The 288358-nt window shown below is 46.7% G+C and overlaps 1 protein-coding gene across 2 annotated transcripts; it reads right to left on the reverse strand.

Moving 5' to 3' along the window:
- Positions 1 to 4537: 4537 nt before the first annotated feature.
- On the reverse strand, positions 4538 to 213844 carry ace2 (angiotensin I converting enzyme 2). 2 transcript variants are annotated; one of them, XM_059967697.1, is made up of 18 exons: positions 213574 to 213844; positions 172755 to 172913; positions 168214 to 168307; positions 166607 to 166750; positions 166411 to 166523; positions 151837 to 151945; positions 144256 to 144353; positions 141697 to 141869; positions 126322 to 126548; positions 122193 to 122337; positions 120357 to 120455; positions 116554 to 116676; positions 109012 to 109190; positions 108578 to 108636; positions 99694 to 99794; positions 91545 to 91658; positions 13901 to 14095; positions 4538 to 5673 (listed from the first exon to the last, which is right to left on the reverse strand). In XM_059967697.1, exons 1-18 carry the CDS (start codon positions 213754 to 213756, stop codon positions 5541 to 5543), a joined length of 2448 nt encoding a protein of 815 aa, XP_059823680.1. In that variant the 5' UTR covers positions 213757 to 213844; the 3' UTR covers positions 4538 to 5540. The 2 variants fall into 2 exon arrangements, with proteins under 2 accessions (XP_059823680.1, XP_059823681.1); XM_059967698.1 differs by lacking the exon at positions 213574 to 213844 and adding an exon at positions 196148 to 196250.
- Positions 213845 to 288358: the final 74514 nt, after the last annotated feature.

Below are 288358 nucleotides of genomic sequence, written 5' to 3' on the forward strand. Positions count from 1 at the left end.
CATCCTGATATAGTATTGTATTGTTCAGGTAATCCAAGGCTGTATGGAGAGCCACTGAGATCATATTCACTGTGGAGCTATCATGGCAACAGACAAATTGCAATTGGTTCTTGTCTTTGCTGAGGCAGGAGTTGATCCTAGCCATAACTGACCTCTCAAAGCACTTTAACATTGTAGAAGTGAATGTTACTGGATGATGATCGTTAAGGCAACTCATGCTGCTCTTCTTGGACACTGGTATAATTGTTGCCCTTTTAAAGCAGGTGGGGACTTTGTAGCAGAGAGAGATTGAAAATGTCTTTGAACAACCCCACAAGTTTTCAGAGCCTTACCAGGTACTCCATCAGGATTGTCACCTTGTGTGGGTTCACCCTCCTGAAAGACAGCCTGATGTCAGCCTCGGTGACAAAGGTCCCAGGGTCACCGGGAGCTGCAGGGATCCTCATAGCTGTAGTTTTATTCTCCCTTTCAAATTGTGCATAAAAGGCATTGAGCTTGACTGGGTGTGAAGTATCGCTGCTCTTTATAAAGTTGGGAATTACTTTGTATGAAGTAGTGTCTGCAAACCCTGCCAGAGTTGATGTGCATCCGATGTCGCCTCCAACCTCGCTTGGAATTGTTTCTTTACTCTTGAAGTAGCCCTCCACAAATCATACCTTGTTTACTTGTACAAAGCTGGGTCCCCAGACTTGGATGCCACGGTCTTCCTTCTGCAGATTAGAAGGTTCTGGTTCATCCATGGCTTTTGATTCAGTTATGTACATCAAGTTTTTGAAGGCACACACTCATCCACACAGGTTTCAATGAAGTCAGTAACAGCTGTAGCATACTCATTCAGACTTGAAGATGAATCCCTGAATACAGTGCAGTCCATCGATTCAAAGCAGTCCTGTAGATGCTCCTCTGCCTCCCTTGTCTGCACCTTCTTGGCCCTCACTACTGGTGCTGCATTCTTCAGTCTCTGCCTATACTCAGGGAGTAGAAGTACAGCAAAGTGACCAGACTTTCCAAAGTGTGGGTGTGGGCTAACACGGTAAGTGCTCTTGATGGTGGTGTAACGATGGTCAAGTGTGTTGGTTCATAAAACACAGAAAACCTACAGCAGGCCCTCCAGTCCATGATGCTGTGCCCAACATGTACTTATTTTAGAAATTACCCAAGGTTACCCATAACCCTCTACTTCTCTAAGCTCCATGTACCTATCCAGGAGTCTCTTAAAAGACCTTAGTGTATCCGCCTCCATCACTGTCACCGGCAGCCCATTCCACGCACTTACCACCCTTTGCGTAAAAGAACTTGTCCCTGACATCTCCTCTGTACCTACTTCCAAACACCTTAAAACTGTGCCCTCTCGTGTTAGCCATTTCAGCTCTGGGAAGAAGCCTCTGACTATCCACACAATCTTCTCATCATCTTATACATCTCTATCAGGTTATCTCTTACTCCAAGGAGAAAAGGCAAAGTTCACTCAACCTATTCTCATAGGACATGCTCCGCAATCCAGGCAACATCCTTGTAAATCTCCTCTGCACCCTTTCTATAGATTTCACATCCTTCCTGTAGTGAGATGATCAGAACTGAACACAGTACTCCAAGTGGGGTCTGACCAGGGTCCTTTATAGCTGCAACATTACCTCTTGGCTCCTAAACTCAATTCCATGGTTGAAGAAGGCCAATGCACCTGTTACAAGAATCTCCCCTTGTAATAATGATCAGTGAAGTACAGAAAATCTGCATTTAACGACAAGTAACTTTTATTATTTCAATGAAAAGCACATGGATTCACAAGCTGTCTCCCTGTGCACCCTACTAGAATTCCCTGACAGTCCATGAACAGTCAATAAAGAGAAAAGGTATTTCCTGGGAAAGGAGTCTACAGTGGCCAGGCATTCCTCATGGTCCCAATCTCCACGTGTCCGTGGGGTCCTCCTTATCTGCGATGGTTGGTCTCTGGCTGCTGGGGAGTAACTGAGTCTGTGTATTTGGAACTCCTGAGTCTTATTCTGTTCCTCATCAATTGAGCCATTGGATCTCCATCCCATTGGCTCAAGGTCACCTGACCTACTGGGGTCACTTTCTTACTGGTCATCGTACAGGGCTAAAGCCAACATTGTTTCACAGCTCTGCCCAACCCAGCCTCGTGTACTTGTGCCTTTACACTATGACAGGACCAAACCAGTTAAATGGGGCAACCCAGACAGAGTCTAACAAGATCACTGTTTGCAGGTCTGGCATTTTACATAACAAGTAGCTACTCCTTGGAGACTGGTCTCAGCTTTATTGCAATGATTAGATTGTCTCAGAGCAAGAATCAGTTCAGATTCCAATCCCTTTACATAACAAATGGCTACATGTTTGAGAATGGTCTCAGGTTTAGCAGATCATTGCCTGAAGCTTCCTGTGTGTGGACAGATTAGATTATCAGATTAGATTAATTGATTAGATTATTTGATTAGATTATCCAAGATCAAGAAACTGTTCAGAGACCATAAAATGGGGGGAAACAAAGACAACTGGCTTGTCTGCTCCCCCTGTTCTTGATCAGACTGATGTTTCTTCTGGCCAACACACTGTACACCTTCTTAACAACACAGTCAACCTGCGCAGCAGCTTTGAGTGTCCTATGGACATCGACCCCATGATCCCTCTGATCCTCCACACTGTCAAGAGTCTTACCATTAATACTATATTCTGTCATCATATTTGACCTACCAAAATGAACCACTTCACACTTACCTGGGTTGAACTCCATCTGCCATTTCTCAGCCCAATTTTGCATCCTATCAATGTCCCACCATAACAGCCCTCCACACTATCCACAACACCTCCAACCTTTGTGTCATCATCAAATTTACTAACCTATCCCTCCACTTCCTCATTCAGGTCATTTATAAAAATCACAAAGAGAAGGGGTGCAAAAACAGATCCCTGAGGTACACCACTGGTCATTGATTACCATGCTGAATATGACCCATCTACAACCACTCTTTGCCTTCTGTGGGCAAGCCAGTTCTGGATCCACAAAGCAATGTCCCCTTGGATCCCATGCCTCCTTACTTTCTCAATAAGGCTTTTATGGGGTCAAATGCCTTGCTGAAATCCATATACACTATATCTACTGCTCTACCTTCATTGGTGGGAAGGATATAAAAGAAGACAGATTTTTCCTTAGCAGTTTGATCGAAGCATGACTGTGCAAGTGTGTGGACATCAGCGAGTTAGGCTGGTGGGAACGATTTTTAAAAAGACAGCTTTGTAGAGCATGCATCCAAGGGAGCAGGCGATGGAGCTGAGGGAGGCAGAGTAGGAGGGCTTTGGTTCAGTGGGGCTTCTGCGATAGCGGATTAAGGCGAGGTAAACTACTTGTGAGGAATAGAAACAGGAAGTATGTCTGTGAGGCTGATGTTCTGTGCTGGGTGTTGGATATGGGATGTTTGGGAGATTCTCAACATCCTGACAGCCACAGATGCACCAGGTGAGTTGAGCTGCAGCTCCTCAGGGACTGAGTTACAGAACTGGAGCTGCGGCTTGATGACCTTCGTCTGGTCAGGGACAGTGAGGAGGTGATCAAGAGGAGCTATAGGCAAGTAGTCACATCGTGGCCTTGGGAGACAGATAAGTGAGTAACAGTCAGGAGAGGGGTGAGCAAGAGTCAAATATTAAGGTCTCTGGTACTACAAATTCAGTCAGAGATCAAAACATCCATAGAAATCCAAAAACCAGAATCGGGAAACAGGGAGAGTCGATATTCAGATGAACAGAGTACAGACATGAAAATTCACTGGCACAATCTGGCAACAAACAGGTGAAAACACAGGACTGAAATACACTGAACAATAAACAGAGAGGCAGATGATAATTGGAGCACAATGAGACAGAAGTGGCAGCATAACAGGTAATTATGTGAAACAGGTAAGAGGCAGGGTACTCAGTAATACAGGGGCCGGAGTAGAGCAGGAGCGGGGATAGGAGCACATGGGGTATGAAAACAAACAAGAGCACATGGCAGTACAAAACCACAGACTGATGGCTAGGGGGAAAGCACACAAAAAGACAAAGTTCAACTGGAGGTACCAACAGTGTCACTCTGTTGTGTGATTTTTCATTGATTCTACTGTGTTTCTTAGTACTTACTGTGAATACCCCCAAGAAACTGAATTTCAGGATAGTATAGCATGACGTGTATGTATTTTGAACTTTTGGAGAGGTTCAATGAAGAGCCCCACAAGAGTGGAATAAAAGCCATGGTATGTATGACGTGAGGTAGGAGAAGAGAGAGTGACTGAGGTCGGAAGAGTCCTTGATTATATTGGCTGTTTTCCCAAGACAGTGGGATGTGTAGACAGACTCAATGGAGGAGAGGCTGGTTTTCATGATAAACCAATCTGTGTTCACTTCCTTGCAATTTTTTGTGATCTTGGGCAGAGCAGTTGTGGTACAGAGCTGTGATACACAGCTTTCTATGGTGTATCTGTAAAAATTAGCAAAGGTCATATTTACCCATAAAACTGTAAATATTCACATGGGAAAACCAAAGAAAGGGGCTCTGATATATCTTTATTTATTTGAAACTTTCATTCAGTGGTTACAGTGAAACTTGTCTAAAAGAGCAGAGCTGAGCACCAGTAGTAGTCTGTGGTGGGAAAACGTGCTTTTAAATCTTGCTTGGCCAATCACCTTAGGATCTCATTTAATGTCTTTATGTTACTTTACTAACCTCAACAGCACAAAAATGGAGCAGAGAGTCAAATGAAAGGGTTCACAGAAGATGTCAGCATGTTATTAACAGTATGAATCTTCTCCAGTTTGTTATATCAAGGTGTTCTTATTGAATGATTGAGATTCTTGGAAGATTGTGGGAGAAGAGTGTGTTGCCAGTGTGCAAGAGACAAGTAGATCTCACACTAAATCCCTTCAAATGCTGTTGTTTTTGGTCCCATCTACTCTTAGGGTTAATAAAATATCACTAGAATCTGCAGCTCACAATATTAGATGGTATTTTAAATTCTATGGCCAGGCAAGAATTAAGACCAGTGAAGCCTGACTGATAAGGATCCTTCCACTGCTACAATTCAGAGTTGATCCTTCTCCCTTCTTTCAGGATGAAAATGACACTATGGAGTAGGATTATTTTCTTTTTTGAGGGTGGGTGTCTCAGTGTCACTGGCAAGGTCAGCATTTATTATCCATCTCTATTCCTATGAGAAGGCAGTGGTGAGGTGCCTTCTTGAACCCCTGCTGTCCTCATGGTGAAGGTGCTCCTATAGTACTGTTGTAGAAGATGTAGACCAAAGAGGCCATATGATTGTAATTTTTTTATTTCTAGATTTCTCAGGGAAATGTCTGTGGGATAAATTTCAGCAGCTTGCAATATCTAAACTGATAATTGTGCACTAATGCTGTTGCTGGAAATAGAAGGACAGCTTGCAATAATCACATCTGTTCAAGAGCTTCAGTATAATTGGAATGGGTTCAAAGGCTAATCAATGGGCATTCACCTTGTCCTGGGAATGAGAGAAAATTATAAGGATGTGGATCTTTTACATCTCTGTATTCACTGGCTCATCAGGATGGAAAGCTTCATTTTTTATTCCTCCTGCCATCTTGATGTCCTCATCTTTGCTTTTGTGAAGTTCACCACCATCTTCTTCAGTGTTTTGTGCTTTTGCTTTCCTGGAATTAAGAAACAAAGAGTAACATTACTCAGAACAAACATCCAATTATATTCAATGCCAGTTTGCCTTTGAATTTGAAATGAGAACATCAACCAACAGATTAGATCCATAATCCAGTATTCAAGAAATAACACTTCAAAGTTCCAACCTCAATAGACAATAATTGGCTGATTGCATCTGTGACATGGGTGTGGTGTGGACTGTGAATATTAATGAGGCAGATTTGGGCTGTTCATTTAGTGCAGAGCTGTGAATGCTATTAAACATTGTGGAACCCCTACTGCTTACCTTGTGCTGGAAAAGACTGTTCTGATAAAACACAAGTCTCCTTAAGTGAATTGAATGTAATGCATTTGAAGAATTAAGAAAAACTGTATTACAAAAGCTGAATCATTTATTTATATTTAATTAGAAATGTAACATGCTAATAGGCCTTTTTGAGACAACAAAACTGCACAGCCCAATTACATGCAACCAATTAACCAATACATCTTTGGAATGTGGGAGAAACTCACTATGTCAGGGGTAGAACATATAAACTCTTCAAAGACAGTGGTGGATTGAACTTGGGTCTCTGGCGTCTAATAGCCTCAAGCTAACCACTACGCTATTGAGTCAACCCCCCTCCCCAAGTAAAAAGTGATTTTGATGGCGAAACTAGCCCTACAGTAATCAGACAACACCCTGTCTTAAGTTCCCAGGCTGCCAATTTAATTGTGCGTAACCAGTAGAAACAAACTCTTCTATTGACATTGTGCAGTGATATTCTACTGAATTATGTAACATACCACCTTTTGCACTTTCAGCTGGCAGTACAAAATAAACATTTACATAGCTATTAAAATGACCTTTTTAAAAAAATCCTGCAGGAAAAATTTAGCTCCCATTGGCCCAATAGTTTTTAAAGCACGTATTTTTATAAGGCCCGTTTTCTTAGGAACACAATAGTGGCATTATAGAGGAACTACCCGTACATTTTGCTGTCTTTTATGTTCCTCATGTCATCACTGATCTTCATGGGCTATGGTAATTTTTATTACCCCATTCATTCCTAGAGTTCCCAAAGAGTCTGCTATTCTCCATAGTCCTTATTTACTGTGGCTTATTGTTCTAATAATCATTTTTGTTCCCATCCTCCTGACTTCTCATTCTCCACAGTTCTTAGTGCTGAGCCTGCAATATTCTTCTTACCAAGGGTTAATTATACTATTGACATCATACCTGCTGACAAGTGTGGCTTAGATCTGGTTTGCTGAACTAACTTCAACCTGCAGGCCATCTTTCTCACAGCTCTTCACATCTCACTTCAGACAGCATCTTCACCACTGAATTCTAGGCTTCTGTCTTCCAGTCAGTCACTAACCTTATTTCCTCTGGGAACTTACTGCAATTCCATTTTTTTCTCTATATTTATTTATCATTGTATTGCTGCCATAAATTGGTGTCAAACATCCTGTCATCTACCTGCTGAACAGAGCCTACTCCCATTTGGATAAGCAGGGCAGCACTGTAAGGGTCGTGATTTTTGATTTCTCATGTGCCTTCAATTCCATACAGCCCTCATTGCTGGGGGAAAAGCTCCGTTCAGTGCAGGTTGGCACTTCCATTGTATCCTGGATAATGGACTACATTTCTGAGCTGTGTGTCAGACGTGACTATAAGCAGCACTGGGGCCCCACGGGGGGCTGTATTGGCTCCCTTCCTGTTTACCCTGTATATTGGACTTTAGATACAAAGCTGAGTCATGTCATCTTCAGAAATTCTCTGATGACTCAGCAATAGTTAGGTGTATAAAGGGAGGACGGGAGGATGAATACAGGGCCCTAGTGAAGGACTTGTAAGCTGAATCACCTGCAGATCAACATCAGTAAGACAAAGGAGATGGTGATGGACTTTAGGAAGACTAAGCCTGCACTGTCCCTGTTACTGTTGAAGGTGAGGATCTACAAGTACCAGGGGTGCACCTGGATGACAGACAAGTGGAGCACCAAGACAGAAGCTGTGTACAAGAAAGGTCAGAGTCTCCTCTACTTCCTGAGGAGACTGAGGTCTTTTGGAGTATGCAGGCCCCTCCTTCACATGTTCTACCAGTCTGTTGTCACCAGTACAATCTGCTATGTTGTGGTGTGCTGGGGTAATGGCATCAACATGGGTGATGTCAACAGGCTCAATAAACTGATTAGAAAGGCGGGTTCTATGATAGGAGTCAAACTGGACTCACTGGAGGCTGTGATAGAACAAAGGACCCTACGGAAAATCCTGGCAATTCTGAACAATGTTTCTCACCCTCTGCATGCCACCTTGGCTGAACAGAGGAGCACTTTTAGTAACGGACTATGACAACTGCACTTCTCTAAAGACCGCAATACATGCACTATATTATAGTGCAATAGGGCTCTATAATGAGTCAACCTATAGCCAGGGAATGATGACCCCCATCCTGTTGGACTGTTTGAGGTAACTTACTTTTTATCTTTTCTTATTTCTCTTCTAATGTCCGAATCTGTGCACTTGTAATGCTACTGTGACGCTTTAATTTCCTTTGGGATCAATAAAGTATCTATATATCTACCTAAAGTTAACAAATTTCATGACACATGCCATTGATATTAAACCTGATTCTGATTCTGATTCTGAACATTACCTCCACAGCCATAACAGCATTACATCCAGTCAGGCACAGCTCCACACACTCCCCAAGATCTACAAATGGGTAGGTCCTGTATTCAGCCTATTCTTGCCGACAGAACATATTTCTTCTAACCTTGTTTATTCCCTTTCCCCTTCTCCAATGTCATCCCAGTTATATCTATAGCATCTCTGATGCCTCTGCCATTTTCTTGGTCCTAACTGATGCCCAATCCCTCTACATTGCTTATCACAAAACCCCAACCAGTTTTCACCCACTACCACCCTCCCCTGCCTGACAAAGGAGGCTCTCCGCCACCTTCTCAGGGCAATCAGAGATGGACAATTACAGCAAGAGATGGACTGTTATAGCAACGTTGTGAATCTGAAAAGTGAATGTACAGTATAAAGACCAAAAAAAAAACATGCAATTTCTCCTCATCAAGAATGTCTATGTTGGAATTTGGCTGAGCCTGTCTTGACCCGTCTCTCTGAGGAACACTAGATTTCAACCCACCTCCATAACTATTTTTCCAGAACACTTTGCTACAGCTTTGGTCACCTCCATAACTATTTTTCCAGAACACTTTGCTACAGCTTTGGTCACTTTGTTATAGGAATGACAACAGTGAAGTGGGAAGAGTGCAAAAAAGAGTTTTGAGGATGCAGCTATGACTGGAGGGCCTGAATTATAGGGAGAGGTTGGGCAGGATAGGACCATTTTCTTTGGAGTTTAGAAAATTCAGGAATGACATTATAAAGGTGAAAGCGGGGAGAGAGATAGGGTATATTCACACAGTCTTTTTCTTTGGGAAAGAGGGAGTTAAAACAAGAGGGCATGGGTTCAAGATAAGAGATCTTGAAGGCTAGATTCTTCATTCAGAGGCTGATGTGTATATGGAGTGAACTTCCAGAAGTGATTGATACAGGCATAGTAATAATATTCAAAAGAAATGCTGTATAACTCATTGATTGTATGAGGGTCATGGACTGTATGACCCTATGAGTATGACTATACGACTGTATGAATCTACAACAGTATGACTCCAGGAATGCATGACTCTGTGATTGTATAACTCTGAGACTGTATAACTCTTCGACAGTATAACTCGGTGACAGTATACCTCTGTGACTGTATAACTGACAGTATAACCTGAGACTGTATAACTCTATGACTGTATGACTCAGTGACTGTATGACACAAAGACTTCATATCTCTGTGAGCTCTATGACAATATAACAGTATGAATGTATTAAATGATGCTGTTTAACTCTACGCATGTATGAATCTATGACCGTATGACTCAGTGACTGTGTAACTAGACTGCATAACTATGAGCTCTATGACTGTATAACACAATGAACGTATAAAAATATGCTGCATAACTCTATGGTGTGTAACTCTATAACTGTATAACTGTAAGGCTATAACCCTATGATATGTACAACTCTGTGTCTGTACAACTCTGACTGTATAACTCTATGGTGTATGACTCTATGATTGTATAACTGATGACTGACTGTGTAATCCTAAAACCGTATAACTCTATAAATCTATGTGTGTATAACACTGTGAATTGTATAAAACTGTCCCGTACAACTCTATTCTGAATAACTATATGAGTGCATGACTTTAAGGCTGTAGGACACTACAGATATATGTCTCTGTGACTGCTTAACTGTACGGTGTATGACCCTATGTATATCTCTACAACTGTATACCTCTCCAAGTGCATATCTCTCCCACTGCGTATCTCTCCGAGCGTATATCTCTCCAAGGTATATCTCTCCGACTGTATATCTCTCTATTCGATTGTATATCTCTCTGAATGTATATGAGTGTATCTCCCTCTGAGTGTATACCTCTCTGACTGTATAACTCTAATGCTGTGTAACTCTGTGATCTGTAGGACTGTCTTCTCTATGCTGTATAACCCTGCGACTGTATGACCATATTGGTGCGGTTTGCTCCTCTCCTAAAGAGCTTAAGTTTTTCTGAATCATTTGCTGCCCATTTCCACCCTGTTCTAATGTTCACATAACCTTCTTAGACTCTTCCCCTCTGAGAGCCTCTATCTCCATCTTAGGGGACAAGTTAGAGACCAATATCTATCACACTTCTACCAATTCACACAGATATCCTGACAAACTTTCTGCACACTGTGCCTCCTGGAAGGACTTCATTTCAATCTCCCAGTGTCCTCAGATCTACTGAATCCTCTGGGAGTAAAAATTTTAGCTGTGTATTCATCTTCTAATCTCATCTTTTCCACCCCACGCCTTGTTTCCCCACACAAACAAGTGATGGGGTTCATCTTACCCTCCCATTCCACCCTCGACAACTATGCTGCTTTCAACATTATTCCAGCAAAAGGCACATCTTCTCCATTTTGAGTGACTCTCTGGTCCACTTTTTCATCTCCACGAATACTCACTCTCACTCCTACAGCAATTTCCCATGCTAGGGAAGGAGGTGTCTTTTTGTCTCTTTCCTTCCTACCTTTCAGGTGAATTGGACTTTTTCTAATTCAGAGTCCTACATTTGGTGCTCACAATGTGGTTTCCTCTGCTGTGGAGAAACTGAATGCAGACTAAGGAAGAGCATCCGATTTTCAGTTTGGGCAGATTATTGATCATGGGATTCAATACCAAATGCACCCTTAATGGTAACAAGCCAAACAAAAGAAAATCTGCAGATGCTATAAATCCTACACACACGCAAACTGCAAGAGGAACTCAGCAGGCCAAGCAGCATCTATGGAAAAGAGTACAGTTGACATTTTGGGCTGAAACCCTTCAACAGGACTTGAGAAAAAAAGATGAGGACTCACATTTAAAAGGTGGGTGGAGGGGAGAGAGAAACCAAGTGATGGGTGAAACCAGGATGGGGAGGGGTGAAGTAAAGAGCTGGGAAGTTGATTGTGAAAGAGATACAGGGCTGGAGAAGGAAGGAGTCTCAAGGAAGAGGTCAGAAGGCCGTGGAAGAAAGAAAAGGTGAGGAGCTCCAGAGGGAGGCAATGGTCAGGCAAGGAGATAAAATGAGAGAGGGAAAAGAGGATGGGGAATGGTGAAGGCGAGGGGGCCACTCTCCCAGTGGCAGGGTACAGTTATCACAGTTTTAGCATTATGTTTTCTTTTGGTTGTGTTCTGTTCTCTGTCGTTGCTTTCTATGCCTTCCCCTGGACAGACCAGATACAACAAATAAACCTTCACTGTCCTCTCTTGGCTGCCACCACTGATTGCTGACTCCTTTCACATCATTGTTCTCTCCAGCCTCTCTCCCTTCTCCATCATTTTAATTTCTAACTATAATTTTCATTTCTGATTTTGATTAGATGTCATGGGGTCAGAATTATGCTGACAGATGGCAGATGGAGTTTAATTGTGAGGTGCTACATTTTGGTAGGACTAATCAAAATAGGACATACATGGTAAATGGTAGGGCATTGAGGAAGGCAGTAGAACAGAGTGATCTAGGAATAATGGTGCATAGTTCCCTGAAGGTGGAATCTCATGTGGATAGGGTGGTGAAGAAAGCTTTTGGTATGTTGGCCTTTATAAATCAGAGCATCGAGTATAGGAGTTGGGATGCAATGTTAAAATTGTACGAGGCATTGGTAAGGCCGAATTTGGAGTATTGTGTATAGTTCTGGTCACCGAATTATAGGAAAGATGTCAACAAAATAGAGAGAGTACAGAGAAGATTTACTAGGATGTTACCTGGGTTTCAGCACCTAAGTTACAGAGAAAGGTTGAACAAGTTAGGTCTTTATTCTTTGGAGTGTAGAAGGTTGAGGGGGGACTTGATAGAGGTATTTAAAATTATGAGGGGGATAGATAGAGTTGACGTGGATAGTCTTTTTCCATTGAGAGTAGGGGAAACAGAGAAACATAGAAAATAGGTGAAGGAGTAGGCCATTCGGCCCTTCGAGCCTGCATCGCCATCCAGTATGATCATGGCTGATCATCCAACTCAGAACCCTGTACCTGCTTTCTCTCCATACCCCCTCATCCCTTTAGCCACAAGGGCCATATCTAACTTCTTCTTAAATATAGCCAATGAACCGGCCTCAACTGTTTCCTGCGGCAGAGAATTCCACAGATTCACCACTCTCTGTGTGAAGAAGTTTTTCCTCATCTCAGTCCTAAAAGGCTTCCCCTTTATCCTTAAACTGTGACCCCTCGTTCTGGACTTCCCCAACATCGGAACCAATTTTCCTGTCCAATCCGTTTAGAATTTTATACGTTTCAATAAGATCGCCCCTCAATCTTCTAAATTCCAGTGAGTATAAGCCTAGTTGATCCAATCTTTCTTCATATGAAAGTCCTGCCATCCCAGGAATCAATCTGGTGAACCTTCTCTGTACTCCTTCTATGGCAAGAATGTCTTTCCTCAGATTAGGGGACCAAATCTGCACACAATATTCTAGGTGCGGTCTCACCAAGGCCCTGTACAACTGCAGTAGAACCTCCCTGCTCCTGTACTCAAATCCTTTTGCTATAAATGCCAACATACCATTTGCCTTTTTCACCGCCTGCTGTACTTGTATGCCCACCTTCAATGACTGGTGTACAATGACACCCAGGTCTCGTTGCACCTCCCCTTTTCCTAATCGGCCACCGTTCAGATAATAATCTGTTTTCCTGTTCTTGCAGCCAAAGTGGATAACCTCACATTTGTCCACATTAAACTGCATCTGCCATGAACTTGCCCACTCACCTAACCTATCCAAGTCACCCTGCATCTTCTTAGCATCCTCCTCATAGCTAACACCACTGCCCAGCTTCATGTCATCCGCAAACTTGGAGATGCTGCATTTAATTCCCTCATCTAAATCATTAATATATATTGTAAACAACTGGGGTCCCAGCACTGAGCCTTGCGGTACCCCACTAGTCACTGCCTGCCATTCTAAAAAGGTCCCATTTACTCCCACTCTTTGCTTCCTGTCTGCCAACCAATTCTCTATCCACATCAATACCATAGCCCCAATACCGTGTGCTTTAAGTTTGCACACTAAACTCCTGTGTGGGACCTTGTCAAAAGCCTTTTGAAAATCTAAATATACCACATCCACTGGCTCTCCCCTATCCACTCTACTAGTTACATCTTCAAAAAATTCTATTTCAGGTATTTTGCATGAGGATTATAATAAACTATCACTCTTTACTCTTCCTTTTCCCATAGCCATTACTGTTCCAAAGCCCTTGCTTCCCCCATGTTCCTTGCTATTTCCCATGTCATTACTGTTTCTATCTATCCACATTTTTTTCATAGACTGTACTGTCTCCAATTTCTGTAATCTGTACAATTTTGCAGTATTATTGTTGCAGAAGATTCCTTTGCTGATATGCCCTTATTTATTTATCTGCTGCTCTATAGCTATTTTTCTACAGTACTTTCATGTTTTCCTTCTGACATCTACCATTTTACATTAGAAATAAGAGCTATTTTTACATATTTATATAGGAATTCCTCTTTTCTTTACTGTATATTAGATTCTAAGTATTTTCTCTTGTTAATGGAATTTAGTTATTTTTAGACAATTTTCTCTCTCATAGTTAATTCCAAAGATACCCATTTCCAGGGTACTCACAGTTTCTTAGCTCTGTATCCACTGACGATCAAGATGATTAGTCCGATGCATACCAAGCTGATGATAACTCCGAACACAATCAGCCAGACAGTGACAGAAGCCTCACTCACTGGAGCAAAAGTGGGTGGAACACCAACAAACTCAAGTGTGTCATCGTTTAGTAGGAATGCATTGTTGAATCGATTCCTGTTCATCCTGTGACAGAAAGTAATTTGTGTTCAGTCTCAGAAATCCTGCAATACATTTATAAATTAAACTAATGACCTGCTCAAGGGAAGTTTCTCTGGTGTGTGTATCTGCCATAGAAAAGGCAATAATTGATATCCATTTGACATCTTAGGTCACAAAGACAGTATGGGTAGTTTGGCAGCGAGTGTGCAGTCCTGCCATGCAAAAGGAATCGGAATTGCTTCATTACTGACATATGTAAAAAGTCAAAGCTTAAAGCTTTTGTTTGTGTGCCATCCAGACCGATCATTCTGCACATAAATACATTGAAGTGGCAGAAAGGGAAAGCAGAATGCAGCATTTAGTGTTACTGTTACTGTGCAAATAAATAAAAGGCAAGGATCACAAAAGTGTTCATTTTTATCATATGTATGAGAGATCTATTCAAAAGTCTGGTAAAAGCAGGATAAAATCGGTCCTTGATCCTGTTGCTGCATGTTCTCAGCTCTGATAGGACGGACAAAAGAGAATGTCCAGGTGGGTGGGGTCAATGGTTATGCTGGCTGCTCTTCTGAGGGAGATGGAAGTGAGAATCAGAATCAGGTTTATTATCACTGATATATGTTGTGAAATTTACTGTTTTGTGGCGGCAGTTCCGAACAAGACATAAAAAAGACTGTAACAGACAACAATAATAAATATTTGAAAAGCTTGGTAATGCAGTTCTGTTTGCAGGTTTATGGATCACTCAGTAGTCTGACAGAAGAACCTCATCCTGAAAGCTGACTTTAAGGAAGAACTAAAACACCAAGTGTGAGCCCACAGGCTCCTCCCAGTGAGGGGAGGCCGGCCAAAAAACCATTTCATTTTAGATGTATGTTTAAAATTAGAAATATTGTTAGGTCAAACATTTCACCAAAATGAGTCTGGTTGTGACACTGGATGCCATTTTAACTTGATTCATTGTCTGCCTCTGTCCTATGAGTCACATCATCAATGAAAAATCAGGCAATAGGCAAGGCTACTGAATAGGACACAGGGAGTCAGGCAATAGTCGAGGTTGCTGAGCAGGACAAAGGGAGTCAGGGAATAGACGAGGTTGCTGAGCAGGACAGAGCGAGTCAGGCAATAGTCGAGGATGCTGAGCAGGACAGAGGGAGTCAGGCAATAGTCGAGGTTGCTGAGCAAGACAGAGGGAGTCAGGCAATAGTCGAGGTTGCTGAGCAGGACAGAGGGAGTCAGGCAATAGTCGAGGTTGCTGAGCAAGACAGAGCGAGTCAGGCAATAGTCGAGGTTGCTGAGCAGGACAGAAGGAGTCAGGGAATAGGCGAGGTTGCTGATCAGGACTGAAGGAGTCAGGCAATAGTCGAGGTTGCTGAGCAGGACAGAAGGAGTCAGGAAATAGGCGAGGTTGCAGAGCAGGACAGAGGGAGTCAGGCAATAGGCGAGGTTGCTGAGCAGGACAGAGGGAGTCAGGCAATAGGCGAGGTTGCTGAGCAGGACAGAAAGAGTCAGGAAATAGGCGAGGTTGCTGAGCAGGACAGAAAGAGTCAGGAAATAGGCGAGGTTGCTGAGCAGGACAGAAAGAGTCAGGCAACAGGCGAGGTTGATGAGCAGGACAGGGGGAGTCAGACAATAGTCGAGGTTGCTGAGCAGGACAGAGCGAGTCAGGCAATAGGCGAGGTTGCTGAGCAGGGCAGAGGGAATCAGGCAATAGGCGAGGTTGCTGAGCAGGACAGAGGGAATCAGGCAACAGGCGAGGTTGCTGAGCAGGACAGGGGGAGTCAGACAACAGGCGAGGTTGATGAGCAGGGCAGATGGAGTCAGGCAATAGTCGAGGTTGCTGAGCAGGACAGGGGGAGTCAGGCAACAGGCGAGGTTGCTGTGCAGGACAGGGGGAGTCAGGCAATAGTCGAGGTTGCTGAGCAGGACAAAGGGAGTCAGGGAATAGACGAGGTTGCTGAGCAGGACAGAGCGAGTCAGGCAATAGTCGAGGATGCTGAGCAGGACAGAGGGAGTCAGGCAATAGTCGAGGTTGCTGAGCAAGACAGAGGGAGTCAGGCAATAGTCGAGGTTGCTGAGCAGGACAGAGGGAGTCAGGCAATAGTCGAGGTTGCTGAGCAAGACAGAGCGAGTCAGGCAATAGTCGAGGTTGCTGAGCAGGACAGAAGGAGTCAGGGAATAGGCGAGGTTGCTGATCAGGACTGAAGGAGTCAGGCAATAGTCGAGGTTGCTGAGCAGGACAGAAGGAGTCAGGAAATAGGCGAGGTTGCAGAGCAGGACAGAGGGAGTCAGGCAATAGGCGAGGTTGCTGAGCAGGACAGAGGGAGTCAGGCAATAGGCGAGGTTGCTGAGCAGGACAGAAAGAGTCAGGAAATAGGCGAGGTTGCTGAGCAGGACAGAAAGAGTCAGGAAATAGGCGAGGTTGCTGAGCAGGACAGAAAGAGTCAGGCAACAGGCGAGGTTGATGAGCAGGACAGGGGGAGTCAGACAATAGTCGAGGTTGCTGAGCAGGACAGAGCGAGTCAGGCAATAGGCGAGGTTGCTGAGCAGGGCAGAGGGAATCAGGCAATAGGCGAGGTTGCTGAGCAGGACAGAGGGAATCAGGCAACAGGCGAGGTTGCTGAGCAGGACAGGGGGAGTCAGACAACAGGCGAGGTTGATGAGCAGGGCAGATGGAGTCAGGCAATAGTCGAGGTTGCTGAGCAGGACAGGGGGAGTCAGGCAACAGGCGAGGTTGCTGTGCAGGACAGGGGGAGTCAGGCAATAGTCGAGGTTGCTGAGCAGGACAGAGCGAGTCAGGCAATAGGCGAGGTTGCTGAGCAGGGCAGAGGGAATCAGGCAATAGGCGAGGTTGCTGAGCAGGACAGAGGGAATCAGGCAATTGGCGAGGTTACTGAGCAGGACAGAGTGAGTCAGGCAATATGCGAGGTTGCTGAGAAGGTGTGAGGGAGTCAGGCAATAGGAGAGATTGCTGATCTGGACAGCAGGAGGCAGGAAATAGGCGAGGTTCCTCAGCATGACAGAGGTAGTCAGGCAATAGGCGAAGTTGCTGATTAGGACAAAGGGAGTCAGGGAATAGACGAGGTTGCTGAGCAGGGCAGAGGGAATCAGGCAATAGGCGAGGCTGCTGAGCAGGACAGAAGGAGTCAGGCAATAGGCGAGGTTGCTGAGCAGGACAGAGGGAGTCAGGCAATAGGCGAGGTTGCTGAGCAGGATAGAGGGAGTCAGGCAATATGCGAGGTTGCTGAGCAGGATAGAGGGAGTCAGGGAATAGGCGAGGTTGCTGAGCAGGACAGAGGGAGTCAGGCAATAGGCGAGGTTGCTGAGCTACAGAGGGAGTCTGGCAATAGGCGAGGTTGCTGAGCAGGACAGAGGGAGTCTGGGAATAGGCGAGGTTGCTGAGCAGGACAGAGGGAGTCTGGGAATAGGCGAGGTTGCTGAGCAGGACAGAGAGAATCAGGCAGTTGGCGAGGATGCTGAGCAGGACAGAAGGAGTCAGGGAACAGGCGAGGTTGCTGAGCAGGACAGAGTCAGGCAATAGGCGAGGTTACTGAGCAGGACAGAGGGAGTCAGGCAATAGGCGAGGTTGCTGAGCAGGACAGAAGGAGTCTGGGAATAGACGAGGTTGCTGAGCAGTACAGAGCGAGTCAGGCAAAAGTCGAGGTTGCTGAGCAGGACAGAGCGAGTCAGGCAAAAGTCGAGGTTGCTGAGCAGGACAGAGGGAGTCAGGCAATAGTCGAGGTTGCTGGGCAGGACAGAGAGAGTCAGGCAATAGGCGAGGTTGCGGAGTAGGACAGAGGGAGTCTGGGAATAGGCGAGGATGCTGATCAGGACAGAGGGATTCAGGGAATAGGCGAGTTTGCTGAGCAGGACAGAGGGAGTCTGGGAATAGGTGAGGATGCTGATCAGGACAGAGGGAGTCTGGGAATAGGCGAGGTTGCTGAGCAGGACAGAGGGAGTCAGGCAATAGGCGAGGTTGCTGAGTAGGACAGAGGGAGTCTGGGAATAGGCGAGGATACTGATCAGGACAGAGGGATTCAGGGAATAGGCGAGTTTGCTGAGCAGGACAGAGGGAGTCTGGGAATAGGTGAGGATGCTGATCAGGACAGAGGGATTCAGGGAATAGGCGAGTTTGCTGAGCAGGACAGAGGGATTCATGGAATAGGCGAGGTTGCTGAGCAGGACAGAGCGAGTCAGGCAATAGTCGAGGTTGCTGAGCAGGACAGAGGGAGTCAGGCAATAGTCGAGGTTGCTGAGCAGGACAGATGGAGTCAGGGAATAGGCGAGGTTGCTGAGCAGGTGTGAGGGAGTCAGGGAATCGGCGAGATTGCTGATCTGGAAAGAGGGAGTCAAGGAATTGGTGAGGTTGCTGAGCAGGACAGAAGGAGTCAGGGAATACGCGAGGTTGCTGAGCAGGACAGAAGGAGTCAGGGAATTGGCGAGGTTGCTGAGCAGGACAGAGGGAGTCAGGCAATAGGCGAGGTTGCTGAGCGGGTCTGAGGGAGTCAGGCAATATGCGAGGTTGCTGAGCAGGACAGATGGAGTCAGGGAATTGCCGAGGTTGCTGAGCGGGTCTGAGGGAGTCAGGCAATATGCGAGGTTGCTGAGCAGGACAGAGGGCGTCAGGGAATAGGCGAGGATGCTGAGCCAGACAGAGGGAGTCAGGCAATTGGCGAGGTTGCTGAGCAGGACAGAGGGAGTCAGGGAATAGGTGAGGTTGCTGAGTAGGACAGAGGGAGTCAGGCAATAGGCGAGGTTGCTGAGCAGGACAGAGGGAGTCAGGGAATAGGCGAGGTTGCTGAGCAGGACAGAAGGAGTCTGGGAATAGGCGAGTTTGCTGAGCAGGACAGAGGGAGTCAGGCAATAGGCGAGGTTGCTGAGCAGGACAGAGCGAGTCAGGCAATAGTCGAGGTTGCTGAGCAGGATAGAAGGAGTCAGGGAACAGGCGAGGTTGCTGAGCAGGACAGAAGGAGTCAGGGAACAGGCGATGTTGCTGAGCAGGACAGAAGGAGTCAGGGAATAGGCGAGGATGCTGAGCAGGACAGAAGGAGTCAGGGAACAGGCGAGGATGCTGAGCAGGACAGAAGGAGTCAGGGAACTGGCGAGGTTGCTGAGCAGGACAGAAGAAGTCAGGGAACAGGAGAGTTGCTGAACAGGACAGAAGGAGTCAGGGAACAGGCGAGGATGCTGAGCAGGACAGAAGGAGTCAGAGAACAGGCGAGGATGCTGAGCAGGACAGAAGGAGACAGGGAACAGGCGAGGTTGCTGAGCAGGACAGAAGGAGACAGGGAACAGGCGAGGTTGCTGAGCGGGTCTGATGGAGTCAGGCAATATGCGAGGTTGCTGAGCAGGACAGAGGGAGTCAGGCAATAGGCGAGGTTGCTGAGCAGGACAGAGGGAGTCAGGCAATAGGCGAGGTTGCTGAGCAGGGCAGAGGGAGTCAGGCAATAGGCGAGGTTGCTGAGCAGGGCAGAGGGAATCAGGCAATAGGCGAGGTTGCTGAGCAGGACAGAGGGAATCAGGCAATTGGCGAGGTTACTGAGCAGGACAGAGTGAGTCAGGCAATATGCGAGGTTGCTGAGAAGGTGTGAGGGAGTCAGGCAATAGGAGAGATTGCTGATCTGGACAGCAGGAGGCAGGAAATAGGCGAGGTTCCTCAGCATGACAGAGGTAGTCAGGCAATAGGCGAAGTTGCTGATTAGGACAAAGGGAGTCAGGGAATAGACGAGGTTGCTGAGCAGGGCAGAGGGAATCAGGCAATAGGCGAGGTTGCTGAGCAGGACAGAAGGAGTCAGGCAATAGGCGAGGTTGCTGAGCAGGACAGAGGGAGTCATGCAATAGGTGAGGTTGCTGAGCAGGACAGAGGGAATCAGGCAATAGGCGAGGTTGCTGAGCAGGATAGAGGGAGTCAGGGAATTGCCGAGGTTGCTGAGCGGGTCTGAGGGAGTCAGGCAATATGCGAGGTTGCTGAGCAGGACAGAGGGAGTCAGGCAATAGGCGAGGTTGCTGAGCTACAGAGGGAGTCTGGCAATAGGCGAGGTTGCTGAGCAGGACAGAGGGAGTCTAAGAATAGGCGAGGTTGCTGAGCAGGACAGAGGGAGTCTGGGAATAGGCGAGGTTGCTGAGCAGGACAGAGAGAATCAGGCAGTTGGCGAGGATGCTGAGCAGGACAGAGTCAGGCAATAGGCGAGGTTGCTGAGCAGGACAGAAGGAGTCAGGCAATAGGCGAGGTTGCTGAGCAAGACAGAGCGAGTCAGGCAATAGGCGAGGTTGCTGAGTAGGACAGAGGGAGTCTGGGAATAGGCGAGGATGCTGATCAGGACAGAGGGATTCAGGGAATAGGCGAGTTTGCTGAGCAGGACAGAGGGAGTCTGGGAATAGGTGAGGATGCTGATCAGGACAGAGGGAGTCAGGCAAAAGTCGAGGTTGCTGAGCAGGACAGAGCGAGTCAGGCAAAAGTCGAGGTTGCTGAGCAAGACAGAGCGAGTCAGGCAATAGGCGAGGTTGCTGAGTAGGACAGAGGGAGTCTGGGAATAGGCGAGGATGCTGATCAGGACAGAGGGATTCAGGGAATAGGCGAGTTTGCTGAGCAGGACAGAGGGAGTCTGGGAATAGGTGAGGATGCTGATCAGGACAGAAGGAGTCTGGGAATAGGCGAGGTTGCTGAGCAGGACAGAGGGAGTCTGGGAATAGGCGAGGTTGCTGAGCAGGACAGAGGGAGTCAGGGAATAGGCGAGGTTGCTGAGCAGGACAGAGGGAGTCAGGCAATAGTCGAGGTTGCTGAGCAGGACAGAAGGAGTCAGGGAATAGGCGAGGTTGCTGAGCAGGACAGAGGGAGTCAGGCAATAGGCGAGGTTGCTGGGCAGGACAGAGAGAGTCAGGCAATAGGCGAGGTTGCTGAGTAGGACAGAGGGAGTCTGGGAATAGGCGAGGATACTGATCAGGACAGAGGGATTCAGGGAATAGGCGAGTTTGCTGAGCAGGACAGAGGGAGTCTGGGAATAGGTGAGGATGCTGATCAGGACAGAGGGATTCAGGGAATAGGCGAGTTTGCTGAGCAGGACAGAGGGAGTCTGGGAATAGGCAAGGTTGCTGAGCAGGACAGAGGGAGTCAGGGAATAGGCAAGGTTGCTGAGCAGGACAGAGGGAGTCAGGGAACAGGCGAGGTTGCTTAGCAGGACAGAGGGAGTCAGGCAATAGGCGAGGTTGCTGAGCAGGACAGAGCGAGTCAGGCAATAGTCGAGGTTGCTGAGCAGGACAGATGGAGTCAGGGAATAGGCGAGGTTGCTGAGCAGGTGTGAGGGAGTCAGGGAATCGGCGAGATTGCTGATCTGGAAAGAGGGAGTCAGGGAATTGGTGAGGTTGCTGAGCAGGACAGAAGGAGTCAGGGAATACGCGAGGTTGCTGAGCAGGATAGAGGGCGTCAGGGAATTGGCGAGGATGCTGAGCCAGACAGAGGGAGTCAGGCAATTGGCGAGGTTGCTGAGCAGGACAGAGGGAGTCAGGGAATAGGTGAGGTTGCTGAGTAGGACAGAGGGAGTCAGGCAATAGGCGAGGTTGCTGAGCAGGACAGAGGGAGTCAGGGAATAGGCGAGGTTGCTGAGCAGGACAGAAGGAGTCTGGGAATAGTCGAGGTTGCTGAGTAGGACAGAGGGAGTCAGGCAATAGTCGAGGTTGCTGAGCAGGACAGAGCGAGTCAGGCAATAGTCGAGGTTGCTGAGCAGGACAGAAGGAGTCAGGCAATAGGCGAGGTTGCTGAGCAGGACAGAAGGAGTCAGGGAACAGGCGATGTTGCTGAGCAGGACAGAGGGAGTCAGGGAATAGGCGAGGATGCTGAGCAGGACAGAAGGAGTCAGGGAACAGGCGAGGATGCTGAGCAGGGCAGAAGGAGTCAGGCAATAGTCGAGGCTGCTGAGCAGGACAGAAGGAGTCAGGCAATAGGCGAGGTTGCTGAGCAGGACAGAGGGAGTCAGGCAATAGGCGAGGTTGCTGAGCAGGATAGAGGGAGTCAGGCAATATGCAAGGTTGCTGAGCAGGATAGAGGGAGTCAGGGAATAGGCGAGGTTGCTGAGCAGGACAGAGGGAGTCAGGCAATAGGCGAGGTTGCTGAGCTACAGAGGGAGTCTGGCAATAGGCGAGGTTGCTGAGCAGGATAGAGGGAGTCAGGGAATAGGCGAGGTTGCTGAGCAGGACAGAAGGAGTCAGGCAATAGGCGAGGTTGCTGAGCAGGACAGAGGGAGTCAGGCAATAGGCGAGGTTGCTGAGCAGGATAGAGGGAGTCAGGCAATATGCGAGGTTGCTGAGCAGGACAGAGGGAGTCTAAGAATAGGCGAGGTTGCTGAGCAGGACAGAGGGAGTCTGGGAATAGGCGAGGTTGCTGAGCAGGACAGAGAGAATCAGGCAGTTGGCGAGGATGCTGAGCAGGACAGAAGGAGTCAGGGAACAGGCGAGGTTGCTGAGCAGGACAGAGTCAGGCAATAGGCGAGGTTGCTGAGCAGGACAGAAGGAGTCTGGGAATAGACGAGGTTGCTGAGCAGTACAGAGCGAGTCAGGCAAAAGTCGAGGTTGCTGAGCAGGACAGAGCGAGTCAGGCAAAAGTCGAGGTTGCTGAGCAGGACAGAGGGAGTCAGGCAATAGTCGAGGTTGCTGGGCAGGACAGAGAGAGTCAGGGAATAGGCGAGGTTGCGGAGTAGGACAGAGGGAGTCTGGGAATAGGCGAGGATGCTGATCAGGACAGAGGGATTCAGGGAATAGGCGAGTTTGCTGAGCAGGCCAGAGGGAGTCTGGGAATAGGTGAGGATGCTGATCAGGACAGAGGGAGTCTGGGAATAGGCGAGGATGCTGATCAGGACAGAGGGATTCAGGGAATAGGCGAGTTTGCTGAGCAGGCCAGAGGGAGTCTGGGAATAGGTGAGGATGCTGATCAGGACAGAGGGAGTCTGGGAATAGGCGAGGTTGCTGAGCAGGACAGAGGGAGTCAGGCAATAGGCGAGGTTGCTGAGTAGGACAGAGGGAGTCTGGGAATAGGCGAGGATACTGATCAGGACAGAGGGATTCAGGGAATAGGCGAGTTTGCTGAGCAGGACAGAGGGAGTCTGGGAATAGGTGAGGATGCTGATCAGGACAGAGGGATTCAGGGAATAGGCGAGTTTGCTGAGCAGGACAGAGGGATTCATGGAATAGGCGAGTTTGCTGAGCAGGACAGAGGGAGTCAGGCAGTTGGCGAGGATGCTGAGCAGGACAGAGGGAGTCAGGCAATAGGCGAGGTTGCTGAGCAGGACAGAGCGAGTCAGGCAATAGTCGAGGTTGCTGAGCAGGACAGAGGGAGTCAGGCAATAGTCGAGGTTGCTGAGCAGGACAGATGGAGTCAGGGAATAGGCGAGGTTGCTGAGCAGGTGTGAGGGAGTCAGGGAATCGGCGAGATTGCTGATCTGGAAAGAGGGAGTCAAGGAATTGGTGAGGTTGCTGAGCAGGACAGAAGGAGTCAGGGAATACGCGAGGTTGCTGAGCAGGACAGAAGGAGTCAGGGAATTGGCGAGGTTGCTGAGCAGGACAGAGGGAGTCAGGCAATTGCCGAGGTTGCTGAGCGGGTCTGAGGGAGTCAGGCAATATGCGAGGTTGCTGAGCAGGACAGAGGGCGTCAGGGAATAGGCGAGGATGCTGAGCCAGACAGAGGGAGTCAGGCAATAGGCGAGGTTGTTGAGCAGGACAGAGGGAGTCAGGCAATTGGCGAGGTTGCTGAGCAGGACAGAGGGAGTCAGGGAATAGGTGAGGTTGCTGAGTAGGACAGAGGGAGTCAGGCAATAGGCGAGGTTGCTGAGCAGGACAGAGGGAGTCAGGGAATAGGCGAGGTTGCTGAGCAGGACAGAAGGAGTCTGGGAATAGGCGAGTTTGCTGAGCAGGACAGAGGGAGTCAGGCAATAGGCGAGGTTGCTGAGCAGGACAGAGCGAGTCAGGCAATAGTCGAGGTTGCTGAGCAGGACAGAAGGAGTCAGGGAACAGGCGAGGTTGCTGAGCAGGACAGAAGGAGTCAGGGAACAGGCGATGTTGCTGAGCAGGACAGAAGGAGTCAGGGAATAGGCGAGGATGCTGAGCAGGACAGAAGGAGTCAGGGAACAGGCGAGGATGCTGAGCAGGACAGAAGGAGTCAGGGAACTGGCGAGGTTGCTGAGCAGGACAGAAGAAGTCAGGGAACAGGAGAGTTGCTGAACAGGACAGAAGGAGTCAGGGAACAGGCGAGGATGCTGAGCAGGACAGAAGGAGTCAGAGAACAGGCGAGGATGCTGAGCAGGACAGAAGGAGACAGGGAACAGGCGAGGTTGCTGAGCAGGACAGAAGGAGACAGGGAACAGGCGAGGTTGCTGAGCGGGTCTGATGGAGTCAGGCAATATGCGAGGTTGCTGAGCAGGACAGAGGGAGTCAGGCAATAGGCGAGGTTGCTGAGCAGGACAGAGGGAGTCAGGCAATAGGCGAGGTTGCTGAGCAGGGCAGAGGGAGTCAGGCAATAGGCGAGGTTGCTGAGCAGGGCAGAGGGAATCAGGCAATAGGCGAGGTTGCTGAGCAGGACAGAGGGAATCAGGCAATTGGCGAGGTTACTGAGCAGGACAGAGTGAGTCAGGCAATATGCGAGGTTGCTGAGAAGGTGTGAGGGAGTCAGGCAATAGGAGAGATTGCTGATCTGGACAGCAGGAGGCAGGAAATAGGCGAGGTTCCTCAGCATGACAGAGGTAGTCAGGCAATAGGCGAAGTTGCTGATTAGGACAAAGGGAGTCAGGGAATAGTCGAGGTTGCTGAGCAGGACAGAAGGAGTCAGGCAATAGGCGAGGTTGCTGAGCAGGATAGAGGGAGTCATGCAATAGGTGAGGTTGCTGAGCAGGACAGAGGGAGTCATGCAATAGGTGAGGTTGCTGAGCAGGACAGAGGGAATCAGGCAATAGGCGAGGTTGCTGAGCAGGATAGAGGGAATCAGGCAATAGGCGAGGTTGCTGAGCAGGATAGAGGGAGTCAGGGAATTGCCGAGGTTGCTGAGCGGGTCTGAGGGAGTCAGGCAATATGCGAGGTTGCTGAGCAGGACAGAGGGAGTCAGGCAATAGGCGAGGTTGCTGAGCTACAGAGGGAGTCTGGCAATAGGCGAGGTTGCTGAGCAGGACAGAGGGAGTCTAAGAATAGGCGAGGTTGCTGAGCAGGACAGAGGGAGTCTGGGAATAGGCGAGGTTGCTGAGCAGGACAGAGAGAATCAGGCAGTTGGCGAGGATGCTGAGCAGGACAGATGGAGTCAGGGAACAGGCGAGGTTGCTGAGCAGGACAGAGTCAGGCAATAGACGAGGTTGCTGAGCAGTACAGAGCGAGTCAGGCAAAAGTCGAGGTTGCTGAGCAGGACAGAGCGAGTCAGGCAAAAGTCGAGGTTGCTGAGCAGGACAGAGCGAGTCAGGCAAAAGTCGAGGTTGCTGAGCAAGACAGAGCGAGTCAGGCAATAGGCGAGGTTGCTGAGTAGGACAGAGGGAGTCTGGGAATAGGCGAGGATGCTGATCAGGACAGAGGGATTCAGGGAATAGGCGAGTTTGCTGAGCAGGACAGAGGGAGTCTGGGAATAGGTGAGGATGCTGATCAGGACAGAGGGAGTCTGGGAATAGGCGAGGTTGCTGAGCAGGACAGAGGGAGTCAGGCAATAGGAGAGGTTGCTTAGCAAGACAGAGGGAGTCAGGCAGTTGGCGAGGATGCTGAGCAGGACAGAGAGAGTCAGGCAATAGGCGAGGTTGCTGAGTAGGACAGAGGGAGTCTGGGAATAGGCGAGGATACTGATCAGGACAGAGGGATTCAGGGAATAGGCGAGTTTGCTGAGCAGGACAGAGGGAGTCTGGGAATAGGTGAGGATGCTGATCAGGACAGAGGGATTCAGGGAATAGGCAAGTTTGCTGAGCAGGACAGAGGGATTCAGGGAATAGGCGAGTTTGCTGAGCAGGACAGAGGGAGTCTGGGAATAGGCAAGGTTGCTGAGCAGGACAGAGGGAGTCAGGGAATAGGCAAGGTTGCTGAGCAGGACAGAGGGAGTCAGGGAACAGGCGAGGTTGCTTAGCAGGACAGAGGGAGTCAGGCAATAGGCGAGGTTGCTGAGCAGGACAGAGCGAGTCAGGCAATAGTCGAGGTTGCTGAGCAGGACAGATGGAGTCAGGGAATAGGCGAGGTTGCTGAGCAGGTGTGAGGGAGTCAGGGAATCGGCGAGATTGCTGATCTGGAAAGAGGGAGTCAGGGAATTGGTGAGGTTGCTGAGCAGGACAGAAGGAGTCAGGGAATACGCGAGGTTCCTGAGCAGGATAGAGGGCGTCAGGGAATTCGCGAGGATGCTGAGCCAGACAGAGGGAGTCAGGCAATTGGCGAGGTTGCTGAGCAGGACAGAGGGAGTCAGGGAATAGGTGAGGTTGCTGAGTAGGACAGAGGGAGTCAGGCAATAGGCGAGGTTGCTGAGCAGGACAGAGGGAGTCAGGGAATAGGCGAGGTTGCTGAGCAGGACAGAAGGAGTCTGGGAATAGTCGAGGTTGCTGAGTAGGACAGAGGGAGTCAGGCAATAGTCGAGGTTGCTGAGCAGGACAGAGCGAGTCAGGCAATAGTCGAGGATGCTGAGCAGGACAGAAGGAGTCAGGCAATAGGCGAGGTTGATGAGCAGGACAGAAGGAGTCAGGGAACAGGCGAGGATGCTGAGCAGGACAGAGGGAGTCAGGGAACAGGCGAGGATGCTGAGCAGGACAGAAGGAGACAGGGAACAGGCGAGGTTACTTAGCAGGACAGAAGGAGTCAGGGAACAGGCGAGGATGCTGAGCAGGACAGAAGGAGTCAGGGAACAGGCGAGGTTGCTGAGCAGGACAGAGGGAGTCAGGGAACAGGCGAGGATGCTGAGCAGGACAGAAGGAGTCAGGGAACAGGCGAGGTTGCTGAGCAGGACAGAAGGAGACAGGGAACAGGCGAGGATGCTGAGCAGGACAGAAGGAGACAGGGAACAGGCGAGGATGCTGAGCAGGACAGAAGGAGTCAGGGAACAGGCGAGGATGCTGAGCAGGACAGAGGGAGTCAGGGAACAGGCGAGGTTGCTGAGCAGGTCAGAAGGAGTCAGGGAACAGGCGAGGATGCTGAGCAGGACAGAAGGAGTCAGGGAACAAGCGAGGATGCTGAGCAGGACAGAAGGAGTCAGGGAACAGGCGAGGATGCTGAGCAGGACAGAAGGAGTCAGGGAACAAGCGAGGTTGCTGAGCAGGACAGAGGGAGTCTGGGAATAGGCGAGGTTGCTGAGCAGGACAGAGGGAGTCTGGGAATAGGCGAGGTTGCTGGGCAGGACAGAGAGAGTCAGGCAATAGGCGAGGTTGCTGAGCAGGACAGAGGGAGTCAGGCAATAGGCGAGGTTGCTGAGCAGGACAGAGGGAGTCAGGCAGTTGGCGAGGATGCTGAGCAGGACAGAAGGAGTCAGGGAACAGGCGAGGTTGCTGAGCAGGACAGAGTCAGGCAATAGGCGAGGTTGCTGAGCAGGACAGAAGGAGTCAGGTAAAAGTCGAGGTTGCTGAGCAGGACAGAGCGAGTCAGGCAATAGTCGAGGTTGCTGAGCAGGACAGAGTGAGTCAGTCAATAGGCGAGGTTGCTGGGCAGGACAGAGAGAGTCAGGCAATAGGCGAGGTTGCTGAGTAGGACAGAGGGATTCAGGGAATAGGCGAGTTTGCTGAGCAGGACAGAGGGAGTCTGGGAATAGGTGAGGATGCTGATCAGGACAGAGGGATTCAGGGAATAGGCGAGTTTGCTGAGCAGGACAGAGGGAGTCTGGGAATAGGCGAGGTTGCTGAGCAGGACAGAGGGAGTCTGGGAATAGGCGAGGTTGCTGAGCAGGACAGAGGGAGTCAGGCAGTTGGCGAGGATGCTGAGCAGGACAGAAGGAGTCAGGGAATAGGCGAGGTTGCTGAGCAGGACAGATGGAGTCTGGGAACAGGCGAGGTTGCTGAGCAGGACAGAAGGAGTCTGGGAATAGGCGAGGTTGCATAGCAGGACAGAGGGAGTCAGGCAATAGGCGAGGTTGCTGAGCAGGACAGATGGAGTCAGGCAATAGTCGAGGTTGCTGAGCAGGACAGAGGGAGTCAGGGAATAGGCGAGGTTGATGAGCAGGTGTGAGGGAGTCAGGGAATCGGCGAGATTGCTGATCTGGAAAGAGGGAGTCAAGGAATTGGTGAGGTTGCTGAGCAGGACAGAAGGAGTCAGGGAATTGGCGAGGTTGCTGAGCAGGACAGAGGGAGTCAGGCAATAGTCGAGGTTGCTGAGCAGGACAGAGGGAGTCAGGCAATAGGCGAGGTTGCTGAGCAGGACAGAAGGAGTCAGGCACAGGCGAGGATGCTAAGCCAGACAGAGGGATGAAGGCAATAGGCGAGGTTGCTGAGCAGGACAGAGAGAGTCAGGCAATTGGCGAGGTTGCTGAGCAGGACAGAAGGATTCAGGCAACAGGCGAGGTTGCTGAGCAGGACAGAGGGAGTCTGGGAATAGGCGAGGTTGCTGAGCAGGACAGAGTCAGGCAATAGGCAAGGTTGCTGAGCAGGACAGAAGGTGTCAGGGAATAGGCGAGGTTGCTGAGCAGGACAGAGGGAGTCTGGGAATAGGCGAGGATGCTGATCAGGACAGAGGGATTCATGGAATAGGCAAGTTTGCTGAGCAGGACAGAGGGAGTCTGGGAATAGGTGAGGATGCTGATCAGGACAGAGGGATTCAGGGAATAGGCGAGTTTGCTGAGCAGGACAGAGGGATTCAGGGAATAGGCGAGTTTGCTGAGCAGGACAGAGGGAGTCTGGGAATAGGCGAGGTTGCTTAGCAGGACAGAGGGAGTCAGGCAGTTGGCGAGGATGCTGAGCAGGACAGAAGGAGTCAGGGAACAGGCGAGGTTGCTGAGCAGGACAGAGGGAGTCAGGGAACAGGCGAGGTTGCTGAGCAGGACAGAAGGAGTCAGGGAACAGGCGAGGTTGCCTAGCAGGACAGAAGGAGTCAGGCAATAGGCGAGGTTGCTGAGCAGGACAGAGCGAGTCAGGCAATAGTCGAGGTTGCTGAGCAGGACAGATGGAGTCAGGGAATCGGAGAGATTGCTGATCTGGAAAGAGGGATTCAAGGAATTGGTGAGGTTGCTGAGCAGGACAGAAGGAGTCAGGGAATACGCGAGGTTGCTGAGCAGCACAGAAGGAGTCAGGGAATTGGCGAGGTTGCTGAGCAGGACAGAGGGAGTCAGGGAATAGGCGAGGTTGCTGAGTAGGACAGAGGGAGTCTGGGAATAGGCGAGGATGCTGATCAGGACAGAGGGATTCAGGGAATAGGCGAGTTTGCTGAGCAGGACAGAGGGAGTCTGGGAATAGGCAAGGATGCTGATCAGGACAGAGGGATTCAGGGAATAGGCGAGTTTGCTGAGCAGGACAGAAGGAGTCAGGGAACAGGTTAGGATGCTGAGCAGGACAGAAGGAGTCAGGGAACAGGCGAGGTTGCTGAGCAGGACAGAGGGAGTCTGGGAACAGGCGAGGTTGCTGAGCAGGACAGAAGGATTCAGGGAACAGGCGAGGTTACTGAGCAGGACAGAGGGAGTCAGGGAATAGGCGAGGATGCTGAGCAGGACAGAAGGAGTCAGGGAACAGGCGAGGATGCTGAGCAGGACAGAAGGAGTCAGGGAACAGGCGAGGATGCTGAGCAGGACAGAAAGAGTCAGGGAACAGGCGAGGATGCTGAGCAGGATAGAGGGAATCAGGCAATAGTTGAGGTTGCTGAGCAGGACAGAAGGAGTCAGGGAACAGGCGAGGATGCTGAGCAGGACAGAAGGAGTCAGGGAACAGGCGAGGATGCTGAGCAGGACAGAAGGAGTCAGGGAACAGGCGAGGATGCTGAGCAGGACAGAGGGAGTCAGGCAATAGGCGAGGTTGCTGAGCAGGACAGAAAGAGTCAGGAAATAGGCGAGGATGCTGAGCAGGACAGAGCGAGTCAGGCAATAGTTGAGTTTGCTGAGCAGGACAGAGGGAGTCAGGCAATAGTTGAGTTTGCTGAGCAGGACAGAGCGAGTCAGGCAATAGTTGAGTTTGCTGAGCAGGACAGAGCGAGTCAGGCAATAGTGGAGTTTGCTGAGCAGGACAGAGGGAGTCAGGCAATAGGCGAGGTTGCTGATCAGGACAGAGGGAGTCAGGCAATAGGCGAGGTTGCTGAGTAGGATAGAGGGAGTCAGGGAATTGCCGAGGTTGCTGAGCGGGTCTGAGGGAGTCAGGCAATATGCGAGGTTGCTGAGCAGGATAGAGGGAGTCAGGGAATAGGCGAGGTTGCTGAGCAGGACAGAGGGAGTCAGGCAATAGGCGAGGTTGCTGAGCTACAGAGGGAGTCTGGCAATAGGCGAGGTTGCTGAGCAGGACAGAGGGAGTCTGGGAATAGGCGAGGTTGCTGAGCAGTACGGAGGGAGTCTGGGAATAGGCGAGGTTGCTGAGCAGGACAGAGAGAGTCAGGCAGCTGGCGAGGATGCTGAGCAGGACAGAGTCAGGCAATAGGCGAGGTTGCTGAGCAGGACAGAGTCAGGCAATAGGCGAGGTTGCTGAGCAGGACAGAAGGAGTCTGGGAATAGACGAGGTTCCTGAGCAGTACAGAGCGAGTCAGGCAAAAGTCGAGGTTGCTGAGCAGGACAGAGCGAGACAGGCAAAAGTCGAGGTTGCTGAGCAAGACAGAGCGAGTCAGGCAATAGGCGAGGTTGCTGGGCAGGACAGAGAGAGTCAGGCAATAGGCGAGGTTGCTGAGTAGGACAGAGGGAGTCTGGGAATAGGCGAGGATGCTGATCAGGACAGAGGGATTCAGGGAATAGGCGAGTTTGCTGAGCAGGACAGAGGGAGTCTGGGAATAGGTGAGGATGCTGATCAGGACAGAGGGATTCAGGGAATAGGCGAGTTTGCTGAGCAGGACAGAGGGATTCAGGGAATAGGCGAGTTTGCTGAGCAGGACAGAGGGAGTCTGGGAATAGGCGAGGTTGCTTAGCAGGACAGAGGGAGTCAGGCAGTTGGCGAGGATGCTGAGCAGGACAGAAGGAGTCAGGGAACAGGCAAGGTTGCTGAGCAGGACAGAAGGAGTCAGGGAACAGGCGAGGTTGCTTAGCAGGACAGAGCGAGTCAGGCAATAGTCGAGGTTGCTGAGCAGGACAGATGGAGTCAGGGAATAGGCGAGGTTGCTGAGCAGGTGTGAGGGAGTCAGGGAATCGGCGAGATTGCTGATCTGGAAAGAGGGAGTCAAGGAATTGGTGAGGTTGCTGAGCAGGACAGAAGGAGTCAGGGAATACGCGAGGTTGCTGAGCAGGACAGAAGGAGTCAGGGAATACGCGAGGTTGCTGAGCAGGACAGAAGGAGTCAGGCAATAGGCGAGGTTGCTGAGCAGGACAGAGGGAGTCAGGGAACAGGTGAGGCTGCTGAGCTGGACAGAAGGAGTCAGGGAATTGCCGAGGTTGCTGAGCGGGTCAGAGGGAGTCAGGCAATATGCGAGGTTGCTGAGCAGGATAGAGGGTGTCAGGGAATATGCGAGGTTGCTGAGTAGGACAGAGGGAGTCTGGGAATAGGTGAGGATGCTGATCAGGACAGAGGGATTCAGGGAATAGGCGAGTTTGCTGAGCAGGACAGAGGGAGTCTGGGAATAGGCGAGGTTGCTGAGCAGGACAGAAGGAGTCTGGGAATAGGCGAGGATGCTGATCAGGACAGAGGGATTCTGGGAATAGGCGAGTTTGCTGAGCAGGACAGAGGGAGTCTGGGAATAGGCGAGGTTGCTGAGCAGGACAGAAGGAGTCTGGGAATAGGCGAGGATGCTGATCAGGACAGAGGGATTCTGGGAATAGGCGAGGTTGCTGGGCAGGACAGAGAGAGTCAGGCAATAGGCAAGGTTGCTGAGTAGGACAGAGGGAGTCTGGGAATAGGCGAGGTTGCTTAGCAGGACAGAGGGAGTCAGGCAAAAGTCGAGGTTGCTGAGAAAGACAGAGCGAGTCAGGCAATAGTCGAGGTTGCTGAGCAGGACAGAGGGAGTCAGGCAATAGGCGAGGTTGCTGAGTAGGACAGAGGGAGTCTGGGAATAGGCGAGGTTGCTGGGCAGGACAGAGAGAGTCAGGCAATAGGCAAGGTTGCTGAGCAGGACAGAGGGAATCAGGGAATAGGCGCGGTTGCTGAGTAGGACAGAGTGGGAATAGGCGAGGATGCTGATCAGGACAGAGGGATTCTGGGAATAGGTGAGTTTGCTGAGCAGGACAGAGGGAGTCTGGGAATAGTTGAGGATGCTGATCAGGACAGAGCGACTCTGGGAATATGTGAGGATGCTGATCAGGACAGAGGGATTCAGGGAATAGGCGAGTTTGCTGAGCAGGACAGAGGGAGTCTGGGAATAGGCGAGGTTGCTTAGCAGGACAGAGGGAGTCAGGCAGTTGGCGAGGATGCTGATCAGGACAGAAGGAGTCAGGGAACAGGCGACGTTGCTGAGCAGGACAGATGGAGTCAGGCAATAGGCGAGGTTGCTGAGCAAGACAGAAGGAGTCAGGCAATAGGCAAGGCTACTGAATAGGACACAGGGAGTCAGGCAATAGGTGAGGTTGCTGAGCTGGACAGAGCGAGTCAGGCAATAGGCGAGGTTGCTGAGCAGGACAGAGGGAGTCAGGCAATAGTCGAGGTTGCTGAGCAGGACAGATGGAGTCAGGCAATAGGCGAGGTTGCTGAACAGGACAGAAGGAGTCAGGCAATAGGCGAGGTTGCTGAGCTGGACAGAGCGAGTCAGGCAATAGGCGAGGTTGCTGAGCAGGACAGAGGGAGTCAGGCAATAGTCGAGGTTGCTGAGCAGGACAGATGGAGTCAGGCAATAGGCGAGGTTGCTGAGCAGGACAGAGCGAGTCAGGCAAAAGTCGAGGTTGCTGAGCAGGACAGAGGGAGTCAGGCAAAAGTCGAGGTTGCTGAGCAGGACAGAGCGAGTCAGGCAAAAGTCGAGGTTGCTGAGCAGGACAGAGGGTGTCAGGGAATAGGCGAGGTTGATGAGCAGGACAGATGGAGTCAGGCAATAGGCGAGGTTGCTGAGCTGGACAGAGGGTGTCAGGCCATAGGCAAGGTTGCTGAGCAGGTGTGAGGGAGTCAGGGAATCGGCGAGATTGCTGATCTGGAAAGAGGGAGTCAAGGAATTGGTGTGGTTGCTGAGCAGGACAGAAGGAGTCAGGGAATACGCGAGGTTGCTGAGCAGCACAGAAGGAGTCAGGGAATTGGCGAGGTTGCTGAGCAGGACAGAAGGAGTCAGGGAATTGGCGAGGTTGCTGTGCAGGACAGAGGGAGTCAGGCAATAGTCGAGGTTGCTGAGCAGGACAGAGGGAGTCAGGCAATAGGCGAGGTTGCTGAGCAGGACAGAAGGAGTCAGGGAACAGGCGAGGTTGCTGAGCAGGACAGAAGGAGTCAGGGAACAGGCGAGGTTGCTGAGCAGGACAGAAGGAGTCAGGGAATAGGCGAGTTTGCTGAGCAGGACAGAAGGAGTCAGGGAACAGGCGAGGATGCTGAGCAGGACAGAGGGAGTCAGGGAACAGGCGAGGATGCTGAGCAGGACAGAAGGAGTCAGGGAACAGGCGAGGTTGCTGAGCAGGACAGAAGGAGTCAGGGAACAGGCGAGGTTGCTGAGCGGGACAGAGGGAGTCAGGGAACAGGCGAGGATGCTGAGCAGGACAGAGGGAGTCTGGCAATATGCGAGGTTGCTGACCAAGATAGAGGGCGTCAGGGAATAGGCGAGGTTGCTAACCAGGACAGCGGGAGTCAGGGAATTGGCGAGGTTGCTGAGCAGGACAGAGGGAGTCTGGGAATATGCGAGGTTGCTGAACAGCACAGAAGGAGTCAGGGAATTGTCGAGGTTGCTGAGCAGGACAGAAGGAGTCAGGGAATTGGCGAGGTTGCTGAGCAGGACAGAGGGAGTCAGGCAATTGCCGAGGTTGCTGAGCGGGTCTGAGGGATGCAGGCAATTGGCGAGGTTCCAGGACAGAAGGATTCAGGCAACAGGCGAGGTTGCTGAGTAGGAGAAAGGGAGTCAGGGAATAGGCGAGGTTGTTGAGCAGGACAGATGGAGTCAGGCAACAGGTGAGGCTGCCGAGCTGGACAGAAGGAGTCAGGGAATTGCCGAGGTTGCTGAGCGGGTCTTAGGGAGTCAGGCAATATGCGAGGTTGCTGAGCAGGATAGAGGGCGTCAGGGAATATGCGAGGTTGCTGAGTAGGACAGAGGGAGTCTGGGAATAGGTGAGGATGCTGATCAGGACAGAGGGATTCAGGGAATAGGCGAGTTTGCTGAGCAGGACAGAGGGAGTCTGGGAATAGGCGAGGTTGCTGAGCAGGACAGAAGGAGTCTGGGAATAGGCGAGGATGCTGATCAGGACAGAGGGATTCTGGGAATAGGCGAGTTTGCTGAGCAGGACAGAGGGAGTCTGGGAATAGGCGAGGTTGCTGAGCAGGACAGAAGGAGTCTGGGAATAGGCGAGGATGCTGATCAGGACAGAGGGATTCTGGGAATAGGCGAGGTTGCTGGGCAGGACAGAGAGAGTCAGGCAATAGGCAAGGTTGCTGAGTAGGACAGAGGGAGTCTGGGAATAGGCGAGGTTGCTTAGCAGGACAGAGGGAGTCAGGCAAAAGTCGAGGTTGCTGAGAAAGACAGAGCGAGTCAGGCAATAGTCGAGGTTGCTGAGCAGGACAGAGGGAGTCAGGCAATAGGCGAGGTTGCTGAGTAGGACAGAGGGAGTCTGGGAATAGGCGAGGTTGCTGGGCAGGACAGAGAGAGTCAGGCAATAGGCAAGGTTGCTGAGCAGGACAGAGGGAGTCAGGGAATAGGCGCGGTTGCTGAGTAGGACAGAGTGGGAATAGGCGAGGATGCTGATCAGGACAGAGGGATTCTGGGAATAGGTGAGTTTGCTGAGCAGGACAGAGGGAGTCTGGGAATAGTTGAGGATGCTGATCAGGACAGAGGGAGTCTGGGAATATGTGAGGATGCTGATCAGGACAGAGGGATTCAGGGAATAGGCGAGTTTGCTGAGCAGGACAGAGGGAGTCTGGGAATAGGCGAGGTTGCTTAGCAGGACAGAGGGAGTCAGACAGTTGGCGAGGATGCTGATCAGGACAGAAGGAGTCAGGGAACAGGCGACGTTGCTGAGCAGGACAGAAGGAGTCAGGGAATAGGCGAGGTTGCTGAGCAGGACAGAGCGAGTCAGGCAATAGTCGAGGTTGCTGAGCAGGACAGAGGGAGTCAGGCAATAGGCGAGGTTGCTGAGTAGGACAGAGGGAGTCTGGGAATAGGCGAGGTTGCTGGGCAGGACAGAGAGAGTCAGGCAATAGGCAAGGTTGCTGAGCAGGACAGAGGGAGTCAGGGAATAGGCGCGGTTGCTGAGTAGGACAGAGTGGGAATAGGCGAGGATGCTGATCAGGACAGAGGGATTCTGGGAATAGGTGAGTTTGCTGAGCAGGACAGAGGGAGTCTGGGAATAGTTGAGGATGCTGATCAGGACAGAGGGAGTCTGGGAATATGTGAGGATGCTGATCAGGACAGAGGGATTCAGGGAATAGGCGAGTTTGCTGAGCAGGACAGAGGGAGTCTGGGAATAGGCGAGGTTGCTTAGCAGGACAGAGGGAGTCAGGCAGTTGGCGAGGATGCTGATCAGGACAGAAGGAGTCAGGGAACAGGCGACGTTGCTGAGCAGGACAGAAGGAGTCAGGGAATAGGCGAGGTTGCTGAGCAGGACAGAGCGAGTCAGGCAATAGTCGAGGTTGCTGAGCAGGACAGATGGAGTCAGGCAATAGGCGAGGTTGCTGAGCAAGACAGAAGGAATCAGGCAATAGGCAAGGCTACTGAATAGGACACAGGGAGTCAGGCAATAGGCGAGGTTGCTGAGCAGGACAGAGGGAGTCAGGCAATAGTCGAGGTTGCTGAGCAGGACAGATGGAGTCAGGCAATAGGCGAGGTTGCTGAGCAGGACAGAGCGAGTCAGGCAAAAGTCGAGGTTGCTGAGCAGGACAGAGGGAGTCAGGGAATAGTCGAGGTTGATGAGCAGGACAGATGGAGTCAGGCAATAGGCGAGGTTGCTGAGCTGGACAGAGGGTGTCAGGCCATAGGCAAGGTTGCTGAGCAGGTGTGAGGGAGTCAGGGAATCGGCGAGATTGCTGATCTGGAAAGAGGGAGTCAAGGAATTGGTGAGGTTGCTGAGCAGGACAGAAGGAGTCAGGGAATACGCGAGGTTGCTGAGCAGCACAGAAGGAGTCAGGGAATTGGCGAGGTTGCTGAGCAGGACAGAAGGAGTCAGGGAATTGGCGAGGTTGCTGAGCAGGACAGAGAGAGTCAGGGAATTGGCGAGGTTGCTGAGCAGGACAGAAGGATTCAGGCAACAGGCTAGGTTGCTGAGCAGGACAGAGGGATGCAGGCAATTGGCGAGGTTGCAGGACAGATGGAATCAGGCAACAGGTGAGGCTGCTGACCAGGACAGAAGGAGTCAGGGAACAGGCGAGGTTGCTGAGCGGGTCTGAGGGAGTCTGGCAATATGCGAGGTTGCTGAGCAAGATAGAGGGCGTCAGGGAATAGGCGAGGTTGCTGACCAGGACAGCGGGAGTCAGGGAATAGGCGAGGTTGCTGAGCAGGACAGAAGGAGTCTGGGAATATGCGAGGATGCTGATCAGGACAGAGGGATTCTGGGAATAGGCGAGTTTGCTGAGCAGGACAGAAGGAGTCTGGGAATAGGCGAGGATGCTGATCAGGACAGAGGGATTCTGGGAATAGGCGAGGATGCTGATCAGGACAGAGGGATTCTGGGAATAGGCGAGGTTGCTGAGTAGGACAGAGCGAGTCAGGCAAAAGTCGAGGTTGCTGAGCAAGACAGAGCGAGTCAGGCAATAGTCGAGGTTGCTGAGCAGGACAGAGGGAGTCAGGCAATAGGCGAGGTTGCTGAGTAGGACAGAGGGAGTCTGGGAATAGGCGAGGTTGCTGGGCAGGACAGAGAGAGTCAGGCAATAGGCAAGGTTGCTGAGCAGGACAGAGGGAGTCAGGGAATAGGCGCGGTTGCTGAGTAGGACAGAGTGGGAATAGGCGAGGATGCTGATCAGGACAGAGGGATTCTGGGAATAGGTGAGTTTGCTGAGCAGGACAGAGGGAGTCTGGGAATAGTTGAGGATGCTGATCAGGACAGAGGGAGTCTTGGAATATGTGAGGATGCTGATCAGGACAGAGGGATTCAGGGAATAGGCGAGTTTGCTGAGCAGGACAGAGGGAGTCTGGGAATAGGCGAGGTTGCTTAGCAGGACAGAGGGAGTCAGGCAGTTGGCGAGGATGCTGATCAGGACAGAAGGAGTCAGGGAACAGGCGACGTTGCTGAGCAGGACAGAAGGAGTCAGGGAATAGGCGAGGTTGCTGAGCAGGACAGAGGGAGTCAGGCAATAGGTGAGGTTGCTGAGCAGGACAGAGCGAGTCAGGCAATAGGCGAGGTTGCTGAGCAGGACAGAGGGAGTCAGGCAATAGTCGAGGTTGCTGAGCAGGACAGATGGAGTCAGGCAATAGGCGAGGTTGCTGAGCAGGACAGAGGGTGTCAGGGAATAGGCGAGGTTGATGAGCAGGACAGATGGAGTCAGGCAATAGGCGAGGTTGCTGAGCTGGACAGAGGGTGTCAGGCCATAGGCAAGGTTGCTGAGCAGGTGTGAGGGAGTCAGGGAATCGGCGAGATTGCTGATCTGGAAAGAGGGAGTCAAGGAATTGGTGAGGTTGCTGAGCAGGACAGAAGGTGTCAGGGAATACGCGAGGTTGCTGAGCAGCACAGAAGGAGTCAGGGAATTGGCGAGGTTGCTGAGCAGGACAGAGGGAGTCAGGCAATAGGCGAGGTTGCTGAGTAGGACAGAGGGAGTCTGGGAATAGGCGAGGTTGCTGGGCAGGACAGAGAGAGTCAGGCAATAGGCAAGGTTGCTGAGCAGGACAGAGGGAGTCAGGGAATAGGCGCGGTTGCTGAGTAGGACAGAGTGGGAATAGGCGAGGATGCTGATCAGGACAGAGGGATTCTGGGAATAGGTGAGTTTGCTGAGCAGGACAGAGGGAGTCTGGGAATAGTTGAGGATGCTGATCAGGACAGAGGGAGTCTGGGAATATGTGAGGATGCTGATCAGGACAGAGGGATTCAGGGAATAGGCGAGTTTGCTGAGCAGGACAGAGGGAGTCTGGGAATAGGCGAGGTTGCTGAGCAGGACAGAAGGAGTCTGGGAATAGGCGAGGATGCTGATCAGGACAGAGGGATTCTGGGAATAGGCGAGGTTGCTGAGCAGGACAGAGCGAGTCAGGCAAAAGTCGAGGTTGCTGAGCAAGACAGAGCGAGTCAGGCAATAGTCGAGGTAGCTGAGCAGGACAGAGGGAGTCAGGCAATAGGCGAGTTTGCTGGGCAGGACAGAGCGAGTCAGACAATAGGCGAGGTTGCTGAGCAGGACAGAGGGAGTCTGGGAATATGTGAGGATGCTGATCAGGACAGAGGGATTCAGGGAATAAGCGAGTTTGCTGAGCAGGACAGAGGGAGTCTGGGAATAGGCGAGGTTGCTGAGCAGGACAGAAGGAGTCTGGGAATAGGCGAGGATGCTGATCAGGACAGAGGGATTCTGGGAATAGGCGAGTTTGCTGAGCAGGACAGAAGGAGTCTGGGAATAGGCGAGGATGCTGATCAGGACAGAGGGATTCTGGGAATAGGCGAGGTTGCTGAGCAGGACAGAGGGAGTCAGGCAATAGGCGAGGTTGCTGAGCAGGACAGAGCGAGTCAGGCAAAAGTCGAGGTTGCTGAGCAAGACAGAGCGAGTCAGGCAATAGTCGAGGTTGCTGAGCAGGACAGAGGGAGTCAGGCAATAGGCGAGGTTGCTGCGTAGGACAGAGGGAGTCTGGGAATAGGCGAGGTTGCTGGGCAGGACAGAGAGAGTCAGGCAATAGGCAAGGTTGCTGAGCAGGACAGAGGGAGTCAGGGAATAGGCGCGGTTGCTGAGTAGCACAGAGTGGGAATAGGCGAGGATGCTGATCAGGACAGAGGGATTCTGGGAATAGGTGAGTTTGCTGAGCAGGACAGAGGGAGTCTGGGAATAGTTGAGGATGCTGATCAGGACAGAGGGAGTCTGGGAATATGTGAGGATGCTGATCAGGACAGAGGGATTCAGGGAATAGGCGAGTTTGCTGAGCAGGACAGAGGGAGTCTGGGAATAGGCGAGGTTGCTGAGCAGGACAGAAGGAGTCTGGGAATAGGCGAGGATGCTGATCAGGACAGAGGGATTCTGGGAATAGGCGAGTTTGCTGAGCAGGACAGAAGGAGTCTGGGAATAGGCGAGGATGCTGATCAGGACAGAGGGATTCTGGGAATAGGCGAGGTTGCTGAGCAGGACAGAGGGAGTCAGGCAATAGGCGAGGTTGCTGAGCAGGACAGAGCGAGTCAGGCAAAAGTCGAGGTTGCTGAGCAAGACAGAGCGAGTCAGGCAATAGTCGAGGTTGCTGAGCAGGACAGAGGGAGTCAGGCAATAGGCGAGGTTGCTGCGTAGGACAGAGGGAGTCTGGGAATAGGCGAGGTTGCTGGGCAGGACAGAGAGAGTCAGGCAATAGGCAAGGTTGCTGAGCAGGACAGAGGGAGTCAGGGAATAGGCGCGGTTGCTGAGTAGCACAGAGTGGGAATAGGCGAGGATGCTGATCAGGACAGAGGGATTCTGGGAATAGGTGAGTTTGCTGAGCAGGACAGAGGGAGTCTGGGAATAGTTGAGGATGCTGATCAGGACAGAGGGAGTCTGGGAATAGGCGAGGTTGCTGAGCAGGACAGAAGGAGTCTGGGAATTGGCGAGGTTGCTGAGCAGGACAGAGGGAGTCAGGGAATTGGCGAGGTTGCTGAGCAGGACAGAAGGAGTCAGGGAATTGGCGAGGTTGCTGAGCAGGACAGAGCGAGTCAGGGAACAGGCGAGGATGCTGAGCAGGGCAGAAGGAGTCAGGGAACAGGCGAGGTTGCTGAGCAGGACAGAAGGAGTCAGGGAACAGGCGAGTTTGCTGAGCAGGACAGAGGGAGTCAGGCAATAGGCGAGGTTGCTGAGCAGGACAGAGGGAGTCAGGGAATAGGCGAGGTTGCTGAGCAGGGCAGAGGGAGTCAGGGAATAGGCGAGGTTGCTGAGTAGGACACAGGGAGTCTGGGAATAGGCGAGGATGCTGATCAGGACAGAGGGATTCTGGGAATAGGCGAGTTTGCTGAGCAGGACAGAGGGAGTCTGGGAATAGTTGAGGATGCTGATCAGGACAGAGGGATTCAGGGAATAGGCGAGTTTGCAGAGCAGGACAGAGGGAGTCTGGGAATATGTGAGGATGCTGATCAGGACAGAGGGATTCAGGGAATAGGCGAGTTTGCTGAGCAGGACAGAGGGAGTCTGGGAATAGGCGAGGTTGCTGAGCAGGACAGAAGGAGTCTGGGAATAGGCGAGGTTGCTTAGAAGGACAGAGGGAGTCAGGCAGTTGTCGAGGATGCTGATCAGGACAGAAGGAGTCAGGTAACAGGCGAGGTTGCTGAGCAGGACAGAAGGAGTCAGGGAATAGGCAAGGTTGCTGAGCAGGACAGATGGAGTCAGGCAATAGGCGAGGTTGCTGAGCAAGACAGAAGGAGTCAGGCAATAGGCAAGGCTACTGAATAGGACACAGGGAGTCAGGCAATAGGTGAGGTTGCTGCGCAGGACAGAGGGAGTCTGGGAATAGGCGAGGTTGCTGGGCAGGACAGAGAGAGTCAGGCAATAGGCAAGGTTGCTGAGCAGGACAGAGGGAGTCAGGGAATAGGCGCGGTTGCTGAGTAGGACAGAGTGGGAATAGGCGAGGATGCTGATCAGGACAGAGGGATTCTGGGAATAGGTGAGTTTGCTGAGCAGGACAGAGGGAGTCTGGGAATAGTTGAGGATGCTGATCAGGACAGAGGGAGTCTGGGAATATGTGAGGATGCTGATCAGGACAGAGGGATTCAGGGAATAGGCGAGTTTGCTGAGCAGGACAGAGGGAGTCTGGGAATAGGCGAGGTTGCTTAGCAGGACAGAGGGAGTCAGGCAGTTGGCGAGGATGCTGATCAGGACAGAAGGAGTCAGGGAACAGGCGACGTTGCTGAGCAGGACAGAAGGAGTCAGGGAATAGGCGAGGTTGCTGAGCAGGACAGAGCGAGTCAGGCAATAGTCGAGGTTGCTGAGCAGGACAGATGGAGTCAGGCAATAGGCGAGGTTGCTGAGCAAGACAGAAGGAATCAGGCAATAGGCAAGGCTACTGAATAGGACACAGGGAGTCAGGCAATAGGCGAGGTTGCTGAGCAGGACAGAGGGAGTCAGGCAATAGTCGAGGTTGCTGAGCAGGACAGATGGAGTCAGGCAATAGGCGAGGTTGCTGAGCAGGACAGAGCGAGTCAGGCAAAAGTCGAGGTTGCTGAGCAGGACAGAGGGAGTCAGGGAATAGGCGAGGTTGATGAGCAGGACAGATGGAGTCAGGCAATAGGCGAGGTTGCTGAGCTGGACAGAGGGTGTCAGGCCATAGGCAAGGTTGCTGAGCAGGTGTGAGGGAGTCAGGGAATCGGCGAGATTGCTGATCTGGAAAGAGGGAGTCAAGGAATTGGTGAGGTTGCTGAGCAGGACAGAAGGAGTCAGGGAATACGCGAGGTTGCTGAGCAGCACAGAAGGAGTCAGGGAATTGGCGAGGTTGCTGAGCAGGACAGAGGGAGTCTGGGAATAGGCGAGGTTGCTGAGCAGGACAGAAGGAGTCTGGGAATAGGCGAGGATGCTGATCAGGACAGAGGGATTCTGGGAATAGGCGAGGTTGCTGAGCAGGACAGAGCGAGTCAGGCAAAAGTCGAGGTTGCTGAGCAAGACAGAGCGAGTCAGGCAATAGTCGAGGTAGCTGAGCAGGACAGAGGGAGTCAGGCAATAGGCGAGTTTGCTGGGCAGGACAGAGCGAGTCAGACAATAGGCGAGGTTGCTGAGCAGGACAGAGGGAGTCTGGGAATAGGCGAGGTTGCTGAGTAGGACAGAGGGAGTCTGGGAATAGGCGAGGTTGCTGGGCAGGACAGAGAGAGTCAGACAATAGGCGAGGTTGCTGAGCAGGACAGAGGGAGTCAGGGAATAGGCGAGGTTGCTGAGTAGGACACAGGGAGTCTGGGAATAGGCGAGGTTGCTGGGCAGGACAGAGAGAGTCAGGCAATAGGCAAGGTTGCTGAGCAGGACAGAGGGAGTCAGGGAATAGGCGCGGTTGCTGAGTAGGACAGAGTGGGAATAGGCAAGGATGCTGATCAGGACAGAGGGATTCTGGGAATAGGTGAGTTTGCTGAACAGGACAGAGGGAGTCTGGGAATAGTTGAGGATGCTGATCAGGACAGAGGGAGTCTGGGAATATGTGAGGATGCTGATCAGGACAGAGGGATTCAGGGAATAGGCGAGTTTGCTGAGCAGGACAGAGGGAGTCTGGGAATAGGCGAGGTTGCTGAGCAGGACAGAAGGAGTCTGGGAATAGGCGAGGATGCTGATCAGGACAGAGGGATTCTGGGAATAGGCGAGTTTGCTGAGCAGGACAGAAGGAGTCTGGGAATAGGCGAGGATGCTGATCAGGACAGAGGGATTCTGGGAATAGGCGAGGTTGCTGAGCAGGACAGAGGGAGTCAGGCAATAGGCGAGGTTGCTGAGCAGGACAGAGCGAGTCAGGCAAAAGTCGAGGTTGCTGAGCAAGACAGAGCGAGTCAGGCAATAGTCGAGGTTGCTGAGCAGGACAGAGGGAGTCAGGCAATAGGCGAGGTTGCTGCGTAGGACAGAGGGAGTCTGGGAATAGGCGAGGTTGCTGGGCAGGACAGAGAGAGTCAGGCAATAGGCAAGGTTGCTGAGCAGGACAGAGGGAGTCAGGGAATAGGCGCGGTTGCTGAGTAGCACAGAGTGGGAATAGGCGAGGATGCTGATCAGGACAGAGGGATTCTGGGAATAGGTGAGTTTGCTGAGCAGGACAGAGGGAGTCTGGGAATAGTTGAGGATGCTGATCAGGACAGAGGGAGTCTGGGAATATGTGAGGATGCTGATCAGGACAGAGGGATTCAGGGAATAGGCGAGTTTGCTGAGCAGGACAGAGGGAGTCTGGGAATAGGCGAGGTTGCTGAGCAGGACAGAAGGAGTCTGGGAATTGGCGAGGTTGCTGAGCAGGACAGAGGGAGTCAGGGAATTGGCGAGGTTGCTGAGCAGGACAGAAGGAGTCAGGGAATTGGCGAGGTTGCTGAGCAGGACAGAGCGAGTCAGGGAACAGGCGAGGATGCTGAGCAGGGCAGAAGGAGTCAGGGAACAGGCGAGGTTGCTGAGCAGGACAGAAGGAGTCAGGGAACAGGCGAGGTTGCTGAGCAGGACAGAGGGAGTCAGGGAATAGGCGAGGTTGCTGAGCAGGACAGAGGGAGTCAGGGAATAGGCGAGGTTGCTGAGCAGGGCAGAGGGAGTCAGGGAATAGGCGAGGTTGCTGAGTAGGACACAGGGAGTCTGGGAATAGGCGAGGATGCTGATCAGGACAGAGGGATTCTGGGAATAGGCGAGTTTGCTGAGCAGGACAGAGGGAGTCTGGGAATAGTTGAGGATGCTGATCAGGACAGAGGGATTCAGGGAATAGGCGAGTTTGCAGAGCAGGACAGAGGGAGTCTGGGAATATGTGAGGATGCTGATCAGGACAGAGGGATTCAGGGAATAGGCGAGTTTGCTGAGCAGGACAGAGGGAGTCTGGGAATAGGCGAGGTTGCTGAGCAGGACAGAAGGAGTCTGGGAATAGGCGAGGTTGCTTAGAAGGACAGAGGGAGTCAGGCAGTTGTCGAGGATGCTGATCAGGACAGAAGGAGTCAGGTAACAGGCGAGGTTGCTGAGCAGGACAGAAGGAGTCAGGGAATAGGCAAGGTTGCTGAGCAGGACAGATGGAGTCAGGCAATAGGCGAGGTTGCTGAGCAAGACAGAAGGAGTCAGGCAATAGGCAAGGCTACTGAATAGGACACAGGGAGTCAGGCAATAGGTGAGGTTGCTGAGCAGGACAGAGGGAGTCAGGCAATAGGCGAGGTTGCTGAGTAGGACAGAGGGAGTCTGGGAATAGGCGAGGTTGCTGGGTAGGACAGAGAGAGTCAGGCAATAGGCAAGGTTGCTGAGCAGGACAGAGGGAGTCAGGGAATAGGCGCGGTTGCTGAGTAGGACAGAGTGGGAATAGGCGAGGATGCTGATCAGGACAGAGGGATTCTGGGAATAGGTGAGTTTGCTGAGCAGGACAGAGGGAGTCTGGGAATAGTTGAGGATGCTGATCAGGACAGAGGGAGTCTGGGAATATGTGAGGATGCTGATCAGGACAGAGGGATTCAGGGAATAGGCGAGTTTGCTGAGCAGGACAGAGGGAGTCTGGGAATAGGCGAGGTTGCTTAGCAGGACAGAGGGAGTCAGGCAGTTGGCGAGGATGCTGATCAGGACAGAAGGAGTCAGGGAACAGGCGACGTTGCTGAGCAGGACAGAAGGAGTCAGGGAATAGGCGAGGTTGCTGAGCAGGACAGAGCGAGTCAGGCAATAGTCGAGGTTGCTGAGCAGGACAGATGGAGTCAGGCAATAGGCGAGGTTGCTGAGCAAGACAGAAGGAATCAGGCAATAGGCAAGGCTACTGAATAGGACACAGGGAGTCAGGCAATAGGCGAGGTTGCTGAGCAGGACAGAGGGAGTCAGGCAATAGTCGAGGTTGCTGAGCAGGACAGATGGAGTCAGGCAATAGGCGAGGTTGCTGAGCAGGACAGAGCGAGTCAGGCAAAAGTCGAGGTTGCTGAGCAGGACAGAGGGAGTCAGGGAATAGGCGAGGTTGATGAGCAGGACAGATGGAGTCAGGCAATAGGCGAGGTTGCTGAGCTGGACAGAGGGTGTCAGGCCATAGGCAAGGTTGCTGAGCAGGTGTGAGGGAGTCAGGGAATCGGCGAGATTGCTGATCTGGAAAGAGGGAGTCAAGGAATTGGTGAGGTTGCTGAGCAGGACAGAAGGAGTCAGGGAATACGCGAGGTTGCTGAGCAGCACAGAAGGAGTCAGGGAATTGGCGAGGTTGCTGAGCAGGACAGAAGGAGTCAGGGAATTGCCGAGGTTGCTGAGCGGGTCAGAGGGAGTCAGGCAATATGCGAGGTTGCTGAGCAGGATAGAGGGCGTCAGGGAATTGGCGAGATTGCTGAGCCAGACAGAGGGATGCAGGCAATTGGCGAGGTTGCTGATCAGGACAGAGGGAGTCAGGCAATTGGCGAGGATGCTGAGCAGGACAGAGGGAGTCAGGGAATAGGTGAGGTTGCTGAGTAGGACAGAGGGAGTCAGGCAATAGGCGAGGTTGCTGAGCAGGACAGAGGGAGTCAGGGAATAGGCGAGGTTGCTGAGCAGGACAGAAGGAGTCTGGGAATAGTCGAGGTTGCTGAGTAGGACAGAGGGATTCAGGGAACAGGCGAGGATGCTGAGCAGGACAGAAGGAGTCAGGGAACAGGCGAGGATGCTGAGCAGGACAGAAGGAGTCAGGGAACAGGCGAGTTTGCTGAGCAGGACAGAGGGAGTCAGGGAACAGGCGAGGATGCTGAGCAGGACAGAAGGAGTCAGGGAACAGGCGAGGATGCTGAGCAGGATAGAGGGAATCAGGCAATAGTTGAGTTTGCTGAGCAGGACAGAAAGAGTCAGGAAATAGGCGAGGATGCTGAGCAGGACAGAGCGAGTCAGGCAATAGTGGAGTTTGCTGAGCAGGACAGAGGGAGTCAGGCAATAGGCGAGGTTGCTGATCAGGACAGAGGGAGTCAGGCAATAGGCGAGGTTGCTGAGTAGGATAGAGGGAGTCAGGGAATTGCCGAGGTTGCTGAGCGGGTCTGAGGGAGTCAGGCAATATGCGAGGTTGCTGAGCAGGATAGAGGGAGTCAGGGAATAGGCGAGGTTGCTGAGCAGGACAGAGGGAGTCAGGCAATAGGCGAGGTTGCTGAGCTACAGAGGGAGTCTGGCAATAGGCGAGGTTGCTGAGCAGGACAGAGGGAGTCTGGGAATAGGCGAGGTTGCTGAGCAGTACGGAGGGAGTCTGGGAATAGGCGAGGTTGCTGAGCAGGACAGAGAGAGTCAGGCAGTTGGCGAGGATGCTGAGCAGGACAGAAGGAGTCAGGGAACAGGCGAGGTTGCTGAGGAGGACAGAGTCAGGCAATAGGCGAGGTTGCTGAGCAGGACAGAAGGAGTCTGGGAATAGACGAGGTTGCTGAGCAGTACAGAGCGAGTCAGGCAAAAGTCGAGGTTGCTGAGCAAGACAGAGCGAGTCAGGCAATAGGCGAGGTTGCTGGGCAGGACAGAGGGAGTCAGGGAATAGGCAAGGTTGCTGAGTAGGACAGAGGGAGTCTGGGAATAGGCGAGGATGCTGATCAGGACAGAGGGATTCAGGGAATATGCGAGTTTGCTGAGCAGGACAGAGGGAGTCTGGGAATAGGTGAGGATGCTGATCAGGACAGAGGGATTCAGGGAATAGGCGAGTTTGCTGAGCAGGACAGAGGGATCCAGGGAATAGGCGAGGTTGCTTAGCAGGACAGAGGGAGTCAGGCAGTTGGCGAGGATGCTGAGCAGGACAGAGCGAGTCAGGCAATAGTCGAGGTTGCTGAGCAGGACAGATGGAGTCCGGGAATAGGCGAGGTTGCTGAGCAGGTGTGAGGGAGTCAGGGAATCGGCGAGATTGCTGATCTGGAAAGAGGGAGTCAAGGAATTGGTGAGGTTGCTGAGCAGGACAGAAGGAGTCAGGGAATACGCGAGGTTGCTGAGCAGGACAGAAGGAGTCAGGGAATACGCGAGGTTGCTGAGCAGGACAGAAGGAGTCAGGGTATACGCGAGGTTGCTGAGCAGGACAGAAGGAGTCAGGGAATACGCGAGGTTGCTGAGCAGGACAGAAGGAGTCAGGGAATACGCGAGGTTGCTGAGCAGGACAGAAGGAGTCAGGGAATAGGCGAGGTTGCTGAGCAGGACAGAAGGAGTCAGGGAATACGCGAGGTTGCTGAGCAGGACAGAAGGAGTCAGGGTATACGCGAGGTTGCTGAGCAGGACAGAAGGAGTCAGGGAATACGCGAGGTTGCTGAGCAGGACAGAGGGAGTCAGGGAACAGGTGAGGCTGCTGAGCTGGACAGAAGGAGTCAGGGAATTGCCGAGGTTGCTGAGCAGGACAGAAGGAGTCAGGGAATAGGTGAGGTTGCTGAGTAGGACAGAGGGAGTCAGGCAATAGGCGAGGTTGCTGAGCAGGACAGAGGGAGTCAGGGAATAGGCGAGGTTGCTGAGCAGGACAGAAGGAGTCTGGGAATAGTCGAGGTTGCTGAGTAGGACAGAGGGAGTCAGGGAATAGGCGAGTTTGCTGAGCAGGACAGAGGGAGTCTGGGAATAGTCGAGGTTGCAGAGCAGGACAGAGTGAGTCAGGCAATAGTCGAGGTTGCTGAGCAGGACAGAAGAAGTCAGGGAACAGGCGAGGTTGCTGAGCAGGACAGAAGGAGACAGGGAAAAGGCGAGGTTGCTGAGCTGGACAGAGGGAGTCAAGGAATTGGTGAGGTTGCTGAGCAGGACAGAAGGAGTCAGGGAATACGCGAGGTTGCTGAGCAGGACAGAAGGAGTCAGGCAATAGTCGAGGTTGCTGAGTAGGACAGAGGGAGCCAGGCAATAGGCGAGGTTGCTGATCAGGACAGAGGGAGTCAGGCAATAGTCGAGGTTGCTGAGCAGGACAGAGGGAGTCAGCAATAGTCGAGGTTGCTGAGCAGGACAGAGGGAGTCAGGCACAGGCGAGGATGCTAAGCCAGACAGAGGGATGAAGGGAATAGGCGAGGTTGCTGAGCAGGACAGAGGGGGTCAGGGAATTGGCCAGGTTGCTGAGCAGGACAGAAGGAGTCAGGGAACTGGCGAGGTTGCTGAGCAGGACAGAAGGAGACAGGGAAAAGGCGAGGTTGCTGAGCTGGACAGAGGGAGTCAGGCAATAGGCGAGATTGCTGATCTGGAAAGAGGGAGTCAAGGAATTGGTGAGGTTGCTGAGCAGGACAGAAGGAGTCAGGGAATACGCGAGTTTGCTGAGCAGGACAGAAGGAGTCAGGCAATAGTCGAGGTTGCTGAGTAGGACAGAGGGAGTCAGGCAATAGGCGAGGTTGCTGATCAGGACAGAGGGAGTCAGGCAATAGTCGAGGTTGCTGAGCAGGACAGAGGGAGTCAGCAATAGTCGAGGTTGCTGAGCAGGACAGAAGGATTCAGGCAACAGGCGAGGTTGCTGAGCAGGATAGAGGGCGTCAGGGAACAGGCGAGGATGCTGAGCAGGACAGAAGGAGTCAGGGAACAGGCGAGGATGCTGAGCAGGACAGAAGGAGACAGGGAACAGGCGAGGTTGCTGAGCTGGACAGAGGGAGTCAGGCAATAGGCAAGGTTGATGAGCAGGTGTGAGGGAGTCAGGGAATCGGCGAGTTTGCTGATCTGGAAAGAGGGAGTCAAGGAATTGGTGAGGTTGCTGAGCAGGACAGAAGGAGTCAGGGAATACGCGAGGTTGCTGAGCAGGACAGAAGGAGTCAGGCAATAGGCAAGGTTGCTGAGCAGGACAGAGGGAGTCAGGCAATAGTCGAGGTTGCTGAGCAGGACAGAGGGAGTCAGGCAATAGGCGAGGTTGCTGAGCAGGACAGAGGGAGTCAGGCAATAGGCGAGGTTGCTGAGCAGGACAGAGGGGGTCAGGGAATTGGCGAGGTTGCTGAGCAGGACAGAAGGATTCAGGCAACAGGCGAGGTTGCTGAGCAGGACAGAGGGAGTCAGGGAATAGGCGAGGTTGCTGGGCAGGACAGAGAGAGTCTGGCAATAGGCGAGGTTGCTGAGTAGGACAGAGAGAGTCTGGGAATAGGCGAGGATGCTGAGCAGGACAGAGGGAGTCTGGCAATAGGCGAGGTTGCTGAGCAGGACAGAGTCAGGCAATAGGCAAGGTTGCTGAGCAGGACAGAAGGAGTCAGGGAATAGGCGAGGTTGCTGAGCAGGACAGAAGGAGTCAGGGAACAGGCGAGGTTGCTGAGTAGGACAGAGGGAGTCTGGGAATAGGCGAGGATGCTGATCAGGACAGAGGGATTCAGGGAATAGGCAAGTTTGCTGAGCAGGACAGAGGGAGTCTGGGAATAGGTGAGGATGCTGATCAGGACAGAGGGATTCAGGGAATAGGCGAGTTTGCTGAGCAGGACAGAGGGATTCAGGGAATAGGCGAGTTTGCTGAGCAGGACAGAGGGAGTCTGGGAATAGGCGAGGTTGCTTAGCAGGACAGAGGGAGTCAGGGAACAGGCGAGGTTGCTGAGCAGGACAGAAGGAGTCAGGGAACAGGCGAGGTTGCTGAGCAGGACAGAGGGAGTCAGGGAATAGGCAAGTTTGCTGAGCAGGACAGAGGGAGTCTGGGAATAGGTGAGGATGCTGATCAGGACAGAGGGATTCAGGGAATAGGCGAGTTTGCTGAGCAGGACAGAGGGATTCAGGGAATAGGCGAGTTTGCTGAGCAGGACAGAGGGAGTCTGGGAATAGGCGAGGTTGCTTAGCAGGACAGAGGGAGTCAGGGAACAGGCGAGGTTGCTGAGCAGGACAGAAGGAGTCAGGGAACAGGCGAGGTTGCTGAGCAGGACAGAGGGAGTCAGGGAACAGGCGAGGTTGCTGAGCAGGACAGAAGGAGTCAGGGAACAGGCGAGGTTGCCTAGCAGGACAGAGGGAGTCAGGCAATAGGCGAGGTTGCTGAGCAGGACAGAGCGAGTCAGGCAATAGTCGAGTTTGCTGAGCAGGACAGATGGAGTCAGGGAATCGGAGAGATTGCTGATCTGGAAAGAGGGAGTCAAGGAATTGGTGAGGTTGCTGAGCAGGACAGAAGGAGTCAGGGAATACGCGAGGTTGCTGAGCAGGAGAGAAGGAGTCAGGGAATACGCGAGGTTGCTGAGCAGCACAGAAGGAGTCAGGGAATAGTCGAGGTTGCAGAGTAGGACAGAGGGAGTCAGGGAATAGGCGAGGTTGCTGAGTAGGACAGAGGGAGTCTGGGAATAGGCGAGGATGCTGATCAGGACAGAGGGATTCAGGGAATAGGCGAGTTTGCTGAGCAGGACAGAAGGAGTCAGGGAACAGGCGAGGATGCTGAGCAGGATAGAGGGAATCAGGCAATAGTTGAGGTTGCTGAGCAGGACAGAAGGAGTCAGGGAATAGACGAGGTTGCTGAGCAGGGCAGAGGGAATGAGGCAATAGTTGAGTTTGCTGAGCAGGACAGAAAGAGTCAGGAAATAGGCGAGGATGCTGAGCAGGACAGAGCGAGTCAGGCAATAGTGGAGTTTGCTGAGCAGGACAGAGGGAGTCAGGCAATAGGCGAGGTTGCTGATCAGGACAGAGGGAGTCAGGCAATAGGCGAGGTTGCTGAGTAGGATAGAGGGAGTCAGGGAATTGCCGAGGTTGCTGAGCGTTTCTGAGGGAGTCAGGCAATATGCGAGGTTGCTGAGCAGGATAGAGGGAGTCTGGGAATAGGCGAGGTTGCTGAGCAGGACGGAGGGAGTCTGGGAATAGGCGAGGTTGCTGAGCAGGACAGAGAGAGTCAGGCAGTTGGCGAGTATGCTGAGCAGGACAGAAGGAGTCAGGGAACAGGCGAGGTTGCTGAGCAGGACAGAGTCAGGCAATAGGCGAGGTTGCTGAGCAGAACAGAGCGAGTCAGGCAAAAGTCGAGGTTGCTGAGCAAGACAGAGCGAGTCAGGCAATAGGCGAGGTTGCTGGGCAGGACAGAGAGAGTCAGGCAATAGGCGAGGTTGCTGAGTAGGACAGGGGGAGTCTGGGAATAGGCGAGGATGCTGATCAGGACAGAGGGATTCAGGGAATAGGGGAGTTTGCTGAGCAGGACAGAGGGAGTCTGGGAATAGGTGAGGATGCTGATCAGGACAGAGGGAGTCTGGGAATAGGCGAGGTTGCTGAGCAGGACAGAGGGAGTCAGGCAATAGGAGAGGTTGCTTAGCAAGACAGAGGGAGTCAGGCAATAGGCGAGGTTGCTGGGCAGGACAGAGAGAGTCAGGCAATAGGCGAGGTTGCTGAGTAGGACAGAGGGAGTCTGGGAATAGGCGAGGATGCTGATCAGGACAGAGGGATTCAGGGAATAGGCGAGTTTGCTGAGCAGGACAGAGGGAGTCTGGGAATAGGTGAGGATGCTGATCAGGACAGAGGGATTCAGGGAATAGGCGAGTTTGCTGAGCAGGACAGAGGGATTCAGGGAATAGGCGAGTTTGCTGAGCAGGACAGAGGGAGTCTGGGAATAGGCGAGGTTGCTTAGCAGGACAGAGGGAGTCAGGCAGTTGGCGAGGATGCTGAGCAGGACAGAAGGAGTCAGGGAACAGGCAAGGTTGCTGAGCAGGACAGAGGGAGTCAGGGAACAGGCGAGGTTGCTGAGCAGGACAGAAGGAGTCAGGGAATAGGCGAGTTTGCTGAGCAGGACAGAAGGAGTCAGCGAACAGGCGAGGTTGCTGGGCAGGACAGAGGGAGTCTGGGAATAGGCGAGGTTGCTGAACAGGACAGAGTCAGGCAATAGGCAAGGTTGCTGAGCAGGACAGAAGGAGTCAGGGAATAGGCGAGGTTGCTGAGCAGGACAGAAGGAGTCAGGGAACAGGCGAGGTTGCTGAGTAGGACAGAGGGAGTCTGGGAATAGGCGAGGATGCTGATCAGGACAGAGGGATTCAGGGAATAGGCAAGTTTGCTGAGCAGGACAGAGGGAGTCTGGGAATAGGTGAGGATGCTGATCAGGACAGAGGGATTCAGGGAATAGGCGAGTTTGCTGAGCAGGACAGAGGGATTCAGGGAATAGGCGAGTTTGCTGGGCAGGACAGAAGGAGTCAGGGAACAGGCGAGGTTGCTGAGTAGGACAGAGGGAGTCTGGGAATAGGCGAGGATGCTGAGCAGGACAGAGGGAGTCTGGCAATAGGCGAGGTTGCTGGGCAGGACAGAGGGAGTCTGGGAATAGGCGAGGTTGCTGAGCAGGACAGAGTCAGGCAATAGGCAAGGTTGCTGAGCAGGACAGAAGGAGTCAGGGAATAGGCGAGGTTGCTGAGCAGGACAGAAGGAGTCAGGGAACAGGCGAGGTTGCTGAGTAGGACAGAGGGAGTCTGGGAATAGGCGAGGATGCTGATCAGGACAGAGGGATTCAGGGAATAGGCAAGTTTGCTGAGCAGGACAGAGGGAGTCTGGGAATAGGTGAGGATGCTGATCAGGACAGAGGGATTCAGGGAATAGGCGAGTTTGCTGAGCAGGACAGAGGGATTCAGGGAATAGGCGAGTTTGCTGAGCAGGACAGAGGGAGTCTGGGAATAGGCGAGGTTGCTTAGCAGGACAGAGGGAGTCAGGGAACAGGCGAGGTTGCTGAGCAGGACAGAAGGAGTCAGGGAACAGGCGAGGTTGCTGAGCAGGACAGAGGGAGTCAGGGAACAGGCGAGGTTGCTGAGCAGGACAGAAGGAGTCAGGGAACAGGCGAGGTAGCTGAGCAGGACAGAGGGAGTCAGGCAATAGGCGAGGTTGCTGAGTAGGACAGAGGGAGTCTTGGAATAGGCGAGGTTGCTGGGCAGCGACAGAGAGAGTCAGACAATAGGCGAGGTTGCTGAGCAGGACAGAGGGAGTCAGGGAATAGGCGAGGTTGCTGATCAGGACAGAGGGATTCAGGGAATAGGCGAGTTTGCTGAGCAGGACAGAGGGAGTCTGGGAATAGGCGAGGTTGCTTAGCAGGACAGAGGGAGTCAGGGAACAGGCGAGGTTGCTGAGCAGGACAGAAGGAGTCAGGGAACAGGCGAGGTTGCTGAGCAGGACAGAGGGAGTCAGGGAACAGGCGAGGTTGCTGAGCAGGACAGAGCGAGTCAGGCAATAGTCGAGGTAGCTGAGCAGGACAGAGGGAGTCAGGCAATAGGCGAGGTTGCTGAGTAGGACAGAGGGAGTCTTGGAATAGGCGAGGTTGCTGGGCAGCGACAGAGAGAGTCAGACAATAGGCGAGGTTGCTGAGCAGGACAGAGGGAGTCAGGGAATAGGCGAGGTTGCTGATCAGGACAGAGGGATTCTGGGAATAAGCGAGTTTGCTGAGCAGGACAGAGGGAGTCTGGGAATATGTGAGGATGCTGATCAGGACAGAGGGATTCAGGGAATATGCGAGTTTGCTGAGCAGGACAGAGGGAGTCTGGGAATAGGCGAGGTTGCTGAGCAGGACAGAAGGAGTCTGGGAATAGGCGAGGTTGCTTAGCAGGACAGAGGGAGTCAGGCAGTTGGCGAGGATGCTTATCAGGACAGAAGGAGTCAGGGAACAGGCGAGGTTGCTGAGCAGGACAGAAGGAGTCAGGGAATAGGCGAGGTTGCTGAGCAGGACAGAGCGAGTCAGGCAATAGGCGAGGTTGCTGAGCAGGACAGAGCGAGTCAGGCAAAAGTCGAGGTTGCTGAGCAGGACAGAGGGAGTCAGGGAATAGGCGAGGTTGATGAGCAGGACAGATAGAGTCAGGCAATAGGCGAGGTTGCTGAGCTGGACAGAGGGTGTCAGGCCATAGGCAAGGTTGCTGAGCAGGTGTGAGGGAGTCAGGGAATCGGCGAGATTGCTGATCTGGAAAGAGGGAGTCAAGGAATTGGTGTGGTTGCTGAGCAGGACAGAAGGAGTCAGGGAATACGCGAGGTTGCTGTGCAGCACAGAAGGAGTCAGGGAATTGGCGAGGTTGCTGAGCAGGACAGAAGGAGTCTGGGAATTGGCGAGGTTGCTGTGCAGGACAGAGGGAGTCAGGCAATTGCCGAGGTTGCTGAGCAGGACAGAGGGAGTCAGGGAATTGGCGAGGTTGCTGAGCAGGACAGAAGGATTCAGGCAACAGGCTAGGTTGCTGAGCAGGACAGAGGGATGCAGGCAATTGGCGAGGTTGCAGAACAGATGGAATCAGGCAACAGGTGAGGCTGCTGAGCTGGACAGATGGAGTGAGGCAACAGGTGAGGCTGCTGAGCAGGACAGAGGGAGTCAGTGAATAGGCGAGGATGCTGAGCAGGACAGAAGGAGTCAGGGAACAGGCGAGGCTGCTGAGCAGGACAGAGGGCGTAGGGAATAGGCGAGGTTGCTGAGCAGGACAGAGGGAGTAGGGAATAGGCGAGGTTGCTGAGCAGGACAGAGTGAGTCAAGCAAAAGGAGAGGTTTCTGAGCAGGTGTGAGGGACAGAGGGAGTCAGGCAATAGTCGAGGTTGCTGAGCGGGTCTGAGGGAGTCAGGCAATATGCGAGGTTGCTGAGCAGGACAGAGGGAGTCAGGGAATTGGCGAGGTTGCTGAGCAGGACAGAGGGATGCAGGCAATTGGCGAGGTTGCAGGACAGATGGAATCAGGCAACAGGTGGGGCTGCCGAGCTGGACAGAAGGAGTCAGGGAATAGGCGAGGTTGCTGAGCAGGACAGAGGGAGTCAGGCAATAGGCGAGGTTGCTGAGCAGGACAGAGGGAGTCAGGCAATAGGCGAGGTTGCTGAGCAGGACAGAGGGAGTCAGGCAATAGGCGAGGTTGCTGAGCAGGACAGAGGGAGTCAGGCAATAGGCGAGGTTGCTGAGCAAGACAGAAGGAGTCAGGCAATAGGCAAGGCTACTGAATAGGACACAGGGAGTCAGGCAATAGGTGAGGTTGCTGAGCAGGACAGAGCGAGTCAGGCAATAGGCGAGGTTGCTGAGCAGGACAGAGGGAGTCAGGGAATAGGCGAGGTTGCTGAGCAGGACAGAGGGAGTCTGGGAATAGGCGAGGTTGCTGAGCAGGACAGTGGGAGTCAGGCAACAGGCGAGGTTGCTGAGCAGGACAGAGCGAGTCAGGCAAAAGTCGAGGTTGCTGAGCTGGACAGAGGGTGTCAGGCCATAGGCAAGGTTGCTGAGCAGGTGTGAGGGAGTCAGGGAATCGGCGAGATTGCTGATCTGGAAAGAGGGAGTCAAGGAATTGGTGAGGTTGCTGAGCAGCACAGAAGGAGTCAGGGAATTGGCGAGGTTGCTGAGCAGGACAGAGGGAGTCAGGGAACAGGCGAGGCTGCCGAGCTGGACTGAAGGAGTCAGGGAATTGGCGAGGTTGCTGAGCAGGACAGAGGGAGTCAGGGAACAGGCGAGGATGCTGAGCAGGACAGAAGGAGTCAGGGAACAGTCGAGGATGCTGAGCAGGATAGAGGGAATCAGGCAATAGTTGAGGTTGCTGAGCAGGACAGAAGGAGTCAGGGAATAGACGAGGTTGCTGAGCAGGGCAGAGGGAGTCTGGGAATAGGTGAGGATGCTGATCAGGACAGAGGGATTCAGGGAATAGGCGAGGTTGCTGAGCAGGACAGAGGGAGTCAGGCAATAGTCGAGGTTGCTGAGCAGGACAGAGGGAGTCAGGCAATAGGCGAGGTTGCTGAGCAGGACAGAGGGAGTCAGGGAACAGGCGAGGTTGCTGAGCAGGACAGAAGGAGTCAGGGAACAGGCGAGGTTGCTGAGCAGGACAGAAGGAGTCAGGGAACAGGCGATGTTGCTGAGCAGGACAGAGGGAGTCAGCGAACAGGCGAGGTTGCTGAGCAGGACAGAAGGAGTCAGGGAACAGGCGAGGTTGCTGAGCAGGACAGAGGGAGTCAGGGAATTGGCGAGGTTGCTGAGCAGGACAGAAAGAGTCAGGAAATAGGCGAGGTTGCTGAGCAGGACAGAAGGAGTCAGGGAATAGGTGAGGATGCTGATCAGGACAGAGGGATTCAGGGAATAGGCGAGGTTGCTGAGCAGGACAGAGGGAGTCAGGCAATAGGCGAGGTTGCTGAGCAGGACAGAAGGAGTCAGGGAACAGGCGAGTTTGCTGAGCAGGACAGAAGGAGTCAGCGAACAGGCGAGGTTGCTGAGCAGGACAGAAGGAGTCAGGGAATAGGCGAGTTTGCCGAGCTGGACAGAAGGAGTCAGCGAACAGGCGAGGTTGCTGACCAGGACAGAAGGAGTCACGGAACAGGCGAGGTTGCTGAGCAGGACAGAGCGAGTCAGGCAATAGGCGAGGTTGCTGAGTAGGAGAGAGGGAGTCTGGGAATAGGCGAGGTTGCTGGGCAGGACAGAGAGAGTCAGACAATAGGCGAGGTTGCTGAGCAGGACAGAGGGAGTCAGGGAATAGGCGAGGTTGCTGAGTAGGACACAGGGAGTCTGGGAATAGGCGAGGATGCTGATCAGGACAGAGGGATTCTGGGAATAGGCGAGTTTGCTGAGCAGGACAGAGGGAGTCTGGGAATAGTTGAGGATGCTGATCAGGACAGAGGGATTCAGGGAATAGGCGAGTTTGCTGAGCAGGACAGAGGGAGTCTGGGAATATGTGAGGATGCTGATCAGGACAGAGGGATTCAGGGAATAGGCGAGTTTGCTGAGCAGGACAGAGGGAGTCTGGGAATAGGCGAGGTTGCTGAGCAGGACAGAAGGAGTCTGGGAATAGGCGAGGTTGCTTAGCAGGACAGAGGGAGTCAGGCAGTTGGCGAGGATGCTTATCAGGACAGAAGGAGTCAGGGAACAGGCGAGGTTGCTGAGCAGGACAGAAGGAGTCAGGGTATAGGCGAGGTTGCTGAGCAGGACAGAGCGAGTCAGGCAATAGTCGAGGTTGCTGAGCAGGACAGAGGGAGTCAGGCAAAAGTCGAGGTTGCTGAGCAGGACAGAAGGAGTCAGGCAATAGTCGAGGTTGCTGAGCAGGACAGATGGAGTCAGGCAATAGGCGAGGTTGCTGAGCAAGACAGAAGGAGTCAGGCAATAGGCAAGGCTACTGAATAGGACACAGGGAGTCAGGCAATAGGTGAGGTTGCTGAGCAGGACAGAGCGAGTCAGGCAATAGGCGAGGTTGCTGAGCAGGACAGAGGGAGTCAGGCAATAGTCGAGGTTGCTGAGCAGGACAGATGGAGTCAGGGAATAGGCGAGGTTGCTGAGCAGGACAGAGCGAGTCAGGCAAAAGTCGAGGTTGCTGAGCAGGACAGAGGGAGTCAGGGAATAGGCGAGGTTGATGAGCAGGACAGATGGAGTCAGGCAATAGGCGAGGTTGCTGAGCTGGACAGAGGGTGTCAGGCCATAGGCAAGGTTGCTGAGCAGGTGTGAGGGAGTCAGGGAATCGGCGAGATTGCTGATCTGGAAAGAGGGAGTCAAGGAATTGGTGTGGTTGCTGAGCAGGACAGAAGGAGTCAGGGAATACGCGAGGTTGCTGAGCAGCACAGAAGGAGTCAGGGAATTGGCGAGGTTGCTGTGCAGGACAGAGGGAGTCAGGCAATAGTCGAGGTTGCTGAGCAGGACAGAGGGAGTCAGGCAATAGGCGAGGTTGCTGAGCAGGACAGAAGGAGTCAGGGAACAGGCGAGGTTGCTGAGCAGGACAGAAGGAGTCAGGGAACAGGCGAGGTTGCTGAGCAGGACAGAAGGAGTCAGGGAATAGGCGAGTTTGCTGAGCAGGACAGAAGGAGTCAGCGAACAGGCGAGGTTGCTGAGCAGGACAGAAGGAGTCAGGGAACAGGCGAGGATGCTGAGCAGGACAGAGGGAGTCAGGGAACAGGCGAGGATGCTGAGCAGGACAGAAGGAGTCAGGGAACAGGCGAGGTTGCTGAGCAGGACAGAGCGAGTCAGGGAACAGGCGAGGATGCTGAGCAGGACAGAGGGAGTCTGGCAATATGCGAGGTTGCTGAGCAAGATAGAGGGCGTCAGGGAATAGGCGAGGTTGCTGACCAGGACAGCGGGAGTCAGGGAATTGGCGAGGTTGCTGAGCAGGACAGAGGGAGTCTGGGAATATGCGAGGTTGCTGAACAGCACAGAAGGAGTCAGGGAATTGTCGAGGTTGCTGAGCAGGACAGAAGGAGTCAGGGAATATGCGAGGTTGCTGAACAGCACAGAAGGAGTCAGGGAATTGGCGAGGTTGCTGAGCAGGACAGAAGGAGTCAGGGAATTGGCGAGGTTGCTGAGCAGGACAGAAGGAGTCAGGGAATTGGCGAGGTTGCTGAGCAGGACAGAAGGAGTCAGGGAATTGGTGAGGTTGCTGAGCAGGACAGAGCGAGTCAGGCAAAAGTCGAGGTTGCTGAGCAGGACAGAGGGAGTCAGGGAATAGGCGAGGTTGATGAGCAGGACAGATGGAGTCAGGCAATAGGCGAGGTTGCTGAGCTGGACAGAGGGTGTCAGGCCATAGGCAAGGTTGCTGAGCAGGTGTGAGGGAGTCAGGGAATCGGCAAGATTGCTGATCTGGAAAGAGGGTGTCAAGGAATTGGTGTGGTTGCTGAGCAGGACAGAAGGAGTCAGGGAATACGCGAGGTTGCTGAGCAGCACAGAAGGAGTCAGGGAATTGGCGAGGTTGCTGAGCAGGACAGAAGGAGTCAGGGAATTGGCGAGGTTGCTGTGCAGGACAGAGGGAGTCAGGCAATTGCCGAGGTTGCTGAGCGGGTCTGAGGGAGTCAGGCAATATGCGAGGTTGCTGAGCAGGACAGAGGGAGTCAGGGAATTGGCGAGGTTGCTGAGCAGGACAGAAGGATTCAGGCAACAGGCTAGGTTGCTGAGCAGGACAGAGGGATGCAGGCAATTGGCGAGGTTGCTGAGCTGGACAGAAGGAGTCAGGGAACAGGCGAGGCTGCTGAGCAGGACAGAGGGAGTCAGGGAATAGGCGAGGTTGCTGAGCAGGACAGAGGGAGTAGGGAATAGGCGAGGTTGCTGAGCAGGACAGAAGGAGTCAGGGAATTGGCGAGGTTGCTGAGCAGGACAGAGTGAGTCAAGCAATAGGAGAGGTTTCTGAGCAGGTGTGAGGGACAGAGGGAGTCAGGCAAAAGTCGAGGTTGCTGAGCGGGTCTGAGGGAGTCAGGGAATTGGCGAGGTTGCTGAGCAGGACAGAGGGATGCAGGCAATTGGCGAGGTTGCAGGACAGATGGAATCAGGCAACAGGTGGGGCTGCCGAGCTGGACAGAAGGAGTCAGGAAATAGGCGAGGTTGCTAAGCCAGACAGAGGGATGAAGGCAATAGGCAAGGTTGCTGAGCAGGACAGAGGGAGTCAGGCAATAGTCGAGGTTGCTGAGCAGGACAGAGGGAGTCAGGCAATAGGCGAGGTTGCTGAGCAGGACAGAGCGAGTCAGGCAATAGTGGAGGTTGCTGAGCAGGACAGAGGGAGTCAGGCAATAGGCGAGGTTGCTGAGCAGGACAGAAGGAGTCAGGGAATAGGCGAGGTTGCTGAGCAGGACAGAGGGAGTCAGGCAATAGGCGAGGTTGCTGAGCAGGACAGAAGGAGTCAGGGAATAGGCGAGGTTGCTGAGCAGGACAGAGGGAGTCAGGCAATAGTCTAGGTTGCTGAGCAGGACAGAGGGAGTCAGGCAATAGGCGAGGTTGCTGAGCAGGACAGAGGGAGTCAGGCAATAGGCGAGGTTGCTGAGCAGGACAGAGGGAGTCAGGCAATAGGCGAGGTTGCTGAGCAGGACAGAGGGAGTCAGGCAATAGGCGAGGTTGCTGAGCAGGACAGAGGGAGTCAGGCAAAAGTCGAGGTTGCTGAGCAAGACAGAGCGAGTCAGGCAAAAGTCGAGGTTGCTGAGCAAGACAGAGCGAGTCAGGCAATAGTCGAGGTTGCTGAGCAGGACAGAGGGAGTCAGGCAAAAGTCGAGGTTGCTGAGCAAGACAGAGCGAGTCAGGCAATAGTCGAGGTTGCTGAGCAGGACAGATGGAGTCAGGCAATAGGCGAGGTTGCTGAGCAAGACAGAAGGAGTCAGGCAATAGGTGAGGTTGCTGAGCAGGACAGAGGGAGTCAGGCAATAGGCGAGGTTGCTGAGCAGGACAGAGGGAGTCAGGCAATAGGCGAGGTTGCTGAGCAGGACAGAGCGAGTCAGGCAAAAGTCGAGGTTGCTGAGCAGGACAGAGGGAGTCAGGGAATAGGCGAGGTTGATGAGCAGGACAGAGGGAGTCAGGGAATAGGCGAGGTTGATGAGCAGGACAGATGGATTCAGGCAATAGGCGAGGTTGCTGAGCTGGACAGAGGGTGTCAGGCCATAGGCAAGGTTGCTGAGCAGGTGTGAGGGAGTCAGGGAATCGGCGAGATTGCTGATCTGGAAAGAGGGAGTCAAGGAATTGGTGAGGTTGCTGAGCAGGACAGAAGGAGTCAGGGAATACGCGAGGTTGCTGAGCAGGACAGAAGGAGTCAGGGAATACGCGAGGTTGCTGAGCAGGATAGAAGGAGTCAGGGAATTGGCGAGGTTGCTGAGCAGGACAGAGGGAGTCAGGGAATATGCGAGGTTGCTGAGCAGGACAGAAGGATTCAGACAACAGGCGAGGTTGCTGAGTAGGACAGAGCGAGTCAGGCAATAGGCGAGGTTGCTGATCAGGACAGAGGGAGTCAGGCAATAGTCGAGGTTGCTGAGCAGGACAGAGGGAGTCAGGGAATTGGCGAGGTTGCTGAGCAGGACAGAAGGATTCAGACAACAGGCGAGGTTGCTGAGTAGGACAGAGGGAGTCAGGCAATAGTCGAGGTTGCTGAGCAGGACAGATGGAGTCAGGCAATAGGTGAGGCTGCTGAGCTGGACAGATGGAGTGAGGCAACGGGTGAGGCTGCCGAGCTGGACTGAAGGAGTCAGGAAATAGGCGAGGTTGCTGAGCAGGACAGAGGGAGTCAGGCAATAGGCGAGGTTGCTGAGTAGGACAGAGGGAGTCTGGGAATAGGCGAGGTTGCTGGGCAGGACAGAGAGAGTCAGACAATATGCGAGGTTGCTGAGCAGGACAGAGGGAGTCAGGCAATAGGCGAGGTTGCTGAGTAGGACAGAGGGAGTCTGGGAATAGGCGAGGTTGCTGGGCAGGACAGAGAGAGTCAGACAATAGGCGAGGTTGCTGAGCAGGACAGAGGGAGTCAGGCAATTGGCGAGGTTGCTGAGTAGGACAGAGGGAGTCAGGAAATAGGCGAGGTTGCTGAGCAGGACAGAGGGAGTCAGGCAATAGTCGAGGTAGCTGAGCAGGACAGAGGGAGTCAGGCAATAGGCGAGGTTGCTGAGTAGGACAGAGGGAGTCTGGGAATAGGCGAGGTTGCTGGGCAGGACAGAGAGAGTCAGACAATAGGCGAGGTTGCTGAGCAGGACAGAGGGAGTCAGGGAATAGGCGAGGTTGCTGAGTAGGACACAGGGAGTCTGGGAATAGGCGAGGATGCTGATCAGGACAGAGGGATTCTGGGAATAGTTGAGGATGCTGATCAGGACAGAGGGATTTAGGGAATAGGCGAGTTTGCTGAGCAGGACAGAGGGAGTCTGGGAATATGTGAGGATGCTGATCAGGACAGAGGGATTCAGGGATTAGGCGAGTTTGCTGAGCAGGACAGAGGGAGTCTGGGAATAGGTGAGGATGCTGAGTAGGACAGAGGGAGTCTGGGAATAGGCGAGGTTGCTGAGCAGGACAGAGGGAGTCTGGGAATAGGCGAGGTTGCTGGGCAGGACAGAGAGAGTCAGACAATAGGCGAGGTTGCAGAGCAGGACAGAGGGAGTCAGGCAATAGGCGAGGTTGCTGAGTAGGACAGAGGGAGTCAGGAAATAGGCGAGGTTGCTGAGCAGGACAGAGGGAGTCAGGCAATAGTCGAGGTAGCTGAGCAGGACAGAGGGAGTCAGGCAATAGGCGAGGTTGCTGAGTAGGACAGAGGGAGTCTGGGAATAGGCGAGGTTGCTGGGCAGGACAGAGAGAGTCAGACAATAGGCGAGGTTGCTGAGCAGGACAGAGGGAGTCAGGGAATAGGCGAGGTTGCTGAGTAGGACACAGGGAGTCTGGGAATAGGCGAGGATGCTGATCAGGACAGAGGGATTCTGGGAATAGTTGAGGATGCTGATCAGGACAGAGGGATTTAGGGAATAGGCGAGTTTGCTGAGCAGGACAGAGGGAGTCTGGGAATATGTGAGGATGCTGATCAGGACAGAGGGATTCAGGGATTAGGCGAGTTTGCTGAGCAGGACAGAGGGAGTCTGGGAATAGGTGAGGATGCTGAGTAGGACAGAGGGAGTCTGGGAATAGGCGAGGTTGCTGAGCAGGACAGAAGGAGTCTGGGAATAGGCGAGGTTGCTTAGCAGGACAGAGGGAGTCAGGCAGTTGGCGAGGATGCTTATCAGGACAGAAGGAGTCAGGGAACAGGCGAGGTTGCTGAGCAGGACAGAAGGAGTCAGGGAATAGGCGAGGTTGCTGAGCAGGACAGAGCGAGTCAGGCAATAGTCGAGGTTGCTGAGCAGGACAGAGGGAGTCAGGCAATAGGCAAGGCTACTGAATAGGACACAGGGAGTCAGGCAATAGGTGAGGTTGCTGAGCAGGACAGAGCGAGTCAGGCAATAGGCGAGGTTGCTGAGCAGGACAGAGCGAGTCAGGCAAAAGTCGAGGTTGCTGAGCAGGACAGATGGAGTCAGGCAATAGGCGAGGTTGCTGAGCTGGACAGAGGGTGTCAGGCCATAGGCAAGGTTGCTGAGCAGGTGTGAGGGAGTCAGGGAATCGGCGAGATTGCTGATCTGGAAAGAGGGAGTCAAGGAATTGGTGTGGTTGCTGAGCAGGACAGAAGGAGTCAGGGAATACGCGAGGTTGCTGAGCAGGACAGAAGGAGTCAGGGAATTGGCGAGGTTGCTGAGCAGGACAGAAGGAGTCAGGGAATTGGCGAGGTTGCTGTGCAGGACAGAGGGAGTCAGGGAACAGGCGAGGATGCTGAGCAGGACAGAGGGAGTCAGGGAACAGGCGAGGATGCTGAGCAGGACAGAAGGAGTCAGGGAACAGGCGAGGTTGCTGAGCAGGACAGAAGGAGTCAGGGAACAGGCGAGGTTGCTGAGCGGGACAGAGGGAGTCAGGGAACAGGCGAGGATGCTGAGCAGGACAGAGGGAGTCTGGCAATATGCGAGGTTGCTGACCAAGATAGAGGGCGTCAGGGAATAGGCGAGGTTGCTAACCAGGACAGCGGGAGTCAGGGAATTGGCGAGGTTGCTGAGCAGGACAGAGGGAGTCTGGGAATATGCGAGGTTGCTGAACAGCACAGAAGGAGTCAGGGAATTGTCGAGGTTGCTGAGCAGGACAGAAGGAGTCAGGGAATTGGCGAGGTTGCTGAGCAGGACAGAAGGAGTCAGGGAATTGGCGAGGTTGCTGAGCAGGACAGAGGGAGTCAGGCAATTGCCGAGGTTGCTGAGCGGGTCTGAGGGATGCAGGCAATTGGCGAGGTTCCAGGACAGAAGGATTCAGGCAACAGGCGAGGTTGCTGAGTAGGAGAAAGGGAGTCAGGGAATAGGCGAGGTTGTTGAGCAGGACAGATGGAGTCAGGCAACAGGTGAGGCTGCCGAGCTGGACAGAAGGAGTCAGGGAATTGCCGAGGTTGCTGAGCGGGTCTTAGGGAGTCAGGCAATATGCGAGGTTGCTGAGCAGGATAGAGGGCGTCAGGGAATATGCGAGGTTGCTGAGTAGGACAGAGGGAGTCTGGGAATAGGTGAGGATGCTGATCAGGACAGAGGGATTCAGGGAATAGGCGAGTTTGCTGAGCAGGACAGAGGGAGTCTGGGAATAGGCGAGGTTGCTGAGCAGGACAGAAGGAGTCTGGGAATAGGCGAGGATGCTGATCAGGACAGAGGGATTCTGGGAATAGGCGAGTTTGCTGAGCAGGACAGAGGGAGTCTGGGAATAGGCGAGGTTGCTGAGCAGGACAGAAGGAGTCTGGGAATAGGCGAGGATGCTGATCAGGACAGAGGGATTCTGGGAATAGGCGAGGTTGCTGGGCAGGACAGAGAGAGTCAGGCAATAGGCAAGGTTGCTGAGTAGGACAGAGGGAGTCTGGGAATAGGCGAGGTTGCTTAGCAGGACAGAGGGAGTCAGGCAAAAGTCGAGGTTGCTGAGAAAGACAGAGCGAGTCAGGCAATAGTCGAGGTTGCTGAGCAGGACAGAGGGAGTCAGGCAATAGGCGAGGTTGCTGAGTAGGACAGAGGGAGTCTGGGAATAGGCGAGGTTGCTGGGCAGGACAGAGAGAGTCAGGCAATAGGCAAGGTTGCTGAGCAGGACAGAGGGAATCAGGGAATAGGCGCGGTTGCTGAGTAGGACAGAGTGGGAATAGGCGAGGATGCTGATCAGGACAGAGGGATTCTGGGAATAGGTGAGTTTGCTGAGCAGGACAGAGGGAGTCTGGGAATAGTTGAGGATGCTGATCAGGACAGAGCGACTCTGGGAATATGTGAGGATGCTGATCAGGACAGAGGGATTCAGGGAATAGGCGAGTTTGCTGAGCAGGACAGAGGGAGTCTGGGAATAGGCGAGGTTGCTTAGCAGGACAGAGGGAGTCAGGCAGTTGGCGAGGATGCTGATCAGGACAGAAGGAGTCAGGGAACAGGCGACGTTGCTGAGCAGGACAGATGGAGTCAGGCAATAGGCGAGGTTGCTGAGCAAGACAGAAGGAGTCAGGCAATAGGCAAGGCTACTGAATAGGACACAGGGAGTCAGGCAATAGGTGAGGTTGCTGAGCTGGACAGAGCGAGTCAGGCAATAGGCGAGGTTGCTGAGCAGGACAGAGGGAGTCAGGCAATAGTCGAGGTTGCTGAGCAGGACAGATGGAGTCAGGCAATAGGCGAGGTTGCTGAACAGGACAGAAGGAGTCAGGCAATAGGCGAGGTTGCTGAGCTGGACAGAGCGAGTCAGGCAATAGGCGAGGTTGCTGAGCAGGACAGAGGGAGTCAGGCAATAGGCGAGGTTGCTGAGCAGGACAGAGGGAGTCAGGCAATAGTCGAGGTTGCTGAGCAAGACAGAGCGAGTCAGGCAATAGTCGAGGTTGCTGAGCAGGACAGATGGAGTCAGGCAATAGGCGAGGTTGATGAGCAGGACAGAGGGAGTCAGGCAATAGTCGAGGTTGCTGAGCAAGACAGAGCGAGTCAGGCAATAGTCGAGGTTGCTGAGCAGGACAGATGGAGTCAGGCAATAGGCGAGGTTGCTGAACAGGACAGAAGGAGTCAGGCAATAGGCGAGGTTGCTGAGCTGGACAGAGCGAGTCAGGCAATAGGCGAGGTTGCTGAGCAGGACAGATGGAGTCAGGCAATAGGCGAGGATGCTGAGCAGGACAGAGCGAGTCAGGCAAAAGTCGAGGTTGCTGAGCAGGACAGAGGGAGTCAGGGAATAGGCGAGGTTGATGAGCAGGACAGATGGAGTCAGGCAATAGGCGAGGTTGCTGAGCTGGACAGAGGGTGTCAGGCCATAGGCAAGGTTGCTGAGCAGGTGTGAGGGAGTCAGGGAATCGGCGAGATTGCTGATCTGGAAAGAGGGAGTCAAGGAATTGGTGTGGTTGCTGAGCAGGACAGAAGGAGTCAGGGAATACGCGAGGTTGCTGAGCAGCACAGAAGGAGTCAGGGAATTGGCGAGGTTGCTGTGCAGGACAGAGGGAGTCAGGCAATAGTCGAGGTTGCTGAGCAGGACAGAGGGAGTCAGGCAATAGGCGAGGTTGCTGAGCAGGACAGAAGGAGTCAGGGAACAGGCGAGGTTGCTGAGCAGGACAGAAGGAGTCAGGGAACAGGCGAGGTTGCTGAGCAGGACAGAAGGAGTCAGGGAATAGGCGAGTTTGCTGAGCAGGACAGAAGGAGTCAGGGAACAGGCGAGGATGCTGAGCAGGACAGAGGGAGTCAGGGAACAGGCGAGGATGCTGAGCAGGACAGAAGGAGTCAGGGAACAGGCGAGGTTGCTGAGCAGGACAGAAGGAGTCAGGGAACAGGCGAGGTTGCTGAGCGGGACAGAGGGAGTCAGGGAACAGGCGAGGATGCTGAGCAGGACAGAGGGAGTCTGGCAATATGCGAGGTTGCTGACCAAGATAGAGGGCGTCAGGGAATAGGCGAGGTTGCTAACCAGGACAGCGGGAGTCAGGGAATTGGCGAGGTTGCTGAGCAGGACAGAGGGAGTCTGGGAATATGCGAGGTTGCTGAACAGCACAGAAGGAGTCAGGGAATTGTCGAGGTTGCTGAGCAGGACAGAAGGAGTCAGGGAATTGGCGAGGTTGCTGAGCAGGACAGAGGGAGTCAGGCAATTGCCGAGGTTGCTGAGCGGGTCTGAGGGATGCAGGCAATTGGCGAGGTTCCAGGACAGAAGGATTCAGGCAACAGGCGAGGTTGCTGAGTAGGAGAAAGGGAGTCAGGGAATAGGCGAGGTTGTTGAGCAGGACAGATGGAGTCAGGCAACAGGTGAGGCTGCCGAGCTGGACAGAAGGAGTCAGGGAATTGCCGAGGTTGCTGAGCGGGTCTTAGGGAGTCAGGCAATATGCGAGGTTGCTGAGCAGGATAGAGGGCGTCAGGGAATATGCGAGGTTGCTGAGTAGGACAGAGGGAGTCTGGGAATAGGTGAGGATGCTGATCAGGACAGAGGGATTCAGGGAATAGGCGAGTTTGCTGAGCAGGACAGAGGGAGTCTGGGAATAGGCGAGGTTGCTGAGCAGGACAGAAGGAGTCTGGGAATAGGCGAGGATGCTGATCAGGACAGAGGGATTCTGGGAATAGGCGAGTTTGCTGAGCAGGACAGAGGGAGTCTGGGAATAGGCGAGGTTGCTGAGCAGGACAGAAGGAGTCTGGGAATAGGCGAGGATGCTGATCAGGACAGAGGGATTCTGGGAATAGGCGAGGTTGCTGGGCAGGACAGAGAGAGTCAGGCAATAGGCAAGGTTGCTGAGTAGGACAGAGGGAGTCTGGGAATAGGCGAGGTTGCTTAGCAGGACAGAGGGAGTCAGGCAAAAGTCGAGGTTGCTGAGAAAGACAGAGCGAGTCAGGCAATAGTCGAGGTTGCTGAGCAGGACAGAGGGAGTCAGGCAATAGGCGAGGTTGCTGAGTAGGACAGAGGGAGTCTGGGAATAGGCGAGGTTGCTGGGCAGGACAGAGAGAGTCAGGCAATAGGCAAGGTTGCTGAGCAGGACAGAGGGAGTCAGGGAATAGGCGCGGTTGCTGAGTAGGACAGAGTGGGAATAGGCGAGGATGCTGATCAGGACAGAGGGATTCTGGGAATAGGTGAGTTTGCTGAGCAGGACAGAGGGAGTCTGGGAATAGTTGAGGATGCTGATCAGGACAGAGGGAGTCTGGGAATATGTGAGGATGCTGATCAGGACAGAGGGATTCAGGGAATAGGCGAGTTTGCTGAGCAGGACAGAGGGAGTCTGGGAATAGGCGAGGTTGCTTAGCAGGACAGAGGGAGTCAGACAGTTGGCGAGGATGCTGATCAGGACAGAAGGAGTCAGGGAACAGGCGACGTTGCTGAGCAGGACAGAAGGAGTCAGGGAATAGGCGAGGTTGCTGAGCAGGACAGAGCGAGTCAGGCAATAGTCGAGGTTGCTGAGCAGGACAGAGGGAGTCAGGCAATAGGCGAGGTTGCTGAGTAGGACAGAGGGAGTCTGGGAATAGGCGAGGTTGCTGGGCAGGACAGAGAGAGTCAGGCAATAGGCAAGGTTGCTGAGCAGGACAGAGGGAGTCAGGGAATAGGCGCGGTTGCTGAGTAGGACAGAGTGGGAATAGGCGAGGATGCTGATCAGGACAGAGGGATTCTGGGAATAGGTGAGTTTGCTGAGCAGGACAGAGGGAGTCTGGGAATAGTTGAGGATGCTGATCAGGACAGAGGGAGTCTGGGAATATGTGAGGATGCTGATCAGGACAGAGGGATTCAGGGAATAGGCGAGTTTGCTGAGCAGGACAGAGGGAGTCTGGGAATAGGCGAGGTTGCTTAGCAGGACAGAGGGAGTCAGGCAGTTGGCGAGGATGCTGATCAGGACAGAAGGAGTCAGGGAACAGGCGACGTTGCTGAGCAGGACAGAAGGAGTCAGGGAATAGGCGAGGTTGCTGAGCAGGACAGAGCGAGTCAGGCAATAGTCGAGGTTGCTGAGCAGGACAGATGGAGTCAGGCAATAGGCGAGGTTGCTGAGCAAGACAGAAGGAATCAGGCAATAGGCAAGGCTACTGAATAGGACACAGGGAGTCAGGCAATAGGCGAGGTTGCTGAGCAGGACAGAGGGAGTCAGGCAATAGTCGAGGTTGCTGAGCAGGACAGATGGAGTCAGGCAATAGGCGAGGTTGCTGAGCAGGACAGAGCGAGTCAGGCAAAAGTCGAGGTTGCTGAGCAGGACAGAGGGAGTCAGGGAATAGTCGAGGTTGATGAGCAGGACAGATGGAGTCAGGCAATAGGCGAGGTTGCTGAGCTGGACAGAGGGTGTCAGGCCATAGGCAAGGTTGCTGAGCAGGTGTGAGGGAGTCAGGGAATCGGCGAGATTGCTGATCTGGAAAGAGGGAGTCAAGGAATTGGTGAGGTTGCTGAGCAGGACAGAAGGAGTCAGGGAATACGCGAGGTTGCTGAGCAGCACAGAAGGAGTCAGGGAATTGGCGAGGTTGCTGAGCAGGACAGAAGGAGTCAGGGAATTGGCGAGGTTGCTGAGCAGGACAGAGAGAGTCAGGGAATTGGCGAGGTTGCTGAGCAGGACAGAAGGATTCAGGCAACAGGCTAGGTTGCTGAGCAGGACAGAGGGATGCAGGCAATTGGCGAGGTTGCAGGACAGATGGAATCAGGCAACAGGTGAGGCTGCTGACCAGGACAGAAGGAGTCAGGGAACAGGCGAGGTTGCTGAGCGGGTCTGAGGGAGTCTGGCAATATGCGAGGTTGCTGAGCAAGATAGAGGGCGTCAGGGAATAGGCGAGGTTGCTGACCAGGACAGCGGGAGTCAGGGAATAGGCGAGGTTGCTGAGCAGGACAGAAGGAGTCTGGGAATATGCGAGGATGCTGATCAGGACAGAGGGATTCTGGGAATAGGCGAGTTTGCTGAGCAGGACAGAAGGAGTCTGGGAATAGGCGAGGATGCTGATCAGGACAGAGGGATTCTGGGAATAGGCGAGGATGCTGATCAGGACAGAGGGATTCTGGGAATAGGCGAGGTTGCTGAGTAGGACAGAGCGAGTCAGGCAAAAGTCGAGGTTGCTGAGCAAGACAGAGCGAGTCAGGCAATAGTCGAGGTTGCTGAGCAGGACAGAGGGAGTCAGGCAATAGGCGAGGTTGCTGAGTAGGACAGAGGGAGTCTGGGAATAGGCGAGGTTGCTGGGCAGGACAGAGAGAGTCAGGCAATAGGCAAGGTTGCTGAGCAGGACAGAGGGAGTCAGGGAATAGGCGCGGTTGCTGAGTAGGACAGAGTGGGAATAGGCGAGGATGCTGATCAGGACAGAGGGATTCTGGGAATAGGTGAGTTTGCTGAGCAGGACAGAGGGAGTCTGGGAATAGTTGAGGATGCTGATCAGGACAGAGGGAGTCTTGGAATATGTGAGGATGCTGATCAGGACAGAGGGATTCAGGGAATAGGCGAGTTTGCTGAGCAGGACAGAGGGAGTCTGGGAATAGGCGAGGTTGCTTAGCAGGACAGAGGGAGTCAGGCAGTTGGCGAGGATGCTGATCAGGACAGAAGGAGTCAGGGAACAGGCGACGTTGCTGAGCAGGACAGAAGGAGTCAGGGAATAGGCGAGGTTGCTGAGCAGGACAGAGGGAGTCAGGCAATAGGTGAGGTTGCTGAGCAGGACAGAGCGAGTCAGGCAATAGGCGAGGTTGCTGAGCAGGACAGAGGGAGTCAGGCAATAGTCGAGGTTGCTGAGCAGGACAGATGGAGTCAGGCAATAGGCGAGGTTGCTGAGCAGGACAGAGGGTGTCAGGGAATAGGCGAGGTTGATGAGCAGGACAGATGGAGTCAGGCAATAGGCGAGGTTGCTGAGCTGGACAGAGGGTGTCAGGCCATAGGCAAGGTTGCTGAGCAGGTGTGAGGGAGTCAGGGAATCGGCGAGATTGCTGATCTGGAAAGAGGGAGTCAAGGAATTGGTGAGGTTGCTGAGCAGGACAGAAGGTGTCAGGGAATACGCGAGGTTGCTGAGCAGCACAGAAGGAGTCAGGGAATTGGCGAGGTTGCTGAGCAGGACAGAGGGAGTCAGGCAATAGGCGAGGTTGCTGAGTAGGACAGAGGGAGTCTGGGAATAGGCGAGGTTGCTGGGCAGGACAGAGAGAGTCAGGCAATAGGCAAGGTTGCTGAGCAGGACAGAGGGAGTCAGGGAATAGGCGCGGTTGCTGAGTAGGACAGAGTGGGAATAGGCGAGGATGCTGATCAGGACAGAGGGATTCTGGGAATAGGTGAGTTTGCTGAGCAGGACAGAGGGAGTCTGGGAATAGTTGAGGATGCTGATCAGGACAGAGGGAGTCTGGGAATATGTGAGGATGCTGATCAGGACAGAGGGATTCAGGGAATAGGCGAGTTTGCTGAGCAGGACAGAGGGAGTCTGGGAATAGGCGAGGTTGCTGAGCAGGACAGAAGGAGTCTGGGAATAGGCGAGGATGCTGATCAGGACAGAGGGATTCTGGGAATAGGCGAGGTTGCTGAGCAGGACAGAGCGAGTCAGGCAAAAGTCGAGGTTGCTGAGCAAGACAGAGCGAGTCAGGCAATAGTCGAGGTAGCTGAGCAGGACAGAGGGAGTCAGGCAATAGGCGAGTTTGCTGGGCAGGACAGAGCGAGTCAGACAATAGGCGAGGTTGCTGAGCAGGACAGAGGGAGTCTGGGAATATGTGAGGATGCTGATCAGGACAGAGGGATTCAGGGAATAAGCGAGTTTGCTGAGCAGGACAGAGGGAGTCTGGGAATAGGCGAGGTTGCTGAGCAGGACAGAAGGAGTCTGGGAATAGGCGAGGATGCTGATCAGGACAGAGGGATTCTGGGAATAGGCGAGTTTGCTGAGCAGGACAGAAGGAGTCTGGGAATAGGCGAGGATGCTGATCAGGACAGAGGGATTCTGGGAATAGGCGAGGTTGCTGAGCAGGACAGAGGGAGTCAGGCAATAGGCGAGGTTGCTGAGCAGGACAGAGCGAGTCAGGCAAAAGTCGAGGTTGCTGAGCAGGACAGAGCGAGTCAGGCAATAGTCGAGGTTGCTGAGCAGGACAGAGGGAGTCAGGCAATAGGCGAGGTTGCTGCGTAGGACAGAGGGAGTCTGGGAATAGGCGAGGTTGCTGGGCAGGACAGAGAGAGTCAGGCAATAGGCAAGGTTGCTGAGCAGGACAGAGGGAGTCAGGGAATAGGCGCGGTTGCTGAGTAGCACAGAGTGGGAATAGGCGAGGATGCTGATCAGGACAGAGGGATTCTGGGAATAGGTGAGTTTGCTGAGCAGGACAGAGGGAGTCTGGGAATAGTTGAGGATGCTGATCAGGACAGAGGGAGTCTGGGAATATGTGAGGATGCTGATCAGGACAGAGGGATTCAGGGAATAGGCGAGTTTGCTGAGCAGGACAGAGGGAGTCTGGGAATAGGCGAGGTTGCTGAGCAGGACAGAAGGAGTCTGGGAATAGGCGAGGATGCTGATCAGGACAGAGGGATTCTGGGAATAGGCGAGTTTGCTGAGCAGGACAGAAGGAGTCTGGGAATAGGCGAGGATGCTGATCAGGACAGAGGGATTCTGGGAATAGGCGAGGTTGCTGAGCAGGACAGAGGGAGTCAGGCAATAGGCGAGGTTGCTGAGCAGGACAGAGCGAGTCAGGCAAAAGTCGAGGTTGCTGAGCAAGACAGAGCGAGTCAGGCAATAGTCGAGGTTGCTGAGCAGGACAGAGGGAGTCAGGCAATAGGCGAGGTTGCTGCGTAGGACAGAGGGAGTCTGGGAATAGGCGAGGTTGCTGGGCAGGACAGAGAGAGTCAGGCAATAGGCAAGGTTGCTGAGCAGGACAGAGGGAGTCAGGGAATAGGCGCGGTTGCTGAGTAGCACAGAGTGGGAATAGGCGAGGATGCTGATCAGGACAGAGGGATTCTGGGAATAGGTGAGTTTGCTGAGCAGGACAGAGGGAGTCTGGGAATAGTTGAGGATGCTGATCAGGACAGAGGGAGTCTGGGAATAGGCGAGGTTGCTGAGCAGGACAGAAGGAGTCTGGGAATTGGCGAGGTTGCTGAGCAGGACAGAGGGAGTCAGGGAATTGGCGACGTTGCTGAGCAGGACAGAAGGAGTCAGGGAATTGGCGAGGTTGCTGAGCAGGACAGAGCGAGTCAGGGAACAGGCGAGGATGCTGAGCAGGGCAGAAGGAGTCAGGGAACAGGCGAGGTTGCTGAGCAGGACAGAAGGAGTCAGGGAACAGGCGAGTTTGCTGAGCAGGACAGAGGGAGTCAGGCAATAGGCGAGGTTGCTGAGCAGGACAGAGGGAGTCAGGGAATAGGCGAGGTTGCTGAGCAGGGCAGAGGGAGTCAGGGAATAGGCGAGGTTGCTGAGTAGGACACAGGGAGTCTGGGAATAGGCGAGGATGCTGATCAGGACAGAGGGATTCTGGGAATAGGCGAGTTTGCTGAGCAGGACAGAGGGAGTCTGGGAATAGTTGAGGATGCTGATCAGGACAGAGGGATTCAGGGAATAGGCGAGTTTGCAGAGCAGGACAGAGGGAGTCTGGGAATATGTGAGGATGCTGATCAGGACAGAGGGATTCAGGGAATAGGCGAGTTTGCTGAGCAGGACAGAGGGAGTCTGGGAATAGGCGAGGTTGCTGAGCAGGACAGAAGGAGTCTGGGAATAGGCGAGGTTGCTTAGAAGGACAGAGGGAGTCAGGCAGTTGTCGAGGATGCTGATCAGGACAGAAGGAGTCAGGTAACAGGCGAGGTTGCTGAGCAGGACAGAAGGAGTCAGGGAATAGGCAAGGTTGCTGAGCAGGACAGATGGAGTCAGGCAATAGGCGAGGTTGCTGAGCAAGACAGAAGGAGTCAGGCAATAGGCAAGGCTACTGAATAGGACACAGGGAGTCAGGCAATAGGTGAGGTTGCTGAGCAGGACAGAGGGAGTCAGGCAATAGGCGAGGTTGCTGAGTAGGACAGAGGGAGTCTGGGAATAGGCGAGGTTGCTGGGCAGGACAGAGAGAGTCAGGCAATAGGCAAGGTTGCTGAGCAGGACAGAGGGAGTCAGGGAATAGGCGCGGTTGCTGAGTAGGACAGAGTGGGAATAGGCGAGGATGCTGATCAGGACAGAGGGATTCTGGGAATAGGTGAGTTTGCTGAGCAGGACAGAGGGAGTCTGGGAATAGTTGAGGATGCTGATCAGGACAGAGGGAGTCTGGGAATATGTGAGGATGCTGATCAGGACAGAGGGATTCAGGGAATAGGCGAGTTTGCTGAGCAGGACAGAGGGAGTCTGGGAATAGGCGAGGTTGCTTAGCAGGACAGAGGGAGTCAGGCAGTTGGCGAGGATGCTGATCAGGACAGAAGGAGTCAGGGAACAGGCGACGTTGCTGAGCAGGACAGAAGGAGTCAGGGAATAGGCGAGGTTGCTGAGCAGGACAGAGCGAGTCAGGCAATAGTCGAGGTTGCTGAGCAGGACAGATGGAGTCAGGCAATAGGCGAGGTTGCTGAGCAAGACAGAAGGAATCAGGCAATAGGCAAGGCTACTGAATAGGACACAGGGAGTCAGGCAATAGGCGAGGTTGCTGAGCAGGACAGAGGGAGTCAGGCAATAGTCGAGGTTGCTGAGCAGGACAGATGGAGTCAGGCAATAGGCGAGGTTGCTGAGCAGGACAGAGCGAGTCAGGCAAAAGTCGAGGTTGCTGAGCAGGACAGAGGGAGTCAGGGAATAGGCGAGGTTGATGAGCAGGACAGATGGAGTCAGGCAATAGGCGAGGTTGCTGAGCTGGACAGAGGGTGTCAGGCCATAGGCAAGGTTGCTGAGCAGGTGTGAGGGAGTCAGGGAATCGGCGAGATTGCTGATCTGGAAAGAGGGAGTCAAGGAATTGGTGAGGTTGCTGAGCAGGACAGAAGGAGTCAGGGAATACGCGAGGTTGCTGAGCAGCACAGAAGGAGTCAGGGAATTGGCGAGGTTGCTGAGCAGGACAGAGGGAGTCTGGGAATAGGCGAGGTTGCTGAGCAGGACAGAAGGAGTCTGGGAATAGGCGAGGATGCTGATCAGGACAGAGGGATTCTGGGAATAGGCGAGGTTGCTGAGCAGGACAGAGCGAGTCAGGCAAAAGTCGAGGTTGCTGAGCAGGACAGAGGGAGTCAGGCAATAGGCGAGTTTGCTGGGCAGGACAGAGCGAGTCAGACAATAGGCGAGGTTGCTGAGCAGGACAGAGGGAGTCTGGGAATAGGCGAGGTTGCTGAGTAGGACAGAGGGAGTCTGGGAATAGGCGAGGTTGCTGGGCAGGACAGAGAGAGTCAGACAATAGGCGAGGTTGCTGAGCAGGACAGAGGGAGTCAGGGAATAGGCGAGGTTGCTGAGTAGGACACAGGGAGTCTGGGAATAGGCGAGGTTGCTGGGCAGGACAGAGAGAGTCAGGCAATAGGCAAGGTTGCTGAGCAGGACAGAGGGAGTCAGGGAATAGGCGCGGTTGCTGAGTAGGACAGAGTGGGAATAGGCAAGGATGCTGATCAGGACAGAGGGATTCTGGGAATAGGTGAGTTTGCTGAACAGGACAGAGGGAGTCTGGGAATAGTTGAGGATGCTGATCAGGACAGAGGGAGTCTGGGAATATGTGAGGATGCTGATCAGGACAGAGGGATTCAGGGAATAGGCGAGTTTGCTGAGCAGGACAGAGGGAGTCTGGGAATAGGCGAGGTTGCTGAGCAGGACAGAAGGAGTCTGGGAATAGGCGAGGATGCTGATCAGGACAGAGGGATTCTGGGAATAGGCGAGTTTGCTGAGCAGGACAGAAGGAGTCTGGGAATAGGCGAGGATGCTGATCAGGACAGAGTGATTCTGGGAATAGGCGAGGATGCTGATCAGGACAGAGGGATTCTGGGAATAGGCGAGTTTGCTGAGCAGGACAGAGGGAGTCTGGGAATAGGCGAGGTTGCTGAGCAGGACAGAAGGAGTCTGGGAATTGGCGAGGTTGCTGAGCAGGACAGAGGGAGTCAGGGAATTGGCGAGGTTGCTGAGCAGGACAGAAGGAGTCAGGGAATTGGCGAGGTTGCTGAGCAGGACAGAGCGAGTCAGGGAACAGGCGAGGATGCTGAGCAGGGCAGAAGGAGTCAGGGAACAGGCGAGGTTGCTGAGCAGGACAGAAGGAGTCAGGGAACAGGCGAGGTTGCTGAGCAGGACAGAGGGAGTCAGGGAATAGGCGAGGTTGCTGAGCAGGACAGAGGGAGTCAGGGAATAGGCGAGGTTGCTGAGCAGGGCAGAGGGAGTCAGGGAATAGGCGAGGTTGCTGAGTAGGACACAGGGAGTCTGGGAATAGGCGAGGATGCTGATCAGGACAGAGGGATTCTGGGAATAGGCGAGTTTGCTGAGCAGGACAGAGGGAGTCTGGGAATAGTTGAGGATGCTGATCAGGACAGAGGGATTCAGGGAATAGGCGAGTTTGCAGAGCAGGACAGAGGGAGTCTGGGAATATGTGAGGATGCTGATCAGGACAGAGGGATTCAGGGAATAGGCGAGTTTGCTGAGCAGGACAGAGGGAGTCTGGGAATAGGCGAGGTTGCTGAGCAGGACAGAAGGAGTCTGGGAATAGGCGAGGTTGCTTAGAAGGACAGAGGGAGTCAGGCAGTTGTCGAGGATGCTGATCAGGACAGAAGGAGTCAGGTAACAGGCGAGGTTGCTGAGCAGGACAGAAGGAGTCAGGGAATAGGCAAGGTTGCTGAGCAGGACAGATGGAGTCAGGCAATAGGCGAGGTTGCTGAGCAAGACAGAAGGAGTCAGGCAATAGGCAAGGCTACTGAATAGGACACAGGGAGTCAGGCAATAGGTGAGGTTGCTGAGCAGGACAGAGGGAGTCAGGCAATAGGCGAGGTTGCTGAGTAGGACAGAGGGAGTCTGGGAATAGGCGAGGTTGCTGGGTAGGACAGAGAGAGTCAGGCAATAGGCAAGGTTGCTGAGCAGGACAGAGGGAGTCAGGGAATAGGCGCGGTTGCTGAGTAGGACAGAGTGGGAATAGGCGAGGATGCTGATCAGGACAGAGGGATTCTGGGAATAGGTGAGTTTGCTGAGCAGGACAGAGGGAGTCTGGGAATAGTTGAGGATGCTGATCAGGACAGAGGGAGTCTGGGAATATGTGAGGATGCTGATCAGGACAGAGGGATTCAGGGAATAGGCGAGTTTGCTGAGCAGGACAGAGGGAGTCTGGGAATAGGCGAGGTTGCTTAGCAGGACAGAGGGAGTCAGGCAGTTGGCGAGGATGCTGATCAGGACAGAAGGAGTCAGGGAACAGGCGACGTTGCTGAGCAGGACAGAAGGAGTCAGGGAATAGGCGAGGTTGCTGAGCAGGACAGAGCGAGTCAGGCAATAGTCGAGGTTGCTGAGCAGGACAGATGGAGTCAGGCAATAGGCGAGGTTGCTGAGCAAGACAGAAGGAATCAGGCAATAGGCAAGGCTACTGAATAGGACACAGGGAGTCAGGCAATAGGCGAGGTTGCTGAGCAGGACAGAGGGAGTCAGGCAATAGTCGAGGTTGCTGAGCAGGACAGATGGAGTCAGGCAATAGGCGAGGTTGCTGAGCAGGACAGAGCGAGTCAGGCAAAAGTCGAGGTTGCTGAGCAGGACAGAGGGAGTCAGGGAATAGGCGAGGTTGATGAGCAGGACAGATGGAGTCAGGCAATAGGCGAGGTTGCTGAGCTGGACAGAGGGTGTCAGGCCATAGGCAAGGTTGCTGAGCAGGTGTGAGGGAGTCAGGGAATCGGCGAGATTGCTGATCTGGAAAGAGGGAGTCAAGGAATTGGTGAGGTTGCTGAGCAGGACAGAAGGAGTCAGGGAATACGCGAGGTTGCTGAGCAGCACAGAAGGAGTCAGGGAATTGGCGAGGTTGCTGAGCAGGACAGAAGGAGTCAGGGAATTGGCGAGGTTGCTGAGCAGGACAGAGAGAGTCAGGGAATTGGCGAGGTTGCTGAGCAGGACAGAAGGATTCAGGCAACAGGCTAGGTTGCTGAGCAGGACAGAGGGATGCAGGCAATTGGCGAGGTTGCAGGACAGATGGAATCAGGCAACAGGTGAGGCTGCTGACCAGGACAGAAGGAGTCAGGGAACAGGCGAGGTTGCTGAGCGGGTCTGAGGGAGTCTGGCAATATGCGAGGTTGCTGAGCAGGATAGAGAGCGTCAGGGAATAGGCGAGGTTGCTGACCAGGACAGCGGGAGTCAGGGAATAGGCGAGGTTGCTGAGCAGGACAGAAGGAGTCTGGGAATATGCGAGGATGCTGATCAGGACAGAGGGATTCTGGGAATAGGCGAGTTTGCTGAGCAGGACAGAAGGAGTCTGGGAATAGGCGAGGATGCTGATCAGGACAGAGGGATTCTGGGAATAGGCGAGGATGCTGATCAGGACAGAGGGATTCTGGGAATAGGCGAGGTTGCTGAGTAGGACAGAGCGAGTCAGGCAAAAGTCGAGGTTGCTGAGCAAGACAGAGCGAGTCAGGCAATAGTCGAGGTTGCTGAGCAGGACAGAGGGAGTCAGGCAATAGGCGAGGTTGCTGAGTAGGACAGAGGGAGTCTGGGAATAGGCGAGGTTGCTGGGCAGGACAGAGAGAGTCAGGCAATAGGCAAGGTTGCTGAGCAGGACAGAGGGAGTCAGGGAATAGGCGCGGTTGCTGAGTAGGACAGAGTGGGAATAGGCGAGGATGCTGATCAGGACAGAGGGATTCTGGGAATAGGTGAGTTTGCTGAGCAGGACAGAGGGAGTCTGGGAATAGTTGAGGATGCTGATCAGGACAGAGGGAGTCTTGGAATATGTGAGGATGCTGATCAGGACAGAGGGATTCAGGGAATAGGCGAGTTTGCTGAGCAGGACAGAGGGAGTCTGGGAATAGGCGAGGTTGCTTAGCAGGACAGAGGGAGTCAGGCAGTTGGCGAGGATGCTGATCAGGACAGAAGGAGTCAGGGAACAGGCGACGTTGCTGAGCAGGACAGAAGGAGTCAGGGAATAGGCGAGGTTGCTGAGCAGGACAGAGGGAGTCAGGCAATAGGTGAGGTTGCTGAGCAGGACAGAGCGAGTCAGGCAATAGGCGAGGTTGCTGAGCAGGACAGAGGGAGTCAGGCAATAGTCGAGGTTGCTGAGCAGGACAGATGGAGTCAGGCAATAGGCGAGGTTGCTGAGCAGGACAGAGGGTGTCAGGGAATAGGCGAGGTTGATGAGCAGGACAGATGGAGTCAGGCAATAGGCGAGGTTGCTGAGCTGGACAGAGGGTGTCAGGCCATAGGCAAGGTTGCTGAGCAGGTGTGAGGGAGTCAGGGAATCGGCGAGATTGCTGATCTGGAAAGAGGGAGTCAAGGAATTGGTGAGGTTGCTGAGCAGGACAGAAGGTGTCAGGGAATACGCGAGGTTGCTGAGCAGCACAGAAGGAGTCAGGGAATTGGCGAGGTTGCTGAGCAGGACAGAAGGAGTCAGGGAATAGTCGAGGTTGCTGAGCAGGACAGAGGGAGTCAGGCAATAGGCGAGGTTGCTGAGTAGGACAGAGAGTCTGGGAATAGGCGAGGTTGCTGGGCAGGACAGAGAGAGTCAGGCAATAGGCAAGGTTGCTGAGCAGGACAGAGGGAGTCAGGGAATAGGCGCGGTTGCTGAGTAGGACAGAGTGGGAATAGGCGAGGATGCTGATCAGGACAGAGGGATTCTGGGAATAGGTGAGTTTGCTGAGCAGGACAGAGGGAGTCTGGGAATAGTTGAGGATGCTGATCAGGACAGAGGGAGTCTGGGAATATGTGAGGATGCTGATCAGGACAGAGGGATTCAGGGAATAGGCGAGTTTGCTGAGCAGGACAGAGGGAGTCTGGGAATAGGCGAGGTTGCTGAGCAGGACAGAAGGAGTCTGGGAATAGGCGAGGATGCTGATCAGGACAGAGGGATTCTGGGAATAGGCGAGGTTGCTGAGCAGGACAGAGGGAGTCAGGCAATAGGCGAGGTTGCTGAGCAGGACAGAGCGAGTCAGGCAAAAGTCGAGGTTGCTGAGCAAGACAGAGCGAGTCAGGCAATTGTCGAGGTAGCTGAGCAGGACAGAGGGAGTCAGGCAATAGGCGAGTTTGCTGGGCAGGACAGAGAGAGTCAGACAATAGGCGAGGTTGCTGAGCAGGACAGAGGGAGTCTGGGAATAGGCGAGGTTGCTGAGTAGGACAGAGGGAGTCTGGGAATAGGCGAGGTTGCTGGGCAGGACAGAGAGAGTCAGACAATAGGCGAGGTTGCTGAGCAGGACAGAGGGAGTCAGGGAATAGGCGAGGTTGCTGAGTAGGACAGAGGGAGTCTGGGAATAGGCGAGGATGCTGATCAGGACAGAGGGATTCTGGGAATAGGTGAGTTTGCTGAACAGGACAGAGGGAGTCTGGGAATAGTTGAGGATGCTGATCAGGACAGAGGGAGTCTGGGAATATGTGAGGATGCTGATCAGGACAGAGGGATTCAGGGAATAGGCGAGTTTGCTGAGCAGGACAGAGGGAGTCTGGGAATAGGCGAGGTTGCTGAGCAGGACAGAAGGAGTCTGGGAATAGGCGAGGATGCTGATCAGGACAGAGGGATTCTGGGAATAGGCGAGTTTGCTGAGCAGGACAGAAGGAGTCTGGGAATAGGCGAGGATGCTGATCAGGACAGAGGGATTCTGGGAATAGGCGAGGTTGCTGAGCAGGACAGAGGGAGTCAGGCAATAGGCGAGGTTGCTGAGCAGGACAGAGCGAGTCAGGCAAAAGTCGAGGTTGCTGAGCAAGACAGAGCGAGTCAGGCAATAGTCGAGGTTGCTGAGCAGGACAGAGGGAGTCAGGCAATAGGCGAGGTTGCTGCGTAGGACAGAGGGAGTCTGGGAATAGGCGAGGTTGCTGGGCAGGACAGAGAGAGTCAGGCAATAGGCAAGGTTGCTGAGCAGGACAGAGGGAGTCAGGGAATAGGCGCGGTTGCTGAGTAGGACAGAGTGGGAATAGGCGAGGATGCTGATCAGGACAGAGGGATTCTGGGAATAGGTGAGTTTGCTGAGCAGGACAGAGGGAGTCTGGGAATAGTTGAGGATGCTGATCAGGACAGAGGGAGTCTGGGAATATGTGAGGATGCTGATCAGGACAGAGGGATTCAGGGAATAGGCGAGTTTGCTGAGCAGGACAGAGGGAGTCTGGGAATAGGCGAGGTTGCTGAGCAGGACAGAAGGAGTCTGGGAATTGGCGAGGTTGCTGAGCAGGACAGAGGGAGTCAGGGAATTGGCGAGGTTGCTGAGCAGGACAGAAGGAGTCAGGGAATTGGCGAGGTTGCTGAGCAGGACAGAGGGAGTCAGGGAATTGGCGAGGTTGCTGAGCAGGACAGAGGGAGTCTGGGAATAGGTGAGGATGCTGATCAGGACAGAGGGATTCAGGGAATAGGCGAGGTTGCTGATCAGGACAGAGGGAGTCAGGCAATAGTCGAGGTTGCTGAGCAGGACAGAGGGAGTCAGGCAATAGGCGAGGTTGCTGAGCAGGACAGAGGGAGTCAGGGAACAGGCGAGGTTGCTGAGCAGGACAGAAGGAGTCAGGGAACAGGCGAGGTTGCTGAGCAGGACAGAAGGAGTCAGGGAACAGGCGAGGATGCTGAGCAGGGCAGAAGGAGTCAGGGAACAGGCGAGGTTGCTGAGCAGGACAGAAGGAGTCAGGGAACAGGCGAGGTTGCTGAGCAGGGCAGAGGGAGTCAGGGAATAGGCGAGGTTGCTGAGCAGGGCAGAGGGAGTCAGGGAATAGGCGAGGTTGCTGAGTAGGACACAGGGAGTCTGGGAATAGGCGAGGTTGCTGAGTAGCGCAGAGGGAGTCTGGGAATAGGCGAGGTTGCTGGGCAGGACAGAGAGAGTCAGACAATAGGCGAGGTTGCTGGGCAGGACAGAGGGAGTCAGGGAATAGGCGAGGTTGCTGAGTAGGACACAGGGAGTCTGGGAATAGGCGAGGATGCTGATCAGGACAGAGGGATTCTGGGAATAGGCGAGTTTGCTGAGCAGGACAGAGGGAGTCTGGGAATAGTTGAGGATGCTGATCAGGACAGAGGGATTCAGGGAATAGGCGAGTTTGCAGAGCAGGACAGAGGGAGTCTGGGAATATGTGAGGATGCTGATCAGGACAGAGGGATTCAGGGAATAGGCGAGTTTGCTGAGCAGGACAGAGGGAGTCTGGGAATAGGCGAGGTTGCTGAGCAGGACAGAAGGAGTCTGGGAATAGGCGATGTTGCTTAGAAGGACAGAGGGAGTCAGGCAGTTGTCGAGGATGCTGATCAGGACAGAAGGAGTCAGGTAACAGGCGAGGTTGCTGAGCAGGACAGAAGGAGTCAGGGAATAGGCAAGGTTGCTGAGCAGGACAGATGGAGTCAGGCAATAGGCGAGGTTGCTGAGCAAGACAGAAGGAGTCAGGCAATAGGCAAGGCTACTGAATAGGACACAGGGAGTCAGGCAATAGGTGAGGTTGCTGAGCAGGACAGAGCGAGTCAGGCAATAGTCGAGGTTGCTGAGCAGGACAGAGCGAGTCAGGCAATAGGCGAGGTTGCTGAGCAGGACAGAGGGAGTCAGGCAATAGGCGAGGTTGCTGAGCAGGACAGAGGGAGTCAGGCAATAGGCGAGGTTGCTGAGCAGGACAGAAGGAGTCAGGGAATAGGCGAGGTTGCTGAGCAGGACAGAGGGAGTCAGGCAATAGTCGAGGTTGCTGAGCAGGACAGAGGGAGTCAGGCAATAGGCGAGGTTGCTGAGCAGGACAGAGGGAGTCAGGCAATAGCCGAGGTTGCTGAGCAGGACAGAGGGAGTCAGGCATTAGGCGAGGTTGCTGAGCAGGACAGAGGGAGTCAGGCAATAGGCGAGGTTGCTGAGCAGGACAGAGGGAGTCAGGCAAAAGTCGAGGTTGCTGAGCAAGACAGAGCGAGTCAGGCAATATGCGAGGTTGCTGAGCTGGACAGATGGAGTCAGGGAACAGGCGAGGTTGCTGAGCAGGACAGAAGGAGTCTGGGAATAGGCGAGGTTGCTGAGCAGGATAGAGGGCGTCAGGGAATATGCGAGGTTGCTGAGTAGGACAGAGGGAGTCTGGGAATAGGCGAGGATGCTGATCAGGACAGAGGGATTCAGGTAATAGGCGAGTTTGCTGAGCAGGACAGAGGGAGTCTGGGAATAGGTGAGGATGCTGATCAGGACAGAGGGATTCAGGGAATAGGCGAGTTTGCTGAGCAGGACAGAGGGAGTCTGGGAATAGGCGAGGTTGCTGAGCAGGACAGAAGGAGTCTGGGAATAGGCGAGGATGCTGATCAGGACAGAGGGATTCTGGGAATAGGCGAGGTTGCTGAGCAGGACAGAGGGAGTCAGGCAATAGGCGAGGTTGCTGAGCAGGACAGAGCGAGTCAGGCAAAAGTCGAGGTTGCTGAGCAAGACAGAGCGAGTCAGGCAATAGTCGAGGTTGCTGAGCAGGACAGAGGGAGTCAGGCAATAGGCGAGGTTGCTGCGTAGGACAGAGGGAGTCTGGGAATAGGCGAGGTTGCTGGGCAGGACAGAGAGAGTCAGGCAATAGGCAAGGTTGCTGAGCAGGACAGAGGGAGTCAGGGAATAGGCGCGGTTGCTGAGTAGGACAGAGTGGGAATAGGCGAGGATGCTGATCAGGACAGAGGGATTCTGGGAATAGGTGAGTTTGCTGAGCAGGACAGAGGGAGTCTGGGAATAGTTGAGGATGCTGATCAGGACAGAGGGAGTCTGGGAATATGTGAGGATGCTGATCAGGACAGAGGGATTCAGGGAATAGGCGAGTTTGCTGAGCAGGACAGAGGGAGTCTGGGAATAGGCGAGGTTGCTGAGCAGGACAGAAGGAGTCTGGGAATAGGCGAGGTTGCTGAGCAGGACAGAGGGAGTCAGGGAATTGGCGAGGTTGCTGAGCAGGACAGAAGGAGTCAGGGAATTGGCGAGGTTGCTGAGCAGGACAGAGGGAGTCTGGGAATAGGTGAGGATGCTGATCAGGACAGAGGGATTCAGGGAATAGGCGAGGTTGCTGAGCAGGACAGAGGGAGTCAGGCAATAGTCGAGGTTGCTGAGCAGGACAGAGGGAGTCAGGCAATAGGCGAGGTTGCTGAGCAGGACAGAGGGAGTCAGGGAACAGGCGAGGTTGCTGAGCAGGACAGAAGGAGTCAGGGAACAGGCGAGGTTGCTGAGCAGGACAGAAGGAGTCAGGGAACAGGCGAGGATGCTGAGCAGGGCAGAAGGAGTCAGGGAACAGGCGAGGTTGCTGAGCAGGACAGAAGGAGTCAGGGAACAGGCGAGGTTGCTGAGCAGGACAGAGGGAGTCAGCGAACAGGCGAGGTTGCTGAGCAGGACAGAAGGAGTCAGGGAACAGGCGAGGTTGCTGAGCAGGACAGAGGGAGTCAGGCAAAAGTCGAGGTTGCTGAGCAAGACAGAGCGAGTCAGGCAATAGGCGAGGTTGCTGAGCAGGACAGAGGGAGTCAGGGAATAGGCGAGGTTGCTGAGCAGGACAGAGGGAGTCAGGCAAAAGTCGAGGTTGCTGAGCAAGACAGAGCGAGTCAGGCAATAGGCGAGGTTGCTGAGCAGGACAGAGGGAGTCAGGGAATAGGCGAGTTTGCTGAGCAGGACAGAGGGAGTCTGGGAATAGGCGAGGTTGCTGAGTAGGGCAGAGGGAGTCTGGGAATAGGCGAGGTTGCTGGGCAGGACAGAGAGAGTCAGACAATAGGCGAGGTTGCTGAGCAGGACAGAGGGAGTCAGGGAATAGGCGAGGTTGCTGAGTAGGACACAGGGAGTCTGGGAATAGGCGAGGATGCTGATCAGGACAGAGGGATTCTGGGAATAGGCGAGTTTGCTGAGCAGGACAGAGGGAGTCTGGGAATAGTTGAGGATGCTGATCAGGACAGAGGGATTCAGGGAATAGGCGAGTTTGCTGAGCAGGACAGAGGGAGTCTGGGAATATGTGAGGATGCTGATCAGGACAGAGGGATTCAGGGAATAGGCGAGTTTGCTGAGCAGGACAGAGGGAGTCTGGGAATAGGCGAGGTTGCTGAGCAGGACAGAAGGAGTCTGGGAATAGGCGAGGTTGCTTAGCAGGACAGAGGGAGTCAGGCAGTTGTCGAGGATGCTGATCAGGACAGAAGGAGTCAGGTAACAGGCGAGGTTGCTGAGCAGGACAGAAGGAGTCAGGGAATAGGCGAGGTTGCTGAGCAGGACAGAGCGAGTCAGGCAATAGTCGAGGTTGCTGAGCAGGACAGATGGAGTCAGGCAATAGGCGAGGTTGCTGAGCAAGACAGAAGGAGTCAGGCAATAGGCAAGGCTACTGAATAGGACACAGGGAGTCAGGCAATAGGTGAGTTTGCTGAGCAGGACAGAGCGAGTCAGGCAATAGGCGAGGTTGCTGAGCAGGACAGAAGGAGTCAGGGAATAGGCGAGGTTGCTGAGCAGGACAGAGGGAGTCAGGCAATAGTCGACGTTGCTGAGCAGGACAGAGGGAGTCAGGCAAAAGTCGAGGTTGCTGAGCAAGACAGAGCGAGTCAGGCAATATGCGAGGTTGCTGAGCTGGACAGATGGAGTCAGGGAACAGGCGAGGTTGCTGAGCGGGTCTTAGGGAGTCAGGCAATATGCGAGGTTGCTGAGCAGGATAGAGGGCGTCAGGGAATATGCGAGGTTGCTGAGTAGGACAGAGGGAGTCTGGGAATAGGCGAGGATGCTGATCAGGACAGAGGGATTCAGGTAATAGGCGAGTTTGCTGAGCAGGACAGAGGGAGTCTGGGAATAGGTGAGGATGCTGATCAGGACAGAGGGATTCAGGGAATAGGCGAGTTTGCTGAGCAGGACAGAGGGAGTCTGGGAATAGGTGAGGATGCTGATCAGGACAGAGGGATTCAGGGAATAGGCGAGTTTGCTGAGCAGGACAGAGGGAGTCTGGGAATAGGCGAGGTTGCTGAGCAGGACAGAAGGAGTCTGGGAATAGGCGAGGATGCTGATCAGGACAGAGGGATTCAGGCAATAGGCGAGGTTGCTGAGCAAGACAGAGGGAGTCAGGCAATAGGCGAGGTTGCTGAGTAGGACAGAGGGAGTCTGGGAATAGGCGAGGTTGCTGGGCAGGACAGAGAGTGTCAGGGAATAGGCGCGGTTGCTGAGTAGGACAGAGTGGGAATAGGCGAGGATGCTGATCAGGACAGAGGGATTCTGGGAATAGGCGAGTTTGCTGAGCAGGACAGAGGGAGTCTGGGAATAGGCGAGGTTGCTGAGCAGGACAGAAGGAGTCTGGGAATAGGCGAGGTTGCTTAGCAGGACAGAGGGAGTCAGGCAGTTGGCGAGGATGCTGATCAGGACAGAAGGAGTCAGGGAATACGCGAGGTTGCTGAGCAGCACAGAAGGAGTCAGGGAATTGGCGAGGTTGCTGAGCAGGACAGAAGGAGTCAGGGAATTGGCGAGGTTGCTGAGCAGGACAGAGGGAGTCAGACAATTGCCGAGGTTGCTGAGCGGGTCTGAGGGAGTCAGGGAATTGGCGAGGTTGCTGAGCAGGACAGAAGGATTCAGGCAACAGGCTAGGTTGCTGAGCAGGACAGAGGGATGCAGGCAATTGGCGAGGTTTCAGGAGAGATGGAATCAGGCAACAGGTGAGGCTGCTGAGCTGGACAGATGGAGTGAGGCAACAGGTGAGGCTGCTGAGCAGGACAGAAGGAGTCAGGGAACAGGCGAGGTTGCTGAGCAGGACAGAGTCAGGCAATAGGCGAGGTTGCTGAGCAGGACAGAGGGAGTCAGGCAATTGGCGAGGTTCCAGGACAGAAGGATTCAGGCAACAGGCGAGGTTGCTGAGCAGGACAGAGGGAGTCAGGGAACAGGCGAGGATGCTGAGCAGGACAGAAGGAGTCAGGGAACAGGCGAGGTTGCTGAGCAGGACAGAGGGAGTCAGGGAATTGGCGAGGTTGCTGAGCAGGACAGAAGGATCCAAGCAACTGGCTAGGTTGCTGAGCAGGACAGAGGGATGCAGGCAATTGGCGAGGTTGCAGGACAGATGGAATCAGGCAACAGGTGAGGTTGCTGAGCAGGACAGAAGGAGTCTGGGAACAGGCGAGGTTGCTGAGCGGGTCTGAGGGAGTCTGGCAATATGCGAGGTTGCTGAGCAAGATAGAGGGCGTCAGGGAATAGGCGAGGTTGCTGACCAGGACAGCGGGAGTCAGGGAATTGGCGAGGTTGCTGAGCAGGACAGAAGGAGTCAGGGAATTGGCGAGGTTGCTGAGCAGGACAGAGGGAGTCAGGGAATTGGCGAGGTTGCTGAGCAGGACAGAGGGAGTCTGGGAATAGGTGAGGATGCTGATCAGGACAGATGGATTCAGGGAATAGGCGAGGTTGCTGAGCAGGACAGAGGGAGTCTGGGAATAGGCGAGGTTGCTGAGCAGGACAGAAGGAGTCTGGGAATAGGCGAGGATGCTGATCAGGACAGAGGGATTCTGGGAATAGGCGAGGTTGCTGAGCAGGACAGAGGGAGTCAGGCAATAGGCGAGGTTGCTGAGCAGGACAGAAGGAGTCTGGGAATAGGCGAGGATGCTGATCAGGACAGAGGGATTCTGGGAATAGGCGAGGTTGCTGAGCAGGACAGAGCGAGTCAGGCAAAAGTCAAGGTTGCTGAGCAAGACAGAGCGAGTCAGGCAATAGTCGAGGTTGCTGAGCAGGACAGAGGGAGTCAGGCAATAGGCGAGGTTTGCTGAGTAGGACAGAGGGAGTCTGGGAATAGGCGCGGTTGCTGGGCAGCACAGAGAGAGTCAGGCAATAGGCAAGGTTGCTGAGCAGGACAGAGGGAGTCAGGGAATAGGCGCGGTTGCTGAGTAGGACAGAGTGGGAATAGGCGAGGATGCTGATCAGGACAGAGGGATTCTGGGAATAGGTGAGTTTGCTGAGCAGGACAGAGGGAGTCTGGGAATAGTTGAGGATGCTGATCAGGACAGAGGGAGTCTGGGAATATGTGAGGATGCTGATCAGGACAGAGGGATTCAGGGAATAGGCGAGTTTGCTGAGCAGGACAGAGGGAGTCTGGGAATAGGCGAGGTTGCTGAGCAGGACAGAAGGAGTCTGGGAATAGGCGAGGTTGCTTAGCAGGTCAGAGGGAGTCAGGCAGTTGGCGAGGATGCTGATCAGGACAGAAGGAGTCAGGGAACAGGCGAGGTTGCTGAGCAGGACAGAAGGAGTCAGGGAATAGGCGAGGTTGCTGAGCAGGACAGAGGGAGTCAGGCAATAGGCGAGGTTGCTGAGCAAGACAGAGGGAGTCTGGGAATAGGTGAGGATGCTGATCAGGACAGATGGATTCAGGGAATAGGCGAGGTTGCTGAGCAGGACAGAGGGAGTCTGGGAATAGGCGAGGTTGCTGAGCAGGACAGAAGGAGTCTGGGAATAGGCGAGGATGCTGATCAGGACAGAGGGATTCTGGGAATAGGCGAGGTTGCTGAGCAGGACAGAGGGAGTCAGGCAATAGGCGAGGTTGCTGAGCAGGACAGAGCGAGTCAGGCAAAAGTCAAGGTTGCTGAGCAAGACAGAGCGAGTCAGGCAATAGTCGAGGTTGCTGAGCAGGACAGAGGGAGTCAGGCAATAGGCGAGGTTGCTGAGTAGGACAGAGGGAGTCTGGGAATAGGCGCGGTTGCTGGGCAGCACAGAGAGAGTCAGGCAATAGGCAAGGTTGCTGAGCAGGACAGAGGGAGTCAGGGAATAGGCGCCGTTGCTGAGTAGGACAGAGTGGGAATAGGCGAGGATGCTGATCAGGACAGAGGGATTCTGGGAATAGGTGAGTTTGCTGAGCAGGACAGAGGGAGTCTGGGAATAGTTGAGGATGCTGATCAGGACAGAGGGAGTCTGGGAATATGTGAGGATGCTGATCAGGACAGAGGGATTCAGGGAATAGGCGAGTTTGCTGAGCAGGACAGAGGGAGTCTGGGAATAGGCGAGGTTGCTGAGCAGGACAGAAGGAGTCTGGGAATAGGCGAGGTTGCTTAGCAGGACAGAGGGAGTCAGGCAGTTGGCGAGGATGCTGATCAGGACAGAAGGAGTCAGGGAACAGGCGAGGTTGCTGAGCAGGACAGAAGGAGTCAGGGAATAGGCGAGGTTGCTGAGCAGGACAGAGGGAGTCAGGCAATAGGCGAGGTTGCTGAGCAAGACAGAAGGAGTCAGGCAATAGGCAAGGCTACTGAATAGGACACAGGGAGTCAGGCAATAGGTGAGGTTGCTGAGCAGGACAGAGCGAGTCAGGCAATAGTCGAGGTTGCTGAGCAGGACAGATGGAGTCAGGCAATAGGCGAGGTTGCTGAGCAGGACAGATGGAGTCAGGCAATAGGCGAGGTTGCTGAGCAGGACAGAGGGAGTCAGGGAATAGGCGAGGTTGATGAGCAGGACAGATGGAGTCAGGCAATAGGCGAGGTTGCTGAGCTGGACAGAGGGTGTCAGGCCATAGGCAAGGTTGCTGAGCAGGTGTGAGGGAGTCAGGGAATCGGCGAGATTGCTGATCTGGAAAGAGGGAGTCAAGGAATTGGTGAGGTTGCTGAGCAGGACAGAGGGAGTCAGGGAATTGGCGAGGTTGCTGAGCAGGACAGAGGGAGTCAGGCAATTGCCGAGGTTGCTGAGCTGGTCTGAGGGAGTCAGGCAATATGCGAGGTTGCTGAGCTGGACAGAGGGAGTCAGGGAACAGGCGAGGTTGCTGAGCAGGACAGAAGGAGTCAGGGAACAGGCGAGGTTGCTGAGCAGGACAGAAGGAGTCAGGGAACAGGCGAGGTTGCTGAGCAGGACAGAGGGAGTCAGGGAACAGGCGAGGTTGCTGAGCAGGACAGAGGGAGTCAGGGAACAGGCGAGGTTGCTGAGCAGGTCAGAAGGAGTCAGGGAACAGGCGAGGATGCTGAGCAGGACAGAGGGAGTAGGGAACAGGCGAGGTTGCTGAGCAGGACAGAAGGAGTCAGGCAATAGGCGAGGTTGCTGAGCAGGACAGAGGGAGTCAGGCAATTGCCGAGGTTGCTGAGCTGGTCTGAGGGAGTCAGGCAACATGCGAGGTTGCTGAGCTGGACAGAGGGAGTCAGGGAACAGGCGAGGTTGCTGAGCAGGACAGAAGGAGTCAGGGAACAGGCGAGGTTGCTGAGCAGGACAGAAGGAGTCAGGGAACAGGCGAGGTTGCTGAGCAGGACAGAGGGAGTCAGGGAACAGGCGAGGTTGCTGAGCAGGACAGAGGGAGTCAGGGAACAGGCGAGGTTGCTGAGCAGGTCAGAAGGAGTCAGGGAACAGGCGAGGATGCTGAGCAGGACAGAGGGAGTAGGGAACAGGCGAGGTTGCTGAGCAGGACAGAAGGAGTCAGGCAATAGGCGAGGTTGCTGAGCAGGACAGAGGGAGTCAGGCAATTGCCGAGGTTGCTGAGCTGGTCTGAGGGAGTCAGGCAATATGCGAGGTTGCTGAGCTGGACAGAGGGAGTCAGGGAACAGGCGAGGTTGCTGAGCAGGACAGAAGGAGTCAGGGAACAGGCGAGGTTGCTGAGCAGGACAGAAGGAGTCAGGGAACAGGCGAGGTTGCTGAGCAGGACAGAGGGAGTCAGGGAACAGGCGAGGTTGCTGAGCAGGACAGAGGGAGTCAGGGAACAGGCGAGGTTGCTGAGCAGGTCAGAAGGAGTCAGGGAACAGGCGAGGATGCTGAGCAGGACAGAGGGAGTAGGGAACAGGCGAGGTTGCTGAGCAGGACAGAAGGAGTCAGGCAATAGGCGAGGTTGCTGAGCAGGACAGAGGGAGTCAGGCAATTGCCGAGGTTGCTGAGCTGGTCTGAGGGAGTCAGGCAATATGCGAGGTTGCTGAGCAGGACAGAGGGAGTCAGGGAACAGGCGAGGTTGCTGAGCAGGACAGAGGGAGTCAGGGAACAGGCGAGGTTGCTGAGCAGGTCAGAAGGAGTCAGGGAACAGGCGAGGATGCTGAGCAGGACAGAAGGAGTCAGGGAACAAGCGAGGATGCTGAGCAGGACAGAAGGAGTCAGGGAACAGGCGAGGTTGCTGAGCAGGACAGAAGGAGTCAGGGAACAGGCGAGGTTGCTGAGCAGGACAGAGGGAGTAGGGAACAGGCGAGGTTGCTGAGCAGGACAGAAGGAGTCAGGCAATAGGCGAGGTTGCTGAGCAGGACAGAGGGAGTCAGGCAATAGTCGAGGTTGCTGAGCAGGACAGATGGAATCAGGGAACAGGCGAGGTTGCTGAGCAGGACAGAAGGAGTCAGGGAACAGGCGAGGTTGCTGAGCAGGACAGAGGGAGTCAGGGAACAGGCGAGGTTGCTGAGCAGGACAGAGGGAGTCAGGGAACAGGCGAGGTTGCTGAGCAGGTCAGAAGGAGTCAGGGAACAGGCGAGGATGCTGAGCAGGACAGAAGGAGTCAGGGAACAAGCGAGGATGCTGAGCAGGACAGAAGGAGTCAGGGAACAGGCGAGGTTGCTGAGCAGGACAGAAGGAGTCAGGGAACAGGCGAGGTTGCTGAGCAGGACAGAGGGAGTAGGGAACAGGCGAGGTTGCTGAGCAGGACAGAAGGAGTCAGGCAATAGGCGAGGTTGCTGAGCAGGACAGAGGGAGTCAGGCAATAGTCGAGGTTGCTGAGCAGGACAGATGGAATCAGGGAATGGGCGAGGTTGCTGAGCAGGTGTGCGGGAGTCAGGCAATAGGCGAGATTGCTGATCTGGACAGAGGGAAGCAGCGAATATGCGAGGATGCTGATCAGGACAAAGGGATTCAGGGAATAGGCGAGGATGCTGATCAGGACAGAGGGATTCTGGGAATAGGCGAGGATGCTGATCAGTACAGAGGGATTCAGGGAATAGGCGAGGATGCTGATCAGGACAAATGGAGTCAGGGAATAGGCGAGGATGCTGATCAGGACGGAGGGATTCAGGCAATAGTTGAGGTTTCTGATTAGGTCAGAGGGAGTCTGGGAATAGGCGAGTTTGCTGAGCAGGACAGAGGGAGTCTGGGAATAGTCGAGGTTGCTGAGCAGGACAGAGGGAGTCTGGGAATAGGTGAGGATGCTGATCAGGACAGAGGGATTCTGGGAATAGGCGAGTTTTCTGAGCTGGACAGAGGGAGTCTGGGCATAGTCGATGTTTCTGAGCAGGACAGAGGGAGTCTGGGAATAGTCGAAGTTTCTGAGCAGGACAGAGGGAGTCTGGGAATAGGCGAGGTTGCTGAGCAGGATAGAGGGATTCTGGGAATAGGCGAGTTTGCTGAGCAGGACCGAGGGAGTCTGGGCATAGTCGATGTTTCTGAGCAGGACAGAGGGAGTCTGGGAATAGGCGAGGTTGCTGAGCAGGATAGAGGGATTCTGGGAATAGTCGAGTTTGCTGAGCAGGATAGAGGGATTCTGGGAATAGGCGAGTTTGCTGAGCAGGACAGAGGGAGTCAGGCAATAGGCGAGTTTGCTGAGCAGGACAGAGCGAGTCTGGGAATAGGCGAGGTTGCTGAGCAGGACAGAGGGAGCAGATTTCAGATTATTGGTGGCTTTATTCTTTCAGTCAGAACCATCTATTCATTTTCAACTTAGTTTTTTTTTAAGAGCTGTAACGAAGTGATGCTGTTGATTCATCTGCATGCACTGGTGGAGACTTCCTGCTGAGATGAACTGTTGTTTTGCAGAACGTGCATATGGATTATTTTTTCCGTGTGAATGAGGACCTCCAGTAGCTACCTGATGGCTTCCTCCACATCAGCCTTTGGAATAACCTCTGTGTTGTTTGGGTTGACAACATAGAAATAAAATGATATCCTTTTTGTTTCATCGAATATGTGGACATTTTCGGCCCTGTTTGAAAATAAAGAAAAGCATGTAGGCAATGATTAAAGTTTGTAGTCTATCTCCCTCACATTCTCAATACATTCATATATGTACACTGGTTAGACTGTGAACTGAAAGCAGTACTTGTGGGAATGACCAACCGCCTGCTCCAATCACAAGCTGGATTCAGACAGATTGGCCTGAGCTCACTCAGTGTGGAATCACATTGCATGTTCAAGTTCCTTTCTGGAGCCTGAGCACAGAAAGACTCCAGAGATGTGAAATTAGAACAAAGTGCAGAAACATGAGAACCCAGTGTGACTTCAAGTCGAGGCTGCCGCAGTGACAGCCTACCTGGCTGCCAGCTCAGGGACTGGTTTGGCAGGAAGAGCAGTCTTCACACCTGTGTATCTCCAAACCTGTGTGCATGGAGTGAGGTACCAACTTGCTAGAGAGTGCCATACCTTGGCACTGCTGCAGGTAACCATGAAACTGAACTCTCTTCCATTCCTTCCCAGAAGACCTTGGTCTCTATGATCTATTTCATTGCACCCAGGCTCTAAGGCAAATCTAACGCATTTCTACTGTGAATCTGCGGGTGGACCAGAAACTATGCAGTAGGAGTGTAATGTCAACACAGTCTTACTCCATGGGAACAGTGAAATAACGACTGATAATGAACAACAAAAATGGCCTGGATTTAAGGACAAAACATAATCGAAGGCCACATCACCAGATATCTTAAAGTGTATTTTGTGCATTGTTGAAAAGTAAAAAAATGGTTAAAAGAATGGTGGGCTAATTAGGGATACCATCTTGCAGAGGCAAAGGGCTTGATTGAGGCATTGGCTAGATACATATCTACACTAAAAAGGATGATTGTTACAATGGGAGGACAAGGAAAAGTTTGGATTAAATGAATGTAGATAGAGAGGAAAGGCTAAATTGATTGGTAAACTTACAAGTTATCTGGTCTGGACAGATACATTCTTTCTTTCTAAATCTTTTTATTAATATTAGTAATATGGACAGAATACAGATGATATATTGATAAAGAAATTACCAACATAGACATTCCATTACATATGAAAAAAAACATACATAATAGTTACAATATAAATGAGTTTACCAAGACATAAGCCATAAGATATATGTATGGACATAGTAAATCTAAATATTTCATAATGTATAATATAAAAAAAAACAGAAAAAAGAAAGAAAAAAAAACAAACAAAAAAAATTTATATAATGCAGAACTAGCTAATCTAATCTAATAACTATAACTAATAAGTAATATAAAAGAAAAAAAAACAAAAAAGAAGGAAAAAAAAAACAGGCTGTTTATAATATCTCACAAAAATAAGTATTCATCAATGCCGTCACTTCCGGACCTCTCAAAATACATAAGCTGAAAACTGGGAAATCAAATGAACTTGGCACAGGGTCATATGACATCATATGAAAATGTTGAATAAATGGTCTCCATAACTTTTCAAATTTAATAGAAGTCTCAAAAGTACCACTTCTAATTTTTTCTAAATTTAAACATAACATGGTTTGAGAGAACCAATTAAATACAGTGGGAGGATCAATTTCTTTCCAATTCAACAATATAGATCTTCTAGCCATCAGAGTTAGAAATGCAATTATTCGACGGGCTGGACAGATACATTCTAAGGTACTGAGAAAGGCCGAGATGGAAATAGCACAAAATCAAATCTCAAGCTTCAGTCTTACTTGGATGTGGAAGCATGCTAAAGAACAAAGGATGGTACCTTATTCAGAAAAGGCATAAACAATAAACTTGATAACTACACATCAATGCCACTGATGAGGGATTACCGAAGACCATACTGGAGGAGAAAATAAAACTATAGGACCTTAAGACATAGGAGCATTCTGCCCATTGACTCAGATCCACCATTCCATCTTGGCTGATTTCATATCCCTCTCAACCCCATTCTCCTGCCTCAGTCTCTACAGCTGCCTGTGGCAATGTATAGGTCACCCCTACCCTAGAAGAGATCCAAAGTATTCCTGTCACAGTATGTTGACAGGCCAACTGGGGGAATGCCATACTAGATCTAGTATTAGGTAACAAACCGGGTCAGGTCACAGATCTCTCAGTGGGTGCGCATCTGGGGGTCAGTGACCACCACTCCCTGGCCTTTAATGTTATCATGGAAAAGGATAGAATCAGAGAAGACAGGAAAATTTTTAATTGGGGAAGGGCAAATTATGAGGCTACAAGGCTAAAACTTACAGGTGTGAATTGGGATTATGCTTTTGCAGGGAAATGTGCTATGGACATGTGGTTGATATTTAGAGATCTCTTGCAGGATATTAGGGATAAATTTGTCCCCGTGAGGAAGATAAAGAATGGTAGGGTGAAGGAACAATGGGTGACAAGTGAGGTAGAGAATCTAGTTAGATGGAAGAAGGCAGCATACCAGAGGATTAGGAAGCAAGGATCAGATGAGTTTATTGAGGAATATAGGGTAGCAAGAAAGGAGCTTAAGAATGGGCTGAGGAGAGCAAGAAGGGGGTATGAGAAGGCCTTGGTGAGTAGGGTAAAGGAAAACTCCAAGGCATTCTTCAATTATATGAAGAACAAAAGGTTGACAGGAGTGAAGATAGAACTGATTAGAGATAAAGGTGGGAAGATGTGCCTGGAGGCTGTGGAAGAGAGCAAGGTCCTCAATGAATACTTCTCTTTGGTATTCACCAATGAGAGGGAACTTGATGATGGTGAGGACAATATGAGTGAGGTTGTTGTTCTGGAGAGGAGGTATTGGAGTTGTTGAAATACATTAGGACGGTTAAGTCCCCAGGGCCTGACGGAATATTCTCCAGGTTGCTCCATGAGGCGAGGGAAGAGATTGCTGAGCCTCTGGCTAGGATCTTTATGTCCTCGTTGTCCACAGGAATGGTACCAGAGGATTGGAGGGAGGTGAATGTTGTCCCCTTGTTCAAAAATGTAATAGGGATAATCTGGGTATTTATAGACCAGTGAGCCTTACGTCTGTGGAGGGAAAGCTGTTGGAAAAGATTCTTAGAGATAGAATCTATGGGCATTTAGAGAATCATGGTCTGACCAGGGACAGTCAGAATGGCTTTGTGAATGGCTGATCATGTCTAACAAAGTCAATAGAGTTCTTTGAGGAGGTGACCAGGTGTATTAATATTAATATGTTAGGTATTAATATTGAAGTAGTAAAATGGATTCAACAGTGGCTGGATGGGAGATGCCAGAGAGTAGTGGTGGATAACTGTTTGTCAGGTTGGAGGCCAGTGACTAGTGGTGTGCCTCAGGGATCTGTACTGGGTCCAGTGTTGTTTGTCATTTACATTAATGATCTGGATGATGAGGTGGTAAATTGAATTAGTAAGTATGCAGGTGATACTCAGGTAGGTGGATAATGAAATAGGTTTTCAAAGCTTGCAGAGAGATTTAGGCCAGTTATAAGAGTGGGCTGAATGATGGCAGATGGAGTTTAATGCTGATAAGTGTGAGGTGCTACATTTTGGTAGGAATAATCCAAATAGGACATACATGGTAAATGGTAGGGCATTGAAGAATGCAGTAGAACAGAGTGATCTAGGAATAATGGTGCATAGTTCCCTGAAGGTGGAATCTCATGTGGATAGGGTGGTGAAGAAAGCTTTTGGTATGTTGGCCTTTATAAATCAGAGCATCGAGTATAGAAGTTGGGATGCAATGTTAAAATTGTACGAGGCATTGGTAAGGCTGAATTTAGAGTATTGTGTACAGGTCTGGTCACCGAATTATAGGAAAGATGTCAACAAAATAGAGAGAGTACAGAGAAGATTTACTAGAATGTTACCTGGGTTTCAGCACCTAAGTTATAGGGAAAGGTTGAACAAGTTAGGTCTTTATTCTTTGGAGTGTAGAAGGTTGAGGGGGGACTTGATAGAGGTATTTAAAATTATGAGGGGGACAGATAGAGTTGATGTGGATAGTCTTTTTCCATTTAGAGTAAGGGAAACATAGAAACATAGAAAATAGGTGAAGAAGTAGGCCATTCGGCCCTTCGAGCCTGCACCGCCATTCAGTATGATCATGGCTGATCATCCAACTCAGAACCCTGTACCTGCTTTCTCTCCATACCCCCTCATCCCTTTAGCCACAAGGGCCATATCTAACTTCTTCTTAAATATAGCCAATGAACCGGCCTCAACTGTTTCCTGCGGCAGAGAATTTCACAGATTCACCACTCTCTGTGTGAAGAAGTTTTTCCTCATCTCAGTCCTAAAAGGCTTCCCCTTTATCCTTAAACTGTGACCCCTCGTTCTGGACTTCCCCAACATCGGAACCAATTTTCCTGTCCAATCCGTTTAGAATTTTATACGTTTCAATAAGATCGCCCCTCAATCTTCTAAATTCCAGTGAGTATAAGCCTAGTCGATCCAGTCTTTCTTCATATGAAAGTCCTGCCATCCCAGGAATCAATCTGGTGAACCTTCTCTGTACTCCTTCTATGGCAAGAATGTCTTTCCTCAGATTAGGGGACCAAAACTGCGCACAATATTCTAGGTGTGGTCTCACCAAGGCCCTGTACAACTGCAGTAGAAACTCCCTGCTCCTGTACTCAAATCCTTTTGCTATAAATACCAACATACCATTTGCCTTTTTCACCGCCTGCTGTACTTGTATGCCCACCTTCAATGACTGGTGTACAATGACACCCATGTTTCGTTGCCCGCTCACCTAACCTATCCAAGTCACCCTGCATCTTCTTAGCATCCTCCTCATAGCTAACACTGCCGCCCAGCTTCGTGTCATCCGCAAACTTGGAGATGCTGCATTTAATTCCCTCGTCTAAATCATTAATATATATTGTAAACAACTGGGGTCCCAGCACTGAGCCTTGCGGTACCCCACTAGTCACTGCCTGCCATTCTGAAAAGGTCCCATTTACTCCCACTCTTTGCTTCCTGTCTGCCAACCAATTCTCTTTCCACATCAATACCATAGCCCCAATACCGTGTGCTTTAAGTTTGCACACTAATCTCCTGTGTGGGACCTTGTCAAGCCTTTTGAAAATCTAAATATACCACATCCACTGGCTCTCCCCTATCCACTCTACTAGTTACATCTTCAAAAAATTCTATAAGATTCGTCAGACATGATTTTCCTTTCACAAATCCATGCTGACTTTGTCCGATGATTTCACCTCTTTCCAAATGTGCTGTTATCACATCTTTGATAACCGACTCTAGCATTTTCCCCACCACCGATGTCAGACTAACCGGTCTATAATTCCTCAGTTTCTCTCTCCCTCCTTTTTTAAAAAGTGGGGTTACATTAGCCACCCTCCAATCCTCAGGAACTAATCCAGAATCTAAGGTGTTTTGAAAAATTATCACTAATGCATCCAGTATTTCTTCGGCTACTTCCTTAAGCACTCTGGGATGCAGACCATCTGGCCTTGGGGATTTATCTGCCTTTAATCCCTTCAATTTACCTAACACCACTTCCCTACTAACATGTATTTCCCTCAGTTCCTCCATCTCACTAGACCCTTGGTCCCTTACTATTTCTGGAAGATTATTTATGTCCTCCTTAGTGAAGACAGAACCAAAGTAGTTATTCATTTGGTTTGCCATGTCTTTGTTCTCTATGATCTATTCACCTGTTTCTGACTGTAAAGGACCTACATTTGTCTTGACCAATCTTTTTCTTTTCACGTGTCTATAAAAGCTTTTACAGTCAGTTTTTATGTTCCCTGCCAGCTTTCTCTCATAATCTTTTTTCCTTTTTCTAATTAAGCCCTTTGTCCTCCTTTGCTGGTCCCTGAATTTCTCCCAGACCTCAGGTGTGCTGCTTTTTTTGCTAATTTATATGTTTCTTCTTTGGACTTGATACTACCCCTAATTTTCCTTGCCAACCATGGGTGCACTACCTTCCCTGGTTTATTTTTTTGCCAAACTGGGATGAACAATTGTTGTAGTTCATCCATGTGATCTTTAAATGCTTGCCATTGCATATCCACCATCATCCCTTTGAGTATCACTTGCCAGTCTGTCTTAGCTAATTCACGTCTCATACCTTCAAAGTTACTCTTCTTTAAGTTCAGAACCTTTGTTTCTGAATTAACTACGTCACTCTCCATCTTAATGAAGAATTCCACCATATTATGGTCACTCTTACCCAAGGGGCCTCGCATGACAAGATTGCTAACTAACCCTTTGTCATTAAAAGTAATGACGGTTGATAAAGTTTATGTTCTTTGTTATTTAAAGAGTTGTGGATAGTTTGTGGTGAAGTGTATTTAAAGCAGTTGATGGCATAGGTAGATTCTGACTGTATGTTGCACTTTAATGTAATATAGTTGTTGTAGTTTTACTTTTGCAAGTATTTATGATGTAAATGTGATGCCAAGGAGACAAATACTGTATATATTTTGTATTGTTTTATCAACAGTTTTCACCATACATTAATGTGGAAGAGTGTACAGTAAATGGTTAATCTTACTGGGATCGCGCCTCATTGACCGGTTTATACTTGGTGTTTAGTTCAGAGTTTTTTACACCTGTGTGAGAAGACTACAGTTTCTATGAATTCATCTGGCTCATTTCATGTGGCACCAGAGGTCACTCCCCTCGTTGTCTTGTATTTTAATGTCTTACTTAACTCCCTATGCTCATTCTACAGGCCCTCATCCTTTGTGCCAATCTGTGGTAGTTCATCCTCTTCCCAAGAACTATATCTGTAGCCGTCCAGAAATATGTTTGACCCCGGCAGCGGGAGGGAACACACAATAGTGATGACTTTTCTGCAGCCACTGAATCTCTCTTCAAAAATTAAACAGTTTAAATTTTATGTGATAAAGATGTTGAAACTTCCAGAGGGTTTTGCAGAAGGTGTGGATCAATAACCATGCTGAAATGAATAAATGAGGAGGAAGTAATTCACACAGAGGGCTGATAAGATTCAGAATGCAACAGGGGTGTGAAATTATGTCGAATAGGGAACTATCAGCAGGTAACTGAGGAGATAGCTGGCAGCTGGGCTGGTAAATTCACTAACTTGAGGTCACTGTTATCTGTTGCTGCCAGATTATGATGAACAAGTACAGTCTGTGGTCAGAGGAAGCTGAAAGGTGGAGCAGTGGCCCAGCAGGTAGTTCTGCTGACACCCAGCTCCAGAGACCAGGATTTGATCTAACCCCTGGTGCTACCTGCGTGGAATTCTCCCTCTAACTGCATGTGTTTCCCTCAACAGCTCCATTTCCTCACATGTTCTAAATCTAATCTAGACTGGTCGGTTAATTGATCATTGTGCTCCTAGCATGGGTGGGTCATAGACAGTCTTTGGAAATGCAGTGAACATCACATTCTCATCTCAGACATCACAGTTAAACTTCATCCTAAGGCAGTGCGAGTGTAGTTGTGTTGTACATTCATAAACTCCTCATCAGGTTGCACAGGATGCCTATTCTGATTTAATCCTTTTATTCCTCCTTTGACATTTCCTCTCTATATTTTCTTTTCCAACTTTCACATCTAAAGGTTCATCCAAAGACAGGGCATACTTTTTCAGTATGAACTCATGTTATTATCCACAACCTCTTCATTGCCTTTCCACCTTTTTAAAAATTCTGTTATTTCTGTTGTGTAACTGCTTTCTTCCACAGAACTAGTCAAGGACCAATGTGATTACAAGAGCTTCCTTCCCAGTTATAGTATCTGATTACAATGGGCTCCAAATGAGTTAGGCCTCTAACCTCTTATCCATTTATGTGAATTCACTGTTTCTTTTACTGACTCGTAAGGAGATGTTCAACAAGTTCACCTGGTTCCTGCCTCAAATTTGGAAATGTTGATCCAATGGTCTGATTTCACCTTCTGTGAGGCAGCAGCAACAACTCAGCCTTAAATAGCATACAGGAGCAAAAACAATACAGCTCCCTATATATTCCTGTAATAGTATAACATTTACCTAACCCAGCATCATTAGCATTCACTTGGCTTAAAACCTAATCTCTAAGCAAGTCGGCAGTGTAAAAGAGAGAAACATAAAGAGACGGATGTAACATACACAAAGTTGGTAGGCTGGTCTTTTGATTCTTGCCAGTATTTTCTCATTGAAAATGCCACAGTTGATTGGAAAAAGTACTTTTCACTTGAATCCCATGTATACTGAAATCAAATTACAGTGCACTGTTAACATTCTCACCCTGTGCTTTCAAAGATATAACAGACAAAATATTATTATTGGAACCAAACACATTAACTACAGCATGAAATATTAAACCCATAGTAAACAACTTCTACAGAACTGCACATGTGTACTTCCAATTGACTCACTATAAAACGAATGTGGAGGACTTGCCTAGGGTGCAGAAATGGCCCACCAAGATTTTACCAGGATGATAAGAAGAAATTGGACAAACTCAAATTGTTATCTCTTAAGCATCGGAAGTTGAGGGGAGACCAAAAGACCATAAGATGTAGGAGCAGAATTGAACCATTTGGCCCATCGAGTCGGCTCTGCCATTTCATCATGGCTGATCCAATTTTCCTCTCAGCCCTACTCTCCTGCTTTCTCTCTGAATCACCTTCATGCTCTGATCAATCAAGAATCTATTAACCTCTGCCTTAAATATACCTAATGACTTGGCCTCTAAAGCTGCCTGTGGTAAAGAATTCCACAGGTTCACTAATCTCTGGCTAAAGAAATTCCTCCTTTTCTTCATTCTAAAAGGATGCTCCTCTATTCTGAGGCTATGTCCTCTGGACTTAGAATCTCCCACCATTGAAAGCATTCTCTCCATGTCCACTCTATCAAGGCTTTTCACCATTTGGTTTCAATGAGATCCCTCCTCATTCTTCTGAATTTCAGTGAATACAGGCTCAGAACCATCATACGCTCTTCATGTGACAAGACATTCAATCATTTTTGTGAACCACCTTTGAACCCTCTTTTAGCACATCCTCTCTAAGATAAGTGCCCAAACCTGCTCACAATACTTCAAGTGAGGCCTCACCAGTGCTTTGTAAAGTTTCAACATTACATTCTTGCTTTGATTTTCTAGTCCTCTTGAAATGAACGTTGATATTGCATTTGCCTTCTTCACCACAAACTCAAACTGCAAATTAACCTTTAGGGAATCCTGAACAAGGACTCCTGAGTCCCTTTGCACCTCAGTTTTTTTTTTATTTTCTCTCCATTTAGTAAATAATCAACCCTTTCATTTCTTCTACAAAATTCATGAGCATGCATTTCCCAACACTCAATTCCATCTGCCATTTCTGTGCCCATTCTCCTATCTAAGTCCTTCTGTAGCCTCTCTACTTCCTCAAAACCTCCATATTCCTTCATATTGTCTATAAATTGGCAACAAAGCCATCAATTCTATCATCCAAATATAATGTAAAAAGAATTGGTCCCAACACAAACCCCTATGGAACCTCAGTAACCAACTGGTAACCAACTGGTAACCAACTAGAAAAGGCTTCCTTTATTCCCACTATATGCCTCCTGCCAATCAGACAACCTATGCTAGAATCTTTCCTGTAATACCTTGGCTTCATAACAACCTCATGTGTGACACCTTGTCAAAGGCCTTCTGAAATTCCAAGTAAACAACATTAACCAATTCTCCTTTGTCTATCCTGCAAGCTATTTCTTCCCTTGAGGAAACCATGTTGACTATTGCCTATTTTATTAGGTGCCTCCAAGTACCCTGAGATCTCATCCTTAATAATTAATTCCAACGTTTTCTCAACTACTGAGGTCAGACCAACTGGTCTATAGTTTACTTTCTTCTGCCTCTCTCTCTTCTTGAAGAATGGAGTAACATTTGCAATTTTCTATTCTTCTGGAACCATTCCAGAATCTAGCGATTCTTGAAAGATCATTACTAATGCCTGCACAATCTCTTCAGCCGCCTCTTTCAGAATTCTGGGGTGTACACCAACTGCTCCAGGTGACTTATCTACGTTCAGACCTTTTTAGTTTTTCAGAAAACTTCTCTCTAGTAATGGTAACTTCACATACCACATGCTCCCTGACACCTGGAACTTCCACCATACTTCCACAGTGAAGACTGATACAAGGTACCTATTCAATTCATACACTATTTTGTTGTCCCCCATTACTACCTCTCCAGCATCATTTTCCAGCAGTCTGATATCCACTCTCGCCTCTCTTTTACACTTTATGTATCTGAAGAAATTTTTGGTATCCTCTTTAATGTTACTGGCTCGATTACTTTCGTATTCCATCTTTACCTTCTTAATGGCTTTTTTTTAGTTGCCTTCTGTTGGTTTTTAAAACCTTCCTAATCCTCTAACTTCCCATTAATTATTTCTCTATTATATGCCCTCTGATATGGAGACCAGAGAAAAAATTATAAATTTATAAGAGGCGTACCTAAGGTATATAGAGTCTTTTTTCCAGACTTGAAATGTCAAATTTCAAACTGTGTGGAATGAGCTTCCTGTAGAAGTAGTAGAGGCCAGTTCAGTTGTGTCATTTAAGGTAAAATTGGATAGGTATATGGACAGGAAAGGAGTGGAGGGTTATGGGCTGAGTGCAGGTAGGTGGGACTAGGTGAGATTAAGCGTTCGGCACGGACTAGGAGGGTCAAGATGGCCTGTTTCCGTGCTGTGATTGTTATATGGTTATAAATACCAGAGGGCATATTCAATAGAGTCAATGTGCAAAGGATGTTTCCTATGATATGCGAGTCTAAGACCAGAAGACATAGCCTCAGGATTTGGGAGATCCTTCTTTAGCCAGATCGTGGTGAATCTGTGAAAGTTGATGTCACAGGTGGTTGAGGAGCCAAGTCAATGGGTACATTTAAGGCAGAGGTTGATAGATTCTTGACTTGTCAGGGCATAGACAATAGACAATAGGTGCAGAAGTAGACCATTCGGCCCCTCGAGTCTGCACCGCTATTCTGAGATCATGGCTGATCATTCACTATCAATACCCAGTCCCTGCCTTGTCTCCATATCCCTTGATTCCCCTATCCATCAGATATCTATCTAGCTCCTTCTTGAAAGCATCCAGAGAATTGGCCTCCACCGTCTTCCAAGGCAGTGCATTCCACACCTCCACAACTCTCTGGGAGAAGAAGCTCTTCCTCAACTCTGTTTTAAATAACTGACCTCTTATTCTCAATCCATGTCCTCTGGTGCTGGACTCTCCCAACATCTGGAACATATTTCCTGCCTCAATCCTATCAAATCCTTTAATTATCTTAAACGTTTCAATCAGATCCCCTCTCAATCTCCTCAATTCCAGCGTGTACAAGCCCAATCTCTCCAATCTCTCTGCGTAAGACAGCCCTGCCATCCCAGGAATCAACCTAGTGAATCTACGCTGCACTTCCTCAATTGCCAGAATGTCCTTCCTTAAACCTGGAGACCAAAACTGTACACAATATTCCAGGTGTGGTCTCACCAGGGCCCTGTACAAATGCAAAAGGACATCCTTGCTCTTGTAAATGCAAAAGGACATCCTTGCTCTTGCTCAAGGAAGGACATTCCTTCCTTGGCATGAAGGAATATGGGGAGAAGGCAGGAGATTGGGGCTGAGAGGAAAATTGGACCAGCCATGACGGAATGGCCTAACTCTGCTCCTATATCTTATGGTCCTATATTTTATAAAGTGCATGTTTTCAAATGTAACACCTACAGCCCTGTATTCATCATACTTTTCGATTTTGCCCCCGTGTTAATCATTAAAAGATAATGACTCTGATGGCAATTAAACTAATTACACTTGTCAGCAAAATGGGGAGCTTTGATGAGTTACATGCAATTAATTTAATTAAGACTAACATACAATGTCCAGCGGGCAACGGAGTGAGAGGCAGCAGAGTGATAGGGTTTTGGTCAATGGGCTTAGGCAGTAATGGGATGAGGCGAGGTAGGTTTTACCTTTGTTAATTGAGGAAAGGAGGAAGTATGTGTTGTGAGGCCAGTTTTCTGTGCTCGGTGTCAGATGTGGGAGGTTCTGGAGTCTCCCAGCTTCCCAGACAGCCATATCTGCACCCGGTGTGTCAAGCTGCAGTTGCTAAGGGACTGAATTAGGGAACTGGAGATGCAGCTTGATAACCTTTGCCTGGTCAGGGAGAGTGAGGAGGTGATAGAGAGGAGCTATAGGCAGGTGGTCACTCTGGGGCCACGGGAGACAGACAAATGGGTCACAGTCAGGAAGGGGAAGGGGAAGAGTCAGGTACTAGAGAGTACCCCTGTGGCTGTACCCCTTGACGATAAGTACTCCTGTTTGAGTACTGTTGGGGGAAGTAACAGTGGTCGCACCTCTGGCACAGGGTCTGGCCCTGTGGCTCAGAAGGGTAAGGAAAAGAAGAGGAAGGCAGTAGTGATAGGGGACTTTATAGTTACAAGGTCAGACAGGTGATTCTATGGATGCAGGAAAGAAACTCGGTTAGTAATTTGCCTTCAGGTGCCAGGGTCTAGGATGTTTCAGATTGTGTCCAAGATATCCTGCGGTGGGAAGGAGAACAGCCAGAGGTCGTGGTACATATTGGTACTAATGATATAGGTAGGAAAAAGGAAGAGGTCCTGAAAAAAGTCTACAGGGAGTTAGGAAGGAAATTGAGAAGCAGGACTGCAAAGGTAGTAATCTTGGGATTACTGCCTTTGCCACGCGACAGTTAGAACAGGAATAGAATGAGGTGGAGGATAAATGCATGGCTGAGGGATTGGAGCAGGGGGCAGGGATTCAGATTTCTGGATCATTGGGACTTCTTTTGGGGCAGGTGTGACCTGAACAAAAAGGACAGGTTGCACTTGAATCCCAGGGTGACCAATATCCTGGCAGGGAGGTTTGCTAAGGCTACTGGGGAGATTTTAAACTAGAATTGTTGGGAGATGAGAAGAGACTGGGGAGGAGGCAGCTGGCTCACAAATAGAGAAAGCTTGGAGACAGTGTGAGAAGGAGGATAGGCAGGTGATAGAGAAGGGACGCGCTCAGACCAAAGGTTTTTGGATGTGTCTATTTTAACACAAGGAGTGTTGTGAACAAAGCAGATGAGCTTAGAGTGTGGATCAGTACTTGAAGATATGATGTGGTGACCATTACAGAGACTTGGATGGCTCAGGGACAGGAATTGTCATTTCAAGTGCTGGGTTTTAGATGTTTCAGAAAGGACAGGGAGAGAGGCAAGAGAGGTGAGGGCGTGGCACTGTTGATCAGAGATAGTATCACGGCTGCAGAAAAGGTGGATGCCATGGAGGGATTGTCTACAGAGTCTATGTTGATGGAGGTTAGGTACAGGAAGGGGTCAATAACTTCACTGGGTGTTTTTTAACAGGCTGCCAAATAGCAACAGGGATATCGAGGAACAGGTAGGGAAGCAGATCTTGGAAAGGTGTAATAATAACAGAGTTGTCATGATGGGAGATTTTAATTTCCCAAGTATCAATTGGCATCTCCCTAGAGCAAGGGGTTTAGATGGGGTGGAGTTTGTTAGGTGTGTTTGGGAAGGTTTCTTGACACAATATGTAGATAAGCCTACAAGAGGAGAGGCTGTACTTGATTTGGTATTGGGAAATGAACCTGGTCAGGAGTCAGATCTCTCAGTGGGAGAGCATTTTGCAGTTAGTGATCATAAGTCTATCTCCTTTAAAATAGCATTGGAGAGAGATAGGAACAGATGTTAGAAAAGCATTTAATTGGAGTAAGGGGAATTATGAGGCTATCAGGCAGCAACTTGGAAGCTTAAATTGGAAGCAGTTGTTCTCAGGGAAAAGTACGGAAGAAATGTGGCAAACATTCAGGGAATATTTGTGTGGAGTTCTGCATAGGTACATTCCAATGAGATAGGGAAGTTATGGTAGGGTACTGGAACTGTGATGTATAAAGGCTGTAATAAATCTAGTCAAGAAGAAAAGAAAAGCCTACAAAGGTTCAAAGAGCTAGGAAATGTTAGAGATCTAGAAGATTATAAGGCTAATAGGAAGGAGTTTAAGAAGGAAATTAGGAGAGCCAGAAGGGGCTATGAGAAGGCCTTGGCAAGCAGAATTAAAGAAAACCCTAAGGCATTCTACAAGTATGTGAACAGCAAGAGGATAAGATGTGAAAGAATAGGACCTATCAAGTGTGACAGTGGAAAAATGTGTATGGAATCAGAGGAAATAGCAGAGGAATAAATGAATACTATATTGTACTTAATGAATCAGTATTTACTACATAAAAGGATCTTAATGATTGTGGTGATGACTTGCAGCAGACTGAAAAGCTTGAGCAAGTAGATATTAAGAAAGAGGATGTGCTGGAGCTTTTGAAAAGCATCAAGTTGGATAAGTCACAGGGACCGGATGAGGTGTACCCTAGACTAACTGTGGGAGGTGAGGGAATAGATTGCTGAGCCTCTGGTGATGATCTTTGCATCATCAATGGGACAGGAGAAGTTCTGGAGGATTGGAGGGTTGCGAATGTTGTTCCTTTATTCAAGAAAGGGAGTAGAGATAGTCCAGGAAGCAATAGACCAGTGAGTCTTACCTCAACAGTTGGTAAGTTGATGGAGAAGATCCTGAGAGGTAGGATTTATGAACATTTGGAGAGGTATAACATGATAAGGAATAGTCATCATGGCTTTGTCAAGGGCAGGTCATTCCTTATGAGCCTGATTGAATTTTTTGAGGAAGTGACTAAACACATTGATGAAGGAAGAGTGGTAGATGTAGTGTATATGGATTTCAGCAAGGAATTTGATAAGGCACCCCATGCAAGGCTTATTGAGAAAGTAAGGAGGCATGGGATCCAAGGGGACATTGCTTTGTGGATCCAGAACTGGGTTGCCCACAGAAGGCAAAAAGTGGTTACAGACGGGTCATATTCTGTATTCTGCATGGAGATCAGTCACCAGGGAAGTGCCTGAGGGATCTGTTCTGGGACCCTTACTCTTTGTGATTTTTATAAATGACCTGGATGAGGAAGTGGAGGGATGGGTTAGTAGGTTTGCAGATGACACAAAGGTTGGAGGTGTTGTGGATAGTGTGGAGGGCTGTCAGAGGTTACAGCGGGATATTGATAGGATGCAAAACTGGGCTGAGAAGTGGCAGATGGAGTTCAACCCAGATAAGTGTAAAGTGGTTCATTTTGTTAGGTCAAATATGATGGCAGAATATAGTATTAATGGTAAGACTCTTGACAGTGTGGAGGATCAGAGGGATCTTGGTGTCCAAGTCCATAGCACATTCAAAACAGCTGTGCAGGTTGACTCTGTGGTTAAGATGGTGTATTGGCCTTCACCAATCGTGGAACTGAATTTAGAAGCCGAGAGGTAATGCTGCAGCTATATAGGACCCTGGTCAGACCCCACTTGGAGTACTGTGCTCAGTTCTGGTCACCTCACTTTAGGAAGGATGTGGAAGCCATAGGAAGGGTGCATAGGAGATTTACAAGGACGTTGCCTGGATTGGGGAACATGCCTTTGAGAATAGGTTGAGTGAACTTGGCCTTTTCTCCTTGGCGTGATGGAGGATGAGAGGTGACCTGATAGATGTGTATAAGATGATGAGAGGCATTGATCGTGTGGATAGTCAGAGGCTTTTTCCCAGGGCTGAAATGGTTCCCACAAGAAGACACAGGTTTAAGATGCTGGGAAGTAGGTACAGAGGAGATGTCAGGGGTAAGTTTTTCACTCAGAGAGTGGTGAGTGTGTGGAATGGGCTGCCAGCAACGGTGGTGGAAGCGGACGTGATAGGTACATGGAGCTTAGAAAAATAGAGGGCTATGGTAAGCCTAGTAATTTCTAAGGTAGGGACATGTTCGACAAAACTTTGTGGGTTAAAGGTCCTGTATTGTGCTGAAGGTTTTCTTTGTTTCTATGTTTCTATAATTACATCTGTTCTATAATGTTGTTGCATAAAATGACACTGTTCTTTTGATGAACTTTCACTGCACTGAGTTACAACACAGTATGGTGACCAGAGGTGAGAGAAAGCATGATTCATTGAGGTTTACACCTTGCTGGGGCTGAGGAGGACGCATTGTGAAAGAATATGAGGGATTCATTCTGATTCATTCAAAGCTTCTGGGAGCAGGCAGTTAAATATTATTGACAGTCTGAAAATCTAAAAATTGCAGATGCTGAAAATTTGAAACAGAAAACACACAATCTGCTAGAGGACCTCAGTGGTGTCTGTGGGATGAAAGGAATTGTTGATATTTTGGATCAAAACCCTACATTATGTTTTTTAAGCTGATCCATGGACATTTAAGCTGAACCATGAACCATTCTCTCAGATGCTGCTTGACCTACTGAGGTTCTCCGCTGATTTGATTGCTGATAAAAACAATAGTATGGTGGAAACAGTCAGAACTAGTTCTGATGGAGAAGCATTAACATGAAATATTAACTCTGTTACTCACCACAAGTGTTGCCTGACCTGGTGAGTATTCCTCACATTCTATGGTATATGTATTAAAAGTAAGGTTAAAAAGTGTTCCCATTTTGTTCATAAATGATTTTGCTTATAGAACATAGAACATGTACAACATAGGACAGGCCTTTCAGCCCACAGTATTGTGCCATTCTAATTAAATTAGTAATCAAATGGTCAACTAAACTAATCCCCTTTGCCTTCCAGTTTCCTCATGTTCATGTGCCTACCTTTTAAACGTCTCTAATGTATCTGCCTCTACCACCACCTCAGTCATTGTATTCCAGGTACCCACCACTCTGTGGAAAAAAAAACTTGTCCTTTGGAATTAACCCCTCTCACCTTAAATGCATGCTTATTTTTGTAAGCTAAATTGCTGGGAAGTAACACCTTGGATACCCAATCCTTCTGATTTACTATTGTCTAAACAAGCTACTTTATTTCACCATCCTACAGCCTGGCACACACAAACCCATGCTCTGGGGACCAAGACTGAACCACAATCTGAGGATTCACAGGGAAATTTTTGGAAATATTGAGAAGGTAAGTCTTACGGCATTTTCTCCGAGAGCAGCATTCAGGCTGATCCGTACTTTAAATGAATCTTTTAGATCTGAGAAAAAAAGAGGGCATAAAATGTGATTCAGACGATGAACAAAAATTTGAAAGTTAGAAGTCTGAAACACACATACATTTAAGTGTAGCGTGTTTAAACCCTTTTGTTCTCTGCCTGTTTTCTCATCATCCACACAGAATTTTCCATCCATTGTAACTTCCCATTGTTGCAACCTACAGATCCTGTCTCTGCAATCTACCATTTCAATTTTTTTCCCTCTCCTGATCCTCCAGCATTGCCTTTGTCTCATTGCAGTTTTTACTACCAGAACTATTAACAACAGCTGCTCTTGTCAGGAAAGCCGAATGCAGTCACTAGCAATGAAAACTGTAGAGTTAGTAACCATGTTGTTTCATTAATCACTTCACTTACATGGGCTCCAGTTGGTGTCCCAGCCAACAAATCTAGCATTGTTCTGATTATCTTTCTTCAGCCAAGTATATAAGGGTTCAAAGTAGTTCAGGAGAGGTGTGGCATTCATTCTGGTCTGTCCAGTTACTTGCCAAAGTGCCTCGGTCCATGGTTTGGAGCTCCCGAGTTTGAGCATGTTACTGGAAGAGACAACAAAGGCAAACATGTTTTTACAGAGTTCTATAGTTCCATATTGCTTCATATTAAGATTTCTAGTTAAGTATGTAAAAATAGGTAAAGTCAGTTCAGAAAAGGAACTGTTGGCAAAGCTAAATGCCATCACAAAGATGTGAAAGATGGAAACAGTACACAACATGCATACGCTTGGATAAGAATGCACAAGGCACGGTCAATAAGTCAGCAAATTACACTAAAGTAAGTTGGCCTGTAGGCAACAAAGGTGGTTATTAGGAATTACAGATCAACTGAGTAAGGTTAATGCAGGTTAATTCAGATAAGTGTGAGTTCTTTACATTTTGGTGACACAAATGAAGATAGGACTTTCACAGTGAAGAGCAGGGCTTTGGGTAGTGTTATAGAACAGAGGGACTGCAGGTAGACAGGGTGGTGAAAAAGCCTTTGAGTGTGTCATGGCACTGAGTATAGAACTTGTGATGTTAGATTGTAATTGTATTAGACATTACATTTGGAATATTGTGTCCAGTTGTGGTTGTCTTGCTATAAGGGGGTTTGGAAAGAATGCAAATATACACAGTATATACACAAAGATGTTATAGAACTCAAGGGACTGAGTTATAGAGAGAGGTTGAGCAGGCTAGGTCTTTGTTTATTGGAGTATAGGAAAGTGAGAAGTGATCTTATAGGGGTGTATAAAATCAAGACAGGAATAGATCAATGGGGAATCAGAAGGGAACGATTGAATAGGAAATTGAGGGGCAACCTCTTCAACCAGAATGTGGTGTGTATATGAAGTGAGCTTCCAGAGGAAGTGGAAGGGCATTAACAACACTTAATGCACTGGACAGGAATAATTTAGAGGGATATAGCAAAACACTGGTAGGTGGGACTAGATTAGATGGAAATCTTGTTAAGCATGGACCAATTGGACCAAAGAAACTGTTTCCATACTGTTGACCTTATGACTCAGTGGAAGAAGAATGACAAGATGCCTTGTGTAGAGAGGGTCTTTAAATGAAAGAGTAAACAGACAGACATACTTTATTGATCCCGAGGAAAATTGGGTTTCATTACAGTCGCACCAACCAAGAATAGTGTAGAAAAATAGCAATATAAAACCATAAATAATTAAATAATAATAAGTAAGTTATTCCAAGTGGAAATAAGTCCAGGACCAGCCTATTGGCTCAGGGCGTCTGACACTCTGAGGGAGGAGTTGTAAAGTTTGATGGCCACAGGCAGGAATGACTTCCTATGTTACATCTCAGTGTTACATCTCGGTGGAATGAGTCTCTGGCTGAATGTACTCCTGTGCCTAACCAGTACATTATGGAGTGGATGTGAGTCATTGACTAAGATGGCATGCAATTTGGACAGCATCCTCTTTTCAGACACCACCGTCAGAGATTCCAGTTCCACCCTACAATATCACTGGTCTTACCAATGAGTTTGTTGATTCTGTTGGTGTCTGGTACCCTCAGCCTGCTGCCCCAGCACACAACAGCAAACATGATAGCACTGGCCACCACAGACTCGTAGAACATCCTCAGCATCGTCCGGCAGATGTTAAAGGACCTCAGTCTCCTCAGGAAGTAGAGACGACTCTGACCCTTTTTGTTGACAGCCTCAGTGTTCTTTGACCAGTCCAGTTTATTGTCAATTCGTATCCCCAGGTATTTGTAATCCTCCACCATGTCCACACTGACCCCTTGGATGGAAACAGGGGTCACCGGTGCCTTAGCCCTGCTCAGGTCCACCACCAGCTCCTTAGTCTTTTTCACATTAAGCTGCAGATGATTCTGCTCACACTATGTGACAAAGTTTCCCACCGTAGCCCTGTACTCAGCCTTGTCTCCCTTGCTGATGCATCCAACTATGGCAGAGTCATCAGAAAACTTCTGAAGATGGCAAGACTCTGTGCAGTAGTTGAAGTCTGAGGTGTAGATGGTGAAGAGAAAGAGAGACAGGACAGTCCCCTGTGGAGCCCCAGTGCTGCTGACCACTCTGTCTGACACACAGTGTTGCAAGCGCTTGTACTGTGGTCTGCCAGTCAGGTAATCAATAATCCATGACACCAGGGAAGCATCCACCTGCATCACTGTCAGCTTCTCACCCAGCAGAGCAGGGCGGATGGTGTTGAACGCACTGGAGAAGTCAAAAAACATGACCATCACAGTGCTCACCAGCTTGTCCAGGTGGGCGTAGACACGGTTCAGCAGGTGGATGATGGTATGCTCAACTCCTAGTCAGGGCTGATAGGCGAACTGGAGGGGGTCTAAGTGTGGCCTAACCATAGGCCAGAGCTGCTCCAGAACAAGTCTCTCCAGGGTCTTCATGATGTGGGAGGTCAATGCCATGAGGTCTGTAGTCATTGGAGCCACTGGGGCAGGTCTTTGGTACAGGGACGAGGCAGGACGTCTTCCACAGCACAGGAACGCTCTGGAGACTCAGGCTCAGATTGAAGACACGGTGAAGCACTCCACATAGCTGAGCACCCTGGGGCTGACACCATCCGGGCCTGCAGCCTTTCTTGGGTGGAGGCGTTTCAGCTGTCTTCTCACCTGCGAACCCCACCGTGGTGGTTTCAGGTGGGGGAGGGGTGTAGTCACGAGAGCAGGGTGGGATGCTGTGAGGAGGGATAGGAGGGGAGAGTGGAGTATGTGTTGGTTGAGGGCTGACAACAGATGGGGGATGGGCAGGGGCCACAGTGTCAAATCTGTTGAAGAACAGGTTAAGTTCATTGGCTCTGTCCACACTGCCTTCGGCTCTTCTATTGCTGGTTTGCCAGAACCCAGTGATGGTCCTCATCCCACTCCAGACCTCTCTCATGTTGTTCTGCTGGAGTTTCCACTCAAGCTTCCTCCTATACATGTCTTTAGCCTCCCGGATCTTGGCTTTCAGGTCCCTCTGTATTGTCCTCAGCTCCTCCCTATTTCCTTCTCTAAACACCCTCTTTTTAGCATTCAGGATGCCCTTAATGTCCTTTGTTACCCATGGCTTGTTATTTGAATAACAAAGGACAGTTTGAGGCTGAGGCTGAGGGGTTCTGGGAAAGAACCCAAAAATGAGTGTCTAGTCCTGTGAGGATGTTGCCATCCATTGAGGAATGAAGGAGCTGTGGGATACTTACAGGCTGGCTGGATGAACACAAGCATTGTGTGACCAGTGGAGTTTACAGGGGAACAGTGTGATAATTTGAAAATAAGGGAAAACAATTTGAAGGAGCTTGGAAAGAGGAGAGTTGATCTATAGTATTATGTACAGTAAGATAATGATCTTGATGTTAGCCTATTATTGTCACGTGTACCAAGATACAGTGAAAAGGTTTTGTTTGCGTACCATCCAGACAGATAATTTCAGATTGTATAAAGGAAAAGAGAATGCAGTATGGAGTGTTACAATTAAGGAGAAAGTGCAGTGCAGTGTAGACCAACAAAATGTAAGGGCCACAGTGAGGCAGACTGAGAGACCAAGAATTCATCCTTTAGTATTTAAGAGAATCATAGCAGTGGGATAGAAACTGTCCTTGAGCTGGTCATTCGTATTCTCAAGTTTCTGTACCTTCTGCCTGATGGGGAAGAAGAATGGATGGAAGAGGTCCTCAATTACATTGGCTCTTCCCAGGTTAGCAGAGTTTTACAAGATAGATACTGTGAGAATGTTTCTCATGGTGAGGTAGTCTACAGCCTCAGGATAGTTAAACATCCATATAACCCAGATGAAGGGGGATTACTTTTGTCAAATTATGGGAATTTTTGGAATTCTCTGCTTCACACAGTTGGGCCAAATTAATAAGTACAATAATGGCTGAGATAGGAAGGTCATGGGGACCTGGCAGGACAGTGGGATGCAAGCCTGGGGTCTATATGCCTTTCTCCTGGTCCTTTTGTATGATCAACATTGAGTCCTAATGAAGGGTCTTGGCCCGAAACATCGACATTGGTTCTCCCTATAGATGCTGCCTGGCCTGCTGTGTTCCACCAGCATTTTGTGTGTGTTGTTTGAATTTCCAACATCTGCAGATTTCCCTGTGATTGATCAGCAAGGTCTGTTTCTCCAGACCACCAGCCATGGTTGAGAAATGGTCCCAGAAACCAGCAGCACGTGGGTCAATATTGTTCTCATCAGCAGAAATAGGCAGGCAGCCTAGATGAAGGGTGATAGAAGCAAGGCCAGATGGAGAAGCCTGGGAGAGGATGGAGAAAGATGTGGATGATTACTTCAGTAACAAGAGCACAAAGAAAATAGGACAGAATTGTGAGTCTATGGTCTCATGCAATCAAGGGAAGAATGTTCCATGTTGGCTTATGTGAGACATTGAGGCTGCAAGCAGTATGGGTCATACTGAATGACATGAATGGTAAGAGTCACAGAGCCATTTGACCTGTTGAGCCCAATACTGGTTTTGTGTTGGAGCAATTTGACGGTCTTGCTCATTGGTCCTCTTGTAAACTCTTTTGTTTCAGACACTTTATTCAGCTCCAATTTGAACACTGCATCCACTACTATCCCAGCAGTCCATTCCAGACTTGACTACTCCCTACCTCATGCCCCACTGCATCCTTGACTCCTCTATCACTGGCTCCTCTCTCTCTCTCTCTATCTTAATTTGAAGATCCTCTTGTAACTCCTGTATTCTTAAAAAACAACTCCAGCTTCACTAGTTTCTCCATCTCAATTCCCTCATTCCCTAGAATCATTCTGTTAAGTTTTTTCTATCTTCTCTGCAAAAACTTTACACATTTTAAAACATTCGGCCCCCAAAATATAAAAGATCATTGTAATTCTCTTGTTTGATTATCTCCCTCTTTATAAAGCTTTGTTTTCTTAACCACATATGCTACTTGCCCTGATACTTTCAACAAATTGTGCACTTATAACATCTGGGCCTCTCTAATCTTTTAGAATGGCTTCCTTTGGTTTACTTTGCCTTTTCTCATTCTTCCTGCCAAAATAGAAACACTTCACATTTCTGAGCATTATGTTTCTGTTCACACACACACACACTCAATGGCACTTCCTGTACCTAATAAAGTGGCTACTGAGTGTACATTTGTGAGTTGCAGCTGATTCACTTCAAGGTTCAATGTGTTGTGCATTCAGAGATGCCCTTCTGCACACCAATGTGTGGTTATTTGAGTTAGGATTGCTTTCCCATCAACTTGAACCTGCCTGGCCATTTTTGTTTAGAGAGAGAATGCAGAACAGGCTCTTCTGACTCAATAAGCCATGCTGCCCAACAAACCCTATTTAATCAATCACAGGATAATTTACAACGACCAATTAACCTACCAGCTATTACATCTTTGGACTGTGGGAGGAAACCAGAGACCCTGAAGGAAAGCCAAGGGGTCACAGAGAGAACATACAAACTCCTTACAGAAGGCACTAGAATTGAACTCTGAAATCAATGCCCCTAACTGTCACTAACCACTGTGCTACTACAGCCTCTGGGCCTGCACCCTCATTCTCCTCACTCTCTTATCAACAAAGCACTTTTGCCCACGGAAATGAAGATCACTGGACCTTTTTCATTTTTGGCACCATTTGCTGTAAACTCTAGAGTGTTGTATGTGAAAATCCCAGGAGATCAGCAGTTTCTGAGATACTGAAGCCATCCTGTCTGGTGCTCAGTCACTTAGGTCATATTTCTTCCCCATTCTGATGTTAGGTATGAACAACAACTGAATGTCTTGACCATGTCTGCATTGAGATGATACTACATGATTGTCTGATTAAGTATTTGCATTAGCAAGCAGGTGTAAATGATTTGGGCTAAAGTATAGGTGGGCTGATTACTAAATTGTCAAATAACACAACAATTGGCTGAGTTGTGGGTAGTGAGGAATGTTGTCAGGATAGTGAGAAAACATTAGAATATAGATCAATGGAAATGTTGTCAAAGAAATCACAATGGAATAAAAGGAATGACAGAGGCATGAGAGAGGAGCTTTCCCAGCTGGATTGGAGGGGAATACTGGTGGGGGTGATGGCAGAGATGGCTGAAGTTTCTGAGAACAGTTCATAAGGCAAAGGATATAAGAATGGGAGGGGGGTGGAATCTCATTGAAACCTACCAAATGTTGAAAGGACTGGATAGGGTGGTTGTGGAGAGGATGTTTTATACTGGGGGTATCTAGAAATAAAGGGCACAGCTTTAAAATTGAGGGGTGACCTTTTAGAACAGAAGTAAGCAGGAATATTTTTAGCCAGAAAGTAGTAAATTCATGGAATGTGGTGAAGGCCAAGTCCGTGTGTATATTCAAGGCGGAAGTTGATCATTTCCTGATTGGTCAGGGCATTAATGGATGTGGTGAGAAGGTAGGTGTATGGGGTTGAGTGGGATCCAGGATCAGCCATGATGCAATGGCGGAGCAGACATGATGGGCTGAATGGCCTAATTGTGACAATGGTGGCAATTGAGAAGCTGTATAGTAGATGCACAAATATGCAGGAATGGATGGTGAGCAGGCAGAAGAGATTTACTTTAATTTGGCATCATACTGGACATCATGGGCTGAAGTGTATTTTCTTTTTCTAACAGTTTACAGAGCTCTAACCTCTCCAAAGGTTTGCAAACACTTGGCTGTTGCTGTCAGTTGCAAACACATCTCTAATTTATATAGAGTGGAGGTATTTTTTCAGTATCTGCCTTGGTGATGCCTGACAAGTCAGGCTGCTGGAATGATTGATTCAGATTCAGATTTAGTTATCACCTGAACTCTCATAGAAACATACAGTGAAATACGTTGCTTGTGTTGACAACCGAAGGACGTGCTGGGGCTGCTGTGTAGGTGAGGGGGAGAATATGAAGAGAGCAAATGGAAAAGGAAAAATGGAAGATTCATGGATAGTGTGGATTTAGTGGGCTGATTGGTCTGTTTCAGGGCTGGATCTCTATGAGGGAAATGAAGGCATCTGATCCTCATTTAAATATTACTCCCAGATGACTAATGAGCTTTAGCAAACAGCTGGAGAATGAGCTAAGGAATTGAAATATTTTTTATGAGTTTCTAACCACAGAAATTGTATTTATTTTTGTTAGCTTGTGCATATTTACTTGTTGCAGCCAATCAGCACTAGAATATCATACCAGCAGCATGTGTTTCCCACCAACGGCCCATTGCAGTATATCTAATGGCTTCTCTTCAGGAGCATGCCATATGGAAGGAAGATTGTGGTGGAAATGTAAGTTTGCAGGTGGTAGTTGATGAAAGAAATCAATTACCAAATCAGAAACAATATCATGACATTTTGAATCTTTGCACTACGTGTCAGAATTTCTAGACAGCCTTGTTTTCAGAACAGCGTTGAGTTTGGAAGCATCCAGACACCTGTGTCCCAGGATCCAGACTGACCGCTTACCTGAGCTTTCTGCCTGCTTTTGTGGCATTGGTGATGTCACACTTGTACAGTTCACCAGTATGGCTTGCAGTTTCACACAGTGCTTCTTGGAACTGGAATTGATAGATGGTCCTGGTGAAGTACCTGGACACAATAGTACATAGAACATAAAACAATAAAGCACAGTACAGCCCACCATAGAAATATAGAAAACCTACAGTACAGTACAGGTCCACAAAGCTGTGCCGAACATGTCTTTAGCTTAGAACTACCTAGGGTTACCCATAGCTCTCTATTTTTCTGAGCTCCATGTACCTGTCCAGGATTCTCTTAAAAGACCCTATCGTATCCACCTCCACCACCATCACCAGCCGTCCATTTTACGCAGTCACACTTTCTACGTAAAAAACTTACACCTGACATCTGCTCTGTCCCTGCTTCCAAGCGTCTTAAAACTGTGCCATCTCATGCTAGCCATTTCAGCCCTGGGAAAAGCCTCTGACTATCCACATGATCAATGCCTCTCATCATCTTATACACCTCTATCAGGTCATTTCTCATTCTCCATCGCTCCAAGGAGAAAAGGCCGAGTTCACTCAACCTATTCCCATAATATTCCCCAATCCAGGCAACATCCTTGTAAATTTCCTCCTCACCCTTTCTATGGTTTCCACATCCTTCCTATAGTGAGGCAACCAAAACTGAATACAGTACTCCAAGTGGGGTCTGACCAGGGTCCTATATAGATGCAACATTACCTCTCGGCTCCTAAATTCAAACCCACGGTTGATGAAAGGCAATGCACCTTATGCTTTTTTAAGCACAGAGTCAACCCGCTCAGCAGCTTTGAGTGTCCTATGGACTTGGACCCCAAGATCCCTCTGATCCTCCACACTGCCAAGAGTCTTACCATATTAAGACTATTCTGCCAAATATTCTGCCATCATATTTGACCCAGCAAAATGAACCACCTCACACTTACCTGGGTTGAACTCCATCTGCCACTTCTCAGCTCAGTTTTGCATCCTATCAATGTCCCACTGTAACCTCTGACAGACATTCACACTATCCACAACACCTCCAACCTTTGTGTCATCAGGAAACTTACTAACCCATCCCTTCACTTCCTCATCCAGGTCATTTATAAAAATCACAAAGAGTAGGGGTCCCAGAACAGATCCCTGAGGCACACCACTGGTCACCGACCTCCAAGCAAATTATGACCTGTCTACAACCACTCTTTGCCTTCTGTGGGCAAGCCTGTTCTGGATCCACAAAGCAATGTCCCCTTGCATCCCATGCCTCCTTACTTTCTCAATAAACCTTGCGTGGAGTACCTTATCAAATGCCTTGTTGAAATCCATATACGCTGCTATTCACCTTCATCAACATCACCATGTGCCAACCCTTTAAGCTGCTCTAAGATCAATCTAACCATTCCTTTCCACATAGCAATCCATTTTTTCCAACCTTGTGCCTTTCTAAGAGTCCATTATACATCCCTGATGTTTCCACCTCTACCACCACCCCGGCAGCAGGTTCTGCACACCCACCACACTTCGTAAAAAAAACTTACATCTGACATCTCTGTGGTGAACTATGTGCCTGTCGGGACACACCCCCTGCTGACTGCTCCTGTGGCTCCTCCCACAGGCCCCTGTATAAAGGAGATCTGAGGCCTGACGCTCGGCCTCAGTCTCCAGGACGTTGTATGATAGACACTCACTCCTGATTCCTTCTTCCAGTCAATAAAAGCCGATATCTCGCCTTACGTCTCAGTGTGAGTTATTGATGGTGCATCAATCTCCCCTACATCTTTTCTTCAAACATCTTAAACTTATGCCCCCTCATTATTAGCCATTTCCTCACTGGGAAAGGTCTTTGGCTATCCACTCTATCCAAGCCTCTTATCTTCGGTGTATCTCTTTAAAGCCACGCTTCATCCTCCGCCCCTCCAAAGAGAAAAGCTATAGCTCACTTAACCTCTCCTTATATGACATTCTCTCTTGTCCATGCAGCATCCTGGCAACTCTCTCCTGCAACCTCTCTAAAGCTTTCATATCCTAAACATAATGAGGCGACCAGAACTGAACACAATCCTCAATGCATTACTGTACTCTAAGCAGAGTTTTATGGAGCTGCAGTATTGCCCAATGCACAACATAACAGTGTAGCTTTGTAGAGCTGTAACATTACCTGGCTGTTTTTGAACTCAATCCACACACAGCATACACCTCCTTGAGTACTTTCTCAACTTGCACTGCAAATTTGAGAGATCTATGGATGTGAACCCCGAGATCCCTCTGTTCCTTCACACTTACTTGTCATTTATAAAAATCACAAGGAGCAGAGGCCCCACAACAGATTCCAGTGCACCACCTCTAGTCACAGATGTCCAGGAAGAATATGCCACAGTCTGCCTTCTGTGGGCAAGTCAATTTTGAATCCATGCAGCCAAGTTTCCCTGGATCCCATGCTCCCTGACTTTCTGACTGAGCCTATCCTGGGAAACTGTGAATAAATGCCCTACTTACCTTAGAGTCATTTGAATAAATTTATAGAACACTACAACACAGAAACAGGCTCTTTGGCCCATCGAGTCTGTAACAAACAATTAATCTGCCTTGTCCCACTGACCTGCACCTGGACCATATCCCTCCATACCCCTCCCATCAATGTACCTATCCAAATTTCTCTTCAATTGAACCCACACCCATAACTTGTGATGGAAGCTCACTCCATATTCTGAGTGACGAAGTTCCCTCTTAAAAATTCACTCATGTTCCTCTAAAAAGTTCACCTTTCACCCTTAACACATGACCTTGAGTTCTAGACTCATTCAACCTCAGTGGAAAAAGCCTGCCTGCATTTACGCTATCTATACCCCTCATAAGTTTGTATACCTCTATCAAATCTTCCCTCAATTTTCTGTGCTCCAGAGAATAAACTCCTAACCTATTCAACTTTTCCTTATAACTCATGTCCTCAAGTCCTGGCAACATCCTTGTAAATTTTCTCTGTTGTCTTTAATCTTACTTACATTTTTCATGTGAGTAGGTGTCCAAAACTGGACAATTGGGCCTCACCAATGCCTGTTTTTAATCTATCTATCCACTTATTTGTTTGTTTGTTTACCTTGTGTCTGAGATACAGAACAGAGAAGGCCCTTTCAGTCCTCAGCAATCCCTGATTTAACCCTAGTCTAAACTCGGGATAATTTACAATGACCAGTAGCCTACCAAACAGTACATCTTTGGGCTGTGGGAAGAAACCGGAGTACCCAAAGGAAGTCCATGCAGTCACAGGGAGAACTTACAGGCAGCAGTGGGAATTGAACCCATGTTGCTGGTACTATAAAGTGTTGTGCTAACCATTGCACCACTGTGGCACGTCTTGTACAATTTCTAAGCAAGCATCCCAATTCCTGTACTCAGTACATTGATTGATGAGGACCAATATGTCAAAAGCTTTCTTTACAGACTGATCTATCGGTGACGCCATGTTCAAGGAATTATGGACCTGTATTGCCAGACCCCTCTCTAGTGCAGTCCTCAGTGCTCCACCACTCACCATGTAAGACGTGTCTCTAAGAATCCTCTCCAATAATTTGCCCACCACTGACAAAGACTCCCTGGATTGTCAGGATTACCCTATTGCCATTCCTAAACATAGGAAAAACATTAGCCACCCTCCAGTCCTGCAGCCCATTGAGGATGCATACATCATTTGACCAAAATCTTTTACAACTAATTCAAAGATTGAAGTGCTATTCAAGGCTCAGTCTGTGCCTGGTGCCTGGAAGAAGAGCAAGCAAACATATGTACCTTATGAAGGAGTAGTCATTGGCAACATGGAACAATGCAGCTGGATCACAGTAGGTCTCATCGTGGGGGAGGGGCTCAACAACACCAACAATCTCTCGTCTAAAGAAAGGTGAAAATAATTAATTTCTTCAGTGGAATGAAAGGCAGAGCTGTTCCAGAACAACATAGCACAGAAAGCCAGTTCACCTCCCCATACCCACAAAGGAGCTTTCCAATTAGCCCCACTATCTGGCCTTTTCCCTACAGCCCTGTCTACTTTAACAATTCTAGCATTTATTAAATTCTCTTTTGGACATTTTGTTTTGAAACTTCTCCCACACTCTTTCAAATATTATATTGAGAAGCTAATATTTTTATCTAGACTTTAATAGTATTTATAAAATATACTTCTCTTTGATTGCCTCCATCCTATTGTCAGCTATACTAGTATTATATTTCATATTTTTTGTAACTGCATCATAATTATATGTGCTTATTGTGTTGTGTGTTGTGTGCTGTGTATGCCTGTTCTGCACCTTGGCCCTGGAGGAATGCTTTTTCATTTGGCTATATTCATGTGTATGGTGCATTGGCAATTAAACCTGAACCAGGATATCAGGGTTCAACAGTCTGCTCAGGAAATTATACTTAATTCTTATTCTCACCATGTTTGAACAACTGTCTCTAGCCTCGGCCTTCTCTTCACTGCAGAAAACAATCACTCCATATGACCGTAACTGGACATAGCGCTCTAGCTGAGGATTACCCAATGCTACATAAGGCTTTAAAACAACCCATACATTTGCAGCCTCTACCTTTGTTCATAGATATGGGGAGCTGTGGCTTACAGGGTGGAAAATCGTGGCTTCAAGTTCCACTTCAAACATCTGAGTATAAAAACCTGAGCTGTCACTCTACTGCAATACATCCTTTAGACGAGAGCCTCATCCCATGGTCCTTCTCTGGATGTGAGCTGTTGTGTGCCAGTTGGTCAACATTAATCCCAGTCAAATGTGATAATGTGACTAAAATATTCACTGGTGGATCAATGTGGAACTTCCTGGCCATTGTTATATTGTTTGTGAATAACTTCATGGTTATCTCATATACTGACTAATTCCATAAACACTGTAGCTCAGTACTTGTGAAGTACTCTGTGAAAGTTTCACGCTGATATGAATGCTACTGTAAACTCATCTTACTTTTAAAGCCCCAACACTCATCTCTTTTGTTTTCAGAGGCTTTTTGATGTCCTGTTATCTTAAAGGCTGGTGTTCTGGTATATCAAGTAATTACACACCTTACTAGAACATTATAATTTATTGGTATGAGAAATGAATACAAAGGTAAATTGTGCTTCACACAAGTAGAGGCACTGTCATATAGCTCCAGTGACATATGTTCAATCTTCATCTGAAGTACTGTCTGTGAGGTGTTTGCATGTTCTCCCCGTGTCTACATGGAATTCTCAACAACATACGGATGAGAATCTTTAAGATGCCCATCAATCTTCAATTCAAACCTGAGGGCTGATGGGAATTCAGAGAGGATAACCTACAAAGAATATCAGTAGAGAAATAGAATTAATATGTGAGCTGGCATAGGTTCAGTGGGTCAAACGGCTTTCTTCTTTGTTATAAAGAGACATGGGACACTGGATGTTTCAATTATATGGAGTAATATCAGTGAGACCACATCTGCTGTACTGCCTACAGTGTAGGTCTCCTTACCTAAGGAAAGATATTAATGCATCTGAAGCATTCAAGAAGGGTCTAAAGACTGATGCTATTTCTTTCAACCAGCAAGTAAGAGGAATTCAGAAATCAGATTTAAATGTTGAATGGCACTAGAACTTACTTCATTTCCCAGAACTTTTTCATCCACTGATCTTTGGGTATTTCTCCTCTGAATATTTTCCATCTCCATTGCTCCAGCATGAAAGTGAAAGGCAAAGTGCCAACAATAGTCAGGGCTTGCTTCAGCAGGAAATTAATGTCAGTTTCTAGAGAAGAGACCACAGATTTCACAGCTGTTACTTTACAACTATGTTCTGATTAATATCATGGAAATTGTTCGTACTGTAGATAGTCTAATTTTTAAAAAGTTAAAAACATGAAGAGAATGAGTCATATAGGTGAATAAAATAGATAAGGTGAGAGGACTCAGTCTTTTTTCCAGGGTTGGGGAATCAAGAACTAAAGAACATTGGTTTAAGGTGAGAAATGAAGATTTAATAGCTACCTGAAGCCAACTCCAAATGAAGGCCTGTATAGGAATGGGCAGTCAGAAGAAATGGTTGAGGCAGATACATTAACAACATTTAAAATGAACTTGGCCAGGGTCCAGAGCAGCTTCTACCCCAGTGTTATAAGATGCTTGAATAGGCATCTTATATATTAAAATGGATTCTTGATCTTTCAATAAGAAGACAAAGAATCCTTAAACTGGGATCATCAGTTGTGGGAAGACCAGAAATAGAATGAATGCAGTTATCCTCTTTTTTTTCAGGAGCCTGATGGCTGAGGGGTGGTAACTGATCTTGAACCTGGTGGTGCAAGTCCTGAGGCTCTTGTACCTCCTGCCTGACGGCAACAGAGAAAGGAGAGCATGGCCTGGGTGGTGAGGTTCTTTGATGATGGATGCCACTTTTCTACGGCAACATTTCATGTAGATGTGCTCAATGGTTGGGAGGGCTTTACCTGTGATGTACAGGGCCAAATCCACTACCTTCAGCTCAAAGGCATTGGTGTTTCCATACCAGGCCATAATGCAGCCAGTCAACACACTTTCTGTAGAAGTTTGCCAAGGTTTTTGATGACATGCAGACTCCTGGGGAAGTAGAGGTGCTGTCGTGCTTTCTTTGCAATTATATTTATATGATGGGTCCAAGACAGGTCCTCAGAGATACTTACTGACCATCTCCGCCTCTGATCCTCCACTGGGTACTGGCTCAAGGACCTCTGGTTTCCCTCCCTTGGAGTCTGCAATCAGTTTATCGGTCTTATTGACACTGAGTAAGAGGTTGTTGCTACTACACCACTGAGCCAAGTGTTCAATCCCCTTTCTGTATGCTGATTCATTGCACCCTTTGATGCAGCCCACAGCAGTGGTGTCATCAGCAAACTTGTATATGGCATGGGAGCTATACTTAGCCACATAGTCACAGGTGTAAACAAGTTGAGCAGAGAGCTAACCACACAGCCCTGTGGAGCACCTGTGCTGCTGGAGATTGTGGAGGAGGTGTTTTTACCAATCCAAACTGACTGGAGTCGACAAGTAAGGAAAGCCAGGATCCAATTTCACAAGGTCTTGGAATTTACTGATTAGCTTTGAGGGGAAAATGGTATTAAATGCTGAGATGTAATTGATAAAGAACAACTTTGCTGCCCAGAGGTTCCAGGGTTTAGTGAAGAGCCAATGAAATGGCACCTGCTATGGACATGCTCCTTCAGTAGGTAAGTTGGAGCAGATCCAGTCACCACTCAAACAGGTGTTAATCACTTGCCTGGGGAGATCTCTTCATGGCAAAGTGACTGAAGTCACATTGGTGACAAGGTCAAGTGTCATAGAAATATATGGGGATGGAAAATGTAAATGTCTCTTTGTCTCCCTCAGAAATATTGAAGCCATTTCTTTTGGCCAACACTGATTTGGGTACTTTGACTAATTCAGGGAAACGGTGTGGGATATTTCTGTTCCGTCAGGCCATGTTTAACTTTTGCCCACTAACAGTATCCTCTTAACATCAACTGGACAGATTGTCCTTCAGGATGGAAATGATTTATGAGAATATTATCAGGATTTGAAAATTTGTCCTGTAGGGAGAGGCTGGGCACACGAAGGACTTTATTCCTTGGAGTTTAGGACACTGAGGGATGATATTATGGAGGTGTATAAAATCTGCGAGGGGCGGCATTGATAGAGCGAGGCAGGGAAAGGCAATCAGAAACTAAAGGCCAGGGTTTTAAGGTAAGGGGATCAAGATTTAAAAGGGACCTGAGGGGCATCCTTTTCAGTCAGTGGTTAATCTGCTTATATAAAGAATTACCAAATTGATGCAAGTAACATTATAAAACTTAAAAGACATTTGGACGGGCACGTGGATAGGAAAGGTTGTGAGGTATGTAGGTCAAAAACAAGCCAGCTTTCATGGACCAGCTTTCATGGCTGTGTAGAGCCAGAGAGCCTGTATGACTCTATTGAAGGAAACAATGTTAAAAGGTGAAATGACTCCATCAAAACAAAGGAATTCTCAGTTAAGTCCTTCTGGTATTTTAGTTTTGGGTATATAATCGGTGTTATTAAATCAAATGTCTGATTTTCATTCTCATTGTCTGCAGTGAGAAATCTGGTTGAATATATGCTGACCATTTTAATAATAAGCCAACATCTACACCTCTATTTTGGGTCAACTGCTAGAGTGGGAGTGAGTCAGTTACACTGACCTCATTATCTTGCTTGGGAATAATAAGACCAGAAGGAGACATGGAAGCAGAGTTAATCCAGTCAGCCCATTTTTCCCCACCATTCCATCATGGCTGATATATTTTTCCTCTCAACTCCATTCTCCTGCTTTCTCCTCATAACCTTAGCACCCTTACTAATCAAAAACTTGTCAACCTCCTCTTTAAATTTAGCCAAAGACTTGGCCTCTAGAGTCAATTACCAGTGAATTCCACAGATTTACCACCCTCTGGCTAAAGAAATTCCTCCTTGACTCCTTATCTCCTTATCTTATGTCCTCCTAATGTGTGGCTGTGCCCTCTGGTCCTCTACTCTCCCACTGTTGGATACATTTTCTTCACCTCCACTCTCTCTAGGCCTTACAATATTTGGTAGGTTTTGATTAAATCCACTAAATCCAATAAATCTATTGTTCTTAAGTCCAGTGTACAGGCCCAGAACATCAAATGCTCCTCATATCTTAAGCCTTTCATTCCCGGAATCATCCTCTGAACACTCTCCAATGCAAGTACATCTTCCTTAGATAAGGGTTTAAAACTGTTCACAATACTCTGCATATGAAATAACCAATGCCTTATGAAGCTTCAGCATTTTCATCAGTGGCAAGAATGGGAATGCAAATAGGAATGGGAATGGGAATGGGAAGAGTTTATATTGATATTAACTCCAGTTTAAGGAGTTAGCCATTGAAGTCAGAGATGAGGAAGAATTTCTTCATTCTTCAAGGAATGAACATTTGACATTCTTTGTCTAAGTAAGCTTTTGAGGCTCAGTCTCTGAGTATTTTCTGGAATTAGTGACTCAAGTTCAGTAGATTGTTGAGTATTATATAAATCAGAGGATGTGGACTGGGTGTAGGAAAGATTTGAATAAGACATATACAACATTTTTGAACAGCAGTGGAAAAAACAGCAAAATGATTCTCAACATGTATCAATAAGAATTTCTCAGTCAGAAGGTTGATCCAAGTTAGACATTCCATTGTCAGCTTTGTCAGATAATATGCCTGCTCAAAGCACTGACAAAAGGGAACTACATGAATTGCCCTGATTTCCATCAGGCAGAAGATACAAAAGCTTGAGAACAAGTACCACCAGGCTGAAGGACAACTTCTATTTTGCTGTTATCAGACTCATGAGTAAACAAGCCAAAGCAGAACGCTTATTGTCTCAGTCAACCTCATCATGGTCCTTATACCTTATTTGTCTTCCTGCGCTGTATTTTCTCTAATCTAAGACTATATTTTAAACATACTGTTTTTCTTTTGTACTACTGCAATGTACTTACGTATGGAATAGCATGCAAACAAAAGCTTTTCACACTCTCTGACAATAATAAATGTCATTATCATTTGCAACCCAGCAATATTCTTAGAGCTGGTTAAAAGGTTGGTAAAACATTGTGGGCCGAAGGGCCTGTAGTGTGCTGAAGTGTTCTATGTTCTAATGTTCATTTCGAATATAAAATTACCAAGACTAGAATTCAACATCTGGATATAACTTTATGAAGAGCTGGTACTTACCTTTATTTTCAATAAAAGAGTCCTGAAGAAGGTGTAGAGATTTCAAGTGCTTTGGGGTGGCTGCAGAGAGTGACATGATCTCACCAACAGCCTCATGGAAGCCCTCATTGGCTCCATTTCGGAATAAGTATGTTTGGTTCGCATACTCCATGTCATATTGAATATGTCCCATTTCATGGTGGACAGTTAGGAAGTCTTCCATGTTAACTTTAGTGCACATTTTAATCCTGGATTTAAAACAAGGTTATGTATTTAGAATTCAGGCTTACATTCCTCTCTCCATTTCCTTTCATAATGGGACAATTCCTATTTGAGTCCACTGTTGGGCTCCAGCTTTTATACACTTGCCCTTGCCCTTCAAACAGTTAATAAGCTCATTTTTGACAGAAAGAGTTTATAATAGAAATCAGAAGCAAAAAATTGAGGATGCTGGAAATCAGAGAGAAAAACAAAAAATGATAGAACTACTCAGCATTCAAACAGCGTGTGTAGAAAGAGAGAAATAGGGTTAATATTGGTTTATTTTGTGCTCTTCTCTATTATTTGATGTTTTATGATGAGGTGAGTAGAAATAGAACCATGGGTATGTGGTTCGACATGGTGACAGGCACTGAAGTTCGCCGTGGTACTTTTGAACCTCCTATGACCTTGTATCACAATATCTCCTTAATCTCTAGGATTAGGCAGCATCTGTCATTAAGGACCAGGACACACTGCCATCAGAGAGTAGGTACAGGAGCCTGAAGCCACACACTCAATGCTTCGCTTCGGGAACATCTTTTCCTCCTCTGCCATCAGATTTCTGAACTGGCAATCAACCCATATTCACTACCTCACTGTTTCATTTTGCTCTCTTTTTCTACTACTTATTTAATTTATTATATGTATTGTTATGATCCCAGCCCCCTCCTTTGTGAGAATCGCAAGAGCACTAGTTGAGGGGGGGGGGTCAGTAGACCCAGGAAGCGGGAGAGAGAGAGACATGCCGAATACCGCGTTCCACTGGGATGCAAAATAAGGCGACATTGACTATTGTCTCATGGAGACCCCGTGTAAAGCCCTCGGGCAAAGCGGGCTGGTTGAGAGAGAGAGATTGCATCATCCCAACCTGATTGACACCTGCGACCCCGTGAGGAAGTATAAAGGAGGGTCAAGGGGGAACAACCCCTTCAGATGCACCAAGAAGACACGATTAGCGATCCCGTCGTAGCGGGAAGCCATTTTGAAGGAAGCCACGTGCGTTAGATTCCGGGCCTGGAGTCTGTGGCTGGAATCACAGAAAACCACTTTTAACTAACAACGGGGAAGCCCGCTCCCCTGATTCAACGGATTTGCTTCATAACGACCCAGGCAAGTTTTCCTTTTCTCACCAATCTCTCTCTCTCTCTCCAACACGTGAAACCCAGCAGTTCCCAAAAGGCTGAAGCCTGCAGACTTCTGAGTGACTTTTATATTTCCAGCGGACAATATATTATCCCCTAGACAAACGTTAGAACAATTTCTTAATGATGATTATTACTATACCCACACTTTAGATTGAGTATTGATGACGTATATTATCTGAATGTTTGTATTAACCTTACTTTTGTGCCCCTTTATAAATAAAAAACGTTTGAAAGTAGTGCCATCAGACTTCAACAGACCTCTCTATCTTTGCTGGTAAGTGATCCAGTTACGGGATACGTAACAAATTGGGGGCTCGTCCGGGATTTGACACCAAATTGGGAGGCCAGTGAATCGGGCTTGTAAGTCCTAACTTGAATCTGGTTAAACAGGTAGCCAGATGGGAAACCAGCAAAGATGGACGTGGGTGAATTTATGAAAAACCCAACTGTGGGGGCGCTAGAGGCGGCCACCAAATCAGATTTGTTAAATTTGGGGAAGGGGTTGAACCTCGCAGAAGTGACATCATCCATGAAAAAGCGGGAGGTGCGAAGGGCCATAACTCAGTATTACATTGGGAAGAATGTGTTTGAAGCTGAGGTATTGGAAGATATCCCTGAAAAGGTACCAACAAGTGGGACGGCTCAGTTAGAGGTGGAGAAATTAAGGTTGGGACATGAAATTAAGGTAAAAGAGCTGGAAGCAGCTGAGAGAGAGAAGGAAAGGGCTGAGAGAGAGAAAGAAAGGGCAGACAAAGAAAAGGAGCAGGCATTCCACCTAAAGGAGCTAGAGGTGAAATGGGACCATGAGCTCCAACTAAAGGGGTTAGAGGCGAAAAAGGAGCAGGACCAAGCTGAGAGGCAAAGACAGCATGAAATTCAGCTAAAAGAGCTAGAAGCAGCCGAGAAAGAGAAGGAACGAGCGGAAAAGCAAAGAGAGTATGAGGAGAAAGAGAAACAGAGGAAACATGACTTAGAGATGCAGAAGTTAAGGCACGAGCGAAGAGATCAAGGGTCAGACCAAGAGGAGCGGTTTGATGTTAGTCGGGCATTGAGGTTGGTCCCTCCGTTTGAGGAGACGGATGTTGATAGTTATTTCTTGCTTTTTGAAAATGTGGCAGTGAATCAGCAGTGGCCCAAAGCACAGTGGGTGGCGTTGTTACAAAGTGTGTTATGAGGGAAAGCACAGCGGGCATATGCAGCGTTGTCCACCGAAGGGGAAGGGAATTATGACCAAGTAAAGGAGGCCATTCTCCAGGGTTACGAGCTAGTACCTGAAGCCTATAGACAAAAGTTCAGAAATTTAAGGAAAGGGTGGAATCAAACGTATACCAAGCTAGCCTATGAGAAGGGTGTGTTCTTGGATCGTTGGTGCACCACAGAAAAGGTGGATGAGGATTATGGGCATCTCAGGGAATTACTTTTGATTGAGGAATTTAAAGGTTGTGTTCCGGAAGAGATCCGGATGTATTTGAATGAGAGGCCAAATAAGTCCATCTCAGAATTTGCTAGGTTCGCAGATGAATATGCCCTAACCCACAAGGCAAAGTTTTCCTCGACAAGAAGTTACCCGAGAGACCGTGGGAATGATCGAGAAAGTTCACCGAGTGATGCAGAGGTCCCACCGGGAGCTAGTGGTAAGGGAGAGGGGGAAAGGCCAGGCGGCCAGAGATTTCCGGGCTTGACCTGTTTTAATTGTGGGAAGAGCGGGCATGTTGCGTCTCGGTGCTTTGCTCTGAGAAAGGAGCCAGAAAAAGGGAAAGCAGCAATCCCTATTGGGTGTGCAGTGGTAATCAGAAAATCGACAAGAGAGCCCCGGGTAGACAGAGTACGAGAAGGATCAGAGACTTGTCTGTCCCATGGAACCGTGTCCGTGAAGGAGGGAGACCCCCCCAATTCCCATGCGAATCCGGAGAGACACAGGGGCGGAGCTATCGTTGATCAGCAGAAAGGTACTAGATTTTGGTTGGAAAAGGGGAATGGTTGCGGTGCAGGGAATAAATAAAAGGATAGAAATGGTGTCCTTATATAATGTAATTATGGATTGTGAGCTGGTGTATGGATCAGTTGAAATAGGGGTGCCATCAGAATTCCCGAGAACTGACGTGGACATCCTTCTTGGGAACGATTTAGCAGGGGGTAAGGTTTGGTCAGCCATGACGATGTCCCATCGACCGGTGCGTGTTGAGGCCCCGCCCCTAGCATCCAAAGGCTATCTCGCATGTGCGGTCACTCGCAGCCTGTCGAGAGAGGCAGCTGAGAACGAGAGCAGTTTAAATCTGGCCAGTTTTGATTTGGTCAAGACGTCTTTACTGACCCTGTGCCATGAGGGTTTAGAGGGTGGTAAAATGAAGAGTAGTAAAGTGAAAGGGGGTAAGGGAGAGGAGATAGATCTGCCCTTAGCGAAGAGAAAGGTCCTAGAGGTAGGAAATAAAGATGAGAAACAGATAAAGCTGTTAAAAGGTCCAGAGTTGGACATGGATGATCTGTCTGGTTTGGCAGAATTGTTTGAAGAAGTTGAGAGTTATAAAGGTGTTCTCGATAGTGAGATGAGGGTAGTCCTAGATGAAAAGGGTACCCTTGCCTTGAGGAAGTCTGCTGAAAAGGCCGAGGAGGTTGTTTCAGCTCGCAGGGTTGCGCCTTCCCCGGGTGGGAGCTGCCCAGAGAGTAACTGGGAGGATCGGGGGAAGTTAGAATTTGAAAAAGGTATGGGTGTTGAAAGCCTGGAAGAGGCCAATGTCCCCTTTGAGTGTGTCCGAGATGGGGATGCACGAGGTGCTGAACCTGGTAACGGAGCTCAGAAGAAGTCTGAGGTATCTGATCCAGTGGAACGGGGCGGCCGTCCTTGTGGGTCAGATGGACTTGGTTCAGTGGAAAAAGGGTTAACCTTGGTAACCGGGGTGAAGTGTGAGTTCCCCGGTGTTTGTACTCGAAGGTGGGTTCAAAGTTAATGCAGAATTTAAGAATGGGGGGATGAGGATCATTATTGAAGGAAACAGAAAGTCTGTAGTTCCCAAATCGAATGAAGAAATCTTAAACCTGGCAGATCGCTCAGAGTGAGCCGGGAGATAGCGGGGCCCCCCACTCTATTGTTATGCCAGGATGGGGTGTGAAGAGGCCGCATTCGAAATGCTACTTGAACGAAGAGTTCGAATTAAAAACCAATAGCCTGAAGGGTCCTGACTAAAGGGCTAGCCACCTGGGAAAAATTAAAGAATTGGGTGGAAATGGTCTAAGTTTGGGGCATGGTGTTGATAAAATAACCCCGGTGAACAAGGCGGGCAGGAGTTCACCACGCCAAATTACTCAAGTTCCCCACGGGGGGACTCGCCAGAAAAGAGGCGACGGTTAATGGGGATGCCATTTTTAAACAGCAAAGCAGGTTGTACGGGTTTGCGCCAAAGCCTGTGAATAATAAAGACAGCCCCTTTGGAGACCTGCCGGTTAAGTAAAATGACCGAAACGATTAGTATTCGCATAAACTTTTGTAGGTGCACCTAAGCTAAGATCACACCTCCTTAGTTTTGTTGCTGAAGGAAAGAAAAAAAAAATAAGTGGTTATTGAATTGAAGTCTGATGCTACAAGACTTTAGTATGGTACGCGATGTTAAGATATTAAAGAAAGGGACACGGTAATTGTTAACTGTTTAGATACTGACTTGAATGTATAACGGTAGTACTCTGTGAAAAGAAAAGCTTGTGTATTGTGTTAGATTCAAAAATCCTGTAAGACTCTGTACCACTCCGTTTTAACCGCTGGTAAAAACGTTTTTTTAAGAGGGGAGGTGTTATGATCCCAGCCCCCTCCTTTGTGAGAATCGCAAGAGCACTAGTTGAGGGGGGGTCAGTAGTCCCAGGAAGTGGGAGAGAGAGAGACGTGCTGAATACCGCGTTCCACCGGGATGCAAAATAAGGCGACATTGACTATTGTCAATTGTCTTATTGAGAATAAGAGGTCAGTTATTTAAAACAGGGTTGAGGAAAAACTTCCTCTCCCAGAGAGTTGTGGAGGTGTGGAATGCACTGCCTCGGAAGACGGTGGAGGCCAATTCTCTGGATGCTTTCAAGAAGGAGCTAGATAGATATCTGATGGATAGGGGAATCAAGGGATATGGGGACAAGGCAGGGACTGGGTATTGATAGTGAATGATCAGCCATGATCTCAGAATGGCGGTGCAGACTCAAGGGGCCGAATGGTCTACTTCTGCACCTATTGTCTATTGTCTCATGGAGACCACGTGTAAAGCCCTCGGGCAAAGTGGGCTGGTTGAGAGAGAGATTGCATCATCCCAACCTGATTGACACCTGCGATCCCGTGAGGAAGTATAAAGGAGGGTCTGGGGGGGGGACAACCCCTTCAGACGCACCAAGAAGACACGATTAGTGATCCCGTCGTAGCGGGAAGCCATTTTGAAGGAAGCCGCATGCGTTAGATTCCGGGCCTGGAGTCTGTGGCTGGAATCACGGAAAACCGCTTTTAACTAACAACAGGGGAGCCCGCTCCCCTGATTCATTGGATTTGCTTCATAAAGACCCGGGGAAGTTTTCCTTTTCTCACCAATCTCTCTCTCTCTCTCCAACACGTGAAACCCAGCGGTTCCCAAAAGGCTGAAGCCTGCAGACTTGTGAGTGACTTTTATATTTCCAGCGGACAATATATTATCCCCTAGACAAACGATAGAATGATTTCTTAATGATGATTATTACTATACCCACACTTTAGATTGAGTATTGACAACGTATATTATCTGAATGTTTGTATTAACCTTACTTTTGTGCCACTTTATAAATAAAAAAACGTTTGAAAATAGTGCCATCAGACTTCAATGGACCTCTCTATCTTTGCTGGTAAGTGATCCAGTTACGGGATATGTAACAGTATATATATTTTATATTTTTTACTGTAATTTATGGGTTTTTATTATGTATTGCACAATACTACTGCCACAAAACAACAAATTTCATGCCAGTGATATTCATCCTGATCTGATTACAAGCCTTTAAGATCTGACTTCCTCCCTTTCTATCCTCCTGGCTGTGTTATTACAGTATGTGCACTTAATGAAGAACTTCAATCCCCAGTAGGCAATGCAAGTGGTTCACTCGGAACCAGAAGCTACAATGGTGACCAGGCGTGCATGTGCAGTAGGTTCAGTAGTAAAATGTTCCAATGTAAACCCACGCCAAGTTTGACTTTACTAAGAACAAACATAACATGGAGTCAGGAGACAGCATGAGGTCTAAACATAGAGAGTAAATGAATACCATGCGTGACTGAGAAAGGGAGTGTGAGTACAAAGGTGTGAGCAGCAATTGATGGAAAGCAGCTGGCTAGTGTGAAGAGAGAGGGCATTGTTCTCAAATTTCAGCAAGAGAGATTCAGGTCTTTCAGGTGAAAGGCTGAGAGTTCCCATCGTGGATAATCTAAGTCCTCCTGCACCTATGCAATTTATCGGAATTCTAGCCGATAACTAGAAACACTTCAAAACGCAATTCAGCTTATACTTGGGGTCTAGCGAAGTGGTGGGGACTGATGAAAAACTGAAAGCATCAATTTTTCTGCATGTAATTGGTGGCGTTGTTTGGAACATCTACAACAACTTTCAAATTGATGAGAGAGCTTTTACGTTGGACACTGATGACAAAATTCAAGGAGTATTTTGTCCCAAGTAAAAACATCACGTTTGAGAGATATAAGTTATTTTCTGTGACCAAAAATGAAGTGTTAGCCTTGACCAATACTTAGCTGAGCTTCACTCATTTTGAGGAGCTCCTGTGAGTTTGGAGATTTGAGAAACTCACTAGTTAGAGACAGAATAGTTTGGGAAATTCCAGATAATAGACTCAAAGAAAGACTGTTGCATGAAAAAGACTGGACACTGGAAAAGGGCTGTGAATTAGTCAGCCCCATCATGGGTACTAGCCTCTGTAGTATCCAAGACACTTTCAAGGAGTGGTGCCTCAGAAAGGCGGCATCTATCGTTAAGAACACCCACCACCCAGGAATGCCCTCTTCTCATTGTTACCAATAGGTAGGAGGTACAGAAGCCTGAAGGCACACACTCACCATTTTAGGAACATCTACACTAGAGAGAATGTTACGGTAAAAGGGGGCTGTATGTTTATATAGAAAAAGAATTTCAGGATGTATATTGTATGCATTTTACTTACATCAAATATACCTATTGAAACCTATTCAGCTTCTTCCTCTCTGCCATCCAATTTCTAAACTGAACCCACGAACACTACCTCATTACTTTTTTATTTCTGATCTTGCACTGCTTATTTTAATTTAACTATTTAAGATACATACTTACTGCAATTCAGTTTTATTTTCTATATAACACTGAACTACTGCCACAAAGTTAAGAAATTTCATGACGTGCTGGTGATATTAAATCTGATTCTGATTTTGATTCTGAATATGCATAGGGCAGCAAAGACCAGACAAGCACAAGCTAAGGAGCTACAAAGGTCAGACACAACCGTGCATGCTGTGAAAACAGAGAAGAAATGCACAAGATGTTTCCCAGAGCAACAGTAAAGCAAAAAGGGAGGATCAAACAGAAAATGCAGCAAATGCAGAGGTAGTCATATTCCAAAAATGTGTCCTGCATATGGAAAGTCCTGCAATAATTGTGGAAAGAAGAATTGCTTTGCAAAGTGCTGCAGAGCAGGGGCTCCAAAGAGAAAGGTGTACATGGTTAATAAAGAAATAGAAGCAGTCTTTGTGGATTTTCTACAGACTGTTGGTGCTGGTAAAACAGAATGGGATGTTCCAGTGACTGTGAATGAGACAGTAATTCCATTCGATCTTGACACCAGAACCCAGGTGAATCTGTTATCAATGGATGATCACAAGGCTTTCACATTAAAGAGCAAAATTTATACAGTGAAGTTAAAAGTGTATTGGCTATACTGGACAGGACATGCCTTGTGCTCTATAGTGACCATCAAGCACAAGGGGCAGTACCTAAAGTCACAGCTACTGATTGCAGAAAACAGAGTATAACAAATATTAAGTCTGCCCGCATGTGAAAAGCTCAACCTGGTGAAAAGAGTTTTCATAGTGGCTTCACGGACCAAAGATGACCACATTAAAAAGTATTCAGATGTCTTTGAGGGGCTCGGATGATCGCCTGCTGTACACAAAATTCAGTAGATGAGACTGTTGCTCCTGTCATCCATGCATACAGGAAAGTTCAGTTTCTGCTTAGAAACGAACTCAAACAAGAACTAGCATGCATAGGACAGATGAATGCCATTCAGAAGATTGAAGAACCAATAGATTGGGTGAGCTCACAGGTCATTGTGCAAAAGAAAAATGGAGCATTGTGTATATGTCTAGTCCCAAGAGATCTCAATAAAGCCACCAGGTGAGAGAGCTTTTAATTTTTCTAACACAGGAGGAGATCATGTCCTGGTTTTCAGGTGCCAAGTGATTTAGCAAGCTCCATGCATCATCTGGGTTTTGGCAGATGAAGCTTGATGAGGCAAGTTAGAGACTGTGTATTCTTAACACCACAGGGCAGATATCACTTTTTTTTGGCCACCATATGGGATTCTGTCTGCATCTGAAGTCTACAATAAAATTATCTGCATGGTTTTTGAGGGCATACCTGGTGCTGAGACCATACACAACTGAGACAAGTGCTTGACATGACACAGAATGTTAATTTGAAATTAAATAAAGAGAAATATGAGTTTGGTGTTAAGACACTGACTTTCATCGGAGATGTTGCTTCTTAAGAGGGAGTGAAGCCTGTCCCAAGCAAGATGGCAGCCATTGAAAACATGGAGAAGCCCCAGAACAAAGAGGAAGTGAGGCATTCCTTGGGGATGGTGATTTACCTGGCTAAGTTCATCCCTCAAATGTGAATTGTGTCAGCACCACTTAGGTAACTCCTTGAGCAGCGTAATGAGTGGATTTAGTCTCACGTGTTTCCAGATGCTGAAAGGAGTCATAACTGAAGAGGCCATGCTGGATTTTTATGGTGAAAATGCATACCAGGATCTTGGCTGATGTGTCCCAGATCTCCTTGAAGCTGTACTACTGCAGCAGCATGATGACACATGGCAAACTGTGGTTGATGCATTGGGGCTTTAACAAGTGTGGAAGACAAATATGCACAAATCGAGAAAGAGCTTCTTGCTCTTACATATACATGCAAAAGGTTCATTGGTACATCTATGGACAAGCTTGTGAGGTGGAGGCCGACCATTTAGTACTGGCCTCAATTATGTCGAAACCACTGAATGATTGTCCCAAGAGGATACAGCGCATGTTGATAAGGCTGCAGAAATATAATGTTAAGAGGATCTACACGCTGGGAAAATATATGCTTGCTGTTCATATGCTGTCTCAAGCAGTCAACAAGAAAGAAAAGAGTGACCCAGAGGTTAATGCCTTTGTTGACATTATTGTCGCCTCCCTTCCAGTATCTCCTGAGAGAACAGAGCAGATTAGGAAAGCAGCAGGATCAGATGAGGCAATGAAATTACTCAAAGATACAATATGGAAAGGATGGCCAGTAGGTAAGTATGTGTATTCAGGATTATTGGGCATGCAGAGCTGGTCTGTCAGTAGAGAAGGGTATGGTCTTCAAAAGGAACAGCTTTGTGATTCCAGAGTCGCTGGACAAGGAATTGTTCTAGAAGATACATGAAAGGCAGCTTTGTGAGGAAAAATGTAAAACTAGAGCTCAGGAAGAGATATACTGGCCAAGGAAGAACCAAGAAATTTGCCAGATCACTGCTTTGTGTGAAATGTGCCTTACCTGCAGATCAAAGCAACAAGCAGAACCACTTTCACCACACCCTGTACTGGACAGGCCATAGTTCAAAGTTGGACTGAATCTGATTGATTGTAATGGGAAGAGTCATATTGTTGTAACAGACTACTTTTCCAATTACACAGAGGTTGCTACACTGCAATGATATCATCACCTTCCTGAAAACTGTGTTTGCGGGGCATGGAGTTCCATGTGAAGTGGTATCAGACAATGGTCCACAATTTTCCAGCTGTGGATTGAGTCTTTTGCCAATGATTGGGGACTTTTGACATAAAACTTCAAGCCCACATCACCCAAAATCTGAAGGCCTAGCAGAGAGTTCAGTCAAGGTAATGAAGGGCCTCATGAAGAAACATAGAAACATAAAAAACCTACAGCACAATACAGGCCCTTCAGCTCACAAAGTTGTGCCGAACATGTCCCTACCTTAGAAATTACTAGGCTTACCTATAGTCCTCTATTTTACTAAGCTCCATGTACCTATCTAAAAGCCTCTTAAAAAACCCTATTGTATCTGCCTCCACCACCGTTGCTGGCAGCCCATTCCATGCACTCACCACTCTCTGAGTAAAAACTTACACTTGACATCTCCACTATACTTACGCCCCAGCACCTCGAACCTGAGTCCTCTTGTGGCAACCATTTCAGCACTGAGAAAAAGCCTCTGACTATCCACATGATCAATGCCTCTCATCATCTTGTACACCTCTATCAGGTCACTGGTAGAGCAGAGATGTCTGACTGGGGGAGGCCTCCCACTCCTCCATTATATTTTTCTCCTCTCTTATTTCCCTGAGCAGCTCAGTTACTTCCTGTGAGTCATTTGATCACGCCATGTGACAGCATGCCCTTCACAACTTGATCCATCCTAAATCGATCTATCTCAGCCATTTTAATGGCCCCTTTTTGGCACAAGCAATGCAGCTGTTTCTTTAGCCTGAATGTAGGCTGAAACTTTCTCCCCTTTCTCCTGGAATGTGTGCTTGAACTTCATCATCAGCTCTGCTGGGCTGTCCATTGTGCCAAAAATGTTTTCTAACACTTGCATGTACAGTAGTTCAAAGATGCGACAAACAGGTTTCTGCCTTTAAGGACCTCACCACCTCAGCAGCCTGACCTTTCAAACTTTCTACCAGTCGCTGTTGTTTTCATGTTATCTGAGTGCTGCCACTCATCCAGTAACTGAGATGGCTGCTCTGCCCAAGACTTGTATTCTTCTTTGCCATTGGGTTGGGCTTGGCTCAGAGAACACTTTGAGCCTATAATAACTTTGGCTCTCTAATGCATACACTTTGACATTTATCAACCAGTAATGTAATAGCCAAAACTAGCTCAGAATTTAAATCAACCGCTGAAAGACCCATTTGACCTTTCACATCAGACTGTTCCTTTCCCTCACTTTAGAACAATGAGAACAACTTGTCCTTAAAGCCAATATTCTCTAAAAATATGGACTGCCCATGACCCCGCCTCTCCAGGTGCCTATATCTTATCGGCAATGCATCTTCAGTCACGATTCTGGTAGCCTGCACGTACTAAACATCTTTACCCACTGATTGGTTAAAACACCATTCAGTCAGTATAAATTTCCCCAATACTTTTACAGAACTCAACACTCTAAGTAGTAGTTCATCAGGAATTCCAATATCCACCCAGCTCAGAACATAAACATTGCTTATGGATATGCTCTTCAAATCACACCAAACCTTAATCCCCGCAGCATTTATCATAAAGAATTACAATTCACCTCAGTTTCCACAAACACTGGCTTAAACACACAAATAAATCATTTAATCAATTCTTAAGCAGCATTCCATATAACCATATAACTATATAACAATTATAACATGGAAACAGACCATCTCGGCCCTTCTAGTCCGTGCTGAATGCTTACTCTTGCCTAGTTCCACTGACCCACACTCAGCCCATAACTCTCCATTCCTTTCCTGTCCATATACCTATCCAATTTTGCTTTAAATTACAATACCAAACCTGCCTCTACCACTCCTACTGGAAGCTCATTCCACACAGCTACCACTCTCTGAGTAAAGAAATTCCCCCTCATGTTACCCTTAAACTTTTGCCCTCTAACTCTCAACTCATGTCCTCTTGTTTGAATCTCCCCTACTCTCAACGGAAAAAGACTATTCATGTCAACTCTATCTATCCCCCTCATAATTTTAAATATCTCTATCGTTCCCCCCTCAACCTTCTACGCTCCAAAGAATAAACACCTAACTTGTTTAACCTTTCCCTGTAACTTAGGTGCTGAAACCCAGGTAACATTCTAGTAAATCTTCTCTGTACTCTCTCTATTTTGTTGACATTTTTCCTATAACTTGGTGATCAGAACTGTACACAATATTCCAAATTCGGCCTTACCACTGTCTTGTACAATTTTAACATTACATCCCAACTCCTATGCTCTGATTTATAAAGGCCAGCATACCAAAAGCTTTCTTCACCACCCTATCCACATGAGATTCCACCTTCAGGGAACTATGCACCATTATTCCTAGATCACTCTGTTCTACTGCATTCTTCAATGCCCTACCATTTACCATGTATGTCCTATTTTGATTATTCCTATCAAAATGTAGCACCTCACATTTATCAGCATTAAATTCCATCTGCCATCGTTCAGCCCACTCTTCTAACTGGCCTAAATCTCTCTGCAAACTTTGAAAACCTACTTCATTATCCACAACACCACTTACCTTAGTATCATCTGCATACTTACTAATCCAATTTACCACCCCATCATCCAGATCATTCATGTATATGACGAACAACATTGGACCCAGTACAGATCCCTGAGGCACACCACTAGTCACCGGCCTCCAACCTGACAAACATTTATCCACAACTACTCTCTGGCATCTCCCATCCAGCCACTGTTGAATCCATTTTACTACTTCAATATTAATACCTAACGATTGAACCTTCCTAACTAAACTTCCATACAGAACCTTGTCAAAGGCCTTACTGAAGTCCATATAGACAACATCCACTGCTTTACCTTCGTCAACTTTCCTCGTGACCTCTTCAAAAAATTCAATAAGATTTGTCAAACATGACCTTCCATGCACAAATCCATGTTGACTGTTCCTAATCAGACCCTGTCTATCCAGATAATTATATATACCATCTCTAAGAATACTTTCCATTAATTTACCCATCACTGACGTCAAACTGACAGGCCTATAAATGATACGTTTACTCTTAGAACCCTTTTTAAACAATGGAGCCACATGAGCAATACGCCAATCCTCCGGCACCATCCCTGTTTCTAATGACATTTGAAATATTTCTGTCAGAGCCCTTGCTATTTCTACACTAACCTCCCTCAGGGTCCTAGGGAATCCTGTCAGGACCCAGAGATTTATCCACTTATATATTCCTTAAAAGTGCCAGTACTTCCTCCTCTTTAATTGTCATAGTTTCCATAACTTCTCTACTTGTTTCCCTTACCTTACACAATTCAATATCCTTCACCTTAGTGAATACCGAAGAAATGTGATATCCGCATCCCAGATGAGCCCCCATAAGTGTAACCCTATCACAGGGTTCGTATACAAACTTGGCACATTAACTAAGTCTGCTAACACCCACATGAGTTAGTGATTAGAAGACCACTTTTCATAAATAACATACATCTACAGTCAGTATGATTGGGGGTTTAACCAAACAGGAAAGATGTGATGTTCTGATTAAGGAACATTGATAGTAGCAAATGCTGTGTAAATACTGCTCACACACAATTATCAGTCACCAACAAATGATGGATCATACACCAGCACAAAATTATAAAGGAAGTATATTTACCAGTTTTTCAAATTTATCAAACAGTTAAAGGTAAAAGAAAAGGAAGATAAAAGGGACCATTACAGTTAAACCAGACTAAATGTGCACATAAAAGTTGGAACTCATTTCTGTAGTAGTCGGGTGTATCACTTTATTTACTGCACTGAATTCTCATCACCAAACACAGGTAAAATTTCCCTTCTTGGAATGCTTTGTCTTGCAAAGCGTTCTTTGCATTAGGGATCCCCCTTTGGATGAGACCCTCCGTGCATCTTCCCCGGAGCTCTTCTCTACACACCTCCACCAAAAACTCCCCAAACCGGACTCCTGCCTTCTGAAATCTCTTTCCACCCAGCACTTTAGAATTTTCTCTCACATCTCACTGGGCAGGACGTCACAACACATACCCAGACAGTTCTGATTGGCTGACACAACTAACTTGGGCAACATGGCTCCTTATCTTTAGCTGAACCCAAAACACTCTGACTATCAGGACATACTGCTTTTCAGAAAACTTCTAAAATAAAAACACCTCACAGCATAGCAGTAGAAATCTTACCCAGGACATTATAGTTCTACCTTAAATACACACTTAGTTTTTCTATATTAAGAACAAATATAATGCTGATCACTCCTGAATTTAATCACTCCTCCATTGTGGACAGCCCAAGAATTTGATGAATCGCTCAGAATTCCTTCCTAAAACCTTTTGATGCCTTCAATCTTTTCTCCTTTAAGACACTCCTTAAACTCTCCTTCTTTGATCCAGCTTTGGTTGATTGCGTGACTCAGAGGAAAATTTTGTTTAACACTTGAGGCCCTCAGACTATTTCTGACTTTGTAATGTGGCCGACAGGCTGGAGAATGCTCAGGGTGATTTCAGGGACATTCCATGGATATTCAATGGCAAGGAAAGAAGTTCATGATGTGAACAAATTCAATCAATTTGACTTTCTCGTCAACTACACTTGCTCCAAATACAACACTAATCAAAAGTGGAAATTTGCATTATATATATATGAAAATTAAGATTTTATTTTCTCTAAATGTATTGCTGTCTGATATAATGTAAATTAATCATTAGATGTCTAAGAAATGTCAAGTACAAAGGTGAGAGAGGGGATGTTAGAAATGATTGGGACAAGTTCTTATGGAGAATGGTAGGTTCCTGAAGTGGGCTCTGATGATAGAAACAGGTATCATGGAGGTGTTTAGAAGACACATGAACATGCAGGGAATGGAGGGATATTGATCATGTACAGTCAAAAGAGATTTAGTTAACTTGGGTGCAGACATTGTAGAGTGGAGGTCTGTTTCCTGTTCTATACTATTCTTTGCTCTATGTTGTAGATATATTCATGGAGGATCCACTGTTTCATGTTCTGAGCAACCTGTACCTGAAGTCCTCTCCATTGCCCATATCCCAAGCTGTTGGATGACAGATAACTTTACGTCCATCAGTAGGTTTCTCGATCATGGAGTATTTCCAGAAGTTGCTATTCATTGGTCTGAGGCCCAAAGACTGGAAGAATTCATCAGCCTCTTGAAACATCCTTTTTGGATCCCAAGCCTGCAAGTGAAAGGAATCAGGCATTGTCAGATGGCTGGTCTGATTTCCTAATCATTGGCTATGTTGTTTTTGGGGTGATTATTGTTGAAATCTGAACAGTGATATAACATGGTTCTTGAAAACTTTAGTAAACTATTACAGGACAGGTGTGCTGTATTTTATAGTCTAAATGAATTTATTCCTCAGAATCTAATGTGCTCAAATTTTGGTTAATAACTTCTTCTCTGGCATTTTAAAGATGATTTGTAAGTCCAAATGCACTGCATAAACTGATTTGCCTATCTATTCTCTCTCCCTTCTTTCATTGTGTAGTTATATTTTGCTAACCTGTGGGAAATATTCAAGAATCTATGGAATTTAGGAAGATGAACCAGAGCATCAGCTATTTCCATCTCCAACTCCTTGATAACTCTCACATGCAGGTCAGCCGATCTCTTGGATTTGTCTGCTTTAAGTGCCATTACTTTCTCAAAATCCAGCTGTCCATTAATGCATATGCATTTGAATTCCTCATTTACTCTACACTGAGCAGTCTGTATCTTCACTGATGATCGACGTTTAATTTTTCTGCTATTTCTCTGACTCAGTCTGTAGGGGACATTCATTAATTTCACCTAATCTTTTTGTTTTACATATTCCACAGTAGAATCATAAAGCACTACAGCACAGGAACAGCCCTTTGACCCATATAACCATACAACAATTACAGTACGCAAACAGGCCATCTCGGTCCTTCTAGTCCGTGCCAAACGCTTACTCTCACAGTATGTAGTGCATGTCCAACTGTTATTCTGCCTACTCCCTTCAACCTGTACCTGGACCATGGCCCTCCATACTTACATAAACTTTTGAGAAATGTTGAAATCAAATCCACATCCATCATGTCCTCTGGCTGCTTGTTCCAACCTCACACCACCTTCTGAGGAAAGAAATTCCCCTCATAGTCCCTTAAATATTTCACCTTTCACCCTTAACCTATGATAATTTCACCCAATCTCAGGGAAAAAGCCTGTTTCCATTTACCCTAGCTATACTCCTCATAATTTTGTGTACCTCTATCAAATCTCCCCTCATTTTCTTACACTCCAGAGAACAAAGTCCTCACCTATTCAACCTTTTCCTATACTCAGTCCTCAAGTCCTGGCAATATCCTTGTAAATTTTTTGTGTACTTTTTAAATCTTATTGGTATCTTTTTTGTAGGTAGGTGACCAGAACTGCACATAATACTCCAAATTCAACCTCACTAATGTTATACAACTTCAACATAACATCCCATTTCCTGTACTCAGTACTTTGAATTATGAAGGCCAATGTGCCAGAAGCTTTCTTTACAACCCTATTTATCTATGATGCCACAGGTTTTGTTAATTTTGTTCCAACCTATGTGTATTGATACAATATTTCAAATGAGTCTGACTGGGTCCTTGCATTCTGTGCCATGTTGTCTAATTTTTTATTGTGCTCTAGTGAAAGTGATGTAGCTGGTAAAGTCTGTGTGTAGTTTGCATGTTCTCCCTATGCCAGTGTCCATATTGGCCTCATTGGTCACTCAAAACTCACAATGGCAGAGTGGAAGTTAGTCAATTTCAGTCCTGAGGGGCTGGCTAAGAATAAGATATTTAATCATCAGGTGGATAGCTGCTTCTAATCAGGGTGATAATGTTGTAGGTATTCTTGATGAAGAGAAGATGAGGATATTGTTGGTCCAGGGGATTTTGATGAGGTTTATATACATCTTGATGATGATTCTCTAGATAATCTGATGGGTTTATCCTCATTTGATACCACTTCTGTCAGTGACTATACAACTTTTTGTACATCAACTTTTCAACAAGGTAGATATTCTGCTAATTAGCAACTATCTTGGTGCCAAGGGAAGGCATATTGGGAATTCTTGATTATATGAATATTCTTACTGGTACTTGTTAAAGGAATTATAAGTTAAGTAAACCTGGAAATGATAGCCAGGGCTAGGAAGAGAAGTGAAAAAAATTCTGTCCCCTGGAGAATTCTGTCCCAGGTCAGAAGAAAGGTGAATTTAAGAGAATGCAATTACATCCAACCGATAGAAAAGGTCCAACAAGATGGTTAATGGGAGTGTCGAGGTGACAGTCCTAGTGCATTTGATTGGGCATAAATAAACCCATTAACAATGTTAGTTTCAGAAGAACCTGTTGAACAAAACTATTAATGACTCTAATACATTTCTACGAATTATTTCATAGCAATGGATTAAATGAATCCAATAATATTCCAAACACAGAAAGGATTTAACTAATAACTTGACCCATTCATATCAGCAGTATATCAAAGATATGCTATTTCTGAATGGTTTAGCTTAATCCAATGATACTTGGGCTTAGCAAAGACGGTAAATAACTTACCTGATTTACCATTGCAGATGTCACATCTATATCTTTCTGTTCTGGAAACGGAATTGACCAGTTATATAGATTTCCCCAAAATCTTCCCCACATGTCACCTGAAGATAAAATAGAATTTGGGTTAGATTGCCATTAAGATGGCATGAAGCAAATGGCCAACTACAAAACCCAGAAACAGCCACAGGACAAGACTGAGAAAGTTCCCTATTAACTGATGCCAGGCCTTCACTCAACCTGACTGAGATTTCATTTCTGAGATTTCAGATCTATGGTTCAGAAGGTCACATATTTAAAAAAGAAACAGAGCCTGCCTTTTGTGTCCTCTTTGATGACCTCAAGACATCTCATTGTCAGCTACAGATACTTAATATAGGAAACTGAGGAGATGATAGACAGGAGCTACAGGGAAGTAGTCACCACTAAGTTACAGAGGCAGGTACCTGGGAGACTGTTGGGAGAAGGAAAGAAAATGAACTTTCAGTACAGAGTACTCTTGTGGCTGTTCCCCTCAATAATAAGTATTCCACTTAACGATACTGTTGAGGTGATTGACCTACCGGGGAATCCGCAGCAAATGGGTCCCTGGCACTGAGTCTTGTACTGTGGCTCATAAGGGAGAGGAGGAATAGGAGATTCCATAGTTTCAGGAATAAACTTGAGATTCTGTGGGTGCAATAGAGACACCTGGGTAGCATGTTACCTCCCTGGTGCCCAGGTCAGTGATGTTTCAGATTGGTTTTACGGCATCCTAAAGGGAGAGGGTGAGCAACCAGAAATCTTAGTACATATTGGCACCAATGTCATGTGTAGGAAAAGGGAGGAGGTCCTGAAGAGAAAATATAGGGGGCTAGATAGAAAACTGTAAATGTAGTAATCTCTGGATTGCTGCCTGTGCCATGTGCCAGTGAGGATGATTTGGCAGATGAATGCATCTCTAAGGAATTGTTACAATGGGCAGGGTTCAGATTTCTGGATCATTCTTCTGGGGAAGATATGATCTGTACAAAAGGGGAACCAATATCCTTGTGGATAGTTTTGCTGGAACTGTTGGGGAGGGTTTAAAGTAATTTGGCAGGGATATGGGAACTGGAATGATAGGGCTGAGGATAGGGCAGATGGTATACAAACAGAGGAAGCGTGTACTGAGATTTTCAGGAAGGACAGGCAGATGATCGGTCAAAATTGTAGTCAGTGAGATGAGTTTCAATGTAATGGGGATACAAATTGAACAGGGTGATGACTACAGGACTGGAGGTGTTACATTTGAATGCATGTAGTATGCAGTAGATGATCAGAGTTAGAGATGGGCAGCTATGACATTGAGGGTGTCTGTGAGTTATGGCTGAAAGAAGATCATAGTTGGAAGCTTAATGTCCAAGGATTCATATTGTATTGAAATGACAAGCAGTAGGCAGAGGGGGAGGGGTGGCTCTGTTGGTAAAAGATGAAATCAAATTCTTAGAAACAGATGGAAGAGAAAAGATGTAGAATCTTTGTGGGTAGAGTTAAGAAACTGCAAGTATAAAAAGATCCTGATGGGATTTAATGTAGCCAGGGTGTGGGCTATAAATTAAAACAGGAAATAGGAAAGGCATGTCAAAAGGGCAATGTTACGATAATAATGGGGGACTTCAATATGCAGGTAGATTGGGAAAATAAGGTTGGTGCTTGATCCCAAGAGAGGGAACTTCTAGTGTGCATACAAGATGGCTTTTTAGTGCTCATGGTTGAACCCACTAGGGGATCAGGTATTCTGGATTGGGTGTTGTGCAATGAACTGCATTTAATTAGGGAGCTTAAGATAAATGAATCCCTAGGAGGCATGATCATAAAATGATAGAATAAGATGATGAGAGATATTGATCATGTAGATAGCCAGAGGTTTTTTCCCAGGTCTGAAATTGCTAACACAAGGGGGCAGTGTTTTAAGGTGTTTGGAAGTAGGTACAGGGGGGATGTCAGAGGTAAGTTTTTCACATAGAGAGTGGTGGGTGCATGGAATGCATTGCCAGCGATGGTGGTAGAGATGGATGTAATAGGGTCTTAGATAGGTACATGAAGCTTATAGCAATAGAGGGCTATGCCATAGGGAAATTCTAGGCAGTTTCTAGAGTAGTTGGCACAACATTGTGGGTTGAAGGACCTGTAATGTGCTGTAGATTTCTCTGTTCTATGTTCTACTTCACCTTGCAAATTGAAAGGGAGAAGATAAAGTCAGAGGTATTACAATGGAGTAAAGGGAATTACAGGGGCATGAGAGACAAGCTGGCCAAAGTTGACTGGAAGGGGACACTAGCAGGGATGATGGCAGAGCAGCAATGCTCTGGGGACAATTCGGAAGGTGCAGGATAGATACATCCCAAAGATGAAGAAGTAATCTAAAAGGCAAGATGATGCAACTGTAGGTGACAAGGCCACCATAAAAGCAAAAGAGAGGGCATATAATACAGCAAAAATTACTGCAAAGTTAAGGGTTTGGGAAGCTTTTAAAAAACAACAAAACACAACAAAAAGCCACAAGGAGAGAAAAGGTAAAAGATGAAGCTAACGTAAGAAGATAGCTAATAATATCAAAGAGGATATGAAGCATTTTTTTCAGATATATAAGGAGTGAAAGGATTACACCCCAAGATTCTGAAAGAGGTGGCTGACCAGATTGTGGAGAGATGACCTTTCAAAAATCAATAGATTCTGGCATGTTCCGGAGCACTGGAAAATTGTAAAGGTCACTGTACTCTTTAAGAAGGGAGGCAGAAGAAAGAAATTTACGGGCCAGTTAGCCTGACTTCACTGGTTGGGAAGATGTTGGAGTCCATCAGTAAGGATGAGGTTTTGTGGTACTTGGAGGCACAGAATAAATTAGGCCAAAGTCAGCATGGTTTCTTCAAGGGGAAATCTTACCTGTCAAATCTGTTGGATTGCTTTGAGAAAAAAAACTGGCAAGATAGAAAAAGGAGTTGATTATTTGGATTTTCAGAAGGCCTTTGATAAGGTGCCTCACATAAGGCTGCTTAACAAGATAAGAGCCCATGGTATTACAGGAAAGATTCTAGTATGGATTGAAGATTGGGTGGCTGGCAGGAGGCAAAGACTGTGAATAAAGAGGGGACTTTTGTGGTTGTCTGCTGATGACTAATGGTTTTTTGCAAGGGGTGTTATTATGACTGCTTCTTTGCATGTAATATGTCAATTGTTTGGATGATGGAATTCTTGGCTTTGTGGCCAAGTTTTCAGATAGTACAAAGATAGATGGAGGTGCAGGTAGTGTTGAGGAAGCAGGGAGTCTGCATCAGGACCTGGACAGATTAGAAGAAGTGGCAGATGGAATATAGTGTAGGGAACTGTATGGTCATGGACATTAGTGTAAGGTATAAAGGCATAGACTATTTTCTAATTGAGAAAATTTAAAAAATCAGATGTGCAAAGGGACTTGGGAGTCCTTGTGTAGAATTCCCTAAAGGTTAACTTGTAGGTTCAGTTGTGGTAGGAAGGAAAATGCAATGTTTGCATTCATTTTGAGTGGATGGGAATATAAGACCAAGGATGTGATGCCGAGGCTCTATAAGGCATTGGTCAGATCACACTTTAAGTATTATGAACAGTTTTAAGCCCCTTATCTAAGTGTAACACCATGGTAAAGATTTTACTGCTACTGTTGCTAATTTCATTTAATGGTTTTCTATAGAAGCTGTGTGTTCTGCTGATAGTGTTTGGGTGACAGTTAAAGTTGGGGGATGCTTAGGAATGTTGTACCATTCAATCAGGGTGAGAGAACTGGGAGAAGGTTCTAGAGAATGCTAGGGGAGAGGTTTTGTAATTGACACTGAGGTGTGTTAATGTCTTTTTTGGTGGGAGATGGAGAGAGAAGTTCGAGAGAACTGGCATTAAGATTCTATCAGATGGGAATGTGTGATCTGATGGAGCCCAAGAGTGGATTGGTGAATATGAATTGGCACCGTGAGTACATCAGACACAATGACTTTGGGAGATTTCAGCTCCAACCTGTGCACATTTGACTGTTTAATTATGATGGGCCCTTTTGTTTTTTTAATTTCTTTTCTTTAATAACTGTTTGATTAAGTTAATGTTCATAAATATATTTTCTTAGTAATTGTATAAAGTGTATGATCTGTTATTTCTTGCTGACGGGCAATTGCATGGGGACAGTAAATTACACAACATTTTCACAAATTGGGGTTTGGGTGGGCGATACATTTCAATCTCACGGGTTTGACAGGACCCAAGTCATATATACCATAGATGTATGGAGTCTGAGAAAGGTGGTTTTTCACCGCTGAGTCCTGTGGCTGTGAGCCACAACTCTAGACATGCCCAGTAAAAAAGATTTCATAAGAAAAGCTGTGACGTTGGAGAGGTTCATGAGAATAATTCCAGGAATGAAAGGGTATGAGGAGCATTTAAGTCGTTGAGTATATTTAAATTGGAGGTTGATCAAGTAGGGTTTTGGGGCACAGTAACATAGCAGTGCAAAAACTTTACAATGCCAGTGATCACTGATTAGGGTTTGATTCCTGCCATTGTCTATAAGGAGACTGCATAGATGTGCTCTGGTTTTCTCCCACAGCCAAAGAAGTATGGCTAGAGTTAGTCATTTATGGACATGCTTTGTTGGTGCCCAAATGACATGAAGATAGTTGGAGGAGTAGGTAGTGTTGAGGAAGCAAGGAAGCTGAAGAAATACTTAGACAGATTAGAATAATGAGCGAAGAACTGCAGATGGAGTACAGTGTCGGGACATGGCATGTCATTTGGTGTATTTAAGGAGGATATTGATCAACACTTGATTAGTCAGGATGTGAAAGGTTATGTCCAGAAAGCAGGAAAATGGGGTTTAGAGGGAAATGGATTAAGCATGATAAAATGGAACAGACCCAATGGAATGAATGGCCTAATTCTGCTCCTATGTCTTATGGTCAAATCATTGCTTTTTAAATGAATGTGAGGTATTGCATGTTACAAAGGTAAGTGTGAGGTGCTGGAACTCTTATACTAATTACAATCAAAAATTTCAAAGAGCAACTGTTTTTGAAAATAACTTTTTTTCTTTGCAGCACCATTAATTTGCAAATTGTGTTGACATTTCACAGGAGCATTTTACTACAGAATTTGATATTGGACTGCTTTTTGTGTTGTACGTCAATGGATGATAGAATTGATGACTATGTGGCCAAGCTTATGGATGATACAAAGATAGGTGGAGTGGCCGGTAGTGTGGAGGAAGGATTTAAACAGATAAGGAGAGTAGATAAAGAAGTAGCAGTTTGATTACAGTGTAGGTAAGTATATGGTCATGCACTTTGATAGAAGGAATAAAGATGTAGACTATTTTCTAAATGGAGCAAATCCAAAAGTCAGAGGTGCAAAGGGACTTGGGATTCCCTAAAGATCAGTAGTAAGGAAGGCAAATGTAATGTTTGCATTCATTTTGAGAGGACTAGAATATAAATCAAGGATGCAATGGTGAGGCTTTTAACGCATTGGTTAGACCACACTTGGAGTATTGTGAGCAGTTTTTGGCCCCTTTTCTAAGAAAGGATGTGGTGGCATTCGAGAGGATGCAGAGGAGGTTCACAAATATGCTCCAGGGAATGAAAGAGTTTGCATGTGAGAAGTGTTTGATGGCTTTGGGCCTGTATTTGCTGGAGTTTAGAAGAATGAGGGGGGAATCTCACTGAAACCTAACGAATATTGAAAGGCCTAGGTAGAGTGGACAGGGAGAGCCTGTTTCATATAGTGGAGGACTCTAGGTCCAGAGGGCACAGCCTCACAATAGAAGGACGTCCCTTTAGAACAAAAATGTGGAGAAGTCTCTTTAATCAGATGGTGGCGAATCTGTGGAATTCATTGCCACAGGCAGTTATAAGTTCCAAGTAATTTAATGTAATTTGATAGGTTTGATAGTTTTTTGATTAGTAAGGGCATCAAAGGTTAGTAGAGGATAGGAGAATGGGGTTGAGTGGGATATAAAACAGACATGATGTGATGGCAGAGCAGCCTCGATGGCTCGAATGGTCTAGTTCTGCTTCTATATCTTGTGCTCTTTTGGTCCTGATAGTTTATAGGTGCAAATTGTTAACAGTGGAGCAATTAAATTTAGGAATGATTGAGAAACTAGAGCTGGGAAAGTGAGGTATCTTGGAGGGGAAAGGTCATGGAGGTTAGACCTCTAAATTCTTGAGATTGCTCAACCTCCCTTAGTTAAAGGATAACTAATGCAACAGGGGCGAACATGGGCAATAATGGCAAAGATAAAGATGGCAGATCAGCTCAATTCCCCATCAATTATAGCAGAAAGGTTGTAGACACGTGATGAAATTCACTGGGCAAAAATGTTTCATAACTGCTGAAAGGTATTACATTGATGAGAAATAGACAAGGCCCATGCATGAATCCTCAGAGAACATCAGAAGTAAAAGAGGAAACGTGAGAGGAGTAATTCTTGTAGGTAGTTCTCTGCTTCACATGTAAATGTGAGACCTGATAAAGGTGATTAAAATGTGAAGAGGTGTTGGAGGAGGATGACATTGTTAAAGGGTCAAAAATCACAAAATTAGGAGAGACTTTGATCAGAAACTTTCAGCACTGTGGAGGACACCTAAGAAGAGAGATTCCAACTTAGACTTTTGAGTAAGGTGTCCGTGAATTTGTAAACATAGGATATTCAAGGGCCACAAGGAATTTCAGCAAAAGGGGAAGCAGCAGTGTTAGTTGGTCGAAAGTACAAAGCCTAGTGAAGCCCAAAAGCTCTTGCCAGTGTGCAAGAGCAATGAGATGATGGTGAAAACCCCAAGGAAGTTATCTACATGAACGTGGAATAGTGAGTTTTCACACAATATCATAGGTTGATGTATTTCAACTATCAGTAGCCATTGTACTTCGGGAAATATGACGGCACAATGATATTCAATATCTAGGGAAAGGTCAGCATGAAAAGATATTGATAAACTGTGTGTCACCTAGAATAATGTATGGGCATTATCCCAATAGTTGCAGGTTTACTCGGGTCTTCCTCTTCTATCAGTGTCTACTTAAAAAATCATAGTTTTATAATTCCAGTGCTATATATATTTATTTCCTATGATCTTTTGTTACCAAACATGTGACTTTGGAATCTGCTTTGTACAGTGTTCAGTTAATATTTGAGATAAAAAGAATGTGGTAACCATGTGGTTTCATTTTAATGGATATTGAATACTTCATTTCTGCTTGCGCCATGGATACAGCGGGCAAAGGTTGTCTGTTTAAACATCATAAAATTGCCAGTAGGTGGCCTCTTACAGAAAACAAATTCAATGAAAGTAGTCGTAAGTCATTATTTGGAAATTGAAATGGTTCTGCAGAGCTTCCTGGTGCCAGGTTTCAGGTTAACAGTGGCTCACTTATAATCTGATGCCTGGATTTAATTCCAAGCATTAAATAAGAACATTTCACTAACAAGTGGTGCTGTACTACGCCAGGTGCAATGATCTCAACAGCATTTGAACCTACATCTGAATATTAGTGTTTTGTCAAGCTGTTCTCATGTAATTGCATGCTCTTTAGACAACAAGGTGATCTTACCTAATAAGTGAGCGGGGAGGCATCCTTTTGGACTGATACGTTGTGAACCGAAGACATCGCTGAGCTTTGCTCTTACATACGCATGCAGTTCCTTGTACAGTGGCATTATCTAATGGCGTTGGAGGAATAGTTTGTAGTCATTAGTATGTTAATGAACAATCACATGAATCACTTATTAAATATATAACACTCAGCATTACAGTAATATTTTTGTTCTAAGACATGATTAATTTAGAAAGCAGATTTCGTGGCTCCTGTAATGGTGAAAATAAGTACAATATTGCTATTGATACGGATGCCTACAAAAATTGTGCTTTTCACAGAAAGTTCAGATTATATTTGAGATCATTAGTACATTACAGCTGATCATGCTCTTCAGGCATTGCAACATAGCATTCAGCCCAGTGCAATCCAACAGAAATCATTGCCTAGTTATTGATTAAGAAATCTTATGGCATGCTCAAAATTCAGGAAGTTATGTAATATATGTTATAGTACAAGTTATGGAAGTTATACTTCCAGTAGAAGTGGTAGAGGCAGGTTTGTTTTTGTCATTTAAAAAAAATTGGATAGGTATATGAACAGGAAAGAAATGGAGGGTTATGGGCTGTGTGCTGGTCGGTGGGACTAGGTGAGAGTAAGTGTTCAGCACGGACTGGAAGGGCCAAGATGGCCTGTTTCCGTGCTGTAATTGTTATATGGTTATATGGTAATAACACTGTGGTCTAGTTACTGAAACCACATTCACAATATTGTTAATGAGGGAATTCCATGATTTACACATCAGAATGACGTATGCCTTTGAATGAAACATACAGAGACCTATTGTCAAGTGTTATTGAAGAAACCCTGTTGAATGGTGTGTGTTTTTAATAGATGGTGAACAGTGTAACCACAACCCCTGGTGTTGGAGTAAGAGTGGTGACGAGATGTTGTTCAGGATGCTGTGAGGCTGGACATGTGTATTATAAAACTTTAGTACCATGTGACAAGCTACTAAAGCATTGTTCAGTGTGGAAGTTGCAGAGCCTGCCTGTCTCTGTGGAAAGCCATGTCTTCTTTCAATAGATTTCCCTTGTTTAAATGACTACCTATTTTCCTCTATTTTAGAAGGAAATACACTGAATGAAACATAGATTGAACCTCTGAAGTGGAATAGCAAACCCTTGGTGTGAACCCACCCCACTGAAATAAGACTTGAGTGTATACTGAGCGATGAGGTTCAGAAAGAGAGTGTCCACTGGAATACATAAGGATGCTTGAGCTGCAAGTAACTTGCTACTGGACAGTGAGTTTACAAGGTGCACTGAGTTGGCCACAGTAGATAAAAGAGCTAAGTGAGTATGTTACTGTGTATCATTGATCACAAAACGAAAGTGGTGCATCTTATCACAAAACCCTCAAGAATGCATTCCACACATTATCAGCAGATGTTAACCTATCCAGAGGTTAAAGAATTGGCCTTCACATGTCCATTACAAGGAATCAGGAGTAGGGAGAGTCATCAATAACTGAAGCATGCTATGAATGCTCACAGATAATGGCAGTTTTACAAGTTACATGTTTGTGGAATCCAGGAGTAAGCTCTATGTAACTGGGAGAAGATGTACTCAGCTCCACTTGCAACAAAAATCAGAGTATTTTCTGCCTTTACATTATCTTTCCATTGATTTTTGTAGAAGGACACTCAGTTCCTTCCAGATACCAATATCTTTCAACTGTCACTATTCAACTCTCACTGTCTTCTGTATTTACCATCAAAATTAATGACCTCACAGTCTTCTACACTATGTTCCATCTACCATATTGTTACCCCTTCAAAATGGATGAAGAATTGGTGCAGAGGGCAGGGCTTTAGAGTTGTGAATTATTGGGACCTCTTCTAGGGGAGGTATGCACAAGCGACTGGTTAAACCTGAACTCAAGGGCAACCAATATCCTTGCAGGCAGATTCACGAGAGCTTTTGGGGAGGGTTTAAACTAATTTGGTGGGGAGTAGGAACTGGAGTGAAAGGGGTCGTTGGTGTACAAGACTGTGAGGCAGAAAAGGCAATTAATAAGGCAAAATTGCAGTCAGTAGGATGGGTTGAAGTGTGCCTGTTTTAATGAAAGAAGTATCAGGAACAAGGGTGATGAACTTAGAACACATGTCTGTTGTAATTGTCACTCCCTGTTAAGAAAGGAGGGAGGCAAAAGATAGGAAATGAAAGGCCAGTGAGCCTGATTTTGGTGGTTTGGTAAGATGTTGGAATCCATTATATTTGACCACAAAAACTTTGCTTTCTGAATACTTGTGTGTGTATCTTATGCATTTTGGACTGCTGATCATGAACATCACCACAACATTTCCCTATCGTGCACCATTGTTTTGAAATCACCTATATTTGTTATTTCAATTCGTAATTTATGTCAATTAAAATGTTGCCCTCAAAATAAGCTGAGACGTTTTCTATCTTGTCCAGACGTGCGTGGACATGCTTAAGCAGGGTAGATGCTTCATGGCAGGACAATCTTTAGAAAGGCTGTAAAATCAGCGTGCACACACTGTTGTATACATTGAGCTTAGACATATATCAATTTGCGATTACGTTGATGCACCTGCTCTACGCGCACAGAATATCATGTGTACTCATTATAATAAAGTAATTGTATTTTCAGGAGTATTTGTGGATAGCAAAGTGTCTCACCAATGTTGCAACAGCCACGATATTTTCTGTTATATTTGTGGTGAGTATACGCTTAAATCTCAAAGACGGAACCTGACTCCTCTTATTAAGAAAACCTTTGAGCTCTACTTTGGGTGTAAAATTGGTGACTAAGACAAAGCCTGTGCTCCACACATTTGTTGCACAACATGTACATTGATTTTAGACCTTGGTTTAGAAGTACTTGGAAGTTGATGCCTTTTGCTATCCCAATGACATAGCACGAGCAGAAGGATCAAGTGATAGATGGCTACTTCTGTCTAACTGGTGTGTCTGGTTTCTCTGCTGAAGACAAGAAATCATTGAATACCCGAATCTCTGAGATCTGTGCCACATGACAATAATCTTACTGTATCCAAGCCTCTAGATGCATGGAGTCTAGAGGAGGCAGATGAAGATGCCATGATGCATGAGCCAGAAATGGAAAACGACACTGATACTGATACAGATTTTGACCCTTTATGTTGAGCGAGCTTCAATCTGAGTTAAATGACCTGGTCAGAGACTTGGGTTTGTCAAAGGCAAAAGCAGAATTCCTGGGTTCAATACTACAAGGATGGAATCTTCTGTCACCAGGCACAAAAAAATTCTGTGAAGGATTTCAAAATCTTAGACAGATGTTTCCCAGAATAACTGATACCAGATTAAAGAAGACATTTTTGTTGGTCCACAAATCAAATAGGTCATCAATGACAAGAACTTCTAGAGGGACCAAAGAAAATCGCATGGAAGGAATTCAAGGATGTTGTTGAAAATTGTCTTGGCAACTAGACTGGCCATGTGCAGCTGGTTGACAAAATGCTTCAAGCATACAAAACCATGAAGTGCAACGTGTCACTAAAGATTCATTTTCTGCATTCCCATTTACACTTCTTCCCTGAAAACCTTGGAACTGTCAGTGACGAGCATGGTGAAAGGTTTCACCAGGACATTGCAGTCATGGAGAAATGGTATCAGGGCAACTTGAATCCATCAATACTAGCTGATTATTATAACACACACAAAATTCTGGAAACAGTATCTATAGAAGAGTAAACAGTCAAAGTTTTGGGAAGAGTCTCAGCTCAAAATGTTGACTGTTTACTATTTTCCATAGATGCTACCTGGCCTACTGAGTTCTTCCAGCATTTTGTGTGTATTACTTTGATTTCCAGCATCTGCAGATTTTTGCTTATTTGTGACTGGCTGATTACTGTTCGGCACTTAAGCTGAATACAAATGAAAATGACCAACAAAACATTTTTAATTTAGTTGAACTATTGTAAAGCATCAACACCATTTTGCAATTAAACCCATTGTGTTGCCTTTATGGCAGTTATTTAGTTTATAATATTTTCGCTTAGTAATTCATTTGTTAGTATTTTCTAGTTAGAATTAGAAGTGTTTAAAGTATATTCATTGCCTGTAAAATATATCGGCATGCGATGATGTCACATCCAGTTTCGCCGCGTCTTGTGGAAAATACCGGTTTGAGATCAACACGAGGGCGGGGGCCCACGACGAGGCAGACCCGAGCAGAAGTTGTTTTGCAAACATTAGAAATTACAGTGAGAGCAACACTGTAAGTTAATAGATAATCAATATGTTGAACTAAGATGTTAACGCCGATCCTGTTAAAAGTAACGACGGTCGATAATGTTTATGTTTTCGTCAGTTAAAGAGTTGCGGATAGTTTGCATTGAAGTGTATTTAAAGTAGTCAATGGCGTAGGTAAATTCTGCCTGTATACTGCACTTTAATGTAATGTAGTTATAGTTACTTTTAGAAGTATTTACAATGGAAATGTGATATCAAGAAGGGAACAAATACTGTATCAATCTTGTATTGTTTTATCAACAGTTTTCACCATATGTTAATGTGAAGAGTGAACAGTAAATGGTTAATCTTACTGCGACCTTGTTTCATTGACTGTGGTTTATCTCGGCGTTTAATTTGGCGTTTCATCACACCCGAGCGAGAACGCTACACCCATTATATACAATAAAAGTTAATTTCTTGTTTCTCTAAATTTCTGTATCATGCAGGTTGTCTGAAATTATATTGTGTGTTCAGCTTCAAGTGGTCTCTCATAACCATAAATGATATTTGATGAAGCAACACTTTTGAAAATAATTTCTGTCCAATGTTATTCAGGATGGAGTTTGGGGGTAATTGGAGGCACATTATTGGAGGTAAATTAGCTCAAAGTCAGCACGGTTACCTTAAGGGGAAATCTTGTCCGACAAATCTGTTGGAATTCTTTGAGGAAGTAACAGGTAGGATAGATAAAGGAGAGTCAGTGGATGTTGTTCACTTGGATTTTCAGAAAGACTTTGAATCTTCCAGACCACATCCCTAGTGGAACCATTTCCCTTTCTGGCCATTACATAAAAATTATAATGAATATTGATTTACAGCACACAATACATTTCTTTATTTAATGGTAGTAAACCCTACTGATTTCCTTGGCTACATAAGTCTAGGGAAGACACTCTCTGGTCCCGCTAAACCCGTGAGATTGAGCCAGCTCTCCCACCCCAAACACTAGTTTGTGTGGGGGCTGTGAAATTTGCAAATTTAGAGAGCACACTGCATATAATCCAAGGAATTATATTTATGAATCTTAACTAAAGGGTTAGTAAAGAAAGAAAACAGCTTCAATGACAAGTAACCATCGTATGGATAGTCATCCATACTAAGACCCAAGATCTCTAGAGCACTGCGTGGTGTCAATGGCAAATATGTCAAATACTGGTTGTAAAATGAACAGTACAGCAGAGTAACCTGAGAGCCAGTGTCGAGTATGGGTCTAGTATAAATACCCTCAATTTGTAGCGATACTCTGGAACTTGGCCCCACTAAACTTTCAGGAAGAGGGTTTTTATTTTGCTTTAGAATGTTCTTTGTTGTATTGCTGAGAATGTGTTCTCCCCGAGACGCCAGGCCATTCCCTCACTGGGTCTCTCTGTTTAGGTACCCGGGGGCTCACTCTCTGAGGGTTTTCCCAACCTTCATAACCTTTCTCACCTGACATGTTATAACACATAATACTGGCCACTTCCCTTCTCATGGGATCTGGTTGCAGCCCTCTGTGTAGTCCATCCCTTCAAGGGGTCTGACTCCCTGTTGGCTTTATAGGGCAGGGTGGCTGCACCCGCCAATAACAACAGGACCTCAGTCCTGAACTCTGCCATGAGCTCCTTTACCACTCCATGAGTGGGTTATCAGTGGTCACTTCAGCCAAGGGGGCTATTACCAAGGACTGCACCCTGTGAACAGAGGCCTCTTGCATTCTCCTCCTCTCTTACTTCTCTGATCAGCTTGATAAACAAGGGAGGGGGGCTCATCTTATGAGACATTCAGAGACCGGAAGCAGTTATGCCATGTGACCGGGTGCCTTTCGCTCCACTCTTAACCAATTCACCTCAGCCATTTGAATGCACCACCACCCCCCCCCCCCCGCACTCTGCAAGCAACTCAGCTGCCACTCTAGCCAGAAAACATAGGCAAAAAGTTTCTTCCCCTTCTCTTGAAACATGTTTTGAAACTCTGTCAGAAGCTCCATTGGGCTTCCTGTCGCGCCAAAAACATTTTCTAGTGCTTGTATGTAGCCCACAAAAGTAGCAAAGGGGCTCTGTGTCTTTAAGGATCTCACTACGCCAGCAGACAGCCCCCTCAAACTCTCTACCAATCACTGTCATCAGAGCATTGCCACTCATCCAACATCTGAGAGGTCTGCTCTGCCCAAGTCTCATAAAGGGGTGGGCATTATTTCCAAGAACATGTCGAGCCTACAATAACTGGGACTTTGAACCTGGGCATTTTGTCATTTATTCGCCAGGGTGGTAAGGCCCGCTTCCAACTCAGAATGCTCACCCCTTGCTGGAGGACTCATTAGACCTTCCACAACAGACCACTCCTTACCCTTGGTCAGAAGAAATGAGAGCAACCTGTCTTTAAAGTCTCCGCCCCCAGCTATGGAGGACTCTGCTTCCAATTCAGTATGCTCACCTACACTCCCCTCCTCCCAGAAAGTATGGACAGCTCACAGCCTCCTCTCTCCCGGGGCCCCATTGGTACCAGGCATATTCACTGCCATTACGTCAGTGTTAGCCTGAACTAAAACAAAGTCTTTGCCCGCCATTTTGTCAAACCTCTGCTCCATGATTATAACTGTTCCTGATGCTTTAACAGTACTCAGAGTCCTAATCAATAATTCATCGGAATGTCTACCTCACTCAATACACAGACATTCATTACCAGTAACACCATGGAATCACACCACCATTCAGTCCCTGCAGCATCCATAACCATGTATTGTTATCACTTTACTGGATAATAGTTTAACACACAATGCACTGGATCAATGCTCAAGGCAATCACACAGTATCCAAAGAAACTGATCCCAGATGAGCCCCCACAAATGAAACCCTGCTGGTTTCCTTGGCTGCATAGGTCTAGGGAATACGCACTCTAGTCCCACCAAACCCATAAGATTGAGGTGGATCTCTCACCCCAAATGCCAGTTTGTGTGGATGCTGAGTAATTTGCTACCCTGTTACAGCTCAGCGCCAAGAAACTACATACAGCACATTGTGTACAATTAAGGGAATTATATTTATGAATCTTAACTTAACCAAAGGGTTAATAAAGAAAGAAAAAACCAAAAACCAAAAACTTGTAATTAAACAGTCAAATGTACACAAGTTGGAGCTCAACCCTTCTGAAAGTAATATTCACAGATCCTCAGTCCCTTGCGGCACTTTGCTCCATCAAATCACGATCCCCCATCAGGTCGAATCCTATGGCCAGATCTCTCCAGTGTCTTCCCTCTTCATCTCCCACCAGCATACATTCCAAACCATAACCATAACCCACGCACTGCTTCTGCAGAAAGACTATCATGTTGTCAGTGAAATTTTTCCCAGAGTATTACAATGGTAAAAAGAAGTTTTAATCAAAATTGGGTGAGATTCTTAATTGGAGAAAGGTCAATTTTGATGGTATCAGAAAGGATCTTGCAAGGCTGGATTTGGACAGGCTATTTTCTGGCAAAGGTGTACTTGGTAAATGGAAGGCCTCCAAAAGTGAAATGCTGAGCGTACAAAGCTTGTATGTGCTTATCAGAATAGACAATAGACAATAGACCATAGGTGCAGAAGTAGACCATTCGGCCCCTCGAGTCTGCACCGCCATTCTGAGATCATGGCTGATCATTCACTATCAATACCCAGTCCCTGCCTTGTCCCCATATCCCTTGATTCCCCTATCCATCAGGTATCTATCTAGCTCCTTCTTGAAAGCATCCAGAGAATTGGCCTCCAGCATCTTCCGAGGCAGTGCATTCCACACCTCCACAACTCTCTGGGAGAAGAAGTTTTTCCTCAACTCTGTTTTAAATAACTGACCTCTTATTCTCAATCCATGCCCTCTGGTGCTGGACTCTCCCAACATCTGGAACATATTTCCTGCCTCAATCCTATCACATCCTTTAATTATCTTAAACGTTTCAATCAGATCCCCTCTCAATCTCCTCAGTTCCAGTGTGTACAAGCCCAATCTCTCCAATCTCTCTGCGTAAGACAGCCCTGCCATCCCAGGAATCAACCTAGTGAATCTACGCTGCACTTCCTCAATTGTCAGAATGTCCTTCCTTAAACCTGGAGACCAAAACTGTACACAATATTCCAGGTGTGGTCTCACCAGGACCCTGTACAAATGCAAAAGGACATCTTTGCTCTTGTACTCAATTCCCCTAGTAATAAAGGCCAACATTCCATTTGCCCTCTTCACTGCCTGTTGCACTTGCTCAATCACCTTCATTGACTGATGAACTAGGACTCCTAGGTCTCTTTGCATTTCTCCCTTACCTAACTCTATACAGTTCAGACAATACTCTGCCCTCTTGTTCCTGCTTCCAAAGTGGATAACTTCACATTTATTCACATTGAATGACATCTGCCAAGTATCTGCCCACTCACCCAGCCTATCCAAGTCTCCCTGTATTCTCCTAACATCCTCTTCGCATGTCACACTGCCACCCAGTTTAGTATCGTCAGCAAACTTGCTGATATAGTTTTCAATGCCCTCATTTAAATTGTTGACATAAATTGTAAAGAGCTGTGGTCCCAATACAGAGTCCTGTGGTACCCCACTAGTCACCTCCAGCCAGTCTGAGAAACACCCATTCACTGCTACCCTTTGCTTTCTATCTGCCAACCAGTTTTCTATCCATGTTGAAACCCTGCCCCCAATGCCATGAGCTCTGATTTTACTCACCAATCTCCTATGTGGCACCTTATCGAATGCCTTCTGAAAATCTAGGTACACAACATCCACTGGCTTACCCTCGTCTAACATCCTTGTTACACCCTCAAAAAACTCCAACAGATTAGTTAAGCATGATTTGCCCTTGGTTAATCCATGCTGGCTTGGCCTAATCCTATTACTGCCATCAAGATATGCCACTATTTCGTCCTTAATAATGGACTCAAGCATCTTCCCCACGACTGACGTTAGGCTAACAGGGCGATAGTTCTCCGTTTTCTCCTTCCCTCCCTTCTTGAAAAGTGGGATAACATTAGCCACTCTCCAATCTTCAGGATCTGATCCTGAATCTAAGGAACCTTGGAAAATGATTACCAATGCATCCGCAATTTCCTGAGCCACCTCTTTTAGAACCCTCGGATGCAGGCCATCTGGACCCGGGGATTTATTAGCTTTCAGTCCTATCAGTCTACTCATCACAGTTTCTTTCCTAATGTCAATCTGTTTCAACTCAATTTCAATAGAAGGTAAAGATAACAAGTATAAGGAACCTTGTGCTTCAAGAGATATTGAGACCCTGGTAAGGAAAAAAGGTGTATAGCAGGTGTAGGCAGGTAGGAACAAATGAGGTACTTACAGAGTGTAAGAAATGCAAGAGAACAATTAATAAAGAAATCAGGAGGCTAAAAGAAAACATGAAATTGCCCCAGCAAACAAGACAAAGGAGAATCCTAAGTTATCTACTAATATGTTAAGAGCAAAAATACTGCAATGGACAAAATTGGGCCTCTGGAAGATCAGAATGGTAATCCATGCACTGAGCCATAAGAGATGGGGGATATCTTAAATGGATATTTTGCATCTATATTTACTCGGACGACAGACAGTCAAGCAAAGCAGAGGCAAGGTAATGGACCCTATACAGATGACAAAGGAAGAGGTGTTTACTGTTTTGAGGCAAATTAGAATAGATAAATCCTCAGGGCCTGACAAGGTGTTCTTTCAGACCTTGTGGGAGGCAAGTGCAGAAATTTCAGGGGCCCTAGCCGAGATATTTAAAACATTCTTAGTGACAGGTGAGGTACTGGAGGATTGGAGGGGAGCTAATGTTGTTCCACTGTTTAAAAAAGGCTCTAAAACTAAATGAGGAAATTATAGACCAGTGAGCATGACATTAGTAGTGGAAATGTTATTGGAAGATTTTCAGTGAACGAATATGTGAGTATTTGGATTGACAGAAGCTGATCAGGAATAGTCAGCATGGCTTCGTGCATGGTAGGTTGCATCTAACCAATCTTATAACTTTTTTGAGGAAGTTACCAGTACGTTATACCATAAAACCATAAGATATAGGAACAAAATTAGGCCATAAGGCCCATCATGTCTGCTACACCATTTCATCGTGGCTGATCCAATTTTCCTCTCAGCCCCAATCTCCTGCCTTCTCCCCATATCCCTTCATGCCCTGACCAATCAAGACTCTATTAACCACTACCTCACATATCCATTAAGACGTAGCCTCCACAGCTGCCTGTGGCAAATAATTCCACAGATTCACCACTCTCTGGCTAAATAAATTCCTCCTCTGCTCCATTCTAAAAGGATGCCCCTCTATTCTGAGGCTGTGTTCTCTGGTCAGACTCTTCCACCATGTGAAATATTCTCTCTGCATCCACTTTATCAAGGAGTTTCACTGTTCGACAGGTTTCAATAAGGTCAACAGCTCATTCTTCTGAATTCCAGTGAATACAGGTCCAGAGCCATCAAATGCTCTTCATATGACAAGCCATTCAATCCAGAAATAAATTCTGTGAACCTCCTTTGAACCCTCTCCAGTTTCAGCACATCCTTTCTAAGATAAGGGGTGCAAAACTGCTCACAATACTCTAAGTGAGGCCTCACCAGAGCTGGATAAAACCTTAACATTACATACTTGCTTTTATACTCTAGCCCTCTTGAAATGAATGCTAACATTGCATTTGCCTTCCTCACCACAGACTCAACCTGAAAACTAACCTTTAAGGAATCCTGCACAAAGACTCCCAAGTCCTTTTGCTCCTCAGATTTTTGTATTTTCACACCATTTAGGAAATAGTCAACCCTTTCATTTCTTCTACCAAAGTGCATGACCATAGACTTCCAGACACTGCCATTCCATCTGCCAATTCTTTACCCATTCTCGTCATCTCTCTGTCCTTGTGTAGCCTCTCTACTTCCTCAAAACTATCTGCCCCTCCACCTATCATCATATTGTCTACAAACCTTGCAACAAAGCCATCAATTCCATCATCTAAATCATTGACATAATGTGAAAAGAATCAGTCCCAACACAGATCCTTGTGGAACATCATTAGTCACTGGCAGCCAGCCAGAAAAGGCTCCCATTATTCCCATTCTTCACCTCCTACCATCAGTCATTGCTTTATCCATGCTAGAATCTTTCCTGTAATACCATGGGTTTGTAGCTTGTTAAGCAGCCTCATGTGTGGCACCTTGTCAACCAATTCCCCTTTGTCGATCCTGTTCGTTATTTCTTCACAGAATTTCAACAGATTTGTTAGGCAAGATTTTCCCTTGAGGAAACGATGCTGACTCCGAGTACCCTGAGACCTCATCCTTAATAATTGGCTCCAGCATTTTCCCAACCACTAAGGTCAGACTAACTGGCCTGTACTGTCCTTTCTTCTGCCTCTCTTCTTTCTTGAAGAGTGGCGTGACATTTGCAATTTTCCAGTCTTCCAGAACCACTCCTGAATCTAGCGATTCTTGAAAGATCATTACTAATCCATCCTCAGTTATGCTTCTCTCTAGTTATGGTAAATTCACACATTTCATGCCCCTGACATCTGGAACTTCCACCATACTGCAAGTAAAGAGTGATGCAAAATATTTAACCAGTTCATCCACTATTTTCTTGTCCCTCCTTTTTACCTCTCCAGCATTGTTTCCCAGAGGTCTGAGATCCACTCTCACCTCTCTTTTACGGTGTAGTGTTCTATGTTCTGTCAGTAGATTCAGTATATGTCCCTCTCTGCATCCTTCTAACAATCACATTCCTAGACTTGTGTATCATCAATAACTTACAATGTATTATAAGTGATCCCTTTGAATAAATCTTTGATACAGATTGCAAATACCTGGAACTGACACCATGGTATGCATAGACTCCTGGCCAGAAAATGATCTTGGATATTTGCCTGCTTGTGTTCTGTTAAACAATTCTCAAACCTGTAATGTTACTCAAGGATTTCCACATGTGGAGCCTAACCAGGGACTTTTGAAAGTCCAATTCCACATTAACTGGTTCATCACTATCTACTTTGCTGATTACGATTCCAAAGAACAAGCAAAAGTGTAGTATGTTTTCCCTTTCATAAACCAATGCATTCGCTGCACAATCGTATTGTTATTTTCTGAGTGCCCTATTACCACTATCCCACTCATAAGTTCCAGCCATCTCTCTACTCCTGATGTCAAGTTGTTCATGGCCCACTGTTTACTTTCTCCTGTTTCAATGTACCATTTAGCAGATACCATTGAAGAAATTCTACTTGGAATCAAACAGCAGTAGAGGAATTTCTGCCTAAGCTGGATGCTGTTCTGGAAGGACTCTGTGGAGTAAAGACCATGAAAGAAGATATATTGGTCTTTGGAGATAGATAGAAATTTCAGAACCCTGCAGAGATACTGGGAAACACAGAAATCAAAGTTCACGATGGTCTTACTTCCTGGGTTTGCAGAGCTGGACTTAGCTACCCATAAAGAAAAACACTGAGTTCAATGCATATCACAGGCTATGACATAACGTGGTGCTGGGAAAAGATGCTATCCTCAACCAGGAGGCCTTCATATCTTACTTTTAATGTCAGTAGTTATTAGTGGCCAATATTATACTTCTCCTGGAATTAAGGAAAGGTATGGTACTCTGTTATTATGGGCCCTTTTTAAAATATCAGACTCAGATGCCCAGTTCTCTGGGTTTTGTGCAATGGAACTGATAAATAGAAGAATTAAATTTTCTTTAAAATGCATCAGGATATCACACACAGGCAAAATATAACTTGTGCAGCAGAGGTTTACAATCCTGGATCGACCATTCACTGACAATGTTCTTTGGGTGAGTGGAAGCACCCTTGTCATTGCCTTCATCACAGAAACTTATATAAGTGTATAAAAGGAGATTTTGATTATATATAGTAACACCCAAAACGCTGAAGAAACTCAGCAGATCAAGCAGCATCTATGAGAGAAGTAGACTGTAGGCATCTCAGGTTGAGACCCTTCACCTGGAATTAGATGATTCAGGTGGTTAAGTGGTAACACAGCAACAACCTCCTGCTGTGTCAATAAAACTAAAGGGCTGGTTGTAGACTTCACCAAGGGAAGGATGGTGAATATGTACCAGTCTAAAATGAGGGATTGGCAGTGGAGGAAATCAGCAGCTTTAAATTCCCGGGTGTCGGAGTTATTGGATGATGTATCCTGGGCCCAGCACAGATGTACCGTAATCACAAGGAAGGGTGCTTCAGTGTGCTTATTTTCTTTGGAGGCTATAGATCTACCAATGTACTTAGATCTACAGTTTTCTGGAGATTTACTATTGAAAGTATCCTGACTGGTTGCATCATAGTCTAGTGTAACAGTTCAAATGCACAGGAATGTAAGAAGCTACAGAGAGTAGTGAACTCCACCTAATTCATCATGGGCACACCATTGGTAGTATCTACAGGGGGCACTGCATCCATCATCAGTGATTCCCCACCCCTACCACCCAGTCTGGGCCATGCCATCTTCTCTCAGCTACCATTGGATAAATGGTACAGATGCCAAAAGTCCCACAGCACCAGGCTTGAAAACAGCTGCTTCCCTTCAACTATTGTTCTTGAACCAACTGTCGCAACCCTAATCTCTACAAGACTATGGCTATTTTGTTCACCTTCCACTAAACTGGACTGTTTTCTTTGTTGTATTTGTGTTTTTTCTTGCTGACCTTTTTCTATGATGTTCTGTGTCTGTGATGCTGCTGCAAGGAAGTTTTTTATTGCACCTGTGCATAGATGCACTTATGGAAATAAACTCAGTTTACATTTTATATATATCGACTTGGGTTATCAACAGTGATGCATCTTTCATAAAGCTAATGGAATAATTTTTATGAGAAACAGTAGCAATAATTTTAGTTTTTCAATTAGGAGTACTAGAACTAGAGGTTATAGTTTAAGGGTGAAAGATGAAACACTTGGGGAAACCCTTCTCTCAATTTACTCTGTTTACACTTCCTGCTGTCTCAAGAAAACAGTCACCGTAATCAAAGACTCTTCCCACCAGGTCATTCTCTTTTCATTCATGCTCCCACTGGGCAGAAGATACTAAAGCTACCCCAAAGTATTTGTGTATGGAATGACCTTTTCATTGTATCTTGCTGGACGTAACAATTATGAACCACCTACCAATTACCCCAGGATGCAATCTCCTGCTGCTTCTCCCATGTGTTCAGCTAATTGTTTCAGGAAATGCCCTGAGAGTTTAGTGGCTGGACAGACACAAGCAACAAACATAATAAACAATCCCAATGCACCATGTATAGACAGAACACAAGATCAGTAATGGAAATAAGCTGAACCTCTTTGAGCAGCCGTTCCACGTCTGTCACCAGTTCGTTAGAGTTGTATGCAAACTTTCCCATGCCAGTGGTTTCATAGTTATGCCTCCAGTAGTCACCATAGTCTTCATATCCTGCACAGAGTAACCAGTTAGATCATTGGACACATTCTTACATGATTGTTCATCATCTCACATGTCGTTGTTTGCTTGCTTACCATTCATCTTGGCAGCCTTGTTCTTCAGAACGACGTATTGCTCATAGAGTGGTCTGAGTTTCTTCCCCACATTAACTCGCCAGCCTTCCCAGGCCCACAGCCTCTCATTATAGTTTCTGCTTTGGGCCATTAGATTGGTCAACTCTGAACAGAAGCAAGAGTATTAGGAAGTGTCCAACAGGCTCATGAAGGAGCCTTCACAATACAACCAAAGGCATTATTTTGTCCCTGAGAAGGCCCCCTTTGGCTGCCTTGACTCTGACAGACCTGTGCACCTATACTGCTGAATTATCGGTCCGTAATGTGGAGGATCCCAGAAGATTTTGGCGCTTTGAACTGAGCACAATGGCTGTCTGCTTCCAACTGGATCACGAACTATCCTTTTGAATCAGAAGGATGTGATTTCAATGCCTCACTAAGCACTTTATTCAGTCAGACCAAAGCTGGTGGCAGGAGGATTAGGGGCAATAGTGAACAGTGGTGGGAGGAATGTTTAAATCTGAATCATACAACTATGACACCATGTTACCAGTATGCGTTTAAGGTTGAAATTGTGAATGCAAAAGCCCTTGTTGACAATTGTTCATGCTTTAAATGTTTTTATTCCAACTTTTAACTTCATTCATCTGGTCCTGTGTTCTAGTTATAATCTATCAGATAATCAAGCCCAATGTGAATTTTTAAAGAAAATACAAACCAGTTTATCAAGTCATTATATCATGTTATATTGTTAATAAACTCTTAAGAGAGCGAGATAGGAGGGGAAGAGAGAGGGAGAGAGAGAGAAGGAAGGAGAAGGAGGGACAGAGAGAAAGAACACAGAACAGTAAAAGCCCTTCAGCCCACAATGTTGTGCCAATCCTTTAACATACTCCAAGATCAACCCAACCTTCCCCGCCCACATAGCTCACCACTTCTCTTTCGTCCATGTGCCTTTGAGAGGTTGCTCATGGCTAGCATCAACTCCTGCCTAAGCAAGGATCTGTACCCACTGCGATTTGCCTATCACCACAATAGGTCTACAACAAATACAATCTCATTGGCTCTTCATCGGCTTTAGATCACCTGGACAACACTAATACTTAGTGTTTATTGACTACAGCTCAGCATTTAACACCATCATTCCTACATTGTTACATTGCAATACATATTAATAAAAAAACTGTAACCATGTGAGTGTTGAGTGTGACTGTAGTGTGGGAGTGTTCAGTGTGTAAGTGTGAGTGTGGGAGTGTTAAGTGTGGGAATGGTGAGTGTGGGAGTGTTGAGTGTGAGTGTGTGAGTATGAGTGTGCGTGTTGAGTGATTGTGAGTGTTCAGTGTCTGAGAATTGAGTGTGTGAGTGTGATAGTGTTGAGTGTGTGAGTGTGAGTATGAGTGTGTTGAGTGTGTTGACTGTGTTGTGTGTGCGTGAGCGTGTGAGTGTGTGTTGAGTGCATTGTGTGTGTTGAGTTTGTTGAGTGTGTGTGTGTTGGGTGTGTGAGTGTTCAGTGTGTGATTGTGAGTGTGAGTGTTGAGTTTATGAGTGTGAATGTGTGTGTGTGTGCACTGTACATCTATGGGAAGGGCTATATTAGAAGAAGTTAAGACATGAGTGGCTTTCATTACCTGGATCTAGTTCCAAGCAGTTGGAATGCTGATCTGGATAGCAGACGGTTCCAGTGCTGTAGATTGTGCTCATATTATTCAGAATATTATTCAGCTGTAATAAGAAATATTAATAAGGTGCTTTGCTTTGAACATCTGCATTTTACTGTCTCAATACAGCCATGACACTGAGACAATGTGATGCACCATCAATAACTCACACTGAGACGTAAGGCGAGATATCGGCTTTTATTGACTGGAAGAAGGAACCAGGAGTGAGTGTCCATCATACTATGACCTGGAGACTGAGGCCGAGCGTCAGGCCTCAGATCGCCTTTATACAGGGGCCTGTGGGAGGAGCCACAGGAGCAGTCAGCAGGGGGCGTGTCCAGACAGGCACATAGTTCACCACACAATGAACATCTATTCTGATTATTCAGGAGCTGTGGACATCAGTAAAGCAAGTTATAAGGCTGGGAATTGTAAGTTCCAGAAAAAAAAACATGTCAGAAACAAACACTGAGTGCAAGGAAGGCAGTCAGCCATTTGTCTGGGAGTAACAGAGAGAAGTCTACACATCTTCCAAAACAATTTTAATAAGTCATGTGATCAAAGCGCTGTGATGCAATGAGTTGCTTGCTACTAGAGTAGAGTGAACACCCACGTTTGCACTCTCATGATTGTTACTGTCAATAACACTAGCAAGCTGTTTGTTTGCTGCAAATCTCCATGCTGGGAAACATTAGAGATGAAACCTGCTACTCCAGGAAAACCTCGGCTTCTCCCAGTCCCAAAACACCCCTTCCCACCTAGCCTTTCAAATCCTACAGTCACAGAACACTCAGAACACTCAAGTCACAAGGTTCAACCACCTGCCAACGTCAAGAGTTGTTCCCTGTCCTGTTTCCCTCCTGTTAACTTAGCTACTGCTGGACAATGGCATCAAAATCAACAGCACACACACTCCTCCACTCTTCCACGTTCTCATCAGCACCTCCCACTCCTAGTGGAAGATGTGAGGGGCTAATTCAGTGCTGGCAAACAATGATAACCACTGAAAGGTGAATGGGAAGAAACATTTCAGTACAAAAAAATCCCTGAAGTATTATGTTGAAAATTTTTGTCATAGAATTAAACTGTACAGAATCAGGCTCTGAAGCTCATTGATCCAACAGACCATTAAATACCTATTTGTGTAATTTGTAATCTTCCCCATTCCTAACAATATTCCAGATTCCATCACACACTTGGAACAATTTACTGGCCAGTCAGGATGTTCGAGAAAATGGGAGCATCCAGAAGAAACCTGCAAGGTCACATGGGCAGCATGCAAACTCCACACAGACAGCAAGGGGGTGTTAGGCTTGGACCCGTGTCACTGGAGTTGTGAAGCAGCAGCTCCTACGATCTCTACTGTTATCATAGTCTTAAACAGACTTCTTGTATGGTCACAATGAACTCTTAATCTCACCATTGACCTTACTCTTTATTACCTGTGCTGCACTACCTCTGTAACTGTGACACTTCATTCTGCATTTTATTTGGAATGATCTGTCTGGGTGGCGTACAAAGCCTTACCATGTATCTTGGTACATGTGATAAATAATAAATAGATTATCAATTATTAGTTGCGCCACTGTGCCATCCTTGTAATGCATTTATAAAGGCTACTAAATTCATAATTCATAGGTTTCTAATGTAATAATAGTTCAGAATCAGAATCAGAATCAAGTTTAATATCATTGACAAATATCGTGAAACTTGTTGTTTCACAGCAGCTATACAAAAATACATAATACATATTATAATACATAATACAAACTATAAATTACAATAAGAAAAACATATTTTTTCTTTCTTTTTCCAATATCTTTATTAGTTTCTACATAGAAGAATACAGTGTACAAGAAAGTGTCAAAAAATTTTTTTAAAAACTACCAATTACATTACATCTGTTCTTAATAACAATCTCATTACCCTGTATTCATATAAGTTAATCAATAGTTATATTGAATGATACAATCCCCAAAAAGCCTGGCAATTGCTCCAATTAGTTTCATGGTTGTTTATATTCCAACCTAGACTAAACAATATCCAAACAAGAAATTAAATTCTCGTATATCAAAAATACAGTATTAAAATAATACAAAAGGAAATTAGTTACAAAGGTAAAAGATACCATTATTCATACAGAAAGATTTTAAACATTTAATCTTATATCTTCATGAAAAAACAGGCTAAGGAGTTAGCTTTCAAATTTTAAAAAAATCTTTATGCTTCAGCATTTAAACAAAACCATTCGAAGGGTCCAACTTTAATAAGATTCTCAGTCAAACTGGGTAGCCAAGGGATGGGTTAAAACCCTTATTAAAGAAATTCCAACAAAGCTTGTTTAAACTTAGCACATTCCTGCATAACCTCAAACAAATAGTCTTCAAGAATCTTAATGTTTCACCCGATAACAAATCATGCCCCTTCGATGGGATTTGCGAATTAAAAGTTTCTCATTTAATTTTGCGTCTTCATGCTAACAAACTAAACAGCTAGCCTTCAGATTTTAAAAGCCTTTCTGCTTCAGCATTCGAATGAAACCATTTGAAAGTGCCATTTTTAACTGTGATTCTGAGACGAGCTGGAAAGCGAAAGGATTGTTTAAAACCTTGTTTAAAAATTCGGACATAACTTCTTTGAATGTAGCACATTCCTGCATGACCTCAGGCGGGTAATCTTCAACAATTCTAATCTTGCCGCCATGATAATCAATCATGCCTCTTCAACGAGATTCGCGTATCAACAGTTCCTTTGTTTTAAATTCATGAAAACAAATTATTACAGATCTTGGTCTATCTCTGTTAGGAGGTCTAAACATGGGGGATCTGTGAGCTCAATCAATTATAGGCAGACACCAAAATTTCCGGAAATAATCCTTGCAGTTAGTTTGCAAAGAGTTCCTTCAATTAATTCTTCGAGACACAGAACCCATAGGTTGTTCCTTCTACTTCTATTTTCTCTGTTGATAATATGCTGTCTTAACTTTTTGTTGGACTTTGATTGCTTTCACAAAGCTTTTGCAGTTCATCCACTGCTGTTTCTAGAGATGACGACATTGCTTCATTTTTTTATACGTTTATTGTGTTCATTAAGAGTTTGCTGAATAGAATCCAATTTACCTTCTATTTGTTTAAATTCAGAGCTGAATTGTTGAAACTTCTCAGAGGCTTCTCATGTATGATTTTGCAGCAAATCCATAATAGAATCCAAAGAAACAGGGGGATCATCCTTTTTAGTACCTCTGCCACCCCTTGATGTAGCAATAATGAAAAAATATCACACTTAAAAAGGAAGTTTCAAGACAGGTTGAAATACTAAGATAATTAGAGTTGGAGCAATGGGAGATTGCTGCTACTCCATCAGCCACCACCAGGAAATTGATATTTTTAAAAAATAAATTAAATAAGTAGTGCAAAAGAGAGAGGGAAAAACTGAGGTAGTGCACATGAGTTCATTGTCCATCCAGATATCTGATGGTGGAGGGGAAGAAGCTATTCCTGAAATGTTGAGTGTGTGTCTTCAGACTCCTGAACCTTCTCCTTGCTGGTAACAATGAGAAGAGGATATGTCCTGGGTGGTGGGGGTCCTTAATGATGGATGCCGCCTTTTGAAGATGTCCTGGATGCTGGAAAAGCTAGTGTCCATGATGGAACTGTCTGAGTTTGCAACAGTCCAGTCAGTTGTTTGGCACAGGTTTTCAGAGCCTGACCAGGTACAGCATCAGGGGCCCGATGCCTTGCAAGTGTTCACCCTCTTGAGAGATGTTCTAATGTAGGCCTCTGAGTCAGAGATCACCAGGTCACCAGATGCTGCAGGGGTTCACACAGGTGTAATTTTATTCTCCCTTTCAAACCGAGCATAAAAGGCATTGAGCTCATCTGAGAGTGAAGCATCTCAGCCAGTCATAATGTTAGGTTTCAGCTTGTAGGAACTAGTGACTTGCAAACCCTGCCAGAGATGGCATGCATCTGATTCCATCTCTAACCTCAATCGGAATTGTTTTTTGCCCTTAAATTAGCCTCCCATTGTTCATACCTGAACTTCTTGCATAGTTCTGGATCACCGGTCTATCACTCTGTTGTTCTGGTTCATCCACAGCTTTTGTTTGGGCATCTCTGCTATATTCTTGAAGGCACACCCACACATCCACACAAGTCTTGATGAAGTCGTTGACAACTGTGGCACCGGCGTAACCTGCCCGCTTACAATTTCTTAAAGGGGAACTGCACTCACAACCTGAATCTGCTAATTGAGGTTCATCAATTTTGAGTACCGATAGATTTTTTAAAACCTCTTGAAACAATGTTGCTTTCTGAAGTCCCCATGACTATGACTGTGGATTTCAGCTGTAGTAGTACTATATTTGATGATTCCCATTAGATCTGCATGCAAAGAGTTGGCACTTAGCAACGCCATCTTACCATTAAATTCAAGGCAGCTGTTTCTGCATATCTGCTAACATTTTCAATAGAATACAGTGGGTAACTGCTCTAAAGAGGATGGTTACTTACGAGGTTATAATCATTTGTGGGTAAAATGCCAGATCCTTTGTCTCGAAGCATTTCCAGTTGTTGTTTGATTGTTTCATTCGTTATCCGGGTGAGGTCAATCTTGCTGGCATTATCAGAAGCTTGTTGGTAAAACTGAGACCACACAGCACCTGCCGCATTCTGCAAAAAAAAGGAAGTTGATTTCAATCAAAATCTTTGCCATACATTGTGTCTAGTTTCAGTTTTGCATTCACCTGACAGCAGGTCTGTCCTCTCCACAGGAACTACCTGAATTGTTGAGCAATTCCACTCGTTTCTGGTTTTGTTTCAGAATGCTATCTCCAAATATAGATTCTAGTTGTGCTTTTTGACAATTCATTCTCCCATACATTGTCTTGCTGACATTATTATTTTCACTGACCATTTGAATCCTTTAATCAATTTTAAAAGTTTCATTTAACTTTTTCAATTGATTTCAGTCCTTTGTATTCTGTTGGTATACACTTTCCTGCTGTAGTCATTCAGCAAGTAAACATGGGCCAAGTACTAATCCCAGTCCTTAGTGTGTAGCCCTCAAATCCAGGATGTGGGTGGCAGAGTAGAGTTGGTGCCTTGTAGCTCAGTAGCCTCCTTATTGTTGATATGTTCTCCCTGTGAATGTGTAGGTTTCATGGAAACAGGCCATTCAGCCTATCACATCTGTACCAATCCATTCACATGTAAGGGTTTTTCTTTTCATGTTAACTGCCAAGGCTAATAAAATGGCTTCTCTGTAATGTTAACTGCTGAGCTAATGAGTTCTCTGTAGCAGCATGTTTGGGTTATAACTAGAGATAATGGGACTTGGAATTCAGTTGTTAACCAAAGGGAGAGATATTATTCTTTCTTGTCTGTATAAAAGTTATTAGTTTTTGCAAGCTTTGGCAAGAAAGTGTGAGGGGAATGAATAGACAAAACGTAACGAGGAGTCGATGGGCTACCCAACACTCTGGGCTCTGGTGGGAGCTGGAGGTCAACGACGATCGAAGGAGGAATCAGTGAAGGGGAACTGTGAGCACAAGTTGTGCACGAGCTGATTAATAAAATTCTTGGCGTCTTTTATTTTATATTTTGTTTCTCTACTAACCCCATAATCAAATATAAAATCTGAATCGTTTAGCCGCATATTGTGTACTGCTTGTTATTCCGGGGTACTGGTTTGAAACAGGGGACACGGCACACAGCATCCACCCAAACGAGAGTTCTAAAGTTTGGCCAGGCAGGAGGTTATCACCCCCGAGATCATGCCACTAGGCAAAGCGAGTGTTACACACATTAATCCCATTTTCCAGTACTTGGTTTGTAAGCCTTCTCTGCCTGGGTGATACAATTGCTTGTCTGGATGATTCTTAACGGTCAGCAGTGACTCTGCTTCCACCCCTTCATCTGGTCGTGTATTCCAGGTCCTCTCCACTCTCAGTGGAAAAATACCCCTCAGATCCCTTCTTATCCATTATCCTCAATTTAGTTATATTCACCTCTGATAAAGGACAAGGTTTCTTGCAGTCTGCTCATCAGTATTCTACATATCTCTGTCTTGTCCTCTTTATTCACCTCCACTGCAGAGACATCTAGGCCTCAAAAATTCAGTCCGATAGGTCAAGCACAATCTGTCCTTGACAAAGCCTTGCTTATTATTGCTGATCAGTCCTTGCCTTTCCAAGTGATCATTAGTCCTGTCCCAAGAACCTTTCTCCAATAACCTCCTCCCTCGTCCTTATTAGAGAGAGAGAGAGAGAGAGAGAGAGGGAGCCTGTGGTATGTTGAATTCCGGATAAAACGCGAAGTCTTTGGGGTAACTACAAGTCTGTGTCTTTGCTATTGCTTTGCTCATGCTTGAGTGCGATGCTTGCTTTTTTTTGCCGGTGGGGAGAGGGGGATTGCAGCGCGCTGCCGCTTATGTACAGGAGGGGGAGCTGGGAAGGACTTTGAGGTTCCCACATTTAACTATAGAAGAACCATAGAACATTACAGCACAGAAACAGGCCTTTTGGCCCTTCTTGGCTGTGCCAAACCATTTTTCTGCATAGTCCCACTGACCTGCACCTGGACCATATCCCTCCATACACCTCTCATCCATGTACCTGTCCAAGTTTTTCTTAAATGTTAAAAGTGAGCCCGCATTCACCTTTTCATCTGGCAGCTCATTCCACACTCCCACCACTCTCTGTGTGAAGAAGCCCCCCAATGTTCCCTTTAAACTTTTCCCCCTTCACCCTTAACCCATGTCCTCTGGGTTTTTTTCTCCCCTCGCTTCAGTAGAAAAAGCCTGCTTGCATTCACTCTATCTATAACCATCATAATTTTATATACCTCTATCAAATCTCCCCTCATTCTTCTATGCTTCAGGGAATAAAGTCCTAACCTATTCAACTTTTCTCTGTAGCTCAGTTTCTCAAGTCCCAGCAACATCCTTGTAAACTTTCTCTGCACTCTTTCAACCATATTCATATCCTTCCTGTAATTCAGTGACCAAAACTGCACACAATACTCCAAATTTGGCCTCAACAATGCCTTATACAACCTCACCATAACATTCCAACTCTTATACTCAATACTTTGATTCATAAAGGCCAATGTACCAAAAGCTCTCTTCGGGAATTTTAGGGAATTTTGTATCTGTATTCCCAGATCCCTCTGTTCTACTGCACTCCTCAGCACACTATCATTTACCTGGTATGTTCTACCTTGGCTTTTCCTTCCAAAATGCAATACCTCACACTTGTCTGTATTAAACTCCATCTGCCATTTTTCAGCTCATTTTTTCCAGCTGGTCCAGATCCCTCTGCAAGCTTTGAAAACCTTCCTCATTGTCCACTACACCTCCAATCTTTGTATCATCAGCAAATTTGCTGATCCAATTTACCACATTATCAGCCAGTTCATTGATATAGATGACAAATAACAATGGACACAGCACTGATCCCTGTGACTGTTGTTCAATCTTTGGGGCAGTTCTCTGTTTTTTTGGATGTTTGCAAAGGAAAAGCATTTTAGGATGTATATTGTATACATTTCTCTGACATTAAATTGGACTTTTCCACTACTAGAGAGCCTTCTAATTTCTTTTCTGAACTTCATGAACTCCTGCAGTCTGGTATATACTGGCCACCAAAACATCAAGTTCCTTCTCCAACTGCTCTGGTTTTCTTCCACATCCCAACAATGTGTTGGCTAGTACATTAATTGACCACTATAAGTTGTCCCTTATGCAGTTGGGTAGCAATTCCATACGTAGAACATAGAACATTATAGTATCGATTCAAGATTCACAATTGTTAAATGTCATTTCCATTACACAAGTATAAACTAGAACAAAATTCATGTTACTCCAGATCTGATACAGCACAAAATCAGCATAATAAGGTATAGGACATAATAATAAAAACTTAAGACATTTTACATGCATAGATTGATCGCATGTCCATAAAATGATGCTCGGCACAGGGGTGTCTCCATATAAGGTGACTGACAGGAAATGATAAAGTAGTGGTGACTGAGGGTGTAGAGTGATGGGTTAGTGGGTGGAGGTGTTGATTAGCCTGATGGCTTGGGAAAAGAAACTGCTTTTGAGTCTGGTAGTGTGGATGCTATGTAGCCTCCTCCCTGATGCGGGTGGGACAAACAGTCCACGAGCAGGGTGGCTGGGATCCTTCATGATATTGCTGTCCTTTCTCGGGCGCCTTTCTGTATTTATCTCCTTGATGGCAGGCAGGCTGCTGTTGGTGATGCGTTGGGTAGTTTTTACTAGCTGCAGTAGAGCCTTCGTGCCTACCACAGTGCAGTTCCTACACCATTCAATGATGTGCAGGTCAAGTGTATAGATGTACATAGTCCAGCTCTCTTCACTCTCTTCAGAAAGTAGGGACATTGATGAACATTCTTGATTGAATAAGATGTGTTCTGGGACCAGATGTGTGAGGTGTACACTCCCAAGAATTTGAAAGTGCTCACAGTTTCCACGGTTGTGCTGCTGATATAAGGAGTGGTGTGAGTTCTCCTCAAGTCGATAACCATCTCCTTTGTCTGGTTGTCATTGAGGAAGAGGTTATTTGCCTGGCAGCAGGCCTCGAGCTCTCCCAGCTCCTCTCACTGGTGGTGGTGATGAGCCCCATTGAGAAACACAGAAAACCTACAGCACAATACAGGCCCTTCGGCCCACAATACTGTGCCCAACATGTCCCTACCTTAGAAATTACCTAGGGTAACCCATAGCCCTCTATTTTAAGGAAGCTCCATGTACCTATCCAAAAGTCTCTTAAAAGACCCTGTCGTATCCGCCTCCACCACTGTCGCCGGAAGCCCATTACACGCACTCACCACTCTCTACATAAAAAATTTACCCCTGACATCTCCTCTGTACCTACTTCCAAGCACCTTAAACCTGTGTCCTCTCATGCTAGTCATAACACGACCATTGTTAGCAAACTTGACAATTGAGATTACTCAGATATTTGGCCGTGCAGTCGTGTGTGAGAAGAATGTACAGTGGTGGATTCAGCACAAATCCCTGGACTCATTCATGTTGAAGATGATGGGGAGGTGGAGCAGTTGTGTATCCTGACTATCTGAGTTCTGTTGGTTGTAAAGAGCAAAATCCAGTTGCACAGTGGGTGACTGAGGAGTAGGAGTTTGTTCACTGAGGTCAGTGGGACAATAGTGTTGAATGCCGAACTGAAATCCAGAAACAGCATGTTGACGTATGTCCTTGTTTTTTACGTATGTCTGAGCCAGGTGCTGAGATGCTCTGCCATCTGACATAGAGTGGTTCTGTCAGTAAGCATATTAGTGAGTGTCCGGTTTGGCAGGAATGGAATTTGTGATATGTGCCATTACCAGCCATTCAAAGCACTTCACGATGTCACTGGACAGTCATCATTTACTTAAGAAGGTGTAGAGTTCTTTGGTACTGGTTAACTTGAAGCATTTGGGGACAGCAGCCTGGACAAGTGAGGTGTCAAAGACATCAGTGAGCTGGTGTGCACACTGCCTGTGTACTCAGCCCAACTACCTTACAGGGATTGACTCTCTACAGAGTCTTTCTTGTGTCTACAGGCAGTGGCTGCACACCTGGAAAGGGAGAAAGTGACCGTACTTAGTGATGCATGCTTTGAAGTGTGAATAACAGTTGTTCAGAGCAGCAGAGAGGGAGACGGCACTGGTACAATTGACGCTGTTTTTTTTTGCATAGTTAGTAATGCCCCGATGCCCAGAAACATATGGCAGAGATTGGTAACCTGAACTTTTTGTGTGTTGGCAGTCTTTGTCCTCTTGATGCCTATGGTGACATTTCTCCTGGCTGGTCGGAGAAGAGGCCACGATTCGGGTAGGTACTCAGGGAAGGAAAGCAGCAAGGAGATTAGTGATGCTTGATGGTTGGCGTTAACATGGAAGGCTGAAGGTCCATAAGGAGCTGATTAGGCCATTCAGCCCATCAAGTCTGCTCCACCACTCCATCACAGCTGATCCCGGATCCCACTCAACCCCATATAACTGCCTTTTTTTTTGCCTTCTTGCCATATCCTTTGAATGCATCTTGCATCTGTGCAGTTTCACTCAATAATTCCTTCAGTATTTTGGGAGGATCTGTCCCCACCATCTTCCAGGCAATTTCTGTCTGAAAAACTCTTTTGCAAGTCCCCTATAAATCTGTTGCCCCTTACCCTAAATCTATGCAGTCTTATTTCAGATACCTCTACTAATGGGGTAAGCTTTTTGCTATTCAGACTATCTGTGGCTATCAGGACCCCCTTGGCCTCCACAGTTCTAAGGAAAACAAACTAATCAACTGCAACACCAGCTGCAACTGCAACTGGCAAATGGATGTGGCAGATCCGAGGTGAGGTGAGGCAGCGAGGAATACCCGAGGTTCGATCAATTTAAGTGGCAGGCTGAATCAGAAAGGTCAGGTCCAGGCTGTATCAAGGCAGCAGGATCCAGGCCCCAGAGAGTATCAAAGTGACTGAACCTGTTGTTTGGACAACAATTTAAGCAATGGGCTGAATCAGAAAGATTAGGTACAGGCTGAATCGAGGTGGCAGGGTCCAGGTTCAAGAGAGTACTGAAATGACTGCACCCAATGTTTGGATGATGACTCAGGTGCTAAGCCAGGGTGAAAAGATCAGGGTATCAGGCCCCAATGCAAGGGACAAGCCGGTTCAGCTCACTGCTCTACTCTGCGCTGAACAAGAGGTCCATAGACAGGACTGCCTTTGTGGGCTTCAGTTCAGAATGCAATTTGCTTCCATTTATCGTTTGCATGATTTGTTTCTGTTTTTCCCTGACATTGGGTGTTTGATGTCTTTTTTAATGTTTTTCTTTTGGGTCTCTTTGTTTCATGGCTGCCTGTTATGAAATGAATCTCAAGGTTCATACTTCGATAATAAATGTACTTTGAACTTCAGCACCATCTTTTCCACATCCTCTCAAAGGGATCACATTTTTCTTATATCACATAGAGAACTCTAGTTGATGTTTTATAAAGTCGTACCATAACCTTGCATCTTTTGTGTTTATGCCCTGGCTAAAGATGGCACATAACTTGTATGACTTCTTCACCACTCTGTATACCTGCATTGCCATCTTCAGAGATCCTTGAACTTCATGCCTAATCACTCTGTCCCTCAGCACTCCCTTGGGTTCTACAGTTCATACTGTACAGTTTATCCCTATTAGTCCTCCCAAAATACATATAACTGTATAACAATTACAGCACAAAAACAAGCCATCTTGGCCCTTCTAGTCTGTGCCAAACGCTTACTCTCACCTAGTCCCAGTGACCCGCACTCAGCCCATAACCCTCCATTCCTTTCCTGTTCATATACCTATCCAATTTTACTTAAAATGACAATACTGAACCTGCTTCTACCACTTCTATTGGAAGCTCAATCTCTGAGTGAGCAACATCTCTCTGAGTAAAGAAATTCCCCCTCGTGTTACCCCTAAACTTTTGCCTCTTAACTCTCAACTCATGTCCTCTTGTTTGAATCTCCCCTACTCTCACTGGAAAAAGCCTATCAACGTCAACTCTATCTATCCCCATAATTTTAAATACCTCTATCAAGTCCCCCCTCAACCTTCTACACGCCAAAGAATAAAGACCTAATTTGTTCAAACTTTCTCTGTAACTTAGATACTGAAAACCAGGTAACATTCTAGTAAATCTTCTCTGTACTCTCTCTATTTTGTTAACATCATTCCTATAACTTGGTGACCAGAACTGTACACAATACTCCAAATTCAGCCTTACCAATGCCTTGTACAATTTCAACATTACATCCCAACTCATATACTCAATGCTCTGATTTATAAAGGCCAGCATACCAAAAGCTTTCTTCATCACCCTATCCACATGAGATTCCACCTTCAGGGAACTATGCACCATTATTCCTAGATCACTCTGTTCTACTGCATTCTTCAATGCCCTACCATTTACCATGTATGTCCTATTTGGATTATTCCTACCAAAATGTAGTACCTCACACTTATCAGCATTAAACTCTATCTGCCATCATTCAACCCACTCTTCTAACTGGCCTAAATCTTTCTGCAAGCTTTGAAAACCTACTTCATTATCCACAATACCACCTATCTTAGTACCATCTGCAAACCACACTTTTCAGGATGAACTGAGTGATGGGGCTGAGGGTGGGGCAGAGGCAGTGTGCAGTGAAACTGTCAGATGGGACAAAAAAAATGATCAGGCAGAATTTCAATCAGTGGGATAAGCTGCAGTGTAACAGAAGGACAAAATTGAAAAGGGTGACGAATACAACACTGAAGGTGTTATATTTGAATACACCTGGTTTATGGAATAAGGTAGGCGCAGTTATAGATTGCCAGGTATGACATTGTACACATCATTGAGTTGTGGCTGAAAGAAGATAATAGTTGTGAGCTTAACATTTGAGGATACACATTGTATCGAAAGGACAGCATTATTAAGTGTTAGGGTGAGCAGCCAGAGGCCATGGTCCATGTGAGTACCAATGACATGGGTAAGGCAAGTAACAGAGTTCTGTATCGGGAGTTCAGGGAGTTAGGTGTTAAGTTAAAGGGCAGAACTTCCAGGATTATGATCTCGAGATTGTTACCCAAGCCGCGTGCTAGTGAGGCCAGAACTAGGAAGATTATACAGTTCAACCCATGGCTAAGGAGTTGGTATAGGAGGGAGGGCATCAGATATTTGGATCATTGGGCTCTCTTCCAGGGAAGGTGGGACCTGCACAGAGGGGCAGTTTGCACCTGAACTGGAGGGGGACTAATATCCTAGTGGGAAGGTTTAATGCTGCACTGTGTGGTTTAAACTTAAGTTGCAGGAGAATGGGAACCAGAGTGACAGAACAGTTATAGACAATAGACAATAGACAATAGGTGCAGAAGTAGACCATTTGGCCCATCGAGCCTGCACCGCCATTTTGAGATCATGGCTGATCATCTACTATCAATACCCGGTTCCTGCCTTGTCCCCATATCCCTTGATTCCCCTATCCATAAGATACCTATCTAGCTCCTTCTTGAAAGCATCCAGAGAATTGGCCTCCACTACCTTCTGAGGCAGTGCATTCCAGACCCCCACAACTCTCTGGGAGAAGAAGTTTTTCCTTAACTCCGTCCTAAATGACCTACCCCTTATTCTCAAACCATGCCCTCTGGTACTGGACTCTCCCAGCATCTGGAACATATTTTCTGCCTCTATCTTGTCCAATCCCTTAATGATCTTATATGTTTCAATCAGATCCCCTCTCAATCTCCTTAATTCCAGCGTGTACAAGCCCAGTCTTTCTAACTTCTCTGCGTAAGACAGTCCAGACATCCCAGGAATAAACCTCGTGAATCTACGCTGCACTTTCTCTACAGCCAGGATGTCATTCCTTAACCCTGGAGACCAAAACTGTACACAATACTCCAGGTGTGGTCTCACCAGAGCTCTGTACAAATGCAAGAAGATTTCCTTGCTCTTGTACTCAATTCCCTTTGTAATAAAGGCCAACATTCCAGTAGCCTTCTTCACTGCCTGCTGCACTTGCTCATTCACCTTCGGTGACTGATGAACAAGGACTCCTAGATCTCTTTGTATTTCTCCCTTACCTAACTCTACACTGTTCAGATAATAATCTGCCTTCCTGTTCTTAATCCCAAAGTGGATAACCTCACACTTATTCACATTAACCGTCATCTGCCAAGTATCTGCCCACTCACCCAGCCTATCCAAGTCACCCTGAATTCTCCTAACATCCTCATCACATGTCACACTGCCACCCAGCTTAGTATCATCAGCAAACTTGCTGATGTTATTCTCAATGCCTTCATCTAAATCATTGATGTAAATTGTAAACCGCTGTGGTCCCAATACCAAACCCTATGGCACCCCACTAGTCACTACCTGCCATTCCGAGAAACACCCATTCACCGCTACCCTTTGCTTTCTATCTGCCAATCAGTTTTCTATCCATGTCAATGTCTTCCCCCCGATGCCCTGAGCATTGATTTTACCCACCAATCTTCTATGTGGGACCTTATCAAATGCCTTCTGAAAATCGAGGTACACTACATCCACTGGATCTCCCTTGTCTAACTTCCTGGTTACATCCTCGAAAAACTCCAACAGATTAGTCAAGCATGATTTACCCTTGGTAAATCCATGCTGGCTCGGCCCAATCCTATCACTGCTATCTAGATATGCCACTATTTCATCCTTAATAATGGACTCTAGCATCTTCCCCACCACCGATGTCAGGCTGACAAGCCGATAGCTTTCTGTTTTCTCCCTCCCTCTTTTCTTGAAAAGTGGGATAACATTAGCCATTCTCCAATCCTCAGGAACTGATCCTGAATCTAAGGAACATTGGAAAATGATTACCAATGCATTCGCAATTTCCAGGGCCACCTCCTTTAGTACCCTAGGATGCAGATCATCTGGACCTGGGGATTTGTCAGCTTTCAGTCCCATCAGTCTACTCATCACTGTTTCCTTCCTAATGTCAATCTGTTTCATTTCAGCTGTTACCCTATGTTCTTGGCCTATCCATACATCTGGGAGATTGCTTGTGTCTTCCTTAGTGAAAACAGATCTAAAGTACTCATTAAATTCTTCTGCCATTTCTTTGTTTCCCATAACAATTTCACCCAATTCATTCTTCAAGGGCCCAACATTGTTCTTAACTATCTTCTTTCTCTTCACATACCTGAAAAAGCTTTTGCTATCTTCCTTTATATTCCTGGCTAGCTTGCGTTCGTACCTCATTTTTTCTCCCCGTATTGCCTTTTTAGTTAAGTTCTGTTGTTCCTTAAAAACTTCCCAATCATCTGTCCTCCCACTCACCTTAGCTCTGTCATACTTTCTTTTTTTTTCAATCTCTGACTTCCTTTGTCAACCACTGTGGCCCCTTTCCCCCCTTTGAATCCTTCCTTCTCCGGGGGATGAACTGATTTTGCACCTTGTGCATTATTCCCGAGAATACCTGCCATTGCTGTTCCACTGTCTTTTCTGCTCCTGTTAGTGGAGAGGTTGTGGAGGCAGATATTGGTAAGACCTCACACTGCATATATTTCAAAGCAAGAAGTATCGTAGGAAAGGCGGATGTGCTCAGGGCATGAATCAATACCTGGGATTATGACATTGTAACCATTAGTGAGACTTGGTTGCTGGAGGGCCAGGACTGGCTGCTCAATATTGTTTTAGACATGACTGAGTGGGAGAGAGTAAAGGAGGAGGGGTAGCATTACTAGTCAGGGATGGTGTCACAGCAGTGCTCAGTCAGGACAGACTGGAGAACTGGTCTCGTGCGGCTTTATGTGTGGAACTGAGAAATAAGAGAAGTATGAGCACATTAATGGGGCTATATTACAGGCCACTGAACAGTCTGCAGGGTTTAGAGGAAAAAATTTGTAGAGAGATTGAAGACTGCTGCAAGAAACATAAGGTAGCTTTAGTAGGTGATTTTAACTTTCCAGATATTGACTGGAAAGTCCAATACTGTAAAAGGACTAGATGGGACAGAGTTTGTCAGATGTGTTCCAGAAAGTTTCCTTCATCAAAAGAAGAAGTCCCAACAAGAGGGTGATACTGGATCTGCTACTAGGGAATAAGACAGGGAAGGTAACAGAAGTTTGTGTAGGTGACAAAAGTTAATACTTTGCATCTGCATCTAGTGACCACAATGTCATTAGTTTCAAAGTAAATACGGAAAAAGATATTTCTGAGGTGGTTCATTTTGGTAGGTCAAATATGATAGCAGAATATAGTATTAATGGTAAGACTCTTGGCAGTGTGGAGAATCAGAGGGATCTTGGGGTCTGAGTCCATAGGACACTCAAAGCTGCTACGCAGGTTGGACTCTGTGGTTAAGAATGCATACTGTGCATTGGCCTTCATCAACCATGGGATTGAGTTCAAGAGCCAAGAGATAATGTTACAGCTATATAGAACCCTGGTCAGGCCCCACTTGGAGTACCGTGCTCAGTTCTGGTCACCTCACTACAGGAAGGATGTGGAAACCATAGAAAGGGTGCAGAGGAGATTTACAAGGATGTTGCCTGGATTGGGGAGCACGCCTTATGATAATAGGTTGAGTGAACTTGGCCTTTTCCCCTTGGAGTAATGGAGGATAAGAGGTGACCTGATAGAGGTGTACAAGATGATGAGAGGCATTGATCGTATGGATAGTCAGAGGCTTTTTCCTCTAACACAAGAGGGCACAGTTTTAAGGTGCTTGGAAGTAGGAACAGAGGAAATGTCAGAGGTAAGTATTTTATGCAGAGAGTGGTGAATGCGTGGAATGGGTTGTTGGCGACAGTGGTGGAGGCGTATTCGATAGGGTCTTTTAAGAGACTCCTGGATAGGTACATAGAGCTTAGAAAAATAGAGGTCTATGGGCATGAGGGCATGGCATGAGGTTGCCCTAGAAGACAAGGTGATACAAAGTACATTCATTATAAAGTATGTATGTAGTATTCAACCCTGAGACTCATTTTCCTCACAGACAACAAAACAAAGAAAACCATAGAACCCATTTGAAGAAAATCATCAACTCACCACACAAAAAAACAAATTGCACAATTGGCAACATCAACCCTCTCATGTGCAAATAAAAATGAATCGTGCATATGGCAACAAGGAAAAAGATGCAAAAACACAGAAAATGAAACACAAGATCAAAAAGTCCATACTCAGTTCAGCTCAATGTTAGTCCATTCACAAACCACACACCCAGAACTTCAATTCCTTCCTCTGACAACATAGAGGAAGAGACTGACCATTCAAATGCAGAGGCCTTCCCTCAGCAACAGCGAGCGAGAGGGGGAGAGAGATAGAGAGGGAGAGCATCACACACAAATACCTTCCCTCAGGAGCAGTAAGCGTGAGAGAGAGGGAGAGAGCAAGACTGTCATATGAAAACACCTTCCCTCAGGAGTAGTGATCGAGGAAGAGAGAGAGAGACCATCAATGCAGACACCTTCCCTCAGGAGCAGTGAGTGAGAGGCTGGAAGACAGCACCTAACACGCACTCGCCTCGGTGTTTCAGTCGAGGAATATTAATTGGCAAGAAATTGATTCGATCAGGGGTTCACCTCTAAGCTTCTTGGTCCCAACCCCTCTGGCGTCCCAGAATCTTCTCTGAGACAGCAAAGCCCAGATAACTCAACACCATTAAATTCCAGATCATAGACTCCAACAGGGCCAGAACCACATTGAAAAGAAAAAGAAGATGAAAAAGTCTGGAGACTGTCCCCCGTGGTAACGTCATTCGCTGGCTATGAGCAAAAGGATTGTAAGGGACAAAACTGGTCCTCTGGAAAATCAGAGTGGTCATCTATGCATGGAGCCAAAAGAGGTGAGAGAGATCTTAAATGGAATTTTTGCATCTGTATCGACTCTGGAGATGGACACAGAGTTGATGTGAAGAAAAACATCAGCGAAGCCAAGGATTCTATGCAGATTACAGAAAAGGAGGTGTTTGCAGACTTGAGGCAAATTAGGGTGGATAAATCCAAAAAGCTTGACAAGGGTGTTCCCTCAGGCCTTGTGGGAGGCAAGTGCTCCAGCAGAGATATTTAAATCATCCTTAGTGACAGGTGAGGTACAAGAGGTTTGGAAGATAGCCAATATTGTTAGACTGTTCAAGAAAGGCTCTAAAAATAAACCAGGAAATTTAACCTGGTGGGCCTGACATCAGTAGTGGGAAAGTTATTGTAAAATATTCCAAGGGAATGGATATGTGAATATTTGGATAGACATGGACTGCTTAAGGATAGTCAGCATGGCTTTGTGCGTGATAAGCTGTGTCTAACCAAACATAGCATTTTGAGAAAGTTACCAGAAAAGCCGATGAAAGCAAGGTACTGCATGTTGTCTAAGTAGACTTCAGCAAGGCACTTGACAAGGTCCCACATGCGAGGCTGGTCAAGAAGGCTTAGATGATTGGTATTCAAAATAACATAATAAATTTGATTAGACATTGACTTTGTGGGAGAAGTCAGAGAGTGGTAGTAGATGGTTGTCTCTCTGACTGGAGGCCTGTGACTAGTGGAGTGCTGCAGGAATCAGTGCTGAGTCTGTTGTTGTTTATCATCTATATCAGTGATCTGGATGATAATATGGTTAACTGGATCAGCAAATTTGTGGATAACAACAAAATTGGAAGTGTAGTAGACAGTGAGGAAGACTATCAGAGCTTGCAGTGGGATCTGGACCAGCTGGAAAAATGGTCTGAAAAATGGCAGATGGAACATAATGTAGACAAGTGCGAGGTGTTGCGCTTTGGTAGGACAAACCGGGTTAGATCTTACACAGTGAACGGAAACGCATTGTGGAATGCAATAGGACAAAGGGATCTGGGTATACAGGTCTCTAATTTATTGAAAGTGGCATCACAGTTATATAGGGTCAATAAGAAACCTTTTAACATATTGGCTTTCATAATCATATTGTATTTTATTGTATCATATCGGAAACGATAGGGTCTTTTAAGAGACTTTTGGATAAGTACATGGAGCTTAGAAGAATAGAGGGCTATGGGTAACCCTAGTAATTTCTAAGGTAGGGACAACTTTGTGGGCTGAAGGTGCTGTAGGTTTTCTATGTTTCCATGTTTCTAAATCAAAGAATTGAGTCCAGGTTATGGGATGCTATAGTGAAGTTATATAAAGCATTGGTAAGGCCTAATTTAGAGTATTATGCGTATTATTTATGTGTAGAAATCTATGGTGATGTTGCCAGGACTGGGGGACATGAGTTATAAGGGAAGATTGAATAGGTTCAGACTTTATTGCTTAGAACATAGAAGACTGAGAGGAGATTTGATAGAGATATACAAAATTATGATGTGCATAGATAGGGTAAATGCAAGCAGTCCTTACCACTGAGGCTGAGTGGGACTACAACTAGAGGTCATAGAAACATAGAAATGTGTAAAAATGTGTCATGAGTTAAAAGTGAATGGTGAAGCATTTAACAGGAATATGAGGGAAAATTTCTTCACTCAGAGGGCCAAGAGAGTGTTGAGTGAGCAGCCAGCATGTGTGATGCATGTGAGTTTGATTATAACATTTAAGAATAGTATTACAAACTACCTGGATGGCATGGGTGTGGAGGGCTATGGGGCAGGTTGATGGGTGTAGGCAGTTTAAATGGTTTCAGCATGGAGTAGATGAGCCGAAGGGCCTGTTTTGATGCTGTACTTTTGTGTCATAAGCAGGTAGGCAAAGTGCCTGGTGTGGCTCTGTTGGTAAAAAATGAATTCAAATCCTTAGAAATAGGTTTGAAAGATGTAGAGTCAATATTTGCAAACTTACTACATTCACATTCAGATTGTTGATGTATAAAACTGATATCATTCCCTCTGGTAGAACATAGGGTTTCAATCGCAAAAGCAACACTTCGCAACATCCTCTGCCTCCAATTACCAAGCCAATTTTTCAAAATTGCCCTCGCTCACTATCGGACTAGTTTCCTCTATCAAAGTCCATACAGACACACTTGGTTCCCTCTTTCATAGGTTTAATCAAATAATTGATACAAAGAGCAACCCTTAAAAAAGTTGTGCTGACTACTGTGTCCCTAGCTAATCCCTGCCTCCCCAAGTACAAACTAATTCTGTTCCTCAGAACTCTTCCAATAAGTTATTGCCATGTTGCAATTTTTATTTTCAGTTCTGGCAAAGGGAGACTTACTATTTCGTAATGTTCATTATATGGATTTTTATGACATTATAAGGTGCTGTAAAGATTTGATTTTGCTGAGGGTAGCTCAACGTTTTGCTGACTGCAGCTTCTCTCCTGTCTGTGGATCGGACAGAGGTCGTTCGCTTTTTAATCTACTTCCTAGCTACCAGGGCAAAGGCGACAGGGCCAAAAAGAATGAATGCAGGAAGGATTTATAAAGGGTTTATGATCCAATCACTGAAATCCAAACATTAATTCCATGTCTTTGCTAACGTACTTATGACATAGAGGTATGTTTCTGTCATCCAGTCCTCGGAGAAATTCTGTCAGTCTCACTCTCCCTATTTCCTTTGAGACCATTCTCTCTAACACAAGCCTATGAACAGCACACCTGCACCTGCACCCCTCCCCCAAGTGTGAACACCTACACTTGACTAATCAACCTTCTGATCAGCACATCTTTAGAATGTGGAAGGGAAACAGAGTACCTTGGAGAAATCCACAAGGTCCAGGAGAACATGCAAGCTCCACACAGACGGTACCAGGGGATAGGATAAACCCAGGTCTCTGGAGCAGTGAGCCAGCAGCAGTGACTAACGGGTCACCATGCTGCCTTGAAGATCTGCAAGAGGTTGGGCTGGCTAGGACTAAGTTCATTGGAGTGCTGGAGACTGAGGGGTGCCCTTTCGAAGGGGGCTATAGACCGGGTGAATGCACATGGTATTTTTCCCAGAGTCGGAACTACAAGCATTGCTTTAAGTTGAGAAGGTGGAGTGTCAATTGGAACCTGAGGGATGGTCTTTAAAGAGCATAAGGCAGAGGAGCAGAATTAGGCCATTCATCTCAGCAGGCCACTTCTCCATTCCATCATGGCTGATTCATTATCCCTCACAAACCCAATGACTTGGCCTCCACAACCTTTTATCGCAACAAATTCCACACTACCTCTCATTAAAGAAATTCTTCCTCATCTCTGTTCTAAATGGACATCCCTCTATTCTGAGGCTGTGCAATATGGTCCTAGGCTCCCTAGTATAGGAAACATCCTTTCTACATCCACTCTATCCAGGCCTTGCAATATTCAATAGGGTTCAATGATATTCCTCCCCACCTCCAATCTTTTCATCTCCAGTGAGTACAGGCCCAGAGCCATCAAACAATCCTCATATGATAAGCCTTTTATTCCCAGAATCATTTTCATGAACCTTCTCTGCACCCTGTCCAATACCAGCATATCCTTTATTAGATAAGGGGCCTAAAACTGCTCATAGTTCTCCAAAAGCAGTCTGACAAATGCCTTATAAAGCCTCGGCATTACATCCTTGCTTTCATATTCTAGTCTTCTTGAAATGAATGCTATCATTGCATTTGTCTTCATTACCACTGACTCAACCTGCAAGTTAACTTTTAGAGAATCCTGCATGAGGACTCTGAAGTCCCTTTTGCACGACTGATTTTATTGCCAGAGACAGTGGTATATTCAAAGTGGAGGTTTGGTTCTTGTAGGTTCTTGATCAGTCAAAGGTTATGGGTAGAAGGCAGGAGATTGGGGTTAAGGGGGATAATAAATCATCCATGATAAAATGGCAAAGTAAGCTTGATGGGTTGAATGGTGTAACTCTGCTCCTTTGTCTTATGGTCTTATTTATTCCCTCTTCAAAAGTGCCTGCCCATACATATTCCATCCACCACTTCATTGCCCATTCTCTAATCTCTCCAAGTTCTTCTGAAGTCTCCCTGCTTGTTCAACACTACCAAGTGGTGCTGGTGACATTGTGCAGGCAGCTAACTAAACTACTAACTATCCTTCTATAAATACCTTCTCTATCTGTACTACCATCACTAAACTACTAACTATTCTACTAAAGATACCTTCTCTGGACTACCATCACTGCAATCTACAGCCTATGATTTCCCTTTGGGAATTGTGCTTTGAACCTGGCTTGTTTTGCTGTTTGCTCAAGGGTTCAGAGAACTGGAGTCATGAGTAGGCAGATATGGTCACAGTGGCCATTGCTGGAGTAGACCTGAGGCTGGACTGAAATTATGCCTAGGCCTGGGAGTGAAAACAACTGAAGTTTAGCCTATTTAAGTGCCAAATCAGATTTTAAAATGAAAGCAGTGAGGCCATGGGCAAAGGATGAACCAGTGTTCGGCTCTCTACTCCAATAGGCTTTACACATTGATCTAACTCTGTGGCTGTGACCTGCAGCTATCAGACTCCTGGACCGGCTGCAGCAGTGAACAGGCTCTGTGGCTGCGGACTCACTTTCAGGCTCTGCGATTCATGTTCTGTGATATTTGTATACTTTTATATCATTTGGACACTTTGATCTCTTTATTGCATATTGGTTGTTTGATGGTTTTTGTGGTGTGAGCTTTTTCACATATACTATTGTGTTTTATTCTTTGTTTTTCAGTTGCCTGCAAGAAGACGAATCTCAAGGTTGTATATGGTTTATATACTTTGATGATAAATGTACTTTGCACTTTGACCCTGCCCCTCTATTTTTGTATCATCTGAAAACTTGGCCATAAAGCCATCAATTCTGTCATCCAAATCATTGACATATTAACGAGAAAAGAATCAGTCCCAACACTGACCCTCCTGGAACAGCACTAGTCATCAGCAGCCACCCAGAAAAGGACTCCTTTATTCCCACTCATTGCCTCCTGCCAATCAGCCAATCAAAGTTCAAAATTCAAAGTAAATTTATTATCGCAGTAGATATATGTTACCATGTTGTAGCCTGAAATTTGGTTTCTTTGGGGCATTCATAGTTGATAGAAAGAAACACAAAAGAATTAATGAAAAACTGCACAAGATAGAGAGACCAGCGTTCAAAGATAACAGACTGTGCAAATACAAAAAGAAAAGAATTAGTAATAATCATCATTATTAATATAATGGCAGTTACATTGGAATTTAAAATTCTTCTATCCATGACAGTGTCTTTCCTATCAGACCATTCCTCTTAGCTCCTAAGCAGCCTAATGTGAGGCACCCTGTCAAAGGCCTGTAGGGTGGTTTATGTTCCAATTACCAGCTCACACTAATTCTAGAAAAGAGCTCTGCAGCTTCACAATTCAGTGTGACAAGACATATTTTTGTCTTTGTTTATGACTCTAACATTTAACCTTGTATTACCGTCACCTTGCTCTCGTTAATCATTCATTGTTTTTTTTTCCATTAAATGTCCCTGTAGTCTATGATCTTTTGATATGCTTCCTGATACAAGTCAGCTACTATCTCCTAGTTAATAAGTGACAAGAAAGGGTGTTGCTGGTATCTATCATCTGAATGCCATCAACTGGTATCCCCACCATAAAACATTGATTGATAGGTCAGTGCAGCACAGATATAGATCCAACAAGTCCATGCCAACCATGATGTCCACTCATCCAGTCCCATTTGCCCACATTCAGCCTATAAGCTCTGCCTCTACAAGTCTTTCATTACCCTATTGTACCACTTCCTATGTCGGTTTGTTACATAGATTCACACCCTCTGTGTGAAACGTCAGATTCCTTTTAAATCTTTCCCATTGTACCCCAGACCTATTCTTTCTAGTTTTGGGCACCCCACCCCAAGGCAAAGATTGCTACCATCCACCTTATCTATGGCCCTCATGGTTTTACAAATCTTTAAAATATCACCTTTCTTTCGCCAATGCTCTAAGAAATGAAGACCTAGCCTGCTCACCCTCTCCCTATAACTCACACCCACTGTGCTGGCAACATCCTTTAAATCTTTCTTTGCACTCTTCCTCATTTAACCATGCAGGGTGGCAAAAGCTGCAAACCCTCCAAGTGTGGCTTCGCCATCTGTCGATGTCAGTTTGACAGGGTATAGCACTCTGACATCTGAATCAGAAAGTCACGAGATACATCAGCAAGACACTTTGCATTGCCACAAGGGCATTCTATAGGAGTGATGAGATATTCGAATTGGAATTATTGTCATATCTGTCAAGAAGCAATGAAAAACTTCATTTTGTATGCCATTAAAACAGATAATTTCAAATGTAAGTGTCATGGTCCGGTCCGAGAAGTCCATGTTCTGGTTCACAGTCTGTTCCATGGACTCCAGACTCCAGGTCTTCTGGCTGTCCCTTGTTTCAGTTGGGCTTAATCATAGGCACCTGATGATCATCTTGGGGCTGGAAATATAAGTGGCCCTGGGTTCAAGTGTAGGTTCTGGTTTGTCTTGTCAGTATCATGTCCTTGCCTCTGTGGGGTAAGTCAGGCTGTCTTTGCTGTAACCCTGCGGTTGGATTTGTCCCCTCCTGTCCTTGCCTCCTTTGGGTAAGCCAGGCTGTCTTTGCTGTTACCCTGAGGCTGGACTGTTCCCTTCCCTTCTCTTCCCTTCCCCTTCTTTTTGTAGCCCTTGGCTAGAGCCTCGCTGGTTACCTTTCGCCCTCTGCATTCCTGTTTCCCAAGACCAAGACTCTGTGTTTGTCCTTGCCTATTCTTGCTGTCAAGTTCTACTGCTGGAGCAAGACTGGATCCTTGCTGTGTTTAGATAAGGAACTGTCTTTCGTTGTTTGGAACTGTTACTTTGTGTCCTCACCTTTGCTAGGTAGGTCTGGCTGTTTGCTGCTACCTTGAGTTGAGTTGAGTCTAGTCATGTTCAGCTTTCTGTGTATGAGTCCTGGCCCTACATCCTGTTCCGCATTCTTGCCTCCCAAGACCAAGGCTCTATGTTCCAGTCTCCCAAGTCCGAGTCTGAGCTTCATGTCCTCATCCAGCCCAGGAGCCCCACATCCTGCCTCCATGTCCAGTACTGTTGCCTTGCCACATCTTGTCCTCCCTTAGATCCGGAGTCCAAGCCGGATTCAAGACCCAGGTTCCCGGATCATGTCCAGTCTCTGGCTCAGAGTCCTTGTCCAGGTTCCAAGTCCCTAGTTCCTCGTCCAGGTCCCACTTTCCTAGACTAGCCCTAGCCCAGGCCCTGTATCCTAGTCTCATCCAGGGCCTGTGTCTTGTCCAGCATCGTTTCTTCCCCACTTCCCTTGCTTTCTTGACACACCTATTCCTGTCCCTGGTACTTCAGTGTTTGTGTCTTGCATTTGGGTCCGTTCCCAACGCCCACCTTATGACAGAAAGTACATGAAGGTAATACAAAAGAGAAACAGAATGAGTGTTACAGCCACAGAGAAAGTGCTGTGCAGGTTGACAATTGAATTTCAAGTGCTGTGACAAGGTAGATTGAGAGATCATGAGTTCATTTTATCTTCCAAAAAGTCCATTCAAGAGACTTATAAGAGCAGGATAGAAGATATCCTTTCAGCTTGGTGGTTGGTGTTTTCAAGCCTGAAAGAAGCAGGAAGAGAGAATGACTGGAGAAGGAGGGGTGTTTCTGTTGCCTGCTTTCCAGAGGCAGGAAGAATAGACAGTAATACATGTCTTATGAGAAAAGCTTGCTCAAAAGCTAGGGCTTTTCTCTTTGACATAACAGAGGATAAGAAGTGACTGGACAGAGCTATACAGAGGACAGCTAGCACCTTTTCTCAGTACAGTAATAATCAATACCAGAGGTTATCAGTTTAAGGTGAGTGGAAGAAAGTTTAGGGGAGTTAAGCTTTTTTTACACAGAGTGGTGGGTGCCTGAAACATACTGTCAGGGATGGTGGCAGACGTTGATACAAAAGAGACATTTTAAAGGACTCTTAGATATGCACATGGATTTAAAAAAGAGTTATGGGTTGTGTCGGAAGGAAGGGTTAGATTGCTGGCAGAGCAGGCTTCTATTGGTTGGCACTGTTGTGTAGTTCTATGCTCTCGGTTCAATGGAGGTGAGGGCAGAAGATTCATAAACTTGAGAACACATGCCACCAGGCTTAAGGATAGGTTCTATTCTACTGTTATAAAACTCTTGGATGGTCTTCTCCAAGATTCAGGACTATTTAATGTTATTTCCAGTACACAAGTGTAAAAGCGACTAAATAATTGTTACTCTGGATCCAATGCAGCACAAAAAACACAATAAGATTAAGAACGCAATAATAAAAATACATGATAAGTATAAATACACGAGATAGATTATATGCATAGATTGATTATATGTCCATAAAGTGAGGCTGGGCACAGGAGTGTCTGTACTGAAGGTGACTTTGACAGGAAATGATAGAGTACTGGGGGTTGGGCATGTAAAGAGCTGTTAAAAGGTGGAGGTGTTGATCATTCTTGTAGATTGATGAAAGTTACAGGTTTTGAATCTGGTGGTCCTGACATGGATGTTATGTAGCCTCCACCCTGATGGGAGTGAGACAAACAGTCCATGAGCTGGGTGTGTGGAATCCTTCATGATGTTCTGGTACCTTTCTGTGTATATATATCCTTGATGGTGGGTAGACTGGTGCTGGAGACATATTGGGCAGGTTTGACTGCCTGTTGTAGAGCATTCCTGTCCATCAGTTCGGTTTCCATACTAAGTGGTGATGCAGCTTGGCAGAACAGTGCATCTGTAGAATGGCCTGAGTATGGACGTGTGAAGTCCAGCCCTCTTCAGCCTCCTTGGAAAGTTGAAAGTCTTTATTGACAGTACAGGGTGTGTTCTGGGACCATAATATGTTCTATGTACATTCCCAGGAGTTTGAAACTGCTTGCAGTTTCCACTGCTATGCCACCGATCGAAAGGAGGGTGTGAGTGGTGGGAGTTTTCCTAAAGACGATAGCCATCTCCTTTGCCTTGTTGACATTAAGGAAGAGGTTATTTGCCTGGCACCAAGCCTTGAGTTCTTCCACCTCTGCTCTGTAGGTTGCCTCGTGATGAACCCCACCACAGTCGAGTCATCTGCAAACTTGTCAATGTGATTGCTCAGGAGTTTGGTTGTGCAGTTGTGTGTGAGCAGAGTGTACAGCAATGGGCTCGGTGCACAGCCTTGGGTGGCACTGGTGTTGAGGATGATGGGGACGGAGAAGGGGTTGTGTATCCTGACTATCTGAGGTCTGGTGGTTAGGATGTGCATCACCCAGTTGCACAGTAGTCTGTTTTGACCAAAGAATTCATCAAGGTCTGTGGAACAATAGTGTTGAATGTGGAAATGAAATCCAGAAGTAACATTCTGATGTAAGAGTTCTTGTTTTCTAGGTGTGTCAGGACTAGATGTATAACTGGTGCTATGACATCTGTTGCAGAGTGGTTCTGTCGGTAAGTATATTGTGGCTGGAATGAAGTTTTTACCAGCCATTCAAAGCACTTGATTATTGACATCAATGCCAGCAGCCAGTAGTCATTTAGTTCTGAAGGTAAAAAAGTTCTTTGGTAAAAGAATGATGGCAGCTATACAATAAGGAACTCCTAATCTCTCAGTCAACCTCAACAAGGATCTTGAAGCTCACTGGCTATTTACACAGCACTTTCTCTGTAACAGTAATACCATATTCTGCATTCTATTTTTGCTTTTTCCTTTGTACTACCTTCATGCTTTAGATTTGGAAGAAGAGTTCTGGCTGAGATATATTAGGCAGAAAGCAAACTACCAACTTTGTCCAGCTTTTACCTGACCAGAATATACAGAATGTAGCAGAAGGGTGGGCTCATCTGTACTGTGAGCACACAGAAGCTCAAGTTTGTCTGGCCTTCTCTGGGAGTTTGACCACCTCCACACAAGCCTCAGTGCTGTTTGTGCTTGATAGATTGACATTGCAGAAGGTGACAGTTGCAGTTTCCAGTGAACATGAAGCTTTCTCTTACTGAGGAGGCAGATTGCTCTCCTCCTGGACCAGAGAGTGCCCCAGCCTCAGAATCACCACGGTAGAAGGGATCCTTCATTATGCTGGCTGCTTTCCTAAGATAGTATAAAGTACAGACAAAAGAGGGGAGGCTGGTTTCTGTCATGGAATGCTGTGTTCACAGCTCTCTGCAATCTCTTGCAGCCTGTTCCGAACAATAAATTGCAGAGTTACCAACACTTTGCTGTTGCGGGCCCGACTGAAATGCACAATAGGTCCTTTGTTTTGGTCTTTTACGAAAAAGATCCTGCCAAAGTTCAGTAAAAGTGACGTGTGGGTGGAAGTTGATAGGGAAATGGTACTAGAAAGGGTGGTTATGTTGAAAAGTTTCACCAGTACTGGATGAGATGGGTGCCAGATTAGGAAAGGAGAGGGTGGCTGATACCATAAGGCATACAATAACATTTCAAGCCAACCTAGATTTCGGCAGGAGCTAAGATAAGTGAAAGGACAATCCAGACAACTGAACGTACCTGTTCTTGGGGAAACTCTGCAAAGTAACATTCAAGGAGCGACTTGGTGAAGTTTGTGAATAGAAGAGCCACATGGATTTGCCAGAGGTGAATTCAGTTTGGCTAACCTGTTTAATGTGCTAATAGATAACAGAAAGTTAATGAGGTAACACTGCTACCCATTAACCTCCAACCTGTGGACTTACAGCTGGTTAACAAAATGAAAGGGTCAGTGCATCTTAAGTAACATATTGCCTTAGCAACAGCATGCTCATTCTCCAGTCTCATTTATTGTGGAATTATCCTTTTCTGACCATATGAAAGGAAGGTTATTGCCAAAGCAGCTTTAAGTGATTGGACATAGGATACTTCCTTGAGGAGCACCTGTGGAGGGACTGGGATGGTTGACCTAAGAAGTCATGACCAATCCTCCTTTCTGTAAAGAACAGCATCAAACACTGGAATGCTGCTGTTGGTTTCAGTTTTGCCAGTAGCCTGATTACTGCTGTAGCATAATGTAATCAGTGGAAACACACCGGTGAATTTGGAGAAGGAAGTCTGAGAATTGGAGCCATTTTGATTTTTTCTTCTCATCGAGGTTAAGAGAGGCGGGACTCTGCAGGCGTGTGATGTTGGGCAGTGTAGGGCGGAAGATTGAAAAGGAACACAGCCTTGTACAGTGGGCAACATCGTTTTCAGGTAGCTGGGAGCAGAGTGAAGGCTTGAGGGCTTTGGCTCAATGGACTTAGGCGGAAATGAACGAGGCAAGGTAGGTTTAGTTTTCAATTTTTCCTGTTATTTGAAGAAAGGGGTATTATGAGTGTGAGGGCAGTTTGTTGTTCTCAGTGTCAGATGTGGGAGGTCCTGAAGTCTCCTAGCCTTCCGGATGTCCATATCTGCACCAGGTGCACTGAGTTGCAGCTCCTAAGGGACCATGTTAGGGAACTGGAGCTGCAGCTCAATGGCCTTCGTCTGGTCAGGGACAGTGAGGAGTTGATAGAGAGGAGTTACAGGCAGGTGGTCACACCAGGGCCACGGAAGGCAGACAAGTGGGTCACGGTTAGGAGATGGAAGGGGAAAAGTCAGGTACTACAGTGGCTGTACCCCTTGACAATAAGTACTCCTGTTTGAGTACTGTTGGGGTGGGGGGGGGACAGCCTACCTGGGGGAATCAACAGCGGCCATGCCTCTGGCACGGAGTCCGGCCCTGTAGCTCAGAATGGTAGGAAGAGGAAGGCAGTAGTAATAGGGGACTCGATAGTTAGGAGGTCAGATAGGCAATTCTGTGGAAGCAATTAGGAGACCCGGATGGTAGTTTGCCTCCCTGGTGCCAGGGTCCGGGATGTTTCTGATCACATCCAAGATATCCTGAAGTGGGAGGGTGAGGAGCCAGAGGGCATGGTACATATAGGTACCAATGACATAGGTAGGAAAAGGGAAGAGGTCCTGAAAGGAGAATATAGGGAGTTAGGAAGGCAGTTGAGAAGAAGGACAGCAAAGGTAGTAATCTCGGGATTACTGCCTGTGCCACGCAACAGTGAAAATAGGAATGGAATGAGATGGAGGATAAATGCATAGCTAAGGGATTGGAGCAGGGGGCAGGGATTCAAGTTTCTGGATCACTGGGACCTGTTTTGGGACAGGTGTGACCTGTACAAAACAGGAAGGTTGCACTTGAATCCTAGGGGGACAAATATCCTGGTGGGGAGATTTGCGAAGGCTACTGGGGAGACTTTAAACTAGAATGGTTGGGGGTGGGAATCAAATTAAAGAGACTAGGAGAGAGGAGGTTAGTTCACAAATAGAGAAAGCTAGTAGACAGTATGTGAGAGAGGATAGGCAGGTGACAGAGAAGGGAAGTGCTCAGACCGAAGACGTAGGGAAGAATGAAGAAAAAGATAATAAAGTTGTTTGCACTGTTAGGGATAAACAGTAAGAGGTGGAGAGTTTCTTAAATGCATTTATTTTAATGCTAGGAGCATTGTAAGAAAGGTGGACGAGCTTACAGCATGGATTGCTACCTGGAAATATGTTGTAGCTATCAGTGAAACATGGTTGCAGAAGGGCTGTGATTGGCAACTAATTATTCTTGGATTTCGTTGCTTCAGGTGTGATAGAATCAGAGGAGCAAGAGGGGGAGGTGTTGCATTGCTTGTCAGAGAAAATATTGGAGCGGTATTTTGGCAGGATTGATTAGAGGGAGGCTAGGGAGGCTCTTATGGTGGAATTGAAGAATGCGAAAGGTGTAGTAACACTTATAGGGGTGTATTATAGACCACCTAATGGGGAGCGAGAATTGGAGGAGCAAATTTGTAAGGAGATAGCAGATATTTGTAGTAAGCACAGGGTTGTGATTGTGGGAGATTTTAATTTTCCACACATAGACTGGGAAGCCCATTTCTGTAAAAGGGCTGGATGGTTTAGAGTTTGTAAAATGTGTGCAGGATAGTTTTTTTGCAGCAATACATAGTGGTACCAACTAGAGAAGGGGCAGTGTTGGATCTCCTGTTAGGGAATGAGATAGGTCAAGTGATGGAGGTATGTGTTGTGGAGCACTTCGGGTCCAGTGATCACAATACCATTAGTTTCAATATAATTATGGAGAAGCATAGAACTGGACCAAGGGTTGAGATTTTTCATTGGAGAAAGGCTAACTTTGAAAGATGTGAAAGGATTTAGCAGTGGACTGGGACAATTTGTTTTATGGGAAAGATGTAATACAGAAATGGGGGTCATTTAAAGGTGAAGTTTTGAGGGTACAGAATCTTTATGTTCCTGTTAGGTTAAAAGGAAAGGTTAAAAGTTTGAGAGAGCCATGGTTTTCAAGGGATATTGGAAACTTGGTTCAGAAAAAGAGAGATCTACAATAAATATAGGCAGCGTGGAGTAGATGAGGTGTTCGAGGAATATAAAGAATGTAAAAAGAATCTCAAGAAAGAAATTAGAAAAGCTAAGAGAAGATTAGGCTAAGAGAAGGTTGCTTTGGCAAGTAAGGTGAAAATAAATCCAAAGGGATTATTATACAGTTATATTAATAGCAAAAGGATAGTGAGGGATAAAATTTTTCCCTTAGAGAATCAGAGTGGACAGCTATGTGTGGAGCCGAAAGAGATGGGGGAGATTTTGAACAATTTCTTTTCTTCAGTATTCACTAAGATGGATATTGAATTGTGTAAGGTAAGAGAAACAAGTAGGGTAGTTATGGAAACTATGATGATTAAAGAAGAGCAAATACTGGCATTTTTAAAGAATATAAAAGTGGATAAATCTCCAGATCCTGACAGGATATTCCTAGGACCTTCAGGGAAGTTAGTGTAGAAATAGCAGGGGCTCTAACAGAAATATTTCAAATGTCATTAAAAATAGGGATGTTGCTGGAGGATTGGCATATTGCTCATGTGGTTCCATTGTTTAAAAAGGGTCCTAAGAGTAAACCTAGCAATTATAGGCCTGTCAGTTTGACGTCAGTGGTGGGTAAATTAATGGGAAGTATTCTTAGAGATGGTACATATAATTATCTGGATAGCCAGGGTCTGATTAGGAACAGTCAACATAGATTTGTGTGTGGAAGGTCATGTTTGACAAATCTTATTGAATTTTTTGAAGAAGTTACTGGGAAAATTGACGAGGGTAAAGCAGTGGATGTTGTCTACGTGGACTTCAGTAAGGCCTTTGACAAGGTTCCACACGGAAGGTTAGTTAGGAAGGTTCAGTCGTTAGGTATTAATATTGCAGTAGTAAAATGGATTCAACAGTGGCTGGATGGGAGATGCCAGAGAGTAGTGGTGGATAACTGTTTGTCAGGTTGGAGGCTGGTGACTAGTGGTGTGCCTCAGGGATCTGTACTGGGTCCAATGTTTGTCATATACATTAATGATCTGGATGATGGGGTGGTAAATTGGATTAGTAAATATGCAGATGATACTAAGATAGGTGGTTTAGTGGATAACAAAGTGTGTTTTCAAATCTTGCAGAGAGACTTAGACAAGTTAGAAGAGTGGGCTGAATGACGGCAGATGGAGTTTAATGTTGATATGTGTGAGATGCCACATTTTGGTAGGAATAATCCAAATAGGACATACATGGTAAATGATAGGGCATTGAAGAATGTAGTAGAACAGAATGATCTAGGAATCATGGTGCATAGTTCCCTGAAGATGGAATCGTATGTGGTGAAGAAAGCTTTTGGTATGCTGGCCTTTATAAATCAGAGCATTGAGTATAGGACTTGGGATGTAATGTTAAAATTGTACAAGGTATCGGTGAAGCCAAATTTGGAGTATTGTGTACAGTTCTGGTCTCCGAATTATAGGAAAGATGTCAACAAAATAGAGTACAGAGGAGATTTACTAGAATGTTACCTGGGTTTCAGCACCTAAGTTACAGAGAAAGATTGAACAAGTTAGGTTTTTATTCTTTGGAGTGTAGAAGGTTGAGGGGGGACTTGATAGAGGTATTTAAAATTGAGGGGGATAGATAGAGTTGACGTGGATAGGCTTTTTCCATTGAGTGTAGGGGCATTCAAACAAGAGGACATGAGTTGAGAGTTAAGGGGCAAAAGTTTAGGGGTAACACGAGGGGGAACTTCTTTACTCAAAGAGGTAGCTGTGGGGAATGAGCTTCCAGTAGAAGTGGTAGAAGCAGGTTCAGTGTTGTAATTTAAAGCAAAATTGGATAGGTATATGGACAGGAAAGGAATGGAGAGTTATGTGCTGAGTGCAGTTTGGTGAGACTAAGTGAGAGTAAGTGCTCAGCACGGACTAGAAGGGCCGAGATGGCCTGTTTCCTTGCTGTAATTGTTATATGATTATACGTAACTCACACACACCGATGTTGAGTTGCAGTTCAGTTTAAAAGGCTCGTCTGACATGATGATGTGAAGTTCTCGTACTGTGCTTTTTGTGTTAGGTGTTTGGATTACAATTCATGAGTTGTTACAATTTTTCTTAAACTTAAAACCTCGCGGTTTTATTTGCGAAAACCTACTTTGGTTACTCTGATGCTTTAGGATGATTCTGGAGTTATTGAACATGTTGGCCAACAGAGTTGCTTTGAAACTGCTGGAGTTTTGGGAGCAAAATGCCGTTGCTTGGTTTACACAGGCTGAGGCCTGACCCACGCTGTGAGAAATCACTGCTGACAAATATTTCTATGTGGTAGCATCGCTCAGTAACTCTACAACTGCAAGAGTAGTGAGTCTATTAGAACGCCCTCCTGTACATGAGAATACCGACTGCTGAAAACTCACCTTTTACAGACTTTCGTACTATCGGAGTCTGAGCATGCCAAACAGCTGCTCTCCTTTCTGCTTTTGGTGATGCTAGGCCTCTGGAGCTAATGGACCACATTTTGTCTCTCATGGGAAATCACCAACGTTTTTTGATTTTTAAAGAACTCTTCATGCAGTAAATGCTTGATCCAGTTTGTGAAGCCCTCGCTAATGGACCATAGGGAGCTTGCTAAAATGGCTGACAGTCTGCACACACCCAGGCTGAGGTGCATAAATCCTTCTCTTTTCCTTGCCCCAATAAGCCCAGTCAGCAAGGCCCCCAATACAAAGATGCTCATGGCTGTGAAACAGACAACATCAGGCCTATGTTTTAACACACTCGCTTTGGCACAAAGCCTGGCAGCTTCAACAGTGCCAGTTCATCGGGACAACAGAGGTCTGTGAACACCATGGGCTCCAGCTGGCAGGAATGTCTACTGTTCATTACAGACACACTTTCAGGGCAATGCTTCCTGTGTGACACAGGTATTCAAGTGATTGTGCTGCCAGCATTGCCTATTGATGAGAAGGCAAAAAGTGATGAAACCTGGATGGAGGCCACCAAAGGCAGCAGGATCAAGACCTATGGGATGTGATGGGTTAAACTTTGCTTCAGTGGGCAATGTTACACGTGGGACTTTGTCCTGGCCAAAGTGGCTAGACCTCTACTTGGTGCAGATTTCCTGTATGCCCAAGGACTGTTAGTCAATCTTATGAACTGCCAAGGGGGTACAGTTTTAAGGTGCTTAGAAGTAGGTACAGACCAGATATCAAGTGTAAGTTTTTTTACACAGAGTGGTGAGTCCGTGGAATGGGCTGCCGGCAACAGTAGTGGAAGCAGATACAATAGGGTCTTTTAAGAGACTCCTGGATGGGTACATGAGCTTAGAAGAATAGAGAGCTATGGGTAATTTCTAAGTACATGTTGGGCACAGCTTTGTGGGTCAAAGGGCCTATATTGTGCTGTAGGTTTTCTACGTTCCTATGTTTGTGGATGTCAAGGACTTTGGGTTGTTATCCTGTTCTGCCAGTAAGTTTCCCACAAGAACTCTATCAGGCACATACACCACCACATGTGAATTTACTTGACTGCTAGATGAATTCCCAAATCTCACCCAGCCCACATTCTCCACTCCAGTCACAAAACATGGGGTCAAGCACCACATTTCCACAACTGGCCTGGCAGTACATGCCCATGTGCGTAGACTGGACCCAGAAAAACTGGTAGTTGCTGCCCAAGTGAGGATGCCTTAACAAGGTCACCACCTCCAATTGTTACCTGGTCCCACACATCCAAGACTTTTTAGCCCGGAAGTTAATTTTATCCAAAGTTGATCTAGTTAGGGTCTACCATCAGGTGCCTGTGTGCTCAGAGGACATTCCCAAAAAGGCTGTGATAACCCCATTTAGCCTCTGAATTTATACACATGCCATTTAGGCTGAAAAATGCAGCACAGACTTTCCAAAGGCTGATGGATTCTGTATTAAAATAACTTAGATTTTCCTTTAGTTTACCTGGATGACATACTTGTTGCCAATGCATCCAAATCCGAACAGGTATCTCATCTCCACACATTGAGCACTTAAGCCAACACAGGTTAATTATTAACCCTACTAAATGCCAGCCTGGGTTGTCAACCATTGACTTTCTCAGCCATTGCATCTCCACAGAAAGTGCAAATCCTCTCCCATTAAAGGTAAATGCTATTATGGATTTCCCACCATCCCACACTACTAAAAAACTACAGGGGTTTTCAGATTTGGTTCATTTCTATCACTGCTTCATTCCACGAGCTACTGAACTTGCGCTCCCCTGTATAGTGCACTTTGAGGTAATGCCCAGAATCAGGCGCTCAACTGGTCAGTGGACAAGACCAGGACATTTGATAATACCAAACAAGCTCTTTCCAATGTGATTCTACTGGTGTACCTGCTCCCTAACACACCTAAAGCCATCACTACTGAAGCTGTGCTGTGCGTGAACAGCTGGACAGATGTGTGTGGCAGCTGCTCACCTTTAGCCGACAGCTCCATCCCCTTGAAAAGAAGTACAGCATGTTTGACCGTGAGCTTCTTGGTCTCTATCTGGCTGTTTGCCATTTTTGTTTTCCTCTGGAGGGTCACCATTTCAGTGTTGGTGACCACAAACCCCTTGTGCATGCGATGGCCAAAATATCAGACTCTTGGTCTGCACAGCAGTAGCACCACCTGACTTAAATATGAGTTCACAGCTGATATATCAAGAGAAAATATAATGCCATGGCTGATTGCCTCTCAAAGCCAGCCACTGAGGCTGTAAACATCAGTGTTGACTATCGGGGTTGGCAGCCAACCAAGCTACTGACCCAGAGGCCCAGACTCACCAAACAGCAGTCACGGAACTGCGGGTGACTGACATTCAGCTCGAGAAAGCCAGGGTTTCTCTTGTGTGTGATGTCTCAACTGGTTGCCCTCACCCCTTAATATCCAGACACTGGAGATAGACTGTTTTAGATTCCAAATATGGTCTCTTGCATCCAGGCCGAAAGGCCTCACAGAAACTGGTTACACTAAAATTTGTGTGGCATGGTCTTAGAAAGGATATGCATGATTGGACAAAAGCCCGTGTGGAGTGCCAGAGGGCAAAAATTAACCATTATGTTCAGGCGCCCTTGGCACCTTTTGAAATCCCTGAGCACTCATTTGACCATGTCAATGTTGACCTTGTTGGTTCTCTTCTTCACCCTCCCCACAGTTTCATGCACCTCTTACCATGGTGGACTGTACCACCAGGTGGTCAGAGGTCATCACTCTAGCATCAACAACAGCTGCAGACATAGCCTGAGCATTCATCAGCTCCTGGGTTGCTCAGTTTGGCACCCCATCTGATATTTCCTTTGACCATAGTCCCCAATTCATTTCAGACCTTTGGGCTGTGATGGCCCAGAAACTTAATGTTAGGCTACATCACAACATGGTGTATCACCCGCAGTCCAATGGCTTATGCAAGCGGTTTTGCTGCTCCTTAAAGCCTGCTCTGAGGGCTTCCCTGATGGATGAGTGTTAGCATGATCATCTCCCATGGGTCCTGCTGAGCTCCAAAAGAGGACCTGCAGTTCTCCATAGCTGAGTTGGTATGTAGGCAGCCTCCTCAGTAAATCTGATTCCTTTTCACTTATTCCTACCTCCCATCATGGCATACAGCACTCCTGGGTTCCTGTTGACCTACATTCTGCCTTATTTGTTTTTGCCCACCATGACGCACACCAATGTCCCCAAAGGCCCCCTTACGATGGCCTGGAGAAAAGACCTTTATCATAGGGGTAGAGTTTCAATGGGAAAGGGGACAAAAATGTTAGGACCAGAGGAGAATGATCTTAGTGATGTGAAGGAGACCACATCAGGATTGCCGAATGTAGTAGCCAAGATTGGAGGAAATGCTTATGAATCTCTGCTTCTCCTGGAAAGGCTCTTTAGGTCCCTGGATGTTAGCGAGGAAGGAGGTATACAAAAAAGTGTTGCCCCTCTTACAGATGCAGATGAAAGTGGCAGAGGGGTGAGTGAATCAGGAAGTCACAGAAGGAGTGGCCCCTACGGAATGTGAAAAGCATGGCAAGGAGAAGATATGGCTGCTAGTGCGGTCTTGTTGCAGCTGGCAAAAATGAAGGATGATCCCATCTCCATCAGTGTAGGGAGGGATTTACTGGTTGGCATGGATACCATGGCCAAATGGCCCGTTAGTGTGATGATTTCCTGATGTTTTGAAGAATGAATGAAGAGAAACTGCAATAGTTACTCATTCTTCTGTGCAGTGTAAATACTGAAGGAAATATGACCCAACCATGGCCAACTAAAGAAGTTTGAGGGAGTAGTATTTGTAAAAAGGAGGAATACAAAGTTGCCAGAAAATGCAGGGCTGAAGGATGGGATCAGTTTATAAACAAGCAAAATTGGAACAAAAGTTCAATTGAAAGAGTAAAGCTGGAGTATTGAGAGTAGGTTTGGAAGGAACACAAACACAGTCTGTAAAGGAAAGATTAGTGAAGATAAACGTAAGTCCTTTACAATCAGAAGTGGCAGAATTTCTAATGAGGAACAAATTAATGGAACAGCAATTAAACAAAAATATTTCTTCTGTTTTTATGGAAGTGAATTTTCCAGAAATGCTAGGAAGAAGTAACCTTATGAAGACATGGTGCTGGAGGGAGGGCTTCAGATGTATAGATAATTGGGCAGTTTTCCAGGGAAGGTGGGACCTGTTCCGGCTGGATGGTTTACATCTGAACTGGAGGGGGACAAATATTCTTGCAGGTAGGTTTGCTAGAGAGGCTACAGTGTATTTAAACTCGATATGAGGGGGGAGGGGAACCAGAGTGTAGGAACAGATGTAAGGGAGGAGGAAGAAAAAGAAGATAGTAAAGTTGTTTGTACCATTAGAGATAAACGGAGGAAGAGGTGGAGAATTTCTTAAATGCATTTATTTTAATGTTAGGAACATTGTAAGAAAGGTGGATGAGCTTAGAGCATGGATTGATACCTGGAAATATGATGTTGTAGCTATTAGTGAACCATGGTTGGCAACTAAGTATTCCTGGATTTCATTGCTTCAGGTGTGATAGAATTGGAGGGACAAGAGGGGGAGGTGTTGCATTGCTTGTCAGAGAAAATATAATGGTGGTGCTCTGGCAGGATAGATTAGACGGCTCATCTAGGGAAATTATTTGGGTGGAATTGAGGAATGGGAAAGGTGTAGTAACACTTATAGGGGTGTATTATAGACCACCTAATGGGGTGCGAGAATTGGAGGAGCAAATTTGTAAGGAGGTAGCAGATATTTGTAGTAAGCACAGAGTTGTGATTGTGGGAGATTTTGATTTTCCACACAGACTGGGAAGCCCATACTGTAAAAGGGCTGGATGGTTTGGAGTTTGTAAAATGTGTGCAGTATAGTTTTTTGCAGCAATACATAGAGGTACCAACTAGAGAAGGGGCAGCATTGGATCTCCTGTTAGGGAATGAGATAGATCAGGTGACAGAAGTATGTGTGGATCCAGTGATCACAATGCCATTAGTTTCAATATAATTATGGAGAAGGATAGGTCTGGACCCAGGGTTGAGATATTTGATTGGAGAAAGGCTAACTTTGAGGAGATGCAAAAGGATTTAGAAGAAGTGGACTGGGACAATTTGTTTTATGGGAAGGAAGTAATAGAGAAATGGTGGTCATTTAAAGGTAAAATTCTGAGGGTACAGAATCTTTATGTTCCTGTTAGGTTGAAAGGAAAAGTTAAAAGTTTGAGAGAGCCATGGTTTTCAAGGGATATTGGAAACTTGGTTTGGAAAAAGAGAGAGATCTACAATAAATATGAATACAGCACTGGAAGAACTCAGCAGGTCAGGCAGCATCTGTGAGAAAAGAGTAGCCGATGTTTCGGGCCAAGACCCTTCATCAGGAAAATATTTCAGCCCGAAATATTGGCTACTCTTTTCTCACAAATTCTGCCTGACCTGTTGAGTTCTTCTAGCGTTGTGTTCGTATTCTTTGATCCACAGCATCTGCAGTTGTATTTTTGTGTTGAGAGCTTCAATAAATATAGGCAGCATGGAGTAAATGAGGTGATCAAGGAATATAAATATTGTAAAAAGAATCTTAAGAAAGAAATTAGAAAAGCTAAAAGAAGATATGAAGTTGCTTTGCCAAGTAAGGAGAAAATAAATCCAAAGGGTTTCCACAGTTATATTCATAGCAAAAGGATAGTGAGGGATAAAATTGGTCCCTTGGAGAATCAGAGTGGACAGCTATGTGTGGAGCCAAAAGAGGGAGAGATTTTGAACAATTTCTTCGGTATTCACTAAGAAGGATATTGAATTGTGTAAGGTAAGGGAAACAAGTAGGGTAGTTATGGAAACTATGACAATTAAAGAAGAGGAAGTACTGGCACTTTTAAGGAATATAAAAGTGGATAAATCTCCAGATCCTGACAGGATATTCCCTAGGACCTTGAGGGAAGTCGGTGTAGAAATAGCAGGGGCTCTGACGGAAATATTTCAAATGTCATTAGAAACGGGAATGGTGCTTGAGGATTGGTGTACTGCTCATGTGGTTCCATTGTTTAAAAAGGGTCCTAAGAGTAAACCTAGCAATTATAGACCTGTAAGTTTGACGTCAGTGGTGGGTAAATTAATGGAAAGTATTCTTGGAGCCGGTATATATAATTATCTGGATAGACAGGGTCTGATTAGGAACAGTCAACATGGATTTGTGCGTGGAAGGTCATGTTTGACAAATCTTATTGAATTTTTTGAAGAGGTTACTAGGAAAGTTGATGAGGGTAAAGCAGTGGATGTTGTCTATATGGATTTCAGTAAGGCCTTTGACAAGGTTCTGTGCGGAAGGTTAGTTAGGAAGGTTCAGTCATTAGGTACTAATATTGAAGTAGTAAAATGGATTCAACATTGGCTGGATGGGAGATGCCAGAGAGTAGTGGTGAATAACTGTTTTGTCAGGTTGGAGGCTGGTGACTTGTGGTGTGCCTCAGGGATCTGTACTGGGTCCAATGTTGTTTGTCATATACATTAATGATTTGGATGATGGAGTGGAATATTGGATTAGTAAGTATGCAGATGATACTAATGTAGGTGGCATTGTGGATAATGAAGTAGGTTTTCAAAGCTTGCAGAGAGATTTAGGCCAGTTAGAAGAGTGGGCTGAATGATGGCAGATGGAGTTTAATGCTGATAAGTGTGAGGTGCTACGTTTTGGTAGGAATAATCCAAATAGGACATACATGGTAAATGGTAGGACACTGAAGAATGCAGTAGAACAGAGTGATCTAGGAATAATGGTGCATAGTTCCCTGAAGGTGGAATTTCATGTGGACAGGGTGGTGAAGAAAGCTTTTGGTATGCTGGCCTTTATAAATCAGAGCATTGAACATAGGAGTTGGGATGAAATGTTAAAATTGTATAAGGCATTGGTGAGGCTGAATATGGAGTATTGTGTACAGTTCTGGTCACTGAATTATAGAAAAGATGTCAACAAAGTAGAGAGTATAGATAAGACTTACTAGAATGTTACCTGGGTTTCAGCACCTAAGTTATAGAGAAAGGTTGAACAAGTTAGGACTTTATTCTTTGGAGCATAGAAGGTTGAGGGGGGCTTGATAGAGGTATTTAAAATTATCAGAGGGATAGATAGAGATGATGTGGATAGGCCTTTTCCATTGAGAGTAGGGGACATTCAAACAAGAGGACGTGAGTTGAAAGTTAGGGGGCAAAAGTTTAGGGTTAACATGATGGGGTATTTCTTTACTTGGAGTGGTAGCTGTGTGGAATGAGCTTCCAGTAGAAGTGGTAGAGGCAGGTTCGGTGTTGTCATTTAAAGTAAAATTGGATAGGTATATGGATGGGAAAGGAATGGAGTGTTATGGGCTGAGTGTGGGTCAGTGGGTCTAGGTGAGAGTAAGCGTTTGGCATGGACTAGAAGGGCTGAGATGGCCTGTTTCTGTGTTTCCATGCTGTAATTGTTATATGATTATATATGGTTATGAACAGAAATAATTAATGAAAATTTATTTTCATAAAAATGTGGCACTGAAGAGATTATAGCGACTAAAATACGATAAATTTCCAGAGCCTGTTAATCTGCATCCTAAATTACTAAAGCCAGTAGCCATGAAAACATCACATGCATTGATATCACCTTCCACAGTTCTATAAATTATAGAATAACTTTCAGAAAAGAGGATGGCAAATGTAAAAAGGAGGGGAGAAATCAGGGAACTGCAGACCAGTTAACCTAACTTCAGTAGTCGGGGAAAATGTTGCATCTATTATAGGTCACTTGGAGATGAGATTAGACAAAGTTACCATAAATTATGAAAGGGGAATTGTATTTGAAATACCCACTGGAAGATGAAATTTACAGAAGAGATAAGGGATAGCCAGCGGTTGTGGTATATTTGGATTTCAAAAGGTCTTTGATAAAGTTGGATCAGATTGACTTAATAAATCCCCAGGACCTGACAGGGTGTTTCCTCGGGGAGGCATGTGCAGAAATTGCCAGGGCCCTATATTTAAATCATCCTTAGTGACGGGTGAGATAGCAGAGGATTGGAGGATAGCTAATGTTGTTCTGCTGTTTAAGGAAGGCTCTTAAACAGAAACCAGGAAATTATCAGTCAGTGAGCCAGACATTAATGGTGGGAAAGTTATTGTAAGGTCTACTAAGGGATTGGATATACAGGGACTGGATATCTAAATATTTGGACAGACATGGACTGGTTAACGATAGTCAACATGGTTTGGTGTGTGGTAGGTCATGTCTAATTTTATAGAGATTTGAGGAAGTTTTCCAGAAAGTTGATAAAGGCAAGACAGTGGATGTTGTTTACATGGACTTTAGCAATGCCTTTGACAAAGTTCCATATGGGAAGCAAGTCAAGAAGGTTCAGTTACTCGACATTCGGGATGAGGTAGTAAATTAGTTTAGACTTTTGCTTTTTGGGAGAAGCCAGAGAGTGGTTATCGAGACTTGCCTCTCTGACTGGAAGCCTTTGACAGGTGGAGTGCCACAGGGATTGATGCTGGTCCCTTTATTGTTTGTCATCTATCTCAATGATGTGGTTAACTGGATCAGATTTGCAGATGACACCAAGATTGAAGGTGTAGTGGACAGTGAGGAGGGCTATCATGGCTTGCAGACAGATCTGCATCAGCTGGAAAAGTAAGCAGAAAAATGGTAGATGGAATTTAAAAGAGACATGTTGAGGTTTTGTGCTTCCGTAGGACCAACCAGGGTAGGTCTTACATAGTGAACAGTCGGGCCCTGAGGAGTGTAATAGAACAAAGGGATCTGGGAATACTGGTACATAATTCGTTGACAGTGGCGTCACAGGTAGGTAGGGCCATAAAGAAAGCTTTTGGAACATTTGACTTCATAACTGAATGTATTGAGTACAGGAAATTGTGTGTTATATTGAAGTTATATAAGACATTAGCCTAATTTGGAATATTGTATGCAGTTTTGGTCATCTACCTGTAGGAAAGATGTAAACAAAGCTGAAAGAGTACAGAGAAAATTTACAGTGATGTTGCTGGGTCTGCAGGACCTGAGTTATAAGGAAAGATTGAATAGGTTAGGAATATTCTAGTTTGAAAGGAGATTTGATAGAGGTATACAAAATTATGATGAGTATAGATAGGATAAATGCAAGTGGGCTTTTTCCACTGGGGTCATGGGTTAAGGGTGAAAGGTGATCTGTTAAAGGGAAACATAAGGGGAAACTTCTCCACTCAGAGGGTTGTGAGAGTATGGAACGAGCTTCTGGTGCAAGTGCTGCATGGTAGCTTGATTTCAACAGTTAAGAGAAGTTCATGGATAGTAGGGGTATGAAGGGGTATGGTCCCAATGCAGGTTGATGGGACTAGGCAATATAAAATGGTTTAACAAGGACTAGATGGGCCAAGGAGCCTGTTTCTGTGCTGTACTTCTCTATGACTCTGTCTCAATTATTTATGACATGCACTTTGAAATATACAGTGAAATGTGTCATTTGCATTAACAATGTGAGAAGAGCGGCCTACACATTAAGGGTTCACAAGGTTCAGCAACACAAGCAACAAGACGAAAACAGCAGCAGCCCACCCACTCACACATACAGACAGGCCACATCTGGGCCTCCAGTCTCCAGCTAGCCAATAGGCTTGGAGACATCAGGTCTCCAGCTTCCCCACTGGACTCACAGACTCACGGATACTGGGTCTCAACTTCCTGATTCACCGACTTTGGTCTTCAATCTTCGGCTTTGATCTTTGGTATCAAACCAGGACTCGCTGATCAAGGCGCCCCAAACTCCAGTCCTCAAACTCTGCATGGACCTCTGGCTCTGGGATTGCTGACCTGTGGGCCCCTCTGACCTCTACACCCACATGCACCTCTGGCTCTGGGATTGCTGACCTGTGGGCTCCTCTGACCTCTACACCCACATGCACCTCTGGCTCTGGGATTGCTGACCTGTGGGCCCCTCTGACCTCTACACCCACATGCACCTCTGGCTCTGGGATTGCTGACCTGTGGGCTCCTCTGACCTCTACACCCACATGCACCTCTGGCTCTGGGATTGCTGACATGGGAGGGGGTGGTCATTGACTTTTTGCTTTCTGCCCACAAGGACATCTGGAAGTCCCAGATATGAATTTTAGAGCAAAATTAGAGCATGTTAGATTGGTGAATTGGACCAGCATAGAGAGTTAGGTGACAGATAGGAAACAGAGATTGGAACTGGAATAAACAGCTCCCTTTTTGGCATGGACTAGAAGAGCCCAGATGGCCTGTTTCCATACTGTAATTGTTATATGACAATAGACAATAGACAATAGGTGCAGAAGTAGACCATTCGGCCCCTCGAGTCTGCACCGCCATTCTGAGATCATGGCTGATCATTCACTATCAATACCCAGTCCCTGCCTTGTCCCCATATCCCTTGATTCCCTTACCCTCATCTAACATCCTTGTTACACCCTCAAAAAACTCCAACAGATTAGTCAAGCATGATTTGCCCTTGGTAAATCCATGCTGGCTCGGCCTAATCCTATTTCTGCCATCTAGATGTGCCACTATTTCGTCCTTAATAATGGACTCAAGCATCTTCCCCACGACTGACGTTAGGCTAACAGGGCGATAGTTCTCCGTTTTCTCCTTCCCTCCCTTCTTGAAAAGTGGGACAACATTAGCCACTCTCCAATCTTCAGGAACTGATCCTGAATCTAAGGAACATTGGAAAATGATTACCAATGCATCCGCAATTTCCTGAGCCACCTCTTTTAGAACCCTCGGATGCAGACCATCTGGACCCGGGGATTTATTAGCCTTCAGTCCTACCAGTCTACTCATCACAGTTTCTTTCCTAATGTCAATCTGTCTCAATTCCTCTGATATCTTATGACCCTGGCCCATCCATACATCTGGGAGATTGCTTGTGTCCTCCCTGGTGAAGACAGATCTAAAGTACGCATTAAATTCTGTTGCCATTTCCCTGTTTCCCATAACAATTTCTCCCAATTCATTCTTCAAGGGGCCAACATTGTTCTTAACTATCTTCTTTCTCTTCACATAGCTAAAAAAGCTTTTGCTATCCCCTTTTATATTCCTGGCTAGATTGAGCTCATACCTGATTTTTTCTCTCCGTATTGCTTTTTTAGTTAAGATCTGCTGTTCCTTAAAACTTTCCCAATCATCTGTATTGCTGAGCTGTCATCATTTCACACCACAAGCCACTGGAGGATCCTCTGTATCTTGTGGCCAAGAAAGATCTCCAACCACACCCTACTCCTTCAGAGAATATGGAGGAGATGGGCTGGGCATCTGATCAGAAGAGAGGCCAGCACCATCATCAATACTACACTTCAATGGGCCCTGAATGGCCCAGGAAATGCAGACCAAAGACAACTTGGTGCCATATCATAGAGACAGAGATGAAGACCTTGAACCACAGTTGGGACACTGTGGTGATGCTAAGTGCTAAGATGGCCAAGGACAGACAGAGATGGAGGATGTCCATTGCTGTCTTAAATGTCAGCAGTGTAATGAACAGTAAGTATTTAAGTACAGCACAGATACAGGCACTTGATACATCACACCCCACTGCCCATTACACTAATCCCAACTTTGTTCTTGTAGCTCTATAGTCTGCCCTTATTTCCCCAGCCAGTTACTTGCACTTGGGCCAATTTACCTTCAAACCAGCACATCTTTGGGATGTGGGAAGAAACTGGAGACTCCGAGGGAACTCACATGATCAGAAGGAGAACATGCAAACTCCACACAGATAGCATCCAAGGTCACGATTGAACCCAGGTCTCTGGAGCTGGGACACAGTGGCACAAGGTATTGAGTTAGGTCAGCCATTGGATGGCAGCACAGTCTTGAAGTGCTGAAAGACTTACGGTACTCTTGTTTTTATTTGCTATGTTTTTTCATAAAGGAGAAATTCTGCCTGTTCTACTATTGATGGACCAGCCTGATTTGATGTCTTAGGGGCTAAAAGGTAGCACAGTGAAGTAGATAGGTGTCAAAGTAACTGGTACAACTGCATTGAAATCTCCCAAACATGTGCCTCCAGTATTCGTGATTAAAGTAGATATTCCAACCTGTTAATCACAGTTTGGACTTCATGAGCATGCTTAACAGAACACTTACCATCTCTTCTGCATTTTGCTGAGTGATATTGACATTGTAGTTCCACGATGCCTTTGAAGATTGATAGACCAGATGTTCAGCATCTGCACTAAACTTCTCCAAAAATTTCCTGGCTTCTTCCTCAGGTGACAGGGAGAGTACAACTGTGGTGAAGCTTAGAATACACAGCCCTTGCAGAAACATCCTCACCACAGGTTGAATATCTCCAAGTGAGACTAATTTGTCCAAGTACTACTGCTTAATCAGCCCGTACCATAATGGCCTTTGAACAAGAAAAAAGGGCTCAGGAAACTAATTGGTTGAAATGTGCCCTCTAGCTGCAGATGAGATAAGACTGAAGTAGTTAACCTGTTTGTGGATTGCAGTACAACTAATGAATAATCTAAAAGTTGCTGGAAGTTCAAAGTCAAAGTTGAAGTTGAGTTTGTTATCATATGCACAGTTGCAATGAAAAACTTACTTGCAGTAACATGACAGGCTCATAGCATTAGAAATGCATCATTCAAAACAAAAAACATAAATTATATGCAATTTTATAAAAATTGTTGTCAAGGTGTTGCTATTGTTGTAGTGATCAGGATTGTGCAGGTAGGTTCAAGAACCAAATAGTTAAGGGAAGTAGCTGTACTTGAACCTAGTGGCATGCAACTTCAGGTTTTTGTATCTCCTGCCTGATGGTAACTATGGGAAGATGGCTTGGCACAGATGTTGGGGATCTTTGATGGAATGGGAAGTCTACTATCTGTAGTCTGAAGGAATCTGTATCCTCTCTGAGGTAGGAAGTATCTTATGAGCCATCAACATAATTATTACAGATTTAGAGTGAAAAGAGACATTAGATGTACACACAAACATTTGGTGTTTTCTTCCTCTGCTCTATTTGTCTGTCCTTTCTTCCCATGGTTCCTCTGGACATTTTCCTCTTTCAATTAAATCCATTAGGAGTAGGCATGTATTCAGTTATAAAATTAAAGCCAACACTATTGCCAACTGATCCCAACCTGAACTTGAGGAATGCTCTTGTCTCTGGACATCAACACAAGTGTATCCTATCCAATGTGAGTTATCCTGACCCGGATAGTGATCTGGCACAGTACATCCTGATCTGATCTGAGCAGGATCCAAGAGTTGCCTTAAAATACACCAGATTAGACCAGAAAACATCATTTAGTTGGCTCCAATCAGACTCGAGTAGCCTAGTTCTAGATGTGAGGCAAAATGCTAAAAGTACTCAGCAGGCTGAGCTATGAAGAGAGAATTGGGTTTGTGGTAAACCATGTATAATGTATAACGAGCAAAGAAGTGTCCTTGTAGCAAAGGTAAATAATCAGTGAAGAAGCCATAATATGAAATCATCCATGAGTCATAACTTTAAATCTTTGTTTCTCTCTCTCTCATATCTGCAGCAAAGTTCACAGTGGGGGTTAACTCTGGACCCCGTCTCCATCTGGTTTTCTCATTCCACATAACACCCCCACCCTTAAAGAATTTTTACTGGGGGAAAAATTCAATAGTAAGGCACATTACAGAGTTTTATATAATACAGAAGTAGTCATTAACTAACAGAGTAACACAGATATAATTTCAAATCTAACACCTAGATAAACAATCAGCAATTACATTGTCAGTCCCCTTTACATGTTGTATCTTTATATCAAATTCTTGTAACATCAGACTCCAACTTAGTAACCATCTATTCTTATCCTTCATGTTAGTCAAAAATACCAATGGATTGTGATCAGTATAAACCATCAATGGCTTCTGTGGTAGACAAATGTAAACCTCAAAATGCTGTAATGCCAGAATAAGTGACAGTAATTCTTTTTCTACAGTGGAATAATTTCTCTGGTGCACATTGAACTTCCTAGAGAAATAAGTCACTGGGTGTTCAATTCCATCCTCGGCTCTCTGCAGTAGGACTGCCCCTGCAGCCTCGTCACTCACGTCGGTTGCCGGGGAGAAGGGTTTCGAAAAGTCAGGTACTTTTAACACAGGGTGGTAACATAGTATATTTTTCAGCCTCTCACAATCTTCTTGGCAAGGATTGCTGCACACAAACTTTTCATTCTTTTGCAAAAGCTTTGTAAGAGGGAGGGCAATATCCGCAAAGTTCTTACAAAACTTCCGATAGTACCCCACCATTCCCAGAAACCTTCTCAGAGTTCTCTTATTAGTCAGGACGGGAACTTCAGAAATAGCCTGTACTTTAGCCTGCACAGGAGCCAGCTGCCCCTGTCCTACCACATACCCCAGGTATGTGACCAAACTCACTTTTGGCGAGCTTCACTGTGAGATTAGCTTTAGGCAGCCATTTAAACAGTTCCTCCACAGCCACAATGTGCTCGTCCCACGTATCACTCCAAATCACTAAATTGTCAATGTAACCCCCTGTGTCCTTTAACCCTTTTATCACTGAGTCAATCATCCTCTGTAACTTCCCTGGAGCATTTTTCATTCCAAAAGACAAGACATTATACTCATAGAACCCTGATGGAGTGACACATGCTGAAATTTCTCAAGCCCTGTCAGTTATAGGAACACCACACACAAAATGCTGGTGGAACACAGCAGGCCGGGCAGCATCTATAAGGAGAAGCGCTGTCAACGTTTTGGGCCGAGACCTTTTGTCAGGACAGTTAACTTCGACAGTTAAAGGAACACACCAGTATCCTTTTAGCAAGTCAACCTTGTTGATGTATCTAGCCTTTCCCACTTTATCAATGCAATCATCCACCCTTGGGATAGGGTAAGCATCAGTCTTTGTAATGGCATTCACCTTCCTGTAATCTGTACAAAACCTTACACTACCATCAGGCTTTGGGACAACCACGCATGGAGATGCCCAGTCTGAGGAAGATTTCTGGATAATACCAGCAGCTAGCATATGTTCAATTTCTTTTTCCACCAGCTTGCTCTTTTCTAAATTTATCTGATAGGGGGCTGCTTAATAGGCAGGGCTGAAGTAACAATATCATCATGTACCGTTCCCTTGCATTGTCTCGGAACATCTGAACATGAATCTTCATGCCGGTTAATTAGCTTTGTCAGCTGCTCCCTCTGTTCAGACTTCAAATGACTTACCTTATCAGCAAAGTTGGCCAAAACAACAGAGTTTTCTAGTCTGGTGGGCACTATGTTTATCTTTTCAAGCTGCTTTGGCCCCTTACTATCAGTCCTTACAGCTTCATTTGTCTTCCTGACAGCACCGACTGGGGCGACTTTGGAATCATGATAAGCTTTTAGTATATTAATGTGTACTAACTGGCTCAGCTTCCTCCTATCAGGGGTTTCGATAACATAGTTCAGAGAGCCTATTTTCTTAATTACCTTGTATGGACCTTGGAAGCTCACCTGTAGGGGGTTGGTCACTAATGGGAACAGAACTAAGACCTTATCGCCCACTTGAAATACCTGTTCTCATGTCTGTCTATCATACCACTGCTTCATTTTAATTTGGGAGTCTCGTAGATTTTCCTTGGCAAGGTCACATATCCTGCTAAGCCTCTCAAAATTTCAAAACGTAGTTGATTACATTGACATGCACTGCCGGGTTAGACCATTTCCCTTTACATAAGGTCAAAGGTCCCTTGGGCCTGTGACTGGAAACAATCTCAAATAGGCTAAACCCCAGGGACTCCTCAATTGTGTCCCTTACTCCAAAGTGTCCACCTAGGGGTATCTTGTGGGCCAGGTTCAATATTTCATCCCAATAAACCTTCGGAACCACCACCTGGTGTACCACTGCTCAGTACTCATCTGCCTCCACTTTCTCATTGATACTCTCTCCTTCATATAGCAACCCATTGGTTCCTTCTTAATTCCCGCTTCAGAGAGAGCTGTCTCCTTCAATGCCACAAGCTCCTCATCTTTCCTCTGTTCCCTCACAAACTCCTTCCTCGATAAGGGTAAATCCACCTCCTCTCCCTTACTTTCCTCAGCTCCACTATCCTTTCTTCTCATCCTCTAACCCCTTCTGATATAGGGTCAGTAAAAACGTCTCAGCTAAATCCACGTCTACTGCAGCTACCTCAGGGCCTTTGCCAGCAGCCCTTTCTGTCATGCTCTGGATAACTGCGCAGGTGGGTCCTCAGCACCTACAGACTAACTCGTGAGCTGAACTGTTAAACTAACTTCACCCTGGTTAGGTGCCAATTTAATGTTTTTTACCAATCTCTACACTATCATTAAGCTTAGGAAGACCATGTTTACATTCTGAAAGTTCCCAAACAGTCCATCAATTCCGCTTTTTTGACCTTTACTTTGATTCGTCCCCATAGTAACCCGGACAGGTGGTCTCTCAAACCCAAAACCAAAACAATCTTTTTTCTCTACATTGTCATCTTGAACAATAGCCCCTTTCTCACTATTGTCCATAAAATTCACATCACCAGTTTTCATCTCATCACTAACTTTTAGAACACCTTCTAACACAAGTGACTGAGAATCCTCACTTTGCACTGGTGCCAGGGTTAACCCCTTACTCACTGAACCAAGGCCATCTGACCCAAAAGGATTGCATTCCTTTTCAACCAAGTCAGACACCTCAGACCATTCCTGAGTCTCAACACAAGGATCAGTACCCTGTGAATCCACAGGTACTTTAACAACCTGAACACAGGCAAATGGGACATCTGCCTCTTCTAGGCTTTCAATACCAGTCCCAGTTTCAAAATCCAAGCTCCCCTGATCCTCCCAGTTACTCTCTGGGCAACTCCCATCTGGAGTAAACTCAATCTTGCGGGTTAAAACAACCTTGTCTGCTAACCCAGCAGACTCCCTCAATGTAGCGGCATCCTTTTCCTCTCAGAATGCCCTTGCATCATCGGGAACACACTCCTCAAATTCCTCAACAACAACCAGCTCCTTCAAGTTATATAAATCATCGATGTCCAACACTGGACCTTCCAGCTGCCATATCTTCCTCTTGAATTGTCTGTCTTTCCCGTTCTGTAACCTCTAACTTAATTCTCTATATCCTCATCTCTTCCAGACATATCTGGATCTCTAGAGGAAACATTTCTACCTCCTTCTCACTAAAATGCTTCGTAGAAATATAGTGCTCCACTATTATCACTCGGAGTTCCACCTTCGTCATACTCTTCTGTGCCTTAAGTTGCAATTCATTAACAACTTCCCACAACTCACCCTTTTTAGCTTTCTATAAGCCTGCAGGGTCTGGACTTAACAGAAATCCCTCAACATCCATTTCTGCTGTTTTCCTTTTTGGCTTTCCACACAACCAAATCAGATAAGGGAATTTACCCCAATCAATTCAACAGCCCCCCAATTGGATAATCAAATCCCAGGACGAGGCCCCAATTTGTCACGTACCCCGAGACCGGATTACCAAACCAGCAGAAATGGAATGATAAGTTGGAGTCTGGTGGTACTGTAACTAAGAGTGTTTATTAGTAAACTAAGTGATACAGTACAATAAAATGCAAATATACATATAAAACAGGTTAGCAATGATATATACAGAAGTGTGGAAATATAAATCAAAACCAAGCTCTATCAAAGTCTAGGGGTAAATGAATAGTCTTAAGATGATGCAGAGTTCAGTTTAGTTTAAGTCGAGTTAGTTGCCGTTGTACTGTTGGGGGGTGGAGGGGGAGAGGGGGAGAGAGAGAGATGAGCAGCTGCAGCAGGAAAACCTTCCATTGTCTTGTTCTGTTGTGCTGTTGTGGTCACCGACTGTGACCTCTCCGTTCCCGACAGACTGTTCTTTAGTGGTGAGCTTGTCACCCAGGCGAGGGTTGACACACTCACAAGCCCCCTCCGGTCTGCCTTCACACATTGTGAGTCTCTGATCGATTCCCCTGAATTGATCCTCCAAGCCCCCACCTTCCCGTGGGTGCACAACACTCTTTCAGTGTCCAGTGGTGTGTCGGCCGGTGTCTCAGCAGACTCCCTTTTTATCTCCCCTGCCGGGGTACCAGCCATCCATCAACTGACCATGTCCATGTCCATCAAACTGAGCCACTTGTTACTGTCTCAGCAAGAATGTTAATGAGCAAAGAAGAGTGTCCTTGTAGCAAAGGTAAATAATCAGTGAAGAAGCCATAATACTAGATCATCCATGGAGTCATAACTTTAAATCTTTGTCTCTCTGTCTCACATCTCACATAGTTCACGGGGGGGGGGTTAACTCTTCACCCCATCTCCATCTGGTTTTCTCATCCCACATAACAGTAGCTCATTCAAGTTCGATGATTAAGTAGTTAAGACATCAATTCGCAGCAGTTTGGTGTTTTGAGCAGTGGCCAATCAGCGATCGGAAAGGATTGGCAAGAACAAATATAAAATATGGCGGGGGCAAGTGGAGTGACCATTGTTTGAGCAGCCACTGTAGGAGCAGAGAGTGTTACAGTGATTATTTGAGGCTTTAGCTCTTCGAGGCTTCAGCGAGGAGAAGTTTATATAGGTGGATGTTTTTTTTCCAGTTTATTTATTGTTCCCTTCTTTACATTTACACAGTTAGGACAGTAAGGATGTCAGGCAGGATTGTTGAATGCTCCTCTAGGAACATGTGGGAAGGCAGGGAGACCTCCAGTGCCCCTGAAGACTACAGCTGCAAGAAGTGCATCCAGCTACAGCTTCTAACACTCTGTGTTAAGGACATGGAGCTGGAACTGGATGAACTCTGGTCATTTGGGAGGCTGAGGTGGTAACAGATAGAGAGGTAGTTTCACTGTAGGTGCAGGACACAGGAGACAGGAAAGGGGCAAAGCAATCAGGGCAGACCTCCTCAACAATAGGTCATTTAGTTTGTGGTATCTTACAAGAAAGCATTCAAAAACAGCTCCTATCTGGAGCACAGGTCACATTTTCAAGAGCAGTGGAAATCGCAGTTTCAATGCAACCACAGACAGAAACTCAATTGAGTTGCAGTCAGGAATGAAAGAGAGCGTGAACAAAACTGTAGCATATAAACAGAAACTGGCATGGCTGAAGAAATTGTGTTATCATTGTGGCAGGGGCTCACATACATTAAACAAATGCAGATTTAAAGGCAAGATTTGCAGAAAATGCAACAAAGTAGGTCACATACAAAGAACCTGTCAGGCAGACAAAACTAAATGGACTGCTCATGAAAGAGAAAATGCTAAAAAGTCAAGTTGCAGTTTCAAAAAGTCAAGTTGCAGTTTCATTAATCTGCACGTTATTGATGAAAAATCTGATGATGGTGAGAGTTACACCAAATTGTGAAGCTTTGAGATTTACATTGTGAAAATTAAAAATAAACAAGCACTATGGCTTTTGCCAGAAGCAAATGGAAAATTAATTAAAATGAAATTGGACTCTGGTTCAGCTGCTTCAGTCACTCCACAAAATAATTTTGAACAGCATTTCAAATATACCAAACTGAAGCCTGTGGATATCCAACTAAGAACTTACACTGGGGAAAAAATAACTCCTGAGCCATGCAAGTCTCTGTAATGGCCACAACGTCATAGCTCCAAGTACTGATCCACACTCTGTGAAATACAACAAACAAAAAGCTACATTGAGCTTGTATATGGTATAAACAGAAGGGCCAGCATTGTGGGGCTGTGATTTGCTGAAACAACTACAACTTGATTGGAGACCCATCCATCATTTACATGCCGCATCCCCTGCAATGAAACCATGTGAAAGCAAATTAAGAAAGATACTCAATGATGCCACAACTGTCTCCATGCTGAACACCATGAACCATTGCCAAAGAGAACAAACAGGTGTTGGTGCCATCCTCTGTGCCTCTAGTTAGAAAGTATATTGGACCAAGGAAGGACCATGCTGCTCAGAGGAATTGTGAAAGTAACAAAAGCACTGGTCTGACGACAACAGTTTTCGGAGGCAACATAACTGAGAAAGCTTCCGATATGTTAATCAGGCAGTTACTGATGAAATGTGGCTTGGTTTTAAGCTGGAAGAGAGTTCAATGAGCTTCAGGAAATTTGCAAGCATTCTAGTCTGCGTCCATTAAGGTGCAGGACCTTCAAGTGGGAGACAAAAAGCTGCTTGTAAAAGTAGATGCAAAGACCAAAGCCCAGTTGGATGAGTAGAAGGCCAAAAAGAAAGGAGTCAATGAAGAAATGAAAAACAAAGGGTTCGGCAGATAATGTGGTGGATTAGATCATGAAGGGAGCAATAGAGGGATTAATACAAGAATACTCCAGTGAACTAAATGCACCTTCCCAAGATCAAGATGCACAAACTAGAAGAAAAATACACTTAAGGGACATACTCAGACCGATGGTTTGAGATGTGTCTATTTTAATGCAAGAAGCATCATGCACAAAGTAGATGAGCTTAGAGCGCAGATCAATACTTGGAGCTATGATGTTGTGGCTATTACAGAGACTTGGATGGCTCGGGGACAGGAATGCTTATTTTGAGTGCCAGGCTTTAGATGTTTCAGAAAGGACAGTGAGGGAGACAAAAGAGCTGGGGGCGTGCACTACTGATCAGAGATTGTGTTACCGCTGCAGAAAAGGAGGAAGTCATGGAGGGATTGTCTACTGAGTCTCTGTGGGTGGAAGTTAGGAATATGAAGGGGTCAATAACTCTATCTGGTGTTTTTATAGACCATCCAATAGTAACAGGGACTTCAAGGAGCAGATAGGGAGACAGACTCTGGAAAGATGCAATAATAACAGGGTTGTCATGGTGGGAGATTTTAATTTCCCAAATACTGATTGGCATATCCCTAGAGCAAGGTTTTAGATGGGGTGGAGTTTGTTAAGTGTGTTCAAGAAAGTTTCGTGACACAATATGTGAAGGCCTTGACTAGCAGGATTTAAAAAAAACCCAAGGCATTCTACAAAAATGTGCAGAGCAAGAGGATAAGACATGAGAGAATAGGACTAATCAAGTGTGACAGTGGAAAAGTGTGTATGGAACCAGAGGAGATAGCAGAGGTACTTAATGAACATCTTGCTTCAGCCTTCACTATGGAAAAGGATCTTGGCGATTGTAGGGATGATTTACAGTGGATTGGAAAGCTTGAGCATATAGATATTAAGAAAAGGGATGTGCTGGAGCTTTTGCAAAGCATCAAGTTGGATAAGTCTCTAGGACTGGAGGAGATGTACCCCAGGCTACTGTGGGAGGCGAGGGAGGAGACTGCTAAACCTTTGGTAATGATCACTGCATCATCAATGGGGATGGGAGAGGTTCCAGAGGATTGGAGGGTTGCAGATGTTGTTCCCTTATTCAAGAAAGGGAATTGAGATAGCCCAGGAAATTATAGACCAGTGAGTCCTCAGTGGTCGGTAAGTTGATGGAAAAGACCCTGAGAGGCAGGATTGATGAACATTTGGAGAGGCCTAATATGATTAGGAATAGTCAGCATAGCTTTGTCAAAGGCAGGTCGTGCCTTACAAGCCTGATTGAATTTTTTGAGTATGTGACTAAACACATTGATGAAGGTAGTGTATATGGATTTCAGCAAGGCATTTGATAAGGTACCCCATGCAAGGCTTATTGAGAAAGTAAGGAGGCATGGGATCCAAGGGGACTTTGCTTTGTGGATCCAGAATTGGCTTCCCCATAAAAAGCAAAGAGTGGTTGTAGATGGGGCATATTCTACATGGAGGTCGATGACCAGTGGTGTGCCTCAGGGCTCTGTTCTGGGACCCCTTCAGTTCACACTTTTTATAAATGACCTGGATGAGGAAGTGGAGGGATGGGTTAGTAAATTTGCTGATGATACAAAGGTTGGGGGTGTTGTGGATAGTGTGAAGGGCTGTCAGAGGTTACAGTGGGACATCGATAGGGTGCAAAACTGGGCTAGGGTGGGAAGTGGCAGATGGAGTTCAACCCAGATAAGTGTGAGCTAGTTAATTTTGGTAGGTCAAATATGATGGCAGAATATAGTATTAATGGTAAGACTCTTGGCAGTGTGGAGGATAAGAGGGATCTTGGGGAGCGAGTCTATAGGATGCTCAAAGCTACTACAAAGGTTGACTCTGTGGTTAAGAAGGCATATCGTGCATTGGCCTTCATCAACCATGGAATTGAGTTTAGGAGCCAAGAGGTAATGTTGCAGCTATAGAGAACCCTGGTCAGACCCCACATGGAGTACTGTGTCCAGTTCTGATCATCTCACTACAGGAAGGATGTGGAAGCCATAGAAAGGGTGCAGACGAGATTTACAAGGATGTTGCCTGGATTGGGGAGCATATCTTACGAGAATAGGTTGAGTGAACTCAGCCTTTTTTTCTTGGAGCGATGGAGGGTGAGAGGTAACCTGATAGACGTGTACAAGGTGATGAGAGGTATTGATCATGTGGATAGTCAGAGGCTTTTTCCCAGGGCTGAAATGGCTAACACAAGAGGGCATAGTTTTAAGGTGCTTTGAAAAAGATGCTGTGGGGATGTCAGGGGTAAGTTTTTTATGCAGAAAGTCGTGAGTGTGTGGAATGGGCTGCTGGCAACGGTGGTGGAGGCAGATACATAGAACAGTACAGCACATTACAGGCCCTTCAGCCCACAATGTTGGGCCAACCCTTAAACCTTTCCTCCCATATAACCCTCCACCTTAAATTCCTCCATATACCTCCATATACGATATAAGAGACTCCTGGATCGGTACATGGAGCTTAGAAAAATAGAGTGCTATGGTTAACCTTAGGTAATTTCTAAAGTAAGTACATATTTGGCACATGTGAGCCAAAGGATCTGTATTGTGCTGTAAGTTTTGTTTCTATATTTCTAAATTGAATGGAGAGTCTGCAGAGAGATATAGATAGGTTAAATGAGTAGGCAAGGGTCTGGCAGATGGAGTAAAATGTTGGTAAATGGAAAAAAGGAGGGATAAAATATTGAGAAAGAATGTGAATGAGGAAGAGAATGGTGTGAAAGAGAGAAAGAATGTGAGAAAGAAAAAGAAAGCGATCGAAGTGGATCTGAAGAGTGAAAAGAAGAAGAAAGGTGTCCACAGCTGTTGGAACCACTTCCTGCAGATCCAGAGTCAGCTCCTACAACCATCACGGTGGAGGCCCCAGAACCCGAGATTGTTTCACAGCCACAAGTCTCACCTGTCAAGTAGAGTGACCCCCCCTTGTCAGGAAAGACATTATCCCAGAAGAGTAAGAAAGCCTCCATCTCTAACCCAGAATGGGACAATTTAAAGTTTACTATGCTGTAGATATCTGTTATAGTAGTTAGATTATATAGTATAGACTAAATATAGTTGAGATGTATTCTCTATTGAGTTAGCAGGGAGGAGTGCTGTGTATTTAACATTTCAGTTATATTTGAGTAATCTTGCATATATATTGTATGATTAAGTATTCTTGTTCATTTAAATAATTAATATGTAAAATACATTAATTGCATATGCCACCACCACAATAGCACGTGAAATGTGGACGTGACTCGCTTAAAGTAAATTTGAAGTTAGACCTGTATTTCAGATTCCCCTGTCATTGTTTGAATTTTTTTAATGTTTTGAAGTTACTAAACATAACAAACCACAAGTAGATTGTTCTGCAAACAATGAATTATGATTTTTAATGTATTGTGAATATATGATCTATTGCAATGACAATGTTTCAGCTCAAACTGCAGAATTTGAATCATTTCCCTGTGCAAGGAGAATCCTGCCCAGTTTGTGGCATTATGTCTGTCAATTCTCCAGTTTACTCTTCAATTGTATAATGCCATTGTAGGATGGTTGTTATTTATTGCCTTGTCTGGCTTGTCCTGGTGAGATAGTGTTCTGATATTTACACAAGAAAGAACACAGAGGAGATTTAAGTTCAAAGTTCAAAGTAAAATTTATTATCAGAGTACATACATGTTACCACATACAACCCTGAGGTTCGTTTTCTATGGAGCAGTAACTATAAACTGTAAACATCAGGAACTTTTAACTGCAATCAAACTGTGCAAATGCAGATATACATAAATAACGAGCATGAAATACCAATCTTTAAATAAGTGTAACTGAAGAGCTGTTGGTTAGACCATAAGACATTGGAGCAGAATTAGGCCATAGAGACCATCGAATCTGGTCCACCATTCCATCATAGCTGATCCCCCTTCCCACTCAAGCCCATACACCTGCCTTCTCACCATATCCTTTGATGCCCTGGCCGATCAGGAAACTATTAACTTTTGCCTTAAATATACCCACGGACATGAACTCCACCGTAGTCTGTGGCAGAGCATTCCACAGATTTACTATGCTCTGGCTAAAAAAAAAATTCCTCCTTCCCTCTGTTCTAAAAGGTCACCTGTCAGTTTTGAGGCTGTACCCTCTAGTCCTAGATTCCCCCACCACAGGAAACATCCTCTTCACATCCACCCTATCTAGTCCTTTCAACATTTGGTAAATTTCAATAAAATCCACCCCCAACCCACATTCTTGTGGCACTAGTGATCCTCATATGTTAACCCCTTCATTCCTGAAATCATTATTGTGAACCTCCTCTGGACTCTCTCCAATGACAACACATCCTTTCTGAGATATGGGGCCAAAAACAATACTCCAAATGCAGCCTGATTAGTATCTTATAAAGGCTCAGCATTTTCTCCTTGCTTTTATATTAAGTCTGATTAAACAGAGGTGCAGAGGGATAATAGTCTTAACTATTGTTCCATTTACCAAAATGCATTATCATACATTTCCCAACACAGTATTTCAGCTACCACTTTTTTTGCCCATTCTTCCAAATTGTCTAAGTCTTGCTGCAAACACATTGTTTTCTCAGTACTATCTACCCCTCCACCTATCTTTGTGTCATCCACAAACTTTGCCACAATTCCATTGTCCGAATCACTGACAAACAATGTGAAAAGTAACAGTCCCAATACTGACCCCTGAGGAACACCATTAATCACTGACAGTCAACCAGAAAAGGCTCCTTTTATTCCCTCTTACTGCCTTCTGCCTGTCAGCCATTCCTCTATCCATGCCAGTAATGCCAATGGATTTTATCTTGTTAAACAGCCTCATGTGTGGCACCTTATCAAACGCCTTCTAAAAATCCAAATAAGTGATATCCACTGCCTCTCCTTTGTCCACCCTGCTTGTTACTTCCTCAAAGAACAGGTTTATCAGGCAAGATTTCCCGTTACAGAAACTATGATGACTTTGACTTATTTTATCATTAATCAAGTACCCTGAAACCTCATCCTTAATATTAGACTCCCCCACTTTCCCAACCACTGAGGTTAGGCTAACTGGCCTATAACTCCCTTTCTTTTGGCTTCCTCACTTCTTAAAGGGTGGAGTCACATTTGCAGTCTTCCAGTCCTCCAGGACCATGCCAGAATCAAGTGATTCTTGAAAGATCATGACCAATGCATCCATTATCTCTTCAGCAACCTCTCTCAGCACTCTGGGATGTAGTCCATCTGGTCCAGGTGAGATCCACCTTAAGACCATTGAATTTGACCAGCTCTTTTTCCATTGTGATAGCAATGGCACTAACTCCTGCTCCCTGACACTCACAGACTTCTGGCACACTGTTAGTGTCTTCCACAGTGAAGACTGATGCAAAGTACCCATTAAGTTCATCTGCCATTTCTTTGTCCTCACCAGCATCATTTTCCAGTGATCAAATATCAACTCTCGTCTCCTTTTTACTCTTTATATAACTGAAAATCTTTTAGTATCCTGCTTTATATTATTGGTTAGTTTGCCCTTGTTTCATCCTTTCCCTTCTTATAGCTTTTTTAGTTTCCTTTTCTTGGATTTTAAAAGTTTCACAGTCATCCAACTTCCCACTTACTTTTGTTACCTTAAATGCCCTTTCCCTGGCTTTTATGCAGTCTTTAACTTCCCTTGCCATTTGGGAACAAATTCTTCTGTGGGGAATATGTCTATTCTCCATTTTGTGAATGGTTCCCAGAAACTTCAGCTATCTCTGCTCTGCCATCATCCCTGCCAGTATCATCCTCCAATCCACCTGGGCAAGCTCCTCTCCCATGCCTCTATAATTCCCTTTATTCCACTGTGATACTGATACATGTGACTTATGCTTCTCCCTCTCAAATTGCAGTATGAATTCAGTCATATCATGATTACTGTCTCCTGATTCCTTTACGTTAAGCTGCCTAATAAGATCTGGGTTATTACACAACACCCAATCTAAGATGGCCTTTCCCCGAGCAGGCTCAAGTACAAGCTGCTCTAAAAAGCCATCTCACAGGCATTCAACAAACTCTCTCTCTTGCGATCCAGCACCAATATGATTTTCCCAATCTCCTTGCATATTGAAGTCTCCCATTACAATTGTTTCATTGCCCTTATTACATGCCCTTTCCAGCTCCCTTAGCAATCTCAACCCCACACCTTGGCTACTATTTGGAGGTTTATATATGATTCTCATAATTGTTTTTTTTAGATTTGCAATTTCTTAACTCCACCCACAAAGGTTCAACATTCTCTGACCCTATGTCACCTCTTTCTAAAGGAGTAATTCCATCTCTTACCAACAGAACCACACCAGCGCCTGTACCTTCCTGACTGTCCTTTCAACAAAGTATATCTTTAGATGTTAAGCTCCTGGCTATGGCCTTCTTGCAGCCACAACTCAGTGATGCCCACGTCATACCAATCAATCTCCAATTGCACTATCAGTTTGTCTACCTTATTCCGAATGCTATGTACATTTAAATACAACACCTTCAGTCCTGCATTCTTTGCCTTTTTGAATTTTGCCTCTGTTGTACAATTTAACTGTTTGCTTTGTCTGCATTTGTACCCAATCATTGGCTTGTCCTTCCTTACACTGATGTTACACCCATCATCTACAAATGTTTGTACTTGTAAACTTGCTGGCTCATCCTCAGCTTTATCATCCTGGTTAAGGGGTAGTAACTGTACTTGAACCTGGTGGTGTGAGTCCCGAGGCTTTTGTACCTTCTACCTGATGGCAGCACTGAGAAAGAGTGGTCTGGGTGGTGAGGATCTTTGATGATGGATGCTGTTTTCCTACAGCAATGTTTCATGTAGATATGCTCAATGGATGGGATGATTTGACCTGTGACATACTGGGCCGAATCCACTACCTTTTGTAGGATTCCATTCAAAGGCATTGGTGTTTCTATACCAGGCTGTAACGCAGCCAGTCAGCACACTTCCCACCACATATCTATAGATATTTGCCAAGGTTTTCGATGACGTGCCAAACCTCTGCAGATTCCTAAGGAAGTAAAGGTGCTGTTGTGCCTTCTTTGCAATTATATATATATATATATATATGTTATGAGTCCAGGGCAGGTTTTCTGACAGTGATACTCGGGAATTTAATGCTCATGTACTGTTCGGGTCAAATTTGACTCGTTTTGACATTTGACAACAGTAAAGACACCCTAAATGCCATTTTTTTTAGCCAAAATTTGATGACTTCCCTAATATTGATTGGCACCTGATTATTTCCAGTGGCTTAGATGGGGCAGAGTTTATTAAGTGCGTCCAGGATGGATTCCTGTAACAGTGTGTTGACAGGTCGACTAGGGGGAATGCCATACTAGATCTAGTATTAGATAACGAATCGGGTCAGGTCACAGATCTGTCAGTGGGTGAGCATCTGGGGGACAGTGACCACCACTCCCTAGCCTTAGCATTATCATGGAAAGGGATAGAATCGCAGCGGACAGGAAAATTTTTAATTGGGGAAGGACAAATTATGAGCCTATAAGGCTAGAACATGCAGGTGTGAATTGGGATGATGTGTTTGCAGGGAAATGTACTATGGACATGTGGTCGATGTTTAGGGATCTCATGCAGGATGTTAGGGATAAATTTGTCCCGGTGAGGAAGATAAAGAATGGTAGGGTGAAGGACAAGTGAGCTGGAGAATCTAGACAGATGGAAGAAGGCAGCATATGTGAGGTTTAAGAAGCAAGGATCAGATGAGACTATTGAGGAATATAGGGTAGCAAGAAAGAAGGGGCTGAGGAGAGCAAGAAGGGGGCATGAGAAGGCCTTGGTGAGTAGGGTAAAGGAAAACCCCAAGGCATTCTTCAACTCAAAACAGAATCACCCCACACACTACAAGAAACCCAAAATGGAATAGCCACACACGGCAGGAAACTTGAAACAGAATCATTACACACATGGCAGGGAAACTCAAAACAGAATCGCTATACTCAGGCCAGGGAAACTCAAAATGTAATCACCACACACGGGTCAGGAAACTCAAAACAGAATCACCACACACAGGGCAGGAAACTCGAAACAGAATCACTACACATGGGTCAGGAAACTCGAAACAGAATCACTACACACGGCAGGAAACTCGAAACAGAATCGCTATACTCAGGGCAGGGAAACTCAAAATAGAATCACTACACACGGGTCAGGAAACTCGAAACATAATCGCCACATACGGGTCAGGAAACTCGAAACAGAATCACCACAGACGGGTCAGGAAAATCAATAGGAATCACCACACACGGGTCATGAAACCCAAAACAGAATCGCCACACACGGGTCAGGAAACTCGAAACAGAATCGCCACACACCGGTCAGGAAAATCGAAACAGAATCACTACACACGGGTCAGAAACTCGAAACAGAATCACTACACACGGGTCAGAAACTCGAAACAGAATCATTACACACGGGTGTGGTGAACTATGTGCCTGTCTGGACACGCCCCCTGCTGACTGCTCCTGTGGCTCCTCCCACAGGCCCCTGTATAAAGGAGACCTGCGGCCTGACGCTCGGCCTCAGTCTCCAAGACCTTGTATGATAGACACTCACTCCTGGTTCCTTCTTCCAGTCAATAAAAGCCAATATCTCGCCTTCGTCTCAGTGTGAGTTATTGATGGTGCATCAACGGGTCAGAAACTCGAAACAGAATCACTACAAACGGGTCAGAAACTCGAAACAGAATCGCCACACACGGGTCAGGAAACTCAAAACAGAATCGCCACACACGGGTCAGGAAACTCGAAACAGAATCATTACACACGGGTCAGAAACACGAAACAAAATCACTACACACGGGTCAGAAACTCGAAACAAAATCACTACACACGGGTCAGAAACACGAAACAGAATCACTACACACGGGTCAGAAACTCGAAACAGAATCGCCACACACGGGTCAGGAAACTCGAAACAGTATCAACACACACAGGTCAGGAAACTCAAAACAGTATCACCACAGACGGGTCAGGAAAATCAATAGGAATCACCACACACGGGTCATGAAACCCAAAACAGAATCGCCACACACGGGTCAGGAAACTCGAAACAGAATCGCCACACACGGGTCAGGAAACTCGAAACAGAATCACTACACACGGGTCAGAAACTCGAAACAGAATCACTACACACGGGTCAGAAACTCGAAACAGAATCATTACACACGGGTGTGGTGAACTATGTGCCTGTCTGGACACGCCCCCTGCTGACTGCTCCTGTGGCTCCTCCCACAGGCCCCTGTATAAAGGAGACCTGCGGCCTGACGCTCGGCCTCAGTCTCCAAGACCTTGTATGATAGACACTCACTCCTGGTTCCTTCTTCCAGTCAATAAAAGCCAATATCTCGCCTTCGTCTCAGTGTGAGTTATTGATGGTGCATCAACGGGTCAGAAACTCGAAACAGAATCACTACACACAGGTCAGAAACTCGAAACAGAATCGCCACACACGGGTCAGGAAACTCAAAACAGAATCGCCACACACGGGTCAGGAAACTCGAAACAGAATCATTACACACGGGTCAGAAACACGAAACAAAATCACTACACACGGGTCAGAAACACGAAACAAAATCACTACACACGGGTCAGAAACACGAAACAGAATCACTACACACGGGTCAGAAACTCGAAACAGAATCGCCACACACGGGTCAGGAAACTCGAAACAGTATCAACACACACGGGTCAGGAAACTCAAAACAGTATCAACACACACGGGTCAGGAAACTCGAAACAGAATCACTACACATGGGTCAGGAAACTCGAAACAGAATCACTACACACGGGTCAGAAAACTCGAAACAGAATCGCCACACACGGGTCAGGAAACTCGAAACAGAATCGCCACAGACGGGTCAGGAAACTCGAAACAGAATCACTACACACGGGTCAGGAAACTCGAAACAGAATCACTACACACGGGTCAGAAACTCAATAAGAATCACCACACACGGGTCATGAAACCCAAAACAGAATCGCAACACACGGATCAGGAAACTCGAAACAGAATCGCCACAGACGGGTCAGTAAACTCGAAACAGAATCACTACACACGGGTCAGGAAACTCGAAACAGAATCACTACACATGGGTCAGGAAACTAAAAACAGAAGCACTACACACGGGTCAGGAAACTCGAAACAGAATCACTACACACGGGTCAGGAAACTCGAAACAGAATCATTACACACGGGTCAGGAAACTCGAAACAAAATCATTACACACGGGTCAGAAACTCGAAACAGAATCGCCACACACGGGTCAGGAAACTCGAAACAGTATCAACACACACGGGTCAGGAAACTCAAAACAGAATCACTACACACAGGTCAGGAAACTCGAAACAGAATCACTACACATGGGTCAGGAAACTAAAAACAGAAGCACTACACACGGGTCAGGAAACTCGAAACAGAATCATTACACACGGGTCAGGAAACTCGAAACAGAATCGCCACACACGGGTCAGGAAACTCGAAACAAAATCATTACACACGGGTCAGGAAACTCGAAACAGAATCATTACACACGGGTCAGGAAACTCGAAACAGAATCATTACACACGGGTCAGGAAACTCGAAACAGAATCGCCACACACGGGTCAGGAAACTCGAAACAAAATCATTACACACGGGTCAGGAAACTCGAAACAAAATCACCACACATGGGACAAGAAACTCGAAACAGAATCACTACACACGGGTCAGGAAACTCGAAACAGAATCACTACACACGGGTCAGGAAACTCGAAACAGCATCACTACACACGGGTCAGGAAACTCGAAACAGAATCACTACACACGGGTCAGGAAACTCGAAACAGAATCACTACACACGGGTCAGGAAACTCGAAACAAAATCACCACACATGCGACAAGAAACTCGAAACAGAATCACTACACATGGGACAGGAAACTCGAAACAGAATCGCCACACACGGGTCAGGAAACTCGAAACACAATCGCCACACACGGGTCAGGAAACTCGAAACAAAATCACCACACATGGGACAAGAAACTCGAAACAGAATCACTACACACGGGTCAGAAACACGAAACAGAATCACTACACACGGGTCAGAAACTCGAAACAGAATCGCCACACACGGGTCAGGAAACTCGAAACAGTATCAACACACACAGGTCAGGAAACTCAAAACAGTATCACCACAGACGGGTCAGGAAAATCAATAGGAATCACCACACACGGGTCATGAAACCCAAAACAGAATCGCCACACACGGGTCAGGAAACTCGAAACAGAATCGCCACACACGGGTCAGGAAACTCGAAACAGAATCACTACACACGGGTCAGAAACTCGAAACAGAATCACTACACACGGGTCAGAAACTCGAAACAGAATCACTACACACGGGTCAGAAACTCGAAACAGAATCATTACACACGGGTGTGGTGAACTATGTGCCTGTCTGGACACGCCCCCTGCTGACTGCTCCTGTGGCTCCTCCCACAGGCCCCTGTATAAAGGAGACCTGCGGCCTGACGCTCGGCCTCAGTCTCCAAGACCTTGTATGATAGACACTCACTCCTGGTTCCTTCTTCCAGTCAATAAAAGCCAATATCTCGCCTTCGTCTCAGTGTGAGTTATTGATGGTGCATCAACGGGTCAGAAACTCGAAACAGAATCACTACACACGAGTCAGAAACTCGAAACAGAATCGCCACACACGGGTCAGGAAACTCAAAACAGAATCGCCACACACGGGTCAGGAAACTCGAAACAGAATCATTACACACGGGTCAGAAACACGAAACAAAATCACTACACACGGGTCAGAAACACGAAACAGAATCACTACACACGGGTCAGAAACTCGAAACAGAATCGCCACACACGGGTCAGGAAACTCGAAACAGTATCAACACACACGGGTCAGGAAACTCAAAACAGTATCAACACACACGGGTCAGGAAACTCGAAACAGAATCACTACACATGGGTCAGGAAACTCGAAACAGAATCACTACACACGGGTCAGAAAACTCGAAACAGAATCGCCACACACGGGTCAGGAAACTCGAAACAGAATCACCACAGACGGGTCAGGAAACTCGAAACAGAATCACTACACACGGGTCAGGAAACTCAAAACAGAATCACTACACACGGGTCAGAAACTCAATAAGAATCACCACACACGGGTCATGAAACCCAAAACAGAATCGCAACACACGGATCAGGAAACTCGAAACAGAATCGCCACAGACGGGTCAGTAAACTCGAAACAGAATCACTACACACGGGTCAGGAAACTCAAAACAGAATCACTACACATGGGTCAGGAAACTAAAAACAGAAGCACTACACACGGGTCAGGAAACTCGAAACAGAATCACTACACATGGGTCAGGAAACTCGAAACAGAATCATTACACACGGGTCAGGAAACTCGAAACAGAATCATTACACACGGGTCAGGAAACTCGAAACAGAATCATTACACACGGGTCAGGAAACTCGAAACAGAATCGCCACACACGGGTCAGGAAACTCGAAACAAAATCATTACACACGGGTCAGGAAACTCGAAACAAAATCACCACACATGGGACAAGAAACGCGAAACAGAATCACTACACACGGGTCAGGAAACTCGAAACAGAATCACTACACACGGGTCAGGAAACTCGAAACAGAATCACTACACATGGGACAGGAAACTCGAAACAGAATCGCCACACACGGGTCAGGAAACTCGAAACACAATCGCCACACACGGGTCAGGAAACTCGAAACAAAATCACCACACATGGGACAAGAAACTCGAAACAGAATCACTACACACGGGTCAGAAACTCGAAACAGAATCGCCACACACGGGTCAGGAAACTCGAAACAGTATCAACACACACAGGTCAGGAAACTCAAAACAGTATCACCACAGACGGGTCAGGAAAATCAATAGGAATCACCACACACGGGTCATGAAACCCAAAACAGAATCACCACACACGGGTCAGGAAACTCGAAACAGAATCGCCACACACCGGTCAGGAAAATCGAAACAGAATCACTACACACGGGTCAGAAACTCGAAACAGAATCACTACATACGGGTCAGAAACTCGAAACAGAATCACTACACACGGGTCAGAAACTCGAAACAGAATCATTACACACGGGTGTGGTGAACTATGTGCCTGTCTGGACACGCCCCCTGCTGACTGCTCCTGTGGCTCCTCCCACAGGCCCCTGTATAAAGGAGACCTGCGGCCTGACGCTCGGCCTCAGTCTCCAAGACCTTGTATGATAGACACTCACTCCTGGTTCCTTCTTCCAGTCAATAAAAGCCAATATCTCGCCTTCGTCTCAATGTGAGTTATTGATGGTGCATCAACGGGTCAGAAACTCGAAACAGAATCACTACACACGGGTCAGAAACTCGAAACAGAATCGCCACACACGGGTCAGGAAACTCAAAACAGAATCGCCACACACGGGTCAGAAACACGAAACAAAATCACTACACACGGGTCAGAAACACGAAACAAAATCACTACACACGGGTCAGAAACACGAAACAGAATCACTACACACGGGTCAGGAAACTCGAAACAGAATCGCCACACACGGGTCAGGAAACTCGAAACAGTATCAACACACACGGGTCAGGAAACTCAAAACAGTATCAACACACACGGGTCAGGAAACTCGAAACAGAATCACTACACATGGGTCAGGAAACTCGAAACAGAATCACTACACACGGGTCAGGAAACTCGAAACAGAATCGCCACAGACGGGTCAGGAAACTCGAAACAGAATCACTACACACGGGTCAGGAAACTCGAAACAGAATCACTACACACGGGTCAGAAACTCAATAAGAATCACCACACACGGGTCATGAAACCCAAAACAGAATCGCAACACACGGATCAGGAAACTCGAAACAGAATCGCCACAGACGGGTCAGTAAACTCGAAACAGAATCACTACACACGGGTCAGGAAACTCGAAACAGAATCACTACACATGGGTCAGGAAACTAAAAACAGAAGCACTACACACGGGTCAGGAAACTCGAAACAGAATCACTACACACGGGTCAGGAAACTCGAAACAGAATCATTACACACGGGTCAGGAAACTCGAAACAGAATCATTACACACGGGTCAGGAAACTCGAAACAGAATCATTACACACGGGTCAGGAAACTCGAAACAGAATCGCCACACACGGGTCAGGAAACTCGAAACAAAATCATTACACACGGGTCAGGAAACTCGAAAAAAAATCACCACACATGGGACAAGAAACTCGAAACAGAATCACTACACACGGGTCAGGAAACTCGAAACAGAATCACTACACACGGGTCAGGAAACTCGAAACAGAATCACTACACACGGGTCAGGAAACTCGAAACAGAATCACTACACACGGGTCAGGAAACTCGAAACAAAATCACCACACATGCGACAAGAAACTCGAAACAGAATCACTACACATGGGACAGGAAACTCGAAACAGAATCACTACACACGGGTCAGGAAACTCGAAACAGAATCACTACACACGGGTCAGGAAACTCGAAACAAAATCACCACACATGCGACAAGAAACTCGAAACAGAATCACTACACATGGGACAGGAAACTCGAAACAGAATCGCCAGACACGGGTCAGGAAACTCGAAACACAATCGCCACACACGGGTCAGGAAACTCGAAACAAAATCACCACACATGGGACAAGAAACTCGAAACAGAATCACTACACACGGGTCAGGAAACTCGAAACAGAATCACTACACACGGGTCAGGAAACTCGAAACAGAATCACTACACATGGGTCAGGAAACTCGAAACAGAATCATTACACACGGGTCAGGAAACTCGAAACAGAATCGCCACACACGGGTCAGGAAACTCAAAACAGAATCACTACACACGGGTCAGAAAACTCGAAACAGAATCACTACACACGGGTCAGGAAACTCGAAACAGAATCACTACACACGGGTCAGGAAACTCGAAACAGAATCACTACACACGGGTCAGGAAACTCAAAACAGAATCACTACTCACGGGTCAGATCTTCGAAACAGAATCACTACACACGGGTCAGAAAACTCAAAACAAAATCATTACACACGGGTCAGGAAACTCGAAACAGAATCATTACACGGGTCAGGAAACTCAAAACAGAATCACTACACATGGGTCAGGAAATTCGAAACAGAATCACTACACGCAGGTCAGGAAACTCGAAACAGAATCGCCACAGACGAGTCAGGAAACTTAAACAGAATCACTACAAACGGGTCAGGAAACTCGAAACAGAATCTACACACACGGGTCAGGAAACTCGAAAGAGAATCAATACACACGGGTCAGGAAACTAAAAACAGAATCACTACACACGGGCCAGAAACTCGAAACAGAATTACTACACACGGGTCAGGAAACTCGAAACAGAATCGCCACACACGGCTCAGGAACCTCGAAACAGAATCGCTACACACGGGTCAGGAAACTCGAAACAGAATCATTACACACGGCTCAGGAAACTCGAAACAGAATCGCCACACACGGGTCAGAAACTCAAAACAGAATCACCACAGACGGGTCAGAATCTCAAAACAGAATCTTTACGCACGGGTCAGGAAATTCAAAACAGAATCACTACACACGGGTCAGGAAACTCAAAACAGTATCACCACACACGGGTCAGGAAACACAAAACAGTATCACCACACACGGGTCAGGAAACTCGAAACAGAATTGCCACACACGGGTCAGAAACTCAATAAGAATCACCACACACGGGTCATGAAACCCAAAACAGAATCGCCACACACGGGTCAGGAAACTCGAAACAGAATTGCCACAGACGGGTCAGTAAACTCGAAAGAGAATCAATACACACGGGTCAGGAAACTCCAAACAGAATCACTACACACGGGTCAGAAAACTCGAAACAGAATCACTACACGCGGGTCAGGAAACTCGAAACAGAATCATTACACACGGGTCAGAAACACGAAACAGAATCGCCACACACGGCTCAGGAACCTCGAAACAGAATCGCTACACACGGGTCAGGAAACTCGAAACAGAATCATTACACACGGCTCAGGAAACTCGAAACAGAATCGCCACACACGGGTCAGAAACTCAAAACAGAATCACCACAGACGGGTCAGAATCTCAAAACAGAATCGTTACGCACAGGTCAGGAAACTCAAAACAGAATCACTACACACGGGTCAGGAAACTCAAAACAGTATCACCACACACGGGTCAGGAAACACAAAACAGTATCACCACACACGGGTCAGGAAACTCGAAACAGAATTGCCACACACGGGTCAGAAACTCAATAAGAATCACCACACACGGGTCGTGAAACCCAAAACAGAATCGCCACACACGGGTCAGGAAACTCGAAACAGAATCGCCACAGACGAGTCAGGAAACTTAAACAGAATCACTACAAACGGGTCAGGAAACTCGAAACAGTATCACCACACACGGGTCAGGAAACACAAAACAGTATCACCACACACGGGTCAGGAAACTCGAAATAGAATTGCCACACACGGGTCAGAAACTCAATAAGAATCACCACACACGGGTCATGAAACCCAAAACAGAATCGCCACACACGGGTCAGGAAACTCGAAACAGAATTGCCACAGACGGGTCAGTAAACTCGAAAGAGAATCAATACACACGGGTCAGGAAACTCCAAACAGAATCACTACACACGGGTCAGAAAACTCGAAACAGAATCACTACACGCGGGTCAGGAAACTCGAAACAGAATCATTACACACGGGTCAGAAACACGAAACAGAATCACTACACACGGGTCAGAAACTCGAAACAGAATCGCCACACACGGGTCAGGAAACTCGAAACAGAATTGCCACAGACGGGTCAGTAAACTCGAAAGAGAATCAATACACACGGGTCAGGAAACTCGAAACAGAATCACTACACACGGGTCAGAAAACTCGAAACAGAATCGCTACACACTGGTTAGGAAACTCGAAACAGAATCACTACACACGGGTCAGGAAACTCGAAACAGAATCATTACACACGGCTCAGGAAACTCGAAACAGAATCGCCACACACGGGTCAGAAACTCAAAACAGAATCACCACAGACGGGTCAGAATCTCAAAACAGAATCGTTACGCACGGGTCAGGAAACTCAAAACAGAATCACTACACACGGGTCAGGAAACTCAAAACAGTATCACCACACACGGGTCAGGAAACACAAAACAGTATCACCACACACGGGTCAGGAAACTCGAAACAGAATTGCCACACACGGGTCAGAAACTCAATAAGAATCACCACACACGGGTCATGAAACCCAAAACAGAATCGCCACACACGGGTCAGGAAACTCGAAACAGAATTGCCACAGACGGGTCAGTAAACTCGAAAGAGAATCAATACACACGGGTCAGGAAACTCCAAACAGAATCACTACACACGGGTCAGAAAACTCGAAACAGAATCACTACACATGGGTCAGGAAACTCGAAACAGAATCATTACACACGGGTCAGAAACACGAAACAGAATCACTACACACGGGTCAGAAACTCGAAACAGAATCGCCACACACGGGTCAGGAAACTCGAAACAGAATTGCCACAGACGGGTCAGTAAACTCGAAAGAGAATCAATACACATGGGTCAGGAAACTCGAAACTGAATCGCCACACACAGGTCTGGAAACTCGAAACAGAATCATTACACACGGGTCAGGAAACTCGAAACAGAATCGCCACACACGGCACAGGAACATCGAAACAGAATCGCTACACACGGGTCAGGAAACTCGAAACAGAATCATTACACACGGCTCAGGAAACTCGAAACAGAATCGCCACACACGGGTCAGAAACTCAAAACAGAATCACCACAGACGGGTCAGAATCTCAAAACAGAATCGTTACGCACGGGTCAGGAAACTCAAAACAGAATCACTACACACGGGTCAGGAAACACAAAACAGTATCACCACACACGGGTCAGGAAACACAAAACAGTATCACCACACACGGGTCAGGAAACTCGAAACAGAATTGCCACAGACGGGTCAGTAAACTCGAAAGAGAATCAATACACACGGGTCAGGAAACACGAAACAGAATCACTACACACGGGTCAGAAAACTCGAAACAGAATCACTACACGCGGGTCAGGAAACTCGAAACAGAATCATTACACACGGGTCAGAAACACGAAACAGAATCACCACACACGGGTCAGAAACTCAATAAGAATCACCACACACGGGTCATGAAACCCAAAACAGAATCGCCACACACGGGTCAGGAAACTCGAAACAGAATCACTACACACGGGTCAGGAAACTCAAAACAGAATCACTACTCACGGGTCAGATCTTCGAAACAGAATCACTACACACGGGTCAGAAAGCTCAAAACAAAATCATTACACAAGGGTCAGGAAACTCGAAACAGAATCATTACACGGGTAAGGAAACTCAAAACAGAATCACTACACATGGGTCAGGAAATTCGAAACAGAATCACTTCACACGGGTCAGGAACCTCGAAACAGAATTACTACACACGGGTTAGGAAACTCGAAACAGAATCACTACACACGGGTCAGGAAACTCGAAACAGAATCATTACACACGGCTCAGGAAACTCGAAACAGAATCGCCACACACGGGTCAGAAACTCAAAACAGAATCACCACAGACGGGTCAGAATCTCAAAACAGAATCGTTACGCACGGGTCAGGAAACTCAAAACAGAATCACTACACACGGGTCAGGAAACTCAAAACAGTATCACCACACACGGGTCAGGAAACACAAAACAGTATCACCTCACACGGGTCAGGAAACTCGAAACAGAATCGCCACACACGGGTCAGGAAACTCGAAACAGAATCGCCAAACACGGGTCAGAAACTCAATAAGAATCACCACACACGGGTCATGAAACCCAAAACAGAATCGCCACACACGGGTCAGGAAACTTGAAACAGAATTGCCACAGACGGGTCAGGAAACTCGACAGAGAATCAATACACACGGGTCAGGAAACTCGAAACAGAATCGCTACACACGGGTCAGAAAACTCGAAACAGAATCACTACACACGGGTCAGGAAACTCGAAACAGAATCACTACACACGGGTCAGAAACTCGAAACAGAATCGCCACACACGGGTCAGGAAACTCGAAACAGAATTGCCACAGACGGGTCAGTAAACTCGAAAGAGAATCAATACACACGGGTCAGGAAACTCGAAACAGAATCACTACACACGGGTCAGAAAACTCGAAACAGAATCGCTACACACTGGTTAGGAAACTCGAAACAGAATCACTACACACGGGTCAGGAAACTCGAAACAGAATCATTACACACGGCTCAGGAAACTCGAAACAGAATCGCCACACACGGGTCAGAAACTCAAAACAGAATCACCACAGACGGGTCAGAATCTCAAAACAGAATCGTTACGCACGGGTCAGGAAACTCAAAACAGAATCACTACACACGGGTCAGGAAACTCAAAACAGTATCACCACACACGGGTCAGGAAACACAAAACAGTATCACCACACACGGGTCAGGAAACTCGAAACAGAATTGCCACACACGGGTCAGAAACTCAATAAGAATCACCACACACGGGTCATGAAACCCAAAACAGAATCGCCACACACGGGTCAGGAAACTCGAAACAGAATTGCCACAGACGGGTCAGTAAACTCGAAAGAGAATCAATACACACGGGTCAGGAAACTCCAAACAGAATCACTACACACGGGTCAGAAAACTCGAAACAGAATCACTACACATGGGTCAGGAAACTCGAAACAGAATCATTACACACGGGTCAGAAACACGAAACAGAATCACTACACACGGGTCAGAAACTCGAAACAGAATCGCCACACACGGGTCAGGAAACTCGAAACAGAATTGCCACAGACGGGTCAGTAAACTCGAAAGAGAATCAATACACATGGGTCAGGAAACTCGAAACTGAATCGCCACACACAGGTCTGGAAACTCGAAACAGAATCATTACACACGGGTCAGGAAACTCGAAACAGAATCGCCACACACAGCACAGGAACATCGAAACAGAATCGCTACACACGGGTCAGGAAACTCGAAACAGAATCATTACACACGGCTCAGGAAACTCGAAACAGAATCGCCACACACGGGTCAGAAACTCAAAACAGAATCACCACAGACGGGTCAGAATCTCAAAACAGAATCGTTACGCACGGGTCAGGAAACTCAAAACAGAATCACTACACACGGGTCAGGAAACTCAAAACAGTATCACCACACACGGGTCAGGAAACACAAAACAGTATCACCACACACGGGTCAGGAAACTCGAAACAGAATTGCCACACACGGGTCAGAAACTCAATAAGAATCACCACACACGGGTCATGAAACCCAAAACAGAATCGCCACACACGGGTCAGGAAACTCGAAACAGAATTGCCACAGACGGGTCAGTAAACTCGAAAGAGAATCAATACACACGGGTCAGGAAACACGAAACAGAATCACTACACACGGGTCAGAAAACTCGAAACAGAATCACTACACGCGGGTCAGGAAACTCGAAACAGAATCATTACACACGGGTCAGAAACACGAAACAGAATCAGCACACACGGGTCAGAAACTCAATAAGAATCACCACACACGGGTCATGAAACCCAAAACAGAATCGCCACACACGGGTCAGGAAACTCGAAACAGAATCACTACACACGGGTCAGGAAACTCAAAACAGAATCACTACTCACGGGTCAGATCTTCGAAACAGAATCACTACACACGGGTCAGAAAGCTCAAAACAAAATCATTACACAAGGGTCAGGAAACTCGAAACAGAATCATTACACGGGTAAGGAAACTCAAAACAGAATCACTACACATGGGTCAGGAAATTCGAAACAGAATCACTTCACACGGGTCAGGAACCTCGAAACAGAATTACTACACACGGGTTAGGAAACTCGAAACAGAATCACTACACACGGGTCAGGAAACTCGAAACAGAATCATTACACACGGCTCAGGAAACTCGAAACAGAATCGCCACACACGGGTCAGAAACTCAAAACAGAATCACCACAGACGGGTCAGAATCTCAAAACAGAATCGTTACGCACGGGTCAGGAAACTCAAAACAGAATCACTACACACGGGTCAGGAAACTCAAAACAGTATCACCACACACGGGTCAGGAAACACAAAACAGTATCACCTCACACGGGTCAGGAAACTCGAAACAGAATCGCCACACACGGGTCAGGAAACTCGAAACAGAATCGCCAAACACGGGTCAGAAACTCAATAAGAATCACCACACACGGGTCATGAAACCCAAAACAGAATCGCCACACACGGGTCAGGAAACTTGAAACAGAATTGCCACAGACGGGTCAGGAAACTCGACAGAGAATCAATACACACGGGTCAGGAAACTCGAAACAGAATCGCTACACACGGGTCAGAAAACTCGAAACAGAATCACTACACACGGGTCAGGAAACTCGAAACAGAATCACTACACACGGGTCAGGAAACTCGAAACAGAATCACTACACACAGGTCAGGAAACTCAAAACAGAATCACTACTCACGGGTCAGATCTTCGAAACAGAATCTCCACACACGGGTCAGGAAACTCGAAAGAGAATCAATACACACGGGTCAGGAAACTAAAAACAGAATCACTACACACGGGCCAGAAACTCGAAACAGAATTACTACACACGGGTCAGGAAACTCGAAACAGAATCGCCACACATGGCTCAGGAAACTCGAAACAGAATCGCCACACACGGCTCAGGAAACTCGAAACAGAATGGCCACACACGGGTCAGGAACCTCGAAACAGAATCACTACACACGGGTTAGGAAACTCGAAACAGAATCACTACACACGGGTCAGGAAACTCGAAACAGAATCATTACACACGGCTCAGGAAACTCGAAACAGAATCGCTACACACGGGTCAGGAAACTCAAAACAGTATCACCACACACGGGTCAGGAAACACTAAACAGTCTCACCACACACGGGTCAGGAAACTCAAAACAGTATCACCACACACGGGTCATGAAACCCAAAACAGAATCGCCACACACGGGTCAGGAAACTCAAAACAGAATCATTACACACGGCTCAGGAAACTCAAAACAGAATCACCACAGACGGGTCAGAATCTCAAAACAGAGTCGTTACACACGGGTCAGGAAACTCAAAACAGAAACACCACACACAGGGCAGGAAACTCGAAACAGAATCACTACACACGGGTTAGGAAGTTTGAAACAGAAACGCCACACACGGGTCAGGAACCTCGAAACAGAATCACTACACACGGGTTAGGAAACTCAAAACAGTATCAACACAGACGGGTCAGGAAACTTAAAACAGAAACACCACACACAGGGCAGGAAACTCGAAACAGAATCACTACACATGGGTCAGGAAACTCAAAACAGTATCAACAGACACGGGTCAGGAAACTCGAAACAGAATCGCCACACACGGGTCAGGAAACTCGAAACAGAATCGCCACACACGGGTCAGGAACCTCGAAACAGAATCACTACACACGGGTTAGGAAACTCGAAACAGAATCACTACACACGTGTCAGGAAACTCGAAACAGAATCATTACACACGGCTCAGGAAACTCGAAACAGAATCGCCACACACGGGTCAGAAACTCAAAACAGAATCACCACAGACGGGTCAGGAAACTCGAAACAGAATCGCCACACACGGGTCAGAAACTCAATAAGAATCACCACACACGGGTCATGAAACCCAAAACAGAATCGCCACACACGGGTCAGGAAACTCGAAACAGAATTGCCACAGACGGGTCAGTAAACTCGAAAGAGAATCAATACACACGGGTCAGGAAACTCGAAACAGAATCACTACACACGGGTCAGAAAACTCGAAACAGAATCACTACACACAGGTCAGGAAACTCGAAACAGAATCACTACACATGGGTCAGGAAACTCGAAACTGAATCGCCACACACAGGTCAGGAAACTCGAAACAGAATCATTACACACGGGTCAGGAAACTCAAAACAGAATCGCCACACACGGGTCAGGAAACTCTAAACAGTATCACCACAGACGGGTCAGGAATCTCGAAACAGAATCGCCAGACACGGGTCAGAATCTCAAAACAGAAACACCACACACAGGGCAGGAAACTCGAAACAGAATCACCACACACAGGGCAGGAAACTCGAAACAGAATGACTACACATGGTTCAGGAAACTCGAAACAGAATCACCACACACGGGTCAGGAAACTCGAAACAGAATTGCCACAGACGGGTCAGTAAACTCGAAAGAGAATCAATACACACGGGTCAGGAAACTCGAAACAGAATCACTACACACGGGTCAGAAAACTCGAAACAGAATCACTACACACAGGTCAGGAAACTCGAAACAGAATCACTACACATGGGTCAGGAAACTCGAAACTGAATCGCCACACACAGGTCAGGAAACTCGAAACAGAATCATTACACACGGGTCAGGAAACTCAAAACAGAATCGCCACACACGGGTCAGGAAACTCTAAACAGTATCACCACAGACGGGTCAGGAATCTCGAAACAGAATCGCCAGACACGGGTCAGAATCTCAAAACAGAAACACCACACACAGGGCAGGAAACTCGAAACAGAATCACCACACACAGGGCAGGAAACTCGAAACAGAATGACTACACATGGTTCAGGAAACTCGAAACAGAATCACCACACACGGGTCAGGAAACTCGAAACAGAATCGCCACACACGGGTCAGAAACTCAATAAGAATCACCACACACGGGTCATGAAACCCAAAACAGAATCGCCACACACGGGTCAGGAAACTCGAAACAGAATCACTACACACGGGTCAGGAAACTCAAAACAGAATCACTACTCACGGGTCAGATCTTCGAAACAGAATCACTACACACGGATCAGAAAACTCAAAACAAAATCATTACACACGGGTCAGGAAACTCGAAACAGAATCATTACACGGGTCAGGAAACTCAAAACAGAATCACTTCACACGGGTCAGGAAACTCGAAACAGAATTACTACACACGGGTTAGGAAACTCGAAACAGAATCACTACACACGGGTCAGGAAACTCGAAACAGAATCATTACACATGCCTCAGGAAACTCGAAACAGAATCGCCACACACGGGTCAGAAACTCAAAACAGAATCACCACAGACGGGTCAGAATCTCAAAACAGAATCGTTACGCACGGGTCAGGAAACTCAAAACAGAATCACTACACACGGGTCAGGAAACTCAAAACAGTATCACCACACACGGGTCAGGAAACACAAAACAGTATCACCTCACACGGGTCAGGAAACTCGAAACAGAATCGCCACACACGGGTCAGGAAACTCGAAACAGAATCGCCACAGACGGGTCAGGAAACTCGAAACAGAATCATTACACATGGGTCAGGAAACTCGAAACTGAATCGCCACACACAGGTCAGGAAACTCGAAACAGAATCGCCACACACGGGTCAGAAACTCAATAAGAATCACCACACACAGGTCATGAAACCCAAAACAGAATCGCCACACACGGGTCAGGAAACTCGAAACAGAATTGCCACAGACGGGTCAGTAAACTCGAAAGAGAATCAATACACACGGGTCAGGAAACTCGAAACAGAATCATTACACACGGGTCAGAAACTCAAAACAGAATCACCACAGACGGGTCAGGAAACTCGAAACAGAATCGCCACACACGGGTCAGAAACTCAATAAGAATCACCACACACGGGTCATGAAACCCAAAACAGAATCGCCACACACGGGTCAGGAAACTCGAAACAGAATTGCCACAGACGGGTCAGTAAACTCGAAAGAGAATAAACACACACGGGTCAGGAAACTCGAAACAGAATCACTACACACGGGTCAGAAAACTCGAAACAGAATCACTACACACAGGTCAGGAAACTCGAAACAGAATCACTACACATGGCTCAGGAAACTCGAAACAGAATCGCCACACACGGGTCAGAAACTCAAAACAGAATCGTTACGCACGGGTCAGGAAGCTCAAAACAGAATCACTACACACGGGTCAGGAAACTCAAAACAGTATCACCACACACGGGTCAGGAAACACAAAACAGTCTCACCACACACGGGTCAGGAAACTCAAAACAGTATCACCACACACGGGTCATGAAACCCAAAACAGAATCGCCAGACACGGGTCAGGAAACTCGAAACAGAATTGCCAAAGACGGGTCAGTAAACTCGAAAGAGAATCAATACACACGGGTCAGGAAACTCGAAACAGAGTCATTACACACGGGTCAGAAACACGAAACAGAATCACTACACACGGGTCAGAAACTCGAAACAGAATGGCCACACACGGGTCAGGAAACTCGAAACAGAATTGCCACAGACGGGTCAGTAAACTCGAAAGAGAATCAATACACACGGGTCAGGAAACTCGAAACAGAATCACTACACACGGGTCAGAAAACTCGAAACAGAATCACTACACACGGGTCAGGAAACTCGAAACAGAATCATTACACATGGGTCAGGAAACTCAAAACAGTATCACCACACACGGGTCAGGAAACACAAAACAGTATCACCTCACACGGGTCAGGAAACTCGAAACAGAATGGCCACACACGGGTCAGGAAACTCAAAACAGAATCATTACACACGGCTCAGGAAACTCAAAACAGAATCACCACAGACAGGTCAGAATCTCAAAACAGAGTCGTTACACACGGGTCAGGAAACTCAAAACAGAAACACCACACACAGGGCAGGAAACTCGAAACAGAATCGCCAAACACGGGTCAGGAAGTTTGAAACAGAAACGCCACACACGGGTCAGGAACCTCGAAACAGAATCACTACACACGGGTTAGGAAACTCAAAAAAGTATCAACACAGACGGGTCAGGAAACTTAAAACAGAAACACCACACACAGGGCAGGAAACTCGAAACAGAATCGCCACACACGGGTCAGGAAACTCGAAACAGAATCGCCACACACGGGTCAGGAACCTCGAAACAGAATCACTACACACGGGTTAGGAAACTCGAAACAGAATCACTACACACGTGTCAGGAAACTCGAAACAGAATCATTACACACGGCTCAGGAAACTCGAAACAGAATCGCCACACACGGGTCAGAAACTCAAAACAGAATCACCACAGACGGGTCAGGAAACTCGAAACAGAATCGCCACACACGGGTCAGAAACTCAATAAGAATCACCACACACGGGTCATGAAACCCAAAACAGAATCGCCACACACGGGTCAGGAAACTCGAAACAGAATTGCCACAGACGGGTCAGTAAACTCGAAAGAGAATCAATACACACGGGTCAGGAAACTCGAAACAGAATCACTACACACAGGTCAGGAAACTCGAAACAGAATCACTACACATGGGTCAGGAAACTCGAAACTGAATCGCCACACACAGGTCAGGAAACTCGAAACAGAATCATTACACACGGGTCAGGAAACTCAAAACAGAATCGCCACACACGGGTCAGAAACTCAAAACAGAATCACCACAGATGGGTCAGAATCTCAAAACAGAATCGTTACACACGGGTCAGGAAACTCAAAACAGAATCACTACACATGGGTCAGGAAACTCAAAACAGAATCATTACACACGGCTCAGGAAACTCAAAAGAGAATCACCACAGACGGGTCAGAATCTCAAAACTTAGCCGTTACACACGGGTCAGGAAACTCAAAACAGAAACACCACACACAGGGCAGGAAACTCGAAACAGAATCACTACACATGGGTCAGGAAACTCAAAACAGTATCAACACACACGGGTCAGGAAACTCGAAACAGAATCGCCACACACGGGTCAGGAAACTCTAAACAGTATCACCACAGACGGGTCAGGAATCTCGAAACAGAATCGCCAGACACGGATCAGAATCTCAAAACAGAAACACCACACACAGGGCAGGAAACTCGAAACAGAATCACCACACACGGGTCAGGAAACTCGAAACAGAATCGCCACACACGGGTCAGAAACTCAATAAGAATCACCACACACGGGTCATGAAACCCAAAACAGAATCGCCACACACGGGTCAGGAAACTCGAAACAGAATCACTACACACGGGTCAGGAAACTCAAAACAGAATCACTACTCACGGGTCAGATCTTCGAAACAGAATCACTACACACGGGTCAGAAAACTCAAAACAAAATCATTACACACGGGTCAGGAAACTCGAAACAGAATCATTACACGGGTCAGGAAACTCAAAACAGAATCACTTCACACGGGTCAGGAACCTCGAAACAGAATTACTACACACGGGTTAGGAAACTCGAAACAGAATCACTACACACGGGTCAGGAAACTCGAAACAGAATCATTACACATGCCTCAGGAAACTCGAAACAGAATCACCACAGACGGGTCAGAATCTCAAAATAGAATCGTTACGCACGGGTCAGGAAACTCAAAACAGAATCACTACACACGGGTCAGGAAACTCAAAACAGTATCACCACACACGGGTCAGGAAACACAAAACAGTATCACCTCACACGGGTCAGGAAACTCGAAACAGAATCATTACACATGGGTCAGGAAACTCGAAACTGAATCGCCACACACAGGTCAGGAAACTCGAAACAGAATCGCCACACACGGGTCAGAAACTCAATAAGAATCACCACACACGGGTCATGAAACCCAAAACAGAATCGCCACACACGGGTCAGGAAACTCGAAACAGAATTGCCACAGACGGGTCAGTAAACTCGAAAGAGAATCAATACACACGGGTCAGGAAACTCGAAAGAAAATCATTACACACGGGTCAGAAACTCAAAACAGAATCACCACAGACGGGTCAGGAAACTCGAAACAGAATCGCCACACACGGGTCAGAAACTCAATAAGAATCACCACACACGGGTCATGAAACCCAAAACAGAATCGCCACACACGGGTCAGGAAACTCGAAACAGAATTGCCACAGACGGGTCAGTAAACTCGAAAGAGAATCAATACACACGGGTCAGGAAACTCGAAACAGAATCACTACACACGGGTCAGAAAACTCGAAACAGAATCACTACACACAGGTCAGGAAACTCGAAACAGAATCACTACACATGGGTCAGGAAACTCGAAACTGAATCGCCACACACAGGTCAGGAAACTCGAAACAGAATAATTACACACGGGTCAGGAAACTCAAAACAGAATCGCCACACACGGGTCAGAAACTCAAAACAGAATCACCACAGATGGGTCAGAATCTCAAAACAGAATCGTTACACACGGGTCAGGAAACTCAAAACAGAATCACTACACACGGGTCAGGAAACTCAAAACAGAATCATTACACACGGCTCAGGAAACTCAAAAGAGAATCACAACAGACGGGTCAGAATCTCAAAACAGAGCCGTTACACACGGGTCAGGAAACTCAAAACAGAAACACCACACACAGGGCAGGAAACTCGAAACAGAATCACTACACATGGGTCAGGAAACTCAAAACAGTATCAACACACACGGGTCAGGAAACTCGAAACAGAATCGCCACACACGGGTCAGGAAACTCTAAACAGTATCACCACAGACGGGTCAGGAATCTCGAAACAGAATCGCCAGACACGGGTCAGAATCTCAAAACAGAAACACCACACACAGGGCAGGAAACTCGAAACAGAATCACCACACACAGGGCAGGAAACTCGAAACAGAATGACTACACATGGGTCAGGAAACTCGAAACAGAATCACCACACACGGGTCAGGAAACTCGAAACAGAATCGCCACACACGGGTCAGAAACTCAATAAGAATCACCACACACGGGTCATGAAACCCAAAACAGAATCGCCACACACGGGTCAGGAAACTCGAAACAGAATCACTACACACGGGTCAGGAAACTCAAAACAGAATCACTACTGACGGGTCAGATCTTCGAAACAGAATCACTACACACGGGTCAGAAAACTCAAAACAAAATCATTACACACGGGTCAGGAAACTCGAAACAGAATCATTACACGGGTCAGGAAACTCAAAACAGAATCACTTCACACGGGTCAGGAACCTCGAAACAGAATTACTACACACGGGTTAGGAAACTCGAAACAGAATCACTACACACGGGTCAGGAAACTCGAAACAGAATCATTACACACGGCTCAGGAAACTCGAAACAGAATCGCCACACACGGGTCAGAAACTCAAAACAGAATCACCACAGACGGGTCAGAATCTCAAAACAGAATCGTTACGCACGGGTCAGGAAACTCAAAACAGAATCACTACACACGGGTCAGGAAACTCGAAACAGAATCATTACACACGGCTCAGGAAACTCGAAACAGAATCGCCACACACGGGTCAGAAACTCAAAACAGAATCACCACAGACGGGTCAGAATCTCAAAACAGAATCGTTACGCACGGGTCAGGAAACTCAAAACAGAATCACTACACACGGGTCAGGAAACTCAAAACAGTATCACCACACACGGGTCAGGAAACACAAAACAGTATCACCTCACACGGGTCAGGAAACTCGAAACAGAATCGCCACACACGGGTCAGGAAACTCGAAACAGAATCGCCACACACGGGTCAGAAACTCAATAAGAATCACCACACACGGGTCATGAAACCCAAAACAGAATCGCCACACACGGGTCAGGAAACTTGAAACAGAATTGCCACAGACGGGTCAGGAAACTCGACAGAGAATCAATACACACGGGTCAGGAAACTCGAAACAGAATCGCAACACACGGGTCAGAAACTCAAAACAGAATCACCACAGACGGGTCAGAATCTCAAAACAGAATCGTTACGCACGGGTCAGGAAACTCAAAACAGAATCACTACACACGGGTCAGGAAACTCAAAACAGTATCACCACACACGGGTCAGGAAACACAAAACAGTATCACCTCACACGGGTCAGGAAACTCGAAACAGAATCGCCACACACGGGTCAGGAAACTCGAAACAGAATCGCCACACACGGGTCAGAAACTCAATAAGAATCACCACACACGGGTCATGAAACCCAAAACAGAATCGCCACACACGGGTCAGGAAACTTGAAACAGAATTGCCACAGACGGGTCAGGAAACTCGACAGAGAATCAATACACACGGGTCAGGAAACTCGAAACAGAATCGCTACACACGGGTCAGAAAACTCGAAACAGAATCACTACACACGGGTCAGGAAACTCGAAACAGAATCACTACTCACGGGTCAGATCTTCGAAACAGAATCACTACACACGGGTCAGAAAACTCAAAACAAAATCATTACACACGGGTCAGGAAACTCGAAACAGTATCATTACACGGGTCAGGAAACTCAAAACAGAATCACTACACATGGGTCAGGAAATTCGAAACAGAATCACTACACGCAGGTCAGGAAACTCAAATCAGAATCACTACTCACGGGTCAGATCTTCGAAACAGAATCACTACACACGGGTCAGAAAACTCAAAACAAAATCATTACACACGGGTCAGGAAACTCAAAACAGAATCAATACACATGGGTCAGGAAACTTGAAACAGAATCGCCACACACGGGTCAGGAACCTCGAAACAGAATCACTACACACGGGTTAGGAAACTCAAAACAGTATCAACACACACGGGTCAGGAAACTCAAAACAGAAACACCACACACGGGTCAGGAAACTCGAAACAGAATCATTACACATGGGTCAGGAAACTCGAAACTGAATCGCCACACACAGGTCTGGAAACTCGAAACAGAATCATTACACATGGGTCAGGAAACTCGAAACTGAATCGCCACACACAGGTCTGGAAACTCGAAACAGAATCATTACACACGGGTCAGGAAACTCGAAACAGAATCGCCACACACGGGTCAGGAAACTCAAAACAGAATCACCACAGATGGGTCAGAATCTCAAAACAGAGTCGTTACACACGGGTCAGGAAACTCAAAACAGAAACACCACACACAGGGCAGGAAACTCGAAACAGAATCACTACACATGGGTCAGGAAACTCAAAACAGTATCAACACACACGGGTCAGGAAACTCGAAACAGAATCGCCACACACGGGTCAGGAAACTTGAAACAGAATCGCCACACACGGGTCAGGAACCTCGAAACAGAATCACTACACACGGGTTAGGAAACTCAAAACAGTATCAACACACACGGGTCAGGAAACTCAAAACAGAAACACCACACACAGGGCGGGAAACTCGAAACAGAATCACTACACATGGGTCAGGAAACTCAAAACAGTATCAACACACACGGGTCAGGAAACTCGAAACAGAATCGCCACACACGGGTCAGGAAACTTGAAACAGAATCGCCACACACGGGTCAGGAACCTCGAAACAGAATCACTACACACGGGTTAGGAAACTCGAAACAGAATCATTACACACGGGTCAGGAAACTCGAAACAGAATCATTACACACGGCTCAGGAAACTCGAAACAGAATCGCCACACACGGGTCAGAAACTCAAAACAGAATCACCACAAACGGGTCAGAATCTCAAAACAGAATCGTTACGCACGGGTCAGGAAACTCAAAACAGAATCACTACACACGGGTCAGGAAACTCAAAACAGTATCACCACACACGGGTCAGGAAACTCGAAACAGAATCGCCACACACGGGTCAGGAAACTCGAAACAGAATCGCCACACACGGGTCAGAAACTCAATAAGAATCACCACACACGGGTCATGAAACCCAAAACAGAATCGCCACACACGGGTCAGGAAACTTGAAACAGAATTGCCACAGACGGGTCAGGAAACTCGACAGAGAATCAATACACACGGGTCAGGAAACTCGAAACAGAATCGCCACACACGGGTCAGAAACTCAAAACAGAATCACCACAGACGGGTCAGAATCTCAAAACAGAATCGTTACGCACGGGTCAGGAAACTCAAAACAGAATCACTACACACGGGTCAGGAAACTCAAAACAGTATCACCACACACGGGTCAGGAATCTCGAAGCAGAATCGCCAGACACGGGTCAGAATCTCAAAACAGAAACACCACACACAGGGCAGGAAACTCGAAACAGAATCACCACACACAGGGCAGGAAACTCGAAACAGAATGACTACACATGGGTCAGGAAACTCGAAACAGAATCACCACACACGGGTCAGGAAACTCGAAACAGAATCGCCACACACGGGTCAGAAACTCAATAAGAATCACCACACACGGGTCATGAAACCCAAAACAGAATCGCCACACACGGGTCAGGAAACTCGAAACAGAATCACTACACACGGGTCAGGAAACTCAAAACAGAATCACTACTCACGGGTCAGATCTTCGAAACAGAATCACTTCACACGGGTCAGAAAACTCAAAACAAAATCATTACACACGGGTCAGGAAACTCGAAACAGAATCATTACACGGGTCAGGAAACTCAAAACAGAATCACTACACATGGGTCAGGAAATTCGAAACAGAATCACTTCACACGGGTCAGGAACCTCGAAACAGAATTACTACACACGGGTTAGGAAACTCGAAACAGAATCACTACACACGGGTCAGGAAACTCGAAACAGAATCATTACACACGGCTCAGGAAACTCGAAACAGAATCGCCACACACGGGTCAGAAACTCAAAACAGAATCACCACAGACGGGTCCGAATCTCAAAACAGAATCATACGCACGGGTCAGGAAACTCAAAACAGAATCACTACACACGGGTCAGGAAACTCAAAACAGTATCACCACACACGGGTCAGGAAACACAAAACAGTATCACCTCACACGGGTCAGGAAACTCGAAACAGAATCGCCACACACGGGTCAGGAAACTCGAAACAGAATCGCCACACACGGGTCAGAAACTCAATAAGAATCACCACACACGGGTCATTAAACCCAAAACAGAATCGCCAAACACGGGTCAGGAAACTTGAAACAGAATTGCCACAGACGGGTCAGGAAACTCGACAGAGAATCAATACACACGGGTCAGGAAACTCGAAACAGAATCGCCACACACGGGTCAGAAACTCAAAACAGAATCACCACAGACGGGTCAGAATCTCAAAACAGAATCGTTACGCACGGGTCAGGAAACTCAAAACAGAATCACTACACACGGGTCAGGAAACTCAAAACAGTATCACCACACACGGGTCAGGAAACACAAAACAGTATCACCTCACACGGGTCAGGAAACTCGAAACAGAATCGCCACACACGGGTCAGGAAACTCGAAACAGAATCGCCACACACGGGTCAGAAACTCAATAAGAATCACCACACACGGGTCATGAAACCCAAAACAGAATCGCCACACACGGGTCAGGAAACTTGAAACAGAATTGCCACAGACGGGTCAGGAAACTCGACAGAGAATCAATACACACGGGTCAGGAAACTCGAAACAGAATCGCTACACACGGGTCAGAAAACTCGAAACAGAATCACTACACACGGGTCAGGAAACTCGAAACAGAATCACTACTCACGGGTCAGATCTTCGAAACAGAATCACTACACACGGGTCAGAAAACTCAAAACAAAATCATTACACACGGGTCAGGAAACTCGAAACAGTATCATTACACGGGTCAGGAATCTCAAAACAGAATCACTACACATGGGTCAGGAAATTCGAAACAGAATCACTACACGCAGGTCAGGAAACTCAAATCAGAATCACTACTCACGGGTCAGATCTTCGAAACAGAATCACTATACACGGGTCAGAAAACTCAAAACAAAATCATTACACACGGGTCAGGAAACTCAAAACAGAATCACTACACATGGGTCAGGAAACTTGAAACAGAATCGCCACACACGGGTCAGGAACCTCGAAACAGAATCACTACACACGGGTTAGGAAAGTCAAAACAGTATCAACACACACGGGTCAGGAAACTCAAAACAGAAACACCACACACGGGTCAGGAAACTCGAAACAGAGTCATTACACATGGGTCAGGAAACTCGAAACTGAATCGCCACACACAGGTCTGGAAACTCGAAACAGAATCATTACACATGGGTCAGGAAACTCGAAACTGAATCGCCACACACAGGTCTGGAAACTCGAAACAGAATCATTACACACGGGTCAGGAAACTCGAAACAGAATCGCCACACACGGGTCAGGAAACTCAAAACAGAATCACCACAGATGGGTCAGAATCTCAAAACAGAGTCGTTACACACGGGTCAGGAAACTCAAAACAGAAACACCACACACAGGGCAGGAAACTCGAAACAGAATCACTACACATGGGTCAGGAAACTCAAAACAGTATCAACACACACGGGTCAGGAAACTCGAAACAGAATCGCCACACACGGGTCAGGAAACTTGAAACAGAATCGCCACACACGGGTCAGGAACCTCGAAACAGAATCACTACACACGGGTTAGGAAACTCAAAACAGTATCAACACACACGGGTCAGGAAACTCAAAACAGAAACACCACACACAGGGTGGGAAACTCGAAACAGAATCACTACACATGGGTCAGGAAACTCAAAACAGTATCAACACACACGGGTCAGGAAACTCGAAACAGAATCGCCACACACGGGTCAGGAAACTTGAAACAGAATCGCCACACACGGGTCAGGAACCTCGAAACAGAATCACTACACACGGGTTAGGAAACTCGAAACAGAATCATTACACACGGGTCAGGAAACTCGAAACAGAATCATTACACACGGCTCAGGAAACTCGAAACAGAATCGCCACACACGGGTCAGAAACTCAAAACAGAATCACCACAAACGGGTCAGAATCTCAAAACAGAATCGTTACGCACGGGTCAGGAAACTCAAAACAGAATCACTACACACGGGTCAGGAAACTCAAAACAGTATCACCACACACGGGTCAGGAAACTCGAAACAGAATCGCCACACACGGGTCAGGAAACTCGAAACAGAATCGCCACACACGGGTCAGAAACTCAATAAGAATCACCACACACGGGTCATGAAACCCAAAACAGAATCGCCACACACGGGTCAGGAAACTTGAAACAGAATTGCCACAGACGGGTCAGGAAACTCGACAGAGAATCAATACACACGGGTCAGGAAACTCGAAACAGAATCGCCACACACGGGTCAGAAACTCAAAACAGAATCACCACAGACGGGTCAGAATCTCAAAACAGAATCGTTACGCACGGGTCAGGAAACTCAAAACAGAATCACTACACACGGGTCAGGAAACTCAAAACAGTATCACCACACACGGGTCAGGAAACACAAAACATTATCACCTCACACGGGTCAGGAAACTCGAAACAGAATCGCCACACACGGGTCAGGAAACTCGAAACAGAATCGCCACACATGGGTCAGAAACTCAATAAGAATCACCACACACGGGTCATGAAACCCAAAACAGAATCGCCACACACGGGTCAGGAAACTTGAAACAGAATTGCCACAGACGGGTCAGGAAACTCGACAGAGAATCAATACACACGGGTCAGGAAACTCGAAACAGAATCGCTACGCACGGGTCAGAAAACTCGAAACAGAATCACTACACACGGGTCAGGAAACTCGAAACAGAATCACTACTCACGGGTCAGATCTTCGAAACAGAATCATTACACACGGGTCAGGAAACTCGAAACAGTATCATTACACGGGTCAGGAGACTCAAAACAGAATCACTACACATGGGTCAGGAAATTCGAAACAGAATCACTACACGCAGGTCAGGAAACTCAAATCAGAATCACTACTCACGGGTCAGATCTTCGAAACAGAATCACTACACACGGGTCAGAAAACTCAAAACAAAATCATTACACACGGGTCAGGAAACTCAAAACAGAATCACTACACATGGGTCAGGAAACTTGAAACAGAATCGCCACACACGGGTCAGGAACCTCGAAACAGAATCACTACACACGGGATAGGAAACTCAAAACAGTATCAACACACACGGGTCAGGAAACTCAAAACAGAAACACCACACACGGGTCAGGAAACTCGAAACAGAATCATTACACATGGGTCAGGAAACTCGAAACTGAATCGCCACACACAGGTCTGGAAACTCGAAACAGAATCATTACACACGGGTCAGGAAACTCAAAACAGAATCGCCACACACGGGTCAGGAAACTCAAAACAGAATCACCACAGATGGGTCAGAATCTCAAAACAGAGTCGTTACACACGGGTCAGGAAACTCAAAACAGAAACACCACACACAGGGCAGGAAACTCGAAACAGAATCACTACACATGGGTCAGGAAACTCAAAACAGTATCAACACACACGGGTCAGGAAACTCGAAACAGAATCGCCACACACGGGTCAGGAAACTGCAAACAGAATCGCCACACACGGGTCAGGAACCTCGAAACAGAATCACTACACACGGGTTAGGAAACTCAAAACAGTATCAACACACACTGGTCAGGAAACTCAAAACAGAAACACCACACACAGGGCGGGAAACTCGAAACAGAATCACTACACATGGGTCAGGAAACTCAAAACAGTATCAACACACACGGGTCAGGAAACTCGAAACAGAATCGCCACACACGGGTCAGGAAACTTGAAACAGAATCGCCACACACGGGTCAGGAACCTCGAAACAGAATCACTACACACGGGTTAGGAAACTCGAAACAGAATCATTACACACGGGTCAGGAAACTCGAAACAGAATCATTACACACGGCTCAGGAAACTCGAAACAGAATCGCCACACACGGGTCAGAAACTCAAAACAGAATCACCACAAACGGGTCAGAATCTCAAAACAGAATCGTTACGCACGGGTCAGGAAACTCAAAACAGAATCACTACACACGGGTCAGGAACCTCGAAACAGAATCACTACACACGGGTTAGGAAACTCAAAACAGTATCAACACACACGGGTCAGGAAACTCAAAACAGAAACACCACACACAGGGCGGGAAACTCGAAACAGAATCACTACACATGGGTCAGGAAACTCAAAACAGTATCAACACACACGGGTCAGGAAACTCGAAACAGAATCGCCACACACGGGTCAGGAAACTTGAAACAGAATCGCCACACACGGGTCAGGAACCTCGAAACAGAATCACTACACACGGGTTAGGAAACTCGAAACAGAATCATTACACACGGGTCAGGAAACTCGAAACAGAATCATTACACACGGCTCAGGAAACTCGAAACAGAATCGCCACACACGGGTCAGAAACTCAAAACAGAATCACCACAAACGGGTCAGAATCTCAAAACAGAATCGTTACGCACGGGTCAGGAAACTCAAAACAGAATCACTACACACGGGTCAGGAAACTCAAAACAGTATCACCACACACGGGTCAGGAAACTCGAAACAGAATCGCCACACACGGGTCAGGAAACTCGAAACAGAATCGCCACACACGGGTCAGAAACTCAACAAGAATCACCACACACGGGTCATGAAACCCAAAACAGAATCGCCACACACGGGTCAGGAAACTTGAAACAGAATTGCCACAGACGGGTCAGGAAACTCGACAGAGAATCAATACACACGGGTCAGGAAACTCGAAACAGAATCGCCACACACGGGTCAGAAACTCAAAACAGAATCACCACAGACGGGTCAGAATCTCAAAACAGAATCGTTACGCACGGGTCAGGAAACTCAAAACAGAATCACTACACACGGGTCAGGAAACTCAAAACAGTATCACCACACACGGGTCAGGAAACACAAAACAGTATCACCTCACACGGGTCAGGAAACTCGAAACAGAATCGCCACACACGGGTCAGGAAACTCGAAACAGAATCGCCACACACGGGTCAGAAACTCAATAAGAATCACCACACACGGGTCATGAAACCCAAAACAGAATCGCCACACACGGGTCAGGAAACTTGAAACAGAATTGCCACAGACGGGTCAGGAAACTCGACAGAGAATCAATACACACGGGTCAGGAAACTCGAAACAGAATCGCTACACACGGGTCAGAAAACTCGAAACAGAATCACTACACACGGGTCAGGAAACTCGAAACAGAATCACTACTCACGGGTCAGATCTTCGAAACAGAATCACTACACACGGGTCAGAAAACTCAAAACAAAATCATTACACACGGGTCAGGAAACTCGAAACAGTATCATTACACGGGTCAGGAGACTCAAAACAGAATCACTACACATGGGTCAGGAAATTCGAAACAGAATCACTACACGCAGGTCAGGAAACTCAAATCAGAATCACTACTCACGGGTCAGATCTTCGAAACAGAATCACTACACACGGGTCAGAAAACTCAAAACAAAATCATTACACACGGGTCAGGAAACTCAAAACAGAATCACTACACATGGGTCAGGAAACTTGAAACAGAATCGCCACACACGGGTCAGGAACCTCGAAACAGAATCACTACACACGGGATAGGAAACTCAAAACAGTATCAACACACACGGGTCAGGAAACTCAAAACAGAAACACCACACACGGGTCAGGAAACTCGAAACAGAATCATTACACATGGGTCAGGAAACTCGAAACTGAATCGCCACACACAGGTCTGGAAACTCGAAACAGAATCATTACACACGGGTCAGGAAACTCGAAACAGAATCGCCACACACGGGTCAGGAAACTCAAAACAGAATCACCACAGATGGGTCAGAATCTCAAAACAGAGTCGTTACACACGGGTCAGGAAACTCAAAACAGAAACACCACACACAGGGCAGGAAACTCGAAACAGAATCACTACACATGGGTCAGGAAACTCAAAACAGTATCAACACACACGGGTCAGGAAACTCGAAACAGAATCGCCACACACGGGTCAGGAAACTTGAAACAGAATCGCCACACACGGGTCAGGAACCTCGAAACAGAATCACTACACACGGGTTAGGAAACTCAAAACAGTATCAACACACACGGGTCAGGAAACTCAAAACAGAAACACCACACACAGGGCGGGAAACTCGAAACAGAATCACTACACATGGGTCAGGAAACTCAAAACAGTATCAACACACACGGGTCAGGAAACTCGAAACAGAATCGCCACACACGGGTCAGGAAACTTGAAACAGAATCGCCACACACGGGTCAGGAACCTCGAAACAGAATCACTACACACGGGTTAGGAAACTCGAAACAGAATCATTACACACGGGTCAGGAAACTCGAAACAGAATCATTACACACGGCTCAGGAAACTCGAAACAGAATCGCCACACACGGGTCAGAAACTCAAAACAGAATCACCACAAACGGGTCAGAATCTCAAAACAGAATCGTTACGCACGGGTCAGGAAACTCAAAACAGAATCACTACACACGGGTCAGGAAACTCGAAACAGTATCACTACACATGGGCCAGAAACTCGAAACAGAATTACTACACACGGGTCAGGAAACTCGAAACAGAATCGCCACACACGGGTCAGGAAACTCGAAACAGAATTGCCACAGACGGGTCAGTAAACTCGAAAGAGAATCAATACACACAGGGCAGGAAACTCGAAACAGAATCACTACACATGGGTCAGGAAACTCAAAACAGTATCAACACACACGGGTCAGCAAACTCGAAACAGAATCGCCACACACGGGTCAGGAAACTCTAAACAGTATCACCACACACGGGTCAGGAATCTCGAAGCAGAATCGCCAGACACGGGTCAGAATCTCAAAACAGAAACACCACACACAGGGCAGGAAACTCAAAACAGAATCACCACACACAGGGCAGGAAACTCGAAACAGAATCACCACACACGGGTCAGGAAACTCGAAACAGAATCGCCACACACGGGTCAGAAACTCAATAAGAATCACCACACACGGGTCATGAAACCCAAAACAGAATCGCCACACACGGGTCAGGAAACTCGAAACAGAATCACTACACACGGGTCAGGAAACTCAAAACAGAATCACTACTCACGGGTCAGATCTTCGAAACAGAATCACTACACACGGGTCAGAAAACTCAAAACAAAATCATTACACACGGGTCAGGAAACTCGAAACAGAATCATTAAACGGGTCAGGAAACTCAAAACAGAATCACTACACATGGGTCAGGAAATTCGAAACAGAATCACTTCACACGGGTCAGGAACCTCGAAACAGAATTACTACACACGGGTTAGGAAACTCGAAACAGAATCACTACACACGGGTCAGGAAACTCGAAACAGAATCATTACACATGGCTCAGGAAACTCGAAACAGAATCGCCACACACGGGTCAGAAACTCAAAACAGAATCACCACAGACGGGTCAGAATCTCAAAACAGAATCGTTACGCACGGGTCAGGAAACTCAAAACAGAATCACTACACACGGGTCAGGAAACTCAAAACAGTATCACCACACACGGGTCAGGAAACACAAAACAGTATCACCTCACACGGGTCAGGAAACTCGAAACAGAATCGCCACACACGGGTCAGGAAACTCGAAACAGAATCGCCACACACGGGTCAGGAAACTCGAAACAGAATCGCCACACACGGGTCAGAAACTCAATAAGAATCACCACACACGGGTCATGAAACCCAAAACAGAATCGCCACACACGGGTCAGGAAACTTGAAACAGAATTGCCACAGACGGGTCAGGAAACTCGACAGAGAATCAATACACACGGGTCAGGAAACTCGAAACAGAATCGCCACACACGGGTCAGAAACTCAAAACAGAATCACCACAGACGGGTCAGAATCTCAAAACAGAATCGTTACGCACGGGTCAGGAAACTCAAAACAGAATCACTACACACGGGTCAGGAAACTCAAAACAGTATCACCACACACGGGTCAGGAAACACAAAACAGTATCACCTCACACGGGTCAGGAAACTCGAAACAGAATCGCCACACACGGGTCAGGAAACTCGAAACAGAATCGCCACACACGGGTCAGAAACTCAATAAGAATCGCCACACACGGGTCATGAAACCCGAAACAGAATCGCCACACACGGGTCAGGAACCTCGAAACAGAATCACTACACACGGGTTAGGAAACTCAAAACAGTATCAACACACACGGGTCAGGAAACTCAAAACAGAAACACCACACACAGGGCGGGAAACTCGAAACAGAATCACTACACATGGGTCAGGAAACTCAAAACAGTATCAACACACACGGGTCAGGAAACTCGAAACAGAATCGCCACACACGGGTCAGGAAACTTGAAACAGAATCGCCACACACGGGTCAGGAACCTCGAAACAGAATCACTACACACGGGTTAGGAAACTCGAAACATAATCATTACACACGGGTCAGGAAACTCGAAACAGAATCATTACACACGGCTCAGGAAACTCGAAACAGAATCGCCACACACGGGTCAGAAACTCAAAACAGAATCACCACAAACGGGTCAGAATCTCAAAACAGAATCGTTACGCACGGGTCAGGAAACTCAAAACAGAATCACTACACACGGGTCAGGAACCTCGAAACAGAATCACTACACACGGGTTAGGAAACTCAAAACAGTATCAACACACACGGGTCAGGAAACTCAAAACAGAAACACCACACACAGGGCGGGAAACTCGAAACAGAATCACTACACATGGGTCAGGAAACTCAAAACAGTATCAACACACACGGGTCAGGAAACTCGAAACAGAATCGCCACACACGGGTCAGGAAACTTGAAACAGAATCGCCACACACGGGTCAGGAACCTCGAAACAGAATCACTACACACGGGTTAGGAAACTCGAAACAGAATCATTACACACGGGTCAGGAAACTCGAAACAGAATCATTACACACGGCTCAGGAAACTCGAAACAGAATCGCCACACACGGGTCAGAAACTCAAAACAGAATCACCACAAACGGGTCAGAATCTCAAAACAGAATCGTTACGCACGGGTCAGGAAACTCAAAACAGAATCACTACACACGGGTCAGGAAACTCAAAACAGTATCACCACACACGGGTCAGGAAACTCGAAACAGAATCGCCACACACGGGTCAGGAAACTCGAAACAGAATCGCCACACACGGGTCAGAAACTCAATAAGAATCACCACACACGGGTCATGAAACCCAAAACAGAATCGCCACACACGGGTCAGGAAACTTGAAACAGAATTGCCACAGACGGGTCAGGAAACTCGACAGAGAATCAATACACACGGGTCAGGAAACTCGAAACAGAATCGCCACACACGGGTCAGAAACTCAAAACAGAATCACCACAGACGGGTCAGAATCTCAAAACAGAATCGTTACGCACGGGTCAGGAAACTCAAAACAGAATCACTACACACGGGTCAGGAAACTCAAAACAGTATCACCACACACGGGTCAGGAAACACAAAACAGTATCACCTCACACGGGTCAGGAAACTCGAAACAGAATCGCCACACACGGGTCAGGAAACTCGAAACAGAATCGCCACACACGGGTCAGAAACTCAATAAGAATCACCACACACGGGTCATGAAACCCAAAACAGAATCGCCACACACGGGTCAGGAAACTTGAAACAGAATTGCCACAGACGGGTCAGGAAACTCGACAGAGAATCAATACACACGGATCAGGAAACTCGAAACAGAATCGCTACACACGGGTCAGAAAACTCGAAACAGAATCACTACACACGGGTCAGGAAACTCGAAACAGAATCACTACTCACGGGTCAGATCTTCGAAACAGAATCACTACACACGGGTCAGAAACTCAAAACAGAATCACCACAGACGGGTCAGAATCTCAAAACAGAATCGTTACGCACGGGTCAGGAAACTCAAAACAGAATCACTACACACGGGTCAGGAAACTCAAAACAGTATCACCACACACGGGTCAGGAAACACAAAACATTATCACCTCACACGGGTCAGGAAACTCGAAACAGAATCGCCACACACGGGTCAGGAAACTCGAAACAGAATCGCCACACATGGGTCAGAAACTCAATAAGAATCACCACACACGGGTCATGAAACCCAAAACAGAATCGCCACACACGGGTCAGGAAACTTGAAACAGAATTGCCACAGACGGGTCAGGAAACTCGACAGAGAATCAATACACACGGGTCAGGAAACTCGAAACAGAATCGCTACGCACGGGTCAGAAAACTCGAAACAGAATCACTACACACGGGTCAGGAAACTCGAAACAGAATCACTACTCACGGGTCAGATCTTCGAAACAGAATCATTACACACGGGTCAGGAAACTCGAAACAGTATCATTACACGGGTCAGGAGACTCAAAACAGAATCACTACACATGGGTCAGGAAATTCGAAACAGAATCACTACACGCAGGTCAGGAAACTCAAATCAGAATCACTACTCACGGGTCAGATCTTCGAAACAGAATCACTACACACGGGTCAGAAAACTCAAAACAAAATCATTACACACGGGTCAGGAAACTCAAAACAGAATCACTACACATGGGTCAGGAAACTTGAAACAGAATCGCCACACACGGGTCAGGAACCTCGAAACAGAATCACTACACACGGGATAGGAAACTCAAAACAGTATCAACACACACGGGTCAGGAAACTCAAAACAGAAACACCACACACGGGTCAGGAAACTCGAAACAGAATCATTACACATGGGTCAGGAAACTCGAAACTGAATCGCCACACACAGGTCTGGAAACTCGAAACAGAATCATTACACACGGGTCAGGAAACTCAAAACAGAATCGCCACACACGGGTCAGGAAACTCAAAACAGAATCACCACAGATGGGTCAGAATCTCAAAACAGAGTCGTTACACACGGGTCAGGAAACTCAAAACAGAAACACCACACACAGGGCAGGAAACTCGAAACAGAATCACTACACATGGGTCAGGAAACTCAAAACAGTATCAACACACACGGGTCAGGAAACTCGAAACAGAATCGCCACACACGGGTCAGGAAACTGCAAACAGAATCGCCACACACGGGTCAGGAACCTCGAAACAGAATCACTACACACGGGTTAGGAAACTCAAAACAGTATCAACACACACTGGTCAGGAAACTCAAAACAGAAACACCACACACAGGGCGGGAAACTCGAAACAGAATCGCCACACACGGGTCAGGAAACTTGAAACAGAATCGCCACACACGGGTCAGGAACCTCGAAACAGAATCACTACACACGGGTTAGGAAACTCGAAACAGAATCATTACACACGGGTCAGGAAACTCGAAACAGAATCATTACACACGGCTCAGGAAACTCGAAACAGAATCGCCACACACGGGTCAGAAACTCAAAACAGAATCACCACAAACGGGTCAGAATCTCAAAACAGAATCGTTACGCACGGGTCAGGAAACTCAAAACAGAATCACTACACACGGGTCAGGAACCTCGAAACAGAATCACTACACACGGGTTAGGAAACTCAAAACAGTATCAACACACACGGGTCAGGAAACTCAAAACAGAAACACCACACACAGGGCGGGAAACTCGAAACAGAATCACTACACATGGGTCAGGAAACTCAAAACAGTATCAACACACACGGGTCAGGAAACTCGAAACAGAATCGCCACACACGGGTCAGGAAACTTGAAACAGAATCGCCACACACGGGTCAGGAACCTCGAAACAGAATCACTACACACGGGTTAGGAAACTCGAAACAGAATCATTATACACGGGTCAGGAAACTCGAAACAGAATCATTACACACGGCTCAGGAAACTCGAAACAGAATCGCCACACACGGGTCAGAAACTCAAAACAGAATCACCACAAACGGGTCAGAATCTCAAAACAGAATCGTTACGCACGGGTCAGGAAACTCAAAACAGAATCACTACACACGGGTCAGGAAACTCAAAACAGTATCACCACACACGGGTCAGGAAACTCGAAACAGAATCGCCACACACGGGTCAGGAAACTCGAAACAGAATCGCCACACACGGGTCAGAAACTCAACAAGAATCACCACACACGGGTCATGAAACCCAAAACAGAATCGCCACACACGGGTCAGGAAACTTGAAACAGAATTGCCACAGACGGGTCAGGAAACTCGACAGAGAATCAATACACACGGGTCAGGAAACTCGAAACAGAATCGCCACACACGGGTCAGAAACTCAAAACAGAATCACCACAGACGGGTCAGAATCTCAAAACAGAATCGTTACGCACGGGTCAGGAAACTCAAAACAGAATCACTACACACGGGTCAGGAAACTCAAAACAGTATCACCACACACGGGTCAGGAAACACAAAACAGTATCACCTCACACGGGTCAGGAAACTCGAAACAGAATCGCCACACACGGGTCAGGAAACTCGAAACAGAATCGCCACACACGGGTCAGAAACTCAATAAGAATCACCACACACGGGTCATGAAACCCAAAACAGAATCGCCACACACGGGTCAGGAAACTTGAAACAGAATTGCCACAGACGGGTCAGGAAACTCGACAGAGAATCAATACACACGGGTCAGGAAACTCGAAACAGAATCGCTACACACGGGTCAGAAAACTCGAAACAGAATCACTACACACGGGTCAGGAAACTCGAAACAGAATCACTACTCACGGGTCAGATCTTCGAAACAGAATCACTACACACGGGTCAGAAAACTCAAAACAAAATCATTACACACGGGTCAGGAAACTCGAAACAGTATCATTACACGGGTCAGGAGACTCAAAACAGAATCACTACACATGGGTCAGGAAATTCGAAACAGAATCACTACACGCAGGTCAGGAAACTCAAATCAGAATCACTACTCACGGGTCAGATCTTCGAAACAGAATCACTACACACGGGTCAGAAAACTCAAAACAAAATCATTACACACGGGTCAGGAAACTCAAAACAGAATCACTACACATGGGTCAGGAAACTTGAAACAGAATCGCCACACACGGGTCAGGAACCTCGAAACAGAATCACTACACACGGGATAGGAAACTCAAAACAGTATCAACACACACGGGTCAGGAAACTCAAAACAGAAACACCACACACGGGTCAGGAAACTCGAAACAGAATCATTACACATGGGTCAGGAAACTCGAAACTGAATCGCCACACACAGGTCTGGAAACTCGAAACAGAATCATTACACACGGGTCAGGAAACTCGAAACAGAATCGCCACACACGGGTCAGGAAACTCAAAACAGAATCACCACAGATGGGTCAGAATCTCAAAACAGAGTCGTTACACACGGGTCAGGAAACTCAAAACAGAAACACCACACACAGGGCAGGAAACTCGAAACAGAATCACTACACATGGGTCAGGAAACTCAAAACAGTATCAACACACACGGGTCAGGAAACTCGAAACAGAATCGCCACACACGGGTCAGGAAACTTGAAACAGAATCGCCACACACGGGTCAGGAACCTCGAAACAGAATCACTACACACGGGTTAGGAAACTCAAAACAGTATCAACACACACGGGTCAGGAAACTCAAAACAGAAACACCACACACAGGGCGGGAAACTCGAAACAGAATCACTACACATGGGTCAGGAAACTCAAAACAGTATCAACACACACGGGTCAGGAAACTCGAAACAGAATCGCCACACACGGGTCAGGAAACTTGAAACAGAATCGCCACACACGGGTCAGGAACCTCGAAACAGAATCGCCACACACGGGTCAGAAACTCAAAACAGAATCACCACAAGCGGGTCAGAATCTCAAAACAGAATCGTTACGCACGGGTCAGGAAACTCAAAACAGAATCACTACACACGGGTCAGGAAACTCGAAACAGTATCACTACACATGGGCCAGAAACTCGAAACAGAATTACTACACACGGGTCAGGAAACTCGAAACAGAATCGCCACACACGGGTCAGGAAACTCGAAATAGAATTGCCACAGACGGGTCAGTAAACTCGAAAGAGAATCAATACACACAGGGCAGGAAACTCGAAACAGAATCACTACACATGGGTCAGGAAACTCAAAACAGTATCAACACACACGGGTCAGCAAACTCGAAACAGAATCGCCACACACGGGTCAGGAAACTCTAAACAGTATCACCACACACGGGTCAGGAATCTCGAAGCAGAATCGCCAGACACGGGTCAGAATCTCAAAACAGAAACACCACACACAGGGCAGGAAACTCAAAACAGAATCACCACACACAGGGCAGGAAACTCGAAACAGAATGACTACACATGGGTCAGGAAACTCGAAACAGAATCACCACACACGGGTCAGGAAACTCGAAACAGAATCGCCACACACGGGTCAGAAACTCAATAAGAATCACCACACACGGGTCATGAAACCCAAAACAGAATCGCCACACACGGGTCAGGAAACTCGAAACAGAATCACTACACACGGGTCAGGAAACTCAAAACAGAATCACTACTCACGGGTCAGATCTTCGAAACAGAATCACTACACACGGGTCAGAAAACTCAAAACAAAATCATTACACACGGGTCAGGAAACTCGAAACAGAATCATTAAACGGGTCAGGAAACTCAAAACAGAATCACTACACATGGGTCAGGAAATTCGAAACAGAATCACTTCACACGGGTCAGGAACCTCGAAACAGAATTACTACACACGGGTTAGGAAACTCGAAACAGAATCACTACACACGGGTCAGGAAACTCGAAACAGAATCATTACACATGGCTCAGGAAACTCGAAACAGAATCGCCACACACGGGTCAGAAACTCAAAACAGAATCACCACAGACGGGTCAGAATCTCAAAACAGAATCGTTACGCACGGGTCAGGAAACTCAAAACAGAATCACTACACACGGGTCAGGAAACTCAAAACAGTATCACCACACACGGGTCAGGAAACACAAAACAGTATCACCTCACACGGGTCAGGAAACTCGAAACAGAATCGCCACACACGGGTCAGGAAACTCGAAACAGAATCGCCACACACGGGTCAGGAAACTCGAAACAGAATCGCCACACACGGGTCAGAAACTCAATAAGAATCACCACACACGGGTCATGAAACCCAAAACAGAATCGCCACACACGGGTCAGGAAACTCGAAACAGAATCACTACACACGGGTCAGGAAACTCAAAACAGAATCACTACTCACGGGTCAGATCTTCGAAACAGAATCACTACACACGGGTCAGAAAACTCAAAACAAAATCATTACACACGGGTCAGGAAACTCGAAACAGAATCATTAAACGGGTCAGGAAACTCAAAACAGAATCACTACACATGGGTCAGGAAATTCGAAACAGAATCACTTCACACGGGTCAGGAACCTCGAAACAGAATTACTACACACGGGTTAGGAAACTCGAAACAGAATCACTACACACGGGTCAGGAAACTCGAAACAGAATCACTACACATGGGTCAGGAAATTCGAAACAGAATCACTTCACACGGGTCAGGAACCTCGAAACAGAATTACTACACACGGGTTAGGAAACTCGAAACAGAATCACTACACACGGGTCAGGAAACTCGAAACAGAATCATTACACATGGCTCAGGAAACTCAAAACAGTATCACCACAGACGGGTCAGAATCTCAAAACAGAATCGTTACGCACGGGTCAGGAAACTCAAAACAGAATCACTACACACGGGTCAGGAAACTCAAAACAGTATCACCACACACGGGTCAGGAAACACAAAACAGTATCACCTCACACGGGTCAGGAAACTCGAAACAGAATCGCCACACACGGGTCAGGAAACTCGAAACAGAATCGCCACACACGGGTCAGAAACTCAATAAGAATCGCCACACACGGGTCATGAAACCCGAAACAGAATCGCCACACACGGGTCAGGAACCTCGAAACAGAATCACTACACACGGGTTAGGAAACTCAAAACAGTATCAACACACACGGGTCAGGAAACTCAAAACAGAAACACCACACACAGGGCGGGAAACTCGAAACAGAATCACTACACATGGGTCAGGAAACTCAAAACAGTATCAACACACACGGGTCAGGAAACTCGAAACAGAATCGCCACACACGGGTCAGGAAACTTGAAACAGAATCGCCACACACGGGTCAGGAACCTCGAAACAGAATCACTACACACGGGTTAGGAAACTCGAAACATAATCATTACACACGGGTCAGGAAACTCGAAACAGAATCATTACACACGGCTCAGGAAACTCGAAACAGAATCGCCACACACGGGTCAGAAACTCAAAACAGAATCACCACAAACGGGTCAGAATCTCAAAACAGAATCGTTACGCACGGGTCAGGAAACTCAAAACAGAATCACTACACACGGGTCAGGAACCTCGAAACAGAATCACTACACACGGGTTAGGAAACTCAAAACAGTATCAACACACACGGGTCAGGAAACTCAAAACAGAAACACCACACACAGGGCGGGAAACTCGAAACAGAATCACTACACATGGGTCAGGAAACTCAAAACAGTATCAACACACACGGGTCAGGAAACTCGAAACAGAATCGCCACACACGGGTCAGGAAACTTGAAACAGAATCGCCACACACGGGTCAGGAACCTCGAAACAGAATCACTACACACGGGTTAGGAAACTCGAAACAGAATCATTACACACGGGTCAGGAAACTCGAAACAGAATCATTACACACGGCTCAGGAAACTCGAAACAGAATCGCCACACACGGGTCAGAAACTCAAAACAGAATCACCACAAACGGGTCAGAATCACAAAACAGAATCGTTACGCACGGGTCAGGAAACTCAAAACAGAATCACTACACACGGGTCAGGAAACTCAAAACAGTATCACCACACAAGGGTCAGGAAACTCGAAACAGAATCGCCACACACGGGTCAGGAAACTCGAAACAGAATCGCCACACACGGGTCAGAAACTCAATAAGAATCACCACACACGGGTCATGAAACCCAAAACAGAATCGCCACACACGGGTCAGGAAACTTGAAACAGAATTGCCACAGACGGGTCAGGAAACTCGACAGAGAATCAATACACACGGGTCAGGAAACTCGAAACAGAATCGCCACACACGGGTCAGAAACTCAAAACAGAATCACCACAGACGGGTCAGAATCTCAAAACAGAATCGTTACGCACGGGTCAGGAAACTCAAAACAGAATCACTACACACGGGTCAGGAAACTCAAAACAGTATCACCACACACGGGTCAGGAAACACAAAACAGTATCACCTCACACGGGTCAGGAAACTCGAAACAGAATCGCCACACACGGGTCAGGAAACTCGAAACAGAATCGCCACACACGGGTCAGAAACTCAATAAGAATCACCACACACGGGTCATGAAACCCAAAACAGAATCGCCACACACGGGTCAGGAAACTTGAAACAGAATTGCCACAGACGGGTCAGGAAACTCGACAGAGAATCAATACACACGGGTCAGGAAACTCGAAACAGAATCGCTACACACGGGTCAGAAAACTCGAAACAGAATCACTACACACGGGTCAGGAAACTCGAAACAGAATCACTACTCACGGGTCAGATCTTCGAAACAGAATCACTACACACGGGTCAGAAAACTCAAAACAAAATCATTACACACGGGTCAGGAAACTCGAAACAGTATCATTACACGGGTCAGGAGACTCAAAACAGAATCACTACACATGGGTCAGGAAATTCGAAACAGAATCACTACACGCAGGTCAGGAAACTCAAATCAGAATCACTACTCACGGGTCAGATCTTCGAAACAGAATCACTACACACGGGTCAGAAAACTCAAAACAAAATCATTACACACGGGTCAGGAAACTCAAAACAGAATCACTACACATGGGTCAGGAAACTTGAAACAGAATCGCCACACACGGGTCAGGAACCTCGAAACAGAATCACTACACACGGGATAGGAAACTCAAAACAGTATCAACACACACGGGTCAGGAAACTCGAAACAGAATCATTACACACGGCTCAGGAAACTCGAAACAGAATCGCCACACACGGGTCAGAAACTCAAAACAGAATCACCACAGACGGGTCAGAATCTCAAAACAGAATCGTTACGCACGGGTCAGGAAACTCAAAACAGAATCACTACACACGGGTCAGGAAACTCAAAACAGTATCACCACACACGGGTCAGGAAACACAAAACAGTATCACCTCACACGGGTCAGGAAACTCGAAACAGAATCGCCACACACGGGTCAGGAAACTCGAAACAGAATCGCCACACACGGGTCAGAAACTCAATAAGAATCACCACACACGGGTCATGAAACCCAAAACAGAATCGCCACACACGGGTCAGGAAACTTGAAACAGAATTGCCACAGACGGGTCAGGAAACTCGACAGAGAATCAATACACACGGGTCAGGAAACTCGAAACAGAATCGCCACACACGGGTCAGAAACTCAAAACAGAATCACCACAGTCGGGTCAGAATCTCAAAACAGAATCGTTACGCACTGGTCAGGAAACTCAAAACAGAATCACTACACACGGGTCAGGAAACTCAAAACAGTATCACCACACACGGGTCAGGAAACACAAAACAGTATCACCTCACACGGGTCAGGATACTCGAAACAGAATCGCCACACACGGGTCAGGAAACTCGAAACAGAATCGCCACACACGGGTCAGAAACTCAATAAGAATCACCACACACGGGTCATGAAACCCAAAACAGAATCGCCACACACGGGTCAGGAAACTTGAAACAGAATTGCCACAGACGGGTCAGGAAACTCGACAGAGAATCAATACACACGGGTCAGGAAACTCGAAACAGAATCGCTACACACGGGTCAGAAAACTCGAAACAGAATCACTACACACGGGTCAGGAAACTCGAAACAGAATCACTACTCACGGGTCAGATCTTCGAAACAGAATCACTACACACGGGTCAGAAAACTCAAAACAAAATCATTACACACGGGTCAGGAAACTCGAAACAGTATCATTACACGGGTCAGGAAACTCAAAACAGAATCACTACACATGGGTCAGGAAATTCGAAACAGAATCACTACACGCAGGTCAGGAAACTCAAATCAGAATCACTACTCACGGGTCAGATCTTCGAAACAGAATCACTACACACGGGTCAGAAAACTCAAAACAAAATCATTACACACGGGTCAGGAAACTCAAAACAGAATCACTACACATGGGTCAGGAAACTTGAAACAGAATCGCCACACACGGGTCAGGAACCTCGAAACAGAATCACTACACACGGGTTAGGAAACTCAAAACAGTATCAACACACACGGGTCAGGAAACTCAAAACAGAAACACCACACACGGGTCAGGAAACTCGAAACAGAATCATTACACATGGGTCAGGAAACTCGAAACTGAATCGCCACACACAGGTCTGGAAACTCGAAACATAATCATTACACATGGGTCAGGAAACTCGAAACTGAATCGCCACACACAGGTCTGGAAACTCGAAACAGAATCATTACACACGGGTCAGGAAACTCGAAACAGAATCGCCACACACGGGTCAGGAAACTCAAAACAGAATCACCACAGATGGGTCAGAATCTCAAAACAGAGTCGTTACACACGGGTCAGGAAACTCAAAACAGAAACACCACACACAGGGCAGGAAACTCGAAACAGAATCACTACACACGGGTCAGGAAACTCTAAACAAAATCATTACACACGGGTCAGGAAACTCGAAACAGAATCATTACACGGGTCAGGAAACTCAAAACAGAATCACTACACATGGGTCAGGAAATTCGAAACAGAATCACATCACACGGGTCAGGAACCTCGAAACAGAATTACTACACACGGGTTAGGAAACTCGAAACAGAATCACTACACACGGGTCAGGAAACTCGAAACAGAATCATTACACACGGGTCAGGAAACTCGAAACAGAATCACTACACACGGGTCAGGAAACTCAAAACAGAATCACTACTCACGGGTCAGATCTTCGAAACAGAATCACTACACACGGGTCAGAAAACTCAAAACAAAATCATTACACACGGGTCAGGAAACTCGAAACAGAATCATTACACGGGTCAGGAAACTCAAAACAGAATCACTACACATGGGTCAGGAAATTCGAAACAGAATCACTTCACACGGGTCAGGAACCTCGAAACAGAATTACTACACACGGGTTAGGAAACTCGAAACAGAATCACTACACACGGGTCAGGAAACTCGAAACAGAATCATTACACATGGCTCAGGAAACTCGAAACAGAATCGCCACACACGGGTCAGAAACTCAAAACAGAATCACCACACACGGGTCAGGAAACTCAAAACAGAATCACTACACACGGGTCAGGAAACTCAAAACAGTATCACCACACACGGGTCAGGAAACACAAAACAGTATCACCTCACACGGGTCAGGAAACTCGAAACAGAATCGCCACACACGGGTCAGGAAACTCGAAACAGAATCGCCACACACGGGTCAGAAACTCAATAAGAATCACCACACACGGGTCATGAAACCCAAAACAGAATCGCCACACACGGGTCAGGAAACTTGAAACAGAATTGCCACAGACGGGTCAGGAAACTCGACAGAGAATCAATACACACGGGTCAGGAAACTCGAAACAGAATCGCCACACACGGGTCAGAAACTCAAAACAGAATCACCACAGACGGGTCAGAATCTCAAAACAGAATCGTTACGCACGGGTCAGGAAACTTGAAACAGAATTGCCACAGACGGGTCAGGAAACTCGACAGAGAATCAATACACACGGGTCAGGAAACTCGAAACAGAATCGCCACACACGGGTCAGAAACTCAAAACAGAATCACCACAGACGGGTCTGAATCTCAAAACAGAATCGTTACGCACGGGTCAGGAAACTCAAAACAGAATCACTACACACGGGTCAGGAAACTCAAAACAGTATCACCACACACGGGTCAGGAAACACAAAACAGTATCACCTCACACGGGTCAGGAAACTCGAAACAGAATCGCCACACACGGGTCAGGAAACTCGAAACAGAATCGCCACACACGGGTCAGAAACTCAATAAGAATCGCCACACACGGGTCATGAAACCCGAAACAGAATCGCCACACACGGGTCAGGAACCTCGAAACAGAATCACTACACACGGGTTAGGAAACTCAAAACAGTATCAACACACCCGGGTCAGGAAACTCAAAACAGAAACACCACACACAGGGCGGGAAACTCGAAACAGAATCACTACACATGGGTCAGGAAACTCAAAACAGTATCAACACACACGGGTCAGGAAACTCGAAACAGAATCGCCACACACGGGTCAGGAAACTTGAAACAGAATCGCCACACACGGGTCAGGAACCTCGAAACAGAATCACTACACACGGGTTAGGAAACTCGAAACATAATCATTACACACGGGTCAGGAAACTCGAAACAGAATCATTACACACGGCTCAGGAAACTCGAAACAGAATCGCCACACACGGGTCAGGAAACTCGAAACAGAATCGCCACACACGGGTCAGAAACTCAAAACAGAATCGTTACGCACGGGTCAGGAAACTCAAAACAGAATCACTACACACGGGTCAGGAAACTCAAAACAGTATCACCACACACGGGTCAGGAAACTCGAAACAGAATCGCCACACACGGGTCAGGAAACTCGAAACAGAATCGCCACACACGGGTCAGAAACTCAATAAGAATCACCACACACGGGTCATGAAACCCAAAACAGAATCGCGACACACGGGTCAGGAAACTCGAAACAGTATCACTACACATGGGCCAGAAACTCGAAACAGAATTACTACACACGGGTCAGGAAACTCGAAACAGAATCGCCACAGACGGGTCAGTAAACTCGAAAGAGAATCAATACACACAGGGCAGGAAACTCGAAACAGAATCACTACACATGGGTCAGGAAACTCAAAACAGTATCAACACACACGGGTCAGCAAACTCGAAACAGAATTGCCACAGACGGGTCAGTAAACTCGAAAGAGAATCACTACACACGGGTCAGGAAACTCGAAACAGAATCACTACTCACGGGTCAGATCTTCGAAACAGAATCACTACACACGGGTCAGAAAACTCAAAACAAAATCATTACACACGGGTCAGGAAACTCGAAACAGTATCATTACACGGGTCAGGAAACTCAAAACAGAATCACTACACATGGGTCAGGAAATTCGAAACAGAATCACTACACGCAGGTCAGGAAACTCAAATCAGAATCACTACTCACGGGTCAGATCTTCGAAACAGAATCACTACACACGGGTCAGAAAACTCAAAACAAAATCATTACACACGGGTCAGGAAACTCAAAACAGAATCACTACACACGGGTTAGGAAACTCAAAACAGTATCAACACACACGGGTCAGGAAACTCAAAACAGAAACACCACACACGGGTCAGGAAACTCGAAACAGAATCATTACACATGGGTCAGGAAACTCGAAACTGAATCGCCACACACAGGTCTGGAAACTCGAAACAGAATCATTACACATGGGTCAGGAAACTCGAAACTGAATCGCCACACACAGGTCTGGAAACTCGAAACAGAATCATTACACACGGGTCAGGAAACTCGAAACAGAATCGCCACACACGGGTCAGGAAACTCAAAACAGAATCACCACAGATGGGTCAGAATCTCAAAACAGAGTCGTTACACACGGGTCAGGAAACTCAAAACAGAAACACCACACACAGGGCAGGAAACTCGAAACAGAATCACTACACACGGGTCAGGAAACTCAAAACAAAATCATTACACACCGGTCAGGAAACTCGAAACAGAATCATTACACGGGTCAGGAAACTCAAAACAGAATCACTACACATGGGTCAGGAAATTCGAAACAGAATCACTTCACACGGGTCAGGAACCTCGAAACAGAATTACTACACACGGGTTAGGAAACTCGAAACAGAATCACTACACACGGGTCAGGAAACTCGAAACAGAATCATTACACACGGCTCAGGAAACTCGAAACAGAATCGCCACACACGGGTCAGAAACTCAAAACAGAATCACCACAGACGGGTCAGAATCTCAAAACAGAATCGTTACGCACGGGTCAGGAAACTCAAAACAGAATCACTACACACGGGTCAGGAAACTCAAAACAGTATCACCACACACGGGTCAGGAAACACAAAACAGTATCACCTCACACGGGTCAGGAAACTCGAAACAGAATCGCCACACACGGGTCAGAAACTCAATAAGAATCACCACACACGGGTCATGAAACCCAAAACAGAATCGCCACACACGGGTCAGGAAACTTGAAACAGAATTGCCACAGACGGGTCAGGAAACTCGACAGAGAATCAATACACACGGGTCAGGAAACTCGAAACAGAATCGCCACACACGGGTCAGAAACTCAAAACAGAATCACCACAGACGGGTCAGGAAACACAAAACAGAATCACTATACACGGGTTAGGAAACTCAAAACAGTATCAACACACTCGGGTCAGGAAACTCAAAACAGAAACACCACACACGGGTCAGGAAACTCGAAACAGAATCATTACACATGGGTCAGGAAACTCGAAACTGAATCGCCACACACAGGTCTGGAAACTCGAAACAGAATCATTACACACGGGTCAGGAAACTCGAAACAGAATCGCCACACACGGGTCAGGAAACTCGAAACAGAATCGCCACACACGGGTCAGAAACTCAATAAGAATCGCCACACACGGGTCATGAAACCCGAAACAGAATCGCCACACACGGGTCAGGAACCTCGAAACAGAATCACTACACACGGGTTAGGAAACTCAAAACAGTATCAACACACCCGGGTCAGGAACTCAAAACAGAAACACCACACACAGGGCGGGAAACTCGAAACAGAATCACTACACATGGGTCAGGAAACTCAAAACAGTATCAACACACACGGGTCAGGAAACTCGAAACAGAATCGCCACACACGGGTCAGGAAACTTGAAACAGAATCGCCACACACGGGTCAGGAACCTCGAAACAGAATCACTACACACGGGTTAGGAAACTCGAAACATAATCATTACACACGGGTCAGGAAACTCGAAACAGAATCATTACACACGGCTCAGGAAACTCGAAACAGAATCGCCACACACGGGTCAGGAAACTCGAAACAGAATCGCCACACACGGGTCAGAAACTCAAAACAGAATCGTTACGCACGGGTCAGGAAACTCAAAACAGAATCACTACACACGGGTCAGGAAACTCAAAACAGTATCACCACACACGGGTCAGGAAACTCGAAACAGTATCGCCACACACGGGTCAGGAAACTCGAAACAGAATCGCCACACACGGGTCAGAAACTCAATAAGAATCACCACACACGGGTCATGAAACCCAAAACAGAATCGCCACACACGGGTCAGGAAACTCGAAACAGTATCACTACACATGGGCCAGAAACTCGAAACAGAATTACTACACACGGGTCAGGAAACTCGAAACAGAATCGCCACAGACGGGTCAGTAAACTCGAAAGAGAATCAATACACACAGGGCAGGAAACTCGAAACAGAATCACTACACATGAGTCAGGAAACTCAAAACAGTATCAACACACACGGGTCAGCAAACTCGAAACAGAATTGCCACAGACGGGTCAGTAAACTCGAAAGAGAATCACTACACACGGGTCAGGAAACTCGAAACAGAATCACTACTCACGGGTCAGATCTTCGAAACAGAATCACTACACACGGGTCAGAAAACTCAAAACAAAATCATTACACACGGGTCAGGAAACTCGAAACAGTATCATTACACGGGTCAGGAAACTCAAAACAGAATCACTACACATGGGTCAGGAAATTCGAAACAGAATCACTACACGCAGGTCAGGAAACTCAAATCAGAATCACTACTCACGGGTCAGATCTTCGAAACAGAATCACTACACACGGGTCAGAAAACTCAAAACAAAATCATTACACACGGGTCAGGAAACTCAAAACAGAATCACTACACATGGGTCAGGAAACTTGAAACAGAATCGCCACACACGGGTCAGGAACCTCGAAACAGAATCACTACACACGGGTTAGGAAACTCAAAACAGTATCAACACACACGGGTCAGGAAACTCAAAACAGAAACACCACACACGGGTCAGGAAACTCGAAACAGAATCATTACACATGGGTCAGGAAACTCGAAACTGAATCGCCACACACAGGTCTGGAAACTCGAAACAGAATCATTACACATGGGTCAGGAAACTCGAAACTGAATCGCCACACACAGGTCTGGAAACTCGAAACAGAATCATTACACACGGGTCAGGAAACTCGAAACAGAATCGCCACACACGGGTCAGGAAACTCAAAACAGAATCACCACAGATGGGTCAGAATCTCAAAACAGAGTCGTTACACACGGGTCAGGAAACTCAAAACAGAAACACCACACACAGGGCAGGAAACTCGAAACAGAATCACTACACACGGGTCAGGAAACTCAAAACAAAATCATTACACACGGGTCAGGAAACTCGAAACAGAATCATTACACGGGTCAGGAAACTCAAAACAGAATCACTACACATGGGTCAGGAAATTCGAAACAGAATCACTTCACACGGGTCAGGAACCTCGAAACAGAATTACTACACACGGGTTAGGAAACTCGAAACAGAATCACTACACACGGGTCAGGAAACTCGAAACAGAATCATTACACACGGCTCAGGAAACTCGAAACAGAATCGCCACACACGGGTCAGAAACTCAAAACAGAATCACCACAGACGGGTCAGAATCTCAAAACAGAATCGTTACGCACGGGTCAGGAAACTCAAAACAGAATCACTACACACGGGTCAGGAAACTCAAAACAGTATCACCACACACGGGTCAGGAAACACAAAACAGTATCACCTCACACGGGTCAGGAAACTCGAAACAGAATCGCCACACACGGGTCAGAAACTCAATAAGAATCACCACACACGGGTCATGAAACCCAAAACAGAATCGCCACACACGGGTCAGGAAACTTGAAACAGAATTGCCACAGACGGGTCAGGAAACTCGACAGAGAATCAATACACACGGGTCAGGAAACTCGAAACAGAATCGCCACACACGGGTCAGAAACTCAAAACAGAATCACCACAGACGGGTCAGAATCTCAACACAGAATCGTTACGCACGGGTCAGGAAACTCAAAACAGAATCACTACACACGGGTCAGGAAACACAAAACAGTATCACCACACACGGGTCAGGAAACACAAAACAGTATCACCTCACACGGGTCAGGAAACTCGAAACAGAATCGCCACACACGGGTCAGGAAACTCGAAACAGAATCGCCACACACGGGTCAGGAAACTCAAAACAGAATCACCACAGATGGGTCAGAATCTCAAAACAGAGTCGTTACACACGGGTCAGGAACCTCGAAACAGAATCACTATACACGGGTTAGGAAACTCAAAACAGTATCAACACACACGGATCAGGAAACTCAAAACAGAAACACCACACACGGGTCAGGAAACTCGAAACAGAATCATTACACATGGGTCAGGAAACTCGAAACTGAATCGCCACACACAGGTCTGGAAACTCGAAACAGAATCATTACACACGGGTCAGGAAACTCGAAACAGAATCGCCACACACGGGTCAGGAAACTCAAAACAGAATCACCACAGATGGGTCAGAATCTCAAAACAGAGTCGTTACACACGGGTCAGGAAACTCAAAACAGAAACACCACACACAGGGCAGGAAACTCGAAACAGAATCACTACACATGGGTCAGGAAACTCAAAACAGTATCAACACACACGGGTCAGGAAACTCGAAACAGAATCGCCACACACGGGTCAGGAAACTTGAAACAGAATCGCCACGCACGGGTCAGGAACCTCGAAACAGAATCACTACACACGGGTTAGGAAACTCAAAACAGTATCAACACACACGGGTCAGGAAACTCAAAACAGAAACACCACACACAGGGCGGGAAACTCGAAACAGAATCACTACACATGGGTCAGGAAACTCAAAACAGTATCAACACACACGGGTCAGGAAACTCGAAACAGAATCGCCACACACGGGTCAGGAAACTTGAAACAGAATCGCCACACACGGGTCAGGAACCTCGAAACAGAATCACTACACACGGGTTAGGAAACTCGAAACAGAATCATTACACACGGGTCAGGAAACTCGAAACAGAATCATTACACACGGCTCAGGAAACTCGAAACAGAATCGCCACACACGGGTCAGAAACTCAAAACAGAATCACCACAAACGGGTCAGAATCTCAAAACAGAATCGTTACGCACGGGTCAGGAAACTCAAAACAGAATCACTACACACGGGTCAGGAAACTCAAAACAGTATCACCACACACGGGTCAGGAAACTCGAAACAGAATCGCCACACACGGGTCAGGAAACTCGAAACAGAATCGCCACACACGGGTCAGAAACTCAATAAGAATCACCACACACGGGTCATGAAACCCAAAACAGAATCGCCACACACGGGTCAGGAAACTCGAAACAGTATCACTACACATGGGCCAGAAACTCGAAACAGAATTACTACACACGGGTCAGGAAACTCGAAACAGAATCGCCACACACGGGTCAGGAAACTCGAAACAGAATTGCCACAGACGGGTCAGTAAACTCGAAAGAGAATCAATACACACAGGGCAGGAAACTCGAAACAGAATCACTACACATGGGTCAGGAAACTCAAAACAGTATCAACACACACGGGTCAGCAAACTCGAAACAGAATCGCCACACACGGGTCAGGAAACTCTAAACAGTATCACCACACACGGGTCAGGAATCTCGAAGCAGAATCGCCAGACACGGGTCAGAATCTCAAAACAGAAACACCACACACAGGGCAGGAAACTCGAAACAGATTCACCACACACAGGGCAGGAAACTCGAAACAGAATGACTACACATGGGTCAGGAAACTCGAAACAGAATCACCACACACGGGTCAGGAAACTCGAAACAGAATCGCCACACACGGGTCAGAAACTCAATAAGAATCACCACACACGGGTCATGAAACCCAAAACAGAATCGCCACACACGGGTCAGGAAACTCGAAACAGAATCACTACACACGGGTCAGGAAACTCAAAACAGAATCACTACTCACGGGTCAGATCTTCGAAACAGAATCACTACACACGGGTCAGAAAACTCAAAACAAAATCATTACACACGGGTCAGGAAACTCGAAACAGAATCATTACACGGGTCAGGAAACTCAAAACAGAATCACTACACATGGGTCAGGAAATTCGAAACAGAATCACTTCACACGGGTCAGGAACCTCGAAACAGAATTACTACACACGGGTTAGGAAACTCGAAACAGAATCACTACACACGGGTCAGGAAACTCGAAACAGAATCATTACACATGGCTCAGGAAACTCGAAACAGAATCGCCACACACGGGTCAGAAACTCAAAACAGAATCACCACAGACGGGTCAGAATCTCAAAACAGAATCGTTACGCACGGGTCAGGAAACTCAAAACAGAATCACTACACACGGGTCAGGAAACTCAAAACAGTATCACCACACACGGGTCAGGAAACACAAAACAGTATCACCTCACACGGGTCAGGAAACTCGAAACAGAATCGCCACACACGGGTCAGGAAACTCGAAACAGAATCGCCACACACGGGTCAGAAACTCAATAAGAATCACCACACACGGGTCATGAAACCCAAAACAGAATCGCCACACACGGGTCAGGAAACTTGAAACAGAATTGCCACAGACGGGTCAGGAAACTCGACAGAGAATCAATACACACGGGTCAGGAAACTCGAAACAGAATCACCACACACGGGTCAGAAACTCAAAACAGAATCACCACAGACGGGTCAGAATCTCAAAACAGAATCGTTACGCACGGGTCAGGAAACTCAAAACAGAATCACTACACATGGGTCAGGAAACTCAAAACAGTATCACCACACACGGGTCAGGAAACACAAAACAGTATCACCTCACACGGGTCAGGAAACTCGAAACAGAATCGCCACACACGGGTCAGAAACTCAATAAGAATCACCACACACGGGTCATGAAACCCAAAACAGAATCGCCACACACGGGTCAGGAAACTTGAAACAGAATTGCCACAGACGGGTCAGGAAACTCGACAGAGAATCAATACACACGGGTCAGGAAACTCGAAACAGAATCGCCACACACGGGTCAGAAACTCAAAACAGAATCACCACAGACGGGTCAGAATCTCAAAACAGAATCGTTACGCACGGGTCAGGAAACTCAAAACAGAATCACTACACACGGGTCAGGAAACTCAAAACAGTATCACCACACACGGGTCAGGAAACACAAAACAGTATCACCTCACACGGGTCAGGAAACTCGAAACAGAATCGCCACACACGGGTCAGGAAACTCGAAACAGAATCGCCACACACGGGTCAGAAACTCAATAAGAATCACCACACACGGGTCATGAAACCCAAAACAGAATCGCCACACACGGGTCAGGAAACTTGAAACAGAATTGCCACAGACGGGTCAGGAAACTCGACAGAGAATCAATACACACGGGTCAGATCTTCGAAACAGAATCACTACACACGGGTCAGAAAACTCAAAACAAAATCATTACACACGGGTCAGGAAACTCGAAACAGTATCATTACACGGGTCAGGAAACTCAAAACAGAATCACTACACATGGGTCAGGAAATTCGAAACAGAATCACTACACGCAGGTCAGGAAACTCAAATCAGAATCACTACTCACGGGTCAGATCTTCGAAACAGAATCACTACACACGGGTCAGAAAACTCAAAACAAAATCATTACACACGGGTCAGGAAACTCAAAACAGAATCACTACACATGGGTCAGGAAACTTGAAACAGAATCGCCACACACGGGTCAGGAACCTCGAAACAGAATCACTACACACGGGTTAGGAAACTTAAAACAGTATCAACACACACGGGTCAGGAAACTCAAAACAGAAACACCACACACGGGTCAGGAAACTCGAAACAGAATCATTACACATGGGTCAGGAAACTCGAAACTGAATCGCCACACACAGGTCTGGAAACTCGAAACAGAATCATTACACATGGGTCAGGAAACTCGAAACTGAATCGCCACACACAGGTCTGGAAACTCGAAACAGAATCATTACACACGGGTCAGGAAACTCGAAACAGAATCGCCACACACGGGTCAGGAAACTCAAAACAGAATCACCACAGATGGGTCAGAATCTCAAAACAGAGTCGTTACACACGGGTCAGGAAACTCAAAACAGAAACACCACACACAGGGCAGGAAACTCGAAACAGAATCACTACACATGGGTCAGGAAACTCAAAACAGTATCAACACACACGGGTCAGGAAACTCGAAACAGAATCGCCACACACGGGTCAGGAAACTTGAAACAGAATCGCCACACACGGGTCAGGAACCTCGAAACAGAATCACTACACACGGGTTAGGAAACTCAGAACAGTATCAACACACACGGGTCAGGAAACTCAAAACAGAAACACCACACACAGGGCGGGAAACTCGAAACAGAATCACTACACATGGGTCAGGAAACTCAAAACAGTATCAACACACACGGGTCAGGAAACTCGAAACAGAATCGCCACACACGGGTCAGGAAACTTGAAACAGAATCGCCACACACGGGTCAGGAACCTCGAAACAGAATCACTATACACGGGTTAGGAAACTCGAAACTGAATCATTACACACGGGTCAGGAAACTCGAAACAGAATCATTACACACGGCTCAGGAAACTCGAAACAGAATCGCCACACACGGGTCAGAAACTCAAAACAGAATCACCACAAACGGGTCAGAATCTCAAAACAGAATCGTTACGCACGGGTCAGGAAACTCAAAACAGAATCACTACACACGGGTCAGGAAACTCAAAACAGTATCACCACACACGGGTCAGGAAACTCGAAACAGAATCGCCACACACGGGTCAGGAAACTCGAAACAGAATCGCCACACACGGGTCAGAAACTCAATAAGAATCACCACACACGGGTCATGAAACCCAAAACAGAATCGCCACACGCGGGTCAGGAAACTCGAAACAGTATCACTACACATGGGCCAGAAACTCGAAACAGAATTACTACACACGGGTCAGGAAACTCGAAACAGAATCGCCACACACGGGTCAGGAAACTCGAAACAGAATTGCCACAGACGGGTCAGTAAACTCGAAAGAGAATCAATACACACAGGGCAGGAAACTCGAAACAGAATCACTACACATGGGTCAGGAAACTCAAAACAGTATCAACACACACGGGTCAGCAAACTCGAAACAGAATCGCCACACACGGGTCAGGAAACTCGAAACAGAATCGCCACACACGGGTCAGGAATCTTGAAACAGAATCGCCACACACGGGTCAGGAACCTCGAAACAGAATCACTACACACGGGTTAGGAAACTCAAAACAGTATCAACACACACGGGTCAGGAAACTCAAAACAGAAACACCACATACAGGGCGGGAAACTCGAAACAGAATCACTACACATGGGTCAGGAAACTCAAAACAGTATCAACACACACGGGTCAGGAAACTCGAAACAGAATCGCCACACACGGGTCAGGAAACTTGAAACAGAATCGCCACACACGGGTCAGGAACCTCGAAACAGAATCACTACACACGGGTTAGGAAACTCGAAACAGAATCATTACACACGGGTCAGGAAACTCGAAACAGAATCATTACACACGGCTCAGGAAACTCGAAACAGAATCGCCACACACGGGTCAGAAACTCAAAACAGAATCACCACAAACGGGTCAGAATCTCAAAACAGAATCGTTACGCACGGGTCAGGAAACTCAAAACAGAATCACTACACACGGGTCAGGAAACTCAAAACAGTATCACTACACACGGGTCAGGAAACTCGAAACAGAATCGCCACACACGGGTCAGGAAACTCGAAACAGAATCGCCACACACGGGTCAGAAACTCAATAAGAATCACCACACACGGGTCATGAAACCCAAAACAGAATCGCCACACACGGGTCAGGAAACTCGAAACAGTATCACTACACATGGGCCAGAAACTCGAAACAGAATTACTACACACGGGTCAGGAAACTCGAAACAGAATCGCCACACACGGGTCAGGAAACTCGAAACAGAATTGCCACAGACGGGTCAGTAAACTCGAAAGAGAATCAATACACACAGGGCAGGAAACTCGAAACAGAATCACTACACATGGGTCAGGAAACTCAAAACAGTATCAACACACACGGGTCAGCAAACTCGAAACAGAATCGCCACACACGGGTCAGGAAACTCTAAACAGTATCACCACACACGGGTCAGGAATCTCAAAGCAGAATCGCCAGACACGGGTCAGAATCTCAAAACAGAAACACCACACACAGGGCAGGAAACTCGAAACAGAATCACCACACACAGGGCAGGAAACTCGAAACAGAATCACCACACACGGGTCAGGAAACTCGAAACAGAATCGCCACACACGGGTCAGAAACTCAATAAGAATCACCACACACGCGTCATGAAACCCAAAACAGAATCGCCACACACGGGTCAGGAAACTCGAAACAGAATCACTACACACGGGTCAGGAAACTCAAAACAGAATCACTACTCACGGGTCAGATCTTCGAAACAGAATCACTACACACGGGTCAGAAAACTCAAAACAAAATCATTACACACGGGTCAGGAAACTCGAAACAGAATCATTACACGGGTCAGGAAACTCAAAACAGAATCACTACACATGGGTCAGGAAATTCGAAACAGAATCACTTCACACGGGTCAGGAACCTCGAAACAGAATTACTACACACGGGTTAGGAAACTCGAAACAGAATCACTACACACGGGTCAGGAAACTCGAAACAGAATCATTACACATGGCTCAGGAAACTCGAAACAGAATCGCCACACACGGGTCAGAAACTCAAAACAGAATCACCACAGACGGGTCAGAATCTCAAAACAGAATCGTTACGCACGGGTCAGGAAACTCAAAACAGAATCACTACACATGGGTCAGGAAACTCAAAACAGTATCACCACACACGGGTCAGGAAACACAAAACAGTATCACCTCACACGGGTCAGGAAACTCGAAACAGAATCGCCACACACGGGTCAGGAAACTCGAAACAGAATCGCCACACACGGGTCAGAAACTCAATAAGAATCACCACACACGGGTCATGAAACCCAAAACAGAATCGCCACACACGGGTCAGGAAACTTGAAACAGAATTGCCACAGACGGGTCAGGAAACTCGACAGAGAATCAATACACACGGGTCAGATCTTCGAAACAGAATCACCACACACGGGTCAGAAACTCAAAACAGAATCACCACAGACGGGT

Source organism: Hypanus sabinus, chromosome 4, assembly GCF_030144855.1.
Source record: "Hypanus sabinus isolate sHypSab1 chromosome 4, sHypSab1.hap1, whole genome shotgun sequence".
In the NCBI taxonomy this organism is placed as follows: domain Eukaryota; kingdom Metazoa; phylum Chordata; class Chondrichthyes; order Myliobatiformes; family Dasyatidae; genus Hypanus; species Hypanus sabinus.

Coding starts and splice junctions, on each gene's coding strand:
- ace2 (XM_059967697.1), bottom strand. CDS start 213,756: ATGTTTCTGCAAGGGCTGTGTATTCTAAGCTTCACCACAGTTGTACTC. Junction 141,870..144,255: donor CATCTGCAATGGTAAATCAG/GTAAGTTATTTA, acceptor TTTCACTTGCAG/GCTTGGGATCCAAAAAGGAT. Junction 108,637..109,011: donor GGACACCAACTGGAGCCCAT/GTAAGTGAAGTG, acceptor TTTTTTTCTCAG/ATCTAAAAGATTCATTTAAA.